General features: G+C 33.0%; 15 protein-coding genes and 1 pseudogene across 33 annotated transcripts; 4 read left to right on the top strand and 12 right to left on the bottom strand.

The window, feature by feature from the left end:
* Positions 1–452: 452 nt before the first annotated feature.
* LOC113219414 (probable galactose-1-phosphate uridylyltransferase) lies at positions 453–2,118 on the bottom strand. Its single transcript, XM_026446314.1, is given in 7 exon segments — positions 453–515; positions 592–768; positions 770–821; positions 898–1,103; positions 1,238–1,407; positions 1,485–1,541; positions 2,088–2,118. Coding segments are annotated over 7 exon segments (741 nt in total). The 5' UTR covers positions 2,104–2,118.
* A 703-nt stretch (positions 2,119–2,821) lies between these two features.
* On the top strand, positions 2,822–4,050 carry LOC113218758 (annotated as a pseudogene).
* An 83-nt stretch (positions 4,051–4,133) lies between these two features.
* Positions 4,134–4,838, bottom strand: LOC113219413 (probable small nuclear ribonucleoprotein Sm D2). Its single transcript, XM_026446313.1, has 3 exons — positions 4,753–4,838; positions 4,430–4,637; positions 4,134–4,344 (listed from the first exon to the last, which is right to left on the bottom strand). Exons 1-3 carry the CDS (start codon positions 4,836–4,838, stop codon positions 4,240–4,242), a joined length of 399 nt encoding a protein of 132 aa, XP_026302098.1. The 3' UTR covers positions 4,134–4,239.
* An 8,299-nt stretch (positions 4,839–13,137) lies between these two features.
* LOC113218760 (probable galactose-1-phosphate uridylyltransferase) lies at positions 13,138–14,925 on the bottom strand. Its single transcript, XM_026440571.1, has 6 exons — positions 14,768–14,925; positions 14,159–14,215; positions 13,912–14,081; positions 13,570–13,775; positions 13,265–13,493; positions 13,138–13,188 (listed from the first exon to the last, which is right to left on the bottom strand). Exons 1-6 carry the CDS (start codon positions 14,781–14,783, stop codon positions 13,138–13,140), a joined length of 729 nt encoding a protein of 242 aa, XP_026296356.1. The 5' UTR covers positions 14,784–14,925.
* Positions 14,926–15,470: 545 nt separating this feature from the next.
* LOC100578243 (proteasome subunit alpha type-6) lies at positions 15,471–16,746 on the top strand. The gene is made up of 5 exons (XM_026440552.1): positions 15,471–15,606; positions 15,763–15,857; positions 15,947–16,028; positions 16,125–16,554; positions 16,641–16,746. The coding sequence occupies exons 1-5, from the start codon at positions 15,531–15,533 to the stop codon at positions 16,696–16,698; spliced, it is 741 nt and encodes a 246-aa protein (XP_026296337.1). The 5' UTR covers positions 15,471–15,530; the 3' UTR covers positions 16,699–16,746.
* A 92-nt stretch (positions 16,747–16,838) lies between these two features.
* On the bottom strand, positions 16,839–17,738 carry LOC414039 (probable small nuclear ribonucleoprotein Sm D2). The gene is made up of 3 exons (XM_397475.7): positions 17,591–17,738; positions 17,136–17,391; positions 16,839–17,049 (listed from the first exon to the last, which is right to left on the bottom strand). Coding segments are annotated over exons 1-3 (363 nt in total). The 5' UTR covers positions 17,593–17,738; the 3' UTR covers positions 16,839–16,944.
* Positions 17,728–19,147, top strand: LOC550996 (rRNA-processing protein UTP23 homolog). The gene is made up of 4 exons (XM_006571116.2): positions 17,728–17,810; positions 17,979–18,156; positions 18,323–18,555; positions 18,666–19,147. Exons 2-4 carry the CDS (start codon positions 18,037–18,039, stop codon positions 19,090–19,092), a joined length of 780 nt encoding a protein of 259 aa, XP_006571179.1. The 5' UTR covers positions 17,728–17,810; positions 17,979–18,036; the 3' UTR covers positions 19,093–19,147.
* A 1,364-nt stretch (positions 19,148–20,511) lies between these two features.
* On the bottom strand, positions 20,512–25,200 carry LOC413099 (enhancer of mRNA-decapping protein 4). The gene is made up of 9 exons (XM_396550.7): positions 25,001–25,200; positions 24,815–24,890; positions 24,272–24,477; positions 23,816–24,195; positions 23,469–23,737; positions 21,759–23,389; positions 21,477–21,684; positions 21,118–21,408; positions 20,512–21,049 (listed from the first exon to the last, which is right to left on the bottom strand). The coding sequence occupies exons 2-9, from the start codon at positions 24,865–24,867 to the stop codon at positions 20,860–20,862; spliced, it is 3,228 nt and encodes a 1,075-aa protein (XP_396550.2). The 5' UTR covers positions 24,868–24,890; positions 25,001–25,200; the 3' UTR covers positions 20,512–20,859.
* Positions 25,201–29,545: 4,345 nt separating this feature from the next.
* Positions 29,546–110,730, bottom strand: LOC551069 (diacylglycerol kinase 1). Of its 6 annotated transcripts, none has more exons than XM_006571114.3 (18): positions 110,433–110,727; positions 73,828–73,956; positions 71,254–71,342; positions 46,885–47,019; positions 46,477–46,693; positions 44,528–44,692; positions 34,335–34,457; positions 33,922–33,971; positions 33,367–33,441; positions 32,726–32,963; positions 32,227–32,432; positions 31,934–32,098; positions 31,564–31,858; positions 31,367–31,491; positions 30,985–31,272; positions 30,717–30,921; positions 30,459–30,640; positions 29,546–30,320 (listed from the first exon to the last, which is right to left on the bottom strand). In XM_006571114.3, exons 2-18 carry the CDS (start codon positions 73,889–73,891, stop codon positions 30,231–30,233), a joined length of 2,712 nt encoding a protein of 903 aa, XP_006571177.2. In that variant the 5' UTR covers positions 73,892–73,956; positions 110,433–110,727; the 3' UTR covers positions 29,546–30,230. The 6 variants fall into 6 exon arrangements, with proteins under 6 accessions (XP_006571177.2, XP_006571178.2, XP_026299120.1 ...); XM_006571115.3 differs by having other exon boundaries at positions 31,564–31,855; XM_006571113.3 differs by having other exon boundaries at positions 29,547–30,320; positions 31,564–31,855; positions 31,925–32,098; positions 110,433–110,725.
* Positions 110,731–112,792: 2,062 nt separating this feature from the next.
* LOC551111 (steroidogenic acute regulatory protein-like) lies at positions 112,793–117,486 on the bottom strand. 4 transcript variants are annotated; one of them, XM_016917925.1, is made up of 11 exons: positions 117,278–117,486; positions 115,146–115,433; positions 114,925–115,005; positions 114,717–114,851; positions 114,577–114,630; positions 114,352–114,484; positions 114,041–114,261; positions 113,812–113,967; positions 113,639–113,743; positions 113,388–113,563; positions 112,793–113,326 (listed from the first exon to the last, which is right to left on the bottom strand). In XM_016917925.1, exons 2-11 carry the CDS (start codon positions 115,386–115,388, stop codon positions 113,125–113,127), a joined length of 1,506 nt encoding a protein of 501 aa, XP_016773414.1. In that variant the 5' UTR covers positions 115,389–115,433; positions 117,278–117,486; the 3' UTR covers positions 112,793–113,124. The 4 variants fall into 4 exon arrangements, with proteins under 4 accessions (XP_016773414.1, XP_016773415.1, XP_016773416.1 ...); XM_016917926.2 differs by lacking the exon at positions 117,278–117,486 and adding an exon at positions 115,861–115,880; XM_016917927.1 differs by lacking the exon at positions 117,278–117,486 and having other exon boundaries at positions 114,734–114,811.
* Positions 117,487–121,880: 4,394 nt separating this feature from the next.
* LOC413018 (exportin-1) lies at positions 121,881–127,731 on the bottom strand. 4 transcript variants are annotated; one of them, XM_396469.5, is made up of 14 exons: positions 127,295–127,731; positions 126,276–126,506; positions 125,989–126,183; positions 125,574–125,924; positions 124,732–125,451; positions 124,430–124,664; positions 124,159–124,322; positions 123,863–123,997; positions 123,652–123,795; positions 123,387–123,533; positions 122,973–123,221; positions 122,626–122,878; positions 122,290–122,540; positions 121,881–122,207 (listed from the first exon to the last, which is right to left on the bottom strand). In XM_396469.5, the coding sequence occupies exons 2-14, from the start codon at positions 126,471–126,473 to the stop codon at positions 122,061–122,063; spliced, it is 3,189 nt and encodes a 1,062-aa protein (XP_396469.1). In that variant the 5' UTR covers positions 126,474–126,506; positions 127,295–127,731; the 3' UTR covers positions 121,881–122,060. The 4 variants fall into 4 exon arrangements, with proteins under 4 accessions (XP_396469.1, XP_006571185.1, XP_006571186.1 ...); XM_006571122.3 differs by having other exon boundaries at positions 127,468–127,731; XM_006571123.3 differs by having other exon boundaries at positions 127,582–127,731.
* Positions 127,732–127,884: 153 nt separating this feature from the next.
* On the top strand, positions 127,885–134,913 carry LOC100578281 (rab3 GTPase-activating protein non-catalytic subunit). 2 transcript variants are annotated; one of them, XM_026446144.1, is made up of 19 exons: positions 127,885–128,344; positions 128,411–128,518; positions 128,726–128,807; positions 128,906–129,032; positions 129,208–129,409; positions 129,551–129,878; positions 130,182–130,625; positions 130,687–131,066; positions 131,159–131,539; positions 131,616–131,828; positions 131,896–132,277; positions 132,338–132,432; positions 132,502–132,750; positions 132,838–133,011; positions 133,112–133,293; positions 133,392–133,613; positions 133,691–133,981; positions 134,077–134,229; positions 134,301–134,913. In XM_026446144.1, exons 1-19 carry the CDS (start codon positions 128,260–128,262, stop codon positions 134,451–134,453), a joined length of 4,251 nt encoding a protein of 1,416 aa, XP_026301929.1. In that variant the 5' UTR covers positions 127,885–128,259; the 3' UTR covers positions 134,454–134,913. The 2 variants fall into 2 exon arrangements, with proteins under 2 accessions (XP_026301929.1, XP_026301930.1); XM_026446145.1 differs by lacking the exon at positions 127,885–128,344 and having other exon boundaries at positions 128,896–129,032.
* Positions 134,914–134,936: 23 nt separating this feature from the next.
* LOC724904 (acylphosphatase-2) lies at positions 134,937–139,435 on the bottom strand. Of its 2 annotated transcripts, none has more exons than XM_001120805.5 (3): positions 138,380–139,435; positions 137,550–137,676; positions 134,937–135,084 (listed from the first exon to the last, which is right to left on the bottom strand). In XM_001120805.5, exons 1-3 carry the CDS (start codon positions 138,450–138,452, stop codon positions 134,970–134,972), a joined length of 315 nt encoding a protein of 104 aa, XP_001120805.1. In that variant the 5' UTR covers positions 138,453–139,435; the 3' UTR covers positions 134,937–134,969. The 2 variants fall into 2 exon arrangements, with proteins under 2 accessions (XP_001120805.1, XP_006571188.1); XM_006571125.3 differs by lacking the exon at positions 138,380–139,435 and adding an exon at positions 138,142–138,373.
* Positions 139,436–140,190: 755 nt separating this feature from the next.
* Positions 140,191–148,675, bottom strand: LOC551280. Of its 2 annotated transcripts, XM_623675.6 has the most exons (4): positions 147,444–148,675; positions 144,728–144,880; positions 142,035–142,385; positions 140,191–141,836 (listed from the first exon to the last, which is right to left on the bottom strand). In XM_623675.6, the coding sequence occupies exons 1-4, from the start codon at positions 148,032–148,034 to the stop codon at positions 141,672–141,674; spliced, it is 1,260 nt and encodes a 419-aa protein (XP_623678.2). In that variant the 5' UTR covers positions 148,035–148,675; the 3' UTR covers positions 140,191–141,671. The 2 variants fall into 2 exon arrangements, with proteins under 2 accessions (XP_623678.2, XP_016772632.1); XM_016917143.2 differs by lacking the exon at positions 144,728–144,880.
* A 2,879-nt stretch (positions 148,676–151,554) lies between these two features.
* LOC102655530 lies at positions 151,555–154,883 on the bottom strand. The gene is made up of 4 exons (XM_006571132.3): positions 153,199–154,883; positions 152,974–153,119; positions 152,460–152,693; positions 151,555–151,702 (listed from the first exon to the last, which is right to left on the bottom strand). Exons 1-4 carry the CDS (start codon positions 153,502–153,504, stop codon positions 151,555–151,557), a joined length of 834 nt encoding a protein of 277 aa, XP_006571195.2. The 5' UTR covers positions 153,505–154,883.
* A 384-nt stretch (positions 154,884–155,267) lies between these two features.
* LOC551356 (nesprin-1) lies at positions 155,268–264,239 on the bottom strand. Of its 5 annotated transcripts, none has more exons than XM_026446137.1 (54): positions 263,282–264,116; positions 247,093–247,154; positions 246,345–246,440; positions 246,175–246,258; positions 245,851–245,943; positions 245,437–245,460; positions 244,969–245,147; positions 244,002–244,389; positions 243,771–243,917; positions 242,934–243,474; positions 241,018–242,701; positions 240,831–240,939; positions 240,663–240,677; positions 239,500–240,544; positions 233,884–239,424; positions 233,518–233,806; positions 232,902–233,421; positions 232,356–232,804; positions 232,086–232,281; positions 230,818–230,970; positions 228,294–230,541; positions 226,906–228,217; positions 226,455–226,818; positions 225,747–226,355; positions 224,874–225,659; positions 223,376–224,536; positions 222,493–223,272; positions 221,619–222,269; positions 220,915–221,516; positions 216,720–217,362; positions 216,095–216,433; positions 215,650–215,955; positions 215,316–215,467; positions 207,236–208,046; positions 206,777–206,935; positions 206,319–206,681; positions 205,698–205,808; positions 188,478–202,601; positions 187,014–187,118; positions 186,590–186,895; positions 186,114–186,248; positions 177,575–183,579; positions 176,804–177,500; positions 176,349–176,648; positions 175,308–176,264; positions 169,153–169,455; positions 165,118–165,375; positions 159,924–162,650; positions 159,618–159,802; positions 159,473–159,511; positions 158,784–159,290; positions 158,404–158,647; positions 157,768–157,823; positions 155,268–157,351 (listed from the first exon to the last, which is right to left on the bottom strand). In XM_026446137.1, exons 1-54 carry the CDS (start codon positions 263,952–263,954, stop codon positions 157,132–157,134), a joined length of 50,853 nt encoding a protein of 16,950 aa, XP_026301922.1. In that variant the 5' UTR covers positions 263,955–264,116; the 3' UTR covers positions 155,268–157,131. The 5 variants fall into 5 exon arrangements, with proteins under 5 accessions (XP_026301922.1, XP_026301920.1, XP_026301921.1 ...); XM_026446135.1 differs by lacking the exon at positions 245,437–245,460 and adding an exon at positions 231,696–231,770; XM_026446136.1 differs by lacking the exons at positions 240,663–240,677; positions 245,437–245,460 and adding an exon at positions 231,696–231,770 and having other exon boundaries at positions 263,282–263,954.
* Positions 264,240–288,358: the final 24,119 nt, after the last annotated feature.

Here is a 288,358-nt window from a genome sequence, read left to right as displayed (position 1 = left end):
AAGAAATAATGATTAGAAAATATAAATGATAAAATAGAAATAATTATTCTATAATATTTAGTATTCTACTATTAATTATGGATACTGTTTATTTTTAAATATTTTACAACGTATTAAATTTACGTGTATATATATATATATATACTACATTTTCAATTTCACGTCTAAGATGCAAATGATGCTATTGAGTCACTACTAATTTTCAATATTCAACATTTTATAAAATGATTAATCATCTTTTAATTAATTTTTAATCTTTACAGTGTAACAGATAAAATTAAATTTTTATTATTACAAATAATGTAATAAAAGTAAAAATATTTTTCATATTGTTTAGATCTTAGAAGTTATTTTTAAATGAATTTTTATTTCATTTAAATATTGAATAAAAAAAAATATTTTTTTCATTACTTATATTAAATATAAATTAAATTATGATGGTTAAGTTTAAATCAGTAATATACAAAATTGGTTACTAAAACTACCCAATCTCTATTATCTAATACAATGCGTTCCTATAATATAAATTATTTAAATTTTAATTAAAATATTTTAAAGACTTAAATTTAAAATTCTATTAGTATTTTTTACCTTTTTAAAAAGCTCTTTTTGCACATAATCTATAAGAAGTGGTTTCTTATTGCGATTATAATAATCACTGAGAAATCTATCCTTTATTTTAGCTTCATTTGGTAAAAAAGAGCTAGCCCAAATTTGACAATGAGGATGAGCATTGCTACATCCCATTAAAGCACCACGATTTTCAAATAATTTGTACCCAAGTCCATTTTTCTCCCAACTCAAGCATTTCAAAAATCCATCTAATTTAAATATTTATTAAATATTTATTGTAAATATAATTATTCTAATATTATAGAATAAATATATTCAATATACCTTTTAATGACTTCTTTAATTTCAGAAATTTTCATAAGTGCTATTGTTACATTTGATTTTGGATGAAAACACATTACTTTACAAATACCTCTAGCAGCATCCATTTGAAATAATTCATCTTCTGATTTTGATGGACTGGGAACTGATTCCAATAATGCAGGAAAGTCATTAATAAATGAATATGTATTTTCATATATTGGAGTTATCTAGAAAACAACAATTTAATATTAAAATAAAAGATATATAATTTCTTTCTTTTTATTATTATTTTATTACTTTTTATTAATTATTTTTCAACTTAATAAAATATAAAACACAAAAAAATTATCAAGAATATTACCTGTCCACTAGCTCTAATATTGCCTGGACAAAGTGGATTATTAGGGTCATAATCTGGAAGATCTTCTTCTACATTTGATTCAATTTGTCCTCCCCATGGTCGTTTCATTCGATGTGGTGATACTAATACCCATTCTCCCTTTAAAGGATTGTATCGAATATGTTGATGTTCTATAAAATATTGATCTAATAGATGAAACATAGAACTAAATTTGAAGTAATTTCTTCATAGAAACGAAAATTCTAACCAGTAGGATCAAATTTTTCTTTTAATTCTTCGCCATTTTTTAGGCTGGTTTTGTCATCTGAAAATTAATATAAATATAAAAAATTCAAGAAAAATTTTTTTTTATATTATATTAATGCACTAAATTATAAAATAATTTATTTAATAAAATTGTATTAAAGTTTATTTTATTAAAATATTAAAAATAATTTTTAAATAATCAAAATATTATATAAAAATATTGTTTTAATAATATATATATATATATAATTACTTACAATTTTGAAATACTATAAATCGTGATATAAATTTGAATTATATTATGTATAATTTCATTTTAAATCATAATTATAAATAATATATAATCACGCGAGCTTCGATTTCATTTTGATCGTATGATAAATATAACGTAAAAATGACTGTAAAAATTATAATTAATATTACAAAATCTACTGTATAGAAATAAAAAAAAAACTCGTAGAAAATCATATGACTGACGTTATGCTTTAAATTTTAAAATTTATTTAAAAATATTATATGATCAATAATATATATTTAATTGAATAATTGATTATCTTTTATAAATATTTTGTTAAAAAATTTTTTTCAATTAAAATATTTTTACCTGTTGATGTAGACATTTGTTTTTGCTAAGAAGTGTCGCTTACTTTACTAGTGTACTGGAAAATTTCTATCATGAGTAATTTAAGAAGTAATTTATGATAACATTGCTTATGAAATCTAATGTTCAATGATTGTATATATCAATGTGTATCATATATTACGTATTACATGTATAAACTCATTAAATTCGATGTTAATCAAAACAAATTTAAATATTAAAAATATTTTAGAAATTATTTATAATAAAACGTATGTGAATATTATATATACACACACACACATATATATATTTATTTGTTTATTGACAACATGTATAAATTATATATTGCCAATAAAAAAATTCAGTTTAAATTATTTTTTTAATATAAAAGGTTTTTTAAAAATTTATAAAAAATTTAATTATATATACTTTTAAAAATATAAATATTTTTGATAGAGATGAATATTTTCAAAATCTATTTAAAATTAATTATTATTTAAAATTAAATTAATAATATTAAAATTTTTTTTTGAATTAAATACAATTTTATATAAATTTTTATAAAAAAAAAATATATTTATATATAAATATAATTCATAAGTAATTGTAAAAAGTTCTTAAAAATCGATTTATATATTGATTTTAATTTAATTTTTTAATAAATAAGTTTAATATTTAATGTAAACTACCTTAATATATGGCTTGCATGATTTGACTTTCGAAAAGTTACCTACAACTTTTAAATACGACCATTAACATTATTTGCAAATATGGCGCGAGGTAGTAGTGCTGGTTTTGATAGACATATTACAATTTTTCACCAGAAGGACGGCTTTACCAAGTAGGTAAGATTTATGAAAATATTTTATAATAAAATAATTAATTTAATATTATTAATATATTTTAAACTATTAACTCTTATATTTTCTAAGCAAAAATCATAACATGCGTGACCTGCAATTTTGAACCTTTTTGAATGTAATTAATAAATATTTTACAGAATATGCATTTAAAGCAATAAATCAAGGTGGTTTAACATCTGTTGCGGTGAAAGGTGTCGATACCGCCGTTTTTGCGACACAAAAGAAAGTGCCTGTAAGATACCTCTATTAATTTGTTTCTAACAATTTTTGTTAATATTATTACTATTATTCTTTTGTAATTTAAAAATATTTATTTATAGGATAAATTACTTGATGCTTCTAGTGTTACTCATATTTTTCAACTTACTGAACATATTGGTTGCCTTGTAACAAGCATGATAGGTAAAACTTCAAAAAAGAAATTACAATAATAATTAATATAAAAAAGTATATAAAATATTTTTTTTTTAAATGTATTTTTATATTGTATATTTTAGCTGATAGCAGATCTCAAGTTCAACGTGCAAGATACGAAGCTGCTCATTTAAATATAAATATGAATATGAAATTCCTGTAGATGCATTATGCAAACGTATTGCGGATATCAGTCAAGTTTATACACAAAATGCAGAGATGCGGCCTCTTGGATGCTCTATGATGCTCATTTCATATGATAAAGAAAAAGGTCCTTGTGTTTATAAAGCTGATCCTGCTGGATATTATTGTGGTATAGAGCTATTTCTGTTGGTGCTAAACAAACTGAAGCTAATTCTTATCTTGAGAAAAAATTAAAGAAAAAACAAAATTATGATCATGATGAAACAATACAGTTAGCAATTACATGTTTATCTACTGTTTTATCAGTAGATTTACCAACAGAAATAGAAGTTGGTGTGTATCAAAAGATAATCCTAAATTTCGGTAAATATATCATAGTCTTATTATTTTTATTTTATTTATATAATCATCATAAATAACTAATATATGTTTTATATTTTGTATTTCAGAACTTTAACAGAACAAGAAATTATAAGCATCTTACTGCAATTGCTGAAAAAGATTAATGATTTTATGTATAATTCATTACAAATAAATATCATATCTTGCTTAATTTTATTTTATTTTAATATTTTTAATATAAAAAAAGAACATATTTTATTAGATTCAAGATGTAAATGTTGATACAAAAATTATACATTTATAATTTAAATTTATTAAGAAATTTATTTGAAATTTTTATTTTTCATTTATAGTAAATAATTATAAGTAATAAGTTACAGTAGAATTTTAAAGTGAATTTATTTGTAAAATTATTTTCCTGATGCTGTTGCTAATGGATTCCGTAGAACTAAAATTACAGAATCACCTCTTAGGAACATCTTAGAAATAAATCTATCCTTGTTTACTGGTTTTGCCTAGTCAAAAATTATTTATTTATATTTTTAATTTATATCTTTAATTATATTATATTTTTAATTCTTATAATGATATATTAATTACCTTTTTTTTCCCTTTTCCAGTACGTGGAAGTTCAGTCCACATTTCTTTTACATTTTCTAAAACCATATTGCAATGCCTATCAAATGCTTTTACTCTTCCTAATAATTTTTTATTATTTCTACAATTAATTAAGACTTGTGTATTATTTTTTACAGATTGTGTTAATACTGAGAGTGGTCCAGTATTAAATTCTCTTCTTCTCTTTTTGCTAATTTAGAAAATTTCTGTCAATGGCAGAACATTTTGAATTATGAAAATCTTGGAAAAATTTTTCGTAAAATTCGATTTTTCAAAGATTCTGATTAAAATTTTTGATTTTTTACTAGGAGAATATGATATGCAAAGAAGTAGCATAGCATTCAAAATCTGACACAATTGTTCTTGGATTAATCACTTCTACTTGCTCCATCCAGATAATCCTTATACATCTCTGTTCTTTTTGCCTAAACAACGATGTTAACTTATAATAGCAATATAATAGGATTTGACGTGTGTTCTGGGATACCAGGATCAACGGATGATGATATTTATAATGGAGAGATGTGATAATTATCACATCTCTCATGTTATAAATAATAAAGAACATATCTCGATTGTAACATGGAAAAATAATATTTAAACAAACCAGGTATAAACCTATCGTTCAATGTATTTCTTCGTTTATGTATTATTTCGTATAATGACTATATTATATGAAGTATAATGTAAAGTATATTATTATACTTATATCGCATGTAATAATAATTCATTAATATAAGATAATAATATTAGAAAATGGAAAATTGTAAAAATAAATAGAGATAGTCAATTGTCTCACGTATAAAACTTATTACAATTGTGATTCATTTGCAATAGCGATTATTAATCTATGATCCATGGACAATCGGAATACTACAGGATAGTGAAACTATCACATGCAAGTAAGTGGCTCATTTCTCAATATCTATTATATTTTTGATGTATTTCAATTTTTTTGATTTCCTTAAAAAAAAGACAAGATTTTAACTTTTCATTATTTTCATAGTTTTTATTTGATATATTTTTTATATATCTTTATATATTTTTTTCAGATTTATTTTCATCTGCTGCCATTAACATTACATAACAAGGCATTATAAAAATTTTAATTGTTACAAAAAAAATATAATTAATTCAAGAACATCTTTTTCATTCTATTGTTATATAATAAAAAAAATAAAGATATATTCGATACTTTGAAAAATAGAAGACACAATGTAAAGGGTAAGTAAAATACCATATTTATTAAACTAACTTAGAATTAAGTAAACTGTTGAAAAAAAAAAAAAATATAGGTTCTGAAAATGGAACGTAAATACACGTAAAGGTAAGTAAAAAAAGGTAAGTAATAATTCCGCGTGATACCTCCAATAAGATTATATATTTCTAATACAAAATGGCAAAATACAAGCGAAAATTTCTGATAATGGCACAAAATTATGAATTTGGGAAATCTTGGAAAAATTACTCATGCCACCTTCTTTATGATTATATTCTCCCGTAACAAAATCGAAAAATTTAGCAAATACATTGCTGAAATTTCGACTATGTATTAGGAGAATATAAAACATAAAGAGATAACAAGAGAAATTATTCCACGAATTCTAATATTCAAAATTTTCGGATAGCCAGCCAGAATTTTTGTCCGATTTTGTTATTTCCGATTAGGAGAATATAATTCTAGAGGAGGAAACAAGCGGAATTTTTTTAAAAAATATATATTATAGCAATAAATTAATATAATTATACTATTAAATATTACATAAATTATTTGATATTTAAATTACATTTTTAATAAACTTAAAACATCATAATATGATAAACAAAGATATGGCACTAAAAAAACTTAGACACAAACAAAATTTCCAAATGTTCTCGCCAAAATTTCCGACTTTCTAACAGGAAAATATGATATGTGAAGAGGTGGCACTAAAAATTTTTAAACAGAGACGCAGATTTCTAAGTTCCTCGATCAAATTTCCGACTTTCTAACAGGATAACATGATATGTGAAGAGGTGGCACTAAAAATTTTTAGACAGAGGCGCAGATTTCTAAGTTTCTCGCCCAAATTTGCGACTTTCTAACAGGATAATATGATATCTAAAGAGGTGGCACTAAAAATTCTTAGACAGAGACGAAGATTTCTAAGTTCCTCGACCAAATTTCCGACTTTCTAACAGGATAATATGATATGTAAGGAGGTGGCACTAAAAATTCTTAGACAGAGACGAAGATTTCTATGTTTCTGGCCCAAATTTGCGACTTTCTAACAGGATAATATGATATGTGAAGAGGTGGCACAAAAATTTTTAGACAGAGACGCAGATTTCTAAGTTCCTCGACCAAATTTCCGACTTTCTAACAGGGTAATATGATATGTGAAGAGGTGGCACTAAAAATTTTTAGACAGAGACGCAGATTTCTAAGTTCCTCGACCAAATTTCCGACTTTCTAACAGGATAATATGATATGTGAAGAGGTGGCACTAAAAATTTTTAGACAGAGGCGCAGATTTCTAAGTTTCTCGCCCAAATTTGCGACTTTCTAACAGGATAATATGATATGTGAAGAGGTGGCACTAAAAATTTTTAGACAGAGACGCAGATTTCTAAGTTCCTCGACCAAATTTCCGACTTTCTAACAGGATAATATGATATGTGAAGAGGTGGCACTAAAAATTTTTAGACAGAGCCGCAGATTTCTAAGTTTCTCGCCCAAATTTGCGACTTTCTAACAGGATTATATGATATGTGAAGAGGTGGCACTAAAAATTTTTAGACAGAGGCGCAGATTTCTAAGTTTCTCGCCCAAATTTGCGACTTTCTAACAGGATAATATGATATGTGAAGAGGTGGCACGAAAAATTCTTAGACAGAGGCGCAGATTTCTAAGTTTCTCGCCCAAATTTGCGACTTTCTAACAGGATAATACGATATGTGAAGAGGTGGCACTAAAAATTTTTAGACAGAGGCGCAGATTTCTAAGTTCCTCGACCAAATTTCCGACTTTCTAACAGGATAATATGATATGTAAGGAGGTGGCACTAAAAATTCTTAGACAGAGACGAAGATTTCTATGTTTCTGGCCCAAATTTGCGACTTTCTAACAGGATAATATGATATGTGAAGAGGTGGCACTAAAAATTTTTAGACAGAGATGCAGATTTCTAAGTTCCTCGACCAAATTTCCGACTTTCTAACAGGATAATATGATATGTGAAGAGGTGGCACTAAAAATTTTTAGACAGAGGCGCAGATTTCTAAGTTTCTCGCCCAAATTTGCGACTTTCTAACAGGATAATATGATATGTGAAGAGGTGGCACGAAAAATTCTTAGACAGAGGCGCAGATTTCTAAGTTTCTCGCCCAAATTTGCGACTTTCTAACAGGATAATATGATATGTGAAGAGGTGGCACTAAAAATTTTTAGACAGAGGCGCAGATTTCTAAGTTCTTCGACCAAATTTCCGACTTTCTAACAGGATAATATGATATGTAAGGAGGTGGCACTAAAAATTCTTAGACAGAGACGAAGATTTCTATGTTTCTGGCCCAAATTTGCGACTTTCTAACAGGATAATATGATATCTAAAGAGGTGGCACTAAAAATTCTTAGACAGAGACGAAGATTTCTAAGTTTCTCGCCCAAATTTGCGACTTTCTAACAGGATAATATGATATATGAAGAGGTGGCACTAAAAATTCTTAGACAGAGACGAAGATTTCTAAGTTTCTCGCCCAATTTTGCGACTTTCTAACAGGATAATATGATATCTAAAGAGGTGGCACTAAAAATTCTTAGACAGAGACGAAGATTTCTATGTTTCTGGCCCAAATTTGCGACTTTCTAACAGGATAATATGATATGTGAAGAGGTGGCACTAAAAATTTTTAGACAGAGGCGCAGATTTCTAAGTTCCTCGACCAAATTTCCGACTTTCTAACAGGATAATATGATATGTAAGGAGGTGGCACTAAAAATTCTTAGACAGAGACGAAGATTTCTATGTTTCTGGCCCAAATTTGCGACTTTCTAACAGGATAATATGATATGTGAAGAGGTGGCACTAAAAATTTTTAGACAGAGGCGCAGATTTCTAAGTTCCTCGACCAAATTTCCGACTTTCTAACAGGATAATATGATATGTAAGGAGGTGGCACTAAAAATTCTTAGACAGAGACGAAGATTTCTATGTTTCTGGCCCAAATTTGCGACTTTCTAACAGGATAATATGATATGTGAAGAGGTGGCACTAAAAATTTTTAGACAGAGGCGCAGATTTCTAAGTTTCTCGCCCAAATTTGCGACTTTCTAACAGGGTAATATGATATGTGAAGAGGTGGCACTAAAAATTTTTAGACAGAGACGCAGATTTCTAAGTTTCTCGCCCAAATTTGCGACTTTCTAACAGGATAATATGATATGTGAAGAGGTGGCACTAAAAATTTTTAGACAGAGGCGCAGATTTCTAAGTTTCTCGCCCAAATTTGCGACTTTCTAACAGGATAATATGATATGTGAAGAGGTGGCACTAAAAATTTTTAGACAGAGGCGCAGATTTCTAAGTTTCTCGCCCAAATTTGCGACTTTCTAACAGGATAATATGATATGTGAAGAGGTGGCACTAAAAATTTTTAGACAGAGACGCAGATTTCTAAGTTCCTCGACCAAATTTCCGACTTTCTAACAGGATAATATGATATGTGAAGAGATGGCACTAAAAATTTTTAGACAGAGCCGCAGATTTCTAAGTTTCTCGCCCAAATTTGCGACTTTCTAGCAGGATAATATGATATCTAAAGAGGTGGCACTAAAAATTCTTAGACAGAGACGAAGATTTCTATGTTTCTGGCCCAAATTTGCGACTTTCTAACAGGATAATATGATATGTGAAGAGGTGGCACTAAAAATTTTTAGACAGAGACGCAGATTTCTAAGTTCCTCGACCAAATTTCCGACTTTCTAACAGGGTAATATGATATGTGAAGAGGTGGCACTAAAAATTTTTAGACAGAGACGCAGATTTCTAAGTTTCTCGCCCAAATTTGCGACTTTCTAACAGGATAATATGATATGTGAAGAGGTGGCACGAAAAATTCTTAGACAGAGGCGCAGATTTCTAAGTTTCTCGCCCAAATTTGCGACTTTCTAACAGGATAATATGATATGTGAAGAGGTGGCACTAAAAATTTTTAGACAGAGGCGCAGATTTCTAAGTTCCTCGACCAAATTTCCGACTTTCTAACAGGATAATATGATATGTGAAGAGGTGGCACTAAAAATTTTTAGACAGAGGCGCAGATTTCTAAGTTCCTCGACCAAATTTCCGACATTCTAACAGGATAATATGATATCTAAAGAGGTGGCACTAAAAATTCTTAGACAGAGACGAAGATTTCTAAGTTTCTCGCCCAAATTTGCGACTTTCTAACAGGATAATATGATATGTGAAGAGGTGGCACTAAAAATTTTTAGACAGAGGCGCAGATTTCTAAGTTTCTCGCCCAAATTTGCGACTTTCTAACAGGGTAATATGATATGTGAAGAGGTGGCACTAAAAATTTTTAGACAGAGACGCAGATTTCTAAGTTTCTCGCCCAAATTTGCGACTTTCTAACAGCATTATATGATATGTGAAGAGGTGGCACTAAAAATTTTTAGACAGAGGCGCAGATTTCTAAGTTTCTCGCCCGAATTTGCGACTTTCTAACAGGATAATATGATATGTGAAGAGGTGGCACTAAAAATTTTTAGACAGAGCCGCAGATTTCTAAGTTTCTCGCCCAAATTTGCGACTTTCTAACAGGGTAATATGATATGTGAAGAGGTGGCACTAAAAATTTTTAGACAGAGACGCAGATTTCTAAGTTTCTCGCCCAAATTTGCGACTTTCTAATAGGATTATATGATATGTGAAGAGGTGGCACTAAAAATTTTTAGACAGAGGCGCAGACTTCTAAGTTTCTCGCCCGAATTTGCGACTTTCTAACAGGATAATATGATATGTGAAGAGGTGGCACTAAAAATTTTTAGACAGAGGCGCAGATTTCTAAGTTTCTCGCCCAAATTTGCGACTTTCTAACAGGGTAATATGATATGTGAAGAGGTGGCACTAAAAATTTTTAGACAGAGGCGAAGATTTCTAAGTTTCTCGCCCAAATTTGCGACTTTCTAACAGGATAATATGATATGTGAAGAGGTGGCACGAAAAATTCTTAGACAGAGGCGCAGATTTCTAAGTTTCTCGCCCAAATTTGCGACTTTCTAACAGGATAATATGATATGTGAAGAGGTGGCACTAAAAATTTTTAGACAGAGGCGCAGATTTCTAAGTTCCTCGACCAAATTTCCGACTTTCTAACAGGATAATATGATATGTGAAGAGGTGGCACTAAAAATTTTTAGACAGAGACGCAGATTTCTAAGTTCCTCGACCAAATTTCCGACATTCTAACAGGATAATATGATATCTAAAGAGGTGGCACTAAAAATTCTTAGACAGAGACGAAGATTTCTAAGTTTCTCGCCCAAATTTGCGACTTTCTAACAGGATAATATGATATGTGAAGAGGTGGCACTAAAAATTTTTAGACAGAGGCGCAGATTTCTAAGTTTCTCGCCCAAATTTGCGACTTTCTAACAGGGTAATATGATATGTGAAGAGGTGGCACTAAAAATTCTTAGACAGAGACGAAGATTTCTAAGTTTCTCGCCCAAATTTGCGACTTTCTAACAGGATAATATGATATCTAAAGAGGTGGCACTAAAAATTCTTAGACAGAGACGAAGATTTCTATGTTTCTGGCCCAAATTTGCGACTTTCTAACAGGATAATATGATATGTGAAGAGGTGGCACTAAAAATTCTTAGACAGAGACGAAGATTTCTAAGTTTCTCGCCCAAATTTGCGACTTTCTAACAGGATAATATGATATGTGAAGAGGTGGCACGAAAAATTCTTAGACAGAGGCGCAGATTTCTAAGTTTCTCGCCCAAATTTGCGACTTTCTAACAGGATAATATGATATGTGAAGAGGTGGCACTAAAAATTTTTAGACAGAGACGCAGATTTCTAAGTTCCTCGACCAAATTTCCGACTTTCTAACAGGGTAATATGATATGTGAAGAGGTGGCACTAAAAATTTTTAGACAGAGACGCAGATTTCTAAGTTCCTCGACCAAATTTCCGACTTTCTAACAGGATAATATGATATGTGAAGAGGTGGCACTAAAAATTTTTAGACAGAGGCGCAGATTTCTAAGTTTCTCGCCCAAATTTGCGACTTTCTAACAGGATAATATGATATGTGAAGAGGTGGCACTAAAAATTTTTAGACAGAGGCGCAGATTTCTAAGTTTCTCGCCCAAATTTGCGACTTTCTAACAGGGTAATATGATATGTGAAGAGGTGGCACTAAAAATTTTTAGACAGAGACGCAGATTTCTAAGTTCTCGCCAAATTTGCGACTTTCTAACAGGATATATGATATGTGAAGAGGTGGCACTAAAAATTTTTAGACAGAGGCGCAGATTTCTAAGTTTCTCGCCCAAATTTGCGACTTTCTAACAGGATAATATGATATGTGAAGAGGTGGCACGAAAAATTCTTAGACAGAGGCGCAGATTTCTAAGTTTCTCGCCCAAATTTGCGACTTTCTAACAGGATAATATGATATGTGAAGAGGTGGCACTAAAAATTTTTAGTCAGAGGCGCAGATTTCTAAGTTCCTCGACCAAATTTCCGACTTTCTAACAGGATAATATGATATGTAAGGAGGTGGCACTAAAAATTCTTAGACAGAGACGAAGATTTCTATGTTTCTGGCCCAAATTTGCGATTTTCTAACAGGATAATATGATATGTGAAGAGGTGGCACTAAAAATTTTTAGACAGAGACGCAGATTTCTAAGTTCCTCGACCAAATTTCCGACTTTCTAACAGGGTAATATGATATGTGAAGAGGTGGCACTAAAAATTTTTAGACAGAGACGCAGATTTCTAAGTTCCTCGACCAAATTTCCGACTTTCTAACAGGATAATATGATATGTGAAGAGGTGGCACTAAAAATTTTTAGACAGAGGCGCAGATTTCTAAGTTTCTCGCCCAAATTTGCGACTTCTAACAGGATAATATGATATGTGAAGAGGTGGCCACTAAAAATTTTTAGACAGAGACGCAGATTTCTAAGTTCCTCGACCAAATTTCCGACTTTCTAACAGGGTAATATGATATGTGAAGAGGTGGCACTAAAAATTTTTAGACAGAGACGCAGATTTCTAAGTTCCTCGACCAAATTTCCGACTTTCTAACAGGATAATATGATATGTGAAGAGGTGGCACTAAAAATTTTTAGACAGAGGGTCGCAAGATTTCTAAGTTTCTCGCCCAAATTTGGCGACTTTCTAACAGGATAATATTGATATGTGAAGAGGTGGCACTAAAAAATTTTTAGACAGAGACGCAGATTTCTAAGTTCCTCGACCAAATTTCCGACTTTCTAACAGGATAATATGATATGTGAAGAGGTGGCACTAAAAATTTTAGACAGAGCCGCAGAATTTCTAAGTTTCTCGCCCAAATTTCCGACTTTCTAACAGGATAATATGATATCTAAGAGTGGCACTAAAAATTCTTAGACAGAGGCGCAGATTTCTAAGTTCTCGCCCAAATTTGCGACTTTCTAAGGGTCAAAATGGTACTAAAACTACCCAATCTCTATTATCTAATACAATGCGTTCCTATAATATAAATTATTTAAATTTTAATTAAAATATTTTAAAGACTTAAATTTAAAATTCTATTAGTATTTTTTACCTTTTTAAAAAGCTCTTTTTGCACATAATCTATAAGAAGTGGTTTCTTATTGCGATTATAATAATCACTGAGAAATCTATCCTTTATTTTAGCTTCATTTGGTAAAAAAGAGCTAGCCCAAATTTGACAATGAGGATGAGCATTGCTACATCCCATTAAAGCACCACGATTTTCAAATATTTGTACCCAAGTCCATTTTTCTCCCAACTCAAGCATTTCAAAAATCCATCTAATTTAAATATTTATTAAATATTTATTGTAAATATAATTATTCTAATATTATAGAATAAATATATTCAATATACCTTTTAATGACTTCTTTAATTTCAGAAATTTTCATAAGTGCTATTGTTACATTTGATTTTGGATGAAAACACATTACTTTACAAATACCTCTAGCAGCATCCATTTGAAATAATTCATCTTCTGATTTTGATGGACTGGGAACTGATTCCAATAATGCAGGAAAGTCATTAATAAATGAATATGTATTTTCATATATTGGAGTTATCTAGAAAACAACAAATTTAATATTAAAATAAAAGATATATAATTTCTTTCTTTTTATTATTATTTTATTACTTTTTATTAATTATTTTTCAACTTAATAAAATATAAAAACACAAAAAAATTATCAAGAATATTACCTGTCCACTAGCTCTAATATTGCCTGGACAAAGTGGATTATTAGGGTCATAATCTGGAAGATCTTCTTCTACATTTGATTCAATTTGTCCTCCCCATGGTCGTTTCATTCGATGTGGTGATACTAATACCCATTCTCCCTTTAAAGGATTGTATCGAATATGTTGATGTTCTATAAAATATTGATCTAATAGATGAAACATAGAACTAAATTTGAAGTAATTTCTTCATAAGAACGAAAATTCTAACCAGTAGGATCAAATTTTTCTTTTAATTCTTCGCCATTTTTTAGGCTGGTTTTGTCATCTGAAAATTAATATAAATATAAAAAATTCAAGAAAAATTTTTTTTTTATATTATATTAATGCACTAAATTATAAAATAATTTATTTAATAAAATTGTATTAAAGTTTATTTTATTAAAATATTAAAAATAATTTTTAAATAATCAAAATATTATATAAAAATATTTGTTTTAATAATATATATATATATATATATTACTTACAATTTTGAAATACTATAAATCGTGATATAAATTTGAATTATATTATGTATAATTTCATTTTAAATCATAATTATAAATAATATATAATCACGCGAGCTTCGATTTCATTTTGATCGTATGATAAATATAACGTAAAAATGACTGTAAAAATTATAATTAATATTACAAAATCTACTGTATAGAAAATAAAAAAAACTCGTAGAAAATCATATGACTGACGCTTATGCTTTAAATTTTTTAAAATTTATTTAAAAAATATTATATGATCAATAATATATATTTAATTGAATAATTGATTATCTTTTATAAATATTTTGTTAAAAAATTTTTTTCAATTAAAATATTTTTACCTGTTGATGTAGACATTTGTTTTTTGCTAAGAAGTGTCGCTTACTTTACTAGTGTACTGGAAAATTTCTATCAGTAGTAATTTAAGAAGTAATTTATGATAACATTGCTTATGAAATCTAATGTTCAATGTATGTATATATCAATGTGTATCATATATTACGTATTACATGTATAAACTCATTAAATTCGATGTTAATCAAAACAAATTTAAATATTAAAAAATATTTTAGAAATTATTTATAATAAAACGTATGTGAATAATTATATATACACACACACACATATATATATTTATTTGTTTATTGACAACATGTATAAATTATATATTGCCAATAAAAAAATTCAGTTTAAATTATTTTTTTTTAATATAAAAAGGTTTTTTAAAAATTTATAAAAAATTTAATTATATATACTTTTAAAAATATAAATATTTTTGATAGAGATGAATATTTTCAAAATCTATTTAAAATTAATTATTATTTAAAATTTAAATTAATAATATTTAAAATTTTTTTTTTGAATTAAATACAATTTTATATAATTTTTATATAAAAAAAAAATATATTATATTATAAATATAATTCATAAGTAATTGTAAAAAGTTCTTTAAAAATCGATTTATATATTTGATTTTAATTTAATTTTTTTAATAAATAAGTTTAATATTTAATGTAAACTACCTTAATATATGGCTTGCATGATTTGACGTTTCGAAAAGTTACCTACAACTTTTAAATACGACCATTAACATTATTTGCAAATATGGCGCGAGGTAGTAGTGCTGGTTTTGATAGACATATTACAATTTTTTCACCAGAAGGACGGCTTTACCAAGTAGGTAAGATTTATGAAAATATTTTATAATAAAATAATTAATTTAATATTATTAATATATTTTAAACTATTAACTCTTATATTTTCTAAGCAAAAATCATAACATGGCGTGACCTGCAATTTTGAACCTTTTTGAATGTAATTAATAAATATTTTACAGAATATGCATTTAAAGCAATAAATCAAGGTGGTTTAACATCTGTTGCGGTGAAAGGTGTCGATACCGCCGTTTTTGCGACACAAAAGAAAGTGCCTGTAAGATAACCTCTATTAATTTGTTTCTAACAATTTTTTGTAATATTATTACTATTATTCTTTTGTAATTTAAAAATATTTATTTATAGGATAAATTACTTGATGCTTCTAGTGTTACTCATATTTTTCAACTTACTGAACATATTGGTTGCCTTGTAACAGGCATGATAGGTAAAACTTCAAAAAAGAAAATTACAATAATAATTAATAATAAAAAAGTATATAAAATATTTCTTTTTAAATGTATTTTTATATTGTATATTTTAGCTGATAGCAGATCTCAAGTTCAACGTGCAAGATACGAAGCTGCTCATTTTAAATATAAATATGAATATGAAATTCCTGTAGATGCATTATGCAAACGTATTGCGGATATCAGTCAAGTTTATACACAAAATGCAGAGATGCGGCCTCTTGGATGCTCTATGATGCTCATTTCATATGATAAAGAAAAAGGTCCTTGTGTTTATAAAGCTGATCCTGCTGGATATTATTGTGGTTATAGAGCTATTTCTGTTGGTGCTAAACAAACTGAAGCTAATTCTTATCTTGAGAAAAAATTAAAGAAAAAACAAAATTATGATCATGATGAAACAATACAGTTAGCAATTACATGTTTATCTACTGTTTTATCAGTAGATTTTAAGCCAACAGAAATAGAAGTTGGTGTGGTATCAAAAGATAATCCTAAATTTCGGTAAATATATCATAGTCTTATTATTTTTATTTTATTTATATAATCATCATAAATAACTAATATATGTTTTATATTTTGTATTTCAGAACTTTAACAGAACAAGAAATTGATAAGCATCTTACTGCAATTGCTGAAAAAGATTAATGATTTTATGTATAATTCATTACAAATAAATATCATATCTTGCTTAATTTTATTTTATTTTAATATTTTTAATATAAAAAAAGAACATATTTTATTAGATTCAAGATGTAAATGTTGATACAAAAATTATACATTTATAATTTAAATTTATTAAGAAATTTATTTGAAATTTTTATTTTTCATTTATAGTAAATAATTATAAGTAATAAGTTACAGTAGAATTTTAAAGTGAATTTATTTGTAAAATTATTTTCCTGATGCTGTTGCTAATGGATTCCGTAGAACTAAAATTACAGAATCACCTCTTAGGAACATCTTAGAAATAAATCTATCCTTGTTTACTGGTTTTGCCTAGTCAAAAATTATTTATTTATATTTTTAATTTATATCTTTAATTTATATTATATTTTTAATTCTTATAATGATATATTAATTACCTTTTTTTTCCCTTTTCCAGTACGTGGAAGTTCAGTCCACATTTCTTTTACATTTTCTAAAACCATATTGCAATGCCTATCAAATGCTTTTACTCTTCCTAATAATTTTTTATTATTTCTACAATTAATTAAGACTTGTGTATTATTTTTTACAGATTGTGTTAATACTGAGAGTGGTCCAGTATTAAATTCTTCTTCTTCTCTTTTTGCTAATTCCTCAGGAGTCATTTCAGATTTTGGTTTAGTTAAAGAAGACCTAAAAATAGAAATTAAAAGTTATAAAATAAAAATTAGAAATCTAAATAGAAAAATGTTAATATTTAAAAAAAAAATCATTTTAAATAATATTTATTTATTAAAAATATCAAATAAATAATGATAAAATAAGGTTATGTATTTCAATACATATGAATGCATAAAATTAAAACAATAGAAAATATTGTATAAATATTTACATTCCGATGAAATTTTTTTATAGGTGAAGATAAAATATATATATTTTTTTAAATAATATTATCACAATATAATATTTGAGTTTTAAAATTAATAAGATACACTTTGAATAATGTTGCCACTTTCGTTTACTGATTGAAATAGGTTATGTTTCTTACGTTATTTAGCAAATAGCACATTGGGAAATGATTTCTATAATTTACCTTTATAAGCGTATATTTTGTACGTTAAAAATAAAAATAAGTGAAAATAATAAAAAATGAATTAAGAAAGTATTTTTTAAAAAGAAAAATTTATTTATTTAATTTAATTATCTAAAATTTTAAATATTTTATTATTTTTAAAGTATTATATATAATTTTTAATATAATACTTTTTAATATTTTATAGGTTATAAAATATCGATATATATCATAACAAAATAGTATATTTTTAAAAAAATAGTAATATGAAATCAACTCGTCAGAAAAAAGCTAGAAAAAATTTAGGCTTTTTTATTAATAATTTTAAATTTAGATCGCCATTTCAAATTCTTATTGATGGTACATTTGCTTTGGCTGCTTTAGAGGTTTGTATCTAAATATTATATTTTAATATTCTTTAATTAAAATTAACAATTTTATTTATTTTTATTATCTTAATTGGAGGTAAGTAGAAGATATATATATATATTTATAATATAAAAAAGTAATTTGTATATATATATATATATTTATTTTCTGATGTTTTTTTAGAATAAATTTAATATACAAGATCAATTATCAAAATATTTCCAATCTGATATAAAATTATTAACTACACCATGTATAATTTTGGAAACAGAAAAATTAAGTTCATTTTCAAAAGCAGTTAGTGGTGCTATGCAAATAGTTAAACAATATCCTATACATAAATGTGGACATGAAAAAAACTCAATTAGTGGTACAAAATGTTTAGAATCTATGATTGAAAAAAATAACTTATTTAGGTATAATTTCTATAGGAAAAATTAAAAATTAATTATATATTTATATTTACGTACATGCACATATATATATATTTTATTATATTTTTTTCTATATTTATTATATTTTTCAGATATATTATAGCTACACAAGATAGAGATCTTCAGGAGAGTTTAAGAAAAATTCCAGGTGTTCCAATAATATATTTACATGGTAAAGCACCAACATTGGAAGCACCTTCACAAGCTAGCCGTAAATATGCTGAAAATATTCGTAAAGGACTAGGAATGACTGAGAGGGAAAAAGAAAATATTAAAATATTAAAAGAAGCAGCTGGAATAATAGAAAAAGTAGAAGTAAAATTTAGAAAAAAGAAAAAAAAAGGTCCAAATCCTCTTAGTTGTTTAAAAAAAAAGAAAAAAACACAAACAAACATTTTAAAAAATACTAATGAAAAAAATTCTGGTAAAGTTAAGAAAAGAACAAAAATAAAAATAGCAGCACATATTAAAGAAGCATTAGTTGCAGAGATAAAGAATAAACTAGAAAAAGCAAAATGAGTTGAAAATAAATATTTGTTAAAAAAATTTGTATATGAATAAATTATTAAAATTATTCCATTAATTTTTTTTATTTATCTTTTTTAATTTATAAAATTTAAATAAATAGAATATTGCAATATAGATTTATGAATAGTTTTTATGAATTCATTATATAGATCATAAATATAAATATATTATTTTATTTCTAATTCTTACTTATGGTAAATATATAAAATATTATACACAATTATTATTATTTATGCTTAATAAAATTACAATTAAAGATTCTCATATACATTATAAATTGTTTCAACAATTTTTATACAATATTAATATTAAAATTTGCTAAATTAATTTCTTTATTGCAAATACACATAATTATTTTTTATATTTTAAAATATTTTATTCTTTATAATATGCAAATAATATTAAAAATTACACATAATAAAAGTAATAAGTAGAAAAAAAATAAGTAGAATCATATATACTATATTTATATATATATTACTTTTGATTTAATATTTAATTATATAAGGAACACAATATAAATTTGGAACTAGGAACTTTTATATATAGCTAATGTATATAAATATATAAATACAAGAAAAATATAAATGCATATTATTACATATTATTTACATTCTTTGAAGAATTATAAACTATGAATATAGAAGATATATATATGTATATGTATATATATATATCATTTTATGATGTAAAACATTTTGTTTACATGCTTATACACATGCTCATTGTGTTAATTATTAAAGTACAACGAAATTACCCCATTTATTAATATATATATTATAAAATTTGAGATACAACTTATTCATTTTAAAATGTTTATTTTTTTCATAGTAAGAAATATAGAATATTTTGGTTTATTACATTACATTTAGCAGTATAATTTCGATAAAAGAAAATACGGATGAAATAGAGATAAAATAAAACTATATAGAACAGAAATATTTCAATACATGTAGTTTTTAAACACAGAATTTATGAAATTTTTTTTTTTTTGTCAGAAAAAGAGTCATTAAAGCTTATAATTTAAATCTAATTAAAATTTAACAGCTACTTTCTTCGTGCATATGAAAAATTTTATGTGTATCATACAATATGTCATGAAATGCATTATCTATATATTAATATAAAGTCAACATTTAGGAGAATTAAGAGAATATATGTTAATTATATTTAAATTCTATTTTTTAAAATTTCGCTTTAAATGTGAGAACATTACATAGTTTAATTTTACAAGAAAATACTATTTAAGAAATATAATTATAATAATTAAAAATAAATTTCTTTTGTGTATCATACAAATTATAAAAGAACTTTCTTAATATCAGTCAATATACTAGTAATTCATAAAATTTTTTATTGATAATTAATAAAATAATAATTTAAATTCCTTAAGTTGTGTGTCATTATTTTAATGACATTCTTATTTATATCACGCTTTTTACTTATTATGTATAATACACTTACATAATATGTATTTATAATCAAGAAAATAATTTTCTGTTAAACTCTTTCTTTCTTCAATATTTCGTAAACGTATATACTTTATGAAAAATTAAATTATAAAAACAGATTTTTTGAAATTGTGTTAACTGCTAATAACTTCGTACAATATTTTTTCATATTCTATGTAAATTACTGCCAGTCTTAAACAGGAAGATAATGTGAATATTACTTTCAGATAATATTAAAGTATTTTTTTAAACAAAACATATAAAATCTCGTGTCAGTGCGTTTTTTCTATTCCATATGTATATAACATCAAGGTTGTTGATTTAAAAGCGCACGTGCAGCCATAGCTAACATTTTCATACGTCGAGTAGAACTATGATTTGGATTTGCTGCAACAAAAGCAGCTAATTGTGTTTGTAATGTCATTAATACGGTACCCATATGCTCTCGTGTCACTGGATCGTTCGGATCTAAATTTAATATTGCTTCTTCAAGCCACCTAATAAATGATAATAAAAAATCAATTAAAATTTAAATATATAATAAAATATATTCATAAAAAATTACCTATGTTTAAGCTCCGTACGATGTCCTAAATCTGCAGATAATTGTTGTACAAGTGAAAGAATTACAGGTTGTTGTAAAATACATCTTGTACCTTGACCCTGAGGTCCCACAGAAGAAAATACTCTGGCGGGTTCTGTTTTTTCACAAACTAATACTACCAAACCTAAATCACTAGCACTTAGAGCTTGTTGAAAAGCAGCATTTAATTGTCCTCTTTGAAGAAGAGATATAACTCGTGCTTGAGCATCGGCGACTGCTGAGACTGGTATAGCAGGTGTAGTAGCTCGAGAGCTATAAATATATATTAAATTAATATCATTCTTTAATAAAAATTAATGTAATACTCATATTTTATTTACCGTGCATTTGTAATCTCTGTTAATTGTTGATTTAAATTATCTCTAATAGAATCACGAATTGTACGTATCGTTCCTTCTTGCAGAATAATTAAACCTCTATTCAGTTCTGTTTGTAATTCTTCACGAACTAAAGCAGATAATGCTTCACTTTGTTGTTCATTTCGTTGTTGATATTGCTTATCTGCAATTGCATCTACATTTTGAAGATCTATAAAATAAAAGAAGTATTATATAAAATATATATATTATAATATTTTCTTTAAATTATATCGAATATCTTACATTCACGAGTACCCCTAATAAAAACATCTTGTACTTGTCTGAACATCGTTTGACATGCTTTTTCCATTCCAGGTAAAAGAACATTTGTAAAGGCTTCTTTAAATGCTGCATCTAATGCTGGTTTTGCTGCATTTACTGCTGCCACAGCAAGTGTATCTTTTATATGAGAACTATTAATTAGATCTGTTAAATTCTTTTTTAAGAGTTCATCCATTCGAGCTGAATCTAATCTAAGTTGATGCTTTAATGGTTCTACTGTGTCTTCAATAATACGTGGTAAAGTAGTTTCAATTTTATCTTTAATTGTTGTTTCAAGTGTCTTAAGAAATTCATGTTGACGAGCCATTTGGCTATATAATGTTTGTTCTAAGGTTGCATTTTGTTGTTGTGAAGCTCTTGCTAGAGCAGATTCTATTCGCGTCGAAATTGGTGTTTCTTGTCTTAATCTAGTCATTTCGGTACGTAATTCTCTTAATTCTTGTCGCTGATTTTGAACTACTTCTAAAATTGATTCTATTTTATTTATTAATTCAAGAGCATTTAATTTGCTTGTTGTTTGCCAAGTAGTTTCATCATTTTCTGCAATAGTTGATTCATCTTTTATTTTTTTTCTTTTTTCTTCTTCATTTGTAAATCCATCAGTTTCCTGCATTGCATGTCTGCTTACATCTTTTAATAATACCATCGGAATATTAGGCCAATCTTCATCAACAGTATTAGTAATTTCTGGTTTATTTTCGGTTTCTGGTTCTTCATTTGCTTTTGTAAGGGATAAAATTTCTCTTACTTCTCTAGATGGACTACTACCACTACTAGCAGGTGCTTGTTCTTCTAATTCGCTTGTAGCTAATGGTGGATCTGTTGCATTTAAAGCCTGCACTGCTTGTGCAAGTGATGGACTAGCAGATAAGACTTTACCTAATTCTGGACTACTGGGACGAGAATCTAGTTCATTATTTTCTTTTTTGGCAGGAGAACTGAATGCGTCTGGTGTCATTAAATTTAAGCCAGTATTATGATTCGTTGTTGCTTCAATTGTAGCAGATAAAGAACAATTTTCTTCACAATTTTCCCCTGAAATTCCATTGTGATTAACATTTCCCATATCTGGTAAGTCTTCAGAAAAGCCCAATGAATCATGAGTCAGTGTGTCCATGAGGCAGTTACCACTCACATGTGAGGCAGGTTTAAAAGCAATATGACATTCTTGCAATGATTTTGGTTGAACTAGATACATCCTGATGACAAGTTGCTCTTCTATATCATCTTCACAAGGACTTAAATCTTCAAGTGATTCACCAGTGGGACGTACTTTACACAGACCAGCGTCGACAATTCCAAAACTCAATATTGGATATGGGAGAAGAAATTCTGATATTGTACTTACTGATGTTAATGTATCCCCATTATCTTTTATAAGACTTAATATATATAGAACTTTATTGTAGATATCTGATAATAAAAGATATCCTGCACTAAGATCTAAGCCTGCTTTTAACACTGGTAATTTACCAGTAGAAGGTGTGGGTGCGAATTTAATAGTTTGTAAGCATGACCATACTTCACAAGACCAAACTTTCAATTCTGTATTATTATCACATCCAGTTATAGCAAATCTCCAAAACTGAACTCTAAAAAATAAAATATAATTATAATGATTATTTTAGTAATAAAATAAATTCAATAATATTTTTTTTAAGAATTACTTACTCTGGATGATATGTTTTATGATCATCTAGGAAGAATAAGCAAGAAATAGGTCGTCCACCATGTGGTCTCCATTGATGTAAACAACGTGGTTGTGCTTGATTACCATGAGAATTACTATGTAAATAAACTTGAAAGAATTTTACTTCTCCATCAAAACTAGCTGTAGCTAAAGCTGTACCATCTGGACTGAATGTTGCTTCTATGATTGTATCAGAATGTTGATCAATTTCCAACATGCCTCCATTTTCCTTTACAGCTGGATCAGTTGCCTATCATTTAGTCAAACAGTTGGATACTTTGTTCATTTTGTATGGATTTTATAATCTGTAAGTAAGGTACACATTCACCTCTATTGATCTGAATCTTGCTGAAACAGTATTAACTGACCACAACTCTACTTTGGAACCCCGAGTTAGAACTAAAAGCTTTGAAACTCTATCTCCATCTGATGGTACATCTTCTGGAATATATGGACACCATATCACACGATGACTGGTAGGAGATATATCTTCTGCATTTACTTGTAGTAATAAACTACATAATAATTCAGATGGTGTTGATTCAATGGTATGTATGAAAAGATTTCCCAAATAATCAACGCATGCTAAAATTGCATTTGAAACATGTGCAAATGCCAGATCTTGTATTGCAGCACGCATTCCTCTTAATAGAGCTCTCTGTTCCAATTCTTTATATACAACTCTAACCATACCTCCTCCATTACCAACTAAATAATATTTTTTTAAATTTAAAAAATATATATATAATCAAATAAATGCAACTTTAATTGAAATTTAGATTACCTTTTATACCATATGCTAAATATTTTCCAGACATATGAACAGCTAATAGTTGGCCTGGATAAAAGTTATGTTCCCATGTAAAATCAACAATATTTTTTAGTTTCACCTTTGAACTACCATGATTATGCCCTCCTGGTGAAGGAATAACAGTAATATTGGTACCATATAATTCGACTGAATGTTGATTTTCTTGTCCAGTGAATTCTCTAAACATAAATTTATTTTTATGATACATATATAAAAAAAAAGTAATTGAAATAATAATAATCAAAATTTTAAAATAATAATAATAATAAATGTGAATTTGATAACATTTAATAATGAAAATTATATAATTTAAATAAAAATTTAAAAATTTAGAATGATAATATATTAATATAAAAACAGATACATTATATTTATATTAAAAATAAATCTATAGACAGAAATACTAAATTATTATTAGAAATTATTATAAAGAGTAGAAACATGAAAATAAATATATTAATAAAAAAACTTAATAAAAATTTTATCGTTTATAACGAAAATTTAATAAGTACGTACACTGTTTGCTGATAGTGAAGATGTCTTAGGTTATCCTCTCCTGTTTTGATCATTTTGATAAAAATTATAGCCTATCCTAAAAAGTAATAAAATTAATAAAATTTTAGCAATTAGCGTACCGGAATTCAGATAAATCTAACCTCAGCCGGTGGCACGCCTGATAATGATATATTTGAGTAGTCTTACCTTTCGTGCATATATTTGCCGGATTACGAAAATGTTTTTCCAATTATATGTTATTTACTTTAATAAATCATACGTAAATTATTATTTCATTGATATAAATAAATAATGTGCTTTATGGACATACTTTAATAAAATTATTAAAATCGAAATGTCAAGCAACCATCAGATACTTGTCAGAAAAACGAACCGGAAGTTCAGCAATGATATTTTATCTACTTCGCGCTATGTGGCGCTTTACGCCATCTTAATTTTAAAGATTTCAATTACTATAAACATACATAATTCATATATATTATATATATTATTTATCTTTTAAATTATCAGCATAAAACGATTTTATATTTCTTTGTATAAATTATAAAGTATATTATTATATAGTTTTTATATTATATTATATTATATACTTTTTATACTCTTTATAATAATAATCTTTTAATTTATGATATAAATTATATGATATTATTTATAATTATATAATAAAAAGTATGTACTATATATATTTTTCGGATATTTTATGTTCACTATAAGATATAATATTTAATATTCTACATAAAATATTTAAATGAATACTCATAGGAAATCCTATATTGTAATTTACATTTTATTTTGTATAATACACTATAATAAACAGGCTTTTTTTTCATACATAATTAATGTCTTTTGGAAAATGGCAGTAGTGCTCAAATGTATGAAGACCCAAGAAAAATGGCAGTAAATTCTTTTAATTCAAATATTTTTCAATAATACTTAACTATTATAAATCCCAATAAAACGTTTTTTAATTTTTAACCCTTTGCGTTTTATTTCGAGTTCCTCTGATAAAATTTCATAAAATAATATATTTTTTACTGATTTTAATTATTTAGGATAGATAACTTATAATATAAATTAGACTCAATACAATCTGAAAAAATAAATGAAGTTTGAACAATAACTTGAGAATAACAAATTTTTTAATATCAAAGTTTTATCATTCATTAAATATTATAAATATATATTAATAACTTTATATAGATTTTTATATGACAAAATTAATAGGCGGATATAGGTAACCAGTTAAGATAACACTGAATGAAATTGAATCTCTGTTTAGATTATGATTATGACATGATTTTAAAAATGTAAATAATGACTAAAATAAAATGCATGATGTCATAAGGATATCTAATATATAATATGTATAAATATGTAATAAGATTGACTTTAAGCGAGTCAAGCGCTTAAGAGTTTAGATACAAGGAATAGTAAATAATATAGTCTCATGATAAGAAAATTATTATAAAAAAATAAATATTTCCTTTAATATTATAGTTTTTACATTTTTTAAAATGTATATAATAAAAAAGAAATTATTTCCATAAAAAATTTAAATTTAAAAAAGAAAAAAATACTTTTTAATAGAATCAAAGATGATAGAAATACATTTGAATACATTGAATACATTAAAAAAATTTATAAGAATCGATAAAAAAATCAATATTATATGTAATTTTTATTCTATTACATTTTAATCATATTCATTCAACAATTTAAATTAAAATATTTAAGGCAGTTAAATTAATTATATTAAAATATCGCGAATTTTTTTGAATTTTTAATTTGAATTCTATGATTCAATATTATTTTTTTGTCTTCATAATTATCAATGAGAAATCTTTTTGTTTTCTTGTCACTGAAACGTTTTTATTTTATTCCTGAAAGTAATAATATTGTTCCTTTAATTTATTGATTTTCTTATGAATCATTGAGTGCGCTTAATAAAAAAAAGAAAAAAATAATTGGCGTATGCTATTATCAATGTTACTATATTATTTTATATGTTATTTTTATGTATATAGAATGTTTTATTTAAAATCAATATCAATTGTTATTTTTTATAATAATTATAATATAGAAATGGATTAACTTGAAAAAAGGAACTTTTTAAATTTAAAATTATTAAATAAGAAAAATTCGCATAAGGAGACATCAAGGTATGAAATTTATTAAAATTTAGTAATTTTCAATTTTCAATATTCTTAAAAATGTAATAATTTCTGTTTAAAAATATTATCATACTATATTATCATATTATATATATTGATCATAAATTAGAATATAAATATTTCTCTCTTGAGGAAATCGATATTTTGCATTAAGGATTAAAAAGTTCGTTTTTATTGTAAGTAATCGTTTTACGATTTTTCATCCTTTGCTATATGCATCGGAATATATTTCTTTTCTTTTCTTTTTTTTATTTTTTTCTTTTTCATTTTTGATTTTTGGGTCTTTCTTTATACCATAACATTATACAATGACAAATATACTGAGACACTGTGCCAATCCAATAGAAAAACAATATTTATAATATTATTGTGCCAATAGTATTCATTTATTCACAGCTTCGCACAAAGAAACACGACAATATTTATTTTTAATCAGAGAATAAATAATAATATTGTCGTACTTCTTTCGTCCGATTTTTCTCTAATGAATAATATCTTAATCATTAAGACTTTAATGATTTTATCATTATAGATAAGCGTAATATTTCGATTCGTCTAACAAGAGCAACTATATATGTATATATATATGTATATACATATACATATATATATATATATATTATAATCAATCATATAATCGCTAAGAGAAGTATGCGTATATTATGATTGTAAAGGAAGTAATTATTTGCGCGACGAATAAATTGTATATCAATTTTCTACATAAAACGATCAAGAAATATATACTTGAAAATATTGACTCGTAAACGCTTGCCTTTAAAATGTCTTTTCATAGAAATTCATTTTGGGAACAATCTATATTCTGCATTTGTTTGTAATTAAATGAATAACGAATAAATAAATAAAATGTAAAAAATATGAAAATGAAAATGAAATGGAGAAGAAATTTCATATTCTATTTACATGATAAAATCTAATCAATTTCAAGAAACAATGGATATCATTGATTGAATTGATTACATGAGATTAATGATCATCATTGCTACAAAATAAACTCTAAGATCATTTTGTACCGTTACATGAATTTTCGATGTTGTGATGGTCCCTGCGGGATTTCATATACTTGGTGTCATATTTTTTTCGTTACACTTTTTATACAAAAGCATAACATGGTACGAAAGCAAAAATAGGTACTTATAGATTATGGAATAATATAAGCGAATTTGATGACATTGATCTGATATTGGATGAAAAATTTATTAATCTTAATTTTCATAAATCGATCGAAGCTCTATTATAGTATTCAATATTGCTACCACGATTCTTTGTTGAAATATGATTGGATTTGTTTCGATCTTTCTTAAAATTGACATTTTAGAATAACATGAAATGAATGTACATGAAATGACGAATGCTCAGAAAATGAACATGATATTTTAATAAAAATATTATGTTAATTTATTAAAAAAAAATCAATTATTATTTATTTTTATTATCGGACGGAAAATTATTTTTGAAAAATTATAAAAAAATTCTGATAATAATTATTGACAATCATTAGTTTGTTTTTTCTCAAAAATAATTACATAAAATTGATAGATATATAAAAAAATAAATAGCATGTCAATATCTTAGAGCAGTCGTAGAAACGAGGCTATGAAAATTTGTAAATGTATAGAAGCGTTCGTCCGACAGACAATGAGGAAGTGCATGCTAATGTAGTTTCGAAGAAGAATCCTACGAAAAATTCTATAAATTCTATACCACAATACTGATCATTATATGTAACACGTTGGCTGCATTGATTTTGATTAATATATTATATCTATGCTTGTCTTCTATTTATTTAACAATACAATATTTAATATATGTGATCCATTTCTATATTTTAATAATTCGTCATGCGTACAATCAAAAAAGCATCAATGTTCGTGTATCGATCAAAAGTGGCCAACGTGTAAAAAGATAATAAATTTAAAAAAACCTAATTTATAATAACGCGCAATTATAATATAGATTAATAATCTACATTGCATCTAGTTGAAAATATATGTATAATTTTAATAATGTCTGATTACATGATTTATAAATAAAAATAAATGCGAAATAAATTTATTATTATTTTATCGTCGCGTTTGATTTGTTGATATGCTTACGATATATTGCTCCGGCTTGAGAGCCATCGAATAAATAAATAGTATATTGGAATAAATAAATAAATAAATAAATAAATAAATAAATAAATAAATAAATAAATAAATAAAACCAATCGATTGTGATTTATATCTAAGCAGTTACGACTAAGCTTTCGTACAAAAATCTTAACGTTAAGAGAGGAAAGATAGATCTTTGATTGTTGGACGGAGTCGTGCAAAAAAGAGGAGCGATCTGAATTGTTTCATACCGTTCGATAAATTCTTTTCTTTTCCTTTTTATAAAAGTAAACAGTTGTAAAATTGGTCGAGAATAGACAGATCAAAAGATAACATATATATATATATATATATATATATATATATATAGAATATAAAATAATATATATTATTCGTAAATATTTTCAATATTTAATTGGCAAATTAAATTTTATTACATAATTTCTTTATGTATAATAAATATTATTTATCTAAGAAAAATGAACTGTTTATCCTCGACTATTCTGATTATAGCTTATTTTATGAAGAAATGAAATCTTTACAATATCTCTATGTTTTGTACAAAAAAAAAAAAGAGAATAATTAAAGTCATCGATAATATTATTTAAAAATAATATTATCTATGAGATTAAATAACATTATCTACGAGATTATTTTCTCTTTTGCATGATACCGTACAATCCGTCGGTATATTATTATACGCTCGATTGCAATAGTACAAGCTTGTACTTGTATATTTAAAGCGGTAGACTCAAACTACGGATTCGAAAAACAAAAAAGAACATTCGGTGCTTTTTTAATATAATGTATAAAATGATTAAAATTTTATTCGAGCTTCTCAAAGCACCGATAATTCATGAGTCTACCGCTAGTTCCTAAATCTAAGATGAACGATGCTTTATTATTCTCAAAAATACTGTATACAAGAATACCTAAGTTATGTCGAAGCTCGTTCCACGCGCTCGGACGAGCACAAAAACTATATTTAGTATGATCGAACTGATACGCTTCCTTTTCTTTTTTGTTTATTTAAGATAAGATAAAAGAGGCGGGATGACGCTGAAACTACGTTCTGACTGGAAACTGAATTAATGATTTCAATTCTTCAGTTTCATTATTTGATAATGTCAAAGTTCACCTCTTTAAAAACCGGAAAAAGCCTCGTCCCTTCTCTGGTGGTGGTGCCATTAACATTGGTACTTGGTTCTTATGTGTTATATGAATCTAAAATAACAAAACATTTTGATGATACTTTGATATTTATAATATTATAATTATAAATATAAATATATAATTTATATAATTATAAATTTATAATATATGTAATTAAATTATTATTAAATATTTAAAAAATCAACCTACAGTACATGGACCCTGCATCCATGGTTCACCATCGATTTGCATTGGAAAACGTTTGCTAGTAGTAATAGTGACGCTACTACACTGAGCCAATCTTCTACCGGAATGACGAAGTCCAGTTTTCACTTGACCCATGTGCAAACAGTTTTCTAAACCGATTACTTCTATGAGATTGTCACCAATATCTACAATAAAGAAATATTTTTTAAGTTTTTTCAATTTATATTTCATTAAATAATTAATTATATATTAAGTACACACCTTGTATTGCGGCTGTAAGATCTACGGAATTAAAACTGCTAGTACTGAGTTCTTTATCTGGTCGTTTTTTCCGTTTGCCAAGACGACGATGTCTTGTATGATGTTCACCCCAGAGATTAGAACCTCCGTGAGTAAAAGGAATGTTTAATAATGCGACACCTTGGAGAGAAGGTCCATGTGCTAAATCCAACGGAGTTCCATCACACTACAAATAAAAAAAAATGCAATCAATATTATTGGATAAATGGATTTAAGTAAATTTACATACAATGATTTCGAGGTCTTCATGAAGATTTTTACAGCTGGCAGCAAATTGTTCTGTGGTTGCGTATTCAAAATACCAAAGTTTATTTTTCATTCTACTATTGAATTTTTCGGGATTTTTCTCCCTTTCCATATGAAATTTTACACAGATCGCTGCGTCCACACCCACCGAGAAATAATTGTTAATGATATTATACGGTATACTATCTTGATTTGGTTTTTTCTCATCTTTTTGATCAAGTACTTCTATTTGCCAGCGATCCATCATTACAGGCGTTGCTTTCTCTATTTTCTAAAAATTTTATTAAGAAATGATATTAAATATTTTTAAAATATTTCTAAATTTTTTTATTTAAAATATTTTCAATTATTATTTCATTACATACTTTGAGAACTTTGTGAATAGCTTCTCCTTCATAACCACCACCCCATCGTAAACATCTTGCAAGATCATTGCCTGTACCCAATGGTATAACACCTACAGCGGGTTGATGTTCGAATTGAACACGATCTGAAATTCAAAGACAAAATTTATTAATAAATGAATTTTTTAAAGACCGAATTTCTAAATTATTAATCATACCCATTGTTTCTAAGACCCAGCCAACGGTACCATCACCGCCGCAGCAGATCACCTTAAAGTTTTCTACGTCTTTGAACATTTGTAAACCTTGCATAGGTCCACCCATGGCCAAATTATGAACTTGGCGCGGATTCAAGATGTATTGGAACTTTCTCAACATACGTTCGCCTTGCCTTCCTCCAGATTTTGGATTTATAAATACTAAAAGTGGCACGATCCCCGATGGTGGTGTAATTTGGAAAGACATTGCTGGTTGTTGATTAGTAGCTGTTCCAGATGTTAGAAACCCACTCTGCTAATAAAATTATTAATGAACTATTTAATTGATTATATATTTAATTATATATCTTTTTACACTTACTGTACTAACAGTTGATGAATCTTGTCCATGTTTACTTCCTCTTTTACTATCTCTTGATAACGATCTTTGCCTGTCCAGAACAACTGGACAAATCGCTGTAGGAGGAAGGATATGAACTGCATATTCACCAAGTGTACATTCCGCCCTTATTTGCGAGACACATCTGTTATGTAACTGTAAAAATTTTGAGATTAATATAGTTTATTCTTTATTATTTCTTTTTTAAATCTGATTCAATGTATAATATAATAATTATATTATAATATAATATAAAAATATATTAATTATAAAAGATTACTTACTGTTATTTGACACCATCTACAGTGTAAACCCGTGATTCCATTATAACTTTTGATAGTTTTTTTACATTTGAAGCATTTTCCGTGACAATTTCCTTCGACCCAATGATGCGCCATTGTCTGAGATGTTTTTTTACTTTTAACGTAGGTGGCAATACAAGAAGCTGGCGCTCTTTGAACACATCTTTCATGGACCGTGTATTTGCAAACTGCATAAAAGAAAATAATTCGTTTGTTTCGTGTTTCAATGCAAATGAAAAAAATTATTGGTATTCAAGGTGTTGAATTACTTTTATCTTCCTTTTCGATATTATTTCAAATAATAAAAATAACATATATTTTACAAAATTGTTTTTTTTTATAGATTATTAAAGAGTACAAAAAAGAAAAAAAGAAAAAAAAAATATACATATAAGAAAATTACCAGATAAAAATTTTAACAAAACACGTATAAAAAAAAAAAAGAACAATGCGATATCAAAGAATTTTCGATAATACTTACAAACACAGCAAAGACCCTTCTTCCCGAGACCAACTAACATATTTAAACAGAGATTACAATAGGCGGGTTTGCTAAAGTGTTTTAGCCTCCAGAGATGATTACCATCTTCCTTTACGTGAGAATCCAAGCCCAAAAGAACCAGTAAGGGTATCGTTGTAAGACCACCTCTTTTCCACTCTTCTAAAGACACTGTACCATCCGCATCATAATCTATTTCTATCATCATGTCTTGCAGTATCTATAAATATTGGGAGAACTTACATTTAGATATCGTTCATCAATTTCCCATTTTTTTTTTTTGCTTTCTATAAACAAAGAAACTGTGAATTTTATACATATTTCTTACAAAGATTTTTTTTTTTATTTGATTACTTGAATGCATATACGATTATAAATATATTTATTCTATATTCGAATTTTAGAAAATGATTAGTTTATTTATCATAAAGAAAAAGAATTGTTTTCAGATGATATAATATAATAGAATATAATATAACAGATAATATGTAATACAGAAATGAAATTATCATGAAGCTAATTATTGGAAAAGAAAATTATTAATGATTAATAAATTATTATTATATTATTATTATTATTATATTATTAATATTATATATATTAAATTATTATTTCCAATTTACCGGTTTCAATTCCGTGACATCCCATCCGAGATACTCGGCGACATTCATCATTTGATTGACAATGCAGTCCATTTCCTAAAAACAAATAGTAATATTATAATATTAAAATTTTATAATAGATAAAGCATTTTCAAATCGATTTACCTCAATTTGTTAATAAATTTCGTTTATCAATATAATAATCATATTGATAGACACATGATTAATTGATCGATTAAATATTCAGTATCTTCATGATGTAAAATCTATAATTTTTGCATTTTAAGATTGAGAGAATTATTGGAGGAAAATTATTGAATTTCAAATAAAAAGAAAAATTAAAAATTAACTAATTATATTCATATATAGAATAATAATAAATAATAAATGAAACAAAATATATATAATATATTTGAAATAAAATTTATTAAATTTTTGTCAAAATTTAATGTCAAAATTTTACAATTTCATGTTTGCTTCGAAATTCCAATGAAATTATTATTAATAATTAAAAATTGAAGTTATGTTGTGTTTTAAAAAAAAGAAAAAAATTAAATTTTTTCTTATTTTACTTACATTGGTATCAAGAACGCCGTTTCCATCCGTATCATATAGCCGGAACATAACTAGAAAAAGGAGAGAAATGCAAATGAATTAATGCTCATCGAAATTAGCGTGCAATAAGTTGCAGTAGATATGCAAGTTTAAATGCATCACATGCGAACATAGATAGCGAATTAATCTTCTGAAGAAATAATTGACATATGTTGGACGTCCGAATCTGAATGTTTAAAAAGTTCGGAATACATCGTTCAAATTTTCAAGATATTAATGATAAAATTTTCTTTTATCGATTTACGATTCACGATAAAATATAACGCTTTAATGAGAAAGGGTTGTTCATGAACTTAGTACGAAAATATCATATCAAGGTTTACCTTCATAGAGTGTAATTAATTTTGATCGATACGAAAGAAACGATTACTTACACTCCAATTTATCTTCTGGTCTGCCAGCCTCCAGAAGAGAAAGATAGCACACGATATCCTTAAGACTGACTTTAACCGAGTGGACGTCTATCGTGCTTTGCTTTCTAACGAGATGTCTCATTTCTAAAAATTAAAAGATAATAAATGAAGTTAAAAATTTTGATCGATTTCAAATTTATTTTTTAATTATCACTTCAAAATCTATCATGAAATCTATAATTTATTTCTTTACATTATTATATAATAACTCTTTTATTGCTATCTTTTTCTTTAAAGAAATTTTATTTTTTTAATTTGTTTTTTCAACAATTTCTTTTATTTAATTTCTCATTTCGAAACATTTTGCATAGTTTGTGATGCTTCAAAAACAAATATATCCGAACAACATAACATTCTGGTTGCGTTTCTCCTTTTTTTTCTTATAATATTAATAATTGATAGAATACAATTCCTTTAGGGACAAAAGGAAAATTTTAATACCGGTGGCGCCATCTCGTGGATGGACGCTGGAAGCTTCGACTTGTTACACGGGTTACAGAACATGCAAGGAGGTATTCGTGACGTCATAAATAAAGAAAGCAATATTGTGCGAAAAGGATACAAAAGAAGCGCGACTAACTATATGCGCATGCGCAGTAAAACTTTCTAATATATCAAAAACATTATATGGAAAATTAATTAATTATTAGTTTTTTACGCAAAATTTCTATACTTTTAAGATCGCATATCACAGCTAGAACCTCAAGCAACTTTCTCGTATAAATTTTAATATAATTCTCTTCTTAATTAATTAATTATTAATGATTTATGTGTCATGTACGGGCTGACGCAACCGACATCCAATACATTATTCGATAATTTCACATTATTACAAGATTTATTTATAAATATGAATATATACGCCAGAAACGTTGTTTTTTCCGCTACATTCTCATATAATTTTTATTCATAATTTTATTCTCGTTTGAACGAATAAATTGATTTATTACTTAACCGCAAGTTGCAAACTTCTTATTTGATTTTGCACATGCGCAATAAAATTTTTTAACATATCGGGATGATTAGGTTGAAAATCAATCAATTATTACTTTTATACTAAAAATTTCTATATTTTTAAGATTGTATCTCAAGGCTAGAACCTCAAGCAAATTTTTCATGTTAATTTTGACAAAAAATTCTTTTCAACTAATTATTTATTGATGCTTATCATGGAGAACGTCTCAATCGATCAGTTCTTGATCTATAACTAGTAACAAACAATCGATATATTCGTTCAAACGAGAACAAAATTATGAATAAAAATTATACGTGAATGTAGCGGAAGAAACAACGTTTCTGACGTATATATTTATATTTATAAATAAATCTTGTAATAATGTGAAATTATCAAATAATGTATTGGATGTCGTTTGCGTCAGTCCGTACATGACACATAAATCATTAATAAATAATTAATTAAGAAGAGAATCGTACAAAAATTTATACGAGAAAATTGCTTGGGGTTCTAACTTTGATATACGATCTTAAAAGTATGGAAATTTTGCGTAACAAATTAATAATTAATTAATTTTCCATGTAATGTTTTCGATATATTAGAAAGTTTTATTGCGCATGCGCATATAGTTGATCGCGCTTCTTTTGTATCCTTTTCGCACAATATTGCTTTCTTTGTTTATGACGTCACGAATACCTCCTTGCATGTTCTGTAACCCGCGTAACAAGTCGAAGCTTCCAGCGTCCATCCGCGAGATGGCGCCACCAGTATTAAAATTTTTAATTTTTTTTCCTTGTCTAACTTACATACACAAAATGTACTTTACGTTTCTATATATATATCAAATTCTACATATATTTTTGTCTTCTTTTTGTCATATATATATTTCGTAAATGTTTTCGTTACGAATATACTTTTTACATATTTAATATACATGCAAATACATATAAATACATAAATACATTAAATTTTATAATTAAATTTTGTAACAAAAAAAAAAAAAAAATTAAAACGATGAATGCAGCAATATAAAGGAACTATGTATAATTATAAAACGGATAAATAAAATGTTAGATAATATACGTTTTTATATGATACTTTTAGATTATATTTTCCTTATTGTAAAGCCTTTCCTTATTGAAATTTAATAAAAAAATTTTTCGTCTATAATTTAAGAATTCGAGAAAAAATTCGCGCGCCACTTCTTTTCCAATTATATTTTCCTCATACAGAATTATAATTCTCAGAAATTCTGATTTTGTACTAGAAGAATATAATTTGAGAAGAGGTAGAGGAATTTTCTTTTATTTCCAATAATATTGGAAAATTTTATACGAAATACATAATGGATTCAAAATCATCAAATACATACACGTGCATTTATAATTAGAATACACACGTATCACGAAAATGGATGTTTAAATTGTATATACATATATTTTATATTACAATAGATTGTAACTTTTCGATTTTATATTATAATAGATTGTAAATTCGATCGTTTTATATAGAAAGTCAATTTTAACTCATAAAAAACCAAATGAATGGCGACGATCAAAAATCGATTTTACGTAAAAACGATTATGTATGTATTTCTCAAGAGAGAGTACTGCTTCATTAGAGATACATTGCGATAAACTTATCGAATTGTAAGTTAATTTACCTTATTAGACCAAATAAAAATCTTATGAATTATCATTAGAATATAAGATCTAATACAGGCGAATTATATGATTGTGAAGATTGTAACGTCAATTTCTAAGTAATATTTTTTTTTATTTTTATACGTAGAGTGATGACACGATCAGTTACGATTTGGCATTTGTGTGAGAATATTTAATGACGTGATCTCATTAGATATATAAATATATATAAATACATCGAATAACATCACTACTATACGAAATCTCAACTGATCGTGTCATCACTCTACGTATAAAAATAAAAAAAAATATTACTTAGAATTACAATCTTCAGAGTTTGAAGCATTATATTATATTATATTATACAAATATATCGAATAATATCACTACTATACGAAATCTCAACTGATCGTGTCATCACTCTACGTATAAAAATAAAAAAAATATTACTTAGAAATTGACGTTACAATCTTCAGAGTTTGAAGCATTATATTATATTATATTATATAAATACATCGAATAATATCAGATACATCGAATAACATCACTACTATACGAAATCTCAACTGATCGTGTCATCACTCTACGTATAAAAATAAAAAGAAATATTACTTAGAAATTGACGTTACAATCTTCAAACTTTGAAGCATTATATTATATTATATTATATAAATACATCGAATAACATCACTACTATACGAAATCTCAATTAATCGTGTCATCACTCTATAAAAATAAAAAAAAATATTATTTAGAAATTGACGTTAAATCTTCAGAGTTTGATGAAGCATTATATTATATACAAATTCTCGTGATAAATTTCTCTGATTAATATAATTGCTATATATTGGCGACGTTTAAATCGGCGAAAAGTGATCGAAAGAATTATTTTTAGATTAGAACGAAACAGTTTAGTCAGCGACGTCTAAGAGGCTCTACAAGGAGAACCTGTTGCTTCCCACAGAGAGATTTAGGAGAGCCAAGTATCGATGCGTGTACACGAGTGCTCTAATTATAACGATCGAACGTTGCACGTGCATGCGGCCGTTCGTAGATAGACGATCTTGTCGCGACGAATATTCTTGGAACGATATTTGTAAGCAGAAATTTCACGTCTCGTCATGTAATTTCAAGCGAACAACGTAAACAATTTCTCCATCCAAATGATCGGAATATAACAAAATGTTTGTTTCGATTACGCGTTTCTCGGGAAGATTGTTATGCACTTTCTCAATAATTTCTCGATTTGTAATAAGATGTAATCTTAATCTGAGAAATTAAAGAGAAGTCTTGGAGATAAATAGATCCTAAAATTAATTATTTAGACAGATTATATGAGAAAGAATATAACAATGTTTCCTGAAGATTAAACAACTTTTGAACGAATATATATGAATATTTATGATTTCAAAATGGTCTCGATAGCTTTACCATCTTCAAATCTCTGTAACAAGTATCTTAATCCTCGATTAACAATAGAGACATTCACGAGACATTACAATTAGATTAGATTTATACCTTTTTTCCCAAAAAATAGAAAAATAGAAAAACTCTGATACCTCGAACTGTACGATTGGATTTCGAATTATACTCCTTCGAGTCCAATTAATCACGACTACGAAGACATGGAAGATGATTCCGCGAAACATCAAAATATTAATCCTCGATTACCAATAGAAACGTTCACGAGAAACATTACAATTAGATTAGATTTATATCTTTTTTCCCAAAAAATAGAAAAATAGAAAAACTCTGATACCTCGAACTGTACGATTGGATTTCGAATTATACTCCTTCGAGTCCAATTAATCACGACTACGAAGACATGGAAGATGATTCCGCGAAACATCGAAATAAAATATGATTGTTACGTTCCCGATAAAAATAGCATCGAATCGAAGACGAGACAAAGCTTGGAACACAATATCCCCTCCCCTTGTAATTCCCTTCCGTGATTTTACGAATCTGCGCATACATAGATGTGCAAGAGAAGAAAGAAAGAAAGAAAGAAAGAAAGGAAGAAAAAAGCGGATGGTCACGGGGGAAATAAAGTCGGTCGATCAATCGCCAACGATTTATCTTTAGTACGCGCAACAACGTTGAAACAAATTCACCGACTATTCTATTACTATATTACTCTCCTGCGATCCATTTTGCCTCGTCCGTGATTTTTCGATGGCTACATGCCGCCATTTATCTCGCGGCGATTTCGAATGACGCACGAATCGTGCCTCTAAGAAACTCGTGGAAAAATTCTCTCCTCGAGAAAGGATCGTATCGAACGCTCGTTGCATTTTCCTTTCCCCGATTCTATATATATTTCATCATTTTAGAAAAAGATAAAAGATAAAAGACTCGAGACTTGGAGAGTATTTTTCGCAAGTGGAAATTATTAAGAGCCAATGATAATTTTTAAGACGATGTCTACTTGCGAAAAATATGTATATATATCTCGAGTGATAACTTGTTGAGAGTTTTAAATGTACTCGTAAGAGATATCATTTTGCAAATTCGATAAATTGGAAATGCTGTTTCGAATATTTGCGCTCAAGATAGCGACAAGATAAACAAGAGAAAATTAAACAATAGCACGAATGGTATCCATCGAATTCCGTCAATAGTTGATTTTGGACAGAGGATGGAAAAGTACGTGTATCGCTTAATATACCTCATTTTCCTATTCCAATATTGACAATTTATTCAAATATCGACTCGCTATTAAATACTCCGAATATTTTCATCGAGATGCGACGTGAAGTTTCGAATAAATGATAAAAAGGGGATGCAGGTTCCCTAATTATTCGTTCGAAAACAACGAACCTAGGGTTGAAAGAAAATTTGACCGAGGAACACAGGTTCGTTTCGAGAAACTTGGCTTCAATTTATTCCATGGAGCAACTGCGAGGATCACTGCGAGCAATTAATTTAATTGAAACTATCGATGCTCGCCGGATGACACGATTGATTGGTTCGCCGCTACGATCACAGCTGTAATGAATAACCGGATGGGGGCTAACTTATTCGTTATTTCCGATTTCATTTCGCCGTATGAATAGAATCGTACAATCAATTCACCGCGTGTATTGTTTCCCGCGGCGATTAATCCCGACACCACCATCCTCCACGATCGAAATGGTTTTTCGATCGAAAGAAAGAAAAAAAAAATAGGATGTTCTTCGATGCTGATGTCATTTTCATTTGACGAAAGGCATTGAATGTTTCGGTTTGTATATTGGACGACGACGCAAGTGTATTTTATGTCAACGTGGATATTTATGATGTTCAATTTTCGTTTTATATATATCGAGAGACATTCTATTTGGATAGAATTTCCTATTCATTAGTTTTGATGATCGACGAGATGATTGTATAATAAGATTGTTCAGTGTCGTTGTAAGAATGATCTTTCGAATTATTTAAAAAGAAATTTTGAAAGATACTTGTAAAATTTTCATTGTTGATTGAAGAATGTAAAGTAAGAATGTTTGAAGAGCATGCCATATGTATCGTATAATAATTGTATATTATTGATGTTAATAAAATTTCCAATTCATTGGATATTTAAAAGTTTTCAAAAAAGAAACCATATTTGAATTATTACTTATCTCTCATTCCCTCTAAAAAGTTTCCTCTTCCTCACTCACCTTCCTTCAGCAACGCACCAGGAATATCCGATAAACATATTCGATCGTTCTTCAACATCATTTAATCAACAATCGATACTTAACGAGCGACAGACTAAAAAAAAGAAAAAAAAAAAGAAACGCGAAAACCGTGCAATCGAGGAATAATATCAATTACAAGCGATTATCATAGGGCGGGAAATATGAAGATGACACTTGTTGCTTCCCGCGTGACTCGAGAGATACTGAGAAAGTATATCGAGAGAGATTGAAGTCGAGACGAGTCTCGATGTACTCTCTATGCTTCACGTTATTTATATAACCGGATGATACCGGTTCGCGTTATTTCGGGGATCGAACGAGTGCGCAAACTCATTGGCGAGTAGCGGGATAATTAAACGAGAAGTTCAAATGGAATGCTAGAATGGCAACATTTCGGATAAAGAAATTAATAAAAGCGTAAAATAAAAGAAATAGCTTGGATATTGTAAGTAGAAATAATAAAAAAAATTCCAATTTAAAACGTGATGGTTTTTGAGTAGAAGAAGTATTTATATATTTATTATTTATATATTTCTCTCGAAGAATAATTTCGATACTTTGTTGCGCATTGAAATAGGAATTGTAAAAATCCAAAATTTATATCCTTAATAAGAATTTACTTAATTCTGAAGAAGTTACTTAGTTCTAGCCAATTGGAACAAAGTAGATTGGAAAATTATTTAGGAGCTATAATTATCGATGGAAGATTAAATAGAAGATATATAGGTGGAAAATTCTATTAATGAAAGTTTAATGAAAGTTCAAAAGCGTAGGATATTTTGACCAAAATGAACATGTGTCTTAATTTTGCATTGGAAAAGCAGCTATTTACGCTACGTATTTTCTTCGATCTTTCTGCGAAAGATTTTTTAAACGAGATTGACCTTTCTGATCTGAAGGAAGGAGGTGACAAACCGTTTAAACCGAGGCAAGAGAACACATCGTTTGATGTCTCCGTTCCCTCAACTCTTTTCATGTTTCAAAAATATCGCCTTTGAGATTTCGGCGTTTCCCTCCCTCGTCAGAGACAACTCCGCAAACAGTTGATATCTAGAATTTTCACGGACTGCTTCGTGACATTTTGCAAAGATCATGCTGTCATTTTAAAATGGATATTTACGCGGTTTATTGGAACTAGGAAGTCGCGAAGATTTTAGTCCAACTCGTCAAAATCACGCGTCAAAACTCGGCTAAATATTTCCCCACGCGTTAAAGGTCATCCCAGCGTTACCTGAGTTTTTTAATAGACCCTTTCATCTACGTGACGGGCGAATTTTACACAATTTCATTTGTACGATTCCATTTATACCAAATAATTACTGATCGATTAAATAATTCATATTATTGGAATACGAATTTCAATTATTAAGAGCGAAAAATCATAGATAGAAGATTATGTATCGATCAACATGATCTATCGTCACATCGGATTAAAATAAATAAAACTTTGCTATGATAACTCAAATCGAAAGCGTTTGAAATATTGTATTATAGAAATAAAAATTTGGAGGAAAGAAATTTTCCCTTCAAAATTCATTTTACTATAACTAACCAACCAATTAATATCGAATATTTTCCTCTTTCCTTATCCTATTCGATTCCTGATCACAATGGCGCATATAGATATCCTAACAAAACTTCTTAGAATCGAAAAAAATCTTGTCTATATTTTTTCTTTTTTTTTTTTTCAATATTATTCGTCAAAGATACTATACTTCCGGTCGAGAATTACAATCCAAGCATATTTATTTTACTATAACTAATCAACCAATTAATATCGAATATTTTTCCTTATCCTATTCGATTCCTGATCACAATGGCGCATATACATATCCTAACAAAAGTTCTTAGAATCGAAAGAAATCTTGCCTACACTTTTTTTTTTTTTTTAGTTTTTTTCAATATTATTCGTCGAAGATACTTCCGGTCGAGAGTTACAATCCAAGCGCATTCATTTTACTATAACTAATCAATCAATTAATATCAAATATTATCCTTTTTCCTAATTCTATTCCTGATCACAATGGCGCATATAGATATCCCAACAAAACTTCTTAGAATCGAAAAAATCTTGCCTACATTTTTTCTTTTTTAGTTTTTTTCAATATTATTCGTCGTTACAATCTAAGCGCATTCATTTTACTATAACTAATCAACCAATTAATATCGAATATTTTCCTAATCCTATTCCTGATCACAATGGCGCATATAGATATCCCAACAAAACTTCTTAGAATCGAAAGAAATCTTGCCTACACTTTTTCTTTTTTAGTTTTTTTCAATATTATTCGTCGAAGATACTATACTTCCGGTCGAGAGTTAGAATCCAAGCGCATTCAACGATCCCGTGAATAATGCATCAGCGTAAAAATCGGTGGGTGTACGGAATGAAACCTTTCCTTATCATATCAAGCGTAACCCAGGCTCTCCCCGGGCAAAGGAGATTCCGCTCCATTCTCGGAACGCACATAAATTTTTCCACCCGGCAAAGGGTATTCTCGTGTCGCTGCTCCGTTTCAACGTTTCCTCAGCCTTGATCCCCCGTACAATATTGCGCTCCCGATATTTTCGGCCCGATACACAAATTTCTCCGGCCCAGACGTTCGGTTCCATCGGTATGGAAATCACTTTCATTCCCTCCTTAAATTGAAACTGAACACCAAAGTCGAGGATAGACAATAATGCGCGGCTTTACCGCGTTATTTATATCGCGTCTTTAACCGGAGGATTCGAATAATCGATATTATTCTCGGAAGAGGAGAGGAAATCCTTCGAGTTTCGTATGTAGGTCGTGGCGAGATTTCCTTTGATCGTACGTCTTCCGCTTTGGAATCTGATTTACCTGGAAACTTACGCCGATTTGGTTATCCTGTCATCGTCGTGATTTAAGTTAAGAGGGACTTTCGCTTTCTCTTAAAATTCTCTTAAGAAGAATCGTTACTTCTTCGATACCGGGACGAGGAAAAGAAGAAGAGAACAAGTGTGAGCCGAGGAAAAATAATTTTTTATCGAGCAACGTGGGATCGGACGTGCGTCAAGAGTTTTTTGCACGCATCTCGTGTGAATAGCGCGGAGAGAAGTCGATTACAGCATCATCGAGCTACCATGGTCGTATTAAGTCGTACACGTCCTTACGAGTTTTACGGTTTCGGGCAGCTTTTATGGCATCGATTTGTTTGCCAACCTATATGTCACGGCTCATCGTAAAGAATCTTACGATCATGGAGAGAGAGAAAGAAAGAACGAGGCAAGATCATCTCATATTGTGTCGTTTAACTCGAGATTGCCCATAGGCGTGCTATTATTCTTCTTTGGAATCGGATATTCATCCATTCCGCTCCATTATGCTCCTTCAGAATTCCATTCGAAACGCAAGTTATAATATACATCTTATTTGCCTTCCACGTAAATTTCTGCCTTGTTCTCAAACGCGAGTTTCGTATTCATCGTGAATTTTTAATACCGTTTTTCAATTTTAGATCGATCAAGTAGTAGAGATAAACAAACGTAAAAGCATTCCTTAAAATAATCGAAAGTTAAAAATTATCTAAAACGAGACGTAAAAAATATTTTAAAATTACTCTTGAAAAGAAATTCTTATCGGAATTTTTATCGAATAATTATTATTGATTTAACAATTATTCAAATCGCGTTACTTTCCATTCATTTTCCACTTTTTCCACACCGCGCAAATTTTACAAGAAAAATATTTTTTCTAATTTATCGCGACAGCAAACGCATCGTCAACGATGGAAAGAAGAAAAGAAATAAAAAGTAAGTGAAAATGGAGCAAACGGTCTATGAGACGTAATCCCGTTGCATTTCAAATCTGGGATGACGTCTACAGAAGCAAATTGGTCGACAGCATCGTTAATATCAAGCTCGACCTACCTTCTAATTTCCCGTTGTTGATGAGGAGGGAATTGTTCGACTTCCTGGACGAATTCCGCGACATTTGGCTATGGCTCGGGCTGCTGTCCGTGCTCTTTTTCTCTATCACGTCATGGCAACTGTACGACGTGTGCTGTTGTATCGTCAATATGGGATGAACGCTTCCTTCAAGCCCGTCCATGGAACACAAGGGAGAATATTACTATTATTGACGTGATCGGATGACTCGAGTGTAGGATTACAGGGGGAGAGGCTTCCGATATATCGCGAGCCAGATTTAACGGCAGGGAAAAGAACGTCTAATGGACGATCGTGGCAAGTTTATCGCTTTCCGTTCCGGCTCTGATCCGATCAATCAGATAAAACGAGCAGAGGATAGACCGACATTCGATATGCGTGTGAGAGTTGATTTTCCCCCAATGCTCGATGTTTGGTAGACAGGCAGAATTACCGATACATCGTCCGTGATATTGACGCGTTAAATCGTTCTTTCTATATTATTGTTCCATTTGGAGAGAGAGTTTCGAATCTGTATTGTTTTCGATTTGACGAAAGAAGATATTTAGAGGATAAGTTTTGCGAAAGAAAAATAAAAACTTGCTAAATTAAATTCTCTATATTCTTAATTTTTAATCGTAGTCCTATTGTTTTGAGCTTAATTTTTTAAAAAAATAGGCGGATCTTGTTGGATTGTTAAAATCTTTAACAAACACGTTTATCACGCTGCACACGGATTAACAGCGATACATAATACATTTCCTTTTTTTTCTTTTATTTATAATATTCATACAAAGCAATCAAAGAGAAACGTGGTCAAAGTGAGATTTTTCAGGATCCATCGTTGTGCACAAAGAAAAATGTATCATTGATTTAATTTTTCTCGTATTCTTCGCTTCATCCTTTTTTTTGTTTACGCTCGAATTTTACAAAGAAACGTTCCGGCAAGTGAGCAACTGAAAAGCTTAACAAAGGCTGCACAAACGAAATCGCACGTTTTGCGCAATTCTATTTTTTTCTCCGAAGCTCAGATTATCGTTTATCGCCATTGGACAACCAAATCTTTCTGCGGATCTTCAGCTTCGCAAAATTGATCTGATCAATAATGAGATTAAATCAGCGATTGAAATCGCTAATCATTCACGGTAATCCACTTTCTCTTCGATTTTTTCGAGCTTTCGCTTCGAAAGTCTCTATACTATTATTCGTTCGTGACAATATCAGAAATATTCGATCGTGTAATTTATCACTTGTTATTAGAACGACGAATGAAAGATGATCGACGAATATTGTACGTTGGAACATTATTTTTTTGAGATATACCATATGATTTTTTAAATTATACAAATTTATTTATTCTATATTATCGAAGATTGTAAATTATTTCATCTGCTAAACTAAATCAATCTTCCAATTATGAGAATATTTATACCCAACGTACCATTCAAATTTAAAGCAATTTTTTCAATTTATATTCTATATTTTTCAACGTCATTCGTAGTATTTCGTCGAGCATTTGGATAAAATAATGTTCAGAAGATGTTATACGTATAGCGTTACGTGGTTCTCTTAGAATTGTCTACGGACAGTGAAATGTATTACAAATATCTATCGTCTGATCCTTTCGTATCCCGTGAGAAACAACCAGTTAGTGCAAACGTTTCATTGTTTTCTCTTCAGAGTATGTTAATATTGCATAATATGGTTGTAAACTCGCGCCTCGTGAAAGATGATTCAACGCGTTTACACTGTAAATATCTTTTATCAAAGATCTAAATTTATCAGTCGAAGGACATTCTAAATAGACCCCTTTTTCCTTCGTCAACGTTTCAAGGATTAAGCGAGCAAGTAATTAAAATAATAATAATAAATTTCCTCTCTGTCAAAAAGTTTTCAAAAATTGATTTTAAATGTAATTTCAAATCGTTATCAAAAAATAAAATTTTAATTACCTGTGCGTGCTCTGGTGGAGACTTCACTGTCCGTTCTATGATGTCCCAACGCCTGCAATTTCTCTGTGAGACCGTGAATTTTGTCAGCCAAAGAGGAACCGTGTCCACCCTCCGACGATGTTCCACCAGGTAGACCTGTGCTGTTCACGTTGCTGCTGGACGTTGTGTGAGACGTAATGGCGGCACAAGCGGTTGTCGACGAGAGCACGGCCATTTCCTGATGCAAAGATTCCTATCTCTGATAAATCTTCGAATATTTAATTCAAAAATCAGCGTGAAAAATTTTGATCCAACGTCGAACACGTGGAATGAATTAAATATTAATATAATACTTGAAAATTATTATTAATTTTTTCCCTTCTTATAATAGAAAAATCATTAGAAAAATTATAAGAAAGAATATCCTACCTTAAAAGCTTTCCCATCGACTCCTCGTGGCACCTTTTTAACGAACGACAAAAAAAGATGTCGTGAAAGTTCGTCAGGGGTTGTCACTTCGAGATAGGTGTCCAGAAATTTACGAAATCCCTCGTAATCAATGTCCTGAAACAAAGATTCATTATGTTAGTGATAATAATATTTTAAATCTATTCCAAACGAAACACACGATTAATCAAATTGGCAATATCCAATGAAACAATTGTTTTAATTTTAATTTACGATGAAGTTTTCGATCAAAAAATAATCACCAATGATAAAATATCAATTGATAAATACGATAAGTCCATTATTTAAGGGAATCTATTTCGAAATTACGAGCTTTATTGCGCAACCAGATCGATGTCACTTAATTTAATTAATCATTAACCCTGAAATCTGTCGTGAAATATATTGTATTCACGTATAATTTAAATATCAAATCCCTGATCCGACATATTAACTGTAAGACACATTTTCATCGAAGAAAAATACATAACTCGTCATTTTGAGCTTGTGGAAAAATTATCTTTGACACTATCTCTGAAAAATTATCAAAAATCAAGATCATTGAGATTTGAAAGATCAAAGATGATCATAAAAATATTCAAATAATACGTACAATTCTTTTCTTGCAATCAAAAAATTATTCCAAAAGTTTGACAATTTTTTAAAATTCTTTTCAATTATTTATTATATGATGATAAAAATGCTTTCCAATTTTCCCAACCCAGTCAATTTATCGGATCTTCACGATTCCCACAGTGAATATATTAGGTCGATAATAGCAATGGACATCTTGTAATCAGCATTGCTGAATAGTTTGCTCGGGACTGGTCGATCTAGATCAACGGCTATTATACATGGATTATGCGGTGATCTAAATCTTGTTAACGCATAAGCTTTCCGCACACAAAGGCGGCACACCGTGTTCGCGGTACGAAATGAGATTCTATCACGCGCTTCAAATCACCGTACGAGAAACTTCCTATCCAGAAAATGACCTTCCACCCGGCCGTAAATTGAGATAGGAGAGATATTAAAATCGTTTCCCTGACGGATTAAAATAAACGGCGCCGATTGTGACACCGTAACGTGATCGTTTTCGGCGGGAAAGCGTATGCAAGAAGAATCTTTGAACACTTGTCTCTGTGAAATAGTCGAGAGTCGAAATGAAATTTCATCGAGGCTCAGATGAAAGTTGCTCGAGCACCTGTGTAACGAACCAATTGCTTTAATTGATTGGATATTTAACGGCCCTTATACCTGTTGATCAAGAAATATCGTGATATTGACGGAAAATGATCGAATATCTTTTCCTTATTACACTTAAATTAAGTTATATATATATTTAAATTGAAGAGTCGATCGAGCAATCGAAATTAATCGTCGTAATATCACGTTTCACAGAGATGTACAAGTATTATTAGCCCCGATGAATAAGAGGAAACTTCAACTTTGGATATTTTCCATATTCGAGCAATATAAACGTGATTATCACTTAATACTTGCTGGCGTCGTTAATTAATTCGTTTTTCGCTTAACAGAATTTTGTTCAACACCTGTACAGATATTTAACATAATCGATAATTACAACACCTTGCAACATGCTCGCGTGAAATTAATTAACATTCATTAGTCGCCGCTTATGAATGCCAATTATAATTATTCACCTGTTTATTTCAGTGAAGGTGTCTCGAATAATGTGTTTGCGATATCACAAATGATTAATTATCTTGGCATTTTTAATGCGTGTGTTGCCTTCGTTCTATCAGAAAGCTCGTTATTTAAACACTCTTACTTTATGACGTATTATATTTTTCCATTTCCATTACTTTAATAACGTATTATATCTTTCCATTTTTCTTTTTTTGTAAATCTCCATTTATTATTACAAATTACATGTAACATTAATTATAATTAATACTCGTTAGAAATTGGACAAAATCGACCATTTTATTTATGGAAGCTTCCCGAGTTTGCGGAATCAGGATTGTCACCCAAGTTCGTCAGGATCTTTTAATTGCAAGTCAAGTTAATGAGGAAACAAGCCACGAGTCGCTAACGACCAACCCAGTTTCGCGTTTTATTTGAACAGATCGTTCGAGAGCGACATTTATCGATGTTCCGGCGCCAAGGGCGTTGCCTTTTATCATTTTCTTCTCCCATCTTTTCCTCCTTTCCATCTCTTTCTCTCACCTTCACCTTCTGTTGAACACACCATGAACGATAAAAGCTCCAGAACGAGCCACAGTTAGAGAAAAGAGCGTAGTTACTTACGAAATAAGTATTATTCTGAGAAAAAAAGAGCAATTTTATCGATACATATACACGTAATCGAAGCGTGTTATTATTTCGCGTTGCTCACAGCTTGAGATTCGAGAAATTTTGCGTTTTATACATCTCATCGAGAGGATCGGTTACTTGGATAAATATATTCGTTTTGTGAACATTTGAAGATATCGATTTCTCGTACGTTTTTTAAATAATATAATTTTTAGAAATATATGCGCAAAACTGTATATGCAAACTCTTAAAGTTTCACGAAATTATATGCATTATCATCGATTTTGATTATTTGTATTTACACTCTTTCGAGAAATATGTAAATTTTATTAAAACGTTGATAAATATATATCCAATGCTCTAAGAAAAGAACTGCATATATTTTATTACGCGATAAACACTCTGTTTTTTCAAGTGCTCGATAAAAAAAATAGAATTACCATAATACGAGAAAACTATGAAACTGTTTGTTACCGAACACTCTGGATCCCCTTTCATTATCTTCCTCTCTGAAGTTTCTCCGTACGGAAAACATAGACTTGGAAATGGAATTCGCAAATGCACTTGTTATCGATCGATTAACCGCGGATGCAATTGGTCCGGCGAATGCTCGAATTTACTACTTAATAGGCAACGCGGCATATGCGCCGCAATCGTATTTAACAGGGTGTTTTCACGAGCAAGGGACAAGCAAGCAACAAGGGAAGCGTGAACACTGGCGATTTTTCTGTTCTAAAGTGAAACAACCGATTCAACCCGATCGTAACTGTAACTAACGATTGTACTCGGGTCACGGTTTACGACTTACTCGTTGGCCGGTTAGTTAAGCCAAGTGGTGCACTTTCAGCATCTTCCTTAAAAGGCCCCTACAATTTTAACGAGTCAATATAATTTTCATGATGAGAGAGAAAGAGAGAGAGAGGAAAGAGAAAGGAAAGTTCTAATAGATCGTTTTTCTACGATAACTTTGATTAATCGTGTACACTTGTAAATCATTTAAATCTCGATTGGTAAATGAAACGCTTGTTACAGCGTCTAAAAGGACTGTTACAGTATACAGGGTTTTGTGGAAAGCTGCTTTTTACGAGATAGCTTCGTGTCGAAGTTGTGCAACGAAAGCAAAAGAGGGGAAAATGTTTCGAAGGGATATGACTCGTAATATTTTAACAAACTTGATCTTTCATTCGATTATTATTCTATCAACTTTTAATAACTGTATTAAAAAAAATATTATTCCAAATCTTTTTCGAAATTCAATCCTATCCAACAACTAACTATTGATATAATAAAATTGTAAAAATTGCCGTCTCATTCAACTTGGCGGTAGTTCAACAATAATCTGAGAAGAAGTCACGTGGAGATTCATCAAGGCGATTGCTTTAATAAATCAAAATATTATTCCAAAGGATTAATATAGGATCGTCTTGAAATTCTATTTCACGATTACCCAACTCAATTTCCCAATACTAACAATCCAATAAACAAAAACAAAAAAAAAGAAAGAAAATAATATTTGAAAAAGGAGAAGAAAAATGAATAGAAGAGAAGTGTCGAAATAGCCGAGAAATTTCATAGAGAGGGAGATGATCGGGTCGAACGGTAAGCAAGAAGGATCCATCCTTTCAAGAATTGCGAATCGACCGCTTATCCTCGATGTACGAATATCCCGGAAACTGGGTCACGCTCGTTGTCTGAAGGAATATCCGCATGAATGAGACAGGACACGGCCATTAAGCTTTCGGAAGAGATACAGAGCGCGGAGAAGTTGTGAAGGGCGAGACGAGGATGAACGAGAATAAGAGAGGGAGGGGAATATATAGAAACGAGGTTGTTCTCAATGGTCACGTAAGGGAGTGGTGGTGACGTCAGTGGGACGATGACATCATCGTGAGATCGTCATAACCCCGATAAGGCTGCTGGGTATATAGGTCAAAGAGGAGGATCATAGCTGTTGGATCATAGAGAGAGAGAGAGAGAGAAAGGGTGAGGTATTTTCAAATGTCACGTAGGCTGCTGTAAAATTGACTCATTGCCTCGTTAATACGCAGCTCAGAAATGAAGAAAAATGAGAAACGATGGATTCTGGTATCGCACATCCACTATGGGAGCCGCTTGTATTTTCCAATAGGTTCGTGAAACGATGAAAGATGGCCGGAGCTTTCGTTCTTATATAGAGATTTATAAATTTCGATATCTTCGATAATTGGGGAAACACTCGTAATTTTGAATAAATATATTGTCGAGAATACGAATCGAACGAGGATGGAAAGAAATCGTTTAGGAAAAATTTATCGATTGGCCGTGTTTCGGGTTTGACAGTGAAAGAGGAAAGGAGAATTTTTTCGTCCATGCAGAAAAAGGTGTGTTACAAATTATAGGGGTCTGTGCGAGAACGAGGAGAGACTTTGTCGGCACTTTGTAATGAAAGGATAAAAAGAAGCGTTCGTTCCTAGTGGATTTCAGCGGCGAAGAATTTGTCGGAAAGGCTACTTAGTAGGCCTTAGATTCCGTAATATCAGAGGTCAGGTTAAAAGGTGGATTTGCATCTATTTAATGGAATAGATAATCACCATCAGGACGTTAGAATCCCTTAAGTTTTAAATTAAAACTTTTCTCAAATTAAAAACCATTCTTCTCTTCCATTTGTTTAAATATTCAAATAAATATCTCCGCATGTATTTGTACAAAATGAATCTATTTTTATACCGTTTTATTTTTTAACAAGAATGGAAGAGTAAGTTAAAATAATTATACACATCCATGTTAAATTCTGGCAAACTTGTTAAATCAAAACGGTCTAAAAACACGATTGAATCGAAACGTTTTTAAACCAGCCCCATCTGTTTAAATATTTCTCCTAATCAGAGGGAGCCGGTTCGTTAATCCGAATCTGTTTAATTCTAACCTGAAGCGGGGAAAGAAAGTTTCATTCAACGCTGTTATACGAATCGTGGTTAAAACTAATTCAACACATGTTTACACGTGTTATACGGGCAACGTGTAGAGGATTCGATTATTCGATAGGGGGTGGAGCAGTGTCAACAATTCAAATGCCAGGAATAGTATCATCCGTGTAGCTGGCTATAAGGAGATCTTAAAGGTTGCTACGAATGATGGGTTGGTTCCAATTAAACCTCTTATGGAGAGAATCCACACCTTGTACAAACATAATAAGCTTTTCACCCTTCACGAGTCTGGCTGAACTTCTACTATCATATGTACTCAGTTCTTTGCTTTAAGAAGCATCCTTTGTATCCTGAAGAAAAACCTCTGTATTGTTGTACCATTTAGAATTTTAGAATATCGAGAAGAGAGTTATTTTGATCGAAAATGTAGCATCCAAATCTATTTTAACACTTACTTATAATAATTTTTATTATTATAAGTTATGATATAAGCCAAACTTTGGATCGAATCTTATTTAATTTCTAGGAAAAAAGTCGTATAATCTTCTGATTAATATTAAGAAGTTTTTAGTAGAATAAGATCAATATAGAGGATGATATTCTTTTGATAACTATATTTGTATAATTATATTTCAATAAGGAATCAAAAAATTCCCATTATTCTTCTCCATTTCACTGAATAAATCATCAAACTGATACGTAACTTTCCCCTCCGCCTCATCGTCTGATTTGATTTCGTTTCTCGCACTATCTCGCGGATCGATAAACGCTTTTCAGCAATATCACGTTCCAAAGGAGGAACAATTGCAATGCAAACGCGATAACGAGTCCTGCTCCGCTCGTTCCATTTACCTGATTATAACACGAATTCGTTTCTTGATGCTTCCCCTGTTTCAAATCAATCTTCACAGCGTGACAATTCAAATCATTTTCCATAGGAGCCGCATTTCGGAATTAAAAGTTTCCGTATCGGATAGAACGAACAGATTATTGGATCCAAGTCCGATCATATTTATTAAGCGTCCCCATTCTTGAAAGGATTCTTCGATCTTTTCCTTTATGTCTCGCGTATGGACCACCCACCCGGTTGTTCCGATCAGATTTATGCCTCTCGCGCCTCGCTTTGAGAAAGTTCCAAGTTTCATTGGGAAAGCGCAGCGCAGAATCCATTGCTTCTGGGCCATTGTCTCTTTGGTACGAGGGATCGGTGTAAGTGAATCGCTTGTTCGTTAAACGACGACAAAATGGAAGCCACTCGATCCAACTTATATCCTCGCGTTAGAAAAGTTTCGCTCTACCGGTTCCAACACTTTCATAAAGTATCTCTTCTCCTCTGTTCTCGTCGGAAAAATATTTGTTATTTTCGAGAAGTTTTTAGAAAACGAGCTTCGAACTCGAGGTAAGACACGGTTGAATAAAATATGGAAGGAAATTACGGGTTGTATGATCTTCCGCCGGTGAATCGATACGGTTGAACGATTCGACATTAGAGGCATCGATTTCAAGGCATCGAACACGTTGCATAAAGTCGTTCGAGTGATCGACGAGTAAGTATCCTCCTGGATACTTTTTAAGCCAATACTCGTTGAATTACAAGGAAGTAGCTCTCCGGAGGAGGGCGAAAGTTGCTCGAGAAGGGAGATGGATTTCCTTCTTTCGAATTCAATATTGTCACGAGCCGTTCTCGAAAAGAGAGGACGAGTAAAAAGCGGAGGTATCGTTGCACTCTTCGATCCTCTGGACAGCTATTAAATTTTCCAGCTGGAAATTACACACACGGAATAAGAATGAATCGCTCGTGTTCCTTGGGATCATCGAGGGAAATTAAAAAGATCGGTGGACGAAGAAAAAGTTGGACGGCTAACTTTTGAGAAATTGAACTGGGAAAGAGGAGAAAATAAAATAAACGCGAACAGAGAAAAAGAGAGAGAGAGAGAAAATACGAAAAACCGATGAAAGAAGATAAAACTCGTTAGGAGGAGAGACGAGAGTTTCTGTGGCGAGAGCGTAGTTTCCACGCCGCGAAACTAAATCGAGAGATCAAACAATTTTTTCAGTTTAACAGTTGAAACGTTAAAAATTTCGTGGATTCGAAGATCGATCCGTTGACAGACAGTAAACAGTTTAAACCATATTTTAGATTGATTAAAACAAATATAGATACCATTTGTGAGTGTTGCTACCTCCCGTTTAGAAACGTTCAAATAAACTGAAATCGATAGGAGGGGATCGGCTAAGAATAGTCTGTATATCAGAAATATCAGAAAAAGCTCGCTACGTAAAACTCAAAGCGTATCATTAAATCTGTCTGCAAACTGCTCGTGAATGCTACTTCGAAGCGGACTTTCAATTTTCTTTCCATTCTTATTAACAAACTTTCTCTCTCTCTCTCTCTCTCTCTCTCTCTCTCTCTCTCTCTCTCTCTCTGGACCGTTATGTGGATATTATTGAAGAGAGAACATTTTTGCTCCAAGTTTTCTTTGGAATCCAGACTATTGGACAACTCTCGTTCCTAGAATTCCATGTGGTAAATTCCAGCAATGGATCGCGACTATGGATAGCTTATTATGTTAACCTACTGATAATGGAATGTATTTGTACTTTATGAACAATTCCTAGCTTGATAGATATCTTGAAAAGATGCATTTCAAGTTTCAATCTCTATTATATTATATTATCAATGAAAATATTGAGACTTTAACGATAAAAATATATGATTTATATCAAATATTAAACTTTGTTAGAATTTTGAAAAAACTTTCTATAGACATCGAGATGACTCTTCAAAATATTTAAAAATTTATACAATAAAATAAAAGATACTTTTCAAGACGTCGATAACAATTTTCTCTGCTATTGTCTGTATTGAGACTTACTTATACTACTTAAATTTACTAATCAACCATTTTCTAACTATCCCTTGTATTGTAATCCAAAATAAATCACACATAAATGTCCAGAAATATCTCCACACGTGCGAAAGAAAGAAACGAATGTTTTCCACGTTTCAATTAGATTGTTTATTGAGGAGGTCAGTGGCACCCTTCTTCGAGTGCGTCACTCGAAAGGGAATAGTTGCGTAGCCACACACGTTCATACGAGAGCATGATAGACGCGTACGTATCATCTAAATATACAGTGTACCGGCTGATACTCCGAAAATAACCGGGCCTTCTCTGTTTGTTGTCGCGATAACTATAGTACGCACTATTCGACGCACGCAGCATCCGGGTTTTCTGATAATACAATACGCTCACGTGTATCAGTGTCTTTGTTAGAATACAATGAACATTGGAAGATATCGAAGTAAGAAATAAATCTTTTCCATTCTTAAAGAAGCGAAAAGAAGGATAATCAAAAAAGGATATTCGATCAAAATTCAACGTTTCACAGTTTAACTTATGCATGGATTTTTAATCTGAGAAGAATTAAGAGTACTTGGAATAAAATGTACCGTTCTGAAGGGACCGCTTAATCAAAACTTTGTTCAAAGAGCTTTTTTAAGAAGTAAAAAGAATGATAGTAGTACTGTACTAAAACGACCATTAAAAATCAGAGAGAGTTAACACGTGTAAACGACAGACGCGCAGGTTATCCTTGAGCAAAGTTTTTTGATAAAGGTACTCGCCTAACAAGCCTGACTCCTGACACCACTCGAGGGTAAGTTTTCGTTTTGGAAAATTGTTGTGATCGTAAAGCATATGCAACAAGATCTTCCTCCTATTTTTGCGACCGCGGAGAAGATCGGAAAAGATCTCTCGCACTATTACGTGTTGTCAGATTGAAAGAGGTCGGTCGTTACGTGCAAGGTATACGATCAATGATTCGGGACAACGTTTTCAAGAATAATATATTGCCGTTCAACGTAGATGGCCACTTTTATCTCGACCATTTTCATCCGCTGTTTCGCGTTACCCTCTTAATGAAACAAGGAACGAGATTTCTCCCCTTAGACTCCTCGAATCACTCGTTCGGTTCGAAGAATTTATAAATAAACAGGGATATTCTCGAGACGAGAGAAAATACGCGGTTTTGGAAACCAACGGAATTCGAATATTTTTCCACCGGACACGTTTCTCGGTTCAATCTCGGTTTCCGTTTTACGAGACATTTTAATTATTTCGTTCGACCGGAACCGTTGTATTATTCATGCTACGTATTACTACGCGGGACGTGTAGTTTTATTTCACGGTCCATTTGTTCGGGCGCAAAAGGCGACGAGTCACGGGCTCGTTCAATAAAATCCGCGAATATCGGTTCACCGACCGGGAATCGCAAGGTGGATTCACGGCCCGGAAACTGTGACGTCATTGTTCTCATGGAAACCGGGATGGGAGGGGGAGGGACGTCGAACGATGACGTCACTAGCCGCGGGAGCTCGGGGTGACGGCACAGGAGAAGGTCGGTGCACCCAGCGCGCGCGCGCGCGCTGCATCTGGAGTGCATCTGTGCAATGACGTCACTGCGTCATCATTTTCTTCTCGCCGCCGCAGATGTTTACCTCGTTCTTTCTCGGCAATTCGTTATTCAAAAATATCACGTCGCCAAATGAAACTGTTGTTTTCTCTCTCGAATTTTTCTCCTTGCAAAATATTACGCGAAGAAAAGGGATCAATGAATTTTATTTTACTTCGTTCCGTTATTTCCAACTTCGTGAAATTCAATGTTATTACCATTATCACGTTCATGCCAAGATTGAAAGATATTCATAACACGTGCATACACGTACGGTGTTATTCGGGGATTAAAACATTTTTTTACGATCTTGCGAAATGAGATTTTGATCTGTAATAAGTTCCGCTTTTTATATATCGGAATGATTGATTTACAAGTCAATCTCAAGCGAATAATACGTTTCGTCCACTTTTATGACTGCTACTCTCTACTCTACGTACTCTATTTAATTCTTCAACCCTCGTTTTAGAGATCAACTTGTACCCCATTTTTCATAAAAAAAAAAGAAGAAATCTGGCGTTAATCCAGAAAAGCAGCGCTTCCAGAAAAGAATATCCGTTTATTTACGTATGAGAAACAACGCGGCAACAAAACGAGACTCGAAATACGTTTTCTTATCCATCCGTTAATCGGCTCGCTTTTCACCCGCATTTTCCATCAGAGTCGAAGGAGAATCCTTTCTCGATCGACGAAAGGGTAATTTCCATTTTACGTTTTCGATGTATCTCGATCGGTTGAGGATCTCGAATCGAATTTCTTCAAATTCTTCCGTCTTTTTTCCCCAACGATAAAGAGCGTGGCGAAAGAAATGGATTTGATTATCAACGAATTAAAATGGTATCTATCTCGTCTCCACTTTTCAATTAACGAGGGAATTTCTTTTCAACGCAATCATTCGCCATTCGTCTAATTATGAAAGTCGTTTAGAACTGAGAAGGAATTCTGTGCGTAATTATTTTATATTACAGCTTGTTTATCCTCGAGGAACATAATATTCGAGAAAATTACTTTATTACAAAATTCCTTTTTTTTTTTTCGTAAAAGAAAAAAGGGAATCTGCATGCTTGACCTACTTTTATCGCATAATAAGTAGTTCTTTGCAATTTTTCTTTCTTCCTTTTTTTTTTTCTTCACGTTCGTTCGATGTTCGATATCTTGAAAAGCGATCTATTTCGAGAAACGATTTTTATTATTTCTTAATAATCATCGGATATTCGAAAAGACACAATATTTAGTGTAATACTCGATTATAGAGTAAGTTATTGAAACGAGATTCTTCAAATCTTTTGACTCTCGATGCTTTTCAAGCGTACAATCGAGCGTGAGCGTATCATTATTCGGGATTAAACTACGTATGAATTCATCGTACATCGATGATTGCAATTTTCGAATCGGAGATGATTATACGAGGGCAATTAGAAAAATGAAATAATATTGTATCTTTCTTCGTACATCTGACAGTTTTATGAAAATCCGTGAAAATCCTCGACTTATGTAAAATCAATAACGCGAAACTGGCACCTAGTATCTGAAATCTTTTCCAACTCGAGCAATACTTGAAAGAACCTCAATTTCTCCCTCGTTTAAAACTCGAAGAGACTACTTGAAATTATATAAAATAACAGGTGCTCGTTAACAATGTGGAGTTTTAAATTCAAAGGATTTGAAGTGATCGATAAGAAAAATATTTCGAGTAAATTTCTCGCTAATAAAAAGATTTCCAGACGTTGTCCAAATTCACGACGTTGTTTCAATTCGAATAAACGAAGCGATTCGAGGTTTATAGAAAATCGAGGCTCGAAGTGATGGTCGCTTTGAGAACGTAATAAAGAAAAGAGATTAGGTTTTCGTGGATTGGTCGGCCGGTTGCTTCTCCCAAGACGTCGCTTTAATTTCACGCCCTCGCTTATTCCGTCTCGACACTTAAAAACCGTGCCTTCGAGGATCTCTGTAAATATTTCCCCGCGATTGCTGAAACTTCGTTGGATACAGCAGCAAGGAGAGAGGAAGATAAACACATTTTGCGGGAAGAGAAAAAAAAAAAGAGACGGACAAGAAACAGCCACTGCAGCAAACGTGGAAATCGCGCAGTAAATTTTTCCACAGGGATCCTTCGATTCTTTTCTCTCTCCGTTCCATTCCTCCTCTTCTATCCTCGTCGCTTTCAATTTTTTATTACACAAAGAGATAAGAAACCTGCATCTTCGAAAAAAAGTATCGCGATTTCATATTTCTTTTATGCGTTCCTTTTTTCTATACGTGCAATATTCGCATTCCCCTCTTGGTATTTCTCGATACCAAAGAGGTTTGTATCGATACAGAGATGCAGAGAAATTCAGAGATTTCGCGAGTTCCTCGAATATTGCGTAATTCTTTTACCTTGAAATTTCGCAAACTCGCACCGGTTATAGTTGCACTGACGATATGCAGATCTTCGATGAACGTATATAATCGTTTATATTTTTCTTCTTTTTTCTTTCATTCCGTTAGAATTTTCTCAGACGATAAATTGACAATATCATGAATTATTACATCCTTTTATGCATGTTTTGCACGATGTTCCACGATATAAGTACGGTAATATCCACCTCGTTATTTTCGCATTTTATACACAGCAAGAACCATCGAACGACATCGATCTTCTCATAATTGTCCAGTTTTTATCGTTTCTGCCAGCTGTCCAAAACGTTTACTCAGTTATTCAGTTCGTTAGCGGAAAATTTCGCGGGCGAATCGTGATTTAACGTAACGATGCGTGATACGCCTCGCAACACAGTATTTTCGTCCACGTATACAGAACACATCGAAACGACGATTTTACCGTTGAAATCGTTGCGAATTTTTCCATCCAATAATCTTTATCTCTCTCCTCCCCCTCTCTCTCGAGAGATGGATCAATTCTCTTTTCCAGAACGGTAATATCTACGGTTGCTTTCGAATTTTCACGCAGATAAAAGGCAAAGTTGCACAACGTCCGTTAAATTAGAGTATTCGCGCGAGAAGAAACGCGCGATCGATCGATATCGCGAGAAGAATCCACTCTCGTCCCGTTTTTCCAATTATTATTTTCCCCATTTTCATCTCGCTCTCGTCGTTTCCAATCCATTACTTAACCAACGAGCCTTTCATCGTGATGCTATGCCGAGAGGGCTTTAATGAAAGATACTCGATTAAAGCGAAACGAGAAAACAAGGCGTCGGTCGGTTCCCTTTCCTCTTTCCGAGAGTTTTCAAACCGGAAACAGTGATACTCGTTACGGGGAAGGGATATAAGAACGATGCGCTTCTTCAACGTGACCCGGTTTTCCTTCAGACAGTTTTTGAACAGCACGTCTCCGTGGAAGCTAGTGGTGCTTAAGAACAATTATTTTTCAAGAACGAGCCACGTATGGCATAAAAGGGACCTCTCTACTGTCGACTGTCTTGCCAATTTCCTGCGAATTCCAATGGATCGTGCATGTGGAATGAAATCATCTGGGAAATCAAGCTTCACCAGTATGAAACATTTTATACGGACAGAGAAGTTCGTAATAAGAATGATCTTTTTCAGTTTTTTTATTTGATCTTCGCTATTTCATGCTTATAGATAATTCTTCTAGATGATACCTATAATGAAGAAGAATTATTAAGAAAGAAAACGAAACTATCGATTTTAAGATTTTAAAAAAAAGTTTATCAGTTTCACATTTATCGATTTCAAGGATGCATTGATGGACGGACGACGAATGAGATAAAAGATGGGTGAATGCGAATTCCGAAAGAAAGCTGCGACAGGTATATATGGTGACTTAAACGGCCGAGTCTTTTTCATCATCGTTTTCAAAAGCAACACGGGATACCCGTGGCATGCTTCATCGAGCGTGAATAACTTGACATCAGTGGCCATAATCGTTGCAAGGCGAGATGAGACGACCCGGAGAAAATGTAATATCCGACGGCTCGTTCGCTTCGTGCCTCGGCGACAACTTCCCCTTATGGAAGATATATCCTTTACACGTCTGAACGTGATGTATGATTCTCGAGGTCACGGAGAATTCCATATTTACGACAATGCTGTTCTTATTAGCACGTTGAAAAATTCTAATATTCCCATTTCTTCGTCGAGCCATGGTCAAACATCGATGTCTACTTCAGTATCAATAATGCTGCTTATTTACTCGTTTACCAAAATGTATTGTTGAATCTCAATCTTTGCAATACATATAAGACAAAAATTTCATTGTTCAACTCTTCCGTCAATTTTCATTAACCTGATCAAAATAATATTTCATTAATATGAATATCAATTCATCAGAAATTTCATTAAACAAGAAATTATCAAAGATCTCTAATATTTCCACAACACTGGTTTTCCCGCCAAATCAGTAGTACATTTTGCTATGGAAGACATCCATCCTAGGCAAATAGGCGTTAATAAACTATATCTTTTTTATATCCCTGTCATCCGCCGTGACGAGATAAATTCCGCGACAGAGGGGTTCGAGAACCTGCGAAAAGAAGATATCCGGTCAATCCACCTTTGGAAGAGGATACCACCGGTGGATGATGACGCTTTGACCTCGCTCTCTATCTCGTTTCCCCTCGCCTTCTCCACGCGGATCTTCTCCACTGCGTCACGAATGACGTCACGTAGTAGCTAGGCAACCGCACCCTCACCGATCCACCCGGTTTTTCTCTATCTTCCGTTTCTTCCCTGCGTCCTATTCGTCCACCTCTTCCGCCAAGGATGAAATCCGAAGAGCGGGGTGGAACAACGCGAAGAAGGCAATCTTCGCTTCGGTTTTAATAATCTATCTAGTAGTGGAAGTTCGTTAATATCGAAAGTACTGTTACTTGCGTTCGGACGACCTCCTCCTCTCCTCAAGTTAATTGGCCTGAACCGATGAGACGTTATCGCACTTTTGCGTGCACCATCTGGCTGATGCGAAGAAACGGACGGAGGGGAGGATGTAATCCGGTCTTCATTAATTGGAATTTTAATTGGAAAGATTGTCGATTACGATTTTAATTCGAATGTTTTATTTTTTTTAAATGTTAATTTATAACATTCGTATAATATTTATGTATTGTATTAATTTTATATTTGCATTGATTATATATTTTATCTTTGAATGATAAAATAATAATTCAATTGTTGGTAGACAATATTATCGTATTAATTATTATCGTATTAATATTATTGAATTATGTAATATATATATATATATATATTATTAATGTATCGTATATTAATATTTCACTTAATAATAACAATAAAATAATGATTTTGAGATAGAATATTATTAAATTATTTCGACGTAATTAATCTCTATATTCTCTCTTTCTCCAAATTATCGTATTTATATTAATCCGTTATAAAAGTATAAAACAAAATTAGTTGATGACAAACAAAGATAAACCTTTAAAAAATAAAAAATAAAATTCTCTTCATCGATGGCGTTAAATTATTATCGAATCGAACATTTGCCCTATTACATTTCGTCGATCAATCTTCACTCGACTTTTATCACGATCGACAACGATTGCATCGTCAGATACAGATTCCATCAGAAATTCTAGATGATATACAATTGCGATGTCTCCGTATAGACTTCCTTCCTAGAAGAAATCCATTTCCAGCGAAAATATCGGCGTATAATGTTCGATATAAAACCCCTTTCTTTTTACGAGATTCATCCTGATCTCCTCTTGTTTATCTTCGTCTTGAGTCCCGTGAAATTGTTTTTATACCTCTGCAAATTCCTCGAAAATGGATATTCCTCGAATATCTCCAACTCCGCCATTTTTATTTATTTATTTATTTTTCGCAGCTTTCATATGAACAGGCGACGGTGCGAATTCACAAAATTCGAGAATATTCGCGCGGCAAATTGCTTTCGTTAATGTTAATGTTTTATGCATGACAGTTTGACGATACTTGGCCACGGGTTTCTATTATATCGGGCGCGAGTTTCCACCTATGGAGGATCGTCGAACCGTAGGGGAACATTGGAATATATTTAGGCAACATCACAGAGGTATTGTTCGAATGAAATTTTCTCGTTCAGGTTCCAACCCGCCTTCGCATCCCTAGGATAAGAAGGCAACGCGTTTCGTCTACGAGGCGAAACTTCGCAAAAGGGGACAGGGGATGTAATGCGCGTTTAAATAAATCGATAGTTATATAAAGAGAGCGGTTAATCGGTGCAAGAGAGAATGTGTGTGTGTGTGAGAGAGAGAGAGAAAAGGAAATAGGGCGGAAGAAGGTCAGAGTAAGGGTCAAGAGCAGAGAGATATTTTTTCTTCTCAGAAATAATCGTCTTATAATAAATTAAACGCATGGTTCATCTTCCAGGGATAGCTTTGTGACGAGCCATCACCATCCTTGACGAGTCAAAGCTGTGTGTAAAGTTAATTTTTTTTTTTTTTTTTTTTTTATGAGTAATCGCGCGAATAGTTGGATCGTATTATATTGTATAAGAAAGTGTGATGAATCGTTTATCTACCTCGATAGATCCGCTTTAAAATTAGCCATGATTCCTTCACGCGAGAGGAAAGGATAACTGTGGCGTTACAGGTCGTCATCTTTGTCACAATGCTCGTGCTCCATGATATCGTGGACAATGGAAACATTCGAGAAATAGGGAAACTCTGGGGAAATAATGTAGCACGCACTAAAGCCGGGGATTAATGCAACTGGATGCTTATCCACTTAAATTTTATTCGCGTTTTGCGTGCATTGCGTTTATTTGTTTAAACGTCGACGGTTATTTCGTGATAACAGACCACAGATCAGTAAGTTGGTTGGTCTTTGATGGAGGGAAAAGTTTTCTTTAAGTCGGCCGATTAAGAATTAAGTAATTCACTCTTTCGCGGGCGAGGAATTAAAAAAATTGCTGGTCCATTTGTAGAAATAATATCTGACGAAATTTCCCTCTTCCTTCCATTCCTTTCACCCCATTTTTTTTTTTTTTATCTTCCTTCGAAGAACTTTTGCGGCTGTTGCAGTTTCAAAGAGATCCAGAGTTTTTTTCATCCACTGCTTCTTGCGCTATTCTTTCGTTGTCGAATATTTTTTAAACTCGGCAAACTTTCACAAACTTTGCTTTCGTATAAATAAAAACCACGGAGGCTGGATACGCGAGGTCAGTTTAATCGCAAAAAAAGCAATCGTTGAAAAAGAGGAGTAAAACGCGTGGAACGATTCTTTTTATTTATATAGAGCGCGTAGCGCAAGCAAATTTGCTGCTTCTCGTTACGATTAAAAAGAATATTAACCAACGAATAAGAAATATTATAATTATTTTTTCATTCTAGATTAATATTTAATTTTCGGATATTTATAAAATTATTCATCGTTATTATTATTATACATCGACTAAATAGAAGAAGCAGCACGTCACGTTATACAAGCCGAGATAAATTCTTCGATGATAAATTTTACGCGATAAAGAATATTAATTTATCACAGTAATTATCCACGACTATATACATATACATGAATTTTAATTAAATACATAATCAAGTTCGTAGCGGCTTAACTAGCTCTCTCTCTACTAAATTAATCCAAGTTATTGGTGCAACTTTCTAAATAATAAATTCATCTCTCTCTCTCGCTCACAAAGTTTACATCGAAGATGTAGCTAAGAAACTTTGAATCGAACTACCTTAATCAATCACAGGCGACGTACCGAAAGAACGACCGCGAATCGCATTAATCCTCGCTCTTTCATCTCCTCCTCCTTCCATCCAAGATGGAAATTATCGATCGAAATATGCGGGAATTGAACAAAACTCTCGTCGCGAAACACAGAGAAAATCTCGAAGAATTAGCCACGGACGACCACTCGACTCTGTTCAGGAACCGAGAACAAGCGGTTCCTTAATCACTCGTTCATTACTCGAGATTTTCATCGTGCCGCGTGTTAATGGCGCGCTCTGGCAAGAGCGCGCGAAATTGGCGGAAATTAACGCGAATTCCCCAGTTAAAAACGAAGCTGCGTGATTTTTCGCGCTTCCGTATTCTGGCACGTGGCCAGAACAGATGCGGCCGTTTCACGAGCGATTAGTCAGAAAATCTTCTCGGCGAATATTTCGTGCCCAACCCTCGTCGCAACAGGATTCCCCTCCCTCCCTGTCCAATTATCGACTCCGATGTTTCCAATTGTGTTTGCAATTGGATTTCAATCGAGATCACAGCCGATTCCCGGCTCCATTTTCTAATTGCTGAGGGATGATTTTGTCACATCGGTTATTTCAACTTTTACCGTGCTTCGATCGGTGTACTCGATTGAAAAATAGATAGTTTTTATCGAATGGGTTATTTCAGAGATATATATATATATATCGGTTATGTCGGTTTATTTTCTATCGAATCTCGCGAGAATTGTAAGTTTCAGTTTTGATGGAACCAGATATGTCCATCAATCGTTCCAACAAAAGGGATATAATCGATCGTTTCTCGTTTCTATTAAATTGATGCTTTTTTTTTTATTAACATGGATATTAGAATTATAAAAAATGATGTGACAAAATTTTTGTGATTCATCTATCAAAACAAATCATCATTCTTATTGCTTCAGTTATTTAAAAAAAAAAAAAGCAAATTAATAGAAGAAAAATTCTTGATATACGTGAATAGAAACTAGAACAATAATACGACTCTCATAATTTTCTGCTTTTTACTATCTTCTTACATTTTTAACGATTATCAATGAAAAGCAATAGCACTGAAATATTCAAGCGTATCATACCACCTTCATATTCTAAAAAATATAATTAAATACAGAGATTAAATTTCGAAAAATCTAGTCGAGCGATACAAAGTATGACGAGAGAGTTAGGGACCGTTGAAGGGTTTAACACCTTGTACGCGCCAGATTCGCGGTCCCCTTTGTTCCACTAAATTGGATTTCGATATCGGCGACCTCTGCACTCTGACGCAGTATCGGGAAAAGGAAAAAAGGCATCCCCGGTGATGTGACAACTTTCCACGATTTTTCTCGTACGTCGAAACTAAACTTTCGATCGAGTCGAGCTCGATTATCTTCCATCTAACAAACACCGGCATTTAATTCCACGGTTTACAGTTTCCCCGGAATCCCTGTCGCCTTCGTCGGATCACGTCGATCCGTTTATTGACTTCTTTCACTCGCGCTTATTTATATATCTCTGACTCGTCGGTTTATTTATTCGCACGATTCGTTTATCGCGCGATTTATTTACCCATATCGTTTTGACCTCCAATTTATTCGCATTTAATCCCCTGTTTATTATCCGCATCTTGTAAACCGCATTTATACGTTTATTTGCGTATTATATGTAGAACATCTAACTGGAAATTAATCGTCTCCTTCCTTTTACCAGAGAGAAACAATTACCAGAGAGATTGGCAAAGGAAGGAAAGCAGTCGCAAAGGAAGCTTCGTTTTCTTTTTTTTTTTTTTTTCAAACGAGACAACGGGTTGGTTTTCCTTCGGAATAAAGGAAAAGGGAACTCTACCAAGGCAAACCTGATTCGCCGTGTTCAACGGCGTGAAACGGGTGTACGGGATGTAAGCTGCTTTGCCCAACCATCTCGGGTTTCGATGCAGCCACTCGTATTTCCGCGGAGAATCATTATCGGACGTAGTCGATACTCGATGAACCGTTTCTCTTGCATATTTAACGGGGGGAAATATGCGTTCAAACAGGCGAACGGGAACTAGTGAGCTACACGGAACGTGACCCTAAGTTCGCGCCTAATTGAGAGTTCTCTCGACCAGCATTCTTGCCCGGGCCGGAATCCGTCTGTGTTTTCCTCCTCGTTGCGTTTCAATTTCTGATTTCCTACGAGCTTTTGTCGGCTCGATTAGGCGATTCGTGTACGTTCAAACGGTCAGAAGGACGAATTAAATGGGAAATATTCGAATATTGTCCCGGTTGAAAACGATCATTCGGTGGAAATTCGATGGAATTTAATTTGGATTTATTTTCGAGATAAATCCTCTTTTGTTTCGGAATAAAAATACACTTTCATCAAGTTTACGGATGAAATCACGTTAAAGAAAAAATAAATATATATATAAATTCTAAGTATATTTGATTTTTATGATGCTTGATCGAAGATATATCTTAATAAATTCAATATTATAACGATGGAAATGATAGATTAGCTGAAATTATTGGTAAAGAAGATCCTCTGACCTTTCCGATGAACTCTCAACACTTCGCGCTAATTCTCTTTGGCATTAAGATCGCGTGATAGTAAGATAGCCGAGGCACTTAGGGCGCTTAATTAGAAAATTAGCATTATCGATAGCAACCAATCAACACGCAACCTAAACAAACCTAGGAAAACTTTCCTACACCACACATTTTCTAATTCTTCGTCGATTCGATTAAATTAATATTACTGAAATTTCATGAATCACAATTGTTAATCCAAATTGTCTATATTTATAACAAACCAACAATTGATTCAAACAACTCGTTCAAATAATATTTTAATACACGAAATATTCTAAGTGATTATAAACATCATTTTTTTCTAAAATCGTCAAATAAACTCGTGACACAACAAATTTTAAAAGGATCATTTCTCACTTCTTCTCGAGATAATTTCGTCCCATTGGTGATTAATTTCGAGATCTCCGTCAGAAGTTCTCGAATTAACGGCAGAGATTTCCTATCCGCCGGAAGTGGTGGACACGCTTCCACCCTTATGCCGTGCAAATTGAACTTCTTAATGCTCGCTCATCATCACTGTCCACGGCGAATATCCTAGCGTGCATAATTAATAGCGTGTATTAGGAGAAGGCGTGACAGAGCAAATTGAATTCTCTCAATAGTGGTCGGCGAGGAGATTTGAGGTCGATCGTGACCGACACCGGATAGTTAAACCACGGCATGGCATGTTCAATTCACGAATCAGTGAATAGGACGACGAAAACGTTTTGCCACGGTCCTTTCGTATCATTCCGAGCCCTTTCGCTTAGAAATTTCGATCCAGTCAGTTCTAATTTGAGAAATCAGGGAACAGAGAAAATTTTCACTTTGTTTCTCTTTCTCTCTCTCTCTCGGGTTGCGTAGCGGGAGGGGATTTCAATCCAGCCAACTCTAATTTGAGAAATCAGAAACAGTGAAAATTTTCACTTTGTTTCTCTCGAGTTCCTGCCGAGAGAAGATTCGACGGAGGCATAGAATAATCTAATTTGAGAAATTGGAAACAGTGAAAATTTTCATCCGAGTTTCTTTGAAGCTTTGTTCTTTGAGTTTTGCTTTAACTAAAATGTACAAATAGTTGTCTAATGTTTGAAGCATCGTTCTTCTGTTCTTATTCGAAGAAAAGTGTGAAAAATTGGGTGTCGTTTAGAATTCAAAGCAGCTTTGATTTAGGAGAAAAATTGGAAAAATTTTTCGAAACGTAAAATTTTAATCAAACAATCAATTGCTTTATTCGTAATTTTACTTTTAAAAGGTTCGTCGGTCGTATCATCAGGAACAGATATATTAAATGAAAAATAATTGAATCCAGTGTGGAATCATTCGTTAACGGACCATATTTTACGGTTCGATATAAAACGATGATTAATTTCAGAGAGATTATTTCGAATTTCCGTTTCGAATTCTACAATAGGATTAATTATCCGAAATCCTTGTCTATCCCCTTTTCTATCATTCTTTCGCAGAATTTAACCATTTTCCAGGAAAGAGAAAATTCGAATTACATGGACGATCGGTCAATGCTGTAACCGATGTTACTTTTTCCGCCAAACTGGTCCATCCTGATAGATCTCTTTTTCACCCTATATAGATAAAGGAGACCGATTTGCTCGATCAAAGAATTTTCTCTGTTATTTATATCCATGAGTATCGTGTACACATGATAAAACGAGGCAAATTGTATTTACGTCAAACGCGTACACACAAATCCTGTTTTGTGCAAGGATATTTTCACTTAAATCCTTTCGTGGATAAACGAAAAAAGAGAGAATCGAGCAAAGATGAACATTATTTACTCGTTTAAACAAAGACGATTTTTGTGTAATGGGGATAAACGGATAAGAGGATGAGGATTAATTAAGAAGAAAAAAATTAGTTGGAAAAAAGAGTTGAAAAAGATAGGGAAAAATTTCTTGCGTCTCGTATTTGTGAAGGATATGGAAGAGAAATAAATATAAAGGTGTAAGTGAGCATGATATAAAGGGATCGTTATCCTGGTGGCGGATAACGACGTATACTCGTCTTTCACAGCTTCCCTATGGTTGATGCGCCACCCGACAATCTATCAGTCAGGAGACGTTATCAGCTATCGTGTCGACTACGATAACAACTTCCATCCTCACAGTTTCATCATTGTGTCAAAAAATGACACCGTAAATTTCTCTAAAAATCAATTATTATACTAATGCTTCGATAAACATTAAAAATAATCTCTTGATGTTGTTCGCAACTTTTATAAACGAAGATCGACGTCGTTATATTTTTTTATAGCGATAGATTTAAGCGGAAGAATATCAGAGAGGATCGTTTCTTGATTTTTCGTTTCTACAAGAAATTGTTCTCTGTTAATTATTTTTAGTAACATTTCCTAATTTGTAACGCGACACTTGTTATAATCTATAAATTACAGAAATCTGAGGTTATCGAGTATCCAGATATCCAGTTTCTTGATAAAAAGAAAAAGGCAGGGATGTCAAGCGAGTCGGTAAACATTGATCTTCAAAGATCTGGTAACAAAGTAGGGAAAAGACTACGATACCTTCTCCCAACGATTCTGGAGGAGAAAACAAGAGATCACTTACATCACAGTAGAAACATTCGCTTTAAAAATTTCTAAAAAAAAAATCCAACGCAATTTCATCAAATAAATTCAACTTCGTTTCATTTATTTCAACACGATTTCATCTTGATACCGAATCTGCAAGTGATTCTCTGTTAAATAACAAATTATTGCAGTAACAAAGAATTCTCTCTTCTCTCATGAAAATAATCGATGAAACTATCTATCGTACGATCCATTAAACGATTCGATATTTTTGTCTCGAATGAATTTCCAATTTTTCGTGATGAGGTATGGTCGATTTGGGGATACCATCATAAACAACACACGCCCCCGCATATACGGAAACACAAACATACGTGGAGGACATCCTGCGGTATAAACTCGCAATAACTCGCACCTGTTCCTCACCGGACTCAGACGTATTCCCACTGTAATAGCTACAGGAATAATTTGAGATTTTATGGGACACGCGTTTCCTCGATGCATACTAATACTTTTCTACATAAGTGTATTCCACACACTCCTATATTCCTCACGCGTGAATATGATATTTCGTCATTGTGTTAAGGAATATAACGCCATACAAACGCATTTCTGACCAGTCAAGTTTATCTTTCACGATAGCACCAGATTTTGCAACGATTAAACCCGTTTGGATATTTACATCGATGAATAATCGCGAGGATATTTTTGAAAAAAAGAAACTAACTAAATTTGCGTAGAGTATGTTGTGGTAAAAAATTTGCTGGCTACGTAAAAAAAATATTATTGTACTTCAGTAAACAATTCATTATTGCAAAAAAAAAAAGAATGGAAATAAAACGAAGATGTTTACTCGGAAATTGTGGAAATTATTTCATCGCGTCACATTTTATTATCTATCGGTATTGTTTTATTTCAACCGTAACCGACGAAGCGGGGAAAAATGCAAATTGCGAGTGCATTATTTCGTGTGCCCATCGGGGGAAATTCAGTCGACGCTCGACTACTTTTCGACGATTGTATCTGGTCGAGAGAAAAAAAAAAGGAAAGGAATAAAAAAGACAAAAAAATCGTAATTACATCATATCCTGAGAATTAAAGCTTTCACGTACGCAACGTATTATTCGATCATTTCGCTTGTTGCAATGACGTTGATTCATCTAATTACTCTTTCCGTATCGTCTTTCTTTTATATCTTTTCCTCTCTTAAAAATTGAGCATATTTTATGAATATCGTATTTTCCTCGAGTCTTTCATTCGAGCAACGGAGAATTCGAAATATCAAGGAAAATCGTATTTTTCTCGAAACCAACGAGAGAATTAATGGGAACCGTTTGATCGTGAAAAATTAGACGATGATCAGCTTAAAGTTAATCGTTAACGATTTCGATGAATTCGTTTTTTTTTATTATTCTTTCTCCTTATGTTATTTAATAAATATATCGGGGAAGATAAATGTTTTTGAAAATAATTTTTATCTCAACAAAATTTTACATTTATACAGTTTTGGCCTTTCAAATTTACCTCTGCGTCGAAATTTTTCAAAATATTTTGCGTAAATAATAATGCTCATCGATACGAGTATTTATAACAGATATTATACGTGTAAATATCATTAAAAAAACACAATTATATAAAATCCAAAAAATACTTCCATTATTTGAAAAGGAAACTATCATTATGGAAATGAAAATCAAATTTTTAAAACTGTATAAAATTGTACAAAATTTAAATAGAAAGAAAAAGAGAAATGAATGGAGAAAATATTCCTTTAGAACTACAATATAGAATAAAATTATGTTAAATGAAAACAATTAATTTTCTTCCCCATATATATTTATTTTGATGTAATCACTCGATTTCTGATAAAAAGTGATAAAATTTTTGTCAATCAAAGAAAAGATGGAAAACATACGCGCGATAAGATGATGCCGAATAAATGTATTAAACCGTTACTTAATTTATGGATAATTTTGGTTCAAACTTACACCATCTGGATGATATTTGGGCGCACCGCTTGGTGTTGTATTTGATCCGCAAAACTCAGTGAGGACATCCTGTAGCTTTCGTGTGGAATCTGAAACAATGAAGTTAAAAGCAACCATCATTTCCTGTATAGCACCAACTTCCTGTTTACCGGAACAGAAAATGTAATTTCGTGAGTAGTAATTTAATGAGTGAAATGCATCGAATTCTCCGTTTAAAATGTACAACGAAAAATACAATGTTTCGACCTCAAACATACAAAAACTTAATCTTAGACCAATCTTAGATTACGTAAAATTATATTATATGTGTAAAAATTTTGTTTCGAAAGAGCAAAATAAAAATACAAAATAAGTCGAAGATCTTTAAAAGAAATGAGATAATTGAGAGAAGATCAACCAAGCCAATCCTCGTTATTTTAAAGTAATTCTAATAAGCCTGTTTTAAATAAAATTAATGAATATAAATAAAGCAAAACAAACTAAAGAAAATTTATAATACACATCGCAAACTTCAAAAGATATTCCATAAAATCGTTACGTTCAACTCGATTAAGGCTAAGAGATATCGAAGGAAAAATATACTCAATTCTACATTATCAAATCTCTCAAATTTCAATCTCTGTCCTTCACGAAACGATCGAGCTTCCTGATCAAAACCCACTTCCTGATCTCAAAAATAACAAACTTCGTTCAAGTGCTCGTAAAACGTACCGACCAGACCTCCTGTCCCTTATTTCTTATTTCTGATTCTATTTCTGAGCGAAGCGAAACCACATTTTTATCCACTTGCTTCGAGCAAACTTTATCGGCGCAAATCGTCAACAGCTCGCGGTATCTCTCGCGAAGACAATTAAAAACGATATCGACGCGTTATTTTACTCGAGCTCGTCGAGTGGAAATTGACCCCTCGAACCGATATTCAGGCAAAAAGACGACGAAGATGCCTTTTCGCCCGATTCATCGGCCTTTTGGCGTAAGAAAAGAAAGAAAAAAAGAAAAAGGAAAGATTCGGCCAGGGGCAGAAACGCGATCGATCGTACTTTTGGGATTCAGTTGTTTGCAGAGGAAACAACGACGATAAATCGACTAATAATAGGAGATCATTGGCCTAATCTAGCCGGCGTCGACGTCATAATGCACTTAACGAACAGGGTATTTTTGGATGGCGACTATTTTCGGGACGATTGACGAGAAATATGATGGATCGTGCACCGATGGAAACGCGTGATTAACGTTCTTGCATGGAAACTCGTGTTTCCGGCCGAAAATCGGAGAATCAGGAAATTGAGGTTAGTTCTCTCTTAAAAAAATGGGGAATCAATAGTCGAGGATATTGAATACTGATTGCAATTATGCTCCTTTTTTTCGTTTTTTTCTTTCGATGTTCGATCGAAAACGTAGTTTCGTTATTTAAATTAAAATCGACGGAGGTAACAATTATCGAATATTTGAATAAATAGAGTAATTAATGTTCATCGAAGTACGATTAATAAAAAACGGTGATTGCGTTTTTGACGAATCATCCGATATTAGAAATTACATACTGTTGCCTGGTCGGATACAGAAATGGAAATGACTTGTTACGGACGAATACGTAAATATACAATACACGAAAGCGTCCTTTCCGGGCGAGGATTCATAATATTGAAACGGAAAGCTAACAATTTCAACGGTGTTTATAGGATTAATAAAATGAATAACACAAGATCGTAAGTTTCACCAGACTATTATACGAGAAAAGTGCGCTGTCGCAAAATTTGGAATTTATCCGAAAAGCAGCCGGTATTCTACAATACATTCAAAATGAATTCCAGTTCCTTCCAGACGATACCGCATGAATTTCCATAATTCCATAAACAATGAGCTCGACATTCTACGAGTTTCACTCGAGACCTCCGGAAATTATTTTATTAATCACGCTAATGTTAGAGTTCTAATCATTTTCAAATGTGTACTTTGGTTTATTTGGTATAGTTAATATATACTTTGAAATATTATACTAGTTTCATTATTCGTTACCAAATCAAAAAATCTTCGAATGCAACTTTATCGAAAAATTATTTAAATGGATCTAAATTTATTTTTTCGACGCAACTTCACTCTTTCCAAATTCAATTATGACAAATATCCCGACACTATTCTACTATTTTTATCGTGATATTTCAAATATAATAATTGTGTAATAATTTACAGAAAATTTAATAGTTTAATGATACTCGCCTGTCAAATTCAAGTTTCGAAGAAACGAAATCTCGTATGTGTCAACTTTGTAATAACTTTAAAAAAATTCTGGGAAAATCTTATTCACACGCGGGCGATAAAATCTATCGTAAAATAATCTCAACGGGATTTGTTCAAAATATAAAGAGCGATTTTTCACGTATATAATACAATCGAACGATAAAAATTTTTCATTCTCTTGGAAAGTGTTCCATACCGATATAAAAACTCGGTTACACCGATGCCTCGATTTTTCCGATACTACCGCTTTTTCCCTTAGTTCGGTGTAACAGAGTTTGATTCCCGTGAAACTCGGTGACACGCTACTTTTTCCTTCCCCCCCACTTTACTTACAAGCTGCTAAATCCTGGAGTTGTTGAAATTCCGCTGGCGAGAGCTTATCCCAATGAAAGGCCATCCTTATTTCTGCTCTCTGTCTCCCACAGGACGAACGCCCAGTTGTTCAACGTTGAAAGTCGTCACCTGTGGAAAAGATATCACTAGACTAGAAAAAAGCTTTCCAATCCTATTGTCCGTAGAGAGAGAGAGAAGTAAAACTCTCATAAGCCATAAATTCACTCGTGAAACTCGACTACGATGATACGTAATAATTCCACATTTGTTGGAATCTCACGATCGTTTGAAAACAAGGAGGACAATTTTTAACAGCTTACGTCTTTTTTTTGGAATTATAGGAATTTAATCGCAATATTTTTATAATTAAAAAAACCACTTGGAACTGTACGGACGATTTTTATCTTTGAAATGAATTCGCTCGAGCGTACGTTTTTAAATTTTGAAACAAGCTTTTTAATCACGCCATAGAGAAGCTTTCGCCAGTTTTCAGAATTGTTCAGTTACGACCTATTTTTCTGGCAGTCTTCAGAGGCGACAAAATAACACTCGCGGTAATTTAACGTTCACTTTATACGACGGAGAAGATTCTTTCGTCTTCCGTTGCATTATCAATCTTTTTTCATTCTTTTATAAATATTGCGTAGATAAATTAAATCGAAAGTTCAAACGTTCTTTGGCATTATTAGAGGTATTATCGCAGGAATAATTCGGTCCCGATTATTCGATAAATGTCAGATAATTATCTCGTTTCCACGTTCACGGTTATTTGCTGAATAAATAATTTATCGATCGAATAACGATTATCGTTAATAAAATCGGGAGAAATTCGGCGAAATTTAGATTTTCCCTTCCTCTCAATCTTCTCTCAAAAATGATATTTTTATTCTTGGTACGAGTTTGGAAGTCTCGCCTATGGAGTTTCGTAAATTCAAGGACTGTAAAGGATTTTGTCTAGATATCCGTTTTACCTTTGCAAGAAGTCTCGCGAACCATTTTCCTTCCGTGTCAAAAACGGTGCAAAATCCTAGAGGTGAATATAGGGAAACGAGAAACATTGAAGTTATCGTCGTTTTTCAAAATGGAAAATGTTAAATTGATATTTTCAAAAGTGATGATTGTCAAATTTTAACCGAAGAAATTATTTAGGAAATATTTTACGTATATATATATATGCAATATTATAGGATGAAAGAAATGAATATGAATATAATGCATGAAGTTATTTCAATATGTATTTTTTGAAAAATATGTCTTCATTGACTATTAAGATGTGATTATTATCCGATATATTTTTAAGGAAATATCTTCACGCGATTTTTTCCACAATAAATTACTTAAATACCTGATAACTCTGTTAAATTAATTCGTGTAAAATTGCGAAACACCAAAGCAGTCGATTTTATGGCACAATATCCAAGGAAGGAATTCTTTCGCATGCAAAAGAATTTCAGTGGTCACCGAGAAGACTTATTATTCTTCTATGCGTATACTTCTTCTTAGATAACTCGTACGAAAGTAAAAATGGCGGAACGAATTGAAGAAAGAATAGGGAAAAGTCCGCAAGAGGACTGAGAAGGCCATAAACTTCCTCATATTTTATATTCCGATAGACAAGCCTAAATTTTCAGGAAATTTAATTTTCACTTTCTATCTAAATGTTAGACGGAAAGATGGAGAGGAACGATCCAAAACTCGGGTGCACATAGATCGACGAGCGGACAGAAGTCAAGCGTGAAATTACCGGTTCATAGGCAAATATTTTCAAAGTTGCCTCTTTCCTCGAGAAACGTGGAGGAGTTTATCGGTGAATTTCGAGAGAGAAAAATACGAGAGTTTGTTACTCTTATCGTGAACTCCTTCCATCTTCGAACAAAACAGCGTTAAATGAGACAGGATTCTGGACGATTCTGGCAAAAAAAAAAAAAAAAAGGATATATGTGTGCAAAATGAAAAATGCGAATCACGAATTTTCACTTTGGAAATTGCTTTTTTTCTCTTATGTTCGAAGAAACGGATGAATAGTTCGATAAGTAACGTGGTTTAATTGGAATGTAATCAGTAAAATTATTATAAGATAATAGCTGTTACAAGTTCATCGTGGAATACTCGCGAGAGGAATTGATGTTACCTCGCATTAGCATTAAAGGTTTTTAAAATTATATCTCAGGAGAGTTGAGAAAGTTTTGAAAGTTTTGAAAAGGAAAAAGGGAAAAAGGGTAAAGATAACGCTGTACGATTGATCTTGAATATAGAAAGTTACTGGATTTGTATAATTAAGGATGATTATTTTTCCTTCGAATGGTGATTTTTTTTTTTCTAAGTAAATAACGTTTCATTCGTTATAAAATATTCGATTAAATACGCGGATAGATTTACGAATCTAGCGGAAAATTTTGCGTCATTTATAAAAGCCATCGATTTATAACTTCTTATCTTCTTTCACTTTAAAAATTCCACTAAGGTGTACAGTTTATCGCACCACGAGACAGGAAATCCCAAAAGTACGCAACAACGGACATTTTCTAGTACATATACTTTTATGGAGTGAACAATTCTTATGAGAATCCTCGAGAGGATATATAATCCAAGAGTATTATGTAACATTAGCGTTCTTAAATTGATATTATTAAATTCAAATTTGCCTCTAACAAGAAAATTAATAACAATTATAACGTTTTGACTTTTAAATTTCGAAAATATAACCATTAAAAAATGATTGTGAAACTTTATTCCAATCAAATACCGTTTTCGTAATAATTTTTTTTCATTTATATCTTTTTTGAGTTAATAAAACTAAAATTAATGAAAAAAAAAAATAGATAATCAAGAATTAAAAGAATCAAGTTTTCCTAATGAACAGAGCAAGAATTAATAAAAATATTTTCAAATAATCATTTTCATTAAGTTAAATCCAAACACTTCTTCAACGAAAAAAAAAAAAAATATTCTTTCCTTTATTTCCACGATTTTATTTCACTATTTTACAATATTCACGTAGAACCTTAAGTAAGACATATCCGGTTGGAATAGAATTGACAAATATCGATGACTCGTCGCGAAACTGATCGAGGATGGCAAAATGCAACTACGAAGCGTTAACGTGGGGGTGCGAGCGAACGAGTTTTGTATTCGCGCGTAGAAACAGCCGTTTCTGAGAGGTGTGTATTCGGAATGATGTCACTGCCGCTCGATATATCACGCAAGCAATGGGAAGACAGAAAAATATATGGACATTTTCGATCGATCGACATCCTGTCAAAGTCGGCGCAAATGCATGTATCACGCTCAGAAGTGGAATATTGAATCGCGTGTTTCCCTTATCGATTATATTTTACGAATACATTATGAATGAGCCGTTGTAATATTCTCGAACGGAAAAAAAATATTTCAGAACGAAAAAATAGATTCTACGATACGTTCCTTGATCATCCTTGATTGGACAGAGTTTCATTTTCTGGGTAAGGGTGAAAAGTCTCGAACGTGTTGCGAGAATTTCTATAATTGAAGCAGCGAACGTTTTAGCTAGAAGCACGTGGAATTAGTAAAGCTGAGCTAGCTTTTATTCACTAATGGAGTAATTCTGGCTAGTGGAACTGGCGCTCATGTTGTAGTAATTAAAACCTTGCGAAACGGCGATTCAGCGATGCATCGCGACTAGAAACACGTCGCCTTCTTCGATTTTGATTGCGATCGATGAAAAATTATTGGATTTCTTCGATTTATTATTAAATTTAAGCCTTCAATTAAACCGCGCTTGTTCAATAGTTGATGAAGATAATAAGAGTTCAATAATAACAAATCTTTTTAATAACTTTTTAAATCAATCTATCGGCTATCGTTAAAATACGATACGTAAATATTGGTTATTGTTAAATTCCCGAATAAATGAATAAATTAAATTAATAATTTTCTCCGTTTAAAAAAATTAAAACTAAAATTAAACTCTCATTTGTCTATATTCCGCGTTAAATAAGAATCTTGTTGCCACGATAAAAAGAATTGATTAAACTAATTTAAATTACCCAATAGAGATATTTTATGTTTTTAATGTTCTAATAATAGAAAAAAAATTGTCTAATAAGGATGATTCTTTTAGAGGTAATAATTATTCTTTTGATAGTTGAAGGTACGTCGAATAACGGGAATTAGATCAAAGATATAATTGAGTTAACCCAGATAACCTAGGTTCTACTGGCAGAACTTACAGTTCTGTGATAATGCAATAGGTAAGAGAGTTGATAATTAATTGCAATTATGTTCACGTCGTATAAATGAAGGTACAGATTCTTGTTACACAACACATGATACAATACTTAACGTTCGTTTTGCGGCTGAAATCTCCTAATTGAATTCTCTGTTATTCCACTATTTTTCATCGTCCACAATTCAACTAATCATTATCAAATATCGTTCTATGCGCACGCAACTTTATTCGAAACACGAATAAAAGAAAGTAATTACATGGGATTCTGGATTGAAAGATAAACGATTGTTCGGGAAACCAATTAACTTCTATAAATAAATGCACCGCGAAAAAAAAAAGTACAATTTAATTATTGTTTCTCTTAATGGAAGTTTGTTCCTTCGTAGAAAGTGTACTAATTATTGGCGACTGCATACGTCGCAGTTCGCTTCACTTATTTAAATTAGCCGAGTTAAATGCTGACCAAACACACATTTTAACCAACTTGGTAATTCGTTTACGACGAAAAATTAATAATTATTATTTTTTAATTTAAATATTCAAATACTTTTTAAATTGTAATTACGATATTATTAAATTCTTAAATAATTTTTAAAAATCATTCAAATGATTATATTTTTTTTTGTTATTATTGATGTGTATGCAAATGATCTTTCTCGATGAATAATTATTTAACTTTAGATATGCTAATCTTAATTCTTACAAAAGTAGTATTTTTTATCCACTATTCGTAATAATTTGCATCAAATTTTACCCGATAAAGATCCGTTAATTTAGTTAACGAAGTTGTAATTATGATTAAAGGATCGGTTCGCATGGCGTGAGATATTAAAAAAAATTTATCGATCCACGTATTTAGGAAGTAAGATAAGTATCGTAGATTCTTATCAGCGAGGTGCAAATATAAATTACCGTTTTATGTTGCGGATTGTTTAATAACCTTGAATTGAGATAAATAAAAATGCAACGACGTGAATCGTTATATAAAGCAACTTTGGACAAAATTTCCTCGAACGTTCAATTCGATTATTCAACCACTTTACGTGGTTGAATAATTGATGAAATTATTAATTATTTCTTTAATAAAAATAGAAAATAAAAAAATAAAAAAGAAAAGGAAATGAAACAATTTTTATTGGCACAAGTATCGTTACGCAAAGCACTCATTGGGATATTGAGATGGCACTCCAATTACACGGTTACTAAATGGCTTCTCTGCTGAATATCTTGCATTCTGCATTTCAATTAAAATATTAGGTGCAATAACCAACCGACTGGATTCTTTATTAATTTATTTATTTACTTTTTTTTTTAATGAGACTAATTCTTACGAAACAACGATGAAAGATCGAAATAGAAACTCTGATTGCAATTTTGAAATAATATTCTTCTATAACCTTCGTTTACGAATTAAAGAATGTAAAATAATCGAATGACAAGCTTATGAACTGTGCGAAGAATTATTTATTTTTACTTGATTTGAACGATTCGACACGTTTGATTAAAAAGAAACGTTATAGCTTCACGAAAATAGATGCCATCAATTTTGGATAAATCGAGAGAATAAACCGAAATCACTTGGACAGACGAAGAGCGCTGTGGTAGGTAATGGCCGTTAATAAAGTGCTATTAGTCGGATTAACGAAGATACGATACGTACCTAAGGCATCGTTTCGTGATCACGATCCTGACAGAGTAATGTGCTTCGTGTTCGACAACAAAGATTCATTGTCCGATCTCTGCTCCCGAATTAATCGAATCACTTTTCTAAACGATTACACTTTCTTTCTACGATATACAACATACGAGATTACAATGTTACATTGACTAAAAAAAATGAGCATATATAAGTATGCAAATAATCTTTTCATACATTTAAAAATTTCTTCTTAATTTTAAAAATTAATACAAGTATATCCACAGAGTGAAAAAGAAAAATTTTTGTAACTAATTAATTGATATATAAATACATGTATGAATACTTTTAAAAAACATATTCTACATATTGATAAATGATAATCCTAAAAAATTTTGCATATGTTTATAAACTTCTATCCTAATACAAAACCTAATTCCTAAATAGAAGTATATCTACAGAGTGAAAAAGAAAAATTTTTGCAACTAATTAATTAATATGTAAATACATGTATGAATACTTTTAAAAAATACATTCTACGTATTGATAAATGATAATCCTAAAAAATTTTGCATATTTTTACAAACTTCTATCCTAATACAAAACCTAATTCCTAAATAAAAGTATATCCAGAGTGAAAAAGAAAAATTTTTGCAACTAATTAATTGATATGTAAATACATGTATGAATACTTTTAAAAAACACATTCTACGTATTAAACGATCCTAAAAAATCTTGCGTATTTTTACAAACTTACAAAAGTTTTACATCCTAATACAAAACCTAATTCCTAAATAGAAGTATATCCAGAGTAAAAAAGAAAAATTTTTGCAATTAATTAATATGTAAATGCATATATGAATACTTTTAAAAAACACATTCTACGTATTAAACGATCCTAAAAAATTTTGCATATTTTTACAAATTTCCACCCTAATACAAAACTTAATTCCCCTAACTCCACCCATGCTTAATAAAGCCTCGTCATTCTACCAACTTGTTCAGCCCAAGGAACAGGTTCGACAAAGTCACGAAAGTGATCGTCTCTGAAAGTGACGCGGAACAAGTGCCAACCTAACACACCAAGCGTGCCGTGTAATTGTAATAAGATCGAGGAAGCAGTGGCGCCATATTAGAACGAATTTGTTACACGAAGTTGCACGAAGACAGAATTCATAAGTGGCATAATAAGATGTTTCCTCGAACGTCTTCCTCGATTGTCTTGGAAAAGTAGAACGAATATATTCGAGCAGAAAGAGAGAAGCAAAAAGAATGGGGCGCGAGATAAAAAAATGGGGGGATGAAGCGAGAGTTCATTGTGGATTTTCGATTATCCGGTCAATTATCGAGATCTGAATTCGAGGGAAGCCGTGGCACCATGTTTTGTTTGCCTTTAATCGACTTTTGTTTTCTTTTTCGAGAACGCGATCGCGTTTCATCGCGGGGGAGGGGGAGAAATTCTATCGTTCCCCGATCCTCGACGATCGTTCACCGCCATTTTTTCCGTTCCCATTTTGCGAACGGGAAGTTGTTTACGCGGCGGGAAATAAATTAGCTTCAATCAGGCTCGATAGCGTGGTACACGCGAGTACGGGGACTCGATCGAGATCGAATAAATAGAATTCTTCTATCCCTGGGGATTGATTAACGGGGATGATTCGTGAATGGCCGAGGGGGCATAGATTCGATAAAAATTAGCATACTATATCGGAAAGTAGAGAAGGAATATTTGTTATTATGAGTGGAATATGTTACGAAACTCTTCGCGCGAAATATTTCATGAGGCGATTTTGTTCGTAATTAATCACTTATGAAATTCTTCGTACATTCTTGTTTCGATATATTTGAATGAATAAAAGAATATATGTCTCAATTTTTTTAATAGAAATTGTATTATTAATAATATATTGCGGCTATTGATTTTTCGAGTCTTTTTAATTTTCAATAAACTGTTGTATATTCTGTCTATAAAGTGTACGAAGATTTTCGTGATTGACTGATTATTTGTTTAATTATCATAATGCAGGTTAAATTTTGTTTCGCGTAGAAGAATTTCAAAGGACCAACGCGTTCAACATTTAGCATTATTAACGCCTACTATCCTCGAGACGAGATATCTCCGTTATAATTTCATTTCTATAATATCACATTATAATTCTCTATATACCTCATATTAAACATCCAAATGTGCAATTGGAATTTAATAAATCAAAGAATGGAATAAATAAAATTTCTTTGAAAACGCATTATGTATTAATCGTTAATTTATGTCTATTGAAATGCAATATTTAATCGACGCAACAATGGGAAATATTTTAAGTCTATATAGACTTAAAAAAGTACAATGAAACGTTTTAACGGAGAATAAGGTTCGGTGATAGTTGGGAAATTTAAACGGCAGGGAGGAACTCGACAATGAGAAAAGGTGACAATACCCATTTAAATGCAAACGTCAAAATGGTACGAGCAAATGACTGTACAGACAGCGAGATATTCGCCCTCATGGGTCGAAATTAAAGTTTTCTCGATTAAGGAAAACTCCATTACCAACTTTTTATCCGTATTCCTTCGATCCTTCGTCCCCCGGCCTCGAGCATCGCCTCATTGTAAAGTGCAAACTACGGATTCGAACGTGAGATATTAACTTGTCCCTTTCGATGAAATTTTCTCGATCCCGCCCTTCCCTCATCATACTAAATCACATAGCATATATTTCACAAATATCAAGATGTTACTTAATCGTTTAAAACCGACCGTACCAAACCGACGATAAATATCGACAAATATTTGAATATTTGTCCACGCTATAAACTGTGCGTTGGCCGAACAAGCAAACCGTTTCGACGCGCGTATAAATAAAGCGTTCATCCGTAAAAAATATATCCGAAGCATTGACGCGTTCGAAACAACAAGACGAACAAACGGGAAGGAAAGAGATAAGTTTAGCTCGGGGGTGAGATATGGCTTTAAACAACGCTCGAACGAAATGCAAAAAGATAACAGCTCTGTCGGTCGAAGATACTCGAATATCGAGGAGAAAAGCGGTATTGTCCGCGTATTCCACTCTCAGTTCCCTCTGCCTTATAAAAACCGGATCGACGTGCTCCTCTGTTTCTCTGTCTCTGTCTCTCCTCCTCTTCTCTTCCCTTTGTTCATCCGCACACAATATGTGTGTACGTACTGGCAAACAAGTTGGCCGCTATTTCTACTTCCGGTACCGCTGATTATATACCACGATCGATATCGAAGGCTACGACAAGCGGAAAAAGAGACGAGCTAAATGGATAGGTTAGCAAGAGTGAACCGAAAAGTGAATGGAATTGAAGAGGATGCGTAGAAGGAGAAAAAATAATAATGCATGGAACGATTCGGAGAAAGGGAAGTTTACTGGAAAGAAACATTTAATATAGAAACTGTGAATGAAAAAACGGAATTTGAATGCGAAGAGTGTCTCGTATGAACATATAAATTAATTTATGAATATATTAATAATAATTAATAATAAGCAAGTAGCGCATTCAATTTAGATATCGAAAATATAAAATTTATATTATTCGCAAGTGTTTAATTTCGATTTGAAACATCAAAGAAACAAATTTAAAAAAAGTAATTGATCGTTAAGTAATTAAATGTAAACGTAAAAAAGATGGAGCAAGTTGATAGACGCAACAAACGAGACGCAAGATAATACATTGTCCAGAAAAACAGATACGTGATAGAGAGTAGGATTAATCAAAGGGAAGAAGAAAATAGATAGAACGAATAAATGGAAAAAGACGGAAAAAGGGTATGGGGGTGGCGAGCATTTAATTAAAAACGAAGGGTGTGGGCCTCTTCGGACGTCGCCGGCGAAACGTACAAGAACGAGCGGAATTTATTTGCCAGCGTGAAAGTTGCAATGGACATTCGCGATGTTCTGGGAAAAATTTTGCCGAGACATCGTTTAAAGTGCCAGCACATTGTCGAAATGTGCGCCGGGGAAGAGGTTGTGGCTGACCATTATGAGATGGGATGAAAATCCGTCTGACTGAAGAAGAAGGGAAAGAAAGAAATTTCTTCGTCATATGAGATTTCAAACGAGATTGGATGAAATGAAATCTCGATTAAAAAAAAATATTATCGAATGGAAATTCTTCGATTTATTGGCCTTTTTTTTTCATTCGTCTCGTTGAAAATGTAATTCTCGACAAAGAAAATTTTTATATTTAAATATTTTGTATCTTGCTTTGATACGCGTGATATTTTTCTATCTGTTGACAGTTGAAATATCGCGTCGATGATTAAGTCGAGATTTTATGGGAAGATTATTGTTCCCATAAAAATGATTTTTGCCACAATTGCATAGTATTCTTTTCGAAATTCATCTGATCGTAAAAATTCCATCTATGTAGCGACATTTTTCACGACGATCAGAAGCATTTTCGATCCCCGGCCGATCTTTTTTCTTTCGGAGAACAAAAACTGGATATAATGATACGTAATACCACGTTATAACTAACTGGGAATCTGAAATTCAAATTATCTACGTGATCACAATTCAAAAATCATTGTTGAGTTTAAAAAAAATTTCTGATCTGCGTTGCTTTGTAGTTGTTTCGTTTGATCGATTTTTAACGCGGTTTCGCCCAAACGTTTTTAGAATTGAAATACAAATCCCTGGCAGAATGGATTCGTCGACAAATTGCCTTTATTTTACGGTAGTGCGTCGCGTGAAAAAAGGGAAGAAAAATTATTTGCTAAACATCGCGCAAATAAAAGTATCGAGTATTTTTAAAAGTTCGTTTATGCGAAGGAATAATATTCGCTCATAAGTTAATATTCACGCTTTCTTTCGTTGAAATTAAATTATTTATAATTATATCTTTGTATTTTTTTTTTGTACACGTTTTACAGTAATTAAAACTTCATACAATAGAAGCTTTAACAACGGAAACATAGAATAATTATACGCATTCATTAAATTAGAAGTTTAGAGCGTTCGGTACGCAGCCGCCGGCAAGTAGTACGAGACGATAACTTGCCAGACGTTGGGCCTGTCTGATTATCATTGCTTGACGCTACTAGAACTATCAAACGTTGCGAATCGATGAATTCTAATTCTTTTATTTTTGTGATAGAAAAAGAATTGACTATTAAGACTTTTGAGTTAAAAGAATAATTTTCATGTAATAACACATGTTTTCTTTTAAATTAAAAAAGATAAAAAAAAATAAAAATAGAATAAATCGAATAATGTTAAAAAGAAAAAAACAAGGAAAATAATATTACAAAGGAAAAAGTAAAAAATTTGTATAAAATTCCCTTTCGAATTATTTATTCGCGGAAAAAATAAATTTGATCGCAACATTTCCAAGTCGTCGTCCTCGCAACGAAATCCTTTTAGCCTACCAGAGGCAGCCGGAAGTCTCGTTATGTATCGGAGTCGGAGAGATCAAAGAAAGCCTGGCTTTCCCGAAGGCGATAGGTGAGGTCAAAGGGTGAGGTTTAAGGAAGATCCGCGGGTGGCAAAGGATGCTTTCTCGAGGCAAGGAGAGAGGGCAAGGAAGGAATCAATACGTACTAACCGTCTGGAACGCGTTTCAACTGGTATCTCGGCGTGACAAAATCAAGAACTCGCCATTTTGCGAGCCACTACTCTCCTTTCGCTCGAGACGATCAAGCCCTGAAAAATTCTCCCTTTTTACGTATTGCGATTACGTTACAAATTGCTAATTTTCAGAGCGAGAGCAACGCGACCGTGAACGGATGAAAATCTTTTTCCCTCGTTAAATCACCGAGACGACGATTTAAATCTTTTCGAAATTTTCTAATTCTACAATGGTAAATCCATTATCATAGTAATGATACAAAATTTATATATCTTCTGAATCGATTGTGTATAACTTAGAAATAAATATTTGAAAATGTATCGATAATTTTTTTTTAAACATTCGAAAAATGATAAAAATGCAAAACACGTTAAAAACACATCCACTATGGTATTTATGGGCCGAAAGAGTGTTATGGGTGAAGTTAAGTAAAACGTGTTTGAAGGAAACATTAGATGGGAATATTTACATCTGGTACACCAGAAACGAGATTACGGAAACAGGAAGTAACTGTGACTATGAAGCGTCGCTTGAGAACCTTATCTTTTCAGAATGCGCACACACGATCTCTGCCTCGCGGGAGAATTTCTATGAGCCCTTTGTTACGTAACACGCACTCCACTGAATATTTTCCCCAAATGCATTGGTATTGTTCATCTGAGAGAAGTGGATGGTACTTACGTTCCCGTTGGACAGATACTTTAGATCGTATGAAATTCTGAAGTACATTTCGCTTATTTAAAACTGGGATATATTAAAGTTGTGTCACAGTTTATCCAAAATCACGAAGTTCGTATATACATAGAAACATAGGTTAGTTGTTTCCGAACTTTTTGATGTATAATTCAAATTTATATTATATTAAATTTATACGATAGTAAATTCTGCATTTAAATGCAATTATCGTTAGTTTGTTGTTATTACATTCAAGTAAGTAGTTACAATTTTGATAATATACATAGGAATCTCGATGCATTTCATTAACACATATTGAAAATGATCTTGATTTATATATTTGTTTTCATCCAATTGTCAACTTAAGATATTATAAGTGGAAGATTTCGTATGACTATTGCATAGGGCGAATTATATTTTTTTCAAAGGAATTCCAACTATTTATATATTTGTAATATTCTATAATATATAAAATACCGACAGATTAATATATCGTAATACATCGGTGATCGTTGGTTACCTTCGTTCGAAAATCGTGTCAATGAATACAAATTGAAATCCATAATAAAATGCAAAAATTTAAAAAACGCCGCATATCCTTCAATTCCAAGCTTCCTCGTTATAATCAATATCATTGAAATCGGAGAAATATCAGTCATAGAACACGTGCATTTTCAGCTTTCTATCTATCAATGCAATTGTACACCAAGTGACCAAAATGTATCATCTGTCATGAAATATGCACGATCCATCGTGGATGGAAACAAATTGCATAAAATGAATATTGCTCTGCATTTTTTTTTTTCTTTCTTTTCCTCCTTCAATCATCGTCCACCATTTTCGCGTAACACAATTTTCCGTGGAAAAAAATTAAGTTATAATTTTTCGATCGAATCCTCCTCTTAATTACTATTCCACCATTGATTTCACAATTAAATTTCCACTTACTACAATTCCATCTACTTCGATTCTTTTATTTCAAATTCGGATTACACGCCTTTCCGTTTTTTCGTTCCATCCTCTTTTTACTCGAAAGAGAATCGAAACGGAATTTAATTCATTTGAATATTTACTTTCTCCCATAAATATGTAGCGTTATATAAAATATAACGTGCGAAATAGACGAGGTCAGAATGTGGAAACATGTATATCGAGCATCCATACATTAGAGGCGCGCCATGTTTTTTAAACGGTTTATAAAGGTACAAGTCGAGTTTTTTCCCTAGATTTCGCGCCATTTTCATTTTATACCTGGCTCTCTATCGTTTTTCTCGAAATATCGCAGCGATCTCGTCGTGAAATAAATAAATAAACGAATAAATTACCGTGCCAGATCCTAAGATGGCCGAGACACACTTTTTTCTTATTAGAAGCGCATAAATGTGATCCGTGCCGAGATGTGATCTGAATGGAAATGAACAGGCTTACAGGCTTACAGGGACTGTATCAATTCCAAATAGAGATGGAATTACATCGTAACCTATATTCCACGGCATCTTTAAACGCGCATACGTAATCGGAATTGGAACAAACAATTTCGAATTAGGGGCGCATTAGCGTCGAAACATTATTTTGTGATCAGCGACGTTTGCTCCACGATCCGCCATCGTGCAACGAATTATTAACCGCAGCGGATGGTTTTTAACTGGATACCTGATCAAACGGAATGCATTATGCGGTCGAGTAGAAATGGGAGCCGATCGAAACCGCCATTTTTCGGGAGAATTCTGAAATTCATTGAATCGGTGACGAGAGATGCCGATCATCTCTCGGAATACTTCAAAACGATCAAAATTCGTCACGATTCATTTCGCTCACGTTTCGAAACATCGACACAAAAGATCAATCGGGACGTTCGAGACCCTCTCCCTTAAGCTTGCCGACTTCGATTGCGCATTGTTCGCATTCGTCGCGGCGTTCGACGGTAGGAATCTCATCAAAATTTTTGGAACGCTTTGCGGAAGTGTCAATTTGTTCAAAACGTTGTAGGGAATTATCAATTTTTCTCGGGAGAATCGTTGCCAAAAATTCTATTCGCTTCATTCGTGTACGAAATGAGAAGAGGCTCGTGTTCCAACGTTCAATTATCTTATAAAGATCTTGAAGATTGAAATTCTAGATTCTTGTTATTGAAAAAAAGATCTTTTGGAAAGAAAATTTCTTAAAAAAACTTTTTGATGTAAAAAATATTTTTGAAAGATGTTTAATATTTGAAAATTTGAGGAGAATGTTTTGGAAAGACGACAGAAAAATTTATTTGCAGCATAATGTCGAGAATTCCAAGGAACTTTAAAGAATTCAATAGTTATAATTTTAGTTGGAATAGTTTCCAAAGTTCTATTCTAAAATACGTACACCTGAGTGCCTCGAGGACACACACGTTAATACTAAGTATCATATAAATGGTCAAATAAAAATGTAAAGATTCGATAATACATGAGATATTTATATTATTTCTAAATATTATCATTTATACAAAAGCTCTATTCTTACATAAAATTTACGAAAACTTAGATGACACGATCAAAACCAAAGAATAAGAATCAATCTACCATCAGACAACTAATCAAAACTGAAACACTCTCATGATCATTGCAATTTTACAAGTCTTGTGTTCAAATTAATTTAAACCTATTTTTAATCACGTTACTTAATTTAACATATAATTTAATTCTGCTTCGAAAATTTTCAAATTTCCTTAATCTATAAAATATTTCAAAAGATATAAATTTACTCTTAAATTTTTCAATGTAAACGATTACTAATATTTTATTAAAATCCAATAAAAATGATATATGTGTTTGAAATATTCCCATATATATTCAAAAAGAAACTTTCAAAATAGATTGTGTCATCGTTGTGTCAATGGACAAATGCGAAATAAATATAAAAAGAAAAATGGATCGCGTGATTCACGCGACAGATAAGAAATCAAGAACGTTCCACTTTTCGATTTCATTGCCTCTCGACGCGAGACGAATCTATAGCGACGAAATTTACGATCCTGGCGGAGCAAAACGATTTAACGCTTGCCGATCTTTGTTCCTTTTTTTGCAACGAAAAGGTCCAGCGTGGAATCAAGTGGAGCATATACCAGATGAGACGGATCTATACGGATCTCGTTTCACTCTGGTATAATTACGAGAAACGATAGGGAATCGTTCGAATCAGGATGAAAAAGTCTCCTTACTACCGTGGCGCTTGATCCACGGAATTTTGCGAATTCTGCAAGTTTCGATAGCAAAGATGATGAAATTTGAACGTTTCGTCGATCTCATTTGGTTTAAGAGATATTTTTATTCATCGCGATATTATAGTTTTCACATGAATTACGATTGTTATTCCGAATTTTATAATATTAAACTGTAAAACTGAAAACTATAATTCTAATGAATTGAATTCTGGATGGACTCTGTTTCGATGATTAATGAAATGATTGTTTCGTAATTTATTAGGATTATAATTAAAATTAACGTAACGTATATGAATATAAAATATTTGGAAAACTGAACTTTCGAGTTAATTAATAGACACTGTCTTGAGAATTATTCTTGAGAAATGTACGCCACGAATGTAACAAATCGGAAACTGCACTTTGAAATTATATGGAGATTCGGGTCAACACCGGTAAAAGCAAACTAGTGATGAGGTAATAAATAACCATGGATTACAATTGTTTACGGTATGACCAACAAAGGGTTAATAGTTGGAAATATTCCTATATATACCTGTCATACGAAATCCGAATATCAAGTTGGAGACGTTGAATTATGCTTTCGAATAGTTTGAACGTTTAAATACCGTGTCTCAAATTTACGGGCCAATTTCCTTTTAATGACTTACAATTAGCGAACTCGTGAACACCGAGCGAAAGACATGGATAAGTAGTTAGATACATGCATTAATGATCGTGAGATCTTTCAAGTTCCAACAAGTTATCGAAGCCATCGAATCTCATTCAACGAAAAAGAAAAAAAATCAAAATAACAATAATAATAATAAAAAGTAAAATAGAGGAAAAAATTGGCAAACTTTTCGCCTCTGATTGTAGGTAGTATTTTTCCAAACAATGTTCCCGTAATCCGATTAGTTTGGCCCCATGAACAGTTCTGGGGTTTCAATTCTCGCGAAACAAATAGGAAATTGCGTGGGACCACTTGGAAAATGGACGAGGGAGAGGAAAAAAGAGCGAAAGAGAGAGAGAGAATTGTAACACGTGGCTATACGAGTAGGAATTCGAGGAAGAAAAAAAAAGACAATTCTTTAAGCAGGAGAACACGATATCGAAACGATGAAAGGAGAGAGATAAAGGATGTTCCGAAAGGAAGTAGATATTCGAGATAGTGGAACGTTATCTTCGAAGAGGAAACTTCTTCTTTTCTCACCGTCCCTCCTCACTTTTCTCACGTTTAGTCAAACCAGCCACGTCCGATCTATGTCATCTTTCGTCCTTTCGTCTCTTCTCGCCACCCTTTACGAGGAATCGGCCAGGGATTCGGAACAGGGAGGAGGCGACAGGACTTTACGCGTAGAAAAGTCTCAAAGGAAATTCGATCCCTCCTCCTCGAGTTAACGATTGCGATTCTTCTTCCCTGCTTTTGATTTCATCGCGTGTATCATCCTCGTAACATTTTTCTTTTTCTAAAAGAATATCACTCTTACTTTTATTCGTTACGATCGAATCAATCGAATGGATAAAAATATGATTGAAAGATTAGCGTTAAGATTAATAATTAAAGAAAATAATGGGACGAATTTAACAGAAGAAGAAGATGGAACAACGTCATTTCCGAAAGTAATTTTGCTTTATTCCCAGCCGGAAACTTCTGTTCCGTTAAATCCAAAAATATATCCCACCGGTCTATTTACCCTAAAATTTACTGTTTTACGTCGATCGTAAGTCGTGCGCGTAAGTAAACTCGAAACTTTTCTACACCCAATCGAACTTCTGTATGAATATTGCTATTGTTTGTTCTCCATTGTTTCAATGTGTATACGTATGCACGTGCACGTTTCGGAAGGGGGATCGAACAATGCAAACGGTGTTGCGTTCTAATCAAGTATTCATTGGACGATATTTGATATTTTATAGCGCGATACGATTTCATCTAGGCCGAATTGCACCGCGAAATTCCATCGGATTGATTCCTTTTCGACATTGAGTGATAGTTTTAATTAATGAGGAGAATGATCAATCGCATGATTAATCAATCAATCATTGATAATTTTCACGAAAATAGTGATTCTCTCGTGATTGAAATTGCGATCGATAGATTCTTTGATGAATTATTAAATCAACGTTCTTAGACAATTTCCATTGTAATTATTTTTTTCTTCGTACGAATAATATTGTAAGAATTTTTGAATGGTTTTGAATGATTATTCATTCTTCTTTCACACTCTTATCTCAAGCACGCCATTCTTCCACTCTTCTCTAACACTTGAAACTCAATCATTCGCAATAAACTATTATAGCAGAATTCTCATTTCCACACATTTTCGTTCATAAGAATTATACATACTTATGAGCAAAATGAGAAAAATTGAAGATAAATATTTTATAATAAGATTAAAATGCTTCGATATAAATTATTTTTCCGTACGATCAACGAATAGCTTTTATTATATCTCGAATCCAAAATTCTTCCTTGAAATTATACTGCAAAAAACCTTGTTATTAGAACTTTCGATTGAATCAATTGAAATTTCTATCTTCATATGTAAGACAAATTCCTTTATACTTTTACTAGCATTGATATCTTTTTATATCTAATCCATAAAAACCTCGACCATCTTACTTAATTTCATTCGATCGTTTTCTGAATCCTTTAAACATTTCAAACCAATCATCACATTTTACGTAAAATTAGAAAATATCCAAATATTTATGAATAGAAAAACTCGCTATTCGTAGATAAAACGTGGATAATATAATCGATAAAAGATAAAATCGAAATATCGAAATTTCAGCCGCAATTTTCCACCAGTAAAATCACATCAAACCAATCGAAAAAGAATTTTTTCCCCGATTTATTATCGGCGCGATAATAACGCGGGATAGGCATAACGAGACGCGAAATAAAATCGCGAGAGCGAATTTTTGCAATCGTGTAACACGATTTCCTCTATCTATTCTATCGTCGATCAACCGGATTTTTCATTTTTCCCGATTTTTCGCGTGTATCGCACGCCCTCTCTGCCTCCTCCGTTCCATTTCACACGCGTGCACGACGGATTTATGAAAATTCCAGCTCGCAAGCGTATTTGCAAATTATATTCGCCCACGCACGCACGCGAGAGGAAGGGAAGAATTTTTAGAACAGAGATGAATTTATGTTGAATTATCGCTTTCCTTCGCTGTCTCGTTATATCTTCCTTGCCAATTATATATTGCACAATTTATTAATTTTTTTTTCCCTTCCTTGTTCCTTCGTTAATAAATAGATTTGTAATCCGTGATATAAGGCGAGGTTTAAGATAAAAATAACGAAAGTGTAAGAAACTTCATTTCTTGGGAAGAATACATTTTTCTCGAACGATTAGTTAAGAGACTACTGTCGTAAAAATTTGAATAAACGTTGTAAATTACCCGGAAACGAAAATTTTTCCAATGCAAGTTTTTTTATTCTTGACTTTTATTTCGAGCCACGGAATTTCCTTAATTCCATTTTTGTATCATGAATTACGGACCATTTCTGTGTATCCAATTCTGCGTACAGCCGTGAAAATTCGAAACTCTTGCCTCTGTTAATTTCACGGCTGATTATTCCACGTGCACTTATTTTCACTGTTTCGTGAAATATCGTCCGCTCGAAACGTCTGAACACACGCAATTAACGAGATTTATTCTCCTTCGGAATCGGTTTACACCGAGAGGCAACGCGAATAAAATAATATACAGTTCGGTTGTGACTAGACTGGCCAATGTATAATTGAACGTAGACCGCGATATCAATGTCTGTATATCTTGAAAACAATTTCGTATTTTTAGTTGGAAAGTTGATCTTTTAGATGGTTATGTTTATCGTTCGACGTCTGGAATCAGTCAACGCGGATCTAAGATTTCAACAGAGATCTACAATGATGTGATGTTCCGCTTGCAATAATAGATGCACCGCTCGTTTCAAAGTGGAAACTAGACGAATGTAAAATTATACACTGCCACTAAGTCATACCGATGATGCATCTCTGATCTTTTTCTACGTATTTCATGTATTCTACATATATATTCATCGCTCGAAATATTTTTATCTATTCGTCAAAATATCGTCGAAAATTGATAAATTGATAAATTCTTGCTTCATAATTAAATTTTATAAATTATAAGTTATCTGATGATAATATTTAAAACTGCAATCCAAATAATTCGTTTTACTAAATTATTTAAAAATCAGAGAGATATCTGGGAAATTATCGAAATCGAAAATTGATCGATGCAAAGAATTTTCTGTTTTTAAAAAATTAATTTCTACAATTCTAGGTTTTATATATCTGTGATATAATATCTTTAATATCCATCCTTAAACGTACATGTTATCGCCGAAACCGCGATAAAATGTTCAAGTAACGACATAAAACTCTAATGTTTTATGTACACACACCGCAGGATATGTTTCTCGCAAATAATCCATGGACGGAAGTGCAACTGGCTTCGAAAATTATGCGAATCAACCCAGTATCGAGCAAATATAGTAAATAGTAAATACCCAAGCGGAGTACATCCAAGCCAAGACTCGGTTCATGTGTGAACATATGCAAACGTCATCTCGCAGCTGCGTTTACGAATCGATGAAATATTTGCGTCTACGAGTGGTTGATTGCACGAACACGTAGTCACGAAGTGCGATGGAGAACGTTTTTGGAATATGAATATTATATCAACCGTATAGAACAACTCTATTTCTCCTTCATATATTCTATCGTGCCTCCATTTTTCCTATATCGTCCCTTGATGCGTAGAAAAGTGTATCCGTGACACGAGAGAAATGGAACGTTCTCTTGATCCGAAATTGGGCGTACACTGATATTAGGCTCGTGGGAGAAGGTGAATGTCGAAACCGCGCACGCAGTTGTTTAACACTTGGCACGGATCCAAAATGAATTTTCATCGGTTCTAGTCGCGTGACCGTTTGAAATGCTACAGGATGATTATTTGTAATTGATGATAACGAATCATTTTTACTTAATTTCAAAGTATTCTTGTTCCAATTAAATAAGAACGACGACAATAAAACGATTATTTTATTCAAATTTTTCTAGCAATTTATGTCTCCCTCTTTGAGGCATCCTCACCAGTTTTCATTAATGATTCTGTTTCTATTCTCTGTTTCTATCTCCAATTTCATATCCCCAATAACAAAATCACAACTCTCTAGCATGGAATGCGTCGTTAAAAATACGAATTCGTGCGATATAAACTACACTTCGAAATCTTCCGAAACGTCGTTCCTTTGCATCTTCTAAACCAACTAACAAGCTATCTTCCATCCTCGTGCAACTACGTGACACATTTTGATGGACGCGAACAGTCGACTCCCAGTTAGGATATTATTGTTATAATACATCAAAGTTAGCATCGGCCCGTTCCGTTCCATAGTTGCTGAATCATTCGGTTCATTGTTTCGCGCGACAAAAGCAGCGGCGAGCTGTTGAATACGAACGAATAATACGAAGGAAGACAAGGGGGTGTAAATGGTACGAACTCTAAGAAAAGATAAGGGAACGAGAAGAAGACATCTACACCGCTTGGAAAACGTCTTTCCCTCAGCGACATCCTTCCATCTCTTTATCATTCCCCTGCTAATTACAACCTGTTTCTACAATTCCTTTGTAGTCCTTTTAATTAATTTCTCCAGCGCCGCATTGTTCCATTACGTATCTAGAGCCGTGATTAATCATTCATTCGACCGCAGCACACGCCGATCGGGTGGTTTTCGGTTAAATATTAATCAGCTTCAGGCTAAGCCCTGATCAAGGATTACGAGCTGTGATATTTGATTCAACCTCTGGGAAATATAGGCTGGCAACGACCATTTTGTCCGAAAAACTTTTCAACTTGTCATTGCTCGCAGCCAACTCGCTTCTTAAATATTCGAACGTGACTAGCTGCAACTTCGTTGCCAAAAAAAAAAAGGAAAGAAATATTCGCAACTGACCTAAAAACTTTGAACGAAATTCCAGCCTCCTGCAGTATATATCAACCTGAATTTTCAACACGAAATTAAACGACTGCTAACACATTTGCCCCGCGAATTCGTTCTATATGCTAAACGAAACTCTGAAATATTTTCAGACAATATTAGAGATGTTGCAAGAGTCTGGAAAAAGAATTTTTTCCATGGAAATCAAAGGGATATGTGAATGGCATCTTCTAGATGCATGTAATCGAACGCCTTTAGACTTTTCGATAGGCTTCGTGCACTACGGTTTTCCAATCTCGTTTCTTCGAACAAAGGGCAATGAAAATAAAGCGTTTGTACGTACGACAAACAAGTGGAGAAAAGTGGATGCGAGAAAGTAAAAAACACTTGGGGAATTCGAAGCGGAATATTTTCTTACTTGGAAAAAGGAAAAATGAAATTGATTCGAGGAACTTGATTCAGAGCTATATTTTGGTTTATCGATCGTCGGTTTCTTCAGAATTAACGCGAAAACAATAGAATGTTTCATTTAAAGAATCGTTTAATTTTAATTTGTTAACCGAGAAGAAGATTAAAGTTAATTTCGAGTAATGGAACACGTAATGACATGCGTAATACTTTCAAGATGCATTCTTTTGAGCATCGTTGCGCGACTATCTCGTGCACAAATATTATCGCGATTTTCAAAGTTCATAGTTTAACGAGCGCTCGATATAATCGTATACCGAGTGCTCTGTGCTGGAAATACAACGTGGTTGCGGAACTTTCGACATGGTCGATGCTTTCCAGACTTTCCGACATTTGTCCGTACAATGAAATTTCATGGTTTCTCGTGTTTTCGATCGTATCGTTTTAACATTTCTTCGCGTTAATTTAATTAATTAATTAAAGAAGCGTTGACAAAACTCACAAAACAAACAAAATAATATCAAAATATTATCACGATTTCCTTTTAATCCGAGTTTGATAATTTCTTTTTTTTTATTATTTTTTAATAAATGGAAAAAATTTAGCGTTCAAAATTAGTCGAATCAAGCTTCTTTAAATAATGAATATTAATTATTCATTATTGTAATATAAATTATATTAATCTTACTCGTTTCTTCTCGCGTCACGAGACAGGAAATTGAAGAAATGTAACAATGAAATATCATTTATAATTCTAATATTCCTGGAACCACAAAACTATCAAATTATCCGAGTTCTAATTATTTCGAAGAAAATGGTTTCGCGTTCAAACGCCAGTAAAGTCATCGATATCCAGGATGAAATTAGGACGGCAGATGGTTTAAGTTTTAATGAGCCCCTAAAATTCACAGCGAAAAGCTCGACAATTCGATCGGACAAAAAGAGGAGAGGGACGACCGAAACCCAACTGTCTAAGAATACGAATCGATCGCAAATCATCGACAAAGATATCAGTGATGCTGTTTCACAAACTTGCGGAATTGTTCTTTGAAATCGGGATACATTATTACGTTATGGCATTTCTGTAGCGCACGTATCGTTTCGTATATCGAATCAAATTGTTGTGGACAATCGTGAATACGTCGCCATGATCTCCGTATATCGGTGCCGCATTTTTCGATCTACCATTATCCAATTTCTGAATTTATCCTTTAGAATTCCTAGAATATATTTCAGGATTGAATATATATTGGTATTTGTTAATTTTTGATATTTGAAATTTTATTTTTTTTCCCATATTTGCTCCATATATTTGTTCCAATTTTTCTATAGTTTTATATTACTTTCTATTATCCCATTCTGTCTTGTATCTTTGAATTAATTTTTGGAATTTTTATTAAAATCTGTTATCTCTATCTCTTTTTTGTTCCTTATTCTTTGTACTGTTTCTCTTTTATTCCCTTTTTTTTCGTAATATTCTTTTTTTCTCTCGTCCTTGCTTACTATTTTTTTTATACATTAGCGAAATTCTTCTTTCCCCGAAAGATTGAATTTTCTTGTAAAATTTCCACGAGATATTCTCTCCCTTTTATTTCGTAGCGGAATGGTAGCTTTCGCGAATGTGGAAATATTTGTAACTTCCATTTTCATCATAGCAAAGTGCGCCCGAGGAAGATATCGTTGAAACAAGATCCGCGGGGAATAGCAGATTATTTTCCACTGCTGATTTGGGATGGACACTGTCCACTCCAAAGTAATGCTCGAACTGGAAACCACCAGAGACGCGTCTGCAGTAATCGTTAGAAATGATTTCGGAGAAAATGATCATTAAGGCCACGGGGTAAATATCTGTTTACGTCAAACATGTGACCAACTAGTATTTGCTTAATAGTGGAGTTGAAAATATACTTGCATGATCGTGAAAAAGTGATTTGGATCCATCCAAGTGGAAAATATCAATCGATCGTTTAAATTTTCGTGATAATTTATATAGCCGCATGATTTTATGCGATGATATTATCGGATATTTTCTCATATTTATGATATAATTTTTAATAAATTCGAGTTGCTCAGGTACCTCGGGTGCGCAAAACCCGTACCACAGTCGACAAAAGTCGGACTGCAGCCCTTGAGGGAGTATTATTTAAAAATACAGTCGATAATACATAGGAAAAACGAAGAGAAGATCTTAACAGGAGAGGTTAAAAAATTGCGCAAAGATTCTCTGATAAAAATTAGCCGCATCAATTCGTGTCGTTCTTTGATGCTCTACGATTTAGAATCCTATTATATTGTACAGGTTATTTCTGCCAGAGTCAGAAATTCATGAATGCGACATGCAAATTTAATGGAAGCTAGCTTACATGCAACGCTTGTATGTTACTTTGCCAGGGGGAAGCTTTTAAAGGGCTGAAATTCTCGACCAACCCTGATTATGAGGCAACGTTGAGCCTAAGTGATGTTCCAGAAAACATAGGAGAGATAAAAAATGACAAGGAGAGACTTATGATTCTTGTTGCTTAATAACCGGGACGAATACACGGCCAGAAGGAAAATTTCAAAAGCGCCAGCTCGGTAATAAACCCGGCCACGTAGAAAATTGCCCTTCCTCTCGGCGATGCTGACCAATTTCACAACGTTTCACGTGTATAAATATCCGTTCTTTCATTTATAACGCATCAATATCTTGCTATTTGCTTTATATTTGTTTCAAACGAATCTTGAGAACCGTGCGACACGTGTTTCGTTCGTGTCAAGCAGTTATACTTGAAATTTCGGGTTAAAGTCTGACGAGAGATACGTCTTTTAATGATGTACATTTGACATTAAACTTGTAAATTCGTGATTTTTGTCAAGGATGAAATAGTAATTATAATATAACTTTTCGTAGCCCGAATTTTCTACACTCGTTTTTATTGTGAAAATATCCATCTATTTATCTTGATTCTTTTCCCAATATATTGGGAAGATCAAAGAAAGAAGACGAATCAGATTGAAAAATACAGTTTATGAAATGTGGAAAAGTTTTTTTCGTTTACCTATCCAAGTCCGATCACGCGCGATGCTCCACGCAAAGTGGTTTTTGAGACTGGACAAGCAACTTTCGAGCAAGCAATCAAACTTCATGCAAGACAATCTCAAACATGATAGGAACAACTTTCTAACGAGCTTTAGGTCACGCTACACTAATAAGAATGTGAATTGATTGAGCGGCGCCTTTGATATCTTCGACCACTCATTACAACCCACGCAACCAATATATACTTTATAAAAACTCCAACAAAAGGGAGAATAAATCATTGCGTAGGTAGTCCACAATATATCGAATTAATAACCTTACCTAACTTTTAAAACGTTTTCTTATAATTTGTATTCTTTGTTTCGTAATAGGTAACCATCGATGAAGTTCACAAGAATTAAAATTAGATATTCCATAGAAAATTAATCAATCTTAATAGCATGAAACTTTGTACAAATTTGTATTTGTCTCGTGAAATAAAAATTTCCTCCAAATACGAATAAATGTCTATTAAAAAATTTCTTTTATAAATAAAAATCAAATGTTCTATGTTCAAAAAAATAAGTATAATAAATAAACCTAATTCTATCACTAATCCAATCTACGACGCGGTCCAATTAAAGGATCTCTATCTTTCCTCGCAATATTTTTTTCTCGGCTAACCTTCTATTACGTAATCTTTCGCGGGTATAACGTGTCGCGAATCGGAGACGCGAGGGGGTCCCCGAAGTGATCGAACCCGGTGTCAAGCGATACGAAATGTGACATCGGAGTAGAGTTATTAGCGAGAGAACGCGCGAGTTTCATCCTCAACCTAAATCCCCATGGAAGTTTCGTTACTCGACGCTTGGAGCTCGTTAAAGCGACCTATCGTGGATCAAGCCCCGGCAATGATTGCATTAACAGACCGTACACGACAGACAACGGCCTCATCCGATGATGCTCACCCGATCGAATTATACCGTTACACCTCGATTAACCTGAATATCTGACGGGGAGTTAACTCGTGCGTGAGTTACCTAATTTCTGCGTACGAAATCATCCCATCCCTATCCGCCTTTCCCTTTTACAAACTTTAAGTCAAAGTTTCCAAGTTTCTTCTCGTTTTATCTGCGGCGTCACACTTGGATGAAAATGTCGGAATATTAATGTAAGTGGAAGGATGGGAAAATGGGATATTTGTGGTTAAATAATAATCGATGGATTGGGAAGAGGAATATGGTTGTGAGTGGAAGCTTTCGATGTTTGCTCGACTTGGTTCGATTATTGAAACTGGTAAATAGGTGTCAGATAGGTGCAAGTGAAATGAACATTTGTGGATAACGATTTAATGTTTCGAAGGTTTTGGTATTCCATTGTTATTTAATCCTTTGCGTTACAATTGTTATATATTGTTTCCAAAGAAAAATGAAAAATTGCCATACTAAAAATAATCTAGTATGAAAAATTAACATCCTCGAAAATATCTGTATTGTTTTAATTTTAATAATAAAAAAAGTTTTGAAAAATATAACTATTAAAGTATTATATTTTAAGTATTTTTAATTTTCCTTCCTGTATTAAAATATTTACATCAATGCAAAACTGAAAAATTAATATATCAACGGAAAGGAGAATAATTTAATACGTACGATAAATTATTCGTCAAGAATTAAAAGAATAAAAAAAGTTTTTTTTAAACACGATCTTGAGAATGCATGTCGTGTTAATGCAAAATAATTATGAAAAATTGCTCGTCGAAAATTACAAGATTTCCTATTGAAACTTGATTATATCGATAAATTTTTTCTTGCGAATTCCATTAATTTCACGAAAACTTGTACGTATAATATAGGTTCATTAGTCGTGGCAAGTTTTTCAACAACAACATCTCTTTATTACATACGCAATAGCGACAAGTATCGATAAGCTTCAATCCAGCGAACCGCCACAACGCGTTAATTATTGCACGATAATTAATTACGGTCGGCATAATCGTAGGGATGTCCTTTATCGGACTGAAAACCGTGCTTTCTGCTCGAGATACTCGAATGTTTCCACATAGCAATCCAGAATTGCGTTTGTGTGGTAATATAGATTTAATCTGGAAATGTTCGCGATTGTTACCGCGGATAATTTTGTAATTTCGAATAACGAGGAATTTTAACATAATCTGGACAAACAAAGAGAGAAACAATAAAAGTGTTTATAATAGAATATCTTTGGATTAATCCTTTTGCGGCCCTCAGTCACGTTGAACTCGATATTCTATTTCTTTTAATTTTAAAATGTCAAAAATATACTAATTTAACATTTTTTTATTATAAAGCTTTCAAAAATTCTAGAAAAAATTCAAGATTTGCCTATAAAATATACTAATGATATAATTATATAACCATGAATTATCGATTATAAAAATATAAAAAGAGAAAGCAAAATTACAAAAAGCTTTTAAATGTAAATTATTTAAAATAAAATGATTTGAACAAAGAGTTTAATAAATTTCTTTAAATTTTAAGATTATTTATATTTTTATCGAAAAAATGTGTAACATTTCGATGAGTTACAACAAGTTGTTTTTTACAAAAGTAAAATACAATTTAGAAAATTTTAGCTCTTTGTAATCTATGAAGAGAAATTTACTATCTCTTTCGCTAAAAACAAATAAATTTATCGTTCAATTATTTATTCATTTGTATTATATATCGTAATTAAAGTGCATACGCAAATTGAAGAATTTAAAAAATTTTTTATCATCACAATCCTTACTTGATATTCCTCGTCTTTATAACGATATTCTACACTAACTTACAATCTCATTCACTCTAACCACACTCACTGCATCCATAAATTAGCATTCGAATGGGAAAGGGCGAACAACAGAAGTTAAAACAATAAGGAAATAGGAGCGACGTGGAGAGAGATAGGCGTGGTAATCTCATCGATCCCAATAACCGTAACTCTCCGATTTCGTTTTATCATCGTAACGTGTTTTATCTTATAGATCCGATATCTCGTTGACACACACACAGCCTCTTCCGTCCAACTTTCCCCATGACGAGCCTACTTCTATCCGTTTCTTCTCTCTAATCAACGGCTCGACATTTATCGTCTCGACCCATCCTCTCCATGCAAAACGATCAATCGAGGATTCCCCTTATTCCGGAAGTGCGAGGCGTACAGAAGAAGAAATTGCACGCTTATGACTCGACGAATAAGAATAAACATGGATAAAGAAATCTTTCAAGATAAAGAATCGAGGCAAACGAGTTCACAATTTTCTCTCAACGTTTCTATAGTATCTATTGGGGGTTGGTGTTTCGAGATATCTGCATAAAAGGCAAAGAGGCTTGCAATCGACGTTGAAACGTAGATGGCGGAGTAAAGTGCACGGGTCTGAGTGGCCATTAAAATCTTACGGTGACGAGACGCCTCCGTAAATCGAATAAAATTATCCTTTCGAGCGTTCGAATCGGAAGTGGGAGTTTTTGAAAAGGGAAAGCAGTCGAACAATCTCGTAACCTCGCGGAAAAACTAGCGTTTTTGTTCACATTTTTGTATTGAAAATATCAGTCAGCGAGGGTGGTTCATCGAGACAATGAATTTTACGAGTGACGTCAATTTTGCTAGATGTGTAACTAGAGTAGAAACGTTTTATTGACCGTAACTTCTTTTTACTGTCTACTAGATGGTAGAAGTTGATACCATTAAGACGATAAAACAAATAGGTTTTTTCTTTTTTTTTAAGCATGACTGAATAGAAATTTATTTTATAGTTTGAACTGATATCGGCAAGTTTTCTAATGATGGAATAATATCTAATTTAGGAATAATCGATGAATAATGTTCATTCAATGAATAGTTCGTTAATAAATTCGATCATAAATTAAATTTGATAAATTGATCGCACGTAATTAAAAATATAACTCGTCTCATATAACTCGAATAACTCACAATCCTGACTTCTTCAATTTCTCGATTCACGAATCGAAATTAGAAAATTGAATCGTGTTATAAATTCATCATCACAAAAAGTGGAGAAACTTCGAATGAAAAATGATTCAAAATGTAAACGATAAACACGGATTATATCTAAATTAGCTTGATCATGACATCGATACGATTTCACAATTACGCTATACATTATTCACATTATCGATTGTTATTAAAGCACCGCGATCAAGTGCTTTTCAATCTAATAAGAATCGAATATGGTTGATTGATAGCGTGCAACATCGAATCAATAAAATATTGCACAATATATTTTCCCGTTCCGTGAATCGTAATTGAAATACCATTGTCGACTATATACCGTGCAGAATATAAATGCGAGCCAACCATTTCGATTTGATTCGCAATTAGACTCAACGGGGAGACCCACGGATCGATACATTCTTCCTGTACATCATATGATTAACTCGTTCGAAAGATACCCAACGATATTCGATTGTATCGTGATTCCAGCGTGACTGGAACACTTGTACAAATCAATGCTTTATCGTGGTACAACGTGATATTTCACGGCTGAAAGGATTGTTGGCCCACGTGTCGTGCGGATTGATTGTTGCGATCGTTCGTGTTATCAGAGAAAATTTAGGCAAGAAATTATATTAATTAAAACTATCTTGTTTATAGGATAATATAATTAATGAATATAATAATAATAATAATTAATAAATATATTTTGATATTACAGTTTTTTATAATTAAAAAGTAATAGGTTTGGAAAGTTACAAAATTAATCTTTTGTAAATATTCGAAAATTCCAAAGTTTTTTTATTTAATACACGAGAATCGAAAATAGAAATGGATAAGATTATCATTAATATTAATATCTCGACAATGGGTAATTTAAATTGATAGAAGAATGAGGAGAATAAGCAAAGAGTATTGTAGTACTCTAAAATATAATAGAAATGCGACTACTTCAAAGAACTTGTGAGATAAACTTCTGTAATAAATGACTAACAGAAGTACATGGAATTGGTTCACTATAATTATGATAATTTTCAACGAGTTTCATATATAAAAAGTAAGATGAATTATATTTATATGGCGTTCGAAGTCTCATTTATTTAAAAACTTGTCCTTAAAAAAAAAAAAAAAAAAAAAAAAGATTTAGAAGATATTTCAACTATTTAAAAATAAAACTGATCGACTTATGAAAATTAGACATTAAAATTTGTGAAATTGACTAAATATCTCGAAAGAAATTATAGAATTTTACGAACAATAGAACGAATTTGACATAACTTGGCTCGAAAGAGAACATCGTATACGTGATCGAAATTTTTGGCAGACGAAACATCTCGTGCGAAACATGTGCACCAACCGAGACACGTGTTCATCGCGACTCGGTTTAGAGAACAATCGAAAACTCGATTATTTCCGTATACGAAATAACACGCGGAAGTATAGAATGATTTCAGGAAACGGAATAGATACAATTTCGCAATACGGAATATAAACAATATGTCTGGCAAACTTTCAACAAAGAATCCGCACAAGAAAGATTAAAATCTTAATAGTCATCTAAAATGTAACCATCATTTCAAACAAGTTATATTATAAAAATATATAAAAATCTATAATATTTTTTCATCAAATATAGTCGAAATAGTATCGAAGTAAGTTAGTTCAAACACTGTCAAAAGTAAAGATAATCAACAATTGTCCGACTAATTATGAAGATACAAAAATACATACGAAAATAATGAAAAATTGAACAGTAATAACTGTCTGATCAATTACGAATCTCTACTACTTCCAATAGTAAATCTAAGTCTAAGTCAAAATGCCAAATATTGAAATTTTTAAAAATTTCGAACGAATCGAAATCAATTACCTAAATCACGATGGTCGGTTGACATTTCGCTTATACAAAACAATCGCAAAATTAGCAGAAGCAGTCGGCGACGACAGTAGTTTGGCTCGAACTCGTTTGTTTCTACAGGTGGTCGGTTGGCATCCTCGATGTCAATGGCACTCGGATGAACGCGACAGCCACCGGTTACGAAATTCTTGGCAAGAAGATCGGCGCGAAATTCGAAACAGAGGATGCCCCCGATCGACGAGAAAGAAATTCGTGGCGCCACGAATGAAAACACGTTCGTAAGTCGTGAACCATTCCAAGAATGGCAGAACAACGGGCGAAGGTATTCGCGACGCGAGGCGAATGAATGCGAATACGCGATTATTTTCTTTGAAAACAATGCTCGTGGCGAGGGGGGAGTGAAGAATTGGCCGGGAAGATATCTTCGAAGAGGCGAGCAGTCAATTCTCAGATCGGCCGTATAAGTAAAAATGAAAAAGGGAGAAGCGAACGAGAACGCGATACGTAAGATGGTTGGAAAACAAATGGGGAAGATCAGTGGCGGACAGTTGGTACGAAACGAGAGAAGAAACAGTTCGTTCACTCGTTCGAGTCACAAATTAAATCCGATTTCGGGGAGGGGAACGTCAAACAAACGCCATCGTTTCCTTTCTATTCGCAAATAAACCGGGACCTAATTTCAAATAAATTTCCAATGGATATCCGTAACGCGATTTTATTCGGTACTTGGATGGGAGAGAAAGGGAAGAAAGGGAAATTCGGTTGCTAAAAATAAAAATGATTCCTTTTTTTTCTTTTTTTTTTCCAATGTTGTCCACCGTATCGAACGGGATTTGCAATGAATCATAAAAAAGTCGTTCACTGGGATTGCGAGCGGAATAATCGAATTAACGTTTGACATTGTATTTCACACCTGTGCACGCTCGATCGTCATATCTCTCGTGAACACGAACATTTTCTCTGGTGGTTTACTAATGTACCCATCATGGTACATGAACAAATTGTGTATCTGATAATCGCGAGTAACGTGAGCAATTAACGATTTCCATGCGCGACAATGATGATTATTAAATGTGTTTAACGCGAGACCAGTTTAACATCAATGGAATCTTATAATCGTAGCTGGCAAATTACTCGGTTAACATAAACGTTACAATTTCGTCAAAATATCATCCTAAATTACGCGAGATATATAATATTATTGGATTCTTAATGAGAACATCGTTAGGATATTTTAAGTAAATTTAAATTGATCGAGAAATGAAAAGTATCGAAGCGTTTAAAATATTATAGCTTGAAATATAAACTATAATAGAAGAAAGAAGTAAAATATTCTAACGACAGAATATAATTAAAATATAACATTTAAAAAATTAATATTGTTTTAAATTAATATTTGAAAAAATAATAAGGAAACTTGAGAAAATTTTCATTTCTATATCATTAGTTTTGAACTAACATTAAAATAGAATTAAACATACAATGTGGTTATTCAAAGTGGTTAAAGAATATTTTCATGAATGATATTATCTCTCATTAAGGATTCCAACTTGCTATAATAGTATGTATACGCGATAATCCAAACTTGATGATATTGATTTAATTGTAAAACAGCTTCGAGATAATTATACAAGTTTTACTATCCGAAATTTTACCAACTATTTCTATGGAGAATAATACATGAACAAATCGAAAAGTTTCATTGTAATCTTTAATTACGTTCCATTCTCTTCTATTAAATTCTAATTATTCGTATTTAAAATTGAATAAAGAGTAGACAGAATCCCTATCCCAAATTCTATTTTCACGAATATATTTTTATTCCCCGAAGCTTTGGCTATGAAAACAAACCACACTTGAAATTCTTCCAACTTTTCATCGCCATCATCGACACAGTGTTTCCGCGTTTCAGATGATTCCTGGTTGATTCAAGGCGTATTTTCGCACGCTCGATACATGAAAAAGGGATATGGGTAATCGTCAACCTAAACTTGTTCGTCACCATGGTAACGTAACCTTCGTAGGTTGACCTTGCTGAGGGAAAACAAGACAAAAGGAAAAAGTGTTACAGAAGGGAAGTGTTACAAAAAGGAAAAAGGAAGGAGGAAGACAAGGATGAGGGAGAGAGATCGAGCGTAATGTTAAAAAAGTTCTTTATAGCCTCAACAGGAAATTTTCAACCATCTCATATACCCTCCGAGAGTTTATTATTAAGCATTATTAAACATTGATAGTATAAAAAATAATTGCTTCGAGATTCCTATGTTTATGATTATGAATTATTTCATAATCTGAAGATTCTTGAAAGAAATTCGAATTTCATGATGGGAAAGAAACTTTGAATAGGAAAAAATTATGGAGGAATGCGCAGGTTTTTGATAATATGGAAAATATAGAAGATAAAAAAATATCAGGCATATAAGAAAATCTTTTTTGTAAGGATTTACGAAGAGATAATTAAAGAGAAAAAAATATAAGAAGTAAATTTAAAGATAAGAGTAAAGAACATTCACGAGATAAAAGGAAGATTCAAAGGATTAAAAGTGCTTAAAAGTAGTAAAATTTTTATGCGATTTTTGCCGTCTTTTCACACTCTGATCTTCCATTTTGATTTAGAATTGTCTGATTGATAGTAACACGTTTGATTAGAGAAGAATTTCAATAATTGTAATAATTAATAATTTTTATATATTTTAATTTCATATAATTTTTCTATAAATTTATTATTAGTCCATTTTTCATAAATAGCTAAAAAATTATTTATTAAACATATTATATATAAATGTTTTATTAATCCTATTTGGAAGAGGTGTTATATAAAGAAATTTTGTTCTTTTACAAAAATTTAATTTAAATTAAATTTAATTTAAATTAATATTTGTAAAAGAATTATAGAATAAAAGATTTTTTAATTCTATCAAATAGTTTTACTCACAATAAAAATTAAATATTTGATATAACAATTATTAACATCTGATGAATTTTGTTTTATACAAAAGATTAACATTAATCTAGAATCGTATCATGCTTCTTTTATATATATTTCGGTTTTGAAATTATAATAGCGTGCTATTATAATTTCAACAATTCTAGGATAGAAACAATATCATAGTAGGGGAATACTAAGGGATCAATAAGTGTTTTTTGATGATGATTTTCATATTTGAGGGGAAGAAAAATATGTGATCGTAAATCAACAACCTGTTGAAATCTATTTCATAAATCTTAGCGACTATTTAGGTAAATTTTATTCGAGCAAGTAAAAAAAAATCTTCTCTATCTCTCTAATCTAATTTGTTGAAAGTTTATTTTCTATATCTGTCAAGTTTATGAAAAATAATTAATTTCTTTAAAAAAAAATAATAAAACTAATCTTTTTAAATTTTTATTTAAATCTTCCAATTAAAATAAGAAATTGATTATTCTCGACTGAAATAACAAATAATAAATAAAATAAGAATGTTGGATTTTATGCAATCGATAAAAAATAATTTATTGGTATAACATTAGTCAAAAAACGTCGCGTTTCTGGTCCAACAAAATATTATGCACAATTATTTATAAGCGGAAAATTTTATTTTTATTTATAAGTAGAAATTTTGAAATAATACCAACATTGGACACCAACATTGACAGTCTTTCGATCAAGAAGATAAAGATTTATGATTAAGCTTAACATTTGAGACTTTAATTCTGGACATTTTGATTAATTTATTAATTTTTTTAAATGATTAATTTTCGATATGATTTCATCAATAATTTAAAATACTTTATACTTTATGAAGAAAAAATTCAAGAAGCAATCTTAATTTTTAATTAATTTTTTTAAATCAACAATTTTTAATTTTTTAAGTTTATTTTCCTATGCATCATTATTATTATTTTAATATAATTTTTGTCAAATAATGACAAAAATTCAAGATAAAATATTTGAAAATTCAAATTAAAAAAATTAAGAAATTAAAAAATGAAATCCAATATTATTTTGACTAATTTTAATACACCTATATCAATAATTGCATTAAAAGGAACATGTTTTTTCAAATGCATAAACCGAACAAAAATTTTTAATTGTGTGGCAATATTTAAATTTAAATTTTAAAACTGCGCGCGAAATCGATTTACTTTAGAAGAGACTATTATTATATATAGAAAACTGCTAGTTTCGCTGCCAAAGGTCAATGTCTATTATGCTACTGTCAACAAAACTCAACGATGCAATATGATAGTTTGTTTACATATATATGATCTAGATATCGAATATACGTATATTTGTAATTATTCAAGAAAAATCTTTTTTATGAAAGAACAAACTATTTACGTGGAATATTCATAACTTCTTATGATTATTTATAAATTTCTTGTTATTCTACCATCTTTATGTATTGCCTCATTTATTGCGTATATTATTTCTTTTCATATTTTGACTAGATATTTTATTTAAAATTTATATATCTTTTTTGATAAAATGATTGCTAAAAAATATTTAAAAATTAAATATATAATAAAATAACGATTACTATTAAATAGACGAAAATTAAAATCTTTTTTTTTTAGTGAAAAATTTATAAAGAAAAAAAGACGATAAGAATAGTTTTAAATAAAGTTAATTCAAAACGAAGTAGAAAGAACGCATAAACAAAGAAAACGTTAATTAAAAGAACATTATTTTTTCGACGATAGTACATTCGAAACTACAAAATTCTGTATTTTGCGAAGAAAGAATATCCTATTACAAATTGTTATGCATATACGTCTCTTTAAACGTATATACAGATAGCTAATATACATATTGACTCGAAGGTCGAAGGTCAAAAGGATCGTGGACAAAGGATCAGGAATAGACATGAAATATGCGACCTCGATGTGTCTTATGACATGTTGAGAAAAGAATAAATTCTAAATAAAACCTATCACATTATTTGTTTCGTTTAATTTCAAATGAAAGCATGTCAAATTTAAACAATCGTTACTATCAAAAAATTTCGTGAAATTCTTTATAGATCCATTCTAATAGATCTCATTTATTATATTCTAAAATTGCATTTTTCTATTCACGATTAATTTTCAAAAAAACAATCGACATCTATACATTTATATTGGTAACTAACTATTTACTTGAGAATCTGTCGCATATATTTCAAATAATTATATATAAATATTGTAAAAATAATCGACATCTACGCGTTTATATCCGTAACTAACATTTACTTGAGAATCTGTCACATATTTCGAACTACTATACATAGATATTATAAAAACAATCGAGATTTATATTGATAATTAACATTTACTTGAGAATCTGTCACATATACTTCGAATAATTATATGTAGATATTGTAAAAACGATCGACATCTACACGTTTATATCAGTAACTAATATTTACTTGAGAATCTGTCGCATATATTTCGAATAATTATATATGGATATTGTAAAAACAATCGATATCTATATATTTATATGAGTAACTAATATTTACTTGAGAATCTATCATATATTTCAAATAATTATATACAGATATTGTAAAAATAATCGACATCTACGCGTTTATATCGGTAACTGACATTTACTTGAGAATCTGTCGCATATACTTCGAAAAACTACAGAAATATTGTAAAAACAATCAACATTTATATATTTATATCGATAACTAACATTTATTTGAGAATCTGTCGTATATACTTCGAATAATTATATATGGATATTGTAAAAACAATCGATATCTATACATTTATATGGGTAACTAATATTTACTTGAGAATCTGTCGCATATATTTCAAATAATTATATATAAATATTGTAAAAATAATCGACATCTACGCGTTTATATCGATAACTAACATTTACTTGAGAATCTGTCACATATACTTCGAATAACTACATAAATATTGTAAAAACAATCAACATCTATATGTTTATATCGGTAACTAACATTTACTTGAGAATCTGTCGCGTATACTTTGAATAACTACATAGATATTGTAAAGAAAATGCTTGAAACGATAAATATTAACTGTTCGAATATTAAAATATGAAGAATTATTAGATTACATAGTCATTTTTATAAAATTAAAAGGCATAATTAATAAGAAATAATAAGAAAAATTATTTACACTCACCATTTCTGCAACATCCTATCATAGACGCTTTGAAGCGTCCTTTATGTTTCCGGCATCATCCTGAACCGGTGTTGCTCCGCTGAGATGCAAATTGCAATCGTAGAATACTAGAATTGAACAGAAAAGATGTTCTTGTCACAATAAATGCTGACAATCGTTTTGACAACGAATATGTGATAGTAAAGCACAATATCCCGACACTTCTTACAAACACTTAACTCGACAAGCACACGCGTAAGGCGCGAGACCAACTGACTGACTTTCTCAATTTCGGTTCTGGCTCCTGCACTACCGCCATCTGTTTTACATGAACGTTTCACCGATTGTGTTCGTTTTAATGCGTGCGCATTATGTGAACATTTCGATGATTTTTTTTATAAGTTTCTCTTCTTTTTGAATTCTTTTTTCTTCCAAATTATATGTTTCAAAATAATAATTAACTTTGGTTCACGAATTATTCATATGAGATCAAAATATTATTTACCTATGAAATTTATGTATTATTTTTTATGGAACTAAAAATAATTTTGAACAATTTAAAACTTTAAATAAAATAGAATAAAATTGAATGACAGTATTTAATACAAAGCATTAAAGTTTAGCTCTTTTTTCTGATAACGATAAATTTTGATAGATAAATTTGGAGATAACAAAACCTTATCTTAGCATTCATTAGATACAGAAATTAAAACGGTAACAATACAGAATAAAGGGTATAAATACAAAGAGCTTATTGTTGTTTTATGTTTGCAAATAGTGTCTTAAATACAGAAATAAATAATAAATAAACGATAATTTAATTATATAATTTTTTGAAACATAATGCATTACAGATTATGATGTAATATTACGAATAATGTGCTATAAATTAATAAAAATAAACATATTTTTTACAATTTTGTAATATAAATAAAAATGAAAATTAAGATTATTAATTTTGAAATATTTAAAAAATAGATTAAGAAAAGAAAATTATTTAATTTTATTACTTATGTACAATTAATATTAATTTATATAAGCAATGTTTTTTATTATTATAGGTCAATTTTATAAAATTAAACATATTAAATTTCGACTTAATCATTATTTGTTCCAAAAAATAATTCATATTCATATATTTGAAGAAATAATATCAAATAATTTTCATTCAAATTATAAGAAAAAAATATAATTAATAAAACATGCACTAATATGTGAATATAATGATATATGAATAAAAATAATTATTTTTACATATAATAATAACATTTATAATTTTACAGTTTTATTACAGTAAATTATTTTTTATCTAGCATAAAAAATAAATTTTATTAAGAATAGAAAAATGACTTTAATGTTAAATGCTATTGGAATTGCATTAAAATGAATAGAAATGAACATAACATAATTTTTTAAAATTGAACATACAAATATATGTTAAAATGTACAAATTGCTATATTAATATATACATTTTCTATATTGTAAGCGTATTCTTTGTATTTCTTTATACATATCATATCAAATATCTATAAAATAAATTTATTAAACAAAGAATATTATTACGCATTATCGAAAAATGCACATTTTGAATTAAGGAATTATTTATATATTTTTAAAACTTATAATAATATTTCTTAATAATATATTTATAATAAATTCAATTATATTTTTAATTTCAAATTATTTATATACTAATATATTATATATTATATTCAATAATTATATTAATAATATATTCAATAATTTATTCAATATTCAATATTCAATTTATTGATATTTTTTTTCGCATATGCAACATTTTAAAATAACCAATCACATTCATATGCGTATTATTTAAATATATATAGTAATTATTATAATTTATTATAAACTTTTATGATATAAATAAATATTACCTCATATAGGTAAATAATTTATGTGAACTAAATACTTATATTTCTACATGTAAATTACAATTCAATGAAAATTTTCAAAATTTAAAATAGTTAATGAAATTAATATTTATGTAATAAAAGAAATATTATTCAAGATCATTTTATATTTACAATTTAACATTATTACATTGAAAATATACTATAAATGAATTAAAATTAAATATGTAAAATAAAATTGCGTAGAAAATTAAATGTAAAATTATAAGTATTACTAATATTTTAAACTATAAATGAAAAAAAAAAACAATAGAATAATTAAGTTACGTCATATTGCAAAATAATGTTCACGTCATATAAAACATAATGTTCACTTAAATTTTATTTTACCTATATGAATGTATAAATTTTTTTACTAATTTAATAAATTTATACTATATAAATTTTTTACTAATTTAAAAAATATAACTATATTGAAAAAGTAAAATATCAATTTTTTTTTATATATATTTCATATGTAGAAAGTATTCCTTAATTTTAATTTCTGCTTACGAAATACAAAGCATGTAAAAAAAGTCTTTTGCCGTCCTTCTGTCAGTCTATCAATTCTCCAACAAAAGACACTTATAGACTCTTTCTACATTTGTCATTTGATTTAGATTAATAGTATATAACACATGGAAAACACAATAAGAAAATTATATTTGACTTGACCAAAAATTGCGTTGTTCTCAGAATATTAAAAATACTATAAAAAATTGAAATTCTTTCAATTACACAAACCCACAGACTGATTATGAAAGACCATGGCGATTAATCGTGATTATCAGAACGAACTGTATTAAGCAGTTGATCTTTGTGTGTCATCCATATATTTCCTTATATAAGACATAAAATCTATTAATGCAGTAGACATTGATTTATCTACAACTTTTTGTGGAAGCCAACCCTTTAAATTCGTATTAATAATCCATGTGAATTTACATTTATTTTCTTCGTTAGGTAATCGTTCCGCTGCCCAACAGCTTAAATTGTTTTCAGCCCTAAAAATTTTTTAATATATGTAATTATTTTTTACCAATATATTTTTTTTTGTAATCTTACCTGACAACGTTATTACGATTTGGTAATGATGTTAAAGGTACTGATGTACCACTATTTATATAATAGTTACCATAATGAATACGATGTCTTAAAATAACAAAATCACGAGCGCCAATAATACCTCCTCCTTGAGCACTCGTGGCTTGATAAACAATATCCGTATTTTCATCAATATACTGATTAAAAAATACATAAGAATATGTTAATTTAACTAAGCAAAATTATGCAAAATTGAAAAATATATATTTTACCTGTAATTTTTTTGATTCTGTAACAAGCCTATTCCATGTTGGTAATAATTCAACTTCATCAAATAATCTATTCACAATTATACTAGCTGGAGCTTCAATCATTCCCTTAAAAAATGTATCATGTAATTTTAAAACAGAAAACGAAGAAAACACTATATCTTATTTAAACTTACTACTATTTTTAAAATCCTTCCTTCTGGCTTAGGACGATTTATATAAAATATGATATCGCCATTTGTCATTATATTTTGAATTTGCCAATCTTTAGATTGCAATAAATCATGACAATTTTGCACTAACGCATTTGCTCTCCGTTTATAATCTTCTATCTATAAATATTTATAAAAAACTTCTATAAATTTGCTCAATTTTTTTAAATATAAATCATTATACAATTCTTACCATTTCTGATGTAAGTTTTGGTAAAGGTTTAGACGGAAATGTTTCATTTGTTTTTAGAAAACCTCTGGAACTACTTGGTCTTGTATTTTCATCTTCATGATCAGAATGGTCTGGTGAATCCATAGGTGTGAAAAATGTACCAGCATGTTCATTATTCGTATATTGACGAGATTCCGAGATAACACCTCGGAGAAGTGGTTCTCTTTCATTATCTATAAAATCTGAAATCGATTTAAAGTTTTTATTTATTATGAATATACAATATAAATTCGACATTCTATAAAATAATGATATATTTAAAAGTAACATACTTCTAAACCAATTTCTAGCTTGTGTTTCTTGAGGTAATACACGAATGTCAAAAAACCATGCTTCTACCCAAGGTAATACAAAAGAAGTAAGGATAAGAAGAACTTGAAATACTGGTTGATTACATATTGTCCACTAAAAATAAAATAAAATTATATTATTGTTCTGTTATAAATTATCTTATTTTCTTATAAATATTTACTGTATAACATCAACAGTATATTTACATCAAAAAGAAACACTTTGGCGATTAAAAAAGCACATGTTGTGGCAGTTGTTAACTGTAAAAATATTATACAATATTATAATAAATAAAATATGATATATCATTATTTTATAATTTTATAATCACATTCTCATTGCTTACCAAATTATGACACTTACAGCTACAATAATCCAATGATCCAAATGAAGCAGCGCATAGAAGAGCAACAACACTGTAAACCTGCAAATCGCTGCCATCTGAGAAGATGAAATCCTTAAAATCTCTGTCCCCGACGAACTGAATGTCATTTTGGACATTGTTTTTTCTTTTTCAAGTAGATATAAAGTATTACTATATAAACACTACTTACTACTATGTCGAAGAGTGAGGTTTTGATATGATAATGGACTATTTGATTCATGAAAGCAGATTCCAAACTCTCGCCAGCAATCTAAAAATATGTTCCAAAATTGATTAGAAGTTCAAGTAAATTTCTTTTATTCATATGATTAAGAAAATGAAAAAAAAAAAAATGCATAAAAATTTCATTTCTTCAGTCTTTAATTAAATATTATAACATATGCGATTTACCATTGTACAAATGAGCCACATTAGAAAAGTAAGCAGAAGATCGAAAGTGACAAAAAGACAAAAGAAACGTCTGACATTGGACATTCTTCCATTTTGCATAGCACCCGCGATAAGATCCTCGCTAAGAATAATGTCTGGAGTTCGCGTTACATTCTGTTGAGTATATATACTTCTTTGGGAGTTTATAGATTCGTTTAGCAAAGTTTCAGCAGCTGCTAAAATTTGCCTCTCATCTTCTGCCATTGTATTTTTTTTACTATTATATCTTTTGATATCCGCAATAATAACCTGCAAATAGCAATTTAACATGTTATCATATTAATGAAGAACAATATTACATTAAATTGATATTTCTATACGAAAATTATTTAAATAAAAATTTTATTGCATGTACTAATATTTTCTAATATTTTATTATTGTAGACAACTATTAATTTATATAATAAAAAATTGATATTAAAAATCTATAATAAGATCATTAATATAACAATTTTTAATTAATGTAAAATTAAAGATTAATTTTTGGAAAATTGTATTATATTTGCATAATATTTTCATAATTTTTATATATAATTAATTTATAAATAACGTAATAACGAATAAAATTATTTTATTAATAGATATATCGATTCCGAAAATCGAACTTTAAAAACTTTATACAATATTATCGATAAAATTTGATATAAACTACACTCATGATAAACAATTTGCTTACATTGATTGTTTTTTCTTAAGATTTATCTATTATCACAATCTATTATACTTCTTGGTATTTTTTTCTATTTTTTTTGCGATAATATAACGTTATATATCTTTTTTGAGTAAAATCAGTATTAGATATTGAGAAGTATATAAGATAAGACGTAATATAAATAACTTTTTACAATATTTCTCTCAATATTTCTTAAATTGTATTTAGTAGTTATTTATAAAAAGCACTTTAACAATTATAATTATAATATTAATTAATATTAATTAAAATTTTTATTTATCGATTTTTCAACAAGGTCATCGGTGTATATAAAAATATCATATTGTATCATATTATCTGTAATAATATTTTTTTTATTTTTATATAAACATATACATATATACAATTTTTTATCAATTTTTTATCAAAATATTTTTTTTTATCTAGATTGAATTATGAATATGTGCATTTTATTATATATATATATAATTAAAAAAAATAAATACATATATATTGGTATAAATTGTTATGAATCGACGTCGTATTAAATTATATATATCGTAACAAATCTTTTTAATTTTTAATTGTCAAATGATTAATTTTTTTATTTATATTTTTTACATTGAATTTTTTACTATATGTTACTATATTATAAATATATACTTTTATATACATAAATAGATTTAAAAATAATTAAGAAGCAAATTTTCGATTGTTTAAATGAGAAACAAATTTGAAACATAAACATAATTATATATTTTTTTTATATAAATATTTTATATTTTTTATATAAATATTATATATATTTTATAAATAACTTATCTTAATAAAATATTTATAAACTATGAAAATTATATTGATAAGATTATTGATATAATTTTATTTATATATTATTAATTTCAAAAGTTTTTTGAAATTATATTGAATGTAATATATATTTTTTTTATATCTTATTAATCTTTTATTTTATATAAAAATAATATCATTTATTAGAAAAAGTAAAAAAGAAAAAAATTTTGAAATCTGAAATATATAAATGTATAAATGTATAAATGTATAAATGTACGATTAACATTAACTTATATTAAGAAAATACTTCAAAATAGGATAATCTATAAGAAAATTTATATTGTATAAAGTTTTTAAAATCTTCTGCAATGATGCATTTATATTAATATTTATATTTTTAATTCAACATAAGAAAAATCATTTTAATAGCATATCGATAACAAAAGATTTTTTATATAAGTTTTATTAATATTAACAAAACATTCTAACCTCAAATTCAATTAAGAAAAGTTTAATTTGTTAATTTTGAAGATAACTAACACTTTTTTCTATAATATTTGTTAATATTTATTAAATAATCAACAATATAAAAACTATAATTGAATGATTTAATTAAATGAACAATAAGAAAATGTTTTAAAATTTTGTTTACCGTTTAGATTTAACTAATCTTCATAATTCAATTGCATTCAATTCAATTGAAGAATTAACTGATAACACAATCCACTTAAGCATCATTCCGAAAGAAAAATTTCTGACGAAACATTTAATATTAAAAAGTACCAATATTTCGACTTTCGTTATGAGTTCGTAACAAAGGCGAACACAAAAAAATGTAGAAACTTATTCACATAAATTTCATATGCATATTTGCATGAATAATGGTGGCGCCACGTGATAGAGTTACATGTAACGCTATCTAGTTATTTTCTTTGGTACTTTCTTATCAATAAAAAGTTACCATCTGTATATAAAAATTAAAAATTCTTAAGTACTGAAAATACTCAAAAGATGGCACTTCAATTCTTATATTATTTTATCCTATTTTTAAAAAAATATCTTTATTATTCAAGAGATGGTGCTAAAAGTCTATTCTTATTTTATTTTTATCCTTCTTTTGTTATTTATCATCCTTGTTTATTTAGTTCCATTTGCGGCATTCTAAACGTTGATTTCTTAATTTTTATCCTATTTCTATTTCTTCTTTCTTCTTCAACACTCGCTCTTTTTATCCACTTGTTCGTGATGCATAATCATAAAAAATATAAGATATTATTTTAATACACTTTTATCATTTCTCTTTCTTTTTATTTTTAATCCTTTTTTTAATAAAAATAGCTTTTTATAATTAAAAAAATATATATAATAATATAGAGTCACCATCCCAATAATTTATTTTATAATTGTAAAATGATGTACTTAATATATAAAATATTCTGCAATAGAATATTTATTTTATTTTTTATTTGTAATTTTATATTACAAATTTAATTTCTAATTATTATTAACATAATCTTATTTTGAATAGAATCAATAACTTTGAATTAAGGAATCCAAGAAAAAAATACATTGAATGTCAGATCTATTTGTTAGCTTATTCATTTTCTTTAATAAAGAAGTCAGTTTTTAAATTTTAAATCAAATTCATATGATATATTACATTACATGTAATGTCTTTTAATTAAAACAATTTTAAATTTTAATCTTAAATGTTATAGAATGAAATATTATTAATTATTGTTCATTCAAAAATTGTATTTTCATTAATAATAAATGTAATATGTTTATCTCTATACAATTATATTTCTAATTATTATATTTTCATATTTTTTTATTATATTACATATATTCATATTCTATATATTAAAAAATGATATTTTTTAAAATTTATAATTAAAAAATATTTTTATATTTATTGTTTCTTTATATTCTTAATTAACTACCACTTATATATTTTTATTATTATGTACTATATATATAAAATATTAATAATTTTGATTAATGATAAAGTAACACTATGAAATATGTTACATATTTATATTGTTTCTATAAAGTTAATTGTAACTTTTTAATATGTGTTTTAAAATAAATAAAAATTATTATATGAAGTCGAAAATTTCATCTTAAAGATAAAAAAATAATGTAATAATCATATATAAAGTCTGTATTTATTAATAAGGAAAATAATAATTATCTGCATAATTATCCTATTGAAAATATTAAGCATTATTATAGTAGCATTTTTTATTTTATTAGTAAGTATTATTAAACTCTTTACATATTTTTGTCGTTATAATGAATAACTGATAGAACTCTTAACTTATACATCCATTCATTCAAACACGCGTGATGGACCATTCCGTAATTATGTTACTCAGTACTCACAACTATGTCACATGATTCTTGACAACTTATAAGATTAATGCCATCATTCAACAGCTTACAAAATTTATTTTTTAACTTTTCTTCAAGTTAAACGAAATTCTAGAGGGAATAAGAGACTTTTTTGCAATCACTTTTCAATATAAAATTATGTTATCGTACTGTAATGATAAACATAAGTATATTAAATAATTATTTCTATTTGTAGTGCATCAATACGAAAGGAAATTATTTTTTCAAATATTTTGAGTACTTAAAAAAACCTTATTATAGAATTCTTATAATATTTAAAAATCTGAATTTTAATAATTCAGTTAAAGCAATTTTGTGTAACAATAAAATGTAATATTAAATATTTTTTACATATATCTAATTTATTTTTTTAAATAGAATTTTCCAATTTTTAATTTTATCGCAAATAATTTAGAAATAAAATGAATTTTCCTTCCAAAAATTTTCTAATCAATCAAATATTGTTATATAACCAAAAAGGTATATCATTTTTTGAATCTTAGCTGTACTTATTTACGTCCAAAATTACTTATACTGTAAAAACTTGTTAAATTTAGGATTCTCGTATAACAAACGAACAGCTTATAAAACATTTAGTTGCAGCTTTATTTTAGATATCATTATTATTTAGATATCTTACGATTTTTAAGCACTTTCCTCATTACACGTAGTCTTATCACATACAACTATGTATGACTAAATACATTCTGTAACTTATTACATCTATCCATACAAATTATTTCTTTTGTGATAAAAGTTTACAAGATATATCACAAATTGTCTGAAAATGCCGTTAATTTTTTTTCATTTGTTTGCAATACCGGTTGCAAATAAATACAGCTTACTAATAAAGAATGAAATCAAGTGGCATTGATATTCTTTTTTCCATTTCCTCCTGAAGTAATAGTGGCTTATCTTGAGACCCGAGTCGCATAGTATCAAATGTAATGGCTTCAGGGTTCCAAGTAGAGCTACTTCGATTCACTCATGTATGATACAAATCGTTGACGTTTTATTAAAATGCATAACGGTATATATATTCATTATATTCTTGCCATGATGCTCTTTCATTTTCCATTTATTTTGAAAAAATGCGGCATCAGTGCTAAATATTTTCATAGTGATAATGCTATTCTTGACAAAATAAATTTTCAATATGTAATAAAAAATTCAAATTGCGAATAGTAAAAAGTAATTCTTAATTTGCGAATGAAGTTAAATGTTTTTTATATCTTCTTTTGTGATATATTTTCACACAAACTTCTTTTTCCATTCATTTTTTTTTTTTTTTTTACGAAATTTATTAAGCAATCTATCTTCACAGTTCTATAGATCATGTACCAGTGTTAGACACATATTAAATTGTGTTACCATGCATCATGATTATTTGTGATTTGAGACCAAGCACCTGTAGCATTTATTGAGGTGGAGGCAAGCTCGAACGATAAGAAAATTTGTCCTTTTTCTGAGAATAATATTTGCATTTTTATTAAATTAAAAGATTATCATTTATCCCAATTTTTACTATAATGACAGTAACAATCAGTTATTTTTTTTTTAATTTAACAATTTAATTAAGGATTTTTTCTTGATGCAACATTATATAAGAAAAATATTTTATATTATTTAATTATTTAAGAATTTTCTGAGAAAACAAAAATGTAATCATTTTTAATTTTATATAATACTATCAGTAGTTAATTTTTTTTTAAAGAAATGTTTTGTTATAAATTTTGAATTATAAATTTAATGTAATAATCACAAAATAGTAGTAGATATATAAGCAAAATTTTATAAAAAAACATAAATATTAGAAACCTTTCTCCCAGATAATGTTATTTAAAATATATATATATATATATATATATATATATATATATATATATATATATATACATACATACATACATATATATATATATGTATATATAAGCTATTTGCATTAATAAAATATTGAGAGAGAGAAAGAGAGAGAGAGAGAGAGAGCGAGAGAGACAGAGAGAGAGAAAGAGAAAGAAACATTTTAATGCACTGAGAGAAAATTGTTAAATATGTTTTATATATATATATATATTTTTTTAATTTACTTATAGAAGTTAAATACAACAAAAATATAAAGTGATTTATTTTGAACATATTTATCGTTGATGAATATATATATAGGGATTATCAGAAAAGTGAAATTTAAACAAATGCTATATATGACATGTAGTTTAATTTACAAAATTTCTCTGTATGACTTGCAGATCATATATATTTATATACTATGTACCTATATATCTATATATAGCAATATTAATAGCATTATCATACAACTTTATGCAAACACACACATATACCTGTAACATCCTCTAAATATGCTGAAGCAATACTATTTTATATGTTAATATGAATCAGACGTTATATTTTGAATTTAATTTATTTTCATAAATGATTTTAATTATATCTCGAAATATAATATACACGCCAATATTACATACAATATTATTATTCATTTCTATCATAATAAGATTATTCTTTAATTATATTAAATGTTATGCAATATTAATATTTGTACTGATATATTAATAAAAAAAATAATAATTTTTATGAAAACTTTGTTTATATAGAACTTGTTTTAATATAAATCACAATTTTATCATACATATTAATATATATTATAAATACCAAATGAGATTGTAAAAGAATGTCTTTATTAAAAAAATATTTGTTATTAGTACTAAATATCAATATACAAATGTTATTTTTTTCACTGTATAAAATAGTATTGTTCAGCATGTATTCACCTGTTACTCATAACAGAAGTTTCAATTCTTTTAAAATTGTATAACAGACAAACAATCACCGCGTTTCGGGCTTACCTCCTTAACAAGAATGTTATATTGTAAACTTGGCTTTAAAAAGTATATAATGTATATCCATCTTGATGGTAATTGTGGTACATGTGGGAAAAGTCGCAGATCAAAGGATACAATAGTCTGTGTAACAGAATGTTTCTTATTGAGATGTACAGAAAGCAGGTAACGAAGAAAACTGGTAATTCAGTCCTGCATCTCTTCTGGTATTTCATGAGGATTAAGTATTCCTGGTACTGCCATTTGTTGTAGCCTTTTTTCTTCTTGTGCTAACCGTAATGCAGTTTCTCTTTCCTCAAGATATAAATCTGAATCATCTTCACCAGTATATTCCTTTAAAAAGTTTATTTGTTTAAATATATTATGAATATGAATAAAAAATAAAAAAAAAAGAGAAAAAAACATGAATATTTACCCTAATTTCAACAAGGAAATCTCTAAGATGTTCTTTGAATGCAGGAATATCTTGATTAAGATTAAATAAACCTTGTACAGTTATTTTAATTTGATTATCAGTTAAATGTGGAAATGCTGTTTTAAGCAATCTTGCAACAAATTCTTGAACATATAATGTGTTATCTGGTACAGGTCCTAATGGAACTTTAATTCGCCCAAGTTCAACCAACGAAAACATGTATGCCAAAATTGTAGCATGCATATTAAGGCCTAGATAATTACAATATTATAAAAAATATTAATTATAAAATAATAAAATTGAATGTTCATATCGATTTTGTTTGTATATATTTACCTGCAATGTGTGACGAATCTGTAACTACACTGAATATATGTTGAAGAATATCTGTGAAATATGTCTGATGGAAATTTTGAGCATCGGGAGTAGAAACTTCAATATTTTGTAAGAGTTGATATAGTATTTGTAGTCCTATATCTGCAACATTTCTCATTGTGTGCTTAAAAGCCCAAATTATAGAATCAAGTACAAGTTTAAATTGTGCTGGTGGAATTATAAGAAATGCAGAGAAACAAGAAACATTCACTGCCTAAAATATAAAAATATTAAAAATATAATATTTATATGACATAAAATTTATTGTTTAATAAATTTTATCAATAAATAATATTATTCATAATTACCTGTAAAAGTAAAAAGAAATTTGTTCTGTGTTCCGGAAATTCTTCAAAATCTTTATTTATCATTTCTAAAGTACATTCAAACACAGCATCAAATATTTTAGGTATTTCACTGGTAATATAACATTCTAATTTATTTACGATAGTGGCTATAGCACTTAGCACCTCTGGTTCTCGAGCACAATGCACGTTTGTTTTTTGATAATCCAATAAAACAGCATCTAATAATGGTGGTAAAAAGCTATCTAAAACCTAAATAATATATGTAATAAAATCAATTATTTTGAAATATTGAAAATGTCTTAAATATATGTAAAATTATTAATAATATAAAAAAATATATATTACATGAAATTAGAATAGAAATTATAACTCTTAAATATTAATATATATTTTGAACATGTAATAAATTTTTACCATTTGACGATCAGTTGTTCTGCTGACCCAATCTGAGATCAATTTTAATGTTTCTTTTTTCACTACTCTCATACTTTTAATCAGAGATTGTTCCATTACTATTTCACCGTTCAAAGCTATTGCAGCACTTATATTTTCACTCATAACCTAAAAAAGAAGAATAAATTTATTTTTTAAAATATTTAATATATTATTATTATTATTATTATTATTACATAAATTACATAACAATAACATGTGTAACATAAATATAATATTAATATACCTTATAAACGTTCAACATATCTAAATATATTCTTCCTAATTGTATCACGTATGGATGCCCAAGAGCTTTGCAAGCTCTTACATTTGTCTTCAAAATACTAGCAAGTTGTTTTACAGCTTCTTGATCTTTTAATACATCTACATTCTAAAAATATTAATAAAAATAAAATAGAAAAACATATGTTGTAAAAACTTATTTTTTAAATAAATACCTTAGATGCTTGACTTATTATGTCATCCCATACTTGATTTGGTAAAAGCATATATCTTTCTATTAATTCTTCCTGCATTACTGTATCAGTCTGTGCACTTATCATATATCCAACTGCTTCATAAAATGTATGTACCTATATTATAATTAATTAGAAATGTAATTAAAAAAAAAGTTATATATACATTATATATATAATATATTATTATATATTATACATAATTATATAATAAATATATTACAAATTTTTTCATATATAATGTACTATGTTATTTATTATATTTTTAATGATTTTACCTGTTGTGTTTGGAGATCACAAATGATACTACTAATAGTAGAAAGAATTTCTTCAATAAATGGTACCAATTCTCCTGTTTGAGGTGTAACAAAATGTCGCCTACATTTCAATGCTATTTTTATGAATGTGTCACAGGCCATATCTTGCACACCATCATGAGTTTCTATACAAAAGTTTATCTTGATTATTTAAAATATTTTTTATAATTATTAGATTTATAATGTTTATATAATATTATATAATTATTATATAATAATATAATATTTTTACCATGCATAAATTCAAAGAGTTTATTTACAACAGTCTTCAGAAATTTCCAATGTGCTCTGAGAAATCTTGGATATTGCCCAACTACATACATAATATTACTAGCAATAATAGCTTTATTATCTTTGCCTTTCTTTTGTTCACAAAGACCAAGGAGATCTTTGATAACAGTTACTAAAAATCGCTTTTCATCTTCTTCATGCATTGCACCAGAAATACTACCTATTGCCCAGCACAACTAATACAAAAATACAAAATTAATATAATGTATTTTATTATAAATTTTATATTTTAGATATATTTACCGCATTAAGATTTTTCCAGGACCATTCTGATCCATTAACTTGGTTTTGTAACTTTTCTGTCATTATTCTTTCAGTATCTATATAGTCAAGATGAGTAAGATATACAAGAGTCTCTCTCATATTTTTATATAAATTAATAGAATCAGTGTCTTTCATAAATTCCCTAACAACTTCTCCATTTTCATTTTCTACAACAAGAACTTCTTCTGGTTTAGCCATTCTACTGATCATAATATATCGTACTTTTGTTAAAACAGGACAATAAAATAATCTTCTAGATGGGAGTGTTATATTTTTAACCACAAATAATGGTGTTGGAGATACAAAGGGATTTGCTCTATATAAATCCATTGCTAATGCATTCCAATATTCCAGACAGATTTTAAATATTTCAACTTCTTCAACTTCAGAAATTAAAACAAGATAATGCAATGCTTTGAGTAGCAACTCATTTAATTGTTTTTTCTCTATAAATTGCCCATGCTCTTTCAAAAATGTGCATAAAAATATAGCTAGATTTTGAATGAAATTTTGTTCTTGATCTTGACCTGCTGCATATGCTTCGCGTATATTTGTATCAAGGGGTAAAATCTGTTCTAACTGTCGCATTACATTAACAAATAACATTACAAATACGTCATCATAAGTTGTTACTGTGACACCAGCAATTTCGGTTAAGCATTTTAATGTAATATTTCTGAATATTGGTACATTTAAAAACTGTAAAAAAAAAAAAAAAAAAAAAAAAAAAAAAAAAAGAATAGTAACAATTATAATATAATATTATAATATACAAAAATATTATAATGTTATATAAAAATAATTAATAAAATACTATTTACCTTGAATACTAAAGTGCTTATTAATTTTGTTTCAAAAATATATCCCAGAGGAATCCAATTTAAAAACCTTAAAAGAGTTTCTAATGTAACTGCCACCAGTTGAACATTTTGTGAATTATCCAATACAAACTGACAAAGATGAAAAATATGTGAGAATTCACTACACATAGTATCTTTCAAATGTTTTGCTTTTGTTTGTGTCATTTGTCCACTAGAAAAGTCAAATACTTCTTCTGATAGTAATTTTAAAATTGCCATATTATTTTGACAAAGACTTTCATTTGTTTTACTTGCTCCAACAATGTCACCAATAAAGGATTCCCAGTTTTTTGGCCATTCTCGTTTTAAAACCTATAATAAATATACTTTGTTAAAATATTATTATTTTATATTTTTCAATTTTACTATTACTTACTTGAACTAAAATCATATTAAGTTTATTAAGATAAACTTTAGAACTTTCCATTGTTTCTGGGTCACTGCTTGTTTTTATGATAAGGCCTACAATATATTTTTTTATACCTTCACACTGATTTCGTGGTAATACTTTCCATCGTGTCTTTATAACTTGTTCCAATATTTGTAAAGCATAATACTTTGTTTGTTGATTCTATATATATATACATATATATATATATATATAATTTCATATAAATTAGAAAATTCTCTTTATATATATTTAATTTTGATTTAAAAATTTACCTGTGAATATTCTAGAATAGTATCTACACGGGTCCATGCATTTGGATGCTCTTTAAGTGTAGTTAATACTTCCTGTGCAACTCTCTGTTGCTCACCTATTCCAGTGTACATACAACCTACTATATTATCAAGAAGTGTTATGTCTAACTTCTGATTAAAATCCAGAAGCTTAGATGCTTGTTCTGCTAAAGTTGCCATTATTGTAAATTATCCAATTTTCATACACCCTATCTGAAAATAATTATATTAAATATTAATATTTATGTCATTAAAATTATATAATTAATATATAAATAAGATATAAATATTATAAAGTTTTGTTTCTAAAAAAAAGGATTAATTAAATATTTTAGAAATTCATAATTAGTTAAAGCCTTCATTGAAATAATCTAGTATAATATTATAAAACAATTTTAGGATTAAAAATATGGATAAAAACATAAGAAACATTACAATACAATATTTACAATTAATAAATAAATATAAAAAAACAGTATATTTTTACACAATGCATTGTTTAATTATTTTAACACAAAATATATTGTAATATTTTACAAATAAAAATTTTAAAAGCTTATAAAAGGATACTAGTATCAAGTAATATTGTTTTGTGCTTCTCTCTATATGAAGATCAATTATATATTAAATTTATAACCAAATTAAAGACATTAAAAGAAAAGAATGTGATATAAATAATGAACTAAACAGAGGTAATAATAAAAAGGAAATCATTGTTAACGTGTAGCGAGGGAGGTCACCGCACTGCGACCGCTCGACCTAACCTACATTTGACAATCGCAAATAAGGTTATGTGAAAATTTATTGTGCGTAATGTTTGTAAATCTAATGTAAAAAGTATTTCATTTAATACATTTAATCAAATAAAAAAAAAAGATAATGAAACCATAAAATATTAATAATAGGTCATTGGAATCTGTAGATTTTTGTTATCCGGGTGCACTTTACTCATTGCGTCGTTGTTCAACGAATAAAGCATCATAAACGACGTTTACACATACCGCATCAACTCCCACACGCAGATTCTCAATTCGTAGGTAAAAAACACACGTTTCACACTAGCAATCACAATCTCTCGCAGTAAATCACAATCAGAAAAAGGCCAAACACACAACCGCTGATTCCCGCGCGCGACCAATTTCGTTCCTCGTTTCACAGACTCGCTGTTCCTCACCGTCTCTTTCTCTCTCTATCTCTCGCACGTTCTCTCGCTCGTCACTCCTGCCTCTGCTCCGTTTGCGACGATCGTCAGTGAAGAGAGTTCCACTCATAAATGTACGATACCCACCGAGGCCGTTCTTCGTCGTAACTTTGTTTCTTAAATCTCATACAAGTTTCTTCTATTTCCCTTCAATTGTAATGATAAACGAAAAAAGTAGGAGCTTTACGTTGTCCTTAAATCCAACCTACAGATTTTCGAAAATAATAACAAAATGGCTGAACACGTTACGCGGACCATTGCGGAGAAACGAACATTTTCATTGGTCTCAACAATCTGTTTTGTCCAATCAGAAAAACTCTAGCGACTGTTTCTAAACGTCACAAATTACGTCACGTGATGTCATGCAACACGTGTTCTCCATTTTGACTTAAAATTTCGTATGAATAACGTTTCGTACATATATTGTATTGCGTATCTATATTTTGTTTTTTTTAAATAAAGTTGATAATTCATGTAGACGTTTACATATTTTTCATTTTTTGATATCCATAAAACATTATTAAGGTAGTAAGACTGGTGCTGTTAATGAATGTTTATTTATTATGAAATGTAAAGTTTTAGACGAAGAATCTCTGTGATTACTATCCTACTTGCAAGCATATGACAGTTTGTGATTTATTATCTTATTCTAAGATATCTTTATTAGAATTTCAATAGTTTAATCAACCGAATAATATTTACAACTTTAAAGTAAAGAAAATTTGAAATTGTTCGAAATAAATATATTAATTCAATTGATCAAATATGTCTTGTCAAATAAAAGGAATTGCGAATCTAACCAATATAAGCAATATTAAAGAATTACTTTTTGGAGAATCTACTAGAAAACGTATGTTATTATATTCTTTTATTTTGTTATTTAAAGAAATAGTAAATATTAATATGTATTTTTCAGTTGACATTCCACAAGATGAATTACCATTACAAGACTGTTTTATATCATTGTCCTCAACTGGAGATGTTCTTGCTATGGCATATAATACAAAAATGATTATATTAATTTGTATGTATTATATTATTTATATATATTTATTTATCTAATTTTAAATAATATATAATTATTTTAACAATATACTTACAATATATATTAACAATAATATATATTAACGATATAACATATAATTTATTTAAAAACGATAAAATGGTAAATATATCAAATTTAGAATTTAGACTTGTATGTTTAATTTTTAAAATAATTATTTGATATTAGCAAGGTGGGATTCATTAGAACAAGATGAGGCAAAAAATAAATTTCATATGATATGGTATGGTGAAATTGCCAAAGAAATTAAGTAAGTTTTTATTATAATAATATTATGTTAAATCATATATTTTTTTACTATTATAAATTTTGTTGAAAATATGTCCATATATTGAAAGTGTTTTTTAGTGAATGGATAACATCCGTGATTTGTTTACCTTTATTATCATTGGGAAAAGCTAGTAGTGGAACTAATCCAGATTGGACATGTATTATAGTTGGTTTTAATACTGGTTTTATTAGGTTTTATACAGAAGTAAGTTTAAATTATTTAAATGGCTTAATCTATGATGATCTAAATTGTATTTATTTATAATAATGAATTAAAAAATTTAATATACTATGTGTGTTTATACTATTAATATAATATATTAATTATAATATATTAATAATATATTAATATAAATTATTTTTATTTATTTTTGGTTTAGACAGGTGCATTATTATTAGGAGAACAATTACATAATGAGCCGGTTGTAGGATTAAAATGTCAATCTTTTCGTTCACCTAAACATAGTGGTGATACTGGATTATCTGAAGAAGTTCATGTGACTTATAATAGTGTTGTATGTGTATTACAAGGTTTCCCTTTATTTTCTACATTACGAGCATGTAGAAATCATTTAGCTAGAGGTACAAAAATCAAATAATTTATATTATAAAAATGTATACTACAAAAATTTATATGTATTCAATATTTTTAATAATATATATTTTTATTATAGTTTTATATATATATATATATATTTATAATAATATATATATTTATTATAGTTCAAGCAAATTGTGATGATCTACCACCTATAACAAATCTGTCATATAAAAAGTGGGGTTATAAAAGTCAAGATATTGTAAATGATTCAGAAGTAATTGGTACTACTTCTGTAAATAGTTTTGATCATTTAATGACAGCTTCAATTTGTGGCGGATATAATGCATCTTATAGATCTAGTGCACCACAGCATAATTTAGTTCTTGCAACTGGCAAACGACCATTTGTTGGTTTTCATTATGCACTAGAAGGTGGTTCAGTTCCAGTTTTATCAGATGTTGCAATAGCAATGGCCAGCAAATTAGCAAATGCTATTGGAACTGCTGTTCCGTGAGTGTTGCATAATAAATTCATGTTATGCATTTATTGTCAAAGGATATGTTACCTGTAAGAGAACAAAATTAAAGTGCCATTAAGTTATATTAATTGAATAATATCACATATAATTTTTTAATAATTTAAATTGTTATTCATTATATATATATATATTTTATATATATATATAATTTATATATATAATATAAATAATTATATATATAATTTTATATATATATATATATATATATATATAAAATTTTATAATTATATTCTATTTTATAATTATATTCATTTCTTTTTTCTTTTTTTTTTTAGTTGGTTTCCTCTTAATTGGGGAAATTCAAAACATCAAGCATCACTTGAAGTATCAAAAACTAGTATTCATGAACCAATTGAACCAATGACTTGTAGATTTGGACTAAGTGATGTTACAAGAGAGGGTTATTCAATAATATCCAGTCCAAATAAGGCATTATCAGTAATATTAGATGCAATGGGTAGAGTGTTATTAATAGATAACAAATGTTGTATAGCTATTAGAATGTGGAAAGGTTATAGAGATGCACAATGTGGTTGGATTGAAGTGGAAGAAGAAAAACATTCTGGAATGCACAAAGCATTTACTAAATTTAAACAAACTCCACAGTTGCGTTCTGCTTTTTTTTTAGTCATTTATGCTCCAAAAAAGGGAATAATAGATATATGGAGTACACAACAAGGTCCTAAAATTACTACATTTACTGCTAGTAAACATGGTCGGTGAGTAACAATTTTATTTTAAAAATTAAAATTGTTGTTTTAAATAAATATTATTACACAGATTACTTTATATTAATTATGGACTTCTTGGTGTAAATGATAATATACACATATCAAAGAATAAACCGCAATATTCATGTGTTTTTATGGATCCTCTTGGTGGATTGAAAGAAATTACAGTACCATTTCATTTTGCTCTTAATAGTAAAAATGGAAAAAGAGCACGTGATATACATTTGCTTAAAAAATTGAAAACTTTTTTACGAGAAGAAGAATTTGAATATGAGAAATTAATTTCAGAAATTGAGAATGTGTGTTCAGATTTAAAAACTAATGAAATAAAAGTGCAAACATTAGAAATGTTAATGTCAAATAAAAATATTATTCCTGATGCTTTGCTAACAGCTAAAAATTGTTTTACTAAAAAATTAGATGAATATGGTATATATATATTTACATATTTATTATATATATTATAAAAATTTATTATAAAAATAAATCTTATTTAATAATATATAATTTTTATATTATAGACAAAGAAGAAATGGAACCTACTACCAAAACGCTTTATTTATTAACAACACAATTGCAACAAATAATCACTTTTTATAAATATATTGAATCTCAATTTAATACATTAGAAAATAATACTTCTATAGATTATAATAATAGTAATCTTAATACAAGAAGTTTAGCTTCCACTTTACTAACTTCTGAAAGAGAAGTGCATAGATTTTTTGAATTGTTTAATAAAATAAATAGTTATAAGAATTCGGTTTTTAATTCGGAATGTAAAGTGAAATTTAAAGAAGATGGAAAAATTTTTTCAGATTTTTTATCTTGTTTTGAGTTTGGAACATTAGGATTTATAGATGTTAAAAAAGATATAAAAATAGAAAAAGAAGATAATATTTGTAAGTATTTTGATATATTTTTAAAAAACAATTTTTAAAAAATACATTATTAAGTATTTTTTTTCGGTATTTTTAGCTCGATTAATGTACGAAGGATGTATACATTCATGTGATAAGATTGAAATATGGAAAGAAGCTGCTAAGAATAGTAATATTGAACCATTTGTTTTTATAAAATTTGCTTTAATCTATTGGCTTAATAAACAACAAAATTCATGTTTGGAAATAGAATTAAAATTTAGAATGAAACAATTTACGCAACTCTTACATGCTATTTGTTCTATAGCAGGTAAATATCAAATATATTTTGTAATATTTTAATTTTTATTTTAATATATCAATTTTATTTCTTGTAGATATTGAAGATATATGTGCAGAATATAATGAAATATCTTTATGGTGGAAAAAGGTTCGTAATATTCTTTTGAATTCAACAAATTCATTTAATGCACTTAGTGCTGCTTTGATGTGCAGAGCTGTTGCAATATCTATAGAAAGATATAAAGAAAAATATAATAATAAAGTTGAAGAGAATAATGATCAAGAAAGAAAAGATATAAAAAGTGAAAATGATTCAGAAAAACTAAAGCAACAACAAAATTATGTTAACAATGTGAAATCAGATGATGAAATATATAATTTAACAAATGAATGGGAAAATGTTACTAAAGATAGTTGTCAATTTACATTACTTATTGGAAATCTTGAAGACATTACGATTTTAGATGCTATTGTAAGGTAAGGTAATTAACGATGAAATTTATTTTTTATAAAATTTTTATACAATTTTTATTTCAGTCAACAACCTCCATTGGATACTACATTACAATTTTTTGCATTACCATTTGTAAAATTCGATATTTCTTTGGGATCTGTTCTTTCAAAAGGAAAAGGTTACATATTCATATAATATAACTTTTATTTTATGTAATATTATATTAATAATATTATTTCATAATTAGGTTCTGTATCAGAAATAGTTGCAAAATGGATTGCATCTACAGGCATCGATCCTTCTGAATTAATAGATACAACGGATACAGAATTTGATCACATGCAGACAACAAATGATTTTTTAGAATTACCAAATTCTTCAGACGAAATTTGTAATGTTGATGTTTCACAATTTGATTTAAAGAAACCCTTTTCAATATTTTCCGATATAAAAAATGAAGATAAAGATAATATAAATATTACTGCATGTATTTTAGGTAAATGATAATAATCTCTTTATTGTCAATTTCTAATTATTTTTTAAACATTAGATTATATTAAAGTCTTTTATTTTTAATTTTCAGAAAAAATTAAATTATTAAAATGTCATTTTCCATATAGTTTAACAAGTAGTGTTCTACTAGCTAATATATGTTGGGAATTTGCAATGTCATGGAATAAAGATATTTCACAATTGAAATCTCTTGAAGCTGCATTATCTGTTTTACGACAAATACCTATGAAACGTATGAGACATGGTAAAAATTTTGAAAACTATTTATAAAACTATTATGTTAAATATATTTTTTTAAATAATATAATTATTATATATTCTGTAAGTAAAATTTTATTTCTTAGGTGTTTGTTGTTTGCTATGGTCAGTTCACATGAAGAAACGAATGGAATTAGTTGCAAAATTAATTAATAAACTTGGAAAATTACCAAAGGAGAGATTATGTATGCAAGAAATCGGATTATCTGATATACAAATAATTGCATTTTTACAACATTGTGTTACGTTTTTAGAAATATTTATTGATGTAAGTTTTTGATAGATCAATATTTCATATATTATATTGATTTTATATCAACTTGGTTGAACTATTAAACTATATGAAATATTTTTATATTATTTTAGTCTGAAATACTCGAAACTGGAGAGAATATAATAATTAAATCAGAAGAAATATGGGAAGGTTGTACTTCTAGTCCACAACCGTTTGCTGCATTAGCTATTTCTCAAACACCCGCTTGGTATGATCTAATTATGTTGCATATACAGTTAGCTAATGTTTTATATATGATGGCCTATTTTAATTTGAAAGTAATAAAACCATTAAATAATCTATTTGAATCTGTAGTAAGTAAAGCAAAAATATTAACTAAAAATTTAAATTCATAATCATAATTTTTATACATATTAAATTCTAAATATAGGTACAACCATATTTTTTTCAAACGATGTCAGATAAGGTAATGCTTACATGGTACCGAGATGATAAAAGAGATAATCTAAGAACTACGTTTCTATGTCGAATAATAACTGCATCAATGGATTTTATTCATCAAGAAACAATAGATGGTAAAATAACTAGTTCAGTACAAGCTGTTCAATGGATGAGTAAATGTCAAACATTAGCATCCATTTGGAAAATTAATAATGACGAATTAAGAATATATCAAGTTTGTCAATTATATGTGAATGGTTTTGATCGATTAGCAGAGGAAGTAAGAAAAAAAGCTATAATTTGATATAGTATTTAATAATGTTTCATTTGAAGTATGTATATGTATGTATATATATATTGAGCTTTTTGAAACAGGTTGTTACAGCTGTAAACGATGTTGAAAAGTTAGCAGAAGATCTTCTGCCAATTGCTGCAAGAAGAATGATGGCATATCTTTCAAAATCACCTGATCTTTTAGAGGAAGTTTCTCGTATAAGTCCAACTCTTACAAAATATTTGGAAAGTCTTGTAAGTTATAAAATTTATTTTGATTTTATTACTTTTTATTATTAATAAAAATATTATTAATAATTTTTTAGGATGTACCGGAAATAATTTGTACAAATTGTTCAAATGATGATACTATTGAATTAATACGACGAGTTTCAAGACATTTGCCAGAAACACATTCTAATTATCATCTAGCACAATTAATGCTAGATGCGGTATTCATTTATGAAGGAACAACGTGATGTTCAAATATTTAAATAGGACTAATTTATAGGGTATAAAGTAAATTTATCTCTTCTTTATGTTTTTAATTGTATTGAATCTAATGTTTTAAGTAAATATAAAATATATTTATCATGTATCATTGATATCCCATCATATCAGAAGTAAATAAATACTTGAAACATTTGATTGCAAATTATAATAAATATGGACGTATATTTATGTCGCATATAATAAATTAAACAAAAACATTTAATTCCATATTATTTCTATTCTTATTTAATTTGTTTTTCGTTAAAAATATCTAAAAATTAATTATTTTTAATTTTCTTATCTATTATGCTTATTAAAAATAAATTATAATTCACATATACTAATATTAGTTTTTATCCTATAAACAATTTCGATACTTTGACTATATTTTCTGGTGCATTATTCAATTGTGGAAATATTTTAATCATTAAAATACGTTTGAAAAGATACATTTTATCATTTCAACTTCGAAAAAAATGTGATATTAAAAAGAAATCGTTTAATTAGAAGCGTATAACATATCCTTTATATTGTAACCTACTAATGCCCTCCCAATTCGTAAATTCGCAGCGATCAATCTGACTACCTGGACTTCCAACATTTGTTAGCCATTGTGCCCTGAAATAAGAAATTCGATCATTTACTTAATCATAAAGTTAAACAATAGTAATTATTAATTAGTATCATTTAAATTTATTTAAATTTTTTCATTCAATTTATAAATTATACATACTAAATGATATATACAGCTTTATGAAAGATATAGTTGAATACATTTAATTGGAATTCGAATAAACAAACGATCTATTGTTTTTTTATTATCTATTATTAATTTTATGATGCTTAAGTATTTTATGATGACATAATTTTATTACCGCAATTAATATTATCAAAAAAAGAAAATGGCATCACTAATCATTTTTCTATTAATTTTTAAACAAAATTTGCTTATGTAAAATTTAAATTTTTCTAAAAATTGAATTGAATGAATAAAACTTGTAAAAATATAATTTTATTTTATATATTTAATATCGTCGTGTAAAATATTTATGGAATATCAATGCATATGAATATGAATTTTTGGATGGATTCCTGAAATTATTTGTTCTCTACATGCATTAAAATCACTAGTCTAATTTCTATATATCTTTTATGGAATGTTGAATCTACGAAATTTCAAAACTTTCAAATTTGGACATAGAATATTTTCTAAAAATATTATTTTTTTGCCAATTCATTAATCTCAATTAGGGAAATACACATCGATCACAATATAATTGATTAAGTGTGCAAATTGTACACGCATTCTATCTTCAATAGTCACCATAGTTTCGCACACTATATAATTATAATTAGCGGTTAATCAGACCGAGTTCAGATATTTTAAGCATCAGTATCGAAGTAGGATCTTTAAAGTCGATCAGCTGTCCCGTGACAACAACACGAACAGATTTATTAACGCGTCAATGTTTCGATTTACCATCGATATTCTGAATTCAGGATTCTTTTTCCCCGAAATTTGTTTAAGATTCAACAAATTTGAACATTTTTAAAAATTACACGTTGCGATATATTTGAATTATGAAAACTTGAATCTTGAAAACAATTTGTTTGACTTTATGAATAAGTTCACGATTAAAAATGTGAATTGTACGACAATTGAAAGTTTTGTAGAAATGAAAATTTAAAATACAACAATCGAATATTGCGCAGATGAACACTCGAAACGAGTAAAATTAATGAATTTGAAATGAAGTTGAATGATTTCCTTCTGGGGAGAAGCCAGAAATCAATGTTTTGTCCTCGACCGAGCTATTTTCTTTGACTTCAGGTTCACGAGCAATACAAATTCGATCGCTAGATGCATTTTGCAACGCGTTTTCATTTATAATATGCATAATATAAGTATCTATCAATGTTGAAATTTATATATATATATATATATATATATATTATTCACACCAATCTTGCCCGATTAAATGAAATAACTTGTCTTTCGAATATCGTTCTTTCTTCTATCTGTACGCAATTGGCCAAAACATATAGATCAGTAGGTCTGGCTTACTTCTCTAAATAACGATTACATCCTTCTCTCATCTTATTCTTTCTCTACTGTTCCTTGCAAGAAATTCGTCGTTTCGTATCCCTCTTAAAATAAAGGATACTATTAATATAATTCCCACTTTTCTAATTTGGTTTAATTTTCAAATGAATCATTCCATTCATTGTGGTTAATCCTATTGTTTCAGAGAAATCAATAGAATCAAACGATCGAGCATTATTCTCTTCTCTTCGATCAGAGAAAACTCGATGCACCGAGATTATATATATCATTTCTCAAATTAATTTAATCCTTATCTTCCTTTTGTTCGTCGTCATAATTATTTATACTAGCCTCCCCCTTGTCTATCATTGTTGTCAAGTTTTATCAAGTTAACGTTAACTGTTTGCATCGTCGTATTAATACTTTAGTCGTTGCTTTTTAACGAATATGCATTATTTACCGAAGAATCGTCTGCAACAGAAGCGACTTCGTTACGAATAACTGTTGGAAAGCAAACGACGCGATTCGGCAATAACTCATGAAGGAAAGAGTCATCCGCGCTATTATTTCATTAGATCATTATTAAAGTCAGGCCCAACTACCTAATGGTAGTTACTCAGCAATTTGCGGTTAAGGTCATGCGATTTTACCAGAGCACTGAATTCGTGAATTTAAGTTAATACGAGGTAATCATTAATTCGTGGTACGAATTACTAAAATCCAGAAAAAAGACGATCGAGAGTTCTTATCTTGTTCCATCAGTGATTTATTCATTTTTCCTTTTATTTTTTTTTTTTGCCTGAAATCTTGACTTAAATGTTTATCAAGAAGAAATTCGGTATTTTCTTCTTTTCACTTGAATTGTTTCTACGCAAGAAAAACGAAGAAGAGGGAAGATATTCTCTGCAAATTTATTTTATTTTATCTCTCATTCCTTGGTAATCGGAGGAGAATAGATAAAATTTTAATAAAAATGAACTTTCACGCTGTTTACCAATTGGCGCCAATGGTTTGCAAAAGACAAAGAATCGCAACTCACATCTGATCGACGAGCGCACGTGGTCCTTGCATTTTTCCGAGTATCGTGCCGGATTTGGTGTTCTTCACCCAACCGCAAATTCCCAATTGTTGGCATATATCCCTCACGTATTTTGGAAAATAGACACCTGAAAATATATCCAATTGATACCAATCTTTTGATTTAACGGTTTGAATTAACGGTTACTGTCTTTTTATGTTGCAACACGATGTGAAAATATCCAATGATGTCATTTGTAACAATCGAATTGAACTAAAAAAAAAAAAAAGGAAAAAGAAACGATCAAGTTTACTTCTTATATTTCTTTTTATCAGATCACGCTTTTTATTCCATTTTGTGTATTTTATTTGGTAATTTTTATATTTAGAAAATTAATCACTCGTTGATAAACAATAATAAAAATACAATAAAAATAAATATCCTTGAGAATATTAATAGCGAAATACTGAACCGAATTGTGTCATCTTACGGTGTCGATAGAATTTCAAAGTGATTCGTCATCTGTCTATCGAACGAAGAACAAGAAAAAAATAAATCTTTGTTTCGATACCTTGATCGAACAGAAGAGAAACCATTCATTATCTTTTCTTACCATTTTTGCTCTCCATACCTATCATCCATCATCCCAATGTGTTTCGTGCTACTATTACAATTGACATATCACTACGTCGAACGCACATTTCTTTCGACCTTGACGCTCTATTAATTCTACCCGTAATCGTGCTAAAGCAACGTGAGAGGAAACGTTTCAACGAAAGTCTCGTTTCAAGTGGAACGACATTAACCGAATACCCGACGATCTTCTGCCCGATAAAACTTCTCACTCTTACCCTGCACCTTGCCAAAGACCTCGAATTCAACGGAAACCAAAGGTTCATTGCGGAGGGGGTCGTCAGCTGCCATTCTACCAGGATAAAGGGTCAACACAACAGGGTCACCTCACAAGATCCACTTCCTCGATTCGTCCAAAGTTCGAAACGAAATTTCCGATCAGCACACAGCCATGCACGAAGCTTGGCCGAAGACTTTTCTTCTCTGACGGCCACTCTCTTCACCTTTCGCCGTGATACGACCTACCGACTGATTCTGATCATTGCACCACGGCGTCGCGACGCCTCAAATAGACTCCCCACCCTGTGTCGAGGGGAATCCAATTGCAATTGATCGAGAGTCGATCGGCCACGATCATTGCATATTGTTATTCCCGCTCTTTCATCCTTCGAACTCACATTTTTCTTCTCGAACACGCTCCATTCTTTCCTATATTTTTAATCGTCCTTCGCCTTTCCTCGATCATCCATCGCGTTTCTCATTCGCGCCTTTTATTCTTGGCAAATTATCTTATGCTGCATCCACATTAGTGTTGGTGAAATGGATGATATGATGATACTTTTACAAGTAGCTTGCAATGAATTGGTAGCTGGTATATGGAATTTATTTTAGCTTAAAACACGTGTACTCGTGATATTGATCATACGTAGATTTTTTACGTAACTAAAACGTGTTCAATTATTTGATTAATATGGAGAAAACGTGTTATATTATTTATGCTAAATTATACGTTTCCTGTGTGGTTCATATCACATCACTAAATCACTGCATTTGTACAAATCACGGGTAAAATCCAGTGGGAACGTAGAGGAAACTGTGCCGTTGAAATCACTTTTTGTTTTATCCCGATATCTCAATCGGTTGCCGAGATATAAGCATTCGTATCCATGGGTTATTTAACACACGGCGAGCAAACTATGAATGGGCCGGCGATCGATATTTTTTGTTGGAAACGCGTACTACGTTTTTCCAGGAATCGCGTCTGTTATTTGTCTGAAACTTGAGATAGGTTAGTGAGACGAGATACGAGTGAAAGGTCCGAATAAGCGACAAGGACGGGAATAATAAACGATTAAAAATTACCTTTTCCTTTACACGACGATATCTCGGCAACTGAAAGTCATATCGAGATAAATTAAAAAGCATTTTAAAGGGTAAAGTTCCACGCTTCTAATGGCCTCTCTCTGATTGGCTGAACATTAATATTTTCATAGTTACAGCGGTTTAAACTTTTCTTAATTTTAATAGGATTCAATCGAGTTTTAAGACAAATTTAAGATGTTTCAAGAGATAAAAACATCATAGATAAGTGTAATTTTGAAAATATATCGTTTACAACAATATTATTAATGATATATCCAAGATTCTTAACTTTAATTTAAAAAAATCCTTCAAGTGGAAGTAAGTTGAACAATCTTTATCGGATTTAATTATGATATTAATCGAACGGATTTTATAATTTTTCCGTAATTTTTATACACTTGTATAAAGAACATTTTATATTTATATCATTTATGTAAAGTATGAAAAATATGCATTTGCATGGAAATCCGTAATTAACTTACTAATCATCAAGCTTCAATTATATTAATTTGAATCTGTAGCGAGCATTATGTCATAATTAATTCTATAGAATGGAACGATTGTAAATATGAAGAATTAGGATGTATAAATGTAATTCATCTTGATGCAATTTTTTTTTTTCTATATGATCACAATAGAAACGATTCAAAATTCCATAAGCTTCCTTCTTTTTTTATTTCAACGAATGTTTATTTCAATTCAATTCATTTTTTTTTCCTTTTTTTTATTTCAATTCGTGATAAAACTCGCGTATAAATATAATATCGCTGTTTAAACGTAAGGCTGCGCAATTTTGGAATGGCAAGGTGTGTTCAGCGTATCAATACTGGACATTCGAATCGGGAAATAACGTGCCGATTCCCCGATTAACCGCGATCGATTCCGGTTTTCTGCGGGACGAAAGAAAACTTCCGGCACTGGCACATTGTCCATTGTGAAAATGTTAAATGTAGGCCAGGAGGGCAACCGCTTATCATCGAACTAGCTACTTCCCATCGATGTGCCAGCCGCCCATTGTCCCGTCATTATTCCAGTTAATTAATTATTAGTACGCCATGACGTCGTAATTGATGTACAAGAGCAAAATCTGCGGGGTGTACAGGATGCAGGAGAGAAGGTTATAACCCATTTATAATGATCGTGTCCAGTCTATTACCATTGTCATCATCAAGGTCTCATCTAACGCTAGAATCGCAAGTGTACACTTTTTTTCATAAATTGTTAATTGTTGCAAGAAATATTTAAAAATTTAATCGAATCAATGGTGAAAGCGACAGTGTAACGATGACTAGAAGTCCTATGGAATCGATGCTGACGAACACTTTTCACCTTCGTCTTATCATCTCTTATATTCGTTAATACGGATAATAATCGAGTCCTTATAATTAATCTTTTGGTAAATTAGTTGAAACATTCGGTGGTTAAACTTCCATCGTTTAATTGTCCATCGATTATCGGAGCATTATACGAGAAACGTACGATTCCTTGAGCCAGCGCTCGAATTAAAACAGAGTGCTTGCGGAATCATTCTGAATTCTGAATGAATCGTCGAGTCTAAACGCACGTGTCTATTACGTGTGTGTACGTATCTAATTTTTATCTCGTACAACTCACCGCCTACGCAAATACAATTTAACGGGCGAACAGGGTATCTTTCTCGTAATGCCCCTCGTCCACGATTAGGGATGCATGCATGATCGAAAACGCATTTGTATTCGCATGTACACACACACACACATATACACACATCCACTCAATCCCTTATGTACACGTAATCGTCATTCTTTCACAGCCATTCCCGAATCGAACTTGCTTCATTCCGTTCATTCTCATCTCGCGATCGTTTCTCATCGATCTACTGATAATAATAAAATCCTTGTCCTAAGCGTTGTCTATCTGCGCGTCTATCTATTTGTCGTTATTCTATACAGCTATTTTTTGCGCTCCGTTCCACCGTCTATTTATTCTTTACAAACGACTTCAATATGAAGTCCGTGTATAGTAATTCGTTTCCCTGAAGTTTTTACGATCTCCAATTTCACTGTGTACGATCACTGGCCACAAAAGCACAAAATATACGAGAAACCAATTCTTCTCGAAACTTGTGTTTCTTTTTCTTTCCCTTGTCTTTCGATGGTCTCACGAAGGATCGATCGGCGAAGGAATATTTAGAGAGGGAATTCACGAATTCTTCTGTTTCCTCGAAAGTTAGACGAGAGATTCGGGATTCGTCGGTAGGATAGTGGTGGCGGTGCTGTTCGGTAAAAGTGCCCCGTTCTCCGCGTCTTTGGGATTTCCGTCTGCTCGTGGGCGGAAATCCTTCGAGGCCACCAGCAAGTTTTGTCGTCTCGCTTCCTTCTTCTCGCGTTCGACCTGAAAATAAACGAGTTAATTATTCCATGATTAGATTTTTTAAACTCGCGTATCAAATAAAATTGATCGATGATTGAAATTCAATTATGAAAATTCTTTTTTTCTATCTCTGATAGAATGTAATGATCTTGGACGGGATTACGTATCGAAAGTTGATTTTTACGCATAATTGGAGCAAAATCTTATCTCGCCACTAACCTTGAAGAACAATCGAAGATAATGGCAAGGAAACACGACGCACTTGCCATCATCCTCCTCGGCGTCGATGTAAACGCCGCGGACGAGGATCGAGTTGCTGCAGTTGAGAAGCACGAGGAAAACGAAGCATCCGACGTGGGTGATCCAGCAGGACATTTCTTGATTGTCAGGCACCAGCCACAGATCCAACACGTTCCAGATACCACGCCAAACGTTCACCGTTCCCAGGAAGCTGAGCAGCAGGAAACAATCCGCCACTATTAAACGGGCCAAGCCTTGAAGACGAGCGCACGCGTATCGCATCAATGGTTGCAGAGAAAACGTCATTGTCACTATCACGTATCCGATGGCCTGCAATTGCACGCGTCAATTGTTCAAATATATATAATAATAAACAGAGTGAACGATTGGCAGTTGCAAATTATTCATTTTAGGCGTTCTGATTTACAGCCCAATTTATATATTTCTTGATGAAAATGGCTCGGTTATTTCAGATGAAACAATTGCAAACGAATGTTTTTATCTTATCTTCCTCTTTTTCTTTTTCCCCATTTTTACCTTTTCCTCTTTCTTTCACTTTTAAGCTTTTTTACTTATTGTATACGATACGATTTATCAAGTTTTTATTCTATACATTTTACATTTCGTTTCTTTTAAAAATACGCTCTTAGCTTTTTTCCCCTTAGCCTGTATTTTATAAAAGTACAATTCTTTGTTTAACAGATTGTGAAGCACCTCGTCTTTCCTGCGATGTGTTGGATCGAGCAAAAGAGAAGCCTGTGGATGACGTCCACCACGTTCCCATTAATCGGAAATTCCATTGAATCAACCGACGACAAATAGTCCACCGTTGTTTCACGGATTTGAAGCGGCATTGCGAGCGAGTGAATTGGATGACCCTCGCGCAATCATCGACCCTCTTGAGGATTTACGTTATCGCGGTTACTGAACAAACCGTATCGGTTTAATTCTTCAAGAAGAAATTTCAAACGCCATGCGTTAATTTCAGGTATAAACCCTTCTAAACCCTTGAAAAAGTTTTTAAATCTTGCAAGAGTTCGTTAAATGGTATCGTCGAGCAAATATTATTGTGTAAATATTATCAATGATAGCGTTCAAATTAATCCTTCATTATCTTTGCACTTTAAGACGATGCATTAATGAATCTTCGTAAGCGTAACATTTATCATTCTATTTAAATTACCTACTCTCAAACGTCTCGAGATACATACAGTTCGATGAATTTATCAAAATCGATCAAAAAATAATTCCACGTCCATGAATTTAATTTAAAATCGATAATTGGAAAAAACGGTGGCGCCGTTGATAAGCAAAATATCGCGTCGAGTGGCGTCTCGAGAATGAAAATATTTGTTTACCTCTCATTTGGATTTTCCAGAAGTCAAGAAGAGAACGATCAAAATCGAAGATATTAATTTATTCTTATCGATAAATAGAGGAATCTGTTTAATTTTTCCACTCCAACTTATGCGAATAGTTAATCTCTCCTTTGATAAGAAATTCGTAATATGAATCGTGTTGGCACGATCACCTGGTTTCTAGACAAATCTTATCGTTTGCATCGACCAGACATTCGTCGCGTCAGATCTCTTTGGAACAGGCGGCGATCTTTTTATTCTCCGCCAATCATGTCGAGGGGGAAAAAAATCGCAACGACAGTCTAATATTATTGTTGTCGCGGAGGATACGTGGCGCCAACTGAACGTATATCGTTTTGCAACCGAATAATTCCACGAGTTTGCGGATTTACTTTGCAATGTTGAAATATTTGTGTTTGCCAACGTTGTATGAGTAATTCACGATCGTTAACGGAGAAATATAAGGAATATTCGAATGACGGATGAAATACGAAATGATCATCGAAAGATTACGGAACAAAACTGCAAATTGCGTTCCGGATGTTTATTCTTTGGAAAATGGAGGGTAATTTTGGAAATTTCAACGAAGAATTTTAACGTTGGTTTCGATGAGAAGCTTGAACGAAATCAATCGTAACAGAGATTTAAAATAAAGACCTCGACTTCGAATTTCGAAGATTTTCCAACAATTTTGAAGGCGATTCGCAATGGATAGTTCGATAGAAATTTTTCAGCCAATTCAGGATGAATTTCAACGGGAGGATTTCGACGGGAACAGGACGAAAGGTTTAATGGGATGGGCCTCCGGGTGCGGATCAACGATCGTCATTATTGAAAAATTAAACAAATCCTCTCGTTGACCGCGTTCTCTCCGCAACGTATTCAGACAAGTAAACGCAGCCCAGTAATAAAGTGTCTTTGCGCGCACACACACACGTCAACAGTTTTGTCATGTGCCCTCGCAATCATACAATTGGCGAATATTCAATTATACAATCGGACCAACGGCGTGCCGCTCGTCGCTCTCTGCGTAGGTGGCACGTTTCAAAATGTCGTTCAACACGTGATTGTTAATGACACCCGATGACACGCGTTCGTTCGATAGGATGCTGTTTTATCGAATCTTTGGACGCGCCACCACGGATTTACGCGGATTTCATCAGGGGTAAACGAACGAATTCGTTCGAGAATCATCTTTTCGAGATCGATTGCAATTTTTCATTCGAACCGTGATAATTTTAAAAATCATGATTTTTAATTCCAAGAATTTACATCTTGTTTCTTTTTTTTTTTATGAAAAAAGGAGATACTTACGAGAGATCCAATAGCTGAATACTCGTGATCGTCAGGGAAAAGATAGAGATCGAATAGTATCCAAACACCTCTCCAAACGAACACAACCAAAGTACCAACCACTCCAACGCTGAAGGCACAATCCAGTAAGTACAACGACCAGTCCCTTGTGTTCTGCAATCGGACAATATAAACGATTGACAAATATCGTTCGTAGATGGGGGTGTTGTTTGAAGAGACGCGGGAACTATGATAAAATGACGTGATGTTGTTGTCGATCGTGTATTGCTTATACATGGAAGATTATTTATGACGAGAAAAGAATTCGTAGTTTACCCTATGATAGGCGTTCAGATCTCGATTGAACTTTGCAAGAAATGGTATGCGACGCACGATTGAAATTCAATAGCATGGGAACATTTATGCATTGAATTTAAATCGTTAAAAATATATTATTCAAAGCAAAATGTTATTAATAGAAATGTTAGATTTTTTTTTTCATTGAAATTAAAATAATATAAATATATTTGATACGTATAACATTTTTCTTTTGTTGTTTTTACAAAAATATATAATTCTTTGTAATAACTTGATTACTTCTATTAACTTTTTTATTCATCTATTTGCTGATAATAATTATCAGTAGTAAGAATTACAATTATCTTTAAATTTTTTTAAAAATTATTTAATTTTATTTCGAAGAATGAATCGAAGTGAAACGATATTTCCTGATATTTGTAATCGTTTTCTTTGATTTATGAATTTGGAAAATGGTTCTAATATTAACGATAAACAACAGAGATGAGATTAATTACGTTTCATGTGTGTTTAATATATTTTCGTTGAATCATTAATATAACGTAATTTTTTCACGTAGATCGCTAACTCACGCTTCCCTAAATTCGCTGATTCATTAAAGTTTAAATTGCTGGAGGGATGGGGACATTGCTACAATATTGCCCTGTTACGAGAACTGAAAATTGTGGAAGAAGATAATTAAAAAGGTAATTAATTCCTATTCTAACAAAAGACTAATAAATAGAATAATTTCCAATTTAAATTTTTTATACATATTTTAATCAAAGTGCCTGCTCGAATTTTAAAATAATATAATACAACAAACAAATGAAGACAAAATTTCCCTTTTAAAGAATATCAAATATTTGTTAACATTTGATCAAATGTTTTATTGAAAGATAGTAATTCAAAATATTTGAAAACGAGAAATATTATCAATTAAATAATTTTCAATTTGGATTCTTAATTCGACACATAATTTAAACAGATTGTTTATTTGAAGAGCACGTAAGATAGTATTTTAACTCGTTGCTTGTAAAAAGGATTTCGGCAACGAGTTTGACAGCACAAATTGGAGGGATTTTCCGGTCGACGAACCATTTGTAAGATAAACAGTCATCCGAGTGTATCACCCGTCGACTTTCCGCGACACCCTTCTGTCCTCGATTTTTAAGTGATGGAGAGCCAACTGCGCGGTAATTAATTCAAGATCGTTCTCCATTCTTTATCATCGTCTTCGATAAATCATTTCCAATCCATCAATGAGAAATATCAAATCTCCTCACACGGAATACTAATCGATCAAAAATCAAATATAAAATTATCAAACTGTTTAAATATTTATAATAAGAAGAAACGTTAAAATATTTAGAATTGAAAATACGATAATCAATTCTCTGATCAATTACCTAATAAAATTTGTTTTAACTCCAATTCCATTCAGTGAATTTTATTCATATTTATATTCAATGTTATTGGAAAAATGTAATTCGTATAAAATTATTATTACGTATTTGATGTTTTTTTTTTTTTTTAATTTTGCTTGAATCGAAGGAGAAAGCTTCGAGCAATGAAAATTGGTGCAATCGCAGGCCGTGCTCGTGCGTGTGCAAACTGCACGGACGCAATGCTGTTCAACTATTGGGAGAGACAGCCGGAAACTGTGCTTATACCTTGCCATCGATGCCGTGCAACGCACGGCTCTGGCTTCATTGATGCGTCAAAACACGACGCTGTCTAGCTTCTTACGTTTCCTGTTTAACGTTTATCCTTCTAGTTTTCCACGAAAAGTATCGAAATCTGTGACAGAGTTTTTGGCTGAAGAAGTTTTAGTTTTGATTTTTTTTGCGTAATAAAGTATCTCTTCGATCGATCGACGTGTCGAAAATTTGCGTATGATCAAGTTTGTTACCACTTTCGACGGAAAATTCGAACGAAACACACTTTCAAATCGTTGATTTATTCGATTAAAAGTAGAAATTAATATTTATATTTTCGCGAGACACGAGTTGTCACGAGATTTCGCAGCCTTGTAGGTAATTTCACTCGTGTTATTGGTGACCCACTATAATGTCGGTGAAACGGAATGGTAAAATAGATAAAGAAGATAATGGAAGCAAAGATAGAAGGGTATTATCGTTGTAGATAGAAAATTTTCCAACTCTCATCGACTAGCTTTGAATTCTTTTCAAACCATGATCGTAATCAAGATTTTCGTTCGCGTATTTACTAAATAGAGAATAAATGAAACGAGGAGAATCGTAAAGAACGCGAAAATAGATTTTTCGAAAGGAAAATTCGTTGATGAGAAAGCTTTACACGTTACGCGTAACTTTTCTTCTATCGAACACGAATCGTCACATCTTCGTCAATTTAAGAAACAAGAATAATTCTTCGAGTTTTGATATCACGTTGCAAAGTATTGGACGTTATTACTTACGTTCACTCGGAACATGGTCTGCACTTCGAAGTATCCCGGACATGAATCCAAGCAAAGCGAGAACGGTGGCGCGGAAATGTTCCTCACGGCACGCATGATCGCCAACGCGAGAAGACTAACAATGGTGGTGGCGAAAACCGTGCTCGCCGTGTGTTCCGTGTACTGGTCGAGGGCCTGCCACGCGCCACGCCACGCATTTACGCAGCAAAAGCCGAAAACGGCCGTGTACAACCTCGACCCGACGTAGTACGACAATCTGTGCTTGTCCGGGTGTAGAAGCTCGTTCAGAACGTTCTGGGAGACGTTGAACGCGTACAACCCTACAAAACCGATCACTATCGAGGTCAAACTGCTGAACACCCGATCCTCCGGATATACGTAGACGTCGCTCAAACCCCAGGTGCCTCTCCAGTAGCCGACCACCGCGGGTGCGGCCACAGTGGCTGAGAATACCGTGTCCAAAATCGTGAGTATCGTGTAATGGAGACGACTCGATGACCGACCGCTCAGTCCGCTCGTCATTCCGGTGCCACCTCGTAACTCGACCATTCTCATCCAATCCTGATCGAGCCTAGTCGCACCGCTCATCATGCATGACTCGAGGCTGTGGTGGTACGCTCTCTTCGGTGGTGCACGCCTTCGGGCCGAGCTTTCCAACAATCCCACCGAGAGCCTCTCATTATTCTCGACACGAGAAACGTTGTCCTTTGGTCTTCCAATTGAGCCCTTTCAATCACGATCGTTGTCAAGTTCAATTCAAATCGTTTCTCGAGTGTCTGCTCGCGTCTCCGGGGACGTTGGTCAACGAGCTTTCAAACGACCGGATCTTCTTCGAGGATTCCTTACCGGTTAACGTTCAATCTCACTGTCCGGAAATCCTCGCGTTGTATTCTAGCCATAGCTCCTCTCGCTCTTTCTTTCTTTCAAGGTTTAAGGGGCTCGAATTACAGATTCGAACGATTTCGTCGCTTGCCGAGCAGCGCTCGACGATCAAGCTTTGCAGCGGATCTTCTTGAAGTAATACTGGATCGCAGTGATCATCCTATCGAAAGATCCTCTTTCGTCGATTTTACGAAATTCTGCGAGGAACGATCTTCTCGAACGACGACGGATAAATTGTTGAAACGGTACTCGTTGCTTCCACCCGACATCTTCAATGCTCCGACAACTTTTTCATCGCATCACAGATCACGCAGCTGATCTACTCTCGGCAAATCCAAAAGCCGTGGAGGAGGACGATTTCGAGGATTCTCGGTTCTCGACGATCCCGTGTGTTTCTCGTTCGAATTTTCGCGATTCACTTTTCTCGAGGAGCGCGGATCGCAATACTGTGGATGATGCACCGATCCACACGGGGCGAGACACGCGAGACTGTCAACCGACAGGTCGGGCTGCGGGTGAGTACTGGCATCTGTTCAGTCACCGCTATCTTTTATCAAGTGCTAAGCAGAGACCAACACTATCGCATTATCATGAACAGCTTCGTCATACGGACCATGGCATAGAGAATAGAGTGTACGGTGCTCTGCACTCTTCCCTTCCTTCCTCGATCTCTCTGACGAACCCCCACCCATGGATCGGTGAAGCTACGTGCACGCTTGATGAACAAGCGCGGGGACGAGCTTTCGACACCCACTACACGCTACGCTTCTAAGAAAGTTCAAAGGCATCGCCACCAGTCCACTTCCTTCTCAACCGAGCCTTCCAAATCGTAAGGATGATTGCGAAAAATGGCCACAATTATGGAGAACTAAATTAGTTCGTAAGAAATTATAACAGTTAACGACGATGATGCTTCTTTTTCAAACGAAGTCTTTCAAACGATTCTCCTACGAGTTTCTTGAAACTCTTATGTGTAATATTTTTCAAGGATCGATGTGATCATTTCAATTTCTTCATTTGTCAAGCGTATAATATATATATATATGTATACATATAAATGCGATTACTTGATGAAAATTCTCCCTATGCAATCGCGCTGAATACACTTCATCGTTGAAATAGATTAAAGGTAGCTCGCTAAATTTTTCCTACGCGACTCGATTTCCACGATTTTAAACTAGACGACGCTTAAAAAATCGAACTCAACCGGATGATGAACAATGATCCTCGTTATTTCGTATATATTTTCTGCATATATATATATATATATACACGCAATTCGAACAACGCTTTGTTGGAACATTTCACATACATGTTTATCCCCCGGCCAAGTATCTTGAACGGCAATTAGCGGCTGTTAGTGTCATCAGACGATATCGCGGACTGGCAGCAAGGAGGGAATTTTAATTGAACCCGAACCGGTGTGCTTTATCAGGCTGACAGTGAAGGCAACCGCGTAAATCGTGATCGACGTTTACGCGACAATCAGCCGCTAATTAACAAATCTGGAACCCGGTGTTGAACCGATAAGAAACAAGATAGTGGTGGCAGGAGAAGAGAACCTATGGGTGACCTGAACCACCTTGAAGCCCAATTTTTCTGAGTGGCGTTTCCTGTCCACCAGTTCCATCGGGCTTTTGTCGTGCCAAACACGTCGCTAATCGCCACCTTTTTGTACACCAATCAAGCTTGGATTACGACCATCTTCTTACCTTGACCTGCCATTCTTTCTTTCTTTCTTTCTTTTTTTTTTTTTCATCATTTAATCTTTTGTTAAAAAAAAATTTGCTCCTCGAATCCTTGATTGATAATTTTCTGTGCGTATCTGCCAGCCATTGTGCGATTCGGTGATCATGTGTTTGAGGATGCTTTTAACTCTTCGAGTGATTATTAATGATTAGTATATAAATTATAGGTGCAATTTTGTCTGCTCTGTATCATATTTTATGTACAATTCGAGATGTTAATCATACCGAGACGCGCTATATTTTTGGCTACTCTAAAATGATTATCTCTGTGATTAGTATCTTTTATATTTTCTGTTCTTTACACATATATTAGCGTAAAACAAGGACGTATAGATGATGATGCCAATTCAAGATATAATTTAGCGGGACTAAAAAGAAAAATAGTTTTTACTTCTTCTTTCTTTCATTTTCTATTTTTTAATACATAATGTTTATTTATACTTACGCTTAAAAATATAACGTTTTAACGCCAAACGTAATTTTGTTAAGATTGAGAGAAAATTAATCGATAATTTGTAATAACTCATGCTTATAATTTTGTCGCAATTATCAACTTAAATTTCCAACTCATAAATCCTGCAAACTCGTAAATCTTTACCCGCGATACTTGCAATGGTTTCGTTCAGTGCACGATTTCCATGATTCACAGGCATCAATGAATAAATAAACGTTTCAGATAATTGAAATGAGTCTGGAAATTATTTTCTTTTACCGTATCAAAAGGATGTGGCTATAAATAGTTTTTTTTTTTTTTTCATAGTAATTGGGCTTCAATGAATAATTTGTTTTCGTATTTTTTGATTCTATCTTTGCAATTTTTATATTTAATCAATAGATAATAGAATTAATCAAAATTGTTGATTATCATTGCTTCTAAAATAATCGAATCGTAATATCTTTTGTGATAAAAACACTTGTCTTATTTATATTTTTATGAATTTTTAAATAGTTCCTCAAACTTTATCACACGGGTATATTTCCAATGAAAATTCGATTCTAGAAATTGATTTTAAAGATTATTTTAAATGATATAATATACACATAGGTGATACGTTATTAATTCTATTCAGTTATTTGGCTAATTGATAAAACTTCTTCTCGAGGGGGATTATATGTATAAATAGAATGTCTTGCAGTGATAAACATTTATTTTCCTCGCAGATTCTTACATTTAATGTTCGCGATATCAAATAGAAATGAAAATATTTTCTAATATTTCGGGTATTTCCTATATATGTCGATCGAAATCCATTTTTATTGCATAATTCTTTCTTATTACTCTTATTTTTATAATTTCTATATATTTCTTTTTCATATTTTTCAAGATTGCCAAATTATTAAATGAATTTTGCGATATTAAAATTCATTTTTTAATTTGTCAATTCAATATATCTTACCTAAATCTAATTGAAATCATGAAAGTAGCTATAATTTTTAATTTCTTCTAAAGATTATTAAACTCTGTATTAATAATATTAAAATTAACTTACCAATTTAAATCTTGTTGGAAAGTAGAAAACGAAGATGAGTTTGTCCACTGCAATTACCAGTGGAGGTGCAATAACATTTCGAAAGGATCGTAAAAACATCAAGCTTATCGTTACGAGTATACTGACGCCTACGATTAACCTGAAAATTGACCAAAAAAAAAAAAGAAAAAATTAATAAAAAAAATTTTTTTAAAATGCAAAACCTGTTAATAATGGGTTAGTACAATTTTTAATAAATAAAAATGCAAAATTTGAGCAAATAATTAAAATTTAAAATAGAAATAGTCACACTTTACACGTTCAATTAATGATGGTTAAACAAATTGAAGTGTTATCGTTAATATTTTGACAATTAAAAACAATTCTCTTTAACACCATATATTTTACATACTTGAACGTGAAACGAGACGCCCACTATCTCAAATGACAGTGCTTCCATATACATATATTCCTTTAAAACATAAATAAATTATCGTGTTCTGTTTGTATAAGATGTAGAAAATTTGAAAGAAATACATTTATCATAATTAAAATAATCTATTATATTATATTTAATTATTTTATTTAATATGTTATTTATTTTTATGTAATTAAATGATTCCCAAAGGATATGCGTTAGTACAATTCGAGATGAAATTAAATAGGTGCGCCAACTCGAAAGAGCAAGTATTTTTTATTTTTTATTTTTAAATTATATTAAATTATATAAATTTAATTATTATTGTACTATTATTAAATTATATAATAGTCAATTTTTTTTTTACATACGTAATAAATTTTGAAATTTTAATACGAAATATGATTAAAAAATATTGGGAATTATTGAATTAAAAGATTAATCTATAGAATATATAATTTTTTAATTAGTTTTTTGAAGAAAGTGCAGGTGATCTTACCAAATATGATTCAAGAAGAAGTAATCGAAAATAGCCCAGGAACCTTTCCAATGCATATTGCAAGCAATTCCAAAGATATATGTGTACAGAATTTGGAAGCTCTTGCAATAGATCTTGCTCAGCCAGGTTTTTTTTTTCCATATTTTAACGATATGAGCGTGTATGAAATTTTTCATAATTGTAAAATTTACGTGCACCAGAAAACCCATAAAAAATATGAACAATTCAGGAAACCTTGGGACAATGGATAATTTAATTTAGTTTCTTTAGATCTTATCATAAATTTTCTTTAAAGTTAAGTTAAAACGTTAAGTTAAGTTACTTCGTTTTAGTCCAATTTTCTTGCAATCGATAATTTTTTTACTTGTTGTAAATAATTTAAATAGCTCAAATTGTGAATCATTTTAATTGAAAAGCTATTAAACATTCCATTTTTATTTATGGACTTTGCGTATCTTTTATCACTGTGCAAGGTTAATATTCTAGACAAACGTCTAGACAAACTTAAACTTACTTATCTTTATAAATGTCCATCAACGTCCATGTTCCTCTCCAAAAGCCGATGGTCATCGGAGCAATAAAATTAAATGACAGAAAAACATCGATCATCGATAAAATTCGTTTCTTCTTCTTCTTCAATTTTCGATTGACAAAATCGATCTGATCGTACGAGAAATTTAATCAAGAAACAAGATAAAACATTCATCACGAATATTCAAGTACGTAAAAAAAGAATTACCCTAGAATCTCTCTTTACTCGATCATCTTCGTTCAAAGAATCTTTCGATTCTTTCAATTTTTTCAACTCCTTCTCTTCGTTCCTCTCGTCCATATCACTAATATTCGAATCACTTTCTTCATCTTTCGATTGTAGATCGTTTCCCAGAGAAAGAAAAATATCCTTTTTTGCCTGATTTAATTTTTTAAAATGTTCCTTAATAATCTCCTCGTTAAAAGACACCCTCGACTCGGCATAATCGCCCTTTTTGAACACTTCAAAAATGTCATTCAAACTCTTTGCCTTCCTCGCGCTCAAATTTAACATATTTTCAAGGATTGAAGATACCGGACACTTATGCGACACGACGATCGGACGCTCCGTTTAATATTAGTGATAAGTCAAACACTTTAAAGTAAACTAAACTTCCATCGTCGTTGCACTGTGAATAATACGTCTGCGCAAAATCCGTACTTGGTATATTTTTCTCATTCGTATCTAAATAGCGTTCGAATCAATTGGGGATAAACTTCATTAGGGATAGATATGATCCTGTGGATAGACATTTGCATAGAATAAACAGAATTATTTTTAGTTTGATCACCATCTGCCGAAACATATGCACAAGGAAGTATATATGCGAATAGATAAGTTACTAAATTTTGTCAAATTAGTAACAATTATCGATAAAAAAAATGTGGTAAAAAAGGATAGAGGATTGAAATGAATGTTTTTACAAGATATATGAATTTTCTTCATCTATTTTATTTTTCATATATTATTTGCAAACTTGAAGAATATTTTCTTCGTTTATTATATATTCGATGTATCCAATCTTTCAATTGGTCGGGTTTACATTATATTCTTATATTTAGAGTGTCTATTTTTTTTTAACATTTTATCATTTTTCCTTTACAGGTAAACAAAATGTCATTCACTTTGATTATAAGTGAGACAATTATACAGATCAATGAGATTAAAATCTATTTCTGAACGTCATAATCTCATAAACAGATGCTTTATACTTTGGTAATAAAATCAATAGAAGCATTATTACAACTCTTTCTTCATTCATTAATTATTATTAATCCAGACGATTAAATATATGTAATCTTAAATCTGAACGTTTCTAATTAATCATTCAAAAGTTGCGAATCTCTTAGAAACTCTTACAAAGTAAGAAACTTGGCCATCTTGAAAAATCTTGAAGAATCCAGAGATCGCGTTGAGAAAGAAAGAGATTTAGTTGAAACTGCAATACTTCGCTTATTTTATTATTGAAACGGAGAAATTCCTCCGATATAATTCGTGTTGGACGAATTTTTACAATGTCGAATATTTTATCGGAATCTTGTTATTAAAATTCATCATTTGATATTTGGGAGAGAAAAGTTGGTAAAAATTTACAAAATGACAACATTTTTATGGCGGTATAAACGACGTCACGAGTATAATGAACTTGAAAGAATAGTTAAAGTTTCGATAAATGCAAAAGATAAGATGTTAATTGTAGAATTATTGCCTTACAAATTGCATTGAAATATGCATGGAAAAGCATGTGCATTTATTCTATTAATGTTAGATTTATTAATGTTTCAAGGTGATGCAGGTGATAATATAATCGGAGTGTTGATAAATGCATATTATAAAATGATATCAATAACTCTTCTTAAATATTTTTCTCTCTTTTTACGAAGAAGAAATTAAATTATTTGTAAGGCGAAATTAAAATATTGATCGTTTTCTTTTTTTTCTTCCTTTGAATTTATATCGACGATGAAGAATAAATGTTTGATATTTACAGTGTCTTCATCTGTGGACAATGGAATCACTGGGGTATTGGCAGAGATTTCTTTATAATCATCACTTACGATGTTTTCGATTCGACAGATTTCTAATTGATGTTGATTCTATGTATCCGAGTTGTGTACGATTGTCACGGTAAGTAAAGAGATTTTATTTTCTCATAATTAAAAACTGGGTCGTTCTTGAACTTCTATATCTCTTCTTGTTTCTTTCTATATCTAAAAAATTAAAAAAAAATTAGACGGAAGAAGAATGGTTTGCCCTGTAAGAAAAATAAAAATTTCTGCATAGGTTTCAATTTATTGTAATTACATTACATCGACAGATGTACACCGCCTTCGAAAAGCTCTGTCCTTATAAAAATACATAACAAAGCTCGGTCGCGTAGCAAGCAAGATATCGATAAATTAGGAAGCGAAACTAGCGGGCCGTTAAATACAGTCGTTCTCTTATTTTGTACCTCGAATATAAACTCGTGATCCTTTTGTGCGTATCCAAAAGTGTGTCGTTCTGTCGTTTTCAAAAAAAAGAAAGGGGGGTGGGGGGGTGGATAAAAATAATAAAAAAAAAAAAAGAAAAGAAAAGAAGCACCTCGTCAGAGGCGTCGTCGGTAACTTCGTTCATTATGCGACTTCGATTATTATGCGATACTATCTGTGTTTTTTCGTCTTTTTTTCTATATCCTCTCCGTTTCTTCTCGTTTTTCTTTTTTTTTCTCTTCATTCTTCGTTTCTCCCTTAAGGAATCGTTAAGAAAAAAACAACGGAAATAAGAAACAATTCGTTTACCATTTTTCTCGATGATAATATTTCTTTATAATCGTATTATAATATTAATTATTATGCTTCTTCTCTATCGTTTCGAACTAGCACCAATGACTATCGCGTTAAAGCGATCACGTTGAAGTAATGATCGGTCAGTGGACGTTTCGTTCTCGATTTCGAATAATCGAACCGCTCTTTCCCTACTCTCCCTCGAGTTATAAACGCAACGTATAAAAAATAAAGTCGAACGAGTTATGTATATATTTATTTTCTTCGTTACGTAAAAGTCACGGATACTCCCTGAAAAGGTTCTACCGGTACGTTATACACATATTAATATTATGCCTTCTTCCTTTCATCCTTTCCGCGGTTATTTTTCTGTGTGCACACAATACAAGCGATTCGTTATATTCGTTAATAATTCGTAAATATAATTTAATCGTCAAACATTATTTTCTCGCGCATTCCATGTGACATTAATCCATCTCTCTCTCGTCCGCACGCGCTCTCGCTCTCATACGCTCATCGCTCATTCGTTCGTTTTTTTTTCTTTTTCTTTTTCTTTTTTTTCAGAGATAAACGAAAAAAAAAAACTGGAGGGAGGGAGGAAAACTAATCAATTGTCAACGAAACGGTTATCTACAATACGTATCGTATAAATTACAAACGCGGTAATGTTACATGGAATGTCGGGCTAAAATGATCGAAAATCGGAAACGGATCCAACGAACCGTACGTTTTATTCGCACGTCCTCTCGTGGATCCCTTTTTCTCCTTCTGTTCTCTGTCTCTCGTCGTATAATCGTTTTTTGTATTTTCGACTCTTCGTGGTCAATTCGGGGACAAGGGACAAAAATATTATGCAAATATTGCACCAAGATCACAATAATTATACAGAACGAGTAAGTATAACGGATGCTGCTGGGTCGTAACAATGACGATCGTTTTTGGTCCGTAACGCGTGCTCCACGCACAAGTACAAACAATTATCACACGTGTAAAATCGTCGTCTTCGTAGAAGGAACGTGTCTTTCTTCACCACTTTCTTACTAATATATTCTTCCTCCCCATCGAGACAGTGGAACACATTATTTTCGTATTCGTTTCTACTCGTATTGCTCGACTGCCTCGATGGAGAGATTCCGATCGATGAAAGGATTTATAAGAGAGAGAAAAAAAGAAAAAAAAAAAAAACAGATCTTTTCTCATTCATCGATCATTCTCGATACCATCGACGGATCGCCATACGACAGACTAGTTAAGTAGGTACGCAGATCGTGCGTGATCTCGCGCTTCCGCTTCCCGCGACTCCTCTGGATGTTACGGTTGTAAGTTCGTCTGGGTCCGGCGAAGTCGGCGCGCCCGAGATTAAGCTTCTTTATCGTTAGATCGGCGGCGGCCCGTTCGGGTAAACGACCATTGGCGTGAAGCTTCTGGCGAGGTTGTTCGACAGCATGCAGCTGTAATCTTCTTCGGCGGAAGGAACCAGGGAGGCGACGCCGAGGAATAGAAGCATCAACGCTTGAATCGGCAGGGAAACGCGTAACACGCGGCCCAGGAAACGGTATCCCCGAGACAATACCGTACGCTCGCCATCGTCACCACTGAAACAGGATAAATTTCGTATTCGCTAGGATATTTCTTTCGTAGAAAATTGTTGGAAAATTATACTTTTATTCCAATTTCGGATGAGAGTTAGAGAGTAGAAAAATCTTAACACGTTCAAATTAAAGTTGAAAAGATCGTAATATTTTATTGATGGTAAAAAGAAAATTCTTTTTAGGAAAAGATACAAAATGTATATTTTTGTATTCGTTAGACGAGAACGTGTTAAAATAATTTGGATCTATTCAGGAATCTGCCTGAGCTAATTTTCCAAGTTTTTCGTTTTATATTGAGAATTATTATTTGGAAATAATTATTATTATTTATTGGATCGTATTTATTAAAGAATTGGAATTATGGAAATATGTTGGAAAATGTAGCTCGGAACTTAAAACGGAAAATGAAGAAAACATACTGTGTGCCAGGTGCGTCGTGGGGCTGAACGGTTCCAGAGGCAGCTTCGTCGAGCAACTACAATACAATAAAAGAGAAAACACAAACGATAAGGTACTGTGCGTGTGAATACTACTATTACGAGGCACGAATGCTAATAAAATTCTAATTTAGAGTATTTAATTTGTATATTTGTAAAATATAAGGTAGAAATTAAAATAGTGCGAATTAAAATAACGCAACAACGATTGTAGAGTATTATTCACGATTATTCACGAAAGGTTAAAAATATATATCCGTATTTAATTAATTATATACGAAAGACATAGCCAGCATAAAACAATTTTAAACGGTTATGTCATTTGATATTCGATATTCGTTGAATTTTTATTATAGTTCGTGCCTCGTGTTTCAAATATCGATTAACGTGATCCTACGATGTATGTGCAATATAAATCTATACCGAGGATTAAGATTAAAGAAGCGAGAACCAGCGAATAGGATGAACTGACTAACGTTACCTGAAAATATTCTGAAGAAGCTAGCGAGTCTTTTACGGAAATGAAACAACGAAGATTTTCTTTGATGAAACTTTGCTTCGTTTCGAGTAAGTTTCCAACGAGAGAAAGTTAGGCGAATAGGATAGAACGAAGCTTACATCGTGTGAGAGGGAAGCGAGGGAAGAGGTAGTGGCTGCGAGTCCAACGTCCCGAGGGTCCATCCCTAGGGCTGCCCCTAATTTTAAAGCGTATATCCCGGTTAACCGTCGAAGGGACTGCAATCTGAGGCGAAGTTCCTGTAGGCGTGCTCTGGTTTCGCCTTTCTCGTCCAATAATTGATTGGCCGACTCTTGAAGCGACAAAACTCGAGGCTCGCATCGCTCCAAATCACTTCTCAATTCCCTGAAAGGAAATATATTTTTTTTTAATGATAAATATTTCTTCTAATGCCATATGTTATAATTATTTGATAGTTAATATTAAAAAAAAAATTCGAGGGTTGAAAAATACGATTTATTTCTTTGACAAAGAGACATACCTGAATTTATTGTACTTTGCAGTCATAATTTCCGGCGACTCGGTCAGATCGACCGGTTCGCTGGCTCGTATACTGACTTCAGTTTTCTCCAACCAGGTAACCAATTCCTCTATGATACGATGGAATTGCTCGTTCGACATTAGGGCAGTCTGCAATTGTTCCTGCCAATGTGCGGCTACTTTGCAAACTTTCACCCATCTCGTATTCGCAACGGCCAATCTGTCTCTGAGCTGCGTTGCTCGAAGCAACTCCTCCGTGTGATCGGCTAAGTGCGCGCCAACCGTGTTCAGACTGGCAAGAATACTTTCGTGGCAATCTAGATCGAGCACGAATTCTCTGTGATCTTGTATCACATCCTCCAATTGTTCGATATTGCCAGGTGGCGAATGTTGCGCGCTTTGGGTCCCTTCAGCGAATTCCAGCCATTTCTCCAACCTCCAAAGATCGTTCTCCAGTTGGGCCCAGTTACGACGCGAACATAGGGGACAAGTTAATCTGCCATTGTCGCTGTAAATAATAAGATTTCACGTTTTTCATTTCAAAATTCTTTTTAACTTATTAAATATATTACATATTTGAATATGTATGCAGAGATACAGAATTTGCTACGGGAAAAGCAGGTATGAAACAAGCGAGGATCGTTAACGAATGTTAATGAGAAATTGTTAGTGTGAAAAAGGAACACTCACTGATCGCAAGGAGAGGTGTAAACGTCGGAGTTAGGTGACCTGCGCGTGAAAAATTTCCGATTTTAATATAGGCTTAATGATTTTTCTCAAACAGATACGTACAACGTTAGAGGATTAATTGTTCTCGTTTTAGAGAAGGTTTTACCTGAGTTCTCTGATTTGTTGTTCTCGCGTTCTCGCCAATATAAGAAGATTTTCGTATCTTTCCGTTAACGCAGCCACCTCGTTAGCCTTGGCCGCTTGCGCGCTCAATTTTCCATCTTCTATGAGCAAACTATGCAAATGACGAACCAGTTCGATCGACGATTGACAGCTTCCGATTAATTTACTCTGTCGAATAAAAAATTAAATAAATTTACAAAAATTTATTATAGAGAATTTAAATTTTATCTTTCTAAATTCACAAGGAAAAAATACTTATTATGGTATTGTTTTGTATATTCGAACTTACGATATTTTTAGCAATCGCATTTAATCCAGGTCCAGCAACAGGATCCGGAGCGATCGCTAATTGCAACGTATCCAATGCATCGTTGCACTCGACGAGAGCAGCCTCCAGTTCCATCAGGTATGCGTCGCTAGAAGTCATTCGTAATAACCTAGGCAACGTATCCACTTGAACAGCACTGTCCTGCTCGAATTTCAACGTTTCCACTTGCACAGCCTCGTCGACTTCACACTTCTCCTGCCCCTCTATTTCCGCTCTTAACGACGCCACTCTCTTCTTAATGTCCTTCCACAACAGCTGATACTCGTCCACCAGTTCTTGGATATTCGCCACGTCATCCGGATGGCATTCTTGCATAACCTTGAGCGCCAATTCGTCCGCCTTCTGCAACGTGATGTTCTGAGTGCGAAGTTCTTCCTCGATCTCGTTCAATTGCTGCAATCTACGACGAATCGACGCTTTCTGTTCCGGCGTGGCCAAATGTTGCGTCCTGGTCAATCGAACGTCGACTTGCGTCAGTCCAACGACCGCCGCGCCGTGCACAGTGATAAAGTCTCGATAATTCTTCTGCCCTTTCTGCAGAGCCAATAGAACGGCATTTGCTCTAGGCTTGAACGTTTGCCATTTATCGATAAGCCGTCTGGTTTCGCTGATAAGCGATTTCAAGTTATCTGGTTCCAAACCCGTTCTGGCTAAACGTCCAAAGTTTTGCTCGATTATCTTGATCACCGGCTCGTGCGCCTCTACGTCGTCGGATACGCTTCTCGCTTTCTCGATAGCCTTCTTACACTCGTCCTTCGAAACTTCGTCCAAGTTGTTCTCCAATTCCGCGAGTGCCTTGTCCGTTTCCGCGAGCCAACCTTCCTGCTCCAACCTGATCTTCTCCAATTCCTGCAGAATTTTCCACGCGAGAATGATATTCCCCTTCCTCTCCGCCGATTTCACGCAGGTGGTTGTCCATCTACGCTCCAAACCTTCCATCCCGCTTTTGATCGCGTTGTTGAAAGAGGTTTTCCACGCGTCACAATCGTTCAACAGGATCTCGCACAGGTTCAACACCTCGCCGATATTTCCGCTCTCCGCCTCGATCGTCTTCTGAAGATGTTCGTGATCGTCCAGCTTCTTGTCTATGCAACTCTGCTCGATCGCCTCGACCACGAACGTCTCCGACAATTGGCTTTCAACGCTGGCCAGCCAGCTTCTCAACTCGTTTATCCTCTTCTCCAACGTGCTCATCGTCCTCATCAAGTCCATCAATTTGCTAGCCCTCGCTTTCCCCATGGCCACCAATCGATCCCACCTCTCGTTCAACTCGTCCAGGGATCGTTGCAACCTTTCGCTCTCCTCTTCCTCCGCCACTTCCACCAAATCTTGCCCAGTGTTCTGTATCCACAATAATTCTCGCTGTTTCAACGCGATGTCCGATTGTATCTCGCATTCCAATTTTTTAAGGGTTTCCTCGGGCTCGTTCGGCGAGTCACAATCCTGGATCCTGACCTCGGTTTCTCCTATCCACGCGAGTAACCTGGCCAATCTATCCCTCCACCGATCGTACAAGCCACAACGCTCCTCCAATCTACATACCAGCAACGCTGCCTGATGTTCCAGATCCTCGTGCTGCAGCCGGAAAAGCGCCCGTTGCTCGTTCAACGATTTTATATCGGTCGGACTGAGATCCTCCCTCAATTGTTGTATCATCACGCCCAACGATTCCAAGTCTATGCTCATCGAGGACAATCTGTTCTGCATCTGGTGCACGGATTCCAATTGCTGTTTCGTTCTCGTCAAACTGGCAGGACTCGAGTGGAACGCCGTACTGAAAGCTTGGCCGATCTCCGTGAACGTACCGTTGATTTCCTTCGACTTTTCCTCGTACTCCTTGTATCGTTTCTGTATCCTCGGGATGTGATCCCTCCACATCTCCAAGCTGGAGCTCAGATTGTTGATTCTTTGTACGCTGGCCGCGTGATCCCTGTGAATGGTCACGGCCAATGCCTCGTCGCATTTGGCTAGCAGTGTCTCCTGTTGCCTCTGCAGAGATTCCAATTGGGCCTCGCCCTCGGGTATCTTGTCCAGCAACGACTCTATCCTCTGCAGAATTTCGTCCAACCTCTGTATCTGGATGAATCTGAAGCGTAACTGGCTCCTCTCTCTTTCGATCTCCTTCAGCCAGTACAACAGTTTACTCTGATCCAATTTGTACCGATCCCACGCAGCCAATCTGTCGCGCACAGCCGCGTGCCTCTCCATTATCTTGGCCAGCGTTTCGTTGTGTTGGTTCGTCAGAATGTTGAATTGCTCCGTTTTCGACAGATTACCCCCCTCTTCCGCCCGAACCGTGAGAATGAGATTCTGTTGATCGGTCAGGAGATTCTGATGCACCTCGCAGAGGTTCCTGTGCTCCGACAAACCGTTGTAGTCGCCTGGTACATCGTTGGACAGGAAATCTTGTACGTAGAACAAATACTCTTGCCAAAGTTTCAAGGCAGTGGCGCCATCCTGCGTTTTGACTAGAAGAGCCGACAACCGGTGATACTGTTGGAAGGTTTCTCTGAACACCTTCTGCCACAGTTTCAACACCTCGACAACCGACGGTTCTTGCGTCGTTACTTCCAAGCTGCGTTCCTTGATCGATTGTAGCTGCGGTTCCGTGCACGTGAGCGCAAGAAGATGGTTGCGGAGGAGCTCCAGTTGCTCCTTCGATTCGCCTTGACCCACCGCGGTGAGGCTCTGGAGAAAAAGAAGAGATCTTGTAAAATAAGTTCTATGAACAACCTTCATTTCTTCGGATCGATTAATTTATTTTCGATGAATATCTAAATTCTTCACTGAATATTGTTAGATGCAGTAGAGGAATTGTTCGAAGCAATGGATTTACTTCACACAAAGAGCCTAACTACTTCATAAGAGATCTTGTAAAATAAGTTCGATGATCAACGAAGAACCTTCATTTCTTCGGATCGATTAATTTATTTTCGATGAATATCTAAATTCTTCACTGAATATTGTTAGATGCAGTAGAGGGATTGTTCGAAGCAATGGATTTATTTCACACAAAGAGCCTAACTACTTCATAAGAGATCTTGTAAAATAAGTTCGATGATCAACGAAGAACCTTCATTTCTTCGGATCGATTAATTTATTTTCGATGAATATCTAAATTCTTCACTGAATATTGTTAGATGCAGTAGAGGGATTGTTCGAAGCAATGGATTTATTTCACACAAAGAGCCTAACTACTTCATAAGAGATCTTGTAAAATAAGTTCGATGATCAACGAAGAACCTTCATTTCTTCGGATCGATTAATTTATTTTCGATGAATATCTAAATTCTTCACTGAATATTGTTAGATGCAGTAAAGGGATTGTTCGAAACAATCATTATTTCACACAAAGAGCCTGACTACTTCTACTAAGAAAAGAACTACTTCCAAGAACAAAAAAAAGGGCGTACAAATTGACGAGGGTAAATCATCTCAATTCTCCCGTCTTATCTCGAGTGTGCTCCACTTCGTCTTTATCCATCCATTTTGCCCGCCTTTGAAGTTCCCTAACCCGTGTCCTTGGATATTTCCATCGACAACCGCGACTTGAACGATCCACAGGGTGGTGGAGTATTCGATCGGAAAACACGGTGATGCGCAATCGAGGCCCCGCATTCCTTCGTCTAAGGGGCGAAAGTTTCGAAGCGAGAGGATGCACGGCCGGATCCAGCTGTTGCGGATTTCGTGACTGATGTAATTGCCACTACCGGGCTGCTCAAGCCCTTCGGCCTTGACACAACAAAAGTGTTTCGGAACTACCGCGATTAAAATATAAACGCGCGTGCGAGGTATAATGATCGGGCTTGTGCCAAGCACCAATAGACTCGCCGGAAACTGATGGACGCGTGTGCAATGATACACAGGAGGAATCACCTTGATAGACACCTCTTTAATCCCGAACACGCGGACTTTTTATCCTTTATTTTTAAATTTCGAAACGAATCCGAGCTATCATTCGACCAAGATTCTTTCGTTCGCTTCGAATACGCTTTCTTCTTTAGCCTTGCGCGATAATAAAAATAACCGGCTAGTTGATGTATCCTCTAGCACGTGATCTAGCGTATTTTTGGGACGCTCGAAAATTTGGAGAACGAGATTGTTGAGAAGAGGTATAGGTATATCGAAAGATGAATTAATATTTTGTCGCGTGCCATTATATTTGTGTAAGCTATCGAGATACACGGAAGAAAATAGGTTGTGGAAAGAAAGGTTGTAGAATCTGTAAGGTTTCGCGAGCATGCTTCGAGTTGAAATATATTGTGCTTCCAGATGAATCCTCGAAGGCTAGAATAAGAGAGCACATGCTCTGTACCTCCGCGAGTGTAAAACTACTTTAGAACCCTCGTTTCTCAGAAACACGCTCTGGAATTCAGACTGCGCACTACGTTTAATTCACGTTCTCGAATCAATGAATTCTCAAGTGTACCGATTCGATCGTTTAATCTTTAATTTTTATTTAAAAATCGAAATTTTTAACATTTTATAAATATGAAATTAGAAATTGGACAACTGCTTGTTATTATTATTTTTTATATTCCGATAAAACGATTTTCATTCAAATTCTAATGTCGTACAGTGACTTTTGTCGAGGAAGAATAGTTAGACCACTTGTCCGTAGTGATGTCTGACGCTAATTTAAATAAACACGGATGGTACCGCATACCATACAGTATTAAGCGCACGTGTCAACAAGTTTTCCACGATATCCATAGCACAGAGTCAAATATTGATGAAACTTAATTATTTCCCGTCCAAATTTTCTAAGAATTTATCTTTCATTGAACGCATAATCCAAAATTATCATTTAATTTCTATATTTTTAATAATAATTGTATTTATTTTAGACCAGAAAGCTAATAATAAATTACGATTCTAATATTTAATGAATTATTCAGTACCATCAATGTATTCTACTGTACAAAAAATATTTATTATAAAATCCTTAGACTATTTTTTTTGACAAAAGAAACTTGGAAAAGAAATCTCGTTAAATTCTATCTATCCGTTCTATACGCAGATAAGATTACCTCGAAATGGGAAAAGGAAAAACCAAATGTCCTTGGTTGAAGTAGGCAGCATTTTTAGACGAGGCGAAAGAAAGAAAAAGAAAGGAAAGAAATAATAAAAAGGAAGAATTACGTAATTCACTTGCCTGTTGGACCGAATCCAGGAAACTTTTCGTCTGACATAAATCACCACGTGCGAGCTCCTGGTTGAGGGCGCGGGCGTGCGCCGCATCCGCGAGGCACGATAACGTTTCACGGATATCCTCGAGACGTTGTCCAAGCGCCTCCACTTCGCAGTGCAACGGTCCACTCGCGTCCAACCCGACGTCCGACGCGATCTGTGCCACCAGGCCTTGAAGCTCCGCCAATCTTTCCTTGTGCTCCGCCATCGTCTCCTCGCAAACCTGTCGAAAAGCGAAATAAGGCTCCATGATCTGAACGCTTTTAATCCTTTCGTAACTCGTTGGAGATTTTTATGTAATGGTATTCGTATAAGGCCGTGGAAAGTATGCGACTTTTTATTTGGGTTTCATAATATAGTTGAAGTGGAATTATTGTCTTTTGGATTTTACTTCTTGAATATAATTTTCATTTTTATTAGAGAGAGAGTTTGAAATGCTTGTTTTTATGAATGACGAGTACTAGAAGCTTTTCAAATGTTTTGGAAACTTGAGGTAATAAGAAAGGATTAAAGAATGATTCACTCTGCTTGAAGAGGGTTAATATGTTTACCTGAGTTTATAATTTAGGTTAAGAAGGAATTAATAATGATAAACGTAGGATACATTTCTTAAGAGAAATTCTTTTAATAGTTAAATAGTTTTCTTTTATTTCGCGTAAATATTGAGAAAGAGACGTATGTGAAATATTTTATGTATATATAAAGAAGCCTAAGTCAAATTTGAGGTTTCTCGTGATGAATATTTTTTGAGCCAAGTGTTGAATAAGAGATTACAAATTTATTTAAATCGAGATGATTTTGATGTGATTGAATTTAAATGAAAGAGAAACTTGGATTGATTGTGAATATTCGATACATCTATTTGAGTTGCAAATTAAATTCCTTCGTATTCTTCTTATACTTGGTGAACAAACATTAAATAAACAATACAAACGCACGACTAATTTTTATCTATACTCCTGTCTTACCGAATTACCGGTAATTAGAAACACGATGATTAAACAAAGCGTTTTAACAGTTTTCAGCTGTTATCATACTTTCGTGCTCGTTGCAGAATTCCGGTAACCTGTTAAATACACGTCAGAGATAGGAGAGTTGACTCTACGAGCTAGAAATAGACGTTTGTTATTGCTCGAAAAATAAAAGTGAAGATAGGCAAGTTGATTGACGAGTGATACTATCCGTGTGCTTTTTGAAAAAATTCGAAATTTATTTTTGACCAGCAGCGAGACCCAAAGAGAGACACCTATGTATAAAGAAGAATACGCGAATGTTGTATGGTTACAACAAGAAAGAAGGAAATAGAAGAGAAAGTATCGTAGAAAAAAGAAAGAAAAGAAAAATGGAGCGAGTATGAGATTTGATAGCATCGGTCACACTTTTTGCATTATACGTTAACGATAAGCTCGATTATTATCTTTTTAACGTAAAATTATTATCTTTTGTGCAAAATTAAAACAAATTTTTTTCGCTACTGTTCACAGCTATAATTAGTTTTGACAATAATATATAAGAATCAAAATACACGACAGCTTGATAACGGTCGCATAATTGCACCTTCCGATAAGAAGTTGACAATTACGTTAAAACGTCGAATGAAAACTACCATTTAGTTAGATTAGAGCACAGTGTCATGCATAAAGACGCAGAAATTCTATTCCAGTTCGTTGCATCACACGTGCACCGGATTATTCAGTTCCGACACAAAATTATCCCACGCATCGGATGTGATATTATATTATCGATGGTAGTTAAGATCGTAAATAGAATCACAGATGAATTATATTTAATATATTAAGAAAAAAATCTTAATTAAAATACAATACTATCAATACGTAAAATTTAAAACTGATGTCATTATCACGATATAAATTTCAAAGAAAAACAAATACAATTTAAAAGCTACGTATATTATATCAATTCCAATTAAAAATTAATTTAAATCAAAGTAAAAACAACGTCACCGTGCGTAACGTTCCAAAGAGTAACGAAGAAAAATCGATATCCGTATTGTACAGATTAACAGAACACGGAAAGGACACTTTCGATATCGCAGCATTTCCTCCCCCGATCGTACCTTTAATTCCTCGGGCGTGCACATGTCTCTCAATTCAGGTCACCGTTCATTCCTATTTTTCATAACCCGTCACGAATACATTACACCCGCGTAATAACGAATCGACAAAATAAGACGAAACAGATAATGCACGTGTTGTCCCGACTTGGAACACATGCTTCGAATTTTTGATCGACCGGAAACTGGCCAACCATCGTCCACAGTTCGCGCATAATCGCGCGAACCGCTGTTTTCGAAACGTGTTTACGCGTTTGATGAACCTCTTTTATCTCGAAGCGATAAAAATACTCGTGGAAATATTGGAGACGCGAATAATAATATATCTCGATAGATACGAGAGAGGAGAAACAAGCGTCCCGACGCTCTGGACCAGACTGGCGTCCTCGTCTTCGAGGATCGATGCGCATACCCCGAGAACCGAGTGGGGATAGACTCTGTTGCCCCGTATTTCAACGACCTACCCTCGCATGTTTCGGCGCACTTGCGTAGGGTGAATCGTCTCTTCTCTACGTGCTGCGCTATAGGCGTGGTGGGGACGATGACACTACCCCGAACCTTCCATTCAAGGGATAGACGCTGACGTTTCGAGCCACGAACAATGTTTGTTCCAACATTTTTTTCCTTTCTTTATAGGAAGACATTTCTTTTGTCGTAGCGATGAAGTCACGTCTTTTGTTCCTTTTTTTCTTTCTTCAAATCGAAAATATTTCGATTTTGTTCGAATAATTTTGCTTCGATTTGGAATGATCTTTGGAAGAAGCTTGAATTTTGTATATGATTCGATGTAATGAATGAGAAATTATTATATCGTAATGGCGTATATAAATCTTTCTGAACTACTTTATTAACGTGAAATAACAATGAGCAAAACACACTCGAGGATTCTGTTGTTTGAAATTGAGTCGCAAACATTCGAGATATCTATAAGAATTGAAGATTGAAATTACTTATTCTCTGTTTCTTTACATTTACATTCGTTTAACATTTCAATTTTATTATGTTTGCCTTGGGAATTTATTTCCCATGACCACTTTTCTTACGGTAATATTCATTAAGCAGGCCACAGATGAGTCACGTTTCTCTGACCGATCGACTCTGAATCAGTCGAAACATGATAGATCGGTACAAAAATTGCAAAGAGAAGACAATACGAATTTTCGGTTATCCGAGAATTACAGAGAATTACGAGCTTTCAAATCCGATGACTCAAATGTTATAGATTTACAGAGAAACTTTCCATTTTCATCTACGTCTCTTCTTGCTTTTTTTATCCTCTCAATTCTCAATCTCTTTCGCTTAAATCTTTTTTTTCATTTTCATTCGATAAGCCTCTAATCTCATGTTTCCCCTCCTCTTGGTTAGATAAAACTTGTATCATCGTTTATTGTTTTACCACTCAACGAAGTAGTCAAATAAATAATCGGTAAGTGAGAGTGATACTTTCAATGGATAATATTTATGAATGCAATTCTTTGAGGATGAAAGAGTTTATGGGGAATAAGCTTTGGTTCAAAGCAATGAACATCCAAATGTATGTGTATATGTAAGTACGTAATGTAAAATGTAAAAGAGACATAAAAGAAATGTATTTGAATTTTAAATGTTGCGTAAACTTCGTAATTAAAAATTACATATCTTATTATTATATAATATTGCTTTGAATTTGAACGATGAATTTACTTCCTAATTACAAATAATATTTTGGAATATTATTTCGAATAGATTTTTACGCTCAATGTACTCTCTTTTTCTTTTCTTAAAATATCTAAAAATGAAATTTCAAGTAGAATCCAAAGATACCATTTCCCTTTTTTCTCTCTCAATTAAAATTTTTCATGAAAAATATTGAAAAATATTTACAATGTATTCGATCCACCGGTATCGGGACATATGTGCAAATTTTTGTGAAAATATTTACGATACCTTGATGTGTTTGACGGCCTCTTCAGGTGGGAGATTGGCGACGCTGTCCATTTGCGTGTCCACCCAGGCCTTAACCGCAGCACTCGAGTCTTTGTACTGTTGCCACAATCTGCACGCGTGCTGATACTTGGTGCAAAGGGCATCTAATTCGGCCCTGGTATCCTCCCAGGCCTGTACGGCCTCATTTACCGCCGCTTCGACCTTCTCGCGGACCTCTGCAGCGCAACCCTCCCGCAGAGGTTCGGCAGCTTCTCGCAATTCGCCAATGAGAACTTCTCGCGCACCCAAATCACCGCTGAGACCCTGCAACAGATAAAATATCTCAGTTTTTCACAACTCATAAACTTGCATACATCGTATAATGTACGCATTAACGTTTCTTTTCGTTCCCGTTTCGAATTATTAAATTCGGCCGAATAAATTCAATCAGTGAAACATCGAGAGATACAAAAGAATTCTTTGGTAAAAATATTACGACGATGGATATTTCTATCTTTGAAAAAAGACAATGTTTCAAAGAATAACAGAGAACTGTCTTCGAATGTAAGGATCATCTTATTATTATATAAATGTATTAGCGATTTATAAAAAAATTTTGACGAAGGAATTATTCTGTGATTTTTTATAATTACATTTCCGTGCATCTTCTATTTCTTGAGATTCTTGGAATCTCGGCTCTGCCTTTCGAAGTCAATTCGATTCAAGAAATTTCCCCGTTAAATCAACAATACTCCCAATTTAGATCGTTCAATGTATCAACTTTGTGCGTGACTTGAAAGGAAAACATTTTGTTAATGGTAGCTCGAGCTTTTTCAGTCCGTTACATCAGTATCGAACAATGTGTCTCTATTTATTAGAGATTAATTTCCAAGGAAAAATCGATGAAAAGAAGGGTTATATTATATCGACGTTTTTTTTCTTTTTATTGGAACCGATATACGTATTAATTAAGCGCATTTGGTCGGGTTTATTCAATCAATTTATTTATCTTTACGCATCAAAGAATTCGCACAAAGAGGCTTCTTCTTATCTGCCTTAGGGCTCTGCTAATGAAACTTTAATTGATTTTGTACAGCCGATTAACTCGTTCAATTCTTCTTATTTTCATCTCGCAGCAATTCTTTATTTTTTACGACATATCCGCGTATATTAATACAGAAAATATTAAGATAACCGAGGATAACTTGTTCGGACAGTGATTTCATCGTATATCGGCTGCTTGATAGAACAAACATACTAACCAAAGAAAATACACTTTGCACGCGTTTCATGCTTATTACTAATGATTAAAATTATCTGTGACGTACGACCCGTGATATTTTACATCGATACGAGGAGGTTCTCGCCTTTTATTCCTTTCCATCACGTCGAAGTTGTTATATAATATCGAAAATAGGGATAATAAATTTTGAGAAGAAGAAAAGAATTGTTTCATTGTTTTGTCGAAATAAATAATTGAACGATAAATGTGTTGGCCGATAATCTTCCGTTTAATTGCGACTATTTAGCCGATTAACTTAAGAAGACCTTCGAAAGATCGCTTCTTAATTCTCTTTCGTCATTCATAATTACATACGTTAGCATATTTTATCCATTTGAATAAATATTTACGCAAATAATATTTAAAATTAACTAACTTACTACGTAACTTTTTTAGCGATTACGTAAAAAGAAATTACAGCCTTTCTTTCTGCAGACTTTGCAAATGGGTGTTGGCAAATAGTTGTTAGAAAATCTGACATCTCTGTCGTCGTGTAATCATCTTAAATTTTTAAGTTTTTCTGTTAACGTTAATTTCTATAAAAATTAAAACTTCAATATTTATATATATATAATAATTCTTACATTAAATCATGACTTGTCATTTTCGTAACGAAAATTATAAATTTTCTCCAATGATAATTATATTCTAACGGAAGAAAAGAACGATTTTCTACGAGACTGACTATTAAACTTAGCATATCCTTTAAATAGAAATCTCTTCCCGAAGAATTTCAACTCGATTTGATATTTCAACTCGTTGTAAAGATCTAAGAGTTCGGGTGTTCGGTATATCTCGAAGAATGTAAGATCGACGCGATATTCGCGCCATTCGTATCGTAGTATCCGGGTGTGGATCGTTGGTATTAGTCAAAGAATGCACATGCCGGTTTCCCTTAAATACGTACTATAAATAATTTTGAGTCACGAGACTAGAGAGCACGTTTCGAGGCCCGCGTCTCGAATTCGGTCAGAGCGTGGTTGGACTAATTTTGTGTCGTGTACTCGAGTTCGTTCACCTGGCTCACGGTTTTCCGGCGAAACCGTAAACGGAAATCGAATCTCTGCCAATGCGTCTCTCTCGATACTGCGAAACCTCGCGTTACCTCCAGCAATTTATTTATCGATTTTCTTCAGCCATTTTGTAATTGAACAGCCTGCCAGAACAGAATTACCACATGCAACAATATCGTAAGGTTTAGAGAAATAATTATTCTGAGAATGTTCGATGTTCAATCGTAATTATTCTTTTTAAATAATAGTTGAAATATGTGGCGAATATTATTGAATTTTGTCTACAAAACTCGTTTTATATTATATTTTGTATTTTTTATTATTGATGATGACATTTTTTATTCAACTTCCTCATTGATATTTTCGAGCTCTTGTCTCTTTTCATTTCCATCACGCTTCACTGACCGATAGAATGCACAGACACCATAAACTGCACGACACTTTGTAAGCCTCTAAATTTAGAAACTCTTATTTTACGTGAAAACAACCAAAGATTTATAAGTCTGCAAGGAAATTAAACGTGGACATTTTTCCCAATAAATATTTTGAATTTACCGAATTAAGTTTTCGTTTTTTTTTTATTAAAATTATATAATATACGTAGTAATAGAAATATGTTCTCGTATCATATTGCAGGAATTAACTCTGACAGATGGAAAAAATAAGAATTGTTTTCACGCGTGTCGCGTGCCTCTTTCTCACTAAACCCCTTAATTTTATGCATTCTATGTTCAATGAGAAATTTAACTAATTTAATACTAGACCGAAGCGAAGTTATTCCAAGTTTTGTTTAGTTAGGAACTGTTACGTTTCGTGCAGAAATTACACTTGGAACTTGTAACAAAAGAAATTTGTTCCAATTTAATGCTCGTAACACGTTTTACTATCTTTTAAGTAGTACAATTTTGCAAATCATTACCCGTTTCTTTCAATTGAAAAATAAAGTGACGATCGAAACTTTTGAAACTTCTGTAATTAATTCGGATAATTGACATTCGTTTTGCGTCTATTTCGAGCGACCACGATGGAAAACACTTATCAATTTTAAGTGAATCGTCTCATTTTTTATAGGTCGGAAGTCACTGAATACATCGGCCTGCTCTGTTTGGAAATGTGGGCGCGGAATCGTGATAAGTAACGGAACAGGAAGTTGCGGCTAGCCTGCAGCTTCCGCTTTAAATGCTTGTACAGTACTTGAGATAATTTCTCGAAATAGTTTTCTTTAAATATATTCTGATATCGTTAAAAATATATATGTAACTTAAACAGAATTCTTCTAGATGTGACTTCATTAATTTATATTGGATTATAGGTCAATTATATTTATATAATAGATGACAAAATATTTGACTATTCCTTTCTTTTAAATTAGATTAATAAAATTTTGAATATTAAATTTGATCTAAAATAAAATATGTTTTAAAATTAAATAATATCATCTAAAAAGTGTAGATAACCTATGACCCAACGATATCAATTGACGATAGTTAGATTAAAAAAAAATGCAATAAAGAGAAAGTATTCACGATATTTTCTTAACCAAAAATAATTCAGTCACAGTGAACGCAAACAATGACGAGTGATTATGCGCGGAATAATAAAAGCAAGTATAAAAATGCACGATTAAACGGCTGTTGAGCGATATCATCGCTCGTTTTAATATATAAATTCGTGAAAAATTTAGAAAAGTGAAATTTAATTGGGAACAATCGTTGTGTGCAACAGAAAAAATAAATATTGATTCTTTCTGTGCCTTACCACGTGAACATAGTTTACATATTATCATATCACTGCGTCATTTATCCCATCCATTACATTTGTGTCATCGTATAATTACATTATTTTAGATTAGTGAGTGTCTGCATCCTCGTTTTTTTTCGTCTTTATATTACATACATTGCGTATACGTGTTCACGTGTTTATTGCGATATCGGAAATGTTTGGATAAAATAACGTTCGTGTTATTTTGACGATTATTTTATATATATTATTTTTTTCTGAATATTTGAATTGTTTGTAATTGTTAGTAAATATCGTGTTTACTTTTTTTTCTTAACATAACAGAATATAAAGGAAAAAAGGAAGTAAATTAAGTTAATTTTTTTTAAATACTTCTTCCTTTTGTTTTTTTGTGTCGAATTATTGCATAATTGTTTATTAAATATATATAAATATAACAAAATGGAAAGAATTTTACGAAATTGTCGTCTCTCGTGAGAAATGTAAATGAAGTATTACGCGCGATAACTTGATATTTGAAGGACGATTCATTTGGCCCGACCTGTTGCCGATTATTATATTTATTCCGCGATGAAATAATCCACGTAGCGTTTTAATTCCACGTAACAGGAATTGGCACTTTTTAAACGCGACTAATTATACTTTTAATTACATTCACAATTTATCTACGATATTTTGTTCCTTCCTCTGCCGAAACTAGAGATTATTATTTCGAGCACAGATGTTTATCATGTTTCTTTTGAAGCGAGTTATTTGTTTTAGTATATTTGTATATATTACTTTCCTCGACACGCGGTGTTTCCATTTGTGTGTACAACGAATCATGACACGCAGAATACGACGGAGAAACAAAATTCTTTCCAAGATTTGCATTGTTTTACTTTCATCGTTCCACCGTTACGTGTATCTCTTATCAGTATTAAATCAAACAAAAGAAAGAGAAGAGCAATGAAGATAAAACAGACGTCTTTAAAGTGACATTCAAAATTCTTATTACGCATTTTAACGTAACAGTTCCAATCGTTTCGAATCGGACGCTATCTATTTGATAATTCAAATATTCTACATTCAATGAATATTCAATCCTTACTTCCGATCAGCTGATTCGATGTGTCGAGCGCAAACATGCTCGACCGTGTGCAGCAATCGTCCGCCTCGATTTTTGTTTCGTCGATTTTTCACACGGATCGGGTCACCGCAGCTCTTCATTCTTCTTCATTTCACGAATATCAAACGAAATTCTACGGCTCGATATTTCCAGATTTGTCAATCCAAGGAGGGGAAGTGTGAATTTAGCGTTATAAAAACAGGCACTCGCGTGACACCGGTCGAATATCGTCGATCACTGAACCAAGGAACAAGAGATCGTTGAAATCCCGCGCGAGAGAGATGTGTACGCAACGCCGGCACTCGTGCTACTGATTGATACGACGACCCCCCGATAACGCCAAGTGGCGACGCACATGCGCAAAACGAGACCGCGCTCTTTCTCTCGTATTCGATGGAAGTAATCGCGGAGAAAAATGCGTCTTCCGGTAAGAATACCGATCGATCGATCGCCTATGATGTTGCGCGGGGAATCCTTTTTTTAATCTTAACATATTTTTAAATTTGATATTTGTACTATATTTAAACCTGCATTGCTGTATCCATAGAAGGATGATTTACGTTTTATCAACTTTATTTTTTTCTTTTCTTTTTTTAAATTTTCTATACGTTTTGAATGTAAGAAAATTATTCACAAGGATATCGAAGAGATAATGCGATACATAAATTTTGAAATATTTTCTTGATTTATCGTTTACACAGAATATAAAGGAACTAGTTCCTCGCAACGATTGAAAGTGTCGAGGGCGCGAGAAAGCAGGCCGCCGGTCGATACCATTAGGTTAATTATTCAAACTTGTGCAAGTTTTAACGCATTCCGAGAGACTTTCAAGGAATGTTCGAATATACGAGTGGAACGAGGCGTGTATCGTAAATCTTGGATACCTCGAATCGTTTCACCGGCATCGGTGAATCCACTCGATCAGAGAGAATTCTTCCTTAATTAACCGGAATTAGTTCGCGTGACGTAAGAATCCATCGAGAAGCGTTACATCATCGCATTTTCCACAATCGATATAAAAATTAAAACTTACCTCTAGCCTTTCGGTAGCTTTCAGCAGCCTGTCGTAATCGACAGATCCTTGCACGGTCAACAACTCCATCATGTAATCAGCCTCCTGAACCGATTGCTGCACCATTTCCAGCTGTTTCTCGAATCTCCTCCACAGAGCAAGTCTGTTCTTCAATAACGCCAACAATCTCGAGCATCTGGATTCCAGATCGGTGTGGGCATCTTGAAGATTCGAAATGTCTCGCTCCACGCTGACCGGAGAAACCGAGACTCTCATCACCGTGGGCAGGGTGTGCAATAATTGTCTGAGGCCCATAATATCCTGCCACAAGACCGCAAGCTCGTCAGCTACCGTTTGACATCGATCCACGGCGGCTGCGACCACGTCACTTCCCTGTCGTTCGCTTCCCTCGCATTGATCCAATATAGATGATTGCCGTTGATGGATTTTTCTAATACGGCTGAGGCCGCGCTGAATTGACTGAAGCCTTTCCCTAAGCAACTGCGCTGCATCTAATTCCTCGCTGATTTGACTCTCTATTCGGCGAGCCGAGGACAGCAACACGCCGACCTTCTCGCTTTCCGCCACAGGAAGCAAACCTAAGCGACCTAATTCGTCCTGGATCAAACAGATCCTGTCGAACAAGACTGTCAACCGTTCGATGTAAAGATCCAGCTCCTCCTCGGTCTTCAAAACACCGTGGAATCCATCGATCGTTACCCGTAACTCGTTCAATTCTCTCTCGAGTAATTTTAATTTCTCGTTGGACGATATCTCCTCGGAAGAGATGTTTCGAGTCACTTGTTCTTGGATGGTGTTGATCTGTTGGGTCACGTCGTTCCACCGATCTTGGAGCTCGCAATGGAACTGTCTTTGCAACATTTCATCCGACAAGGGAATTATTCTCAGGGCTTGCTCGAAACTGTTGTTGGCCTCCTCTCGAATGTTGTTGTGGACCTCGTATTGCGCTTTCAATTCCTAGTAAGAGAACAAAATATTTGATGTAAAATAAAGATATTTTGAATTTGATAAATTAATTAAGAATTTTATTTTATCACTCACCCAGAATTGACGTATGTGACCCCCCGAAGGATCGCGCAGATTATTCAATTCCTTCTCCACCGATGTCATCCAATTCTCCAATCGATTCATCAACATTTCTTGATTAACCCAACTCTCTTTGAACGACAGCAATTTCCTCAACGACGATTCCACATTATCTTGAAGTTTTACGATTACGTCTAAAGCCTCTCCGTAACGATCCTCGGGATCCTCGATATTCACCAGTTCTTCTAGACTTCGCGCTACGTTCAAAAGCTGAATGAGTCTTGCGTGATGCGTTGCAACGTCCGTTGCCAGAGACTGGAAGAAAAGAAAGAATTTGTTGACATCTCTTCTGCCAAAATTATACCAAATATTTTATTACTGTAAACAATAATTGAAATTATTTTGAATCAAAAATAAAATACGATCTACTATTTCTTTACTTCTATTTTGTTGTAAAAATGATAATTAACCTGATACAATGAGATATATTGATCGTAATCGGATGACGTGACTGTTTGAAGATCAGGTACTCGTTGATGAGCAACTTGTAGCCATCCTCTCTCCTCCTTCACCCCCTGTTCCAAAAGAATCCATCTGGACGCTGCAAGAGCCATTTGCTGAGCTCTAGACGCGGCCTGATCCAACAACGATATAGCCCTACTGTGCAGCTCCTCGTGAAGATCCGAGTATTTGGTCCTCGTTTCCGGATCAAGATTCCCTTCCAACGATTCCAAGATTCCTCGACAATGATTCAAATTCACGAAGAATTTTCTGTGTTTCTGCATCTCCTCCTGCAAATGTTCCAAACTCATCACCGAGATAGGGCTCTCTAATAAGTTCTCCGCGATCTCGGTGATCTGTGCGAATTCTCGCAAAGTTTGTTCGTATTCTTCGGCCAACGCGAGCAGCTGAAGAAGTCGTTCACGTTCGATGCATATCCCATGCTCGATTATCTTAGTCATCTCGTGAGCCGCGTAAGTCTCTTCAGGAATGTGCTTTCCAGGATAATCCCGCAACAATTCGTGAGATACGGTGAGCAACGATGCTGTTTTCCACATGTGACATTGATTCATATTCTCCAATTTATCCAGCTCTTCGAGCTTCCATTTCGTGGATGTCTCGAGCTCGATCACGTCGTTCAGATGTTTTCGTTGTTCCTCGATTAATCTAATCGAAGAAAAAACAAGAAGTATAAACTCTTTTTTATTTTCATTATAAAATATGAAGATGAAGAATCTTACCTGTACATGTTGTACACTCCGTTTACGAATTCATCCCATCTAGCAAGCTCGTTCGTAAGATATTTCTCCCCATCGTCGGTCGCGTCCTCTATCATTTTAACCTGGTGCATGAGGGTATCGAGACATTCCTGCAAATTATTACGATCTTCTCTCGGATAATTCATCTCAACTAATTTCCAAACGTTGTTCAGCTCTTGAATATTCTCCTCCACGTTCTCCACTTCGTCCCTCAGTTCGACGTAAGTCTGATCATCGTGAGAGGGACCCGTAGGACACTCTTTGCTCAAGAAGATTCTGTACTCGATCGTCTCCAACCAAGTGGAAATCGTGTCCACGATGACAACGAGAGTCTCCTCCACGGTGATCGCGTCTTTCTCTTGGGCAGCGTCCCTCAGGTGAGACAGTTCTTTCCTTATGTCAGCTGCGCGCTCCTCGGCCAACTTTTCATTCGCCACTTTGTCCAGATGAGCGATATGAAGGATATTTCCAAGATGACTAGATTGTTTGGCATTTCGAAAACTTTGCATTCGATCAGAAATCGCTTTGGTCGTTTGACTGCTTTGCGTGATCTGATGTTGGGGCTCGTATTCTGTACTCTCAGCTATCAAGAAAGCCTTCGAACTCGCTTCTTTTTGCGGGACAACGTGCTGAGATAATTCCCACGTTGAAGGTTGATCTTTTTCCGATTTCTTCGATGATTCGTTGATAATATCCGCATAGGTTTTAATCCTTGGTCGATCGTCCTCTTGGTGAATTGATTCCACAGGAGAAAATGGTTCCTCCGTCGTGTCCATCGGTTCAGGAGAAGGCGTGTGCGTAATTACTGGCATCTGTTGTATTTCTGCTTCCATAGGCGAGACTATCTTTTCTTTACCCAAAGTCCACACATCCTGAATCTCTTTAACGGCTATTGGCTCCAGCGCATCTGTTTCTATTTTTTCTTCACTTTCTTTAACACTCTCTACAAATTCTGGAGATTCTTTCCGGATAGATTCATCCTTTTCAAAATCTTTTTCAACATCTTCTCTAGGAGGCGACTTCTCTTTGCCCACATTTTTCTTAGCAACGTCGGAATAAGACAATTTCAGAGAAACATCTTTCGATTCTACAGGCTGTCCGAATATGGATTCCAGATCCTTTTCACTCGTCGCCGAAATTTCAATAGTTTTGTGTCTCCTCTTACGTTTCTGTCTCTTCACCACGCTACTGTCCTCCACTTTTCCCGTGATATTTAGATCTTCGGTAATAGTCGTGTCTCGCGAATTATCGGTTAATTTACTAGTGGTATCCGTAGTAGTCTCGTCGGGGCACAATTCTATGGTTGCCCGCAAACGAATCTCAAATCCAGCATCCGTTGTCTCCGTCTCCTCCAACGAAGGCGCCATCGTCTCTTCGCTTTCCGACTTAGACTCCGTTATATCGGAGATACCCTGTGAGCTCTCATTCCTTGACTCCTCTACTTTTAAAGGCTCCTCAATAACAGACACCGGTTCTGTTATTTCCTCAGTTTTCGTATCCATGTACTCCTTAGTTTCTTGTACTTGTACATCAGGTGCTACTGGAATTTCTGTAAGTATCAGAGGTGCCTTTATCTCCTCTATTGACGCATCAACCTCGTCTATCACGGCCTCGACCAAGTTGCCTTCCTCATCCTCCGCTACAAATTCTTTTTCGACAACTTGCGATGCTTCTTCATTTGTTTGTTGAGAAGATGTCACCAGCAACGGTTTCTTCTCTTCGATACTCGTTTGCTCACTCTCCTCCCGTGTTTCAGGAATGATCTGCACACTTTCTTCTATCTGCTCTATTAATTCGCTTATCTTTATTTGTACCGAACTATCCAACGTTTCTACCTTCTCCGGGGTTATGGTCTGAGATTGTTCGTCTATCGATTCCTTGATCTCTTCCATGCTAGTCTGAGAAGATAACTCGCAAACCTCGACCTTCTCCGGAGCGAAAGTAACTGGACAAGTTTGAATCATGATTTCTTGAGTTGACTCAGGCTGAATCGTCTGTGACTCAGTTTCGTGAGTTTCCGTTTGTCGTGGACTCTCCTCCGGTGTCGTTTGAGTTTCCACTACGTCGACAACGGGCTGTTCTATTAGATCTGCCTGCACATTGAAGTCCAACGTAGTTATTTCCGGAGTGGTCGGTTTGCTAGTTTGTGCTTCCGTTTCTGTGGTCTTGGGTACTTCAGGAGTTACCGTTTGAACAGCTATTCCAGTTAGAATCTTTTCTTCTGGAGGTGGAGGTGGAGTGGTTTGTTGTTCAACGGCGACCACGACTTTTTCCGCGGTCTGCGTCTCAATTTCCATAGATGGCGCGGTGGGTGATGTTTGTGCTTCGATAGAAGCTACTTCCGTGGCCACAGTTTGAACTTGAATTTCCTCAGTTTCGATCGGAACAACTTCTGGCTCGATATCTTCGATTGGACTCGTTTGAACAGCATATTCTTCCATTTCCTTGATAGGCGATTCCATGGTCTGAGTGCTTATTTCCTCTATTTTGGGCGCCTCTTCCTCCACAGTCTGACCACTAAAGTCTGAAGCTGGTAATGGAGATGTTTGCATTTCCGAGTGTTGTATAATCGGTTTCTCAGCTTCCGATTCTTTCTCTTCCGGTACAGTTTGCATGCCGAAATCCGAAGCAGGCAATGGAGAAGTTTGCATCTCCGCATGAACTTCTTTCACTTTGGGCGTTTCAGGTTTCTCTTCTAGCGAAATTTGGGGAGAAGTTTGCACCTCTTCGTGAATCTCTTCGATTTTCAACTTAACGTCTTCCAATAAATGGGGCGACGTTTGAATATAAATCTCCGATACCTTCTCCTGTTTCGGGGACGTAGCAATGGAGACGCTGAATTCTCGAGGAACAGTTTGAGTATCCGCCACGATCATGGTCGGAACGAGTTTTTCTTTACCGAAGTCAATCTCTTCCCGTTTCTTTTTCTTCTTTTTCTTCTTCGTAGCTTTCGCATCCTCGCTCTCTGCCAGCGTCTCATCGTCCGTGAATTCTCCATCATCGGTGGTTGTCTTAGGGAATTCAGTTTGCTCTTCGTCCTTGTTACTTCGCACCCTCTGCTTCTTCTTCCTCCTCCTCTTCGTTTTCGTCACAGTTTCGTCATCCGGCGTAGTCGTCACGATCGTTCTATCCGCCTCGTAACCGTCTTCCCCTTCCGATGTTTCTTCTTTCAAATACAACTCTACTTCTCTGGATTCAAACATTTTCGCGATGTCGGGTTGCGGTGCCTCGCTCGCGTGCCTCGATGAATCGGACAACGGCACATCGATTTCCATCGAGTCTCCGATGTTGGACATTAAAGAAACGCTCGATTTCGTTTCCGTGGACAGCATCGGCGATTCAATCCGTTTTTCCATCTTCTTCTCCGATCGTGTAATTGCCTCTGCTTCTGGTTCCACCGTAGGCTCTGTCAGACATTCGTCCTCTTTCTCCGACGTGACGACATGATCAGAGATTTCCTCTTTTTCCGAGGTGATGATCGATTTGTCAGTTTCCTCTTTTTCAGACGTGACGATTTCTTTCTCTGAAGCGATGATCGATTTGTCAATCTCCTCTTTCTCAGACGTAACGACAGATTTGACGATTTCTTTCTCCGAACCACCGACAGACTTATCTAAACCGATAACTTTAGCTTCGACCGTTGGTGGAGATGTTTGAACAATTTTGTCGTGAATCACCGAGATGCTCTCTTTGTCTGCCGGAAGTCTGATGTCGACGTCTTCCTTCACTAAGCGATAAGGAGCCGCTTCCGGTTCAGACTGACTCCTCACAGATACAGTAGGTTGCATCTCTTCACCTTCCCTCTTTACAGCCAGAGATATCTCTACTTTGTGAAAGATGGGTTTGTATTCCGGTTTCAATGCCTCGTCCATGTAATCATCGATCGAATAATCGATCTCTGGAACGAAAGAATTCTTCACTATCTGCTGCTTCACGTCAATCGGTAATGCCTCCAATTCCACGTGCCTTTTCCTCTCGATTGGTGTCGAAGGAACTATCTCTTCGAACTGAACTGGTCGTTCTTCTGAAACGTGAACTCTCTTTTGCACCTCTGTCGAAGATAATTTTGTTAACGATTCCGATTTCTCTTTCATCCATCTTTCTATCGAAGATTTTTCTTCTAGGACAGGTACATCTACGGTGCCTCTAGTGTCATGGTGCTTTTCTACATCTACCGTGCGATCTTCTACCTCGATACGGGGTGTTTCTCTGCTTACTGGTGCATCGATAAACTTACAAGTCCCTTTAGTCACGCTCGTCAAGTCCTCTGACACGACAGATTCGATCGAAGATTTGGCTAATTCTTCCTGTACTTCCGACTCCCGTATCTTGATCTCTTGACACGGGCTCTGCAAAGTAGCCGACACTTCAGCATCGATAAACGCCTGGCTGGTCGATTGAAGGAACTTTTTGCCATTTACCTCGACCAAAAAGTGCTCGTGCTCGTATTTATCAGCTGGCTCAACTTTCTTTTCGATCGCTTTTAACGACTCGTCGTTTCTTCCACTCCGTAATAAAGATTCTTCTAGATCTTGTAAAGATTCTTGAACGTCTGAAAATTCGAGTGGATTTTCCAGACCCTTCTCTGATCGAACATTTATATCAATTTTTTCCTCCTTCTTTTCTATTGCAAGAATGTCTTTCTTGTCTGGCTCTTCTCTCTCTGTTACTAAGTAAGTCGTGCTTGGATGCATATCTTTAGCAAATGCACCAAAGAATGGTCCTTGCATAGGTATATCATCGGTAATTACTTTCTCCACTTTCGAATCTCCGTCCTCTTTATCTTCTTTCTCATCCTCAACGCGATCTGGGGTCTTCTCTTCAATTCCTTCATCTTTACCAAGATTCCTCTGCTCCTCTTGCTTAATCACATTAATACTTATATGTGGAATATTCTTTTCATCGATCTCCACTTCCTCGGGCTCCTCTATTATCTCCTCGGTGGTAGTTTCCTTACCATCGATGATGGTAACCTTTCTGATAATTCTTCTAGTCTTCCTAACCACTCTTCTAGTCACTTGTTGCACCACAGCGTGCACGCTGGACGTTTTTGCCCGATATTCTCCATCCTCCATTAAAATCCCCTCTTCGAATGGTTGAGGACTGATGTCTCGAATGCGGCCTTGAGTCACCGTGTGCGTATATTGCGGAGATGACTCGTATTCATCCACGTTCACGTCTTTGAATGGTGTACCTGTGGCCACTCTTCCCCCATGGATCTGTTTCGTAACAGTCTCTATCGTACCATCCGGCTTCGTGGTAGTTATAGTGACCTGCTGATCTTTCATGGTAGCCTCTGAGAAAGCCTGCACCACGGATGGGGCGTCGCCAATGGCGGTAGACGTCGAAGACAGATGCTGTTGAGTTGTTTGTCTGCTGGTCATCGTGGTTCGCCTCAATTTCCTTACTATTATTCTCTTGGAACCATCTTCGTCTACCACCACTTCGGTAATCACGTCGTCAGGTTCGACTAAAACGGTCTCGAATGATTGCGGAGCAGCGTGGACGATGTTTAACTCACTGGTGGTGTTGTCAGTGTTCGTGGGATCTTGATATTTCATGTCAACAACGATATCTTCCGTTATTTGTTCGGGACGATCTTGAACTATTTCCTGAGCGGAAGTTGGCACGTTCTTCGTGGCTATCTCGATAACGTCGTGATCACCCTCCGTGGTTTTTAGAATCTTTATTGTTTCTTGGGTTTGGATGCTCTCCATAGCAGGGTGTACCGTGTCGACGGTTTGGGTGGTCAACGAGTGACATTCTGTCGCGATTGGAATTTGATTGGTGGAGGTTTGTTTGGTGAGTTGTTGCGGTTTCTCGACGGCGATCTCGTTGGCTAACAAACTCTGTCCTGTCTGCAAGGAAACATCAGCTAGAGATGGCATATTACTTTCGAGGGAAGAATGAATCGAGGGTGCTTGATCGAGGGTAGCATCGTCTCGGTCTGATGTTTCATCAGCTCGCGCTTCTTCGTCGCGAACCTCCTGGAAAATTGAAGAAACGATTCTTGTTCAAGAATTCTATCTGAATGATTGCTGGTTCTTCTGTAGGAAAATTTTTCTTTCGAATTTTGTGCTATTAATAAAATTATTTTTAATTCATAAATGCTTGTATGAAATTTTGAGCTCTCATAATAGTAATATTTATTTAATTTAATAAGTAGTACTTGCATTAAAATATAAAATATATTTTACGTATTTATTCCGAACGTAAAATTGTTATTATTATAAATTTTCTCAATAATTTTTAATCGAATTTTATATTTATGATTTAAATATTCATATTTTAATTTCTCGATAAAGCTAAAAATTTCTTCTATATAAAAGTTTTATTATTATAGCAGTTAAGATTTAAATATATAATTTAAAAATGCATGATTAAAGCTTAAATGATGAAAACAATTAAATTTTGCTATTCGCATACTTTTAGTTATTCTTTGTTTTATATTTAGATATTGAAAGTTTAGCATATTTTAGTGTCTCCAAAATGCTGATTATATAATAGAACTGAAAGCAGTGGTGTAGGTAACAGTGGATCCTTCCATTATATTGATAGCAAAATTTAATGCGCATTTGTTAATAACAGCGTTAATTACTGGTTTGTTAAGTGAAAATTCGTATCGGTTGTTATATGATTTGATGGTCATTGACTATTTCATATCGATATAGCTACACCTGCATTGTATCCGTAGAAACGGAGACGGAAGATTTTATTCAGAAAACATGATCATCAGGGAACGAGAACGAGAATATCCGCATACAAGAACACTCGGCGTTACACTGTCGTATTTTTAACTTGAAATGTTACGTTTGACTTTATTTTAATACACGCTTATTTTAGTCGTCTTAAGACTGCCATGCTTATATATAAATATTGAAAAGAAGAAAAGATCGGCGATTTATTTAACATGATAATCATAAATTAAAAAAGAATTAATTCTAAAAAGATAATGGTAAAAATATAAATGAATAATAAGAAATAAAAAAAGAATTTTACTTTAAGAATTTCTAAAAAAAAAAAATGAATTTTGAATATCTTGTAATGGCAACGTTCCAAGAAAATCGTTTCGTTATTATTTAACACATACACATATTATATGGTTACATGTACATACAATACGTAGATTTTCTTTTTTGGTGATATTTTGGGGGAATAAATAAAATAAAATGGGGGAAATGGGGATTAATGAGAATACTTTAATTACAGCATGAAAAAATACAGAATAATTGTATTAACATTCCATAAACAAATGCTGCAACTATACAATTACATTCATTACCTTAAGCTAGAAGGAACATAAATGTGCTAGTTATAAGTAAATATAAATAAATACACCATGAAATTGTGAGAATAGTAAAGAGACTGTGCGATGAATGTAAAATGACTATATGTGTATACATATATATATATATATATATACATAATGGATTAAAAATCATAGTAATGTAAAAGTGACGTATCTATGTGACTTTTGCAATTGTTTAATTTAAATAATTCATATTTTATAATTCTAAAAAAATTCAAATTATATAAATTAATAGATAATTATATTTTTAGAAATATGAATATCGATCTCATTACGATCTTTAATCCATCATATTTATTGCGTGTGATGAGAAGCTTAAATGAAAAATACGCAATGATATGATAAAAAAAATAGATGAAGAAGAAATTGTATATACGTGTTCTAAAACCTTAACCTGCCATAATTTACCCATTAAATAAATTATCGTGCAAAATGATATGTGATACAACAAACAAATAAATTACTACGTTGAAGCAGCGAAAGAAAAAAGAGAATGTTACATGCTTGATTATATTTATCACCCTGTTCCCATTATTAACTTATGGTACAAGATATTATAGTATAAGGCAATTATATGTATATCATTCCCTCATATACATATTATACACACATCCTTGTTATTCTTTAAAATCTTTTACGTTAGCAAAAATCTTCTATATTTCATCTTTCCTATCGTTAGAATCTGATTAGCAATTGACTAGAACTTTTTATCAAAGTTTATCTATCTTTAAATTCAAGAATAAACGATGATGCTACATTTATTTTTATAGATGTAAATAAATATAACGTATACAACAAATTTGGTAAAATATCTTCTCTTAACTTTAGTTTTCTTTTGCATCTTTTGATTTTTTAGTTTCGTGACGCTACATCTCTTGTTTTTGTTAATATAAATATTTCTATATTATAATTCTGTTTCTTTGGTGTACTCGATATTTCCCGATTTTCCATGTCGTGTATATTTTATGAAACTGGGGCGCGAAATATTTGAAATTCAAAATCGACGACGCTATATCTGTCTCTACACAAATATTATACATGTAATAAGCATTTTCTTTTCGACTTTAATTTCATTTCATCTTTTCTCTCTTTTTGATATTCCGTATTTATCCTATATTTTCTGTATTAATCATCGCGTGTGCTTCACGAGACTGTTGCGCGAAGACCAGCAGAGTTTGCGAAAGCTCCCGAGCATTGGAAAACGTTGGATACCTGCTGCCTTTGCTGCAGACGCGACATCATCTCCAACAGCGCATTCTTCATGACTTTTGCCAATGTGCTGATCTCTGGCAAAGATTCAAGCTCCGATACCCGCTGCGCGTGACTGCTCAACTCATCCTGTAAAGCCTGTGTGTCCACGCAGGGACACACACAGACAGACAGACACGTTTACATACGTGATTTCACACAATTCGTGGTTTCGTTTAAAAATAAACCGTGCATGCCGCCATTCTAAAACGGTGGATTACGCCAACGGATTCGTGTTGCAAAAATCGGTCATGCGAAAGAAAAATCATGACCGAAAATTTTTTTATTTAAAATTTTGAAAACGAAGAGAAGATCTTGATCTCTTTTAACCAAAGATTCGTTAAAATTTATATCTCTTTTTAGTAGAAATAAAAATTTGAATTTCTTTTTATATGCATATAAATATAATTTCATTTATATATATTATATTGCAAGCGTACCTTGTTCGTAGCAATCGGTGATTCCTGTTTCATACTAGCCACGATATTCTTCAACCAACTATCCGTTTCATCCAAGAATTTTTTATACGCATGAATATCATGGCCACGTTGCTCTTGACGTCCACGTGCACCCTCAAGGGTGGCACGCCCTTGTTCCGCTTGCGTCAACAGGGTTGTAATTTTACTTTGAATTTCTTCTAGATTGGATAGAAGCTTTTGAGCCTCTAAATCGGCTGGTATTTTATGCAATTCCTCTTCCAAGTGATGCGTCTCTTGATTATAACTTTGAAGCTCCGTTATCAAATTCTGGAAATTATTTTAATAATTCAATTCGTGGAATTTTTAATTAATAATTTGTGTTAAAATAATTTTGATATAAAATATAAGAAAATATTTAAGTATCGTTTATGGTGTGTAATCTTACCGTGAGTGCAGAGAGCATAGTGTCTATGTTATCTCGTGGTAAATAAGTTCCTTTTAAGTTCGAAAGACTCAATTGTAAAACCATTAGGCGTTCCTGTATGATGTCCTGTAACATAGGAACGAATTAATAAACGGAAAAATATTTTTTTCTTAGTAATGAGAAAGAGAATATGAATCGTGCAATTCAGAGCTTTGATATCAATCATTGTTAATTAATGAATTAATGGAATTCGTAAAATGGGATAATAGACAAAAAATACATAAATATATCAAGATGCTATAGTTTTTTTAGTTTCTTTTTCTATTTTTTTTTTAATTAAGTTAAATTCGAGCATTTGTAAAATATATTTATCCATGCAAATTTGGAATTATAAAAAAAAAAGTTAGAAATGTTAAAAATGTAGGTTTATGGTATTAATAAATCTAAGATTTTATACTTCAAAATGAATCACAATAATAGAGTAACTTTTTATAGTTTTTTTTCAAATATTCTTGAATATGATATAATATAATAAAAAGAAACAATATTATTTTAAATCTTTTTGAGTTATAAAATCTTGAGCGTTTTATTAATATCATAAATTATGGTTTGACCTATGCAACTTTACAGGATACTCCAAAAGATGTATCTATTTTAATATTACACAGTATTGATTTTTTAAAGTGAAGGAACATTAAAATGTTTAATCTTATATGTCGATTATAAGAGAGAAAGCTGTAAAAAAAAGAAAAAAAAATATTTAAAAGATATAACATAAAGATATATGTTAGAATAAATCTTAAAAGAGATATTGACCATCGAATACGTAACGTAGTGTTGTTGCAAACTGCTTTCTTGAACAAGAATAAAATTCGTTCGATGCCAAAAAGAATCATTCTCATCTTTCAATAATTTTTCAAAACCAATTAACCGCGAAACTTTTTTCAAAATTCTCATTGAATCGCAACGCAAGCCGAAAATCAAGTAACGTTACTCTCGTGCATTAATAAAAAAAAAAAAATCAGCATGCAAATCAAGGAAGGAAGAGTCGTAATTAGAGAGAAGCAATAGCAATAATGTAGCAGCGCTAATATTGTAATTAACTATCAACAGCGGCTATTAACGTGAAAACGTATAATAGTAGAAAGAAGTAATACGTTCGATTGTATAATACAGAGGTCGAGATAAGTGAAAAATGATCGATTAGAAAAAAAAGAGAGAGAGAGAGAAGAAAAATGTTAAAAAATTGTTTTAAAAAGTAGAATAAAACAACAACGAACGAGGGCATAAGAAAACAGTATATAAACACTGTGTACCAAGCACACACGCGCACACTCACACACGCGACCTCGCGAGCGTGTACGTACACATACACGCGAGCCCGCATAACACAACAATAACAACAATAACAACAACAATAAAGACAGTGAACTCTTTCAAGCTCGATTGGGTAAAGATCGAGCGCAGCTTGTTTCGTGATCGCACCTTGATCCCTCGTATCCTCTTTTCAGCCTCATCCTCAGCCACCCCCATCTCTCTCTCCATCGCCTCCACGATTGGAGTGTGCCGCTGCATCGATCCTCTTTCAATACCTAAATTTTCCTTGGGATCTGGACCATGGTCAGGGATATTTGGTACTGGGAACAATTCGCACGATGGATCGAAACAGGATTCTAGTCGTTCAACCGCGGTAAAAAACTCGTGATCTAACTTGGAGGGTTGTTCATCGAGTGGAGACACTTCGACAGCGGACAATGATTGTAACTTGATCTCCTCAGAATTTTCCGATGTCGTAGGAACAGACTCGAGTGACAATTCGTCGAATTTGGAAATAGACTGGTCATCCTCGAGGTGGACGGAGGATAATTCGGAAACTACCTCGTCTGAGGGAAGGGTTAGATCTAACGTTGGATTCTCGATCTTTTCCTGGACCAGCTCCGTGGTCTGATTCTCCGTTCTCTGTTCATTCTCGCTCGACAAGTAAGTACTGTAATCGCTCCAGCTACCTATACCACCTGGAAGATCGGCTATCAAACGCTCGGTATGAGGTCCACCCAAGAAGAAAGAATTCATGGGACCACCGTTTCCACCGCGATTATTCAAATTACCATCATTCTGATCCCCCCCGTTAAAATCATCCGGATCGTTAGAATCGCGTTTAATATCGCCTGAAGTATTTTCTTTTGGATAATTAGCCAAGTTTTCGAATAGATAGCGTTCAGCCTCGTGATAGGGATGTTTGTCCGGCCAGAAACCGCTATCGAGGGAGAGGAACTTGGACCTACTGAGTTCTGACAGGGTCTTTAAGATTAGAGGAGTCTGGACAGGTTTCTTTTTCTCGGGACTTAGAACTAGAATCTCATCGGCTATGTAAAATTGTACTTTTGGTTTTGCTGGTTCGATCACTATGTCAACCGTCTCTATTTCTGGTTCGCTCGATATACATTTCTCGAATTCTTCCTCGGTTTCTAATTGAGATTCAATCGAATCTATTATTATGGGTGACTCGATCTCGTCTAACAGCTTTTCGATCGGTATAAATTGTTCTGGGACTTTGTCGATTTCTTGGATTATATTTTCTTTCACAATTTCTGGATGTACCTCTTCGATTGCTTCTATTTTAATTATTTCTTTTTCGATCTCGTCAGTTTCTTTTTTCAATGTACCATTTATCGTTATTTCAGTTGATTCAATGGTTTCCGTTGGTTTTTCCATTTCAAGTGGAATGATTGTATCTTCTATAACTTCAGAAATCTTATCTACTATCTTTTCTTCGGTAGTTAATGATTTTATTTCATGAATTTCTTTATCATCATTTTTAGATTTATTTTCATATCCTTCGTCTTTTGTTTCTTTTGTTTTAGATTTTTCTTCTTTTGTAATTTTCTTTTTTATAGGAGAGGTCGATGATATTTCTTCAATTTTCTGTACATTAATTTCTTCAATTTCTTCTTGAGTTTTAGAAAGTGTCTTTTCTTCTTCAAAAACAATTTCCTGCTCTATTGTGTTTTTAATTTCTTTTTCATCTTTTTTAATCTCATCAATTGTTAATATATCATTAACTTCTATTGTCTGTTCAGGTATCGTCACGTTCAATATCTTCTCTTCAATTTGAAGGATTTCTTTTGGAGTATCTGGAGTGGGAATAGAAGAACCTGTGCTTAATATTTCAATATTTTTTTCAACCTTTGATGATAGATCTTCATCTGTAGATTTTATTTCCGTCTCTGCTTCTTCGTGTTTACCTTTTTTTGCTTGTTTATTCTTGCGTTTAGATTTTTTAGATGACGAATCTTCCTGTTTTTTGTCTTTATCTATCACTGGTTCAATTATTTCTCCTTTTTCTTCAGCAACGTCTTTTGTTTTATTTACAATTTCTTCTTTTTCTTCAATTGGTTTTGGTACCTCTATTATTTCCTTCATAGATTGTATTTCCTCTTTGGATATTGATATAGATAAAGATTCTGGAACAAGTTTTATTTCATCAGAAATTTCATTTTCTTTTGGTTTTGGAAATTCTGTTTTCTCTTTAATAGACTGCATATCTTCAGATATTGATACAGAGATAGTTTCTAGTTTGATTTTATCAGAAACTACTTCTTTTTCTTCAGTTGGTTTTTGCAATTCTGCTATCTCCTGAATAGATTTTATTTCCTCTTTGGATATTGATATAGGTAAAGTTTCGGGAACAAGCTTTATTTCATCAGAAATTATTTCTTGTTCTTCAATTGACTTTGATAATTCTATTTTCTCTTTAATTATTTTTATTTCTTCTTTGGATACTGATATAGGCATAGTTTCTGGTACAAGCTTTATCTCATCAGGAATCACTTCAGAAAGAATTAATTTTTCAATTTCTTTAGATATTTCATTAGTATCTTTTTTCTCTTTGTTTTCATTAGTTGAAATAATTTCTGTAGATATTTCTTCTGCCTTTAATTCATCTGACGTTTCAGATGCCATATTTATTTCTTCTTTCTGCTCTTGTGAAATCGCTTCTGATTTTTCGTTCTTCAATTTTTCTTGGCTAGTTGCTCTTGTAGCTGATTTTTCTTTTCTCTTTTGTTTCCGTTTTTCTTTTTTCGAAATTTTAGATTTGTCTTCTATTTCTGTTGCTTGTTCAATTTTTGTTTCCTCTTTCTCTTTTATTGTTTCTATTTTACTATCTGAAATTTCTCTAGCGATTGTTTGTGGTAATTCTATTGATTCTTTTACAGAGTTTTCCTTTTCTTTCAGCTTCTCAGATGTTATCGTAATTGTTTCTATCTCATTCTCTATAGTAATATCCTGTTTAGTGTGATCAGTATCGTCTCTTTTCTTTTTAATTACTTCTTCTTCTTTTATTATTTGACTCGATATTTCTTCTTTAGTTTCAAATTCAGATAATTTTTTTTCGTCAATTGATATCTTAGTGATTTGTTCTGATACAGTTTCTACTTTTGTTTCCTTAGATTTTCCTTTACGCTTTTTTGGAGATTTTTCAAATTTTGTTTCTTGAACAATTTCAGGTTTGTTTTCAATTTCATACTTTATAGATGTTTCTTTTTGAACTTCTTTGTCTTCTTCAATTTCTATTTCTTTTTCTGATATTTTATTCTTTTCAATTGATGTTTCAGTAATTTGTTCTAGTGGAATTTCTGCTCCAATTTCTTTAGTTTTAAGTTCAGGTAATTTCTTTTTTTCAATTGATATCTTAGTGACTTCCTCTTCCATAGATTTTTCCTTATTTTTTTCTGAAAGTTCTGATTTTTTAGATTTTGTTTCTTGAGCAATCTCAGACTTATATTCATCTTCAGATTTCATAATTGTTTTTAATTCTTCTTCAATTTCTTTAATTTCCTCAATATCTGATTCCTTTTTTAATATTTCTTTGATTTCAGATCTAGATTCCTTTTCTTTAATTGATGTTTCTGTGGTAATTGCTTTTTTCTTTTCTTTTGATTTTCCTTTACGTTTTCCAGAAGAAGTTGGTTTTTCATATATTGTTTCTTGAACAAACTCAGTAGTTGCTTTTATATCTTGAACATCTTTTTCCTCTGATTGTTCTTTTAATATTTCTTTTTGTATTTCAGATTCTAAGACTTTGTTTTCTTCAATAAGTGTTTCAGTGACTTGTTTTGGTGCTATTTCTGCTTTTCTTTCTTTAGATTTCTTTTTACGTTTTTCTGATTGCATTGGTTTGTCAGATTTTATTTCTTGAAGTTCACTTTCATTTTCAAATATCATATTTTCGTTTGATTTTTCTTGAATTTCTTTAGATTCAATTTCAGATACTATATTTTCTTTTGCTTCTTCTTGATCTTTAATTTCTGATTCTTTCGTAATTTTTTCTTTTAATTTTAGTTCTACTTCTGTTGTCTGAGCATTATCTATTTGCTTATCTTGTTCCTTATCTTTAAATTCGTGTTTCGGTTGGTCCTTATCAGATTTTCCTTTTTTAGATTTTTTATTCTTCTTACTGGATTGTTCTTTTGTTTCTACTTTCGATTTTTCTGCAATCTTATCTTGTGTTCCATTTACTTCCATTATTTTATCTGCCTCTAGAACTTCAATAGTCTGCAATTCTTCCTTTTTTTCCTTTATGTCTATCTTTTCTTCAGGCTTTTTCTCAATTTTTTCAACAGCAATTTCTTCCTTACTTTTTTCTTTTTCAGCTTCTTTTATTTTCGATTTGCCTTTACTTTTCTTTTTTGATTGGTTGGTTTTCTCTATATCTTGCTCAATTGATTCTTCTATCGTTTCTTTCTCAATTTCACTCGTCTTTGTCTTACTTTTCTCTTTTTCTTGTTCCTCTTTTGTTATTTGATTACGATCTGCACTATTCGATTTTGCCTTACGTTTATCTTTCTTAGATTTTTCTTCTTTTCCTTTATTCGCCTCCTTTTTCTTTTGCTCTTCAATATTCTCTGCATTTTCCTCTTTCTGTTCTATTGCTAAAATTTCTTCAGGAATTATAGGTTTATCGCTCGATTGCTTTGCATCATCTCGTCTGGCACTCCTAGATCGTGATCTGGATCGTCTAGATCGCAATTCTTTTCGATTTACAAATTCTATGAAACCTTGTTCGTCTACTTGAACTATTTCTTCAATGGGTACTGGTTCTGGAGCTTGTTCCACGTGAATTTGTACCTGAGGATACGAATTTTGCTCGATAGTTTGTTCTTTCTTCACTGTGGGTGATGAAATTTTCGGTTCAACATATTTTCCAACTATAGCAGCCCACGAATCTTTCGTTTTCTGCGGGGATTCAACAATATCCTGAATAGAAGATTTAAAATCAATTTCTTCTTCTAATGCTTCTTTCTCGATTTCTTCCACCCATGAAGTTGATTCCGTTTTAAAGACATCTCTTTCAACTAATTCATCAAACTTTTTATCCATTGTTATCTCTTCCTCAGATTTAATCGTTTCTTCTTTGACGTTTTCAATTTCTGTGATTATTAGTGCTTCTTCCTGTGCAATTTCTTTTTTCTCAATGCTTTGATTAAGCATAATAGGAGTTGGTTTAGCAATTATTACATCTTCTTGATTAAATTGTGGAGAAGTCCTTTTGTTGGAAGCAGCCACTTGAGCGTAAGATTTGTTCAAGTCTTTTGTGATCAATTCTTGTGATTTTTCAATAATTATCTCTTTTTCTCCTTCATTTTCAATATTGACAGAAAAAGTTTTTATCTCACTAACATTCTTCTCTTGTTTTGCATCTTTTTTCTTTTGATGTTTCATCCGTTTCTGATGTGCTGGTGAACTCTGCGGTTCTTCAGATACAATTTCTTCCACTTTTTCTATTTTTTCTAATTTTGGAGTTTCAGATATTGATTCTTCAGATATTACCTTCGAAATATCTGTAGAAATATTGGTTGTTTCTGTATTTCCTTTCATGCTAACAATTGATGCCCATGATTTGGTGCATACTGATGGCTGAATTTCTTCTTGTGATGCTTGTTTTATTTCTATTTGACTCTCTTCCTTTTTAAACTCTTCTGGAGAAATTTCAATCATAATTTCTTGAGGCACTGATGTTGGGATTTCGTTTGTTTTCTTAGATTTTCCATCACGTCTCTTTTTCGAATCTGGAGAACTATTTTCCTGTTTATCTTGTTTCTTTGGTTCTTTATCTGGGGTAGATTTAGGTTTAATATCAGATTTCTCTTTGAATTGTTTCTGTTTTCCAGATTTTGTTTTTGTTTCTTCTTTTTTAGATTTCTCTACAAGTTTAGTTTTCTCTTCTTTAGTTGAAGATTGAATTACATCTAAATCTATTATCTCTATTGTTTTACCATTGACTAATTTTTCGGTTTCTGTTATTTCAGTTATGACATTAATATCTTTTTCTAATGAATTTACAGGTTCTTCTGTAATAATTTTTTCTTCTTTCGATGCTTCTTTAATTTCTTTTTTCTTAGATTCTTTAGGAGTCTTTTTCTTTTCAGAAACAGATTTCTCAACAACTTTCTTGTCTATATTTTCTTGTTCAGTCACAATTGGATTCTCTAAAACTGGAGTTTCTTCTTTCTTTTCGTTTTGTTTCTTCTGTTTCTTTTTGCTTTTTTCCGATTTCGTTTCTTTTCCTACTTTTTCTACTTTTGGAGAATCCATCAGAGATTTTACTTCTTCTTCCATTTTTGACTGTGATGTGATTAATAATTCTTCCGTTGTAATATTTTTTTCCATCTCTTTCTCTTCTTTTTGATCAATAATTTCATCTGTTGAAATTTCCTTTATCGCAGTAATAAGTTCTTCCATCGTTCTTGTTAATTCTGAAGTTTCGATAGTATTAATATCTTTTTCCTCAATTACTTCAGATTCTTTGGGTAATAATGAAATCTCCTCAATTTCTTTTTTCTTAATCTCTGTATTAAGTTGTGACAATTCTGGTGTTTCAGTAGTATCTTTCTCCTCAAGTATTCCAAGTTCTTTGATCGATAATGGAGCCTCTTTAATTTCTTCTTTTTTAATCTCTGTAAGTTGTTCTATAATTTGTGCCATTTCTGTTTCAACAGTATCTTTTTTCTCAATTACTTCTTGTTCTTTAATTGAAATCTCCTTTTTCTTATCCTTCGATTTCTCACCTTTTGATTGCTTTTCTTTCTTTGATTTCTCCGTTTTTGACTTTTTCTCGGATACTTGCTCTTTTTTCTCAGCTTCAGATTCTTTCTTTCTTTCTTCTACAATTGTTACAATTTTATTTTGCTCTTCTTCTTTCTTTATCATATCGAGTTCTTTAGTCAAGTCTTCAATAAGAGCTGCTGTTTGATCCAAAATTCTATCTGTAGATTTAATTTCTGTGGTAACTTCTTCGATAACTTTCATAGTATCTTTCTCAATATTAATTATCTTTTTATCTTCTTCTAATTTTACTGCTGGCTTTTCTTCTTCATAAATTTCGATAATTTCTTTATTAATTTCAACATCTACTGATTTAGATTCCTCTCCAGGAGAGAGTGTGACTTCTTCATTTTTGATTTCTAATTCTTCTAACTTTATTGGTGATTTTACTTCAATATCTGTCAATTTAGACTCTTCCACAGAAATGGGTATGACCTCTTCTAATTCTTTTAATTCTATTGGTAATTTTTCTTTTTCCTTGTTAAGTGTGACCTCTTTTTCTTGAATCAGCTTAGATTTCACCCATTCAGATTCTAATTTATAAAATGTACTAATAGGATATTTAAGGGCTTCTCTCATAAGTGCACACTTTCGGTATTCTGCTTCAGATTCGTCTGTATCTTCTGTTTTCTTTTCTATTTTTTTAGATTTTTCCTCAATTGATTCCTGAAGTGCATGCTTTTTGTATTCTGTTTCAGATTCCTTTGTATCTTTTGCTTCCTTTTCTATTTCCTTAGATTTTTCCTTAATTATTTCCTGAGATGCATTTGTGCATTCAGTCTCAGATTGCTCTACACTTTCCATTTTCTTTTCTTCTTCTTTAGGCTTTTTCATGATTGACTCCTGAACAATTCTTTCAATACTATCTGATCTTGGTAACACAGGAGCAGGTATATTTTCTTCTAATACTTTTACTATTTTGAAATGTCTATAGAAATCAATTTCTGCCTTAATGTAAGGACGATAATTGAACCAATAAGGTTTGACTAAGTCTGTGAAATAATATGGGTTTATATCTTTTGTTTTTGACTTAGAATCTTTAATTTCGACAGGAACTTCTTCTTCTATCTTCTTAGAATCTTTAACCTTAACAGGAACTTCTATTGATTTCTCAGATTCTACAATTCTTTCTTCAAGAATTGTTTTATCTTCAATGTTTTCCATTTTAGATTTAGAATCTTTATCTACAATTGTTTCTTGTTTCTCCAGTACCTTTTCTTCAACTTTAATTTCTTCTTGGGCTTTAGAATAATCAATTTTAACAAGAACTTCTTTGAATGATTTTTCAGATTCTACAACTTTTTCTTCAGACAGAGTTGTTTTATTTTCAACTTCTTCCATTATAGATTTAATTTCCACAGGAATTTCTATTTTTTTTTCAAGATCTTTTTCTTCAACTATAATTGTTTCATTATTTATTTTTTCAATTATGGATTTAGAATCTTTAATATTAATAGGAACTTTTTTAATTTTTTCTTCATCCTGAGTTGGCTTATTTTCAATTTTTTTCGATTTAATATCTTCAAGCTTAACATAAGAAACATCTTCTTGTTTTTGAATATCTATTAGTTTTTCTTCAATTAAATCTGTTTTATCTTCAATGTCTTTCATTATAGATTTAGAATCTTCAATTTCAATTCTTTCTTGTTTTTCAGAATCTACTTTATCTTTAATTTTAATTTCTTCTGTTTGAAATTTACCATCATTAACTTTAATAGGAACTTCTATTGGCTTCTCAAATTCTGCAACTTCTTCTTCAGGCAGAATTATTTTATCTTCAACTTCTTTCGTTATAGATTTAATTTCAACAGGAACTTCTACTCCTTTTTCAGAGTCTATTACCTTTTTTTCAACTATAGTCGTTTTATTGTTAACTTCTTCAGTTTCAATTTTAACAGGAACTTCAATTGGTTTCTCTAAATCTCCAACCTTTTCTTCATTCAAAATTGTTTTATTTTCAATTTCTTTAAATTTACTATCTTCAAGTTTAACAGAAACAGCTTCTCCTTTTTCGATATCTACAATTTTTTGTTCAACTACCACAGCTTTTCTTTCAGCTTTCAACAATTCTTCCACAACATTCTTCACATCTTCTTTTTCAACAGTGAAAAGAAGCTCTTCCACAGTTTTATTCGTTTCTCGCTTCTCTTCCACACTTTTATCCTCATTCTCTATCACTAACTCACTCGAATCTTTGACCTTCTCACTTTCAGTTTCTCCAAAAATGTTTATCTCCTCTTTAACCATCATTTCACCCTTTCCAGCCTTACCCAATGTATCTTGCGAAATCTTCGCATCCACGCCCTGTCCCTTCTTTAAATCATCGACCTCTCGTTCGTCGTTTTCTACAGACTTTGCCGACAAAGGAGTCCCAGAACGATCTTTCTTCCTATCCTGAACGCTACCGAACAAAATCGGTTGATCATCTTCGACGAGATTGATATAATTCGCGTAATCGAAATTCGACTCGTCCACTAACGTATCTAAGAACTCTTTCGAGGGGATACCAACAGCTGAATCATCCGATACCCTAGCATATCTGGTTGTTAGGCTAGCCTCTACTGTTTCAGGACGTAGGGTGATTAATTCAGTGGGTTTGGAGCCTACGATCTTAGGTAAGGGAATGCTTTCTAAGATCTCTACGGATTTCATGGATTTCACGTTCGGAGGCTTCACTTCGACAGATCCTGGCATGCTGGTCGTGGTCGTCACCGTGGTTACCGTCCTTTCGATGATTAATGCTTTGCCCGATGACGTCGAAGATGATTCCTCGACTGGCAAGCCAGTGTCTGTGACGTTTAGAATCTCTTCTGTCAATGGAACTTCTTCTGTACTTGGTTTTTCAATCAGGTCTTGCGAGAGAGATTTTGACTCGTCAAATTCAATAATTTGTTCTTTTTCAGGCTCAATTATTGGAGTTATTTCAGATTGCAATGTTGTTGGTATTTCTTTTTCTTTGAAAATAGATTTTTCAGAAGCAACATCAGGTATTTCGATGGATTCTTCGATTGGTTTTGCGTCGTTGAAAGGTTTTTCTGTAATTGTCTTTTGTTTTGCTTGTGGAGATTCGATATTATCTTTGTCTTTATTCTCTTGTTTCTTTTTCTTTTTATCGGATTTTGGTGTACTTGGTTGACTCTTTGGTGTACTTGGTTTAGATTCCTGAACTATAGAAAGTGGAGCTACTTTTTCGATAGGATGTTTCTCCTTTGATTTACTTGATTTTTTGTTCTTCGACGGTGTATTTGGCATTTCACTCTTTTTCTCTGGTTGTTGGTCTTCAAGTTCTTCTGTTTTTGAAATTTCAGGAAGAGGTGTTTCCTTTTTCTCTTTCGTATCTGTACTGATTTCAACTTTTTCAATTTCTTTTGCTATTTCTACAGTTTCTGTAAATGTTTCCATGCTTCCTTCAACAATAATCTTTTCAGGTATTTCTTCAATAGCAGATTGTATTTCAATTTTGTCTATTAGATCTATTATATCTTTTTCTTTCTTTTCTTCAACCTGAACTGCATTAATTTCTTCCTCTTTAACTTCGATAACAATTTCTTCTTTTATTTCTTTTATAGATTTTTCTTTCGTATTATCGATTTTATCGCTTATTTCTTCTAATTTTATCGTTTCCCCTTGCATTTCTTTTTTCTCTGTCTTTTCTTTTTGTTCTACAGATTTCAAACTTTCTTCTTTCTTTCCTCTTTTCGGTGATTTAGATTTCTTATGTTTTTTCATCTCTGATTGTTCTGTATTTGGTACAACTGATTCAAGTTTCAAATGTTCTTCCTTCGATTCTTCTATAATAATTTTTTCACCAATTTTTTCTTCAATAACTTGTTTGTCAACGACTATCGTCTCTTCTTTTTTGATAATCTCAGTTGCAGGTTTCTGATTAATATCCGCTTCCTTTTTAGATTTCTTTCCACCTTTCGTTTTTGTTTTTTTTTCTGGTTCACTTCCTTTCTTCGTCTCTTTCTTTGGTGTCGAACTTTCCTTCGAATCTTTATTATCAATTTCTTTTTCTTCAATTTTTTTATCAGATTCTATCGCACTAATCAATGGATTTATTATAGTTTTCTGCTCTTCTTTCGTGTTCTCTTTTAATGCTACTTCTGATTTTATATCTTTCTTTTTGCGATCTTTACTTTCAGCTTTCTTTTCTTTCTCTTTTCCAGTTATCTTTTTCTCTTTTTCATCTTTTGATGCTTTCACATCAATCTCTACTTTAATCTTTTCATTTTCTTCCAACTTAATATCTATCACCTCTGATTTTTCTACAGATTTTTTCTGTTTTGGTTGTTCCGTTTTCTTTTCTTCTTTTTGTTGGCCCTGTTTCTTAGGTGTCTGATCTTTCGAGACCTCATTCTCGGTTCCTTGTTTCTGTTTTTTATTCTTTTTCGATTTATCCTGTTCCTTAGATTTCGCAGGTTCCTTTTCTTTCGATTCAACTTTTGTTTCAGATATTTTTTCCGATTTCACAAGTTTTACAGATTTCGTATCCTCTTGTTTCTGTGATTGATCTAAGTTTCCAATATTTTCAACTGGTTTAATGTCTTTCTCTTTTTGAATTTCTGCTTTATCTTCAATAAATATCGCTTTTTTCATTTGTTCAGATTCATTTTCAGTTTTCGTAGACTTCACACTATCTTTATTAGACTTATCTTTCATCGTACCAGTCTGTTCTTTACCTTTTTGCTTTTTCTTCGATAAATTAGCAGAGTCTTTTTGCGCTTTCTCTTCCTTCGTCTCAATTTTCCTTATTTCATTACTCGAATCGATTTTAATTTCAGATCTTTTTTCCGACTCGCTCTTTCGACTTTCAACTTTCTCCTTAGAAATTTTAGCTTCGTCCTTTGCATTCCTCTTCTCAATATTTCTCTCTTCTTTACTTTCTTTCGTATCATTCTTCGATTTCACCTGTTCTTTCATGTTAGCCTGATTCATTGCAATTTCTGATTCGTCTCTAATCTTTTCCATCTTCGATTTATTTTGTTTCTTTTTCTCGCCAGGCTTCATGCCTTTCTTTTCAGTATCTTCCTTAGATTTTTCTGTTTGAACAGTTTGAGTCGTATCCTTAATCTTAGTCTGTTCCCTCGATTTATCCCTCTTCTTCTGCTTATCCATATCCTCAATTTCTTTCAGAGCTTTGTCTATCTCATCGTCCATCGACTTCTCCTGTTTCTTCTTCTTTCCCTTTCGTTTCTTTTCCTGAGACCTGCTCCTCTGTTGAACATCTTGTTTCTCCTCCTGAACCTCTTGCTTCTCATCTTGCTTCTGTGCTTCAATCTTTTTCGTCTTTTCGACATCTACTCTCTTTTCCGTTCGAACATCTTCCATTTTTTCCTTCTTAATCTCAACCTCGTTACTCTTCACATTTATCTTAGAAGCATCTTCCACGACAATTTCATCTTTCGTTTCAAATACCTGTTTCTGTTGCTCTACGTTAGTCTTACTTTTCTCCTTTTGAAGTTTCTCTTTCGAATATTCGGGCCCTCTTCTAGCCCTCTTCTCCGGGATCTTCGTCTTCGGCGCCTCCTGATGAGTCTTCCTCGTCTCCCTTTTCTTCGTGACGTCCCAATTGCTTTCCTGTTTACTTACCGACGATTCTCGAGTTTGCCTCGCCTCCTGAGGAGGGCTCGTCTCGTGCACCGAGGACGTTGTCGAATTCACAGGTGAATACGAACGCTCTTTCACCTGTTTCGAGGCTAATGTCGTCGATGGAACGCTCGTTGGTGGAGAATAACTACTGACGGCCGATGACGGTTTAGGGGCGAGACCCTGTGACAAGATCTGAGCGTAGGAGAACGTTTTGCTCTCGGTGATTATTTTTGTCTTCACCGGTGTGCTTTCTGACGGTGTTGCAGGGGAAACAGGTTGCACAGGTTGTTCCACCGGTTGCTCTACTAGCTGTTCCACCGATTGTTGCATCGATTGCTGCACAGGCTGCTGTTCCACAGACTGTTGTACAGGTTGTTGTACAACCTGTTCTTGCTCCACAGATTTCTCTTCAACGATCTGTATTGATTGGACAATAGGTTGTACGACAGGCTGGATATCCATAGTTTGAGGAATCTGACAAGATAAACATTTCTCCTCCACATTTTGCATAATAATTGGGGCGCTCTTTGGATTACTTTTGTATTTAGATTGATGCGGTTGTCTCTGTTTCTGCAACAGATTCTGCTGATAAATCTCTGGCTCAGGTATGTAACTAGGTTGTGCCACGTATTGTTCAGACGGGAATGCTATCTGGCTCTCGGTGTAATGAGGAAGAGCCATCTGCTGAGGGGACGCAGCCGGCATGTAGACGTAAGAGCTTACTGGATAAGCTACTTGAGATCCAATGAATCCAACCAATTCTGGGATGGCTGGTCGAAGAGGTGGTTGAATATAATTGTACACTTCTTGAACTTGTTGCGGTGCTCTCGCGATATTTTTGTAATTCTTCTCGTTCAATAAAACGTACTCCTCCATGCTCTCGTCAGCCCAACTAGTTTGAGCCTCTGCCGATTCTTCTTCGGGTTTCTCGGACGAAGGCACGATTTCAACCATATCTTCGCCCATTACCTCAACAGACTGGTAATTCTCTACCGTTATCTCCTCGCTCGCTTCATCCTCAAGAGCTTCTTGAACTTCCGTCTCTTCCTCCACTTCGAGTCTCGGCACGTTGAACTCCAATTTCTCGTTCTCAACCGTTTCCGGCACGGACAATTCTTCGACCACAGTCTCCCTCACCTCTCTACCGACCATATTAACGTCCTTGCCACCCTCCACCGAAGGACTGCGAGAACTCTGCCTATTTCCACGAAGGATATCCGCGTAGGACGTAGATCCAGGCACCCAAATGGGACTAGCCGATCTTCCTCTCCTCTCAACTTTAGGCGCCAACGTGTTTTTAAGTACCAACGACTCCTTTTTCCGTTCCATCGATCTAGAAATCTCCATCGCGTTTTCGTTCTCCGTGGACGAATTCCTCTCCCTAGATTCCCTCACAGCCTCGTCGCTGTTATTTCTAACCGAGCCAGACCTCCTCGACTGACTCCTCGTCCTAGAATCCACCGAATCCACCTTGGAAACGTGTCTTCTCCTTTCGACTCTCATCTCGGTCTCCTTCTGTTCGCTCTGCTGCTCCTCGAGTCTCGCCCCTTCCTCGTTGCCTCTGCCCGTTTCCATTCTCCCGGTGCTCGGAGGAGGAGTTTCATCGCGAATCGGTTCGACGACGGTTTTCTGGATATCCACGGGTCTTGGGAATTGAGCAGTCGGTCTGAGCACTTGAATCGAGAGAGGCGTAGGGGCGGCTTCGTCCCTTGGGTTGTTGTTGTTGTTTCTAAAGGGGCTAGAACCCCTTGAATTGGGGCTCGTGCGACCAGCAGCGATGTCCGCGTACGAGACCTGATTGACGAACCTTGTCTCGTTGCTTTGTACATAGTACGGGTCCACGGTGTATATTTCATCCAGCAATGTCTTGACGCGTTGCCTCCAATCGTCCATCCTTTGCTGCAGGCTCTGCTTTATCCGCCACGGAGGAACCAGCCAAGGCACAACAATGGAATTATACATATGTCAATTTTTTTCTGCGAGTTTTTCTTTTTCTTTTGTGATGTCTTATCTTACGTTTTTTGTTTATGGCGGGGGTGAGAATAATAAAAAGATTGTTAACTCGGGCGGAAGTGAATGACGGAGGGATCGGGGGGGGGGGGGTGGTTGTTATCAGATAATGTGGTCAGGGGTGTTAAAACGGATTTGTTATGGAATTTTGAAGATTTCTCTTTTTTTTCTCTTCGGGTAATTTTTTAGTATATGCACGTATGCTAGATTAACGTTATGATCAGCGATGGTTTGGCTCGCGAAGAAACACACGATATTTATTTTTTTTTGCAACAAAGATGGCTTTTTATTCTCTCTTTTTTGAAATAATAACATACTTTCGATCGTTTTTCTTTTTCTATTCTTTTTCGTTTTTCTTTTATAAGAATGCAAGTCTGCTCTCTAATGCCTGGACGAACAATAACGTTTAGGAAAAAGTATTTTGCTCGATGTAATATAATATAGACGATATACGTATATATATATATTGTACATATATTTTTATAATATATATATATATATAATATAAAGTTCACTAAAAAAGATCCTGAGGTATTAAAAATCGGTATCCACTCCTCGAACGAGGACGAACGACGATGTTTCACAGGTGACACAGATTCTCTGAAAGAGAATCTTCCGCCACTTTTTTCTTCGACGTTCCCTTCGCTCGAGATGGAACTCGCGGAACTGCACCGGGTGAGAAAAGAAACGAACGCGAGGATACGACGCTAATGATCCGGTCACAACGTGACCAGACAACAAGTATCGCGAAGCTTTCGACGATCTGGATCGCCTATCTAGATCTCTGGTCATGGATCCAATGGCTCTGGATCGGGCCTGCCACGTTGCGCGAGAATCTTCGACCTCTCTGTACGCGCCTGGATTTTGCTCTGCAACGACTTGATCTTCTCACGACAAATCTATCGCAATGGAACGAAGGAACAACAACACGCCGAGCGATCGAGCGAGATGGAACGAGATTTGTGGAACGAAATTTCGATCGAGAGAGACAGAGATCCGAGAAACCAAGAAAACGAAGAATGAGAAATAAGGAATCGGAAGATGTTTGAAGCGATTAAACAATGATCGAAACGAAACAGAAAGGGTAAAGTGTGTGGAATGGATTTATATATATATATATTTTTTTAAGGAGAGACAGGAAAGGATACAGCAAAGAAAATATCGTAAATCAAATAGCCGGTGCGATGGATTAAAAAAGTTAATACAAAGAAAAAAAAAAGAAAAAGACACAATGTGAAGTTAAATGAGAAAGAAAAAAAAATATTCAGAGAATATGAGAGAGATTATTGAGAAATCATTAACACGGCTAATTTTTTAGGAGCGTTGACTTGTGCTCGCTGCGTTCTCGACAAGTCTCGACACACGTCTTGGAGGTCACTTGATTTTCTTGCGTGTCTTCCGTTTCGTTCTCGATCGAACGAGCAAAAAAGGTATATCTGATTGCGAACAACAACAATACGAAAATTCAACTACTTTCTGTGAAGACAGAAACTCGATCGGAAAAGCCTAAAGTGAATTAAGTGTTTGGTACAATTAGGTGTTTGCATATTGTACGATGCGACTTTTTACATATCTCTGTGCGACTACTATATTATTCGTTGTCTCTTCCTTTTAAATCTCTGTATAAATAAATAAAATAAATAAATAAATAATTGTATAGAGTGCCATAAAAGTGCAATTCCAATATGCGGAATCGCATTGTCTTCTTGTAAACACGCAGATAGACAAATGTGAAATACGACGAGAAAAGAAGAGAAAATAAAAAAAAGATAGAAACACGTGACGTTACACAAAGAAAAACAAGCAAAATCAAGTAAACTCCATCACGAAAAAAACATATATGTGTATGTGTGTAAATGTGTATCGTTAAGATTTTTGTGAAATGTATACAAGGATATTATATATGAGAACTAGAGAGAGACAGAGACGCAGAGACGTGCGTGAACAGTGACGTATGACCGATTGATCTCTCGGTTGTGATAAGAACAGGTGTGATAAGATTTAGTCAAGAGCATGATACCAACCAATACCGCGTAACATGATGTACCACCACGATGATCGGCATGCTTGCGCGATCACGATCGTTCGATCATTTTCATGAAGAAACGATCGATTTCCATATTAATTTTGCAACGAGCGTAAAATAATTTTTTCTTTTTTCGTACGTAAATTCGAAATTCTTTTGGAATTTTGGAAACAGTTTTATGTAAATTGTTACATAATTCTTTTGGAAAGTGTACATAGAAAGAGAGGAAAGTGAAGAGATGTTGGAAAGTTAATAAAAGAAAGATGTTAAGCTGTTAAGCGTTGAATAATTATGAAAAGCTTTGGTGACGTGAGGAAAAATAATTATAAAGATACGTATGTATGAAATGAAAATTAAAATAAGGAATTGACAAGGAATCTAGATTGTGATTTCAACGGAAACACCTTGATTTGAATAAATAATAATAATAATAATAAAAAGATACGTCGACCTCTGTCTCCCATTAGAAATTATTCTAGAGATGGATCATCAAAATGTTTCCAGATTCTGATTGATAAATTTTTATTGACTACTTTTTAAATCTCTTAAATTTTAAAAGATACATGGAGAAATATCTTTTAAAAAAGGGATAGCCAATAAAAATTTCGTTTCATCCTGACGCGGATTAATTAAGGATTAATGCGGCTCGATCGACGGTTAATTGTTAGTCACTTGAGAGATTACGGAGAGCAGGCATGGTGTCTCGAGAGCAGATGCCAGAGAGATAATTCGACTTTATTGTTCAGAAAACTACCCCCGACCACGAACGTGTACAAATTTAAGAGAAAAAAAAAAATAAAAAAAAAAATAAGAAAAAAAATAAAAAAGAAAAAACATGTAAGGGAGAATCGCGAATTTTTATAAAATCCTGGTGGTGGCCTTCAGTTGGTATCGAGCAGATGCAAAAAATCAACTTGCTGCTTTAGCGCACTTGTGCAGGTGATAAAAAGATGGGATCAAGGCAAACCTACCTGTTGCTCCTGCAACGCCTTCTCCTTGTCGGTGGACAGGTATGTCGGACTCAACACTGTCCTCAATTGTTGCTCTACCTGCATAATCTGTTGCCTCAACTGTTGTATCTCCTAGAACGACAAAAAGATGTCAGCCGCATTCTTTTCGAAATCGTAAAAATTACTGATCTTACTTCTTCGAGTAAAATAAATTGTACGTAATTATTTCCTCGAAAAAGGTATTATTCTTTTTTCATCGATGGTGAATAAATAGGCGAAGCAAGATGACAAATCGCTCGGATAAATTTATATATTGCACGTGCAATTTTCTTGTACAAGTGCGACGTATATAAATGCACTTGGATTATAAAAGATGATAATTTTTTTGAATACGTTTTTGCATTTTTAAAGCAATAGTAGTATTCTTTTTTTCACAGTTGTAATTACAACTGTAGTTTTTAAATATACAAGTGTGACTTGCATTTTTCCTTTCTCATTACAAGTGATCACTTGCGAAGTGAAAGTGATTGTTTAGATGTTTTTCACTTCCTTTTATCAACTTTTATTCACCATTTTAATATCATAATAGATCAGTAATCACGTTTCAAAAGAACGCAGCTCCAGTCAGGAGCGAATCCTGACCTGTTGATATTGATCAATCTGAGCTAAACAACCCTCCAACGCTGTGGTCTGTTCCTTGACGTTGGCGTGAAGATTGTCTAACTCGGCCAGTAGCTCGTCAACCGTTTCGCCTATTCGGCTATCGCCGCCGATCCCCGACCGGAAGTGAACCTGAAGCTTCTCCATCGATATACCGATTTTCGTTTTCTGTATCGCGATATCGCTCAGCATTTTCTCCCGTATGCTGTGCTGATCCCGTAACGGTTTCTTTTTGTTCTGCGGCGACTCGAGACTTTGTTTCGCTTTCTCGATCCACGTTTTCACTTCTTTCATCTTTCGCTCGCATTGTTCCCATTCCTCGCTAGTTTCTTGCAGCAGCGCGTTCTGAAACGAGCAATTCGAACCAATGTTCATCTTACGCACGCTTCTCCCTTCCCCGTATAGATAATTTGTATAAAAAAAACGAGAGAGAAACCAACCCTCTCCAACAGTTGACCCTCGACTTGAACCTTAGCTTCTTCAGCCTCGAGCAGTTTCTCGGGCAAGTCGCCCACGCTGCAAACCTGACCGATACTCTCGAGCTCCTTACCCATGTCACTGAGATTCTTGTTGATCTGTTTGCAGCTTTTCACGGCTGTCTGCAAAGCGTCGCGGAACAGATTCAAGGATTAATAAAATTCGCGATAATACGAGGAGAATACGAAACGAATTTCTCTATTATTCGAATGAAACGCAGAGGAATATGAGTTTCTCCAAGTAACTCTAAAGAAGTAAAAATTTCTCTTCAATCCAATATATGTGTATATAACAATGAAATTTAGAAACAACGCAATAGAAGATAAATCACAACCAATTCGCGAAAACCCACATTCTTCCGTCTCCCATAAGAATTCTAGAGAAGACTATATGGTCCGTCGATCCATTTCCTCCTCACGTACCGAATATTCGTGCAGCCTCTGCCTAGCCTGCACGAGGGTGCTGAGCTTCAACGGCTCAACCAGGAATTGTCTCTTCTCCTCGGTCCACGTCCTCACGGCTTCGTACAACGACAAGAATCTCTGCCAAGCGTCAATGGTATCAGCCACCACTTGTTTCCTCTCGTCCAACCAATTCCTCACTTGGTTCAACTGTTCGGTCACGTTGTGAACGGTGCTGTCGATCAATTGTTTCTCCGTGTCGTCCCTCGTGTTCTCCGCAATCGTACGGCCATTTCTCGTTAATCGTTCGAGCTTGTCGCTGATCGTGCCCAACTCCTCTTGCACCTGCCTCAATTGATCCTTGAGAGGTACAGGCTCGATCGATCGGTCCTGAACCTTCAACTCGGCCTGCCTGATCCACGCTTGAACCTCGTCCAGATCGGTCAGATAATCCGATCTGACGGTTCTCGCGCGCTTCTGCTCCCTCTGCTTCTCCTCCATGGCCTGCGCTGTCGCCTCGGCGCAAAGTTCGAGGGCGGTCAGGTGTTGGGCAAGATCGCTGGGGACCAGCTGCTGGCTAGCTTGGTACCGCGCCTTAGTGCTTCCTGAGAACTTTTTCCCGCTCTCGAGGAGCTGCTCGACAGCCCAACGCAGCTCGTCAAGCTCCTCCTCGGTCGCGTCCTGATCCGGCCCGAATATGTACAAGTTCGAGGCGCGTTCGCGCGCCTCGTTCAAACGCTTCCTCAGCTGATCGATCTCACGCTCGGTGCTTTCGAACGCCTCCAAGTCCTCGTCCGCCTTTCTGGATTTCGTCTGCAGAGTGTCGATGAGCCTGCAAACCGATTCCCTCTGATTCGCTACTGTATCTCTCTGTGCAAATATTTTTCTGTCTTTGATTCGCGTTTTCTTTGGCGTTTCTTCGAGGTCGAGATCGCACCGCGGTTATGAAATGATAATTGGGACGAAGTTGTGCTAAACTCGAGGAGATCAAAGTTTAGACCTTTTCCTTTTATTAAAACTTTTAAAGTCGAATCTCACGAACGATGTCAAATTATATTTATTTTAGATTAAACTCGAGAAGAAATTAAATATTGAATAGATTGTTCGAACAATTTTAAAAACTCCGACTGGTCAAAGAAGCTTGGAACAGCAACAATTTACGAGTGTGCTCGAATTGACGGACACGTTTACGGCACGACCGGAAGTTTTACGTGTTCACAGAAGCGACAGGATATCAACGTGACCGTCGGCGAGCCCGTGGTCGCTACCTCACTAACGGAAAAACGATTTGCCCGTTAGCGGCGTGGTTGTGCGCGGAGGCCAGGCGTAAAAATAGAATTTAGCATATTTCCTTTGGCCTACGGGTCTCCAATAATGCGTGCCAACGTGGCGACCATCGCGGCGCCCCGTTCGATTTGTAGGGCATAGGTTGACGAAGGAGCACGAGGTGAGAAAGAAGAAAAAGCCGAGGATACGGCGGATCGATCGGACACGAGGAATTGTACGTGGTACGGAGGTAGGACGAAATTAGAATCGGAAATGCGTGTCGCTGGTTCAGCTGTAGCTAGCTGGCTTCATTCCAGCCAGAGCGGAGGACGCTTTGGCTAAAAGTAGACGAACTATATGTGCGCGGTTGTGTTGAAGAGCCGGTTGGTTACTTGTCGGAATTGGAATTGTTCTTTTGTTAATGAACAATGTTTCTTTTTCTTAGTAATTTCGAGTAATTTCACTGTCTGTTCTTATTATTTTAGGACCGATAGTCGAGGTGAATGATGAAGAGATGTTTTGGAAATTCGAAGTCGATCGGTTGTACTCGTCAGAATTGGAATTATTTTTTTTTGATAATACTTTCTTTTTCGGTGATATTAATATGCCAATCTTTGTGTGTTTTAATTGTAATTGTCGATGAAGAAGAAGAACGTTAAAGATTTGGAAGAAATCTATTGGTTAGTTGTCGGGATTGGAATTATTCTTTCGTTAATGAATATTTTTTTATCCATTTTCTGTATCTATCTTCGTTTCTTGTGACAATAGTTGGATTCATAACTATTACAGTCTTTCTAAATAATTGGCTGACTTGCATATTGTTAAAGATACATCGACATAAATATATCATATATCAAATAAATTCAAAGAATGGATGCTTTTAATCTAATATTCAAGAATTCGTGAAATGAATTATGATAATGTTGAATCTCGTTACGTTAAAATGTATTCAAGTGTATATCGATGCCAAGTATTTTCACAAAAGATGACAACATCGTCGTAGTGTATCATGAGGAATGTCGCAATCAGTCATCGCTCTGTTAGGATTCGTCTTTGAACACGAACCGGTGCATCGTGTTTTCAAGGTGTTTTATATCGAACAACAATGACGTCCGTATTAAACTCGCGATTTTGATTACTTATAAACCATCTATTGATCACCTACAAAATATTACGATCAAATTTAACAACAAATGAAAAAAAAATAGAAAATTATTTTAATTACGATAATTCGAACTATGATAATTTATCCAGAAAATTGAAATCTTTTTAAAACGATGATGAATTCGCCAATATTGTTTCATCTTCAATGTCGAATGGTGAATAATTTTTTTATTGTCATTTGTAAATAAAAATTGAAAAGAGTCTACGTGTACATTGGAAGTGGAATTTTGATATATGTGGAAGGCTGACGATGTCAATGTCAAGTTTCGTACCGCGTTTCTTTTCGCGATGACATCATCGCAGCTAATAATGAACGAAGTTTAACACAAGGTGCAATCACCACTCGACGGTTGTGGTATTTTTGAGACGAAACGAGAAATTTGCGAAACACGTTACACGCTCTATATCGCGCTGACTAACACGAAATTAAATAAAGAAGAGATTGCTCGATTAGTCACGTTTCGCGAAATTCTTTTATTCATTTTCGATATATTCCCGAAAACACATGTCGAAACAATTCTTACAATTCGTTCGAATTCGTTTGATCGATTCGATCTTTCGAGTTGCACTTTCAGTCATTGTCAAGTGAATTGAATTTCGATTTCGAGATATTTTTAATCGCGATTGTCATTGCCCTCGAGATATCTCGATCGACAGCGAATTCCGGAAGTGTATCCACGTGATGTAATCCCCTTATGCGGGGGGATGTGACTCGAGCCAATGTGCTCCGGCAGAGTATATCACAGAGTAACATCGTGTTCGCAGAGATTATTTTCGTAACACCAATAGAATGATCCACTTTTTAGATATCTTAGAACCACCAAGTACACTCGAGATATACAAGCAGTAACCTACTATGCGTTCTCCACTATTCTATTAAAATATTCCATCACTTGGATCAAAACTTCCTTTTCTTTATCCACCTAAATTTATCTACTCTTTTGAAACAAAGAATAAAAAAGAACAATGTTCTCGAAGAAACGCTCGATGAAAAAAAAAGAAAGAAAGAAAAAGAAAAGATATAACGTAAGATTCAACAATTAATAAAAATCGTACCAATCGAGTAATAAAATCGTAAATCGAATTGATTCCTCGAAGAAAAATCTCGTTCTTCCCTGCCTGGTTCGAGGATGATCGTTCTCCTTTTGATCGCGTGAGATGTATGAAAAATTCGCCGTTAATATGTTATCGGATAACAGTATGGCGCGGCACGATCAAGCTAAACAGCAGCGTTCGCGGTTCGAAACGTTATTAGAAGGGCGTAATAGCGTTAGCTTTGAATTTTCGTCTTGGCGAGGCGCCGCGACGCATGCGGCTTAGCACGAAACGCTCGCCAAGACGGATAGGAACGAAAATCGACGACAGCCGAAAAGCGGCGTACGCCGGTTCCTAAGAATAATGTAGCTTATCCGCTTCTTTTTCCTCTTCCTCTTCTTCGTCTTCATTTTCGTCTTCGTCCTCGCGTTCGTGTTCGTCCTAATTTTCGTCTTCGTCTCGTGGTCTTCGTCTTTCTCTTCATCATTGGAAAAGAAGAACACCCCCCCTCCCTTCCCCTTCCCTCGAATCGAGTGTGTGTACCGAGTCGAGTTCATTGGCTCGAAGATTTTTGTCATCATGTTTGTTTCTAATGTCTTTTGGCAACCGGCGATTCGACGATATTACAATGTGGATCGAGGGATTGCGTGCGATGTTGCAATGCGTTGTATAATAAAGATTTCGATCCATTTTCGCGTGTTTATGTATTTGAATTTTTCGGAAACAAGAGAGATCGAGCGAATTAATACAATCGTTGGAAATTCGCGTGAAAAATTAGAATCACGTGTACTGAAATTGGATATAAACTTTGTTGCTGTTCTCCGTTTCTCGTTCGGGTCAGGGAGATTTTGAGATTCGTGACACGGTTGAATAATCCTTCAGAATCTATCAAACCAGGGTTTATTTGTATCCGTATCGTAGACCGTGGGAGTTAAGTTGTAAAATTTATGTTCCCGTTCGAGCACAACTTCGCCATTGAGATGAATCGAGCGGATGAATGATTACATAAAACGAACAAAATACGAAATAACGGGAAGCGAGTGACGAGATTACGAAGAAATGATCCTATCTACAATAAATATAATAAATAAATCGATAATAAAATTATTTTTAAAATTTACACGCGAATCATTACTGCAAAAATTCGATTTCAAGCTTCGACAGTATAAGTAAACAATAACGAAGATAATCAAACCGCATATCGTCACATTTATGATAGAGATTTCACTTCTGTCTCAAAAGTCATATAAAATTCAACAATCCATCGATTTTCTAGAGAGAGAGAGAAAGAGGGGGGAAGGGGAGGGGAGAGAGAGACAGAGAGAGAAAAGAAAAAGCAAAAAAAAGAAAAAAAGAAGAAATTGAACAGTCACTGCCGTACTATTATTCTCACACGAGGATTCAAGAATATTTCTTTGCTACACTGCAGCGAGGCTAACGCCGAGAGACACGTGCTGCACCGAAACACGTTTCCGCCTCGGTATCGATTGCTGATAGAGAGAGGCCACAAGGGCTGACACGGTCATAATATTTAAGCCAATAACCGTGTACAATCCCGCTAACCCAATAAACTTTTATAACACTCGTGAAATTTTTCATCGTTACGTACTGTCAATCGACATTCCGTGCCCGTTGACCATTCAGGTGCCGGCACTGCGTCCACGCACTTTCCGGCCCGGCGTTTCCAACAACTCTTGCACAGCACGGCAACCGCTTCAAAACGTGCTCGATAACCACTCGTTCGCGATGTTAATCCACGATATCGAGAGAAATCAATAAAAGAGAAGGAAAAGAAATTGGCGCAAAGCAACCTCAACCGCAATATCGCTTCGAAACGAGCCACTCTGCACGATTCAATTGTATTTATAACTCACTGAAAGCCACACTCTTGACCTATGCACGTTCACTCGAATCACCTATTTAATCACGAATTTAACCCGATCTTGTTCACAACGTCGTTATTCGATTATACACCCGAGCACGAATCTTGAATCATAATTCGACGTTGCACAATTCGTCGCGAATCGAACTTTTTCAAGGAAAAAAAAAAAAAAAAGAAAAGAAAAAGAAAAATCACTATTTATTTTCACCAAGCAAAATCGCTGTAACACCGCTGTTTCACCGTCAATGTCACGTTAACGACTCCGGCGACTCGATGTAGCCAGCCAACGACGATTGTTTAATAAGCTGAAAACGACACGCGAATCCAGCCTCGGCAACTTAGCGACGTGAAACTCCCCGACGTCATACTTTTATTTCGTGTGTGCGTCGCCGCGTACGAATGATGACTGGCCGTGCAAACCCAACTCCGCGGATATTACGCCATGAAATTGTGAGGCGGGCCAACGTGCCGCGGTCGCTTCACTTTTCCTTGGTCAAATCTATATTTAGTGGTGAATTCGATCGACCAACGAGAGGGGTGATAAGTTCGGGGTTGGTGGCAACCCCTTTTTCCCGAAACCAGACCCTTCCATCTTTCCCCCCCGTTGTGGCGTGTGCAACCATGTTTTTCCTCCGCGTTCGAGAAACGGTATATAACAGCCGCTCACGTGAGGATCACACGAATCGATGGAAATGCGGAGAGGATTACCTAATGTCGATTAATGACCCGACGTCGCCTGTGCGCGGAATTACGGGATACGCGTTGCGCAATTCGCCGCAACGTGTTTACAAACAGAGTTATTGTTCGTAAGGTGGTAGTAGGATTGTTGGTCGCGAGATACGAGGAAATTTTTCGAAATTATCCTTGTTTTCCTTCTCACTCCGTCTCGTTATTTCCCCCTCCCCTCCTCCTTTTCGACGAGTTTTGATTTGACGCTCCAACGAATGGATTGGACGCGTGGGTGTGGTGCGGCGGCCTTGGCATTCTTCGAGCTATCGTTTTCTCCTCCTTTGGTTTCGTATTTTTCGAATTTTGAAATTTCGATGTTACGTTTTACGTATAATAATACGTAGATAGAGTAAACGAGTTTTTTTGTACGAAAAATAATCGAATTATTAGGTTAGATTATTGGAAATGATTAAAAATCTTTTATAAAGTTTCGCGAATTTTTGGTTGAGAATTATAGAAAAGAAATCAGTTGATGTTTGTAATTTAAATTCGAAAGAAATAATAAAATAAAATATTTCCTTTTTGAAAATTTAACGAGCATCGTGGATAAAGTTTCAATTTCGAAGAACTCAATTATGAGAAAACGAGAAGAAATTCTACTCGTATCGTAGAATTCAATGGAATCTGAATTGAAAAAGGAAGACTGTTGATTGAAATAATAATTGTAGATTATATGCTCGATCCTATTATCGTAATTAAATAATGCAGCGAAATCCCAATCTCTTTCTCTTTCTCTCTTCTCTCTCTTTCTCTCTTTTTTTCTTCTAATTGGTTAAAATATTAATCTGCGATGCGATCATACGATTCCAAGACTACGATATTATAATCATCGTTTCTTGATATTAATTTTATGACGCAACGTGTATTCTGATAAACGATGCACAATAATTTACAAGGTCTAATTACGTCATGGGTTTAATTTGGGTATGATGGAACACAGTGGAACACGTAATGCATGCTAAATCGATACACCTCGTAATCCATGAAGAATCTATCGCTATCGAGAAACCTTACTCGTGTTCTTTCCTTTTCTTCCACGTCTATTTCTATTCTTCGCTGTTTCTCCTTTTCTCTACTCGTCGTTTGCTCGACGAATGACAAAATGACAAAATTCTAAATCAAATGTTTCCCCTCGACGAGGGGAAGAGAACGTAAACGTGCATAAGATGAACGAACTTTCGACGAGTTTGAATTCGAAATTTACAAAATTAAAATAATTGAACGGTATGACGGCTGCAAAATAAGTAATAAATTAAAATCTGTAAAATAAGAATTGTGACGAGAAGGAGATATTTATATAACAGATTGAATTATCGATATTTTCGATGCGAAGATAACCTGAAACAAAAAGTATGAAAGGACGGGGGAAGCGGATATTACCTTCCCAAGGGGATGGTAATATGCATAAGCAAGACACGCACATATATACACACGCATGCACATGCGTTGAAATCGCACTCAAGCGCACTGCGTGATCCCTTCTCGTCGATGATTCCGCAATTTAACGGAACGATGGGTAATAATTCTGTTTTGAACCAACAAAAAAAAAAAAAAAAAGAAAAGAAGGAGAGATAAATTATCTCGCGTTAATTTGATAATGAAAAAAGAAATGACGATAAAAAAAAGATGGAGCAATTCATCGAGTAAATTTGGAATGATATTTTAACAAGTCACGAAGCCTTTTAACGAAATTAAAAAAAAAAAAAGAAAATTATCCAACAAATTGTCCAGTAATCGATAAAAGTTATATCCTTGTAAAACTGTATCGTGAAATATTTCTTTCCTAAAAAAAGAAGAAACAAAAGATTACGGACAAATAACGTTTCTAGAAATAAGATTATACAATGAACAATGATTTAACACTAATCGATATTTGTGAATTGTTACAGGAAATTGTTACATCTTACAGGAAATTACCTCGACTTCGAAAGAAACCCGTTCAACAGATAATTCGATGACACTGATGTGACAGTGTCTTGATTGGCAGTGCGACATTACACGATAAAATGCATTTTTTTCACTCACGATTCGACGGAATTCTGCAATTTATTCAGCTTTTCCTCGAGAGCATGAGCTGGAGCCTCTGTGAAGGCAGCCAGATATGCTAGAACAGGTCCTGATAAAGCTTTCACTTCCGCTGCCATCGGTTTCAATTTCTCCGCTTCCGTTACCAACTCCTATAAACAAGTTAAAAAATTAACATTAATAAAACAATACGTATTACAAATAAAACACAATATTTTACACGATACAATTTTATTTATTATTATCCTTAACTTTTTCCTCCTTCGTTATTCCTTCCCTTATTCCTTTCTCGAGTAGATTACATTAAATATTAGATTACTTATAATATACTTACATGCAGAGATTTGATGGTGTCGTGCAAATGTTGCTTAGAACGAACCACAGTGTCCAAAAGTTTGCCCTTCTCCTCGATGGCATTTACTTTAGTCTCGATGAGCGACCATTGCGCCTCCAGATCTTCCCAATGCTTGGACAACGCCTCGAGGGCATCCCTTCGCCCTTCCAATCCGGAAACCAACTCTTTCCATTCCGCGCTGATCTCACAAATCTGCGCCTCTATCGTTCTCTTGTTACTGGCGTCTGCCAATCGAAGCACCTCTTGACTTCGTTCGATCAATAGATCCAACTCGAATTGTTGATTCTGTGTTCGAGAGAAAAAGAAAGAGAAAAAAACGTTTAACTTCTTTAATTATTATATTACACGAGTTGAAGGAATTACGACGCGGGATAGACTCGTGTGTGATTTCCACGGCAAACAGACGTCACGATTATCGACTAACCTGTATGTCATTGAGCGCGTGCGTGATCTTCTGGATGTTGAATTGCAGCCCGGCCAAAGTCGTGACAGGCTCGTCGGTGAATCTGCTCCTCGCAATCACAGCTCGGACACGTTCCAACGTTTGCGTGTAATCCCTCCACGTTTCAGCGCCTTGCTCCAACCTGGCGCGTTGCGACTTAGCCGTGTTCAACGTGTTTTTCAATAATTGAGTGTGCTGCTGTTGCTCCGCGCTCAACTCCTCCTGCTCCGACGTGTTCAACGAAGGCCAAATTTTGTCACCCGCTTGCTGAATTTGCTGCGACACCAATTCGCGAATCGATGGCTCGCTGCTGAAGTAGATCTGCAAAATAAAAAATCCATTCGTGTTAACAATGAATCTTTGTTTTTAAAAGTAGTTAAACTGTTATATCAGATATCGTTGAGTTTATTCTTTTGTGATTTTGTATATGGAATAATAGAGTAATGATTTTATTATGAATTTTTAATCGAAAAATGGATTACTTTAATTTAATGGATCCATTGTTTATTTATTATCGATAGATTGTCATAAGTATTTATTTTTGAACAATTAACGTATCAGATCGTATCTCAAGCAATGCATTACTCTAAATTATCGATGTACAAACCTTGTGCTCTTCGAGATCGCTCAGGATGTTCTCGAAATCGAGTCCATCCTTGTCGCTTTCCAATCGAATCTCCGCTTCTCGAACCCAACTTCGAAGTTTCTCGGTAAGGGCGGCATACTCTTGTCTCAGCTTCATGTTGCTCTCCAAATAATTTCCACGTTCCTCCATTTCTCTGGGCAAAGAGGTCAACAGGGAGACAGCTTCGCTCAGCATTTCCTTCAACGAACCAGGCATTCCTTCCTCGTGGGGGACGGAATTCTTCAAATTTCTGATTCTATCGAGATGTTCGTTGACCGCGTCGCATAGCTCGTTATGTTTTTGCAATTCTGCTTCCACGCTGATTGGATCCCTTTCCAAAAGAGGTCTAGATTTCACTTCTTTCTCCTTGTCCTCCAACCAATCGAGAATCTCCGCCAATTCGTTCGCAAGTCTCTTGTGCTCCGCTGCTGCCAATTCATGCTGCTCCCTTTGAGTTTCCACAGCTCTTCTTAGACCTTGCAATTGTTGTTTCAGAGATTGCAATTGTTCCGTTATATTGTTTCTATCCACGGTTGAACCTTCTGCTGCGATTTGTTGACCTTTGTCCGTTGCACTGGCGAGGGTGGCTTCGCATTCTTGGATCTTCAGAATTGCATCGTCGTATCTGAAAAATTGAAAATAGAAGTATTTAGAAAATGATTTGTAATTTGTAAAATTTTCCAAATTATATATATATATTATTTGTCATAATATATCTTTATCGTAATATATTTTGTATATATTTTCATATTTTTATATTATTTTATATTATTTTATGTTATTTTGTATTATTTTATATTATTTTATATTATTTTATATAATTTTGTATTATTTTATATTATTTTATGTTAATTTATATAATTTTGTATTATTTTATATTATTTTTATAATTTGTATAATTTATATACCTTTTTAAAATATATATAAAAATATATATCTTTGTATTTTTTACTTTCCTTTCTTTTTTTCAAACAAATATTTCTAAAAATCATTAAATTTTCACTTTCGTATTTCACTTTTATTTTTAATTTTATTAAAATATTGTAAAAAAAGCTTAAAAATTATATGAAAGCGATAAATGAACGATTTTAATACCCGTGGCGCCATCTCGCGGATGGACTCTGGAAGCTTCGACTTGCTACCCGGGTTACAGAATAGGCGAGGAGGTATTCGTGACGTCACAAATAGAAAAGGAAAGCAACATTGTGCGAAAAGGATGGAGATAGAATATACACTCGCCGCTTGCGCATGCGCAGTAACATTTTTCTAACATATCGAGCATATTACATGGAAAATCAATCAATTACTAGTTTTTTACGCAAAATTTCCGTACTTTTAAGATCGCATATCAAAGCTAGAACCTCAAGCAACTTTCTCTTATAAATTTTAGCACGATTCTCTTCTTAATTAATTAATTATTAATGATTAATGCGTCATGTACGGGTTGACGCAACCGACATCCAATACATTATTCGCTAATTTCACATTATTAGAAGATTTATTTATAAATATGAATATATACGTCAGAAACGTTGCTTCTTCCGCTACATTCACGTATAATTTTTATTCACAATTTTGTTCTCGTTTGAAGGAATAAATCAATTGTTTGTTACTCAGTCACGAATTCGATCTAATTTCGCGCATGCGCAGTAACATATTTCAGTATATCGAGCACACTACATCGAAAATTAATTAATTCCTGGTTTTTTACTGAAAATTTCTGCACTTTTAAGCTTGAATCTCAAAGATAGAACCTTAAGCAAGTTTCACGTATCAATTTTAGTAAGAAATTCTTTTTAATTAATTAATTATTAACGATAATCATAGAGAATGTCGCAATCGCAAATTCTCAATCTACATCCGAGTAGCAAACAATCGATTTATTCATTGAAACGAGAACAAAATTGTGAATAAAAATTATATGTGAATGTAGCGGAAGAAACAACGTTTCTGACGTACATATTCATATTTATAAATAAATCTTCTAATAATGTGAAATTAGCGAATAATGTATTGGATGTCGGTTGCGTCAACCCGTACATGACGCATTAATCATTAATAATTAATTAATTAAGAAGAGAATCGTACTAAAATTTATAAGAGAAAGTTACTTGGGGTCCTATTTTTGATATGCGATCTTAAAAGTATGGAAATTTTGCGTAAAAAACTAGTAATTGATTAATTTTCTATGTAATATTCTCGATATGTTAGAAAATGTTACTGCGCATGCGCAAGCGGCGAGCGTATATACATTCTCTATCCTTTTCGCACAATGTTGCTTTCCTTTTTTATTTGTGACGTCACGAATACCTCCTTGCCTGTTCTGTAACCCGCGTAGCAAGTCGAAGCTTCCAGCGTCCATCCGCGAGATGGCGCCACGGGTATTAAAAATTGAATTTTCTCTCTCTAATATGTACACGATGCATTAATCATTAATAAATAATTAAATAAAAATTATTTAAGAAGAGAATCGTAGTAAAATTTATATGAGAACTTGCTTGAGGTTCTAGCTTTGATATGTGATCTTAAAAATACAGAAATTTTGCATAAAAAATTAATAATTGATTAATTTTCCATATAGTATTCTCGATATATTAGAAAATGTTACTGCGCATGCGCAAGCGGTGAGCGCCAATTTATTCCCTATCATTCTTGCACTATGTTGCTTTCCTTTTTTATTTGTGACGTCACGAATACCTCTTTACCTGTTCTGTAACCCGCGTAACAAGTCGGAGCTTCCAGCGTCCATCCGCGAGATGGCGCCACGGGTATTAAAAATTGAATTTTCTCTCTCTAATATGTACATGATGCATTAATCATTAATAAATAATTATTTAAGAAGAGAATCGTACTAAAATTTATATGAGAAAGTTGCTTGAGGTTCTAGCTTTGATATGTGATCTTAAAAGTACAGAAATTTTGCATAAAAAATTAATAATTGATTAATTTTCCATGTAGTATTCTCGATATGTTAGAAAATGTTACTGCGCATGCGCAAGCGGTAAGCGCGCATTTATTACTCTCTGTCCTTCTTGCACAATGTTGCTTTCCTTTTTTATTTGTGACGTCACGAATACCTCCTCGCCTATTCTGTAACCCGCGTAACAAGTCGGAGCTTCCAGCGTCCATCCGCGAGATGGCGCCACGGGTATTAAAAATTGAATTTTCTCTCTCTAATATGTACATGATGCATTAATCATTAATAAATAATTATTTAAGAAGAGAATCGTACTAAAATTTATATGAGAAAGTTGCTTGAGGTTCTAGCTTTGATATGTGATCTTAAAAGTACAGAAATTTTGCATAAAAAATTAATAATTGATTAATTTTCCATGTAGTATTCTCGATATGTTAGAAAATGTTACTGCGCATGCGCAAGCGGTAAGCGCGCATTTATTACTCTCTGTCCTTCTTGCACAATGTTGCTTTCCTTTTTTATTTGTGACGTCACGAATACCTCCTCGCCTATTCTGTAACCCGGGTAAGCAAGTCGAAGCTTCCAGCGTCCATCCGCGAGATGGCGCCACAGGTATTAAAAATTGAATTTTCTTCTTTCTCTAATACATATCGTATGTTTTACACATAATATTAAATTCTATGTACATTTTCATATTTTTGTATGTCATTTGTATGTTTATTCCTTAAATATTTCTATCATGTATATTATATATATATATATATATATATATATAATTTTACATTTTTAAGCTATATATAATATAAAAAATATTATATATATAATATAAAAAATAAAATTCACATCTGATATAAAAGCTTAAAAATGTAAAATATGTATAAAATATATACATGACAGAAATATTTATTATATATAATATAAATATATTATATATTTTTTATTACATCAAATTTCGTAATTAAAGTTTTAAATATGTATTAAAAATAAATGAAGAATGATGAATAAAATTTTCCTTTTCCACGAATAAGAATTTTTTTTTCCAAACAATGCAACAATGCATATGCATATTAAAAACACAAATTTCTTCAATAATATTTGTATGTATTACATACGTTTGTATTTTAATATGTATGCTCTTAAAATTCTCCAAAATATTTTTTAATATATCTTTTTATATCTTTTATATTATTTTAGATTAGAATTAGATGTTTAATCTAATTTTATAAATTAAGAAGACAACAATTTATAAAATATAAATACCTTTTGATCTTTTCCTCCGTGGTCTGGCCAGAATTCTCGATATCTCGAACGATCTCCGTATATTTAGCTATGAACGTAGTTATCTCCGTGATCAAAGCGATGAATTGTTGGCGTAACAAAAGTAACTGCCGCAGTTTCGCAATTTGGGACTCTATAGCTTTCATGAGATCATCCTGTTGAGTTAACACCCCATGAAGATCGGCCACGTTGATCGATTGCAAATCGGACAATTTCGCCTTGTTCGCCTTCAGATCGTTCAATATTCTCTCGTATGCGTCCAGCATGGCCTCGACGTCTTCTACGCGTGAACCAATAGGTTTGTTAAGCTCGTGAAGTTCTTTCTGAACGTCAGTCATGAATTGAATGGCTTCAGCTACTCGCGCCAATGATTCTTCGGCTTCGTCGATATTCTTTTGAAGAGCTAGGGCTCTTTCATTTATTATACCAGCAACTCTACCGTGAGCTTCCTTCATGTTTTGCAACTGTTCGTTTAATTCAAGCTTATCGGCGTCGGTCACGGTTGGAAGGATCGATTTTCCTTGTTGCATTAATTTCTCGATATCGTCTGCGTACTCTTTTGCCTCTTTCTTCAAACGATCGTACTGGAGCAACAAATGGAAGATGGTTGAAACAAATATTCGTAAAAATATTAATGGATTTAATGAAAAAAATATATCAAATAATATAATTTAGATATAGCCTACCTTAGCCAATTGCTCTCTCAGAATATCAATACTGGAAGTTCTCAGATCCGAAGATGTAGCAACTTCAGCTTCATTGATCCATCTTTGGCACTTATCTATTTCATTCTCGAAAGCCTTTCGCCCTTGAAGAAGATCCGCCAACGCAGCTTGTTTCTCTTGCGCCTCGCTTTTCAGCTCCTCGTAGTCTTTGTTCAATTCATCCAAGATCTTGTTCAATCTGGCACGATCCTCTTCGCTACACTCCTTTAGCAAATTGTTTCCTTGTTTCAAAATGTCGTTCAAGTCTTTCTCGCTGAACGAATCGATATCAGTTTCCAATTCACCGTGTTGCACGATATCTTGCTCGACTTTCGACGCCTTTAGAGGGAGATAACCGCTCAATTTCTTCAAATTGTTACTCTTCGATTTGATCCAGCTTCGTGCTCGTTCGAGATCAGCCTCGAACTTACGGCGGGCATCAGCCGCAGCCGTGGCGCTCGAGATTCCCTCCGTCAAAATCGTGCAAAGTTGGGATTGTTCGCCACGCAGAGCTTTCGTTTCATTTTCCAATTGTTGCTGCTCGTTCGACTCTAATTCGTTCTGCATGTTTCCTACTCGTTTCTCCAACGTATCGATCACCATTTGTTTTCCTTCTGCTTCCTTCAACATTGCCTGCAATTCAATAATGTGCACATCGTAGGTATATTTCTAAAAAATAAATAAGTATCCCCTTCTGTCTCTCCAATCTAATACTTTGTTCCTACTTCCTTTATTGTTAAATTTGTAAAATTTTCAAGAATTAAAAGAAAAAAAGAACAAATAGAAAAATTGGAAATAAAGAAAATGAAAGATAATTTGTATTTGAATTTTATTTATATGTAAATAATCTAATTACCTTCAAAGCAAGAAGCCTTTCTTCAGCCTGTTTGCTGTCAAATCCAACAGGCTCGGACATCTGGGCTTGCTTCTTCTTTTGCTGAATCCAATCTCTATTCTCTTCAATCTCCTGCCTAGTAGCTTCAATACCTTGGGCAGTCATGTCCAACACTTGCGCCTTCCTCTGCAGTTTCTTCCCTATATCAGCGTATCGCCTCTCCACCGATTTAATTTGCTCTTCTATCTGCTGAGAATCCAAATTGCTCACCGAATCCATCACCTGATCGCTCAATGTCTTCACCTCGTTCAATTTTCCGGGCCCTTGGGACTCAAATTCGGTCGTGATCTCTTTCACGCTAGCTATCTTCTGCCCAATCGTCTGCCCATTCCCTTTCTCGATAACGTCCACCTTTTTGGACAACGTATCCAACCACGATTGCATGTTCTGCACCTGCGTCCTATACTTCTGGATCAGATCCTGCGCCGCTTGTTTTCCAGCAATGGCATCCGTCAACTCTGTCTCCAATTTGTTCAATCCCTCCTCAATATCCTGATCATCGTCATGAAGAGACAGCTCTGTCAATGCGTGAGTTCGACGTTCCCCGACGTTTCCAAGCAAATCGTTCATAGCTTGCAATTCGGCAAGAGCTGCCTCGGATCTCAATTTCGCTGGACGTGACTTCCATTCGGCGCACAGAGCCCTTTGCTGGTTTATCCACGCACGAAGAACGTTCTTCTGTCGTGTTTGCTCTTCCAACTCGTTTAGAGCCTTGGTTACGTTCATCAAGTGTCCCTGCGCCTATTGGAATTTTTCAATATTTCATACATCACACATTTAATAATTGAATAAATGTGACAAGAATGAAGCAATAACAATAAATATATCAAATTAGATACAATACCTGATCGATCAATTCCTCCAATTTGTTTCTCACTTCGACTTCCCTGGCCGGAATCTGCACAGGCGGTGCATCCAGAGGACTTCCGGGTCTGGAGACACATGCCACTGCAGCCTCGCAAGCCTCGACAGCCAGAGCAAGCCTTGTCTTCTCTCCTTGCAATTTATTGTGCAACGTGCGAGCATTTTCGAATCTCTGTTTCGCTGCGTCGAGGGTATCCATCGGCGCTTCCATTTCTTGAGCGATTTCTGGTTCGTACGCGTCCAAATTCTTCATAATACTCTCCAGAGTGTTCTCGTACTCCTGGAATTTGACCAACGATTCCGCCAATCGTTTCTTTATTTGCAATGCCGTGTTCAACAAGGAGTTGTAACTCTCTTGAACATTTTGCAGTTGCGTTTCAATGATTGTTTTAATTTCGGGATTGACCGCGACGTATCGAGTAATCTGTCCATTTCCTTTCAACTTTAAATCGTTCAGGACACTCGTATAATTCTCGATTTCCGCAAGCAAGTTTTCATGCTGTTGAATTTGCGACACCGTTTGCTCCTTGTTCGTGATATAGAGAGAATTGTGAGCCATTAATTGGAAAGATATTTGCAACAGCCACTTCTCCGTCTCTTGCAAGGCTGCGTGATACGCGTTGTATTCCTGCATCTCGTTCTCAATCAACCTCTTCCTCTCGTCAACGTTTTCGCTCAAATTCTCCCATCGTTTCAACAATTCCTTCGTTCGTTCCAGAGGCGTGTTTTTCTTCGCCAGTTTCGATAATTCGCTAGCTTCGTCCATTAAATGATCCAACTCGGTCTTCTTACCGCGTACTTCCTCCTGAATGTGCTTATAACGTTCAAGCATGGTTTTCATATCGCCGAATTCTCCTTTCGTGTCCGGAAGATCTTGCATACCGTTCTCCGTTTCTTCCAACCATTGTTTCAATTTTTCATGAGCTTCCGAATGATCATCCCAGCGATGCAACAGCGATTTAAGTTGAGCTTGAACGGTGTTCAAATCGATGCTGAGCTGTTCCCAGCTGGAAAGAAGTCCCGCCATGTCTGATCTCAGTTGATCCTGTTGCTCTGGTACAGCTGTGTCTATGGCTTTCGTGAAGGCGGTTTGTAATGTTGACAATAAATGTTGACCCTCGGTAATTCTTGTTGCTACGATCTATGAAAAGGAATGATTTCTTTAAAGGCTATAATTAACCCTAATCTTTTAAGAATCTCGCGATTTCTGAAAGCCTAGAATGAACTTCTAGAAAAAAATATAAGCCTGAATCGCAGACCCATTCATAATTTCTGCGTTAAACAAGTCTTTATCTTAAATATATTGAATCCTTAATAACTAATCAGGATATAACAAAAAGTAACTTTAATTTAACACAGTTTCTTTCATGTTTCAAGTTTTGAATAAAATTTTTTAGCTTCTTTTTATGTACTTTTTTTAATTGAATGTACGAACATACTTTATTTAAATAAAAATTCATAATCTATTAATTGCATACCTTGATAGTTTCCAACTTATCCTTAGCCCATTCAGCATCTCCAACGCCCATGCAATCTTGTACCGAGCCTCGAGCAATGCGCAACCAATCTTCTATTTCCTTCTTCGCCTTCAGGAACTCGGTATGGTCGGACAGATTCTTCTCTACCCGAGAAACAAGACCTTGCATATCGGTCAACAGAGACGTGTAAGCAGATTGCAATTGTACAGTCTTGTCACGAGCCCAGCTGCAAGCGCTCAGCTCCAGCAAGGCCTCGCATTTATCGTTCAGATCTTCCAAAACTGGTTTCTGTTGGATAGCTTCCTCCACGAGGCTCTTGCACCGCACCAAATCCTCCGGAGTTTTATTCTCTTTCGATTGTTCGTCATTCACCTTCTTCTGGAAATGATCTATCCATCTCTTCATGCTGTCTAAAGCAGTCGTAAATTGAGACCAGCTGGCGATACAATTGGACAAAGTCTTCTGGGACTCGTGACACTGAGATTGCAGAGATTTCCAGTTTGCTTGCAATTGTTTCATGTCCTGTTTGATGGTTTCCTGACCTTCTGGACCTGTACTAGCGATCACACCATCGCTGAGTTGGATCACCTTCGAGATCAAGCTCTCTCCTTTGGGAAGGGAAGCTATGATCTGGTTCACTTTGTTCTCTCGTTCGATGATTCGTTCCTTCTCCCCATGGGTATCGCAATTTTGTTGAAGTTCCAACTTTGTATGGCGAACCCAATCCGCTGCTTCATTGTGAGCTTGTTGAAACTTTTCATGATCGTTCACTTGCTCTTCTAAATTCTAAAAGTGAAAATATGAATACTTAAAAACAATAATCAATAATAACAATTTTTATTTCACTTCTGTATTTATACAGAAGATACGTACCTTAATCTTTTCAGCGATCAATTTGGTCAATTCATCGTACTTGGCAATAGTGGATTGATAAGGACCAATAGGTATACTGGAATCTTCAGCCAAACGAGCTTTCAACCGGTCTACGGTTTCGCCATGACCTTGAATATCTCTTTGAACTGTCTTATACTTCTCCAATACAGCTCGTTTTTCGCTCAGATCGTTTTTGTACATTTCACCCGGTTGAATTTTCCCCTCGATCTCTTCAATCCAATCTGTAGTCAATCGGTGAATTTTGTTCAATTCCTCCAATGTGCTTGCTCTAGCGGAAAGCTTCTGTCTTATGTCTTCTACGTTCACCAATAATTTCTCAAATTCCATCTTCAGATTCTCTGTATCTTCTTGAATCTTTGCGGCGCCATTCTGTTCCGTGTTCATGATCACTTTTTCTTTCAATTCGAGAGCATAACGCAGCTTGTTCTGGCCTTGTTCCAGTGTTTGTCTGATAGCTTTGCAAGTGTGCAATTTATTGTTCACCTCGGTTAAAGTGCTTGGAAGTTCCTTACACTCGCTCAATTTGTCACGTGTTCGTTCTATCCAATCTTGGCACTCTTGATACAACGTATTATGTTGTTGATGTTCCTGAATATGAGAGAAAAATAATATGAGATAATATATCATGAAATAAAATGTGAAATTCGAATCTTAATTTAATAAATAAAGTGATAAAATAAAATGTACCTGATAATGTAACTCGAGACGTCTCATTATTTCTTTGGCCAAAGAAAGAAGAGCATTATACTTGGTCGTCAATTGAGTAATAGCGTTCGAAATTCTAGTATCTGCACAAGTTTCCAGCAACATCTGAGCCTTCATGTTCAATCGATCTAATTCCTTCTGCCAGTCGAACAAAGTCTGTAAATGGATCTGGAATTGTTCCAGAACATTCTTCTTCTCTTCCAAACTATCCTGAAGTTTGTTAAACGACTGCACCAATTGTTCCGTTTGTGTGAGCCATTCGGTAGCTTCCGAGAATTGATCCTCGTATTCCGTCCATTTCACTATTCCTACCTCCAATAAACTCTTAGTGTTATTCAGGGAGTCTCTGTAGAAAAATATAAATCATCAGTACATATTGTTAAAGTATTCTTTCATTCCTTATCCTCGCATCATTAATCACAATGATACTTACACATAACTATCGTACTCTTCTTGCAACAACGCCACTTCCTCTTCAATAATCTCTTTGTCCTCCTCATCCGCAATCTGGCATGCCGCGTTTCCTTGCTCCAAAGCGTGTTGCAATTTCTTCTGACCTTCTGGCAGTTCGCTTTGCAGTACCTTCAATTGAGTGATCTTGTTTGCCAACGATTCCTTATCTCCAGTAGGCTCGGAACATTTACCAAGCCTCTCTTTGGCAGCTCTTATCCATTGTATAAATTCATTTCCACTATCTATAAACGCTTGATGTTGCTCTACAGTCTCCTTCTGTTTGGCATATAATTCCTGAGCTTGTTTACTCAATGTTTCATATTTGATGGAAATTTCCGTGGCTGGTGTGGCCTGTCGAAGATCCTCGGCCTTCGTTGTAACCGATTGAATCATCGGTTCGAACGCTACTATATCTTGAACGATGCTGTTCGTTTGTCTGAGATTCGCCTTTCTTTCTCCGATAGCCAAAGAACTCAATCCAGCCAGACCTTTTCTAGCTTTAGATACCTTCTGTTCGCAGACTTGTTGCAATTTAGCTTCTCTATCGTTGATCCATTGCTGCAACTGAAGGTAAGACGAGCTGTAATCAGCCCATTGAAGAAGACTCGTTTCCAAACGCACTTTTGTCGTCGAGATCTTCTTCACCAATCTCTCCCAATCATTTTGGATCTCTTTCAATTGAGCATTGATCTCTTCTCGCCCATCTGATCGAGTGTTTCTCATCACTTTCTCGCCACAATTCACCGTCAGATGAACCAAGTTCTGACCCTCTTCCCGTTTCCTCAACAACTCTTGGATATTGTCCAATCTGTTCTGCAATTCTTCTCTGCTGCTAGTCGATGCTGCTTCTGTCCCCTTTCGAATAATCTGTTTCGCGTTCTCGATCCAGGCACGTGTCTTTTCCAAATTAGCTTCGTATTCTTTGTGCTGAGCTAGATTGGTTTCGACTTTGTTGAGGACATCTTTGGCAAGATTCACTTGAACCTGATAACGCGAGTTCAAATGTCGAAGCTGGTTATTTATGTAGGTGTCCAAATGAGACGAAAGGAGACTGGACGCTGTCTTGTTGAATTTGTCAATTTGTTCCTGTCCTTTCAGCAAATTCTCTAATATCTCTTTCACTTCTTGCACTTGTTTTTCCTTCTCAGCTACATTTGGTAATAGAGAATTCTTTTGCGCCTTTATGAGAATATCAAATTGTTGCAACCAATCACTTAATCTTTCGTACTCGTCCTTGTAATCGCGCCATTGGCTCACCGTTTGTTCTAATTGATCCTTTTGTTGCTTGATTTCTGTGAAATAAACGAGAAAAAAAATAAATTATATATTATTTAACAAATAAAAAAGAAAAACATTGAAATCACTTACCTCTGAAAAGTTCCTCGAAACTCTGAGTCAAAGCTTTCACTTCATTCTTTATAATTTCCTGACCTTGAGGACTCGTGCTCGCACATACAACCTTTCCAGTATGTTGAAGATGTTCCACCAATAATTCTCCTTGAGCCTTCTTGTTCAACAAACTCTCCAGTGGAGCCACAGCGTTTTCGATAGCCAATTTATCGCTTAAAGGTCTTTGCTTCATAGATGGAATCTTCTCACGAGCTCGACTCAACCAATTAATAATATCATCGTGCGCCTCCTTGTATAATCTGTGATCCTTGTACTGTTCTTCACGTTCGGTCAGCAAGGACTTGATTTTTTCGAACAACGTATCGAATCTGTTCAAAATGCTCTGTGCCTGTGATGCAGCTAACCCTTGAGGTCCACTGGCGATCATTTCAGCGACCTTGATCTTTAGACTATCGACTTCAATGTTCTCACATCGAACTTTTTCCTCTAAAGCCTTGATACGTTCCAGTTGACATCTCTTTTCAGACATGGTAGTTTGGAAAGGCATGAACTCGTTCAAAGCAGATTGCATATAATCTACCGTCTTGTTCATCGATTGTATCTGTTCTAGAAGACCAGCCCATTTATTGATAGAGTCATCCAAATTAGTTTTGGTCTCTAACATCTTCGAGGCTAGAGCACTCCATTGTTCTTGCAGCTTTCCAACAGCATCATTGATAGCCTTGTGTCCAATTGGAGCTGTGTTTGCCAAAACTGCCTGAGCTAATTCCACAATACCTTGTACCTTGGCGAAGCCATCTTCCTTGTACAATAATAAGTCTTGCACTATCTCCATCTTGTTCTCCAAATCTTTCTGAGAGGATGCACCTAAGTCAGAGCAATAAGCCAGTTTCTTCCTAATGTCGTCTAACCATCTAGTACACTCTGCCACTTGATTATCGAATTCTTGATGAGTGGTCACATATTGATGCCAACGACTGTTCAAGTCTTTCACTTTGTTCGATATTTGTTGATACTTGATGCTCAATTCTGACATATGAGTGGTACGAGACGTAATATTTTTGTGAAGCTGTTGAGCCTTCTCGGTAACAGCGTCTATCTCCAATTCTTTCGCACGCACCTGTCCTTGAAGAGTTCTCAAAAGTTCCAATTGGTCTTTCTTCTCCTGCAAGGTAGCCTTCAAGTCCACCGCATGAAGCTTAGTGTCAGTTTCTCTCATCCAAGCCAAACAACGTTCCTTCGACATTTCGAACTCGTTCCATTGTTGAAGCTTATTCTCCAATGTTTCTATAGTAGACTTCACCGCAGTGACCAGACTTTCCCATTCTTGTTGCGAGGAATCGATTTGGGATCGAATGTTGATCTGTCCAGATTCCAATGTGCCTGGAATCACTTTCTCACCTAGTATTCTTATTTGTTGAACTCTTGGTTTATCCTCTGGTAAACCGTGCAATAAATTCTTCAATCTGTCCAGATTAGTGTGAAGAGATACACGTTCAAGTTCCGTGTCACCCCAAAGAATAACCGCATTGTGAGTCGCATCTATCCACTCATGGGTATCCAGAACAGCCTTGCTGTACTGTTGATGATCGCTAACGATGCCTTCATACCTTTCGACAAAAGCAACCGCGCGTTTCAACACGGTTGCGTGTCTCTCGCTCAATTTCTTTAGCGTCAGATGCACTTTGTCAGTGGAATCCGGCAAATTGTCAGCCTTGTCTCGAAGATCGAGTAGATCTTGTTGATGGGATTGGATATCATGTAAAAAGGAACGATAAATTTGTAATTGGGCTCGTTTCTCGTCCAACGTGGTTTTCAACTCGATTTCTGGTTTCAATTGAGTCTCGACAGTTCTCAGCCACTTGTCGAACGATTCGTTGGACTCGTCGAAACCGGACCAACGAGATATCTTCGATTGCAACTCTCGTTCAGTTGAGGCAATGCTGTCGTAGAGCTCCTCGAAGGCTCGTTGGAGGTCTAATAATTGTTGACGGACGATTTCTCTGCCTTCCATGCCTGTGGTAGAATACAAACGTTCTCCAGCTTCGACGGTATTATTGATCAAAAGGGTTGCCGAAGATTGTCGGGCTAGAAGATCTTTTAGGGTTGTCACGTTCGAAGTTAATTCTTGGCGAGTACCGCTGAAGTCATCCTTGATTGATTGATAAGTAGTACGTGTGTTTGCCAGCCATTCGGAACATTGTTTGTAACGTTCAAGATAGGCTGCGTGATCTGCCACTGCTTGTTCACATTTTTTAACTAATTCCTATGGTTCAAACAAATTTTCAGATATTAATTTTCATATACGATGAAAGATATAATTGTGAGAAGAAAAATGTTCGAAATAATTGTATAAACTAAGTGATTATAATTTGAGATTTGAAATTCATCCAAAATAAAAAAAAAAAAATTACAAAAGTAGATTCGAAAGTGTAGTAGTAATAAGTCAAAATCTTTTTGAATTTTTTATACTTTTATAGTAAAATTTTGGATAAAGAAAAATGGAAGATAAAGAAATAAAAGTAACATTTTTAATATTTACTTTAGCAGTCGCTTGAATAGATTGGAACCGAGAGGTGATTTGTTGAACACTAGCAGAAAATCTTGTTTCACCGCTAATCTGCATCAGCTCGGAAGATTCGTCGCTCATCTTATCGAATTCTGCCTCGTTTTGCCGTAGATTCACGATTAACATCTAGAAATAGAAATATTATTAAAATTTCATGATATTTGATATAGAAAACATCGTTTGTTTATAGTTTGTTTTTATTTTTATAATACTAATCAAATTAATCAAATCGTATGATTAGGTAATTTTCTGTCGTTCTGAAAATACCTTGAATTCATAGTAATAGAGTTAACAATAGGACACGCATTTATTTGTCGGTGTTCGTGTGTATACAGGTAATTAATGCGAATTCAATCAATCAGTCATGGATTTTTTCACTTGCCATGACAACGCGATATACGAGTTTGGAAACATGATTCTTCGATTAAGCGTGCTCGAAACAACACGTTTACATGCATCGAAGTAAAAACACGAGATAAAAAAAAGAATTATGCAAAATCAGTATATGTTAAAAAAAAAAAACAATAACACGTCGGAAAAAAAAGTATCATAGTAAGTATCATAGTGAAGATATAAGTGTATAGTGTATCGAGATGAAACTTACCGATTTTTATTTGTATAAAATAATCTTTGATACATCATCGAATTTAAATCACACTAAATATTTCAATTCGTTTTGAAATATAGAGAAAAGAAAAGGAAAGAGAAAAAGATCAAAAAACAATAGTATAAAGATGAAAATGATAGAATAAAGATAAAAGAAGAAAAAGAAAAAAGAGAAAAAGAGATAGATCAATTTACAAAAGCGTTCACAATCCTGTTTGAGTAAATTTTTTCCATGTTTCTCTTACTTGGTCCAGGTGGTCTCCTAGGGCCACCAGTTCTGTCACTTCCGTGTCCCACGACAAGGCGATTTTTTGTAGTGCCTAAGAAAGTTTTCCAAGATACAATATCTGAACTATCGTTATATCATTTCATCTCTTTCGTATCTTTTCCTCTTCTTGATCAAAAATGAAAGAAAAAAACTTCGCTTCGCGTGAAATGCGATTATTTAAAAAAATGTGTTCATAGTGTGACTTTAAAAAAAATTAATTTTTTAACGTGTAATAATTCATTTGTAACATATGATGTAACATATATATATAACAGATATATTAAATAAATATATTGTAAAACATATAATGTTAATATAATCTTCAAATATTCTATAATTATATTATATATTATATATTATATATTACCTGATACTTTTCAAGTTGCTCTTGTTTCTCATCGAGAGTGTTCTTCAGAGAATAATTCTTCAAAGACGATTCTGCATCCGCCAACCAAGCTAATAAACGTTCTAAAGAATTCTCATATTCGCTCCATTGTTGGATCCTCTCCTCGATGCATCGAATAATATCGTTTACAGCTGTGGCGAATTTTTTGTGCTCGAATCTGTTATATATATTAATTTAAAAAAATTTTCTTTATTTCATTTTGATTCGAAAATAATCCAGGATAAATCTTACCTTAGCGTAGCCAAGTCTCTTTCCATAGATTCTAATGATCTGGGTGATAAATTATGAGCACTCTGAGACACGTGTTCACTGAGAATATCTAATTTCAATTCTCCTTCCCTCTGGCCATCTTGAAGCTCCATGATTTTGGTCAATTGAATTTGCAAAGCAGCTTTGTTGCCAGTATAGTCGCTATAGTTAGCTAATTGCTCCCATTGTTGCTTCTGGTAATCTTGATAAGATTTTTGTAGATCATAGAATTGTTGGAAAGTATCTAGAAGAGTTTCCAAATTGGATATATTTTTCTGTGACATTTCGACCAGATCCTCGTATCTTCCAGAAACCGAGGCAGCCTTTTGTTGAGCGTCTGATGGCGCTTGAGATGTATACGATAGTGCATTTGCTTTTTCTGAGATTCCTTCAATGATACGTTTATAAGCCAAAATTTCTTGATGCATTCCCTATAGAAGAAAACAACATTTCGTTATTTAAAATATTGAAAATATTTTTGATATTATTTCTTTAAGAATTTTTACTCATTATCAGAATCATAGTTACCTTGCTTTTCAGCAATTTGGATTTAATTTCTTGAAGAGAAGACCAAGTGATCGTCGAGTCCTGTTTCACCGATCTCTCCATAGTATCCAACCAGGCCAAAATTTGTTGCAATGTCTCTTGATAATTGGTCCATTGCAAGGATTGAGCATCTTGTTTTTTCTGTTGCTCGGCTATGCCTTCCACAAGTTTATCCCATCGTTCTCGAGCTTGTCTCAATTCATGGCGAATAATTTCTCTTCCTTGAGCCGATGTATCAGCAAGAATCCTCTCTCCAAATGATATCAAACTTGCCAATCTGTGTTCACCTTGTTCCTTTTCAGCCAACAATATCTGCAGACGAGATACTTTCTCTTCTAGATTTCCACCTGTTTCATCTTTCTTCAAGCTGGCTAAACTCTGTTCTAATTGAGTTAACCAGGCATCTACGACCTTTAATTTTTCTTCATACGTCCTATGATCATCTACAACACTCTGGCATCTAGTCACTACTTCTTTACTGAGCACGTGCAATAACTGGTATCTAAAATTTTTGATCGAAAAAATTAAATTTAAAGTGAATTTTAAAATTTAAAATTTCTCAATAATTTTATTAAATGTGAATAATGAGAAAATTTACCTATTGCTTATTTGGGAGATCAAAGGCTTGATACGCTCAACTCCACTTGCATGAAGCAAACTATGAGATTTATCAATGAACTCATCTATCTTCAATTCTTCCTTTAATATGGCATCACGTTTCTCTTTTAATGTTTGCAAACGAGCTTCCTTGTCTTGCAAAGTAGGCTGCAACTGTTGGTCCCTGAATGCAGCTTCCATCGTTGAGAACCATTTTGTGTGCGTTTCCAATTTATCTTCGAAGTCTTGCCATTTCTGCAAGGCTGTTTTTTGTTTATCTTCCACTGATTCTATATGGAAAAAGAGAAAATTAAAAAGAATGTATTAAATATTAAAAAAAAAAAATAATTTGACGATTTTTTTTTACCTATTTCATTTAGATATTGACGAAGATTGCCTTCCAAAATAACGATCTCCTTATTAATAGCATCCCATCCTTTTGGTGCGGTTCTCTTAATAACTGTATCGCTAAGTTCCTTTAATTTTCCAAGCTGCTCAGCACCCTGCATCTGATCATCCTTCAATATGGCCAAAGTGGCAAGTCTTCTGCAAATATCCGTTCTTTCTCCAGTCATATCGTTACATTCAGCAAGTTTATCCTTCTCGCCGTTCAACCAATCAGAAAAGCTCTTCACTTGCAAATTAAACTTATGATGCTTCTCCACGCAATCATCCAGATTTTCTAACAAATCCTTCGATTTTGCCACGATGTTATGGAATAATTGCTTGATAGATGGTAGAAAGACATTCAAAGAAGTATCCTTGGTCTGATCTACCAACTGTTGCGCCTTGTCGCAAACAGACTCTACTAAAGATTGATGAGACATGATTTCTTGGTGCATGATCTTGTGATTCTGCAACTGTGCCCGTTTCTCCTCCAAAGTACATTTCAATTCAGTGTGTTGATGCATCGCACGTTCCACGTCTCGAAGCCAAGCTGTCAATTGTTCATGAGATAAAGAGAATTCAGCGAATTGCATCAGACATTGGTCTAACTTTTGCATAGTATTCTGTAGATCTTCAGTGAATCCATCCCACAAGGTTCTCAAATTTCTCAATTGCTGTCTGATGATTTCTCTACCGTCAGGCGACGTGTGAACGTATAATTTCTCTCCAAGATCTATGACAGATTCGAATCTAGCATTCTCTTTCGTTCTAGTATCGCCCAAGTCTCGAATGAGCTTCTGTCTACTCTGCAACACGGATAGATCGCCCACGATTTCACTGTGTTTCTTCAATTCCGATTTAATATCTGTGATCCATTGCAATAATTGGTTATATTTCATGTTGAAAGTGTTATGCTCTTTCACAAATTGTTCGTATCGCATCACAGCTTCCTTTATTTGATTCTTGATAGCCTGATATTTAGTAGTTTGTCTCGAGACTCTTGTGACTAGGTCTGCCTCAGCTTCGATGCTCTGACTCTTCTCAATGGCGGCATTAAATTCAGCTCCTTTCGCGATGATACTTTCTTCCAAGGACTTCAGCTTCTGCAAATGAGCTCTCTTTGCTTCTTCCGTACTCTTCAAACTTTGATCCTTCAGCTGGGTTTCCATCTGCTTAATCCAGGCCTCCAAACCTTCTACGATCTTCTCAAATTCGGACCATTGATTGAACATATGTTTCAATTTGTCTCTAGCTGTCACACATCGCTTCAAGAAATCTTCCCACATTTTCTTTTGTTGCTCAAAATTGGATAACAAGGCTGAATGACCTGGCATAGAGGTTTGTTCCAAGACAATATTTAATTGCTGGTTACAATCAGCCAAGATTCGATCCCCTTCCGCTTTCTGTTGTAAAAGATTCTCGATGGTGGTGATTTTACTCTGCGCTGTTTCTCGTTCCACTGAAAAATCCTCGACTATCGGCGTTCCTTCGTTGATCACCGTGTTGATCCAATCTCGAGTCTTTTCAAATGTTTGAAGATAAGCCTCATGGTTCGAAACATGTTTCTCCGCTATATTAATTCGCCCTTCGACCTCGTTGGACAATTTTTCATAAGCCTCGATCACGTTGCCTAACATTTCGCTCGCATCATCATCTGGTGCTGTACTTAATCTATCTTGAAGTTGTTGAAGAATATTCTTGTGAACAGTAACATCCTGAGCCACGGTCCTGTACAAATGAAGAGCTAGCTTCTTCTCTTGTAACGTTGGCAGTAAATCTTGCTTTTCTCCTAATTTATTCTGAGCATCTGCTAACCATTGTTTCACTTGAGAGAATTTATCTTCGAAGGAAGATCTGTGCATCATATCGCTCTCTATTTTTTTATAAATCACGTTGGAACGATCCGCCATTGCATCCACGCGATTACGGAAGTTTCTCAATTCCGTTCTAATCATTTCTCTTTGATCAGGTGTAATTCTAGCGAACAAAGCTTCACCAGCTTCCGCTGTTTTATTCAATATAGCTTGTCCAACTTCTCGTTCCTCGGCAAATGCTTTCAACTCTTTCAAACGTGATTGATAGAAAGTTATAGGTTTTGGACCAGTGATTTCATCATAGGCTTTCAATGTTTTTTCCGCGTTCTCAATCCAAATTTCGAGCTTCTTCTTATTAGCCACATATTGATCTCTATTCTCCTTCAATTCTCGAAGTCTGTCTAAATGTTGGGCTAAAAACTTTAACACGTAATCGTAACGCGTATTCAAATGACTGATGTATTGATTTACTCTTGATTCGGAACTAACCCTGGTGATATCTTCGGCCAAAACAGTCAAATCTTTCAGTTCGCTTTGATATTCCATCACACTTTTCTGCATTTCGGTCATCTCTGCAATTTTCTGCTCGATGTCGTCCAAATTGAGTAATGCGGAAGCCTCTGCTCTAATTTTATTCTCGTTCTCTTTCAACCAGGATAGTACGTTCTCGGAAGTGAGTTCGTAACGTTGCCATAGAGCTATGTTTCGTTCGAGATCGTTTTTGATTTTATTGTAACTGCTCTTCAATGATTCCAAATCGACTTCGACTTTGTCACGATCTGACTTTAAGGCGGCCATAGTTTCGGCACTTTCTACTGATGCTAGAAGCTTTAAGGAGTTGTCAGTGTCCTCCTTTCTAGCTATGCAATCGGCAATTCCTACTTCTACATCCATCAGCGAAGCCATTTTCACCTCCAAGTTGTAACGATCACTGCTCTGCTCAGGCTCACACCAAGCTACTTTCTCTTTGAGCGTCACAACCATACGTTGAAGAGCTCCGAATTTCTCGTGGTATAATTTAGTCAAAAATGCTACCAGTGTTGCTATCACTTTGTTAGCATGATTGGCCACGCCATCTCTTCGAAGCTGAAGCGCTTGCAATTCCTTAGGCAAACTCGATCTGGAGATACTAGGATATTCTGTAGAAATCTTTGTCAATGTTTCTTCAACTTTGGACAGAGTATAGTCACATTGCTCTAATTCTGTTTTCAGCTCTTGACATTTGTTGATACGACCAAGAATCTTAGTGTTTTCACCAGTCAAATCATCGCACTTGATTATATCTTCTCTGATTTTCGAGATTAAGTCACCACATCGCTTCATCTCCTGTCTAATTGTCCTTTCTCTCTCGTTCAAAGTAGATGTTAAAGATTCTAATTTTTCCGCTGAAGTTTTAACCACCTTGAATTGATCGTCTAATAACTGATGCAAGGAATTCAGAGTGGGGATGTCAGAATTGTTGTTCAATTTTACGAGTTGTTCTATTTTCGTCACGATGTTTTGATACACTTGCTGATAACCAGGCAGCTCCTCTCTGTATCTTATCAACCTTATTTGACAGTTTTCAGCATCCATTAAACGTTCGAACGCAGTGGTCAACGCTTCGTTTGTATTAGTGAGCCACTTGATGAGTTCAGACTTCGATTCTTCTATCTGTTTCCAAATGATCACCTGAGTCTCATAGGCTTGCAATTTCTCACTGATATCGTTGTAAGTATCTTGGTATCGTTGTCGAACTTCTGTCAAATCGTTTTCGATTAATTCAGAATTGAATCTAGGCATAAGAGATGCTTCTTTCGTCAATTGCTGTGCTTTCGAATCCATTTTGTCCAAGAAATGTCTGCCTTTCTTCAACGCATCCAAAGCTTTCTTGTGCTTCTCCAAAGTAATATTTGCTTGAGTAATATCATAAGATATTCCTTTCACTGATTGGCATAAATTAATTGCATCTTTGATAGATTTCTCCACCTTTTGTCTGGCTTCCTCGTAATCCTTCCAATCTGTATTCATATCAGCATATTTCTTCCTCTGTTCTCGAAGAAGTTCGTTCACTTTCTCCCAATTAGCATCGACAGAGGATAGAATTACTTGAATATTAGTCGTCGATCTTTGATCTTCTTTCATCAAGGAACTACCTTCAAAGTGAAGAATCTCTTTTTCCTGTTCTCTCTTCTGATGTTCTTCGATTAATTGATCAATCTTTTCCACAGCAGGAGCTAATTGTTTGCAAGAATCAACGTTGTAAACCGTCTCTTGAAGAGCAGTTTGCGTATTCAATATCTTCTCAGTGATTGTTTGCTGCAATGTTCTGAAATTGTTCCATTTGGCACCAAGATTTTCCAGTCTATCACGTTTCGCTGATATCTCATTTTGCAGAGACAACGCCTTGTTCTCCAAGTCGATCAACAAACCTGACGCGGAAAGAGGTTTCCCCTGTTTGTCCCTAATTTGTATTCCAATAGCGCTGTCAGGCAAAACATGTTGTTTCCACGTTTCAATTTTGTCATAAATAGTCCGTAATTCGGACGAAAATCTCTCCAAATCGGCAATAGTAGGCTTTCTAGCTTCAGCTTCGTACTTACAATGGCTTAATTGAGCGTTGGCATCGTTCAACCAACTCAATAGCTCTATCCACTTTTCCAATCCTTTCTTTTTCTGTTGCAAATCATCTCCCAGAGCCTTATATTTCTTCTCCAAATTAGTATAAGTATCGACCAAAGCAACCGTCGCCTGCATAGATCCTTTGGAACATATATCTTTCACTTCTTGGCAGATAGCTTCCAAGCTTGGCTGCTTCTCAGAATGTTCTTGGATATACGCGTGCACGGCTTGAAGATTCGTATCAACCGTATCGACAGTGGCATCGCTGATCTCAGCGATATTGGATCTCAATCGCGACATCCAGTTCTCGAAATCGGTGATTTTCATTTGAAATTCTTGGCGAGCTAATAACGAGTCGGACACACGATTGATCTGCAATCTGACCGTGTCGGCCAGCTTGCTGACTCTGGCTTTAATATCCGAGATTCGAGCCTTCAAATTAGTCGCTCCTTCCAAAGATAATCCGTGACTGATGTGATCAGAAACTTGGGTCAGCGATATCAATTGCGCCTGATGATCAGATATAGTCTTGTTGAAGTCCTTCAATCGTACCAGTTCCTTTTCCAGTACTGATATTTCGGGTGTCTCGGCGTTTGGTTCCACGAGCACCGTTCTCTCGGATCTTTCCAACCATTCATTGAATTCTTTTATCTCAGATTCGAAACTGTTCCACGAGGTAACCAATTTGTCCAACTTCGTGGTCGTTTGAACTGCTATGTCGTGCACAGCGTTCCAACGAGTATGAACGGCATCCACTTCGTCGGAAGCTGATGTTTTTCCTGTTATTCGTTGGCTGATCAAAGATAGATCTTGGATCTGAGGGAAATGTTGTTGGCATCGTGTTTCAAATGCTCTGGCTGTTTCCAACATGTGAGCTGCCTGAGCTAGAGTGGTTGGTTTGCTGCCTATAGTAGCTGCTTTTGATTCTGCTTCTTCGATCCAAGGTTTTAACTCTTGAATACCTTTCTCGTACTCCTTCCAGGTTTGTAAATTTTGTTCAGCTGTTTGACGTTGAGCTACGATGCTCTTTTGAAGGGTTTCGATGCTTCTTTCGAGAGTTATGATATCACTGCGCAACTGTTTAGCTGGAAGACTATCAACACCACCTGAAAACGTGAGAAAATTATTTATAATCTATTAAAAATAAATAGAAAATTTACACAAAAGTCAGACTATCGTACCTTTTACGAGTTTCTGAGATTCTTCTTCGAGGAATTTCAATGTTCTAGTTCTTTCTATAATTTCTTTCTGCAAACTCTCAGTTCTGTAGACCATCTCTTCAGGAGTTGTTGCCAAATTCTCAGTATCTGCAATTGATTGCGGAGCACTCTGTTGAGTCCACAATTGCAATTCGTTTAATTTTGTTTGGAATTTATTCCATCTAGTACTGTGCTCCTGCAGATAAACCACTTTCTCTTGGACAGTTTTTAGAGTGGTCTCCATTCTCTTTTCAGTATGAATGATCTCTTTCTTTAATATTTCTTTCTTTTCCGGTGCTGCAACCTCTGTCAAATGGCTATACGTCTCTTGCAACTTTTTCAACAACTCCTCGGCAGATTTTCTCAAAGTAGAACTAAAATCTTGTTTACTCTGCAGATCGGATGATACTTGTGAAGCATCGTAATAGGTAGTCGATTCGATTTTTCTTAATTCTTCTTCAGCTTGTTCGATTAATTTCAAAATCTCCTCTTTCTGTTGCAGATAAGTGTTCCACAACTTTTGCGAACTTTTCAGAGATTTCAAGGTCTCTACACTTTGTCCATACGTATCATTCCAGCTAGATTCCAATTGCTGTACCTCCAAGGACACGAATGGAGGAGCGTGTTGATCTTTCAAAAGATCCTTACCACGTTGTAGCATGCTCACGATATTTGATCTCTGTTGTTCTAGCTGACTAAGACGGCTCTCTTGATGAGTGACCGCGGTTTTCAAAGTTTCTGGACTTTCTGCTACTACATCTATCTTAGATTGATCTTTGACTTTGTGTAGAAGAGTGCACACTTCACGAACTTCCTTTCTATAAGTATAACTCTTTGAATAAATATCAGTTTTCGTCATGGTAATCTCTATTGTTGGTATCAGATTCTTGTAACGAGTGATCAGCTGTTCTAAACGATTCTGTTCTGAAAGAGCTTCGTGATCAGAACGATTGGAAGTCAGGCTGTCGAGAGTTTGGACCAACCACTTCATTTCTTCGCGCTTGCTGTCTGCTTCTCTGCATATTTTCTACAGAACAGTAAAGAGAAAGTTGTAATACAATATATACTTTTTCTTTTTTATGATTTATTGTAAGATGAGCCTCCTTATCGAATTTCTATCGTGAAACGTGCGTGATTATATTTACCGTTAAAACTTGAACCTATCCAGTGTGAGCGATGCAAGAAAAGAACGTAGAAGAAATATTTAAATGCGCATGATGAAGAAATAAATGTTTTAAATAGATAATGATTCGCAATGATTTATTTGAAAATTCGAGATATTCTTTAAAAATATGAATGAAAATATTTCTTACCTGGAATATCGTTTTCTCTGTCTCGAATTCCTCTAAAGTGTTCACCTCGTGCAATATGGTCCTCAAATTACTGTCCACGTGGTCCATCCATCGTACCATTTCATCGAATCTGAGATAATAATTCATATGAACAAAAACTGACGAAGAAACAAGAAAGTTTGGAAAATTCTATCTTTATAATACTTACTTCTTCTTATAAGCAGCCCATTGCTCAGGCACTTGTTTCAATTGTTCCCTCAAACGTTCCACTCTCTGAGCAGAATCCTCCCACAGATTTTCAGCATGTTGTGCGGCCTCAGCCAAACTAGTGTCATTAGGTTTCAACTGACTATACGCATCACTGATCTTCTTCAGAGTCTGCAGGCATTTCTCCACTTCGAGTACAGTGCCACGATTCACGAAAAATTCTTTATTTCTTTGCAGTATGCTCTCCACATTGTCGTTCTTCATTAGAGCCTGCTGTTCTGAATTCACCTCTACTTCAATCTCTTTCAGATATTGCAAGAACGTAGCTTCATCCAGACGGAATTCGAGTCTCATCAAATGAAGAGGAGCGAAGGTTAATACCTCCTTCCAACGTTTCTGAAGCGATTCTACAGCTTCTGAAATAGGAGCTTGCTGCTCGACAGGCAAAATACTTTTCAAATCTTGTCCAGCGTTCACGAAATCTTGAATCCATTTCTCATTAACATTGCTGAAAAAATTTTTGTGATATTCTATGGATCGTCTATTATCGGTATGTTTGTCATTCATCATGGTTTCTGCGACTGATAACCATTCGCAGACTTGTCTCTCGCATTCTTTGAATTTGGTCCAGCATCTGACAGCTTCCTGAAGTCGCTGCTCCAATGCTTGAGCCGCTTGGGAAACTCTGTTGAATCGTTCGTTCAATTCTCTCAATGTTTTTCCACCTTCTGCGGTGGCTACGTCAGCGTGACTGTCCACAGACTTTACTATGCTGGTGAATACTTTGTTCTTAGACTCTAGCATAGACTTGTAATACAGAGTTCTCGAAAAGAAAGCTTTGTGGCGATCCAACTGTGTCAGAATATGTTCCCTACCACGTGACAGATCGACGTTGGTCAACATTCTCTCTGCTTCGTCTAACCAGGCAGCTATTTCCTTCTGACCAGCTTCTAGAGACTCTTGCTGGACCAGAAGTTGATGGTACAAATGCAATTGCATCGGTATCAAAGCTCGTACTTTGACTAGAGCTTCTTTCTCTTTCTTCAAAGTGTTCATCATCTTATCCACTTCGTCACGAGACAAATCTTGAATAAGCGTTTGAAACTTCTTGCTGATACTCTTGAACAAATCTTCGATCCCTTCTACCTCGTTGTGGAAGATTTGCAGCTTCTCACCGTAAGCCTTGATTTTCTCAGTTGTTGTTAGATCAGTGGCTGACAAGGCAGTTTCGACGTTTCTCAACCACTTCTGCAATGTCTCCACTCCTGCTCTATAATCTTTTCTATTTCTTATAACGTCTCCAGCGTGCATATACTGCTTCGCTTCTTGGAACAGAGACTCCCATCTGGACGTGAGACTCGAATAACGTTGTTTCAGTTGCAAGGCGACTGATTCGTCAGATGTGGCGATTAAAAATGTTACTGTATCGGATAGTTGTTGGTGTTTATCCTTCCATACGCTTATGTCTTGGAAGAATTCCATTTTATCTTCTTCGGGAAGATGCAAGGCAGGTTCAGCGCGATTTAACCAGGTTACGAACTCGTCGGAGATGACGTTCCATCGACGCCAATAGGCTACTACTTCTTCGAGCATGCTTTGCACACAACGAAGATCCATAGATACACTCTTCCATTTATCGCTGGTTTCTCTCATAAAACGATCAATATTCGCGCTTTCTTCTTGGTCTAATGAATAAAAGATTTTTGTATACTAAAAATTTATGGTATACTTCATATTGATTCATTTTATTGAATTCTTTTATATTCTTTTTTATTAATAAAATTGATATAGAACTAGAAATATCCATTAAATATTAGCAATTTTAAATAATAAATAAACTTTTTTCATATTAATGAAATTGATAAATTGTTATACAATTTTTAACAACCTAGATAATATAAACTAAGTATCACTTACCAACATTGCCCTCGCGTTTATAATCCTCGACGATTTGTTGCATGTCCAAATACGCTTTCTGGAATTCTTGGAAAATTCTATTTCGAGACACGAAGTTTCTATACTGTTCCAACATCTGATGTACGCTCTCTTCCGTGCCATATTTCACGCTCCATCCCTTCAATTTCGTCTCGACTAAGAACAAGAAAGCAATAAGGCAACATTTGTGCTCCAGGAACTTGAGTCGGATTCTACGTTTGGCGGCGCGATCCGGCAAACTGTCCAATCGAGCCGCCATCTCGTTCAGTTGTTGAGGATGCACTTTCAAAGCGGCCTCGGAACTCCTCGCCGCTTGGAATCGCTCCGTCATGGACGGAAGGTCAAGGAAGAACTTCTTGTGTTCTTCGAGCTTATTCGATATTATGTTAGCTGTTTCTTCTGTCATTTCTTCTGGAATATTGTTGTCAGATAATAAAAGATCTTCTGCACGACACAACCATCTGCCTACAACGCTTAATTCGCCTGGTAAGTAGGAATCTAAGACCCAAAGCCAGCGTAACATCTAGAAAGAGAATCTTCTTATGTATGAATTCTATTTAACGATTAAATATTGATAAATTAATTGAAAATAATATTTCAAGAACTATTTCTAATAAAATACATTGTATAAATATATATATTCTGAACATATCGATGAAATGAAATTTTAAATCCACTCTATACTTTATGATAATTACTATGATACAATATGATCAATTTTTTATTATTCGCATATGTATGAATATTATTTACATTTCAATTTAAGCATTACTAATTGACATCATATATGAAAATGTCAAGTTATTAGTTCTAACTTACGAGCATTTCCAAGGTCTTCCATAGATTCTGCACGTGTCTCCAAGAATCTCGGGTGATGCTGATCATGCTAGGAGTCTCGACAAGACGTTGCAACTTATTATAAACAATCCTCTGTTGCTCGACTTCCGCTTTTACCGTAGCGTATTCCTTCGAAAACGAATTTCGAACAAAAGAAACGTTAAAACAAACGTTCTACCATATTAAAATAATTCTAATATTATTAAAACATACATCATAACCCAACGGAGAACTGCCCATTTGTTCCAAGTATTTGAGTCTTTCGTAAAGCCAAGCGAGCAGGCCATCGTACTCTTGTTGCACAGCAGCGAATGAATCGGAAGCTGCGGATCCTGGTTCCGGATATTTGTGCAAAAACTGAGCAACATAAGTCATTATCGATTTCTCGTCCGGTTGAGGAACGTCGACATCCTCGGGATCGAGGAGTTTGGCGATACCCAATTCAGATTCGGCCACGTGGAACGCGGTCGCTAGACGTGTTCTGTTCGTTGCTTCTCTCATGGCGGCGATGTTCACCAAGTTCGCCTTGATCGCGTCGATGATAGCCAGGAAGGCGTTGCCATCGCGCCAGCTTTCACCGAAGTCTCGTACTTTTATGTCCCTGTATAGAGAAAGATTTCATCTATTTTGTAAATGAAACTTAGACATTAATATTTTAATATTAATTCTTGTTTCAATGCTCGTGAATGTTTTTGGAATAAATTAGAAATAAATTTAGAATAAATTAGAAATAAATTAGAAATAAATTTGGAATAAATTATATCCATTACAGTCTTGCTATGGAATTACAACAACTGCAATAAGAATTTTGTGTTACATTCTAATAAAGCATTTTTAATATATACTACATTTGTCAATATTTTGTCAATAATCATATAAAAGTATTAACTACTTAATTAATTAAAAAGTAAATATACTACAATAAATATGATGCAAATACTTCTTATAACTATGTACCAACAATTTAACTAAAAAACATGCGCCAATCTAAAATTAAAAATCTACATTAAATCTCTTTAATGTAACAAGATATGCAAAGATTTTTGAAAAGGAGTGTACTTTTGCGTGGTCGGTATTATTTTTACATGGTTGATGCGAAAATACGTTAAACGTAAATATTATAGTTATAAATATAAACTACATCATATAAATATAATAACGTGTATAGAATGCCACTAACTTTGGCAGAGCATTCGTGACCCACTGAAGCAGAGTCTTTCTTGCTCCCTGCTTCCATTTCTCGCTACTAATGCGTTTTCTCTCGCTGGTCGCCGACCCCTGGGTACTCAGACTCTCCAAGCTGCTCTGACTACCCCACGTTTGTCCAAGATATTCCAATGCTCTGGTATTCTCCTCGATCTAGAAAAATATCGGATCAGTGGACCGCGGAATATGATATTCAAACAACAATAGGGTGTGTACGGGGGGGGGGGGGAAGGTTGAAAACAAAAAGACTCACAAAAGGAAGGATTAGCGTGCATACTAGGGTGATGCGTAAGATCATGTAGGTGCGTGCTAATTTAACACTCTCCTCTGTATACACATATTTTTTTTTCTACTGCTTTATTGTTTTTATTAACATCGTAGATGATAATCTCTTTTTTTTACTCGTTTCTTTTTTTTTTTTTTTTTTTAAGTAGCTACTCACCTTTTTTCGATCCTTGGATCGTAGCTTGTTTTTATGGAATAAATACGGTTAGCAGAATGCAATGTAACTTTTTTTCTTCTTTCGCTCTTAACGAGGATTAATTTTTTTTTTTTTTTCAAGGAAAATTATTAGATATAAAAAGAAGAAAGAAAAAAAACTGTATTTGTATATAGAATGTTTGTGAATTCTTGCAAAGAACTTTATGAGGAAATTGAACAACTTTGTTATACGAGCAAATTAATCCCCGCTGCAAACGAACGTCGCAGTGCTGCCGCACGGATATTATAACGCGTTTATGTAATTTGATGTGGCACGAGCGTCTTACTTAAGCAACTACCGCATTCTAATTGTACAATTGTGCTTTTTTACGTAGCTTCGATTTGTATTCGACTATACAAACGAAAGAGAGTCTACCTGGAAGTATAAGATGATAGTCCATATTAAGCCTAACACTACGGGCGGTCGTCCATCTACTAAATCGGACGAATTTATGTTCACTAGCTTGATCTGCAATAAACAATCATAAATAATAATTACTAATGTATTCTATACTTTGAATTTTCGAAATTTTAAACTCGAATTTCTGAAATCGTGAATATAAACTTCGAAAATGAATTTTTGAATTTATGATTTAAGAAAAAATTATTAAAATTTAACGTGAATAAATTTTTCCAATTCTAAATAATAATAATAATTTAATAATATAATAATTCTATTTTGAGAGGAATCGTTACTTACTTTTTTGCTTTGTAAGAATTGAAGCGCAGTGTTCGCATTACTAAGAAAATGAGGTCTCTTCAAGTTACGACCCCTTTCCACCGGCTGCGAACAGAGAAACGCGTTTCATACGTATCTATCTATTCTATTGATCGCTAGTTACGATACAGCAGCTGTTATGCCAAACTTACCAACTTCTCACCGGATAGAACTTCAAGCAATGCGAGTAGGCGGGTTCCATCCTTGAGATCCTCGATTAAATCATCCACTCGAAGCGGTGGACTTCTCTAAAAATTGTTTCAATTATTCATATTACGTTCTTCATTGTTATTCTCAAAGAAAAATCTTTGAGATTATAATATATAAAAAAGAAAAATGAACCAATCGTAAAACTATTTACTATTATTAAAAAATTCTATCAGAATTTCAGAGGTTTAAGCGAATTGATGATGAAATTTTTAAAATAAATATCACGTTTCGCGAAATTTTTCAAATCTTTTTTAAATTTCACGAAAAGTTTAGCAAAGATTTATGCTATTAATGCTTTTGAACGCGATGTCGTGCAGCTTGTAGAGCATGTACGTTTCGAGGAAACGGGTCCGGGATTTCTAATTCAAGTTTCCAAGTATCCGGAAGTGCGGAAGTAGGGGAGAGGTATCGAGACTCGCGAGCCAGGCACGAGTTATTCCACCAAACTTTTGATATTCGTGATGAGGAGTAATTTCAATGTTGCCTTATTATATAGAAGGGACGATAAAAAAAGAAGAAGAAAAAAAAGCTTGCGTAACATTTTCTGTGTGAGAGATATTTATAAAGATGGATTGATCACGAAAGAAAAATGGTGGAAAGATTCAAAGGTCGTTTACCCTGTTACCTGGTTTCAAAATACGTATATATTTTCATGAGTTTCATTCGAAGTTTTCTTTTAATTTTTCTTACCTTGGAGAGATAGGAATTGATCCAGTTGACGAAGGTCTTCTTTTGTACGCGTTCTTGTTCGTCTGGAAAGAAAACGAGAAAAATTTTGATGATTTTGTTGCAAAATATATATGATCTGTTATTAAGATTTTGATATTTTAACGATATAAATTTATAATATTTTAAAATTCGTATAATGTATAATAATTTTAATGTGTACCAAATAATTAATATATAATTTGATATGTAATAATTTTACATCTCATCCCTTGCATCGATTTGAAAAGATACTAAAGCTCGTACATCGAAAATTTTGTTTTTAATATTTCTGATATTTCAGTTGTTCAATTTTGATAAAAGAATATCAAAATTTAGCGATTCAATTTTTTTATATTGATTTTTTACCAATAGAAATATGGATACTTTTCCAATATTTAATATAAATTCGAGTATCAATATATGTGAATATAGAAATAGAATGAATATAGAAACGAATGCTTTCCTATATTTTTTATCTTTCAGAAATACCACGTACGATTGTCATTAATCTTTGAAACGTGCCTATTTTCAAGATTGTATTCCTCGTTTCTTTTACAAAGTTTAATCTCTCAATGGCTTCCGAGATAAACGTTTCATGCGATTACACGAAAGAATTACATTGAATCTAATTGCATGAAAAAATTCAATTTAATAAAAAAATCTTTTAACTTTAAAATAGTACATTTTATTAACATCAAAAATACTCTAACAATCAAAAATATTCATTATTTTATCAATTCTATATCACATCTACCTACACATAATTTCGAAAAATATCGTGATCGTTATTAAATTTGCAATTCAAAATCAATCTCTCTCGATATTATGTCGTTAAATAATCAATATCACCCTCTCGAGAACAAGAATAATTATGAGACAATGTTTAACGACACTGATAACAGAGATCGCGAGAAAACGTTCGCGATAATGTTCGCTACGATTTAAGTAAGTAGTTCACTCTTTATGTCATTACGTCATCGACAATTGCGCTTGCCTCGTTATCATTGCTTTGTGTGAACTTTAAATCGAATTAAATATTGTACATTGTATGATTTTGTAAAAAATCTGGAATTTTAATATCAATTACACGAATTGATCAAGTATTTCAATAAAGAATCACAAAGAAGAAAAATTCATGATAATCTCGAATTTCGATCGTGTATCTGACACGCATTAATCGAATCTTTCGTTAAAGATATTCGTGGAGAAAAAATTCGCAATTCGAGGTGTGAAACGAACGCATCGGCGGGAAACAAGTTTCCCACGTAAATAAATTTAGCCAAGCGTGTACACACGCGTGGAATAAGCTGCTTTCATTGGCAGTAAACGTTCATGTTCTTACGTAGCCCTTTTAAAATATCCTTTCGAATATCACCTGAATCATATGTACGGTATACTTTCATTCATTTCTCGTTGAAAGAACCCATACATTCGTTCTATTTATCGCCAAATGTTTACATGCGCTCCTTTTTCTTTTAGTAAGCACGCGAATACAGGATGAAGACTCGATGAAAACATATCAGCTGGCCGCAGAAAAACATGAATGAAAATGTATACTTCGTGAATTAACTAAATAACTTTTTTATTTCAAAAATTATTTTCGTCTTGATTTAATTTTTCAAAAATCAAAAATAATTAACAGGGTTGATTATTGTAATATTGATGATTGTAATTTTCTTTTATTTATTCGTTAATATTAATAATCTTCAAGAATCATGTAATGAAATAAAATTAGTGTATTAGCGAATTTACAATATATTGAAGTCAAATAGATAATATCATTATATCGTTACCAAATGCTTCAAAACAATTAATTATAGTAAAAAACTATATTTAAGTATCATTTTTCTCATAAGCGAATATAATTCCAATTACAGAATTAATAAATATCAACAGCTGCAACATCCATCGTTCAAGACAGAAAAATAGGAAGAAAGTACTATTTCCAATTATCATTAACACACCGTCTAAATTAAAATGGATGTCGAAAACGCGTAAAACTTCTCATAAGTGGCTCGAAACGAGCGAAACTCGCGAATTCCCAGAGTTTCTAATTTTATGCACCCTTCTTCTTCCGCACGAAAAATTATCCACCGAGCGGATAATTAGCAAAGTTAACGCGAAAAACGATGCAATCTTCGTCGTGGATCATATAATAAATCATAATTTTAATGCATAGCTTGCATTTTGGCAATGATTTAGACGAAGGACTGTAACTACTGATAAACGGGTAAGAGGAAAAATCGCTAGGAACCGAGGTCAATTAAAAGGTGCACACGTTGCATGTGTACATGTGAAAAGCTCGCGTATATGTGTTCGATGCTGTTAGCAAGCATACGTGATCAGCATGCACATCATACTCTGTCACTTGAAGCGTCAAAAGTACAGTGTTCTTAGCTCCAGTCTGTACAGCTACAGCGTTGTGCATGGACAGAGCTAGTTATTATGAGCTTTTGTTCCCCTTTCATGTGATAGTGATACAGTCTGAGAAAAAATTTTTAAATGTTTTAGATCGTATGTACATATATTTTCCTATACTATAATAAAGACATAGCAATGTCGTCGAAAGATTCTCATGGAATAAATTGTTAATATTTTAAAAAATATACTACTATTCGTTTAATGGATACACTTTTATATGAAAAATTTATAATCAAAATATAAGATTTAGTACGTTTGTCTATCTTAGTGCATTTAAAGAAAAATAAAAGCTAGTAATTTCTAAAGTTTGTCATTATTCTTCGTAACACTTAATAAAAAAAAAGAATTGCAGAATAGTACATTATTCACAATTCTTATATTTTGCTTCATCGAGTGGGAAAAGCAACCCTGAACGAAAAATTCTTCGATCGAGGTTATAGTAATGTAGATCACAATGGACTCTCGTAGGAAGGTATTGTTTGCTAATAGATGATTCTTGTATCTTAACGCGATATGAGTCAGCTGTTCTAAATAGTGCTGAGAGCATTCGCATATAATTGGACACTCGAATATTTCACGTGTACTCTGTATCCCTATTATTATCCAACCATGTTATTCTCATTGATGACACGAGAAAGATCTAAAACAGATCGATCTTTCGAGTTTCAAATTGTTATCATAGAGCTCACCGACAAGCTCATGACAAAAACCAAACTCGAGGCCTACAAATTTCAACTCGATCAGTTTATTAATTCATGCTGCTCAAGCACTGTGTATAGTACGATCGATGCACACTCAATGTATTGTGAAATTATACGTTTCGTGCGAAGGATAATTTAATTGTAATAGGAAGGATAATTTAGCTGTTGGCCGTAATGGTTAGACGATCGGTGGCAAGGGCAAAAAACTCGAAGAAGAAATGAACCGAATCATTTCAGATGAAAAGAAATGGAAAAAGAGAAGGAAAATACATGGTACGATAGAGTGCGAACAGGGAATTATATTATTAGTTGTAAATAACGCGGCTTTGACGTTTTATTAGCGGCTTAATGGAACGATAATGGAAATCATGGACATGGACGTGCGATAAATTTTAAAGAAATACGATTTGAACAGTGATACGGTTTAAACATAATGTTTCTTGAAGAAATAAAAAGAAGATTGCATCGTAAAATGATGGCGTTTTAGGATGACAAAAGAGAATTAATCTCCTCGTATTTTTCGGATCGCCATACACATAATTTTTACTCTATCGTTGGTTGCATCGTTGATAAAATGTGTCACGTTGAAATGAAAAATATTATTGGATACATTGTTCAAACAGAACGTGAGATATTGTAAGTTACAAGATGAAGATCGTGAATATTTTTTATTTTCAAATTATTAGGAAAAATTAGAATCTCTGATTATAATTTTTCAACTTATTAAATAATACAAACATGATATTTTAAAGATGGTCAAAAAAAATATTGAATTAAATTGTTAACATTAAAATAAGTGATTAGTATTTCTCTTTTTAAAAATTAAATGATTATTATCGAATTAGAAATGTGTAATGATCGTTCGTTGTAAAATTTATGATTAGTTTTTGATAAGAATAAGATAAAATGAAATTTAAAAATAAAATTCTATTTTATAATTGAAAATATATAACTACACAATTACGCGAATTAGCTTTAATCTTTATAAAGAAATACTTATAAATAAATGAAATAATTTTCATTTATTTTAAACAATACAATCATTCTTTAAATGACTTCAAGTTTTAAAATATAAGATTTGTAACACGTATCACTTCAAAATACAAGATCAACTATAAATCTTGTCAAGTTTCTACTCTTATAATCTCTAAATTTGATCATAACATTTCCAATTGTACATAACAAATAAATTCCGATCTATCTTAACGCCTTACTTAAACTCTTTAAACGAAACGTTACAATCGAAACGTATCTGCTCATTAAACTGTTATTTAATGATTGTGGTTTGACGTTAGATAACACGTATCAGACATGCTATTAAGTCGTTTTACCAAACACAATTAAACAAAAATAATGCACGTGATGATCACATTACTGAAACATGCATGGTATTACTTATAAAATCTTGATGAACCAAATTTCATAAGAAAAATACAAAACGTTTTTTTAAATTAGATCCTATTAAAATTATAAATTTGAGAAGTTTATTTTTTTATTAAATCTTACCAAATCATATTTCTTTTAGAATGAAAATTAAATAAAAAATGCATTATCTATTTTTCTATTAAAACTCTCATCAATAATTTTTCCATCTCGTCAAAATTATTTTACTTTTTGATTCATGCACACAAATTCATCACGTTTTCTTTCTTCCATCGTCGAAATCGTAGATCTGACATTTAAAATTATCTCGCATTTCTCCCCTCTCCTTTTTTTTCTCAGAAAGAGGCACACGTATAACATGATCGCGCATATAAATTCGTATTTTTAGCGCTTTCGTTCGGCCTGAACGGTGCGGAGATATAGAAAAAGCACGAGGTAGAAGAGGAAGGGGCGAACTGTAAAATGGGACAAATTCTCGTGGATGAGCTCATGTGCTTGATATTGTCCGTGTCTCTTGTAAAATAGAAAAGAAAGGAAAATCAAGCTTCTTTCTTTTTCATCTCAATTTCACAAAATCGGTGAAAATTGAACTAAATTGTTTTGATAATAAGCCAATTCGTATACCGAATAAATATTCTTTCGAAGGAAGAAAGGAATCCTTTCCTCTTGATTATATTATTCCTTTCTTTATCTTATCTCTTTTCATCTTTTCTCTCTCTTTTTTATTCAAATCCGATTCCATTTCAAAGAAACTTTTTCTTCTTTTTATTCTATTTTTTTCCTATAATTCTTTATTTCATTTCAATTTAACAATACAGATGGGTCCTCACAATAATATAACAATCCTATTTCCTCGTAGTTTCCTTCACCAACGAGAAAAATGATAGATAACTCTCTTGTTTTACATTGTCCTCAATTCTTATTATTTGACTTCAATCTCGTGAAATAGACAAAGGTTCTATTGTCCAAATTACTCGACAGCATATTAGAAAATAGATTTTGAAAAAAGAAAAAATCGATCAACTTTTTCCCTTCTTTTTGTCCTTGTTCCTATTCTTTGACTTCGATTCAACGAGGCTGCACAAACCTCTTACGATTCCATCCAGTGATATTCAATGATATGAATCGTGTCCATTCTCTAGATCCTTTTAAACAAGGATATCTGTCCCATCGATCACTTTGTTCCATTTCGCTTTATAATACCAATACTCCAATAGCAAAGAATCGTTGAGATTTCTTGAAACTTTGTCAAATACGTTCTTTATCGTTATTTTGTATCGATTTCTGAAAGAAAGTCTATTAGATCGTAATAACATAATATAGAAGGAAATTAAGAGAAAACTTTTATAGTCACCCCATGTTTTTTCTATTTGCGAGGGATATTGAATTCATGACGCAATGAAAATAATATCCGTGACGAATCTACGATTTCCTTTGGTTCATCAACCGTGTATTTCTACGTGTTTTTATAAAGGTACGATATACTATATTTATGCGTCTCTGGATTCAAGCTGATCACAAGGAACGAAATAACATGTCTTTGTGAATCGAAGATCAAGAAAAATATTTTGAATCCGTGCTTCTTATTTTTAGTTTTTTTAATATCTCATCAATGCCATCTTTCTTTCGTGAATAAAATCAGTGACAAAAATAACGTATAATAAATATAGATTCTATTAATGAAAATATAGAATCAAATATATACAATAAAGAAATTTTATAAAAAGAACTTATTCTATTTTTCTGATAAAATTTAACTATTATTAACATAATATATAGTATATAATTTTATATAATTTTAAATCATTTTCTTTAATATAAAAGTAAAAAAATTATTTAATTTTGTGTATTTATAATATATGTTTTTTATTGAAAGAATTTATATCAAATAAAGTAAATTGGAATAGAGATAATTTTGCAAGTAAATTTATTAACATTGTAACTTTATTCAATCTGGAAATGTTCTATCGTAATAATTAAATAACAATAATAACGATACTATTTCAAGCAAAAAGTTTGAACATCAATTCTTTATTTGAATTTAATTAAGAAAAGAAATTTACCAATGAATTAAATATAAATAGAAACAGTGTTCAAGATAATGAAATACGGCCTTGACATTCGTATTGCGATAAGAGGATTGATTTATTGTACAGCCAAGACTGCAATGCGTAATTATATTCTGAAATTGAATCTTTGTGATTGCGATTCATTTCACGTTTATCAATACCCTGTTTGAAACAACGTTTCTAAAAAATATTAGCCAAAAAGTAAGTATGAAGGTGAGGTAGATTCTTAAACTTCCGTTTTTAGAGATGATTGCCGGCAAAAATAGCTCGGCGCTCGTTTCAGCAACAAGTTCACACAACCGGATAATGATGTTCGCTACAACGAGTTTCCTAAAGAGCCACCCATTCGTAAGAACCAACGAAAGCCCAACTTCCAATTATCGAATGCAACTGCATGCCACTTACTATGCATGAAGTTGCATACACACACGATGTCGAGGGTCAAAGTTTCGAGGATTCGAGCCAATAACTTTTTCGATCGAATTGATTCGAGTTATGATACTACGATGTTAATGATGTTTATATAACTAAGTGAGTAAATAGAAAAATTTTTTGAAGGCTGTGAAAAAAGATACATTATCGATTACTTAACAAATAAATTTTTCAGATTTGAAAAAATATGAATAAAATCAATATTGATATACATTATTTCCTTTTCTATATCTAATATTTTAAATATTATATTGATATTTTTTTTATTGTTGTCCCAATTATAGTTTTTAACTAACATGGAAAATGAAAAAAAAAGATGTAATTTTTATAATCAAAGAAAATATAAAATTATGAAAGACAGCTTAATCGAAATCTCGAATATTCATCAAATCATCACGATCATTCTTCATCAGAACCGATTGACCCTATGTTTGCACGCGTGATTGTTTGTTAATTACTTCCTAATGAGCATGCAGAGGGGATGAAGATCGCATGCCACGAGCCGTGGTTGCTCGTCAAGCAAATTGGAGAAAATCGTGGCGTGCGTGCAAATCGTGTCTGCTGAAATCCTTGCTAAAGTCTTCTTTCCGCGATTATCTCCACCTATGAAATGGTCGCTCGTCCTCGGATAAATCGTCGTCCTCGGTAAACTCGCTTGTACGAGAGACCCGATTTGGGTCGAGAAATATATGTATATATATATACTTTTTTCTTTCCTTTTAACAAGATCCGCAAGGTTGAGACCAGAGAGATAAAAAGGAACGAGTCTCGTAACCCTTCCCCTCTCGATTCTTGAAACGGAAAATAAACTTGGATTAAAAGTGTCACGACTATAAATAGAAACCACGAGGCTGGCTGTGTGATCTTATACTATGATGTTTACTGTGTCTGTAATTGATTAGTGGCCTCGCGTAAATGACGGTTGGGAGTTCGAGCAATGTCATCGGCGCCATCGATCGATTCCTTGAAATCATTAGGATTTTTTCTTTAGATTTATTATGTTCTAATTGGACACGTTAATATAGTCGAATTACTTATTCATATGAATTTTTAACTAAGTTAATTCTTCATTGCTATTATGAAATTTTACTGTGGAATTCTTCGTCTATTACAAATATTATCATACTTTATTCCACTCAGGAAGTATATTTTAATATGTAAATAAATTAAATTACTTGACTTACAAATTTGACTTTGAATTTTTTACATATTCAGTTAATTTGTGTATTAGTTAGTGAATTAATTTCTGTATTAGATTTTTTTTCATTATTATTCGAAATAGTTGTATTGTATTAGAGGTTAAAATTACATATTGTTTTTAAATATTACAATTTACTAAATAAAAAAACTACGCAATAAAATGTTACACCTTTTCGGAATAAATAAAGATGACGTTATTATTGACGTTATTCTCAATTTAACATTTGTTGTACCGTCGGAAATAAAATAATTGCCAGGAATAATATTCCAATTTCACGAAATTTTCGTATTTATAGCACGATGATTTCAATGATCGAGGAACGAATAAGTGTAGAATGCAGTGATTGCAAACTGTTACAACTAAGTTAAGCCTGTCCATCATGTGTTTCAGGCATAGTTATAATCGCTTAAGGGTAGGTACTTGGTCTATGTCTGGTCTAGTAACGAATATTCCATTCAATTTCCAAGATGTAGGGAGTGTTCATCGAGCGTTTCTGAATGGGAACGCACCTGCACGCCATGTGCGTGCAAAAATGGCACATCGCGCATGATGACATCTAAAGCTTTAAATATAATCTGGTTACTCTTTGCAAATATACGCATGACATCAAACAAGAATAAAAGATGTGAAGAATTTTAATTGGTCACGCGTTAAATCACTATCTCTTTAAATTATTCAAGATTTTTAATTACCCACTTGTTACTATCATTCTTAATTCGTTTTTTAATAAAGATTTATTATCGGCTCGTCTTTGATGAGTATTCATAATAACATGCAAAACATCTGCTCGAAAAAAATCATAAAATAAAAGAAATCATTATTCCTTTAACTTTTACATGAATAATCAAAGTTTTCGATTATATCCAATTTCTGATTTTTATTTTTAATAAAATTTATTTTTAATAAAATTTTAAATTTTTAAAACAAAGCATTAATAGCTAATATATCTAAACTAGTTGGATTTTAAAATCATTTAAAAAGAAAATAAAAAAATCTTTAATTTTATGTTAAATGAAAGATTATTCTTTTCATTATCGCCATTTCTAATTTAAATTTTCTATTTAAAGATGTTTTTTAAACATCTATTATTAGAAGATCGTCTAAAGAATCTCATGTATGATATAATGAAAAATAATATCTATATGATCTTGAAGAAATCAATCTTGAGAAAAAGAAAAAAAAAAGCGAAATTCGATCATAAAGGAAATGAAATCTAAAGAATCGTCTCTAACTCTAATAAATTTTGGATCGAATTTTATCTTTCATTCTCGATTAAAGTCCCGTATATAATATGAATACCACGAGATTATCGATCGACTCAATTGGTTGATTCCTCATCAGGAAGTCCTTCCCCTTCGTTAATTCACGGGCTATGCAATTTCACGCTTCTTGTTTGGCCGGTTCGGACAACCGGTTTGCTTCGCTAGATGAAGATGATGCTATTCGAGATAGAATGAGATCGTTACATGTCTCTGGCAGGTAGACAAGAACGAACTGAGAAAGAACCGAGAAAAACCGGACGGAAGCGGATGGATACGTTAGACAGGATGAAAAGCAAAATAATGTATTATGATTTGTTCTTTTCTTTATTCGAATTATGATTAGATTGATTCTTTTCCGAAATTTAAATTTGCATAAGTTAAAACGAAGTATAGAATTTTTTTTTTAATATTGGTATTGTGATCGTTAGGGAAATTATATTTTTTATTATATTGGAAATGCAATTTTTTTTGTATATCATAATTTAAGTAAAACATTGCGTTGAAATATATTGAAAAGTTAAAAAATAAAAGCCAAAAATATAATTTTTAAAATTATTATTTTAAGCTAATCTTTGAAAAAATGAAGATATTTAAAATACAATGATTTTAATAAAGAAAACATAATGATATATTAACTGAGCTTTCAAGTAAAAAAATTTTAAAACAAATATATATATATTTATATCATAAAAAACGATGGAAGATATCGTATCTCGATTATAACTTTTATATTTGATTGTATCGAATATCATGATCAAATATTGATATAAATATTTCTCCATTACATGACTCTCAATATCAATTTTTATCACTATGTGCAATAATTTCGAAATAATAGAACAAATCATAATACATAAATGCGCAATAATTTCGAAATAATTAAATAATAAAAAACAAATTTGAATAATAGGAGAATAAAAATTTACAAAATTCCATTTCCATTTTTATCGAAGAAAGAAGACAGAAGAAAGAGGAGGAGAATCATAAAACGAAGGATGGTTTTAAAAATCATCAAATAAAAAGTAGTCGAAATATAATCAAGAGAAAGGAAAAATACAGAATTTGACGAGGCTGGAGAAGGAAAGATGTAGCAAAAGGTTCCAGACAAAACGAGTACGTTAGGAGTGTAGCCTTGAACTGACGCCCAATAACGTCATCGTTTACTATTAGTACGAGTTACCACATTACGTTTTATATGTGATACATTGCTATACTCGATCGTTGTCAGATTTTGAAGCAGACTTTTCCTCCACACGATTGCATTTTTCATTAAATTTGACTAACAATTGTTTGTTCTTCATCGTTAAATCTCGCTTCCATTAGTTATCCAATTCTCTTGATCCACTTTATCGTCAAATGATATTTTAAAACATTTTATTTACTTCAAGAATATTAATTTCGTTGTAAAAAATGTTAAAGCATGGATCATTTTTATCATATTTTGTATTTTTAAACTCGATGAATAGATATCGTCTACTCTAAGTCCATGTACTACTTTCTCGATAGATAATTCGTGATTAATTGATATTTTGCAAAGTATTATTCCATTATGCTTCAATATCTTCGGTTCAAGTTCATTCTATTTGTAAAATTTAGTAAAATTCTATTTATTTCAACTTGTTTGAGGATAAATTTATAATAATTCACTCATTCTTCTTTATTATATATATATTTTCAAAAAATTTTATCCTTCAAATAATCTTAATATAATATGGCTACAATATAAAATTCATAACATAAAAATCTTATTCAGAATTGCCATACGACATCTATGAATTTCAAAGAAGACGAAATGCCGAGTTTACGATTATCAAAAGGTCGCATGTCGAATTCGACGAATATCCGATGTTCGTCAGTTGGCCATCGTGCGGTGACGCAACGATTTAATTAACTTGGGGGGCCGGAGAACCGGAGGAGACCTTGACCTCGCTGTTCTCTCGCCTCCGTTTCGTTTCTTAACATGGCCGTTGTTTTTGTTATCTGTCCGTCGACGATTCGGTTCCTTTCCTCCAGCCCTGGCCATTTCAATTAAAACGAAAGCGCGCCTCGCTATTTTCGCGCTGGATATCGAGTATGGCGATATTTATTCGCGCAACGGGGAAGATTTTGTTCCGAGACGAAGATTGGCCTCGAAGAAAAATGCGATAATTTTTATTGGCTTCTGCTCGATGTAATTCATATTTTATTGATTTAAGTGCGTTAAAAGAATTTCATAATATATATATAAGGAATAAATAAAGGAAATATAAAAAAGAAATATTTGATTCTTTGAATTTTACATAGTTCTAAATCTACGTGTCTTTTGGAATTTTTTCCGGAATATTATATCAATATTAACCATTCATTAATATTGATTAACATTGGATCTTGATTGATTTTATACTAGGTTGAGAAAAATGTATTTCCTTGGCCTGTATGTACATATCTGTATGTGTATATCAATACGAATACGTGTGCTGATAAAAATTCAATTGCTGTAAGTTATAAATGCTTATGTACGATCGACGAAGCATGTGAATTTCTTCGAGAAAATTGGAAAATCATTTTAGAAGCTGTTGGTGAAGGTGAAGCCTTCAGAATTTTGCTTTTGAAAGTTATTTTTGTATTCGTCCATAATCTTTACATAAATACCAAAAAGGTATTCAGAACACGAACAGACCTTGCTTTAATACGTATGAATCGAATTTTCATTATCTTCAATGGTATTATGTATGCCAACATATAATCTTCATATATGTTTATTAATTTAATTTATATTTAATAAAAATTCATATAAATTATAAACTATAAATTAATTTTCAAAATTTTGCAATTTTCTGATTTCTAATTTGCATGCTGAAGTGCAAGTAACGAAATATCAACATCAATTTATATTATATACAATATAATATATTAAATCCATCAAATGGCATAAAAATGCCAGAAACATTAATCCCTGATCTTAAAAAATCCAAATCATAATTATTATTTTATATATATATATTATTAGATATTATTCAATAATATTCTATCTTAATAAAATTTAGTTTCAATTTTGACTTTACTCCAATTATTCAATAAAAATTGGAAATCACATAATTTTTCAACATTTTATATTTACACAATAATTGATTAATTTTAGAAAAATTAATTTTAAAAAAAAAATTAAAGAAGAAGATTTAAAATAAAAGAAAAATTAATAGGTAACCACCAAGCATTGACCTCACGATTCGAAAGTAGAAACCAAACACCAGAGAAAGTATCAAGGTGAGATTTGAGAGCCACGGGTTCCGTCTGGAAGCTGGATATTAAAAAATGGCAAGACGTTTGCGGTCTCGGTATCGAATAGCTATTGAATGTGCCCCGTTTACGAGCCTCTACTCGTTATCTTGACCTAACAAGCTTCGTTTTATTTATTCGCGGATACTAGATCAACGGTTCGTTGCCCCTGTTCTTCAATCAACCAATGACGATCCAGGCTATTCTACGACCAACGTTCATCGCTGCCAAAATGTAAGCTCGTCAAATTTGTAATATTTTCGTTTTGAACGCCTACGCCTCTCATTTATCCAGTCGAAACACGTTTTCAAACTTTACTAATAACTTTGCTCCAATTTTTTTCTTTTTTTTTCCAGATAAGCCAATAATTGCTTTTTTACAAGTTTCATAGCTGTTTGCTCGATTTTAATTTAGTCTCTGCGAAATTTTAATTCCGAATATATCTTGAAAATAAAAATTCGCAAATTTAACGCAACATTTGATGAATTATATTGAATAAACAAGATTTATTTTAATTTTTCCAGAATATCTATAAAAATAATTTGTTGTGGAAGGACATTATTTTTGATAATAAGATTTCAAAATATTCCTCGTTCTTTGAATATAAGTACTGTATGTGTATTTTTATTCAATACATGTAACTTATTGAAAGATAAATCCATTGACCTATGATATATTGGTCTTCAAAGACCATTCAAGATCATTTATCATTCAAAGTCTTCTTCGTTACGTACACGTACGCGTACAATTGAACTAATATTATTATTGAAAATGATCAATTTACAAATTATCACCGTTAATAAATTCTTTTATACAATAAATTCAACAAATATAAACATATAAAATTAAATATATATTATAACTCACAAACTAGATACTTTACTTTACTCGACATAAAATTTTATTATCAATTTATATTTATGTATAAAACCTGTTTTTAGAGCAAAAGTTCTCTAATCTAGAACTAGTTTACGATAATTTGAGCTGATAAACTAATGTACATAATATACATATATATATTATAAGCAAAAGCAAAGGTTATCTTATAATCTCAAAAATGTCCACCCATACAACATCAACGTCTACAACACAAAAAGCTTTCTTTAAAAGAAAGACAAAAATTTGAAAAAAACTTTATTGTATAACGAATAATTTAAAATCTAATTATGAAGCAATTATAATTAAACACTTTGAATAATTGAATACTGCACCAAATATTCGCTAAACACGTGAAATTTTATCCAACTATAACACTACGTAAATAGCTATGTAAAGAGACACCCTATATTCTAATCAGCGTATTTTTGATCATGGCAAATAAATATTTAATATAGCAGAGATATCGGCCATGAAAGCTACAATCAATTTTTCGGTTTGTAATACATACCGAACATTTTTAAATTAAAGTTATTATTAATCCACGAAAAAGATGCATGTGCCATTATTCGATGTGTCATCGATATTTTTAAATGGCTTAGTTCGACACGTTCGTTTCTTATAAATTCTTCGATTCGTTTGTTTCAGATTTGAAACGAACCAATGATTTCCTTCCCTTATTCAATCTTTGATTATTTCACGTTCTCGTTACGACGAGAAGCTTCTTTTTTCTACGTTTTCTGTGGTTTCGTAGGCGTTGATCCGGTTGCTCGCGAACGCGTGTCGCTCTTGAGAAAAGTTCCACGAGGTCCCCATGAGGGAATTGCTAATACGGTACTTAACAAGCGGCGAATAACTATTGATCGCAGAGAAAGCCAGTTCTTCGTCCACGTTGCTTCGTTACTCCTGAAAGAAGCTTTGAGACTCGTTTGAGAATAAGAAAAAAAATAGAAATAAAATAGAATTTGAACGACTAAATTTGATCTATGATTCTTGATCATTAAATTTTAATGATATTGTACAAATGGCTAACTACACAACGCGAACCAGAATGAAATTTTCGCGTTTAAAAAAAGCTGTTAAAAAATATATCCAAAAAACGTATAACGAAGATTTGAGTTAATCTAGTTTCGTGATCAAAATTTGATTTGAATTAGCACTGGACAAGAATGAGAATTGCTCGTATATTCAGAGATGTATCTAAACTTGACTTAGGTTAGAATTAGTCACGGATTGGTCACGGATCAGGCATGGATTGGTCGTATACATATTCAAAGACGTATCCTGAAGACAAAGATTTAAATCAGATTTGGATTAGATTGGTCCTTTGCATATTCAACGACTCGTGTCTCGGTGACAAAGATTTGGTCGACTAAGGGAATTAATCGATTTCGTGGCGCACGCCTCGTAGATGCCGATTGTCAATACGAGAAAGAGCAAAAAGAACCTAGACGTGTCACGTTGCTTCTTTCAGATGGATGAGTAATGAATCGCCATCGCGGATCTAGGTCACCGCGTAATTTTATAATTTCCCCGACTAGTGATCGATCATCATCGCCGGAGGACATTAGCCGTCGTGTCTAACTAAACGATAAAACTCGTTTAAGTGTAAATAAATCTGATTCGAATATTTAAATTTCGTTGAGAAGTAATTGTGTTAACAATAATTCATCGAGAAATAAAATAGAATAAACAATAAATCGTCCATAATTACATAATATCTGTATACAATTTAAAAATCGCGAAATGATGATATTTTTCTTTTCGCGATGAATTTTATAAATGCTTTTATTGTTATCGTTATACGTATCTTACCTAGTATTGACCGGTGCTTGCAACGTGCTAAACAAAGTCAGGGATCTTTCTAGTAGCGACAGAGGTTCGTGGAGTTCGTGAAAGGGAGTGGAAATTATTTTTCCATTGGATCAGCACGAGTCGCGAATACTGTCCAGAGAAAACTCGCAAACGAGATAGCGTGAGAGAAATTAATGATTAATCGCAATGACAATTCCTATTTAATGAAAAAAGTGATTCACGAGATTATATAAATTTATTTTCACTTATCATTAAATGAGCGATCGTTATTCTGCGATTTTGTAAATTCCGTATTCGATTAAGCATCCTTTTAAATCTATAAGATGCCTCTTTCAATTGCTTCATTATTGCTAATTTACGATATTTTTTATTTGCGAAAAAATATTAAAATAAAAATGTTCTCTTTGACTCGTATTAAATAGAATATTTTCTTTGCATGGTAGATAATTCTCTCGACATCGTTCAATTTCCGATAATTCCATTTCATGAATATAAAATTCTCTTAAAATGCAAATCAATACCAGAGAATTCAACTCCACTTATTAATTTTCTATTAGAAAAATAAAAAAAATATATCCTTATATTGATTACAGTCTCATTCGTGTTTTCAAGCAATTCCTTTAAAAAAATCAACAATCAACATTCCATCGCACCGCAAAATCAAACACACCCTGAGATGCACCATCTATCCCCTCCACCTAAAACGAGATCACGTCGAAGAAAGAGTAGAGAAATGGAGGAAACAAACAATACCTTTAATCTCAGCGATGTGTGCATCGTACTCGCTTTTACTGCGCACATATTCGATCCTGGTGGCGACGTTGTGGAAACTCTGAGTACGATATTCCGCGTACCACTCGGACGGCGTTCGATCGTCCAGCCCCAGATGCTGGTGAGGGCTACTGCCCCTCCTATGCGACAAACTCTCCTCCGATGGAAATCTCGTGAACGACGTGACAGAGCTCGATTTACTCCCGTAATTCGGTGCACCGTGGCTGTGACTCTGGTAGGCCGAGTCCTCGAGGGCGTGTTCCTCGCTAGGCGTCCTGCTCGATTCGGCGAGAGAAGCACGGGTCGACGCGCCGCCACCGGCCCCAACCTCTCTCACGCTCTTCCTCACCGTGATCTTCTCGAACTTCACCACCTTCGAGCCGTTTAATTCGCCCTCCTCCACCAACCGTTCGAAACTCTCCTCGAACGACGAGTCGCTGGCTCTGGACGATGGCCGAGACGATGGCCTGGAACCGGGTCTAGGATTCGTGGGCGACCTGTACTGACCCGCATTCCGCCTTCCCTCCTTGTCCTCGAACAACTCCACGAAAAAGTTGACCCTATCCCGGAGCCGACCTCCACGTGGCGTGCTCGGGCTGCCAGGGCTTGCCCGGCTGCCGCCAGGACTCGCGCTCTTCGGTGGTGTCTCCGACATGATTCGCCGCCAGCTCACAGCTGCCGCGTCTCACCTCGTGCCGTCCCTCGCTGATGTTGCTCGCGCGAGTCTTCGCTCCGGGCTAGCCAGCCCGAAAATTCATGCTGCCGTAACCGCACCGGCTCCGTACTACGTTTCCGGCTTCTCCTCGTTTCACGGTCGAGCTGCGCTCGTGGACACCTGTTCCCCGTACACCACACCCTGCTACAACCACCACCATGTACATCGGCAGCAACCGCTGCGCCTCTCTTTCTCTCGTCGTCTCGCCGAAAAAAACGTCAAACCACGACACTTCTCTTTCCTCCTCCTCTATTCCCTCCTCCTCGTATCGCGGCCCCCGTGGCCACCAGCACGCGCGACTCCCTCACGATTTCTCCTCACAGACACGCGGATACACGTTGTGTGTTGAAGTCGATCGTTACGTACCTAGTCTAGTTACCACGTACGAACGATACACGCACGCACATATCGGCCTGTTCGCGACGACTGTCTAGATGTGCGATACGCGTCTACCGCTCACGGAATGCACTCCGGCCGCGCACCACGGCCGCCGGTTCGATATTGGTGCCTCTCTTCCCGACCTCTCGCCGGGTCCCCACCTCGTTCCTCCGTTCCGTGTGCCCTCCGTGCCCTCCTATACCCCCCTGCCTACAACCCGCATTGCACGCTCACGAGGACGTCCACCACGAGTTACGACTAAGCGGCGCGACATCCACCAAGAGGAGGACGCGTCACGATGACGAAGGTCCGTGACGATGCCGGGGACCATGCGCCGACTTATGTCGTCGTCGTCGTCGTCGTCGACGCCCTACCTGCCTCTCTGCTATTTCTTTCTTCTCTCTCGCTCACCCGTACCTAACCTCCCTGACGCCGATCGATGCTTTTATCCTGCGTCCTTCTCCTCCGCAGCCGGCTAAATGTCACTTCTCGCGCCACCGTTTGAACGAGGCCTTATAGCGTATTCCGGCGTCTCCGGTATTCCGCGTGCACAACGGATCAGAACACGTTTCTTCGATTGTGACGAAGGGGGGAAAAGTTTAGCGAGGAAATTGGGATTGTTGGAGACCGTGGAGGACCTTCGTGAAAGGGGATGACTCGAGTGGATTCAAGTTTCTGTGAAGGAGATTGTAATATTTCTGTTAATAAGTTTTGAATGAAGATTGCGGGAAAAGAACATGATAAGTATATAGCTTTTTAGAAGGAGTGATTTTATATTGGGTATTTTGTGAAAATTGTCTTACTCGATGGTTGGGATTGGATATAAATTTTTTAAAGATATCGATTTTTACTATGTGTTAGGTATTCTGCGAGTAAGTTCTATATTCTTTGTTACGTAGTCTCATGTCATGAGTTTTATAATTAAAAAACTCAAAATTCGAATAATATGATAAATCGGGGCTTTTTCTTTAAATTTATTTTATTATGATTTTTTATTAGAATAATTTTTGTTTCTTTATTAATATTGGACTTATCAATTGTAAGATTATATAAGTTGCTTAACGTATTCAAATTAATCGAAACTACTTTAACATAAAAGCAGCATCGCATATTATATCAAAACTCACGAAAAGTTACAAAATCGTTTGTTATAATACATCCATTTTGACTTACTCGTAAAATATAATAAAAATTTTGAAATAATATATTGAAATATCCTCTCAAAATTTAAAACATTGCAATTCCCTTTCTTTCCATAAAATAGCATAAAATATTTATAGCAAGGCTAGATATATCTCTGGATTTAAGTTACGTAATAAAGAAAGGATAAAAGGATATCTGGATGACGTAACTATAAAGATTTCTCTATATATCTCAAGATATAAAATATAATTATGCGAGTTTTTATATTTATAAAAGCCTTTTTATATTTTTAATGAAAACAAATTTCTTATGTGAAATTTGATTCTAAAAATAGAGAAAAATAAATTAATAATCGTTCCAGATATTTGATTTACATAGCGTCAACAAATGATCTAATGATTATCAATAATGAGCGGATGTTTTGTACATACTGTCACTTGCCAAAAAGCTGTTGGCACTTTTGCAACCGGCTATCAGTGAAACATTAAAGTGTTACTTGTGCTATTACGAATTGCAATGAAAGATCTATTTCTTTCGATGATATGATCGATAATTTACGTTATTTTTTTTTCTTTTCTCTTATTTCCAGATAAAAGAAGAAAAGTGAGAAACGTTATCATCATCAACGAGATATCTAAATGCATTTCCAAGAGGAAAATCAAAGAAGACGCCTATGTGACGCTAGTCGTCTCAAGAATTATTGATTAAAACGAGAAATTTAATAATGGAAGAGTAAAATTGAGAATTGTGATAAATATTTGATGAAACTATTACTGTAACCTCTTTAACGTTATTAACGATTCAATTAAAAATAATGCTCTCTTAACATCTTCAATTATTCATATTATATCTTCTGAAAATGATATAATAAAAATACCTTTAAAAAAACGCTTCTATAGAGAATAATTCAAGTAAAAATAAATTTCGAAATTTCGAAAAAACATTTCATACAGCGATATCGTTGATCGAACATTGTAAGAAATGGCGCATGTTTTATCGGCAATACTGTTCTACGAAATAGTGACGCGTTATCCATATATCATCGTTACGTAATATACGTGATAATCGTAACTAGTAAACAAAACAATGAGATTCGATGTTTGGCAAATGCTTTTCGAATGTTATCGTTCGATCACGTAACATGAATATGAACACAAATAAAATTATTTTTATTTTCATTTCATTCATGTAATTGTGTTAAAAATTATGTTTCATCGTGTATTTGTATTTTTTTTGGATTTTTAAACATTGTTAATTAATTGTCAATTCTGCGTTATATCTTGATGATGTCTGCTTTTTTGCACGAAATAATTTTTAAAAATTAATTAAAATATAATATCAAGAATTTTCAGTCACTTTATCAAGACTTTTTACAACTTGAGCCGAATGTAAAGAAATATTTTTTTGACATACGTATCTGTGTAAGTTTTGCAATATATATTGATAATTAAGGATTATGTTTGAGACATTAAGCTCTATTTATATCGAGAATTCTTTGTCGTTTTATCTGTGACAAACAAACGTGCGTTCGATAAATCACGTATATGTCGTTGATAAAATTACTTTCTTCTGTGAATTATTTAACAAATAATTTTGATGACTAATTGGAATATTGAACACCGAATGCCGAACACGATTCTGAATGCAAATTAGAGGGACGTGCATGCTTCATTTAAATACACGGCTTCAAATATTTATGACTATCGTCTATGGGTCGTTTCAAAAACGGATACACAAGACAGGATCACAAATCATCGAAAATATCATCATCCTCCCAATTAAATCTTTCAGCATTCTTTTGCATCACTGTTTGTTTATGTAACAGTTTATTTGCAATTTCTTTTTTTCAATTTAAATAATTGATTCTTATTCTAATATAATATAATTTGAGACAGAGAATTTTATGAATCTGTTTAATATTTTCTTTTATATTTTCTTATTTCTTATTTCCAAAGAAGATCCTGTAATTTTTTATACGTTCGACAATTAATGGAACATATTGATTAAAATATCAAAATTTTAAAATAATAGAATTTCAAAATATCGAAACATTTCTCGTATCGAAAATAATTCTTAAATAATTGGAATATCTAAAATTAATTACGAATCGAATTATGAACATTCTTTGGCATTTCGAAACTCAAATCTCAATTCTTGAAGAATTAAATTCTTCCTAAGATACGTATTTTAAACGTAAAATAATATAAAAACATATTCCTCGACCTACCGTAAAAAACTGGCTCGAAAACAATTTGCATACATATCGAAACTTTTGAATTTGCGAAATTTTTCTTCGATCGTTCGATCACGCGTATATACGTGTGATTCGCATACTTATCTGTTGAACCGTGCAAGAGAAATAGATGACGATGGCTCGCCTATTTATAAGTGTGACGGAGGCACCTGCCTCTCCATTCGTTCACGATAGCCGCCATTGAAATTTTTCTATTTTTCTCGCAAAAATTCGAACCAATCGAAATCGAATATTTTTTAAAGACAAATCGCCAGTGTCACGATCAAGAAGGATTCTAGAAATTTTTCTCTAAAAATCTGTAGTTTTCGGGGACTTGGATGATTTGTGAATGAAATCCATACTCCGGTCCTCTGTTGGCACGCGATGTGTTTTGACGATATTACGTGATTCTAACCAATTGTTTATTACTTGCTCCAGAAAGTAATTTATTTTTGAACACATTTCTTATATTTTGGGAAGTTCTCGACCTTTTGAATTATACGAATGTTCGAATATAACGAAGGAAATCTATTCTATTTTAAAATTTGTGAATACGCGCGTAAATTTTATTATCGTATAATTAATTATGTATATCTAAGAAAAAATATATGTATGTAAACGAAAAAATATTTTTTTAAGAGAAAATATTTCTTTTCCATTTTTCGGAAATTAAATATTCTTTGTGATGGATTTATATGATGAATTATTCAAGATGTTCAACATTATTGTTTTAGTAATATGAAAAATAATAATAGCGAATACTGATATAAAGTAAAATTCCTATACTGTAAATGGAAAAAAAATGAAGTTTTTATATCTCTGATTGAATAGTTGAAAATAATATTTTGTAAATATTACATTCATTCATAATGTTATAATATAAAAAAACAAAAAAGAATACGAATTATGAATATGGTTTATCGTTTTAAGCCATCGGAAAGAGAAATAACAAACTCGGCATTATTTAAGAATTTTAGTATTTCCTTAAACATATATCACGGTTCTTTTTTCTTTTTTTTTTTTTTTTTTTGTATTTTCGCAGCAGATCGCATATCTATCAGTTAGACCGTCATTATTATTTAAATACAATTCACGGTCGATGATGGTTATATTTCTTAGAAATTCATTTGTCTATTATTTAACGCACGAATAAATTTTATTTATTTCTCAAACATTGGCCAATATCCACTTTTGTTGAAACTGTCAGACAAGAGAAGATAACACGTATAAATAAATATTTTTAAATTTAATAAAATATCCCTATAAGATATTGATTATAAAAAATATTATAAAAACTTGAAAATTGTACGATCAATACACGTTTCCATTTGTGGAAGACGGAATAACAAATATTATCATTCGAATAAATTATCGATTTCTTATTAATTATTTTATTTGCGTGTATAAAGATATATATTTTGCATAATCCGCAAGAATCAAGTTTTTGTTTAATCCTATTGATGCACAAAAAAAATTAAATTATAAATTCGAAAATACCAAGGAATATCAGTATTGATCGACTTTATGGGTTTGGTTTATCTGAATACAATGTTTCTCAATTGGCAGACGAATTCATTGATTTCATGCTTGCCAAAAGTATCATCTAATCACATTCGAAACGTCGATTTTTGATTCGTTATATTATCGTCAATGTCTATATCTTGAAAGATACAATATTATTTTTATTTTTAATAAATAGCAATAAAATCAAATTTTCCTATTCAACTTTCGAACTTTCCAATTTATTTCTAAATATTCCCAAACATCCTCCCCATTTTTTTTAAATCGATTAATATCTATATCTTTTTAAGATAATTAATCTTTGATGTTATCAAATCTCAGAGAAAAATTTGCCATTTATTTTCTTACCTTGTATCCTTTTTTAATCACAATCGAAATAACAATGAAAGCATCCAAGGACATTAGTGCTAACATATTAAATAGATACAATATGCATCTATTAAATGTTTCACAACAACGTATAAATATGCACTTCGATCTATACATCCGAGCACAGTATTTAAATAGATTTATAATACATTTATCTTTACTAAAAGAATACTATCATATATCAACGATAATTTATGAACAGAAGTGCACATTAAAAAAAAACATTCGAAAAGTGTTACTCACTTTGAAGCTGCTGTATCGTTGCCTGGTATTCGGCAAGTTTCTCGTCCACGTAATCCTGACTCTGGTTGGCTATTATTTCAGCGGTGCTGGGTCCGCTGGATTCCTCTTCCGTTTGCGAGTGATCCAGTGGTACCCCAACATACTCGTAATCTCCAGGTTTGTATGTTCCAATCATGTATTCCAGTGGTCCACTGGCTAATGGGGATGTAGCGCCACCACTTTCTACTGAACTCTGTCAAAGAAAACACAAAAATTTTGAAATATAATATTTTCGATATCAAAAATTATAAAAAACTTTCGATCTTGTTTCACCGTGTGATCAGAATAGACTGATTTGCTTGAAAAATATTTTTCCATCGACGATACGTACGATGCAGTTTTACCGTGTTTATATTTTCTCTTCGAATCGTGTTTATTAAATTTCTTGTTCTTATTCTACTTTCTGTCCACGTTTCTGAGAAACACGTGTCTGTTTTCATTCGTTTTTGTTCACTCCATTGTGTTGTACCAAGATATTATGTAGCATGATAATATATTTTGTCAATCTTTATAATAATTAGATTGCAAGTGTTTATGCGAACTAAAACTTATGCGTATAAACACTAAAAAAATAAAGTTTAAAATTACTAAAACTATTAAGTAATAATTACGCGACTAACAGTCTAATAATAATAATAATTCAAGAACAATATTTATCAATTAATTGAAAAGCATTAACAAATTCTATTTAAAATACATTATATTCTGTTACAAAGCGTTATTTAATAATTGTAAGATTTTAGAAAATGAATTTCCTTTCCAAGAAGAAAATAAAACAAATTGAGATTAAATTCAGTATTACTATTTTTCATTGAAATTACTTCAAAGCTCATCGATAAACGATTTTATAAAACCGGCCTCATCACTTTTCACATAAACACCACTTATACACGGATTTAACCACGTTTGCAGTGCATTCACACCTGGCTCTGAGAGAAACCGGTCGTTGCAACTTGTCGCGGCCTACATTTTATTTAGGCGTCCCTATTTCGTGCCTCGGCCAGTCGGACGCATGTTCGCGTGGGCGTGAAAAGCGGACTGTCCACGTGGTGAATTCATCGGGAACAAACACGGGAATTTTCTTCGAAACGCGAAAATGCTAGAGGGAAAATTTTCAACGGAGTTGTAAGGAAGTGAATTCGAAAACGAGAGAAGTTCCTTTCGAGGAACGAATAGGTTCTTTAACCGCGATGTGAATATAGAGAGTGATTCCGTTTATAGAGGAAGTTGACACGTGTTTCGTGACGCAAGTACAATTTAACATGCAACGGTTTCCTGATTTTCGAACGGTTGGTCCGTGTTTAGAACTCGCCGGCAAATGGCTATCTATATGTTCAACGATAAGTTCTGTCTATCCCGATGACTAACGCATCCAAGAATAAAATAGATCTCATTGCGGCTGCTACGTTACTTTCCACGGAATTTCACGTTTCTCAGATTGTTTCTCAGATTATAGCTTTTATGTGTATTATCTTAGCGCATAGTTTTGACCGATAAATGATCGAGATAAAGGAAAATACAGTATGAATTGAATTATTTGTTAATCGAAATTTATGTGCTTTTAGAGATATTTTCGTATTTCCTTTACGATAAATGCTTATTGTGAACATTTAATCAATTATTCCCCTTTCCATAATTAATCTATAATTAAAATATCATTACGATATCATCCATTATTATCAACATTATCTTCCTTACAAACCATCATTTCAATATATACATATACCAAGAAAGTCCCATTTCCCTTAAAATTCCCTAATATAAGTAAATTCCATTCTTTTCCATTTCTTATTCTGAACAAACGCAAATAAGTTTTAAATTCATTTTAATAATTTTTAAAAAAAGAGGATGTACCTGTGTCGGTATGAAAGGTCTAGGCGCTTGAGTGGTCACTGGAATCGGTGACGGCCATCTGGGTCTAGGACACTGTATGTATCCGGTAGGTGATCCAAAAACGGGTGATATTCCGGGCGAAATTGGCATTCCAATCGGGACAGGGCTCATCGGGTGCCTCGTTCCGGTATACGTCAACGGTGACGTAGGATGAGCATGATGAACTCGTTGAGGATGAGGCGAACCAGTCGGGCTGAAAGGGGATGGGGGTCTATACTGGCCAGATACGTTCGATCTGGCTGACCAACCACCCCCTGGCCCGGCTTTTCCATGGGGTTTCGACGGCGGCTGCGACATCTCTGGCTATTTCGATGTTTCTCGCGGTGCACTTCGATCACCTAGCATCGCTGCAAAGGATGTTTATTAATTTCTGGATAATGCGATGATGAGATGGAGTTAGTAGGATGATATAATAAAAATTAGAAAACGTATAATGATGATTTATTACATCAAACGGAATTAAAGAGATATTGCACGAAAGTTGAAGTGTCTTAGACGTGTAACGAGCTCTGGGTCGCGTAGTGGCAGTGAGTAGGCAGATTAGAATGGGCAATCGTCCAAAAGTCTCTCGAAATAGGCGCTTCGATTGTCTGAGTTCTCTCTAACTTCTGCACGTTAACGCGTGAAAAATGTGTAATGGACGATTCGCAATATCGTGCGTAACACATTACACAATGAGAAAAGGCGCGAACTACTAATGAGTAAAATTAAAATAAAAATATTATCATTCTTTAGTTTCCTCTCTTTTTTAACACGTGAAATCTTAAATTTAATTTGAAAGTTGAAAGTACAACGAAATATATAAATATTGTCTTAAAATTATTTTTTATCTTCTTAAAAAATGAACTAACATTCTGATAATTAATATCCAGATAAAAATGCAATGTTCTCAATTCTTTCTCTTTACTAATTCCGAAGAAGATTCTGAAAAGTATTCAATAAGGATGACAAATCTCGAGTTGCGAACTGACAAAGAAAGGGTAAATTAATTCTCACGAGATATAAGGAAGTTTCACGAGTCAAAGGTCTAAAGGTTTTTGGCTAGATATCGAGTGTAGGCCGTCTAAATATAACGAGAAATCTATTTTAAAGCGACTCAAGCACTGGCCACAGACATGTTCGACACAGCAGATATATTTGCAAATGACTACGTCAGATATTTCAAAAAAGTGACGCGAATATTAACATCTACAATTAGTCTTACAATGATGACTCGCGTGTACGATGCATGGCGCCATCGTTCCGCGTATGTCACACGCATCACCCTCTTCATTTATCAAATTACAATTAACAATCATTCCCATTCAATGATTAAGTTACGCAAAAGAATTATCTTCTATCTCGAAATGAAATAAAAAATAAATGAATAAATAAAAGAAACAAATTATAGATAGATAGAATCATGATGGTGACCCAATTTCAAAGAAATTTTTACTCATTTCTCGTTTGACATCCATCTATTTTACATTCATTGTTGACTACTCCCTCGCGTTTCATCGAATCTCGGATCCATTTCGAACATTGCAAAAACAAATATGTATCGAAGAAAGGCCGAAGGAAATTTATCCAGCAACAGAACGGAGTTTTCCCCCCTCAAAAGCAACAAACGCAGCTGGTCAAAGACACGCGTCCATTTTGTTCTTGTTAAAGTTCACGAGCGCCATTACGAGCAAAAGAGGGATGTGTTCGACGCGCGTTTCGAGTTCGTTCCACCGATTTTAATAAAACATCGGGAGGAATCGACTGACGTCTATTTATAAGTCGGACCACTCGACAACGATAAACCATGTACGTACGTACGTAAGAAAACCCAGGAGCGTGCACGTTGTTCCTTTATTTGAATGTGGATAAAAATACGCGTCGAAAATGTACGATTGTGGCATCGACAAAAAATAAGAAAGAAAATTAAAGAAGAAGAAATCATGGAGGTTGTATCTTAGGATGGAGGTATTCAGTTTAGTTGGTAGGTAAATGTGGAGGAAAAGACATGTTTGAAGAAATTGAATCTAAGCTGGTTGAAAATTGAAAAAGAGGATTATAAAAGAAAAGAGATGCTATGCAAAGAGTGAAAACGGTTATTAGGTTGCTGGATCCTGGACCTCGGATGCTGCGTCCAAAAATAAAATAACTGCCGAATTAACGAACAGAAATAGTCTTGGTTCAGAACGGATGTTCCTGACACAGGTTACACCGTACCGGTTAACCCCGATAGGTAATTGCCGTAGAAAGTTTCGATCGACGCAGATTCGAATTAACGAATTAAACCTCCTCATGAGGGATAATGATTTGAAACTTATCTGAAACTTTTAGGAAAGTTGTAAACTTTGATCGATAAAAATTAATCAATAAAAATATTTCTGAATCTAAATTTTGTAGATGAATAATTTCGTTAATGCCAAAAAAATTAGAGAAATTTGTAAGAATTGTATTTCTTACAAACATTTCTCAAAGAATCTTGGATAAAAAAATACTTCCAAGTTGGAAAGTGCAACAAAACTCTTTAATCGCAAGGTTAATCCCCAAAGCTTTTAAACTAATTAACAGAATGTGAAAAACGATACCGAAAAGACGCCGAGCCGCAGACACGGTCGATCGATGAAATCCTGTTGTAAGTAGTCCAAAGCAGATAGAGAGCACACGTTAATCGTGACAATTTCGTAGCGATCGATTCGATCGGCTTTTCGTTCAAGCCTCGATTCCCCGAATTTTCATCGAACCACGCGTTCCACACGTTTCCCAATTTAAAATACGCGAAATGAGCCTCGATGATGGAGGGTGATCGTGGCCTGATGAAATTATGGCGCGGGATCGATGGATCGATCGGGTTCGATATTTTCGGTAGTTCGGTCCACGACGAAGACCACGAAGAGACTGGTTCGTTCTCTAGTTGATCGGTCCAGGAACGGGTTGCCGCGACATTTATATTTAACTTTGGCGTTGCTCAAGCTTTCGGCTTCGGGATTACCACTCGCGCGATTCCGCTTAGCACTGCTCGTTCTACATTTCCTCGTCCCTATACCTCCCTTTCCGCCCTCGATGTTTCGATTATCCCTCTTCTTCCATCTTGTGCCTCTTTCGCTTCTTGCCGAGCTTCCATTTTATTATCGGCGCTGAGGTAAGATTGCGAACCTGCTTCTTTCTTATTTTTTCTTCTCTTTTTATCATTTATCCTCGTTATTTTTTTGCCAGGGAGCTCGAATTTTTTAATACCTTTCTACGCTCCAACTTTGAATTTTATATTTTTTTAAGAATTTTAAATCTCGATGAAAATTTCTCGGGAACATTATAAAATTTAAATTTGAATTAATTCAAAAGTTGGATAAATAAGAAAAGTTAAAAATGTGGGAAGATAATTTGAATTTAAATTAAATGAGTGAGAAAAAAGCTAGAACGTAAATATTAAATACGTTTAAAAAAAAGAAAAAAATTAGGAGGCTACAAAAGTTAAATAATTCTGAAAAAATTATAATTTAAAAATATAACAGGAAATAAATGCTCATTTATAAAACATGAAAGATAAGTTTGATATGAAAATTATATATAGTGAAATATAATAAAAATTTATCGTGAATAATCACAATTGAAAAAATCAATAACACGTCAATAATCATAACTGAAAAAATAAAATCGAAATTATTTTTCATATTTTTAAAGTAAAGAGCATTTTTGTACAGAACATACATATAACAAATGTATTACAATACATATCTTAATTTTAAATCTTAATTTTAAAAAACAAAATCTATATCAAAAATATTTGTCTAATTTAAAGAAAAAAAAAAAATTTATGGATTGTAATTCCTTTAAAAGAAAACATAATTTGATATATTAAATTTTAATAAATTTGTCAATTATATTAATTCAAAGAAAAATTAAGATAATATTGAAAAAAATATTAATTCAAGAAAAAATTATAAAAACATCAGGAAGATTTAAAATTTGTTTAAAATTTGTTAGTTCTTGCGATCCAATCTAATTAAAATAATAAATATACGATATGTACGCATATGTACGATATTTAGGTTGAATGGTAAATTTAGTTCTTTATTTGGCATCTTGATTTTCAAAAAAAAAAAAAAAAAAAATTACTAAATTTTTCTAATTAAATTTTTAAATATATTGTTTTATAGATAGAAAAAAGATATGTAATTACCAGATTTCTCCAAGGAGAAATCTAGGTATTAGATAAACCTGACTATGCATTAAAAACCTATATATAAAAAAAGGAATAAGAAGATAATTTGAAATTATATTTAAAACTTATAAAAATTGAATGAAATAAATTATTTTATTATTCTGTATCAATAATGTCGACAAAAATGCAGTAAAGTTAATAAAAACATCACTGGTAATCTTTTAAATATATGAATTTGTAAAATAAATGCAGTCGAGAAAAAAATTATGGCAAAACAATGGAAATAAGTTAAAAATTATACAACTAGCACCATCTCTATGCTACACTACAAATTAAATCCAGGAAAATTGAAAATATATGTTTACAAATAAGTATTTTAAACAACTAATAGATGGCGCCACATGTACCAATTCCTTGTTCTCATAGTTTCTGCGATATGACAGAGATGACGCCACTTGTATAACAATTCGCTGATTATACAATATTTCTATTCCTCTCACTATTACTATCTTTGTTTACACAATTTCTATGGCACAACAGAGATGACGCCACGTACACCACTTCGTATTATTTCCCTATCCTCTCGTTCATCGTCCACAGACAGCGCGACATGTATTAATTCTTTGATACATAGTTATCCATCCTTCTCTCAACAAAACTTTCAAATTAGATTTTAAATAATTAAAAAAAAAAAAAAAAAACAAATAAAAGAGAATTAAATTTTAAACTAAACTGTAGATGTACGTCCTGCTTATCATTGCTTTCCAATTAAAAATTATTATCGATAAAATATATTTTCTATTTCTCATTTAAAATATTTCGAAAATTTCCTAATGAAATATTTACATATTTTCAAATAGAACAAATTTAAAAAGAAAAATTTGGAAAGTGATGCCAAATACCAGGACTTACCAAGGAGGAATTGACTATGCACGGAGACCTACATAAAATTAAAAATAAAAACAAATTAAAATAAATTTTAATATGTTGGACAGACATAAAATATAAAAAGAGAATAAGTGATACATAATGAAATAATTAATAATATATAAAACACATAAAAAAGATATATTTTCAGAAAATTAAAAAAACATCAAAAATGAAAAGGAAATGTCAATAAAAAATACTATTAAACAATTTAATCATTTATTTTCCAGTACAATACATTACAACAAATTACAATACACTTATTATATTTACAATGATATTAACAACAGTTTTTTATATTCTTCGCAATAATTCTCGTAATTCACAACAATAGCATAAATCTGTCATTTATAAAGAATATAAAAAATTATAATAAAAAAATAAAATTTTATGTCTGATGTTGGATAACGTCATCCACCATCGCCCAAATATAAAACACAATATTTACTAAATCGCACTTATTTTAGATTACAATAAAAAAAATTAAAAGTATCTTAAATTATATTTAAAACTAATCCTTAGATCTAATTATAATAAAGACATAAAAATCTAAATCTTAATACAAAATTTTAAAACTATCTCATATCAAACTTAAAACTAGGACTTAAATCTAAAACGCACGCATTTTATCATTTACATAGAATACAATAAATTACAATAATAATATTAAAAAACTAAATCTTAAACTTATATCATACGTTTACATATTATACTTAAAGCTAGGACCTAAATCTAAGATGCATGCATCTTATCATTTACATCGAGTCTAAAAAATTATAACAAAAATATTAAAACCTAAATCTTAATATTAAATCTTAAATCTATCATATATTATACTTAAAACTAAAATTTAAATCTAAAACGCACACATTTTATCATTTACGTAGAATACAACAAATTACAATGATAATATTAAAAAACTAAATCTTAAACTTATCTTATAACATACGTTTACATATTATACTTAAAGCTAGGACCTAAATCTAAGATGCATGCATCTTATCATTTACATCGAGTCTAATAAATTATAATAAAAATATTAAAACGTAAATCTTAATACTAAACCTTAAATCTATCTTATATTATACTTAAAACTAGGACTTAAATCTAAAACGCATTTTATCAATTATATCGAATTCATTATAATATATTATAATGAGTACACTAGAATAACTAATATCTGTATCAAAGATATTCTGATATTATCTTAAAAAAGGGGAAGAAGATAACGTAGCTCAATTTTTGTTAAAAATTGAGAAACAACAAAGGATTAACCAGAATATCCTTGTTCAGATTTTTATTAGTACCTTCAGTCTAGTCCATCGATAATTAATCAAAATAATTGATAGCAATCATATTTTAGACTAGACTGAAGGTGTGCGTAGTTCTTGGCTTGGCATCGCTTATCGGAAACTATTATTTATGAAATATATTTTATATTATTAAATTTAAAGTATTTCGAAAAATTTTTAAATACAATTAATATTTTTTTTCAATGAAAGATGTGAAAAAACGATGCCAATTACCGGGTCTCACCCACGAGGAGGTGACTACGCATCGAGACCCATCTGGTTAAATTTATTTATCAAAATGATTGATACATTAAAATGATACAATTAATTATCTATAAATTAAATCTAAAACGCATCTTATCATTTACATCGAATACAAAAGATTACAATGAAGATATTAAAATCTAAATCTTAATACTAAATCTTAAAACTATATTACATTAAACTTAAAACTAGGACCTAAATCTAAGATGCATGCATCTTATCATTTACATCGAGTCTAATAAATTATAATAAAAATATTGAAATATAAATCTTAATACTAAACCTTATATCTATCTTATATTATACTTAAATCTAAAACGCACGCATCTTGTCATATACTTAGAATATAATAAATTATACCAAAAATATTAAAATCTGTATCCTATGTTGATTATTCTTATCCAACGTCGTCCAACGTCGTCCAACGTCGTCCAACGTCGTCCAACGTCGCCCATCGATGAAGTCTTAAATTAAACTTAATCTAGATCTTAATACTAAATCTTAAAACTATCTTATAATACACTTAAAACTAGAACATAAATCTAACACGCACGCATTTTATCATTTACGTAGAATACAACAAATTACAATGATAATATTAAAAAACTAAATCTTAAACTTATCTTATATCATACGTTTACATATTATACTTAAAGCTAGGACCTAAATCTAAGATGCATGCATCTTATCATTTACATCGAGTCTAATAAATTATAATAAAAATATTAAAACCTAAATCTTAATACTAAACCTTAAATCTATCTTATATTATACTTAAAACTAGAACTTAAATCTAAGATGCGCGCATCTTAACATTTACATACAATAAAAAATAAAAATATTAAAATCTTAATGGTAAAACTTAAATCTATCTTATATTATACTTAAAACTAGGACTTAAATCTAAAACGCATTTTATCATTTATATCGAATTCATTATAATATATTATAATGAGTACACTAGAATAACTAATATCTGTATCAAAGATATTCTGATATTATTTTAAAAAAGGGGAAGAAGATAACGTTGCTCAATTTTTGTTAAAAATTGAGAAACAACAAAGGATTAACCAGAATATCCTTGTTCAGATTTTTATTAGTACCTTCAGTCTAGTCCATCGATAATTAATCAAAATAATTGAAATCAATCATATTTTAGACTAGACTGAAGGTGTGCGTAGTTCTTGGCTTGGCATCGCTTATCGGAAACTATTATTTATGAAATATATTTTATATTATTAAATTTAATGTATTTCGAAAAATTTTTAAATACAATTAATATCTTTTTCAATGAAAGATGTGAAAAAACGATGCCAATTACCGGGTCTCACCCACGAGGAGGTGACTACGCATCGAGACCCATCTGGTTAAATTTATTTATCAAAATGATTGATACATTAAAATGATACAATTAATTATCTATAAATTAAATCTAAAACGCATCTTATCATTTACATCGAATACAAAAGATTACAATAAAGATATTAAAATCTAGATCTTAATACTAAATCTTAAAACTATATTATATTAAACTTAAAACTAGGACCTAAATCTAAGATGCATGCATCTTATCATTTACATCGAGTCTAATAAATTATAATAAAAATATTAAAATATAAATCTTAATACGAAACCTTATATCTATCTTATATTATACTTAAATCTAAAACGCACGCATCTTCTCATATACTTAGAATATAATAAATTAAACCAAAAATATTAAAATCTGTATCCTATGTTGATTATTCTTATCCAACGTCGTCCAACGTCGTCCAACGTCGTCCCACGTCGTCCAACGTCGTCCAACGTCATCCAACGTCGTCCATCGATGAAGTCTTAAATTAAACTTAATCTAGATCTTAATACTAAATCTTAAATCTATCTTATAATACACTTAAAATAAGGACTTAAATTTAAAAAATATTAAGGTCAGTATCCTATGTTGATTATTTTTATCCAACGTCATCCAACATCTTCCAACGTTGTCCATCGAGATATCAAATATAAGAAATTATAAAAAAGAAACCTGTATGCTACGTTAATTATCGTGATCCAACATTGTCCAACATTGACGAAATATTAAATATTAGAAATATTAAATATAAGAAATTACAAAAAAAAAAGAAATTAAAATCTGTATCCTATGTTGATTATCGTCATCCAACGTCGTCCAACGTTGTCTATTAAGACATCGAATATAAAAAATTTTCAAAAATCAATTAAAACCAATATCTTATGTTGATTATCGTGATTCAACGTCGTCGAAATTTGTCCATCCAGACATCGAATATAAGAAATTTTAAAAAAAAAGATTAGAACCTATATCCTATGTTGATTATCGTGATCCAACGTTGTCTATTGAGACATCGAATATAAGAAATTTTAAAAAATTAATTAAAACTTATAACTTATGTTGATTATCGTGATCCAATATCATCAGACGTTGCCCACCGAGATATTAAATATAAGAAATTATAAAAAACAAGTTAAAACCTGTATCCTATGTTGATTATCAATGATCCAATATCGTTCAACGTTGTCCATCGAGATATCGAATATAAGAAATTTTAGAAAAGAAATTAATACCTACATCTTATGTTGATTATCGTGATCCAACGTCGTCCAACTTTGTCCATCGAGACATCGAATATAAGAAAATTTAAAAAAATAAATTAAAACCTATATCCTATTATCGTGATTCAACGTACTCCACTGTTATCCAACGTTATCAAACGTAATCCATCGACGTTCATCGATACATCGAATAGAAGAAATTATAAAAGAGAATTTAAAATTTGTGTCCTCTCTTGAATACCATGATCCAAGATCGTCCAACGTTGTCTACTGACATATCGAATATAAGATATTATAAAAAAGAAATTAAAACAAGTATCCTATGTTGATTATTATTCCACCGTCCATCATCGTTCATCGATGTCCATCTATATCCACCTATATCCATCTATGTCCACCTATGTCCACCTGTGTCCATCGTAGTCCATCATAGTCCACCTATGTCCACCTATGCCCACCTATGTCCACCTATGTCCACCTATGTCCACCTATGTCCACCTATGTCCATCGTGGTCCATCGTAGTCCACCATAATCCACCGTAGTCCACCGTAGTCCACCGTAGTCCATTCATGTCCATATATGTCCATCGTAGTCCGTCGATGTTCACATCGTAGTCCGTCGATGTTCACATCGTAGTCCATTGTAGTCCGTCGATGTTCACATCGTAGTCCATTGTAGTCCGTCGATGTTCACATCGTAGTCCATTGTAGTCCGTCGATGTTCACATCGTAGTCCATCGTAGTCCACCATAGTCCATCGTAGTCCACCATAGTCCATCGTAGTCCACCGTAGTCCATCGTAGTCCACCGTAGTCCATCGTAGTCCACCGTAGTCCAACGTCGTCCACCGTAGTCCAACGTCGTCCACCGTAGTCCAACGTCGTCCACCGTAGTCCAACGTCGTCCATTGTAGTCCAACGTCGTCTAATGTCGTCCAACGTCGTCTAATGTCGTCCAACGTCGTCTAATGTCGTCCAACGTCGTCTAATGTCGTCCAACGTTGTCCAACGTCGTCCAACGTCGTCCAGCGATGAAGTCTTAATTTAACTTATTCTAGTTCTTAATACTAAATCTTAAAACTATCTTATAATACACTTAAAACTAGAACTTAAATCTAAAACGCACGCATTTTACAATTTTCGCAGAATACAATAAATTACAATGATAATATTAAAAAACTAAATCTTAAACTTATCTTATATCATACGTTTACATATTATACCTAAAGCTAGGACCTAAATCTAAGATGCATGCATCTTATCATTTACATCGAGTCTAATAAATTATAATAAAAATATTAAAACCTAAATCTTAATACTAAACCTTAAATCTATCTTATATTATACTTAAAACTAGAACTTAAATCTAAGATGCGCGCATCTTAACATTTACATACAATAAAAAATAAAAATATTAAAATCTAAATCTTAATGGTAAAACTTAAATCTATCTTATATTATACTTAAAACTAGGACTTAAATCTAAAACGCATTTTATCATTTATATCGAATTCATTATAATATATTATAATGAGTACACTAGAATAACTAATATCTGTATCAAAGATATTCTGATATTATTTTAAAAAAGGGGAAGAAGATAACGTTGCTCAATTTTTTTTAAAAAATTAAGAAACAACAAAGGATTAACCAGAATATCCTTGTTCAGATTTTTATTAGTACCTTCAGTCTAGTCCATCGATAATTAATCAAAATAATTGAAATCAATCATATTTTAGACTAGACTGAAGGTGTGCGTAGTTCTTGGCTTGGCATCGCTTATCGGAAACTATTATTTATGAAATATATTTTAAATTATTAAATTTAAAGTATTTCGAAAAATTTTTAAATACAATTAATATTTTTTTTCAATGAAAGATGTGAAAAAACGATGCCAATTACCGGGTCTCACCCACGAGGAGGTGACTACGCATCGAGACCCATCTGGTTAAATTTATTTATCAAAATGATTGATACATTAAAATGATACAATTAATTATCTATAAATTAAATCTAAAACGCATCTTATCATTTACATCGAATACAAAAGATTACAATGAAGATATTAAAATCTAAATCTTAATACTAAATCTTAAAACTATATTACATTAAACTTAAAACTAGGACCTAAATCTAAGATGCATGCATCTTATCATTTACATCGAGTCTAATAAATTATAATAAAAATATTGAAATATAAATCTTAATACTAAACCTTATATCTATCTTATATTATACTTAAATCTAAAACGCACGCATCTTGTCATATACTTAGAATATAATAAATTATACCAAAAATATTAAAATCTGTATCCTATGTTGATTATTCTTATCCAACGTCGTCCAACGTCGTCCAACGTCGTCCAACGTCGTCCAACGTCGCCCATCGATGAAGTCTTAAATTAAACTTAATCTAGATCTTAATACTAAATCTTAAAACTATCTTATAATACACTTAAAACTAGAACATAAATCTAACACGCACGCATTTTATCATTTACGTAGAATACAACAAATTACAATGATAATATTAAAAAACTAAATCTTAAACTTATCTTATATCATACGTTTACATATTATACTTAAAGCTAGGACCTAAATCTAAGATGCATGCATCTTATCATTTACATCGAGTCTAATAAATTATAATAAAAATATTAAAACCTAAATCTTAATACTAAACCTTAAATCTATCTTATATTATACTTAAAACTAGAACTTAAATCTAAGATGCGCGCATCTTAACATTTACATACAATAAAAAATAAAAATATTAAAATCTTAATGGTAAAACTTAAATCTATCTTATATTATACTTAAAACTAGGACTTAAATCTAAAACGCATTTTATCATTTATATCGAATTCATTATAATATATTATAATGAGTACACTAGAATAACTAATATCTGTATCAAAGATATTCTGATATTATTTTAAAAAAGGGGAAGAAGATAACGTTGCTCAATTTTTGTTAAAAATTGAGAAACAACAAAGGATTAACCAGAATATCCTTGTTCAGATTTTTATTAGTACCTTCAGTCTAGTCCATCGATAATTAATCAAAATAATTGAAATCAATCATATTTTAGACTAGACTGAAGGTGTGCGTAGTTCTTGGCTTGGCATCGCTTATCGGAAACTATTATTTATGAAATATATTTTATATTATTAAATTTAATGTATTTCGAAAAATTTTTAAATACAATTAATATCTTTTTCAATGAAAGATGTGAAAAAACGATGCCAATTACCGGGTCTCACCCACGAGGAGGTGACTACGCATCGAGACCCATCTGGTTAAATTTATTTATCAAAATGATTGATACATTAAAATGATACAATTAATTATCTATAAATTAAATCTAAAACGCATCTTATCATTTACATCGAATACAAAAGATTACAATGAAGATATTAAAATCTAGATCTTAATACTAAATCTTAAAACTATATTATATTAAACTTAAAACTAGAACTTAAATCTAAAACGCACGCATTTTACAATTTTCGCAGAATACAATAAATTACAATGATAATATTAAAAAACTAAATCTTAAACTTATCTTATATCATACGTTTACATATTATACCTAAAGCTAGGACCTAAATCTAAGATGCATGCATCTTATCATTCACATCGAGTCTAATAAATTATAATAAAAATATTAAAATCTAAATCTTAATACTAAACCTTATATCTATCTTATATTATACTTAAATCTAAAACGCACGCATCTTATCATATACTTAGAATATAATAAATTATACCAAAAATATTAAAATCTGTATCCTATGTTGATTATTCTTATCCAACGTCGTCCAACGTCGTCCATCGATGAAGTCTTAAATTAAACTTAATCTAGATCTTAATACTAAATCTTAAATCTATCTTATAATACACTTAAAATAAGGTCTTAAATTTAAAAAATATTAAGGTCAGTATCCTATGTTGATTATTTTTATCCAACGTCATCCAACATCCTCCAACGTTGTCCATCGAGATATCAAATATAAGAAATTATAAAAAAGAAACCTGTATGCTATGTTAATTATCGTGATCCAACATTGTCCAACATTATCGAAATATTAAATATTAGAAATATTAAATATAAGAAATTACAAAAAAAAAAGAAATTAAAATCTGTATCCTATGTTGATTATCGTCATCCAACGTCGTCCAGCGTTGTCTATTAAGACATCGAATATAAAAAATTTTCAAAAATCAATTAAAACCAATATCTTATGTTGATTATCGTGATTCAACGTCGTCGAAATTTGTCCATCCAGACATCGAATATAAGAAATTTTAAAAAAAAAGATTAGAACCTATATCCTATGTTGATTATCGTGATCCAACGTTGTCTATTGAGACATCGAATATAAGAAATTTTAAAAAATTAATTAAAACTTATAACTTATGTTGATTATCGTGATCCAATATCATCAGACGTTGCCCACCGAGATATTAAATATAAGAAATTATAAAAAACAAGTTAAAACCTGTATCCTATGTTGATTATCAATGATCCAATATCGTTCAACGTTGTCCATCGAGATGTCGAATATAAGAAATTTTAGAAAAGAAATTAATACCTACGTCTTGTGTTGATTATCGTGATCCAACGTCGTCCAACTTTGTCCATCGAGACATCGAATATAAGAAAATTTAAAAAATAAATTAAAACCTATATCCTATTATCGTGATTCAACGTACTCCACTGTTATCCAACCTTATCAAACGTAATCCATCGACGTTCATCGATACATCGAATAGAAGAAATTATAAAAAAGAATTTAAAATTTGTGTCCTCTCTTGAATACCATGATCCAAGATCGTCCAACGTTGTGTACTGACATATCGAATATAAGATATTATAAAAAAGAAATTAAAACAAGTATCCTATGTTGATTATTGATCCACCGTCGTCCATCATTGTTCATCGATGTCCATCTATATCCACCTATATCCATCTATGTCCACCTATGTCCACCTGTGTCCATCGTAGTCCATCATAGTCCACCTATGTCCACCTATGTCCACCTATGTCCATCATAGTCCATCATAGTCCATCATAGTCCACCGTAGTCCACCGTAGTCCACCGTAGTCCACCGTAGTCCATCCATGTCCATCTATGTCCATCGTAGTCCAACGTCGTCCATCGTAATCCAACGTCGTCCAACGTTGTCCAACGTCGTCCATCGTCGTCCAACATTGTCCAACGTTGTCCATCGTCGTCCAGGGATGAAGTCTTAATTTAACTTATTCTAGTTCTTAATACTAAATCTTAAAACTATCTTATAATACACTTAAAACTAGAACAAAAATCTAAAACGCACGCATTTTACAATTTTCGCAGAATACAACAAATTACAATGATAATATTAAAAAACTAAATCTTAAACTTATCTTATATCATACGTTTACATATTATACTTAAAGCTAGGACCTAAATCTAAGATGCATGCATCTTATCATTCACATCGAGTCTAATAAATTATAATAAAAATATTAAAACCTAAATCTTAATACTAAACCTTAAATCTATCTTATATTATACTTAAAACTAGAACTTAAATCTAAGATGCGCGCATCTTAACATTTACATACAATAAAAAATAAAAATATTAAAATCTAAATCTTAATGGTAAAACTTAAATCTATCTTATATTATACTTAAAACTAGGACTTAAATCTAAAACGCATTTTATCATTTATATCGAATTCATTATAATATATTATAATGAGTACACTAGAATAACTAATATCTGTATCAAAGATATTCTGATATTATTTTAAAAAAGGGGAAGAAGATAACGTTGCTCAATTTTTGTTAAAAATTGAGAAACAACAAAGGATTAACCAGAATATCCTTGTTCAGATTTTTATTAGTACCTTCAGTCTAGTCCATCGATAATTAATCAAAATAATTGAAATCAATCATATTTTAGACTAGACTGAAGGTGTGCGTAGTTCTTGGCTTGGCATCGCTTATCGGAAACTATTATTTATGAAATATATTTTATATTATTAAATTTAATGTATTTCGAAAAATTTTTAAATACAATTAATATCTTTTTCAATGAAAGATGTGAAAAAACGATGCCAATTACCGGGTCTCACCCACGAGGAGGTGACTACGCATCGAGACCCATCTGGTTAAATTTATTTATCAAAATGATTGATACATTAAAATGATACAATTAATTATCTATAAATTAAATCTAAAACGCATCTTATCATTTACATCGAATACAAAAGATTACAATAAAGATATTAAAATCTAGATCTTAATACTAAATCTTAAAACTATATTATATTAAACTTAAAACTAGGACCTAAATCTAAGATGCATGCATCTTATCATTTACATCGAGTCTAATAAATTATAATAAAAATATTAAAATATAAATCTTAATACGAAACCTTATATCTATCTTATATTATACTTAAATCTAAAACGCACGCATCTTCTCATATACTTAGAATATAATAAATTAAACCAAAAATATTAAAATCTGTATCCTATGTTGATTATTCTTATCCAACGTCGTCCAACGTCGTCCAACGTCGTCCCACGTCGTCCAACGTCGTCCAACGTCATCCAACGTCGTCCATCGATGAAGTCTTAAATTAAACTTAATCTAGATCTTAATACTAAATCTTAAATCTATCTTATAATACACTTAAAATAAGGACTTAAATTTAAAAAATATTAAGGTCAGTATCCTATGTTGATTATTTTTATCCAACGTCATCCAACATCTTCCAACGTTGTCCATCGAGATATCAAATATAAGAAATTATAAAAAAGAAACCTGTATGCTACGTTAATTATCGTGATCCAACATTGTCCAACATTGACGAAATATTAAATATTAGAAATATTAAATATAAGAAATTACAAAAAAAAAGAAATTAAAATCTGTATCCTATGTTGATTATCGTCATCCAACGTCGTCCAACGTTGTCTATTAAGACATCGAATATAAAAAATTTTCAAAAATCAATTAAAACCAATATCTTATGTTGATTATCGTGATTCAACGTCGTCGAAATTTGTCCATCCAGACATCGAATATAAGAAATTTTAAAAAAAAAGATTAGAACCTATATCCTATGTTGATTATCGTGATCCAACGTTGTCTATTGAGACATCGAATATAAGAAATTTTAAAAAATTAATTAAAACTTATAACTTATGTTGATTATCGTGATCCAATATCATCAGACGTTGCCCACCGAGATATTAAATATAAGAAATTATAAAAAACAAGTTAAAACCTGTATCCTATGTTGATTATCAATGATCCAATATCGTTCAACGTTGTCC

This window comes from Apis mellifera, linkage group LG1 (genome assembly GCF_003254395.2).
Source record: "Apis mellifera strain DH4 linkage group LG1, Amel_HAv3.1, whole genome shotgun sequence".
In the NCBI taxonomy this organism is placed as follows: Eukaryota; Metazoa; Arthropoda; class Insecta; order Hymenoptera; family Apidae; genus Apis; species Apis mellifera.
Note: the sequence above shows the minus strand (reverse complement) of the source record. Positions and strands in the feature narration are given on the sequence as shown.

Bases quoted from the DNA above. Each gene is read 5' to 3' on its own strand.
- LOC100578281 (XM_026446144.1), top strand. From the start codon at position 128,260: ATGTCTTGTCAAATAAAAGGAATTGCGAATCTAACCAATATAAGCAAT. The intron at 128,519-128,725 runs GTATGTATTATA...ATTTGATATTAG, and splicing joins AAAAATGATTATATTAATTT to CAAGGTGGGATTCATTAGAA. The intron at 132,751-132,837 runs GTAAATGATAAT...TTTAATTTTCAG, and splicing joins TATTACTGCATGTATTTTAG to AAAAAATTAAATTATTAAAA.
- LOC551280 (XM_623675.6), bottom strand. From the start codon at position 148,034: ATGATGAGCGGTGCGACTAGGCTCGATCAGGATTGGATGAGAATGGTC. The intron at 144,881-147,443 runs GTAAGTAATAAC...GTCCGATTGCAG, and splicing joins AGACCATGTTCCGAGTGAAC to AACACAAGGGACTGGTCGTT. The intron at 142,386-144,727 runs GTAAGTATCTCC...GTGCAATTGCAG, and splicing joins ATTCAGCTATTGGATCTCTC to GCCATCGGATACGTGATAGT.
- LOC113218760 (XM_026440571.1), bottom strand. The intron at 13,776-13,911 runs GTAATATTCTTG...GTTGTTTTCTAG, and splicing joins ATATTAGAGCTAGTGGACAG to ATAACTCCAATATATGAAAA. The intron at 13,494-13,569 runs GTATATTGAATA...TATTTAAATTAG, and splicing joins ATTAAAGAAGTCATTAAAAG to ATGGATTTTTGAAATGCTTG.
- LOC551356 (XM_026446135.1), bottom strand. From the start codon at position 263,954: ATGTCGGAGACACCACCGAAGAGCGCGAGTCCTGGCGGCAGCCGGGCA. The intron at 226,819-226,905 runs GTAAGTATCATT...ATTTTTCTACAG, and splicing joins GAAGAGTACGATAGTTATGT to AGACTCCCTGAATAACACTA. The intron at 225,660-225,746 runs GTACGTATCTTC...TTTCACTTTTAG, and splicing joins TGATCGCTGAAAAGATTAAG to AATTTAGAAGAGCAAGTGAA.
- LOC413099 (XM_396550.7), bottom strand. From the start codon at position 24,867: ATGATCAAAACAGGAGAGGATAACCTAAGACATCTTCACTATCAGCAA. The intron at 24,478-24,814 runs GTACGTACTTAT...ATTTATGTTTAG, and splicing joins CTTCACTATCAGCAAACAGT to AGAATTCACTGGACAAGAAA. The intron at 21,050-21,117 runs GTAATTTTTTAT...ATCATTTATTAG, and splicing joins CGTACGGAGCTTAAACATAG to GTGGCTTGAAGAAGCAATAT.
- LOC550996 (XM_006571116.2), top strand. From the start codon at position 18,037: ATGAAATCAACTCGTCAGAAAAAAGCTAGAAAAAATTTAGGCTTTTTT. The intron at 18,157-18,322 runs GTTTGTATCTAA...ATGTTTTTTTAG, and splicing joins TTGCTTTGGCTGCTTTAGAG to AATAAATTTAATATACAAGA. The intron at 18,556-18,665 runs GTATAATTTCTA...TATATTTTTCAG, and splicing joins GAAAAAAATAACTTATTTAG to ATATATTATAGCTACACAAG.
- LOC413018 (XM_396469.5), bottom strand. From the start codon at position 126,473: ATGGCAACTTTAGCAGAACAAGCATCTAAGCTTCTGGATTTTAATCAG. The intron at 125,452-125,573 runs GTAAATAGTATT...TTTTTTTTACAG, and splicing joins TAAGCACTTTAGTATTCAAG to TTTTTAAATGTACCAATATT. The intron at 123,534-123,651 runs GTATATTAATAT...CTTCTTTTTTAG, and splicing joins ATATGTTGAACGTTTATAAG to GTTATGAGTGAAAATATAAG.
- LOC724904 (XM_001120805.5), bottom strand. From the start codon at position 138,452: ATGGCAGCTGACGACCCCCTCCGCAATGAACCTTTGGTTTCCGTTGAA. The intron at 137,677-138,379 runs GTAAGAGTGAGA...ATATATTTTCAG, and splicing joins GGTCTTTGGCAAGGTGCAGG to GTGTCTATTTTCCAAAATAC. The intron at 135,085-137,549 runs GTGAGTTGCGAT...TTCTTATTTCAG, and splicing joins CGTGCGCTCGTCGATCAGAT to GGCACAATGGCTAACAAATG.
- LOC100578243 (XM_026440552.1), top strand. From the start codon at position 15,531: ATGGCGCGAGGTAGTAGTGCTGGTTTTGATAGACATATTACAATTTTT. The intron at 15,607-15,762 runs GTAAGATTTATG...AATATTTTACAG, and splicing joins AGGACGGCTTTACCAAGTAG to AATATGCATTTAAAGCAATA. The intron at 15,858-15,946 runs GTAAGATAACCT...ATTTATTTATAG, and splicing joins CGACACAAAAGAAAGTGCCT to GATAAATTACTTGATGCTTC.
- LOC113219413 (XM_026446313.1), bottom strand. From the start codon at position 4,838: ATGGAGCAAGTAGAAGTGATTAATCCAAGAACAATTGTGTCAGATTTT. The intron at 4,638-4,752 runs GTAAAAAATCAA...TTTCTAAATTAG, and splicing joins TTGCATATCATATTCTCCTA to CAAAAAGAGAAGAAGAGAAT. The intron at 4,345-4,429 runs GTAATTAATATA...ATTTTTGACTAG, and splicing joins CTGGAAAAGGGAAAAAAAAG to GCAAAACCAGTAAACAAGGA.
- LOC414039 (XM_397475.7), bottom strand. The intron at 17,050-17,135 runs GTAATTAATATA...ATTTTTGACTAG, and splicing joins CTGGAAAAGGGAAAAAAAAG to GCAAAACCAGTAAACAAGGA.
- LOC551111 (XM_016917925.1), bottom strand. From the start codon at position 115,388: ATGGCAGAAGATGAGAGGCAAATTTTAGCAGCTGCTGAAACTTTGCTA. The intron at 115,006-115,145 runs GTAAATCGCATA...ACATATTTTTAG, and splicing joins TGTGGCTCATTTGTACAATG to ATTGCTGGCGAGAGTTTGGA. The intron at 113,327-113,387 runs GTAAGATTACAA...AAAAATTTTTAG, and splicing joins AATCGTAATAACGTTGTCAG to GGCTGAAAACAATTTAAGCT.
- LOC102655530 (XM_006571132.3), bottom strand. From the start codon at position 153,504: ATGTTAAATTTGAGCGCGAGGAAGGCAAAGAGTTTGAATGACATTTTT. The intron at 153,120-153,198 runs GTAATTCTTTTT...TCGTACGATCAG, and splicing joins GAGTAAAGAGAGATTCTAGG to ATCGATTTTGTCAATCGAAA. The intron at 152,694-152,973 runs GTAAGTTTAAGT...CATTGTCCCAAG, and splicing joins ATGGACATTTATAAAGATAA to GTTTCCTGAATTGTTCATAT.
- LOC551069 (XM_623468.6), bottom strand. From the start codon at position 73,891: ATGGCCTTTCATTGGGATAAGCTCTCGCCAGCGGAATTTCAACAACTC. The intron at 34,458-44,527 runs GTAGGTCGAGCT...TTTAATTTTTAG, and splicing joins CAACAACGGGAAATTAGAAG to AAATGAGACATCTCGTTAGA. The intron at 30,321-30,458 runs GTAGGTTGATTT...TTGTTATTTTAG, and splicing joins GGATGCAGGGTCCATGTACT to ATTCATATAACACATAAGAA.